At 49.0% G+C, this 284,722-nt stretch overlaps 7 protein-coding genes, 1 long non-coding RNA gene and 1 pseudogene across 15 annotated transcripts in view; 6 read left to right on the top strand and 3 right to left on the bottom strand.

The window, feature by feature from the left end:
• Creb3l3 (cAMP responsive element binding protein 3 like 3) overlaps window positions 1–1,056 on the top strand; it is a 10,762-nt gene extending 9,706 nt beyond the window's left edge. For all 3 annotated transcript variants that reach the window (XM_004654926.2, XM_004654927.2, XM_004654925.2), the window contains exons 8-10: window positions 178–262; window positions 526–622; window positions 737–1,056. In XM_004654926.2, the coding sequence (XP_004654983.2) occupies window positions 178–262; window positions 526–622; window positions 737–1,056 (502 nt within the window). The remainder of the gene's footprint in view (window positions 1–177; window positions 263–525; window positions 623–736) is intronic.
• Window positions 1,057–10,873: 9,817 nt separating this feature from the next.
• Window positions 10,874–24,831, bottom strand: LOC123455114. Of its 2 annotated transcripts, none has more exons than XR_006633684.1 (3): window positions 24,609–24,831; window positions 24,131–24,262; window positions 10,874–10,924 (listed from the first exon to the last, which is right to left on the bottom strand). It is a non-coding gene; the product is annotated as an uncharacterized LOC123455114 (long non-coding RNA). The 2 variants fall into 2 exon arrangements; XR_006633683.1 differs by lacking the exon at window positions 10,874–10,924 and adding an exon at window positions 12,112–12,164.
• Window positions 24,832–29,764: 4,933 nt separating this feature from the next.
• Window positions 29,765–61,849, bottom strand: Thop1 (thimet oligopeptidase 1). Its single transcript, XM_004654924.2, has 13 exons — window positions 61,721–61,849; window positions 53,798–54,010; window positions 40,505–40,653; window positions 38,328–38,441; window positions 37,792–37,894; window positions 36,802–36,962; window positions 35,703–35,838; window positions 34,996–35,362; window positions 34,626–34,827; window positions 31,281–31,467; window positions 31,045–31,173; window positions 30,582–30,718; window positions 29,765–30,133 (listed from the first exon to the last, which is right to left on the bottom strand). The coding sequence occupies exons 1-13, from the start codon at window positions 61,734–61,736 to the stop codon at window positions 29,978–29,980; spliced, it is 2,070 nt and encodes a 689-aa protein (XP_004654981.2). The 5' UTR covers window positions 61,737–61,849; the 3' UTR covers window positions 29,765–29,977.
• LOC105943801 lies at window positions 46,057–48,062 on the bottom strand (annotated as a pseudogene).
• A 21,177-nt stretch (window positions 61,850–83,026) lies between the features above and the next one.
• Window positions 83,027–107,879, top strand: Sgta (small glutamine rich tetratricopeptide repeat co-chaperone alpha). Of its 2 annotated transcripts, none has more exons than XM_004654923.2 (12): window positions 83,027–83,108; window positions 97,052–97,188; window positions 98,313–98,419; window positions 98,823–98,907; window positions 100,574–100,673; window positions 101,500–101,604; window positions 102,084–102,222; window positions 102,366–102,428; window positions 103,918–103,955; window positions 106,089–106,178; window positions 106,284–106,401; window positions 106,836–107,879. In XM_004654923.2, exons 2-11 carry the CDS (start codon window positions 97,089–97,091, stop codon window positions 106,396–106,398), a joined length of 942 nt encoding a protein of 313 aa, XP_004654980.1. In that variant the 5' UTR covers window positions 83,027–83,108; window positions 97,052–97,088; the 3' UTR covers window positions 106,399–106,401; window positions 106,836–107,879. The 2 variants fall into 2 exon arrangements, with proteins under 2 accessions (XP_004654980.1, XP_044991123.1); XM_045135188.1 differs by having other exon boundaries at window positions 106,833–107,879.
• A 17,419-nt stretch (window positions 107,880–125,298) lies between these two features.
• On the top strand, window positions 125,299–132,237 carry Slc39a3 (solute carrier family 39 member 3). Of its 3 annotated transcripts, none has more exons than XM_045135049.1 (3): window positions 125,299–125,393; window positions 126,840–127,172; window positions 130,320–132,237. In XM_045135049.1, the coding sequence occupies exons 2-3, from the start codon at window positions 126,963–126,965 to the stop codon at window positions 131,070–131,072; spliced, it is 963 nt and encodes a 320-aa protein (XP_044990984.1). In that variant the 5' UTR covers window positions 125,299–125,393; window positions 126,840–126,962; the 3' UTR covers window positions 131,073–132,237. The 3 variants fall into 3 exon arrangements, with proteins under 3 accessions (XP_044990984.1, XP_004654979.1, XP_044990985.1); XM_004654922.2 differs by having other exon boundaries at window positions 125,305–125,393; window positions 126,940–127,172; XM_045135050.1 differs by lacking the exon at window positions 125,299–125,393 and adding an exon at window positions 125,639–126,285.
• Window positions 132,238–140,711: 8,474 nt separating this feature from the next.
• On the top strand, window positions 140,712–148,021 carry Diras1 (DIRAS family GTPase 1). 2 transcript variants are annotated; one of them, XM_045134627.1, is made up of 2 exons: window positions 140,712–140,863; window positions 147,218–148,021. In XM_045134627.1, the coding sequence occupies exon 2, from the start codon at window positions 147,277–147,279 to the stop codon at window positions 147,871–147,873; it is 597 nt and encodes a 198-aa protein (XP_044990562.1). In that variant the 5' UTR covers window positions 140,712–140,863; window positions 147,218–147,276; the 3' UTR covers window positions 147,874–148,021. The 2 variants fall into 2 exon arrangements, with proteins under 2 accessions (XP_044990562.1, XP_044990561.1); XM_045134626.1 differs by lacking the exon at window positions 140,712–140,863 and adding an exon at window positions 141,056–141,090.
• A 9,217-nt stretch (window positions 148,022–157,238) lies between these two features.
• On the top strand, window positions 157,239–284,402 carry Gng7 (G protein subunit gamma 7). Its single transcript, XM_004654920.2, has 4 exons — window positions 157,239–157,321; window positions 187,412–187,469; window positions 278,760–278,876; window positions 282,255–284,402. Exons 3-4 carry the CDS (start codon window positions 278,796–278,798, stop codon window positions 282,378–282,380), a joined length of 207 nt encoding a protein of 68 aa, XP_004654977.1. The 5' UTR covers window positions 157,239–157,321; window positions 187,412–187,469; window positions 278,760–278,795; the 3' UTR covers window positions 282,381–284,402.
• Window positions 200,239–200,703, top strand: LOC123455082 (10 kDa heat shock protein, mitochondrial-like). The gene is made up of 2 exons (XM_045134962.1): window positions 200,239–200,530; window positions 200,672–200,703. The coding sequence occupies exons 1-2, from the start codon at window positions 200,239–200,241 to the stop codon at window positions 200,701–200,703; spliced, it is 324 nt and encodes a 107-aa protein (XP_044990897.1).
• Window positions 284,403–284,722: the final 320 nt, after the last annotated feature.

Genomic DNA, 284,722 nt, shown 5'->3' with positions numbered 1-284,722 from the left:
GGGAATAGTGTCCATGCAGGAGACAGCCTTGCACAGGTCTGGGCCACAGGATTGGATGTGAGGGATCTTCAAGCAAGGGTGGAATTCAGACATTAGCAAGGCTAGGGGTGGCCAGAAATAGACAGGAGGCTGGACCAGAGCCCTGAGGGCTCAAGCAGGGCCTCTTGCTCCCGCAAGGTCCCTCTTGGAGCAGCTGAAGAAACTGCAGGCCATCGTGGTCCAGTCTACAAGCAAATCGGCCCAGACGGGCACTTGTATTGCAGTGAGTCCTCTCTCCAGACCTCCCCCCCACTGGTCCCCTTGAGAGAAGCTGGGGCAGGAGGACTGCTTGAGTTTAGAACCAGCTTCGACTACAGAATGAGACCCTATCTCAAACCCTACTCCCTGCATGACACCCCAAAAGAACAGAGGCTTATGTGTCACCACCCTCTGATCTGCTGCACCTCAGTTTCCATGTTTGTGACATGAACAACGTGTTGACTGGGGTGAGGGAAAGATGGGGTGACCCTGCCTCATCTCTGGCAGGTCCTTCTGCTCTCTTTTGCCCTCATCGTCCTCCCCTCCATCAGCCCTTTCGCTTCCAGAAAAGCCGAGAACCCTGGGGACTTCGTGCCTGTGCGAGGTAGGTGTTCGTTGGCGGAGACCCCCAGGAACGTGAGTCTTGAGGCAGGGCAGGCTTGGGAACAGGGCTCTGGCTACCGCCCCATGTTCTCTCACCCCCCAAACTTCTATTCAGTGTTTTCCAGAACATTGCACACCAACGATGCCTCCCGTGTGGCTCCCGACACCTCTCCAGGCTCCGAGGCCCCAGGACCTTGGCACGACGTAGGCCCACCTCCCAAAGGGTCTTCCCCAGGCAGCCTCGGGGCAGACTGGGGGAACTTTCTGGAAATACCCATGGTGGGCAATTTGACGGGGGACCTTGACAACTCCACACTGATGTTGGCCAACTCCACAGAGGGCCTGGGCCAGGCCAAACTGCTGGACTGGGTGGCCCCAGAGCCACTGCTCAGCCCAGGACGTGTGGGGCTGGAGGCAGCAGGAGAGGAGCTCTGACGATCCTGGGGGCCATTGAGCCTCGGGGGTCCCTCTGCCCAGGGGTGATTTAGAAGTAATGCTGTGACTGGTGACAGGCTTAGAATTGGAGAGGACATGGAGCCCCAGCGTCAGTGATGACAACCTGATGACTGACACAGGCCCATGCCAAAGCTGTCCCTTAGACACCCAAAAGAGTGGGGGACAGTGGTGGGTGAGACACACAGACACTCGGGTGCAGAACAGTGTCAGACACCTGCATCCCCAGACAGACAGCTGGACAGACAGGCATACACCTTACACTTCCACCATCCCCCCACCCCACATGGAATCCCCCTGTCTCCCTTGTCCCTGGGAGGGGGACATGGTAGAGCCTGCAGGGACCCGGGCTTCCCAAAACCAGGGACGTACTGGACTCCACAGTGGCTGTCGTCCACGAGTACTCGCTTTTTGAAGACTGCTGGGATGTGAATAAAGTGTTTTCACAGGCACAAATGGTGTGGAGGCCAGGGGTGAGGGCCACAGCAGAGCTTGGGGATCCCTGCCTTCTTGGAGTTGGGGACAAGGCAGCCTGGGATGGGGTCCCCACCCTGGGTGACTTCTGCACTTCGGAGAATGACAGTGGGCAGAGTGTTGGGTCCTGGGGGTCTGAAGATCACTTGAGTGGATACATGGAGCTGGATGCCTGTCTTCTTGGGGAGGCTGGGTGCCTTGTGTCATGGGTGGATGAGAAAATGGAGGCAGGAGGAGGGACCAGCCCAGGGTCAAAACCTGAGGACCAGGTGTGGTGGTGCACGCCTTTAATCCCAGCACTCAGGAGGCAGAGGTGGGAGGATCGCTGTGAGTTCGAGGCCACTCTGAGAGTACATAGTGAATTCCAGGTCAGCCTGGACTAGAGTGAGACCCTACCTTGAAAACAAAACACACAGAAAGCCCCGTAAAAGCCAAAACAAAACAAAAAACAAACCCTGAGGACTGTGGTGGTACCTGGTCATGTGGGCCATGGGCAGTGCTCCAAGGCACTAGGGCTTCCCTCCTCAAGGGGCGTCCAGCCTGGGTGTGGTGGGCAGGTGTCAAACAAAACAAACCCAGAAGGGATGTGAGTGACTCAAGCCTGGGGTCAAGAACCTCGTGCTGCAGTTACCAAGAAGCCAGCAGGAGATGGGCCAATCACCCCAGCTAGTCCAGAAGCTGAGGCAGGAGGATTGTGTCAGGTCAGCTTGAGCTACTTAGAGACCCTGTCTCTTTAAAATGAAAAGTAGAGGGTGTACTGGGGGCGTGGTCAGCGGTAGAGTGACAGCCTGGGACCCACAGTGAGGGCTGGGGGCGTGGTCAGAGGCAGAGTGACAGCCTAGAACCCACAGTGAGGCTGGGGGCGTGGTCAGAGGTAGAGTGACAGCCTAGAATCCACAGTGAGGGCTGGGGGCGTGGTCAGCGGTAGAGTGACAGCCTGGAACCCACAGTGAGGGCTGGGGGCGTGGTCAGAGGTAGAGTGATAGCCTAGAATCCACAGTGAGGGCTGGGGGCGTGGCCAGTGGTAGTGACAGCCTAGAACCCAGTGAGGTCAGTGGTAGAGTGACAGTTCTAGAGCTCACAGTAAGGGTTGGGGCGTAGCCAGTGGTTTAAAAGGTGGTTCCCTGGGGCCATCTAATTAGTCTAACTTTCTTGGTGAACTACAGCCCAATGAGAGCCCTTGTATCAAAGGCGATAGATGGATTTCTTTCTTTTTTATTAACTTTCATAATTGTAAACAATATCCCATGGTAATGGCCTCCCTCCCCCCACTTTCCTCTTTGAAATGCCATTCTCCATCATAGCCCCACCCCCTCTTGATCAGTCTCTCTTTTATTTTGATGTCATGATCTTTTCCTCCTATTATGATGGTCTTGTGTAGGTAGTGTCAGGCACTGTGAGGTCATGGCTATCCAGGCCATTTTGTGTCTGGAGGAGCACGTTGTAAGGAGTCCTACCCTTCCTTTGGCTCTTACATTCTTTCTGCCACCTCTTCCGCATTAGACCCTGAGCCTTGGAAGGTGTGATAGAAATATTGCAGTACTAAGCCAGGCGTGGTGGAGCACGCCTTTAATCCCAGTACTCGGGAGGCAGAGGTAGGAGGATAGCGGTGAGTTCAAGGCCACCCTGAGACTCCGTAGTGAATTCCAGGTCAGCCTGGGCTAGAGTGAGACCCTACCTCAAAAAAACCCCCCCAAAAAAAAAAAAAAGAAAAAGAAAAAGAAATATTGCAGTACTGAGCACACCGGTTACTTCTTTCCAGCACGATGATGCCTTCTGAGTCATCCCAAGGTCTGCCATGTGAAAAGAGAAGATTCTCTACCAAAAGTGAGAGCAGCATTAATATAAGGGTGTGATCATTAAGAGAAGAGCTTACTGGGCAGTTTGATAAGCATAGCATGAGTGTGCATGAGCACATGAACAGCATTTGCACATGAACAGCCTTCATACACGAACGTGTATACACACATAAATGGTCATGCGCACACACACACTTGCACAGGTGCACACACACTCATGCGTACAAGTGTGTGCACACACGAATGCACTGCACACGAATGCACGTGCACGCAAACGAACATGCAGGCACACACGAGCGCACATGCACACACAGTCATGTGAACTAGAAGTGCTTGTCACCAGCGCCTATCAGTTCTTTAGGACACAGTGCCCCCAGCCTTCCGGAGGCCAAGGCAGTATTGCCAGACTTCCAGATCAGGCTGAGCTAGACTGAGAGATCCTTTCTGAAAAGAAAAAAAAAATTCCGAGGTAGGGTCTCACTTTAGCCAGGCTGACTGAAATTAACTCTGTAGTCCCAGGCTGATCTCAAACTTGCAGTGGTTCTCCTACCTCAGCTTCCCCAGTGAGTGCCTGGTTAAAGGCCTGTGTCACTATACCAGGTATTAAAAAAAAAAAAAATTTTTTTTTTTTGAGGTAAGGTCTCACTCTAGCTCAGGCTGACCTGGAATTTACTATCTCAAGGTGGCCTTGAGCTCATGGCGATCCACCTACCTCTGCCTCACAAATGCTGGGATTAAAGGCGGGCATCACTACAGAATAAAAGGTTTTTTAAAAATATTTTTTATTTATTTATTTGACATAGAGAGAGAGAGGGAGGGAGGGGGAGGGAATGAATGAGCATGCCAGGGTGTCCAGCCACTGCAAACGAACTCCAGATGCATGCGCCCCCTTGTGCATCTGGCTTACCTGGCTCCTTGAGAATCGAACTGGGATCCTCTGGCTTTGCAGGCAATCGCCTTAACCGCTAAGCCCTCTCCAGCTGGAATAAAAGTTTTTTTGAGGTAGCTTCTTACTCTAACCTAGGCTGGCCTCTAACTCACGACAATCTGCCTACCTCTGCTGGGATTAAAGGAATGTGCCATCACGCCAGGCCCCCTGTGTTTTTCTGAACTTCACACTTGTTTCTTTTCCCTTCATGTGTGAGAACTGCCACTTCTGTCCCTCCCCTGACCAGTGGTATTCTGTAAATCCCTCACAGAATTTGCCAGGGGAAAGAATAGAAGGCGATCCCAGGGCCAGAGGCCCTTGCAGGCCAGTGACACCGCAACCTCCAACCCATAGTGTGTGGTCACTCTGTCCCTCATGGGCTCCCTCAGGAGGAGGCTGGAAAGGCGTGGCCCTGGGAACTGGGACACCAGGCTGCGCTGGGAGACCTGGAACAAGAGTGCAGAACTCAGGGACAGAGGCGTCACTGGGGGCCAGGTATATCCATAGGGACCAGCAGATGCAAAGAACCAGGGGCGGGGTAGGGGGAGCTCAAGCCCTGACACTGTAGCCTGCAGGAAAACCAGGAGACCCAATTCCTTGCAGCGGGATGGACATGTACATGCCCCGTCCCCACACTTACTGGGTCTCTCTGGGAACACCAGGGTTCTGGTTGGGCATTGCCCAAACCCCCAGCTCGGTTTGCTCAGTATCCCACACCCCCAGGTGCCAGGTACCGGGAATTGTGTTCTGGGAGGTCAGCGCTCACCCCAGAAATTGAGTGACAGGTCCTGGAGGGACCCTCAGAACTGCCGCTCCTGATCCGACAGTTCTGTCCCACCTCCGCAGACTAAGGAGGACGTGGGGACCCCTAGAGCCTGACCACGCCCCTCCGAGCTGACTGACAGGCGGCTTCTAGACCCGCCCCCAGCACACTGAGTGACGGACCCCGTGCTAGCCCCGCCCATCCAGGCTGAGCGACAGGCGCGCGGGAACTTCTGTGACTAACGGACAGACAGACAGACAGAAGCGCTCCTGGCCCCGCCTTCTGTAGGCTGATTGACAGGTGCTTTACTGCCCTAGAACCCTGGAGACTGACAGAGCGCGAACTCCCAAGCCGGGCTCCGCCCCCCGCTGTCTCAGGGACCAGCGGGACGGAAAGCACGTGCTAGGCCCCGCCCCTTCTGACTGAGTGACAGGCGGAACGGAACGCATAGATCGGCCCCTCCCCTTCCGGCTGAGTGACAGCTGTGGCGTCTCCAGCCCCCTTCGGATTAGGCTTCAGGGACTGGGCGGGGGGAAGACAAAGCAAGAGTAGCTCTGGGACTTTTAAAGTTCCAGAAACCTTAACTGCTTCCGGAGGCGGGCGCATCTGGAGAACCTGCCCAATCAGAAGCGGGTATTCAGCAGCGCTGTCCAATCAGGGCCGAGAGCGGGTGCCGCTGCCTGAGGCTCCCGGCGACAGCTAGGGCGATGGCTAGCGCGGGGTTCGGGGCTTTCCACCGGGCTTGGAGGGCCGTGGGGCCCCGGGCTGGGGAGGCTTAGGCGGCTGGGTAGTTCTAGGTTCAGAATTCACCAAGATTGGTTCTGGCGTCGTGTTTGGGTTCTGCAAACTTAATTTTTTGGATGGGCAGGCTGTCCTGTCAGCGAGTCACTGAGCCGAGTGGCGACGCCCTTTCTTACGAACCGCACGAGCTGTTCGAGCCCAAGGGTCCTCAGTTCCACCGCCCCAGAACCGGGAGGACAGGTGTAGTCCGGGTGTACGCCGGCTTTTACGTGGGTGCCGGGGTCCTCATGCTTGAGCTTTACTCACTGCACCATCTCCCCAGCCCCGTGTTTAGTTTTAAAGACAGGGTCTCCCGGGCGTGGTGGCGCACGCCTTTAATCGCAGCACTCAGGAGGCAGAGGTAGGAGGATCGCCGTGAGTTCGAGGCTACCCTGAGACTACATAGTAAATTCCAGGAAAGCCTGAGCTAGAGTGAAACCCTACCTTGAAAAACCAAAATAATAATAATAATAATAATAATAATAATAATAATAATAATTTTAAAAAGACAGTGTCTTGGGCTGGAGAGGGGGCTTAGCGGTTAAGGCGTTTGCCTGCAAAGCCAAAGGACTTCGGTTCGATTCCCTGGCCTGGAATCTATAAACTTACCTCACCCTCCCTAGAGCTGGAAGTACAGCTTTGTGCCACCGATCCCAGTTTATTCACACTTCTTTCCAGTTTCAGGGTTTTTTTTTTTTGGGGGGGGGGTTCGAGGTAAGGTGTCACTCTAGTCCAGGCTGACCTGGAATTCATTATGTAGTCTCAGGATGGCCTCGAACTCAGGGCCTACCTCTGCCTCCCAAGTGCTGGGATTAAAGGTGTGCACCACCTCGCCTGGCTTTTTTGTTTTGTTTTGTTTTTTTCAGGTAAGGTTTCGTTCTAGCCTAGGCAGACCTGGAATTCACTATGTAGCCTCAGGCTGCAGTTTATTTATTTATTTATTTTAATTTATATTTTATCTTTTTTTTTTTTTTGAGGTAGGGTCTCACTGTAGCTCAGGCTGACCTGGAATTCACTAGTATGTAGCCTCAGGTTGGCCTCAAACTCATGGCCATCCTCCTACCACTGCCTCCCAAATGCTGGGATTAAAGGGGTTGGTACATGCCAGGCCAACTCATGTTTTGAATGCTTGCTCATCAGCTGATGGCAACTTGGGAAGTGGAGCCTGGCCGAAGGAGGTGTATAGCACTGGGGGCCGACCTTGAGATTTATTAGTCCCTAGCTCGCCATTATTTTTCTGCTCACTCCCCTGTTGCTGTTGTCCAACTGCTGTGGCAAAGAAGTGATGTCCAGTCTCTATTCTTACCATCTTTTCCCTGCTGTCATGAAGCTTCCTCTCAAGATTGTAAGACAAAATCTTTCCTCCTTTTGTTTTTTGTTTTTCGAGGTAGGGTCTCACTCTAGTCTCGGCTGACTTCACTATGTAGTCACAAGATGGCCTTGAACTCACAGCAATCCTTCTACTTCTGCCTCCCGAGTGCTGGGATTAAAGACATGTGCCACCATGCCCGGCTTGGTCAGACATTAAAAAAAAAAGTTTGAGACAGAGAGGCAGAGAGACAGTGAGTATGGGCACTCCAGGACTTCCTGCCACTGCAGATGGACTCCAGACACATGTGTCATTTTGTGCATCTGGTTTTAAATGGGTACTGGGAATTGAGCCTGGGCAATCAAGCTTTGCAAGCAAGTGCCTTTAGCCACTGAGCCAACTGCCCAGCTCATTGGTTAGGCATTTTATCCCAGCAAAGTAGAATGAAGGAGATCCATTGGTAAAATACTGTTTATGGGGCTGGAGAAATGGCTCAGTGGTTAAGGTGCTTGCCTGCAAAGCCTAACAACCCACATTCAATTCCCTGGTACCCATGTAAATACAGATGCACGAAGTGGTGCATGCATCTGGAGTTTATTTGCAGAGGCTGAAGGCCAAGGTGTGCCCATCCTCTCTCTCAGTCTCTCTTCTATCTTTCTATGCTTGCAACTAAATTAATTATATTTTTAAAAAAAGGCTGGAGAAATGGCTAAATGGTTAAGGTGCTGGAGTCTAAAATATCTTATTTTTATTTATTTGAGAGAGAGAAAGAATGGATGTCTTCTGCCACTGCAAACCACCTCCATACACATGTGCCACCTGTACATTTGGCTTACTTTGCTACTGGGGAATTGAACTTAGGTCATTTGGCTTTGCAGGCAAGTGCCTTAACCACTAAGCCATCTCTCCAGCTTGGAGCTTGCTTCTAAAGCCTGATGCCAGGGTTCGATTCCTTAATACCCACATAAGCTAGATGCACAAGATGACACACGCATCTGGAGTTTCATTTGCAATGGCTAGAGGCTCTGGCACACCCATTCTCTCTTTCTGCTTGTAAATAAATAATAAATTAAAAAATAATAATAAGGTTGTTGGAAATATCAGTTTCTTTGCAAGGTAGAGAATTCATGATTTTCTATTTTCTGATATCTTGCCTTCAGGCATTAATGCTAAATCCTATGAGATGAAAGTTGGAATTCTAGAAGTGTTGAAATACGAGTGCTTACAAATGAATATTTACATGACATGTGTGGTGACAAACGCCTGTCACCCAAGCTCTTAGGAGGTGAATGTGGGTGGATCAGGAGGACATCAAGGCAGGACTTGGCTACAAGGCAAGTTTGAGGTCAGCCTGGGTTGCACAAGACCTCATCTCAAAACCACAAAGAAAGCCAGGTGTGGTGGTGCAGGCCTTTAAACCCAGCACTTGGGAGGCAAGAGGATTGCCATGAATTTGAGGCCAGACTGAGACTACATAGTGAATTCCAGGTCAGACAGGGCTAGAGCAAGACCCTACTTCAAAAAATCAAACAAACAAAAACCCCACAAAAAACAGGCAACAAATGACCTGGAATCCCACCACATGCACAAGGTAGAACGTTCATCTGGAGTTCGTTTGCAGTGGCTGGAGGCCCTGGTGTGTCCATTCTCTATCTGCCTATCTCTGTCTCAAGTAAATAAATCAATACAAATAAAATTAGAAAAAAAAATGCATTCCAGGGCTGGACAGATGGCTTAGTGGTTAAGTGCTTGCCTGTGAAGCCTAAGGACCCTGGTTCAAGGCTTGACTCCCCAGGACCCACATTAGCCAGATGCACACGCATGTGGAGTTCATTTGCAGTGACTAGAAGCCCTGGTGTGCCTATTCTCTCTCCCTATCTGCCTCTTTCTCTCTCTCTGTCTGTCACTCTCAAATAAATAAAAAATGAACAAAAATAAAATAAAATGCACTTCATGCCTGGAGCTGATTCTGGGCAGTCGAGTGTCTGCCTGGCATATGCAAATCTGTGGGTTCCACCCCTAGCACCACACATGGAGGTGGCATCCTATTAACAACTCTTTCAGGGTGTTTTTAAAAATTTTTTTTGTTTATTTTTATTTATTCATGTGAGAGTGACAGAGAAAGAAGCAGAGAGAGAGAGGGAGGGAGAGAATGGGCATGCCAGGGCCTCCAGATGCGTGCGTCCCCTTGTGTATCTGGCTAACTTGGGTCCTGGGGAATCAAGCCTCAAACTGGGGACCTTAGGCTTCACAGGCAAGTGCTTAACCGCTAAGCCATCTCTCCAGCCTCTGTTGTGGTGTTTTTGGTAGCTTTGTCCTTGAGGGAGGGTGTCCTGCATCACATGTCCACGTGTGTCTCTCAGGGAAGAGGGGAAACTGAAGACCTTCCCACTGCTGGCATGCGTGGGGCCTCTCTCCCATGTGCAGTCTCATGTGCACTGGCTGACATACCTGGCCACTTGAAGCCCTTCCTGCACTCCTTACACTTGCAGTGTTTCTCCATGTTGTGCTTTCTCACATGCTGCTGCAGAAGTTCAGCCAGCAGAAGGGTTTCCCACACTGCTGGCACTCATACACCTGCTCTGCACTATATCTTCTCATGGGCCTTTGTGAGGAGAGGGGGCAATAGAAAGCTTTCCTACACAGTGTGCACTCGTAGGTCTGCTCCTCTGGATGTGCCCTCATGTGCTCTTGGAGACCAGCAGACAAGGCGAAAGCTTTGCCACATTGCTGGGTCTCATGGAGGTTCCCTCTCAGGTGCGCTCTCATGTGGTTCCGTAAGGTTATGGACCAGTGGAAGGTTTTCCCACACTGCTAGCACTCACAGGGCTTCTCTCCTCTGTGGACTCTCATGTGGCCTTGGAGGGACATGACATGACTGAATGCTGTGCCACACTGCTCACATTCATAGGACTTCTATATAGCATGAGTCCTCTCATGTCTGTGGAAGGACTGAGGGTAAAGGAAGGTTTTCCCACATTCTTTGCAGTCATAGCTTCTCTTATTGTGAATCCTCATATGTCATCCAAGGACTGCAGATACATGAAGGTTTTACCACACTGTTTGCACTTTCCAGCATGCATGATCACGTGTCTTCAAACAGCTGAGGCAAAATGGGTGCAATAGTGGCACATCTGTCAGTTGGGGGAAATCAACTGCCTTCTAATTGGACTGGAGGCCCGCTCCATGGGAGGGAATACATCCCTGATACTGACAACTGAAAACAGGGGTAGTCATGAGCCCTAGGGGTGTAACGTCTGCTGCTGTCTGGCTAAATGTATATACTATGCTTATCAAATTGCCCAGTTAGCACTTCTCTTAATGTTCATACCCCCATTTTTTTTTTCAAAGTAGGGTCTCACTCTGGCCCAGGCTGACCTGAAATTCACTATGGAGTCTCAGGGTGGCCTCGAACTCATAGTGATTCTCCTATTTCTGTCTACCAAGTTCTGGGATTAAAGGCGTGCGCCACCATGCCTGGCTTAATGTTCATACCCTCATATTAATGTTACTCTCACTTTTGGTAGAGAATCTTCTCTTTTCAGATGGCAGTGACCTTGGGATGACTCAAAAGGCATCACGGTGCTGGAAAGAAGTGACTGGAGTACTCTTGGATTCTGGTCCTGGGTAACCTCACTTAGTATAATCCTTTCCAGATCCATCCATTTTCCTGAAAATTTCACAACTTCATTTTTCTTTACTGCTGAGTAGAACTCCATTGTATAAATGTGTCATATCTTCATTATCCACTCATCAGTTGAGGGACATCTAGGCTGGTTCCATTTGAAGCTTTTCCACTAAAATCAAAAATAAGACAAGGGTGTCCACTGTCACACTTTTATTTCCTATAGTACTGGAAGTCTTAGCCATAGCAATAAGGATAAAAGACACACATAAAAGGGATACAAATTGGAAAGGTAGAAATCAAGTTATCATTTGAAGATGATAATATTCTATACATAAAGGACTCTACTTGCAAACTGTTTGAACTGATAAACATTTTTAGCAATGTACCAGAATACAAAATAAATACACAGAATTCAGTAGTTTTTCTGAATACTAACAAGAACCATTTGAAGGATAAAATCAGGGAATCATTCCTATTCACAATTGCCTCAAAAAAAAAAAAGTACCTTGGAATAAATTTATACAAGGAAGTGAAGGATCTCTGCAATGAAAGCTTTAAAATACTTGAGCAAGATATTGCAGAAGACATTAGGAAGTGAAAAGACATCCCATGTTCTTGGATTGGGAGAATCAATTTTGTTAAAATGCCAGTATTATCAAAAGCAATCTATATATTACTGCAATCCCCATCAAACTGCCAATGGCATTCTTCACAAAAATAAAAAAAGCAAGCCAGGTGTGGTGGCATATGCATTTAACCCTAGCACTTGGGAGGCAAAGGTAGGAGGATCGCTGTGAGTTCAAGGCCACTCTGAGACTACATAGTGAATTCCAGGTCAGCAATGCACTAGAGTAAGACTCTGCCATGAAAAAAAAAAGAAAAAGAAAAAAAGAATCCTAAAATTCATTTGGAAGCAGCACAAAAAATCCTCGAATATCTATTTTGAGCAACAAAAATAAGAAGGCTGGAGAGATGGCTTAGTACTTAAGGCACTTGCCTGAAAGGCCAAAAGACCCAGGTTCAGCTCTCCAGGACCCATGTAAGCAAGATGCACAAGGTGTCATACTTCTGGAGTTTGTTTGAAGTGGCTAGAGGCCCTGGTATGCCCATTCTTTCTCTCTCTCTCCCTTTCTTACTCTCTATCTTTCTTTGAAATAAATAAAAATAAAATATAAAGTTTAAAAAAATGCCTGGTGATATCACCATACCTGATTTTAACCTATATTACAGAGCCATAGTAACAAAAGCAGCATGGTATTGGCACAAAAACAGTCATGTAGATCAATGGAACCGAATAGAGGACCCAGATGTAGTGATAGCCACCTGATCTTTGGCAAATATGTCAAAAATACTCACTGGCGAAAAGACAGCCCCTTCAGCAAATGGTGCTTGGAAAACTGGATATGTATCTGTAGAAGGATGAAAATAGAATCTTCTCTCTCTCCATTCACAAGAATTAAGTCCAAATGGATCAAAGACCTTAATAGTTGACCTCAAACTCTGAAACTGGTAGAGGAAAAAGTAGGGGAACCCTTCAACATATTGGTCTTGGCAAAGACTTTCTGAATATAAGCAAGTTGTTCAGGAAATAAAACCACTGACCAACTGCTGGGACCTCATAAAATTAAGGACACTGTGAATAGAGCAAAGAGGCAACGTACAAAATGGGAGAAAATCTTTGCCAGCTATACATCTGACAAAGGATTAGTATTTAGGATATACAAAGAATTCAAAAAATTAAATAATAAATCAACCCAATTAAAAATGGGCTATGGAACTAAATAGAGAGTTCTCAAAAGAATAAATAAAGATGCATATAAACATCTAAAAAAATGTTCTAAAGCAGGGCATGGTGGCACACGCCTTTAATCCCAGCACTTGGGAGGCAGAGGTAGAAGGATCGCTGTGAGTTCGAGGTCACCCTGAGACTACATATTGAATTCCAAGTCAGCCTGAGCTAGAGTGGGACCCTACTTCAAAACAACAGCAACAACAACAAAAAAGGCTGGTAGTATCACCCACTGATTTTAACCTGTTTTTTTTTTTTTTTTTTCGAGGTAGGGTCTCACTCTGGTCCAGGCTGACCTGGAATTAACTCTGTCATCTCAGGGTGGCCTTGAACTCATGGCAGTCCTCCTACCTCTGCCTCCCGAGTGCTGGGATTAAAGGCGTGCGCCACCACGCCCGGCTCTAACCTGTATTACAGACCCATAGTAAAAAAACAGCATGGTACTAGCACAAAAACAGACATATAGATTAATGAAACAGAATAGAGGACCCAGATGTAAGTCCAGGTAGCTACAGCCACCTTATCTTCAACAAAAATACTCGTTGGAGAAGACAGCCTCTTCAGCAAATGGTGCTGGGAAAACTGGATATGTATCTGTAGAAGGATGAAAATAGATCCTTATCTCTTTCGTGCACCAGAATTAAGTCCAAATAGATATTAATCCTCTATCCGATGTATAGCTGGCAAAGATTTTTTTTCCCATTCTGTAGGTTGCCTCTTTGCTTTATTCACATGTCCTTTGCCGTACAAAATCTTTGTAATTTCATGAGGTCCCAGCAGTTAATCTGTGGTTTTATTGCCTGAGCAATTAGGATTATATTTAGAAAGTCTTTGCCAAGACCAGTATGTTGAAGGGTTTCCTCTACTTTTTCCTCTAACAATTTCAGAGTTTCAGGTCTGATGTTAAGGTCTTTAATCCATTTGAATTTAATTCTTGTGCATGGAGAGAGAGAAGAATCTATTTTCATCCTTCTACAGATATATATCCAGTTTTCCCAGCACCATTTGCTGAAGAGGCTGGCTTATCTCCAATGAGTATTTTTTGGTATTTTTATCGAAGATCAGGTGGCTATAACTACCTGGAATTACATCTGGGTCCTCTCTTCTGTTCCATTAATCTACATGTTTGGTTTTGTGCCAGTACTATGCTGTTTTTGTTATTATGGCTCTGTAGTATAGGTTAAAATCAGGTATGGTGATACCACCAGCCTTATTTTTGTTGCTCAGTATTGTTTTAGTTATTTGAGGTTTTTTGTGATTCCAAATAAATTTTTGGATTGTTTTTTATATTTCCATGAAGAATGCCATTGGAATTTTGATGGGGATTGCATTAAGTGTGTAGATTGTTTTTGGTGAGATTGCCATTTTCACAATATTGATTCTTCTGATCCAAGAACAAGGGATGTCTTTCCATTTCCTAGTGTCTTCTGCAACTTCTCACCTGAGTGTTTTAAAGTTTTCATTTCAGAGATCCTTCACTTCCTCGGTTAGTTTTATTCCAAGGTACTTCCTCTGTGTTTTTTGTTAGCATATGGGAAAACTACTGATTTCTGTGTATTTATTTTGTATCCTGCTACATGGCTATAATTGTTTATCAGCTCTAGAGTTTGCTGGTAGAGTCTTTAGGGTCCTTTATATATAGAATCATGTCATCTGTAAATAATGATAACTTGATCTCTTCCCTTCCAATTTGTATCCCTTTTATGTGTGTCTCTTGCCTTATTGCTATGGCTAAGACTTTCAGTACTATATTAAATAAAAGTGGGGACAGTGGGCAACCTTGTCTTGTTCCTGATTTTAGTGGAAAAGCTTCCAGTTCTTCCCTGTTTAGTTATATGCTGGCTATAGGCTTATCATAAATAGCCTTTATTATATTGAGATATATTCCTTCTTTTTAAAAATTATTTTATTTTATTTATTTATTTATTTTTTTGGTTTTCTGAGGTAGGGTCTCACTGTATCCCAGGCTGACCTGGAATTCACTCTGTAGTCTCAGGGTGGCCTCGAACTCACAGCAATCCTCCTACCTCTGCCTCCCGAGTGCTGGGATTAAAGGTGTGAGCCACCATGCCTGGCTATTTTTTAATTTTTATTAGAATTTTCCATGATTATAAAAAAATATCCCATGGAAATTCCCTCCCTCCCCCAAGATATGTTCCTTCTATTCCCAGACTCTGGAGGACTTTCATTGTGAAGGGATGTTGGATTTTGTCAATCGCTTTCTCTGTGTCTAATGAGATGATTATGTGATTTCTGTCCTTCAGTCCATTTATATAATGTATTACATTTATTGATTTGTGTATGTTGAACCATCCCTGCATCTCTGGGATAAAGCCTACTTAGTCAGAGTGAATGATCTTTCTGATATATTCTTGTATTCTGTTTGCCAATATTTTGTTGAGCATTTTTGCATCTATGTTCATGAGGGAGATTGGTTTGTAATTTTCTTTTTTTGTTCTATCTTTGCCTGGTTTTGGTATCAGGGTGATGCTGGCTTTTGTAGAAGGAGTTTGGTAGGATTCCTTCTTTTTCTATTTTATGGAAAAGCTTAAGAAGCAATGGTGTTAGTTCTTCCCTGAAGGTCTGGTAAAATCCAGCAGTGAATCCATCTGGGCCTGAGCTTATTTTTTTAGTTGGGAGATTTTTGATAACTGCTTGGATCTCCATCCTTGTTATAGACTTATTTAAGTGATTAATCTCATCTTGGTCTAATTTAGGTAGGTCATGTAAATCAAGGAAATAATCCATTTGTTTCAGATTTTCATACTTAGTGGAGTATATGTTTTTATAGTATGTCCCTATGATTTTTTGAATTTTTCTGGTATCTGTTGTGATGCTACCTTTTTCATCTCTAATTTTATTAATTTGTGTCTCTTCTCTCCTTTTTTTTGGTCAGATTTGCTAAGGGTTTATCAATCTTGTTTATCCTTTCAAAGAACCAACTCTTTGTTTCATTCATTCTTTGGATTTTTTTTTTTTTTGGTTTCTATTTCATTAATTTCTGTCCTAATATTTATTATCTCTTCCTGTGTACTGATTTTCTTTTTCCAAGACTTTAAGGTGAAACATTAGGTCATTTACTTGAGACCTTTCTAATTTCTTAATATAGGCATTTAAAGCTATAAATTTACCTCTTAGGACTGCCTTCATTGTGTCCCAAAGATTGTGATATATTGTATTCTCATTATCATTTTATTCTATGAGTTTTTTCTATTTCCTTCTTGATTTCTTCATTGACCTATTCATCATTTATCAGTGTATTGTTTAGTTTCCATGATTTTGTGTATGCTCTATAGCCTTTGTTGCTATTGATTTTTAGTTTGATTCCACTGTGGTCAGATAGAATGAATGCAAGGGATTATTTCTATTTTCCTGTGTTTGTTAAGATTTGCTTTGTGTCCTAATATATGGTCTATTTTAGTGAATGTTCCATGTGCTGCTGAAAAGAATGTGTATTCTGAATCATTTGGATGAAATGTCCTGTATATCTCTGTTAGGTTCATTTCTTCTACGACCTCATTTAATCCAGATGCCTCTCTGTTTATTTTTTTATTTTTATTTTTTTGGTTTTTCGAGGTAGGGTCTCACTTTAACCTAGGCTGACCTGGAATTAACTATGGAGTCTCAGGGTGACCTTGAACTCACAGCAATCCTCCTACCTCTGCCTCCCAAGTGCTGGGATTAAAGGCGTGCGCCACCATGCCCGGCTCTCTCTGTTTATTTTTTGCCGGGATGACTTGTCAATTGATGAGAGTGGAATGTTGAAGTTACCCACTACAACTGTGTTTGGTGTTATCTGTGACATTAGTTCTAATAGTGTTTGATAAATTTGGGGGCCCCCATGTTAGGTGCATATATGTTTAGGATTGTAATGTTCTCCTGTTGGAGTGTGCCTTTAATCAATATAAAGTGACCTTCCTTATCTTTCCAACTACTGTTAGACTGAAGTCTACCTTGTCAGATATTAGGATAGCAACCCCTGCTTGTTTTCTAGGCCCATTTGCTTGAAACACAACCTTTCACCCTAAGATAGTGTCCATCCTTTGAACAAAAGTGAGTTTCTTGGAGGCAACAAATTGAAGGATCCTGCTATTTAACTCAATCTGCAATTCCATGTCTTTTGGTTGGGGCACTGAGGCCATTGATATTATTGAAAAGTGTCTATTTATTTTTACCATCATTTTGTAGTTCTTCCAGTTTTACCTTTGCTCTCTTGTATTAGCTAGTATTTGAGTATTGTTTGTTTTTTTCCAGGTTCCTTATGTGTGTGATTTCCTTTCTCTTCAGCATGGAGGATCCTTTCAAGTATTATCTGTAGAGCTGGTTTTGTCTTCAAATATTCCTTTAGCCTGCTTTTGTTGTGGAATGACCTTATTTCTCCGTGTATTTGAATGGATAGCTTTGCAGGATAAAGTAACCTTGGTTGACAGTTTTTACCTTTCAGAACTTGGAATACTTCATTCCAAGCTCTTCTGGCTTTTAAAGTTTGTGTTGAGTAATCTGCTATGATCCTGATGGGTTTACCTTTGTAGGTAACTTGATTTTTCTCTCTCACTGCTTTCAATATTTTTTCTTTTTTTTTTTTATGTTTGGTAGTTTAATTACAATATGGCAAGGAGAGGTTCTTTCTAGGTTTTGTCTGGTTGGTGTTATAAAGGATTCCTGTATCTGCACTGGCATCTCTTTCACCATTTGGGGGAAGTTTTCTTCTATGATTTTGTTGAAAATGCCTATTATGTCTTTGGAGTGAAATTCTTCTTCTTCTACTATTCCCTGAATTCTTATGTTTGATCTTTTTTTTTAAACAAATATTTTACTACTTTTTAATTTTTTTGTTCAGTTTTACTTATTTACTTGAGAGTGACAGACAGAGAAAGAGGGGGAGAGATAGAGAAAGACAGAATGGGTGCGCCAGGGCCTCCAGCTACTGCATACAAACAAATATGTGTGCCCCCTTGTGCATGTGGCTAATGTGGGTCCTGGGGAATCGAGCCTCAAACCAGGGTCCTTAGGCTTCACAGGCAAGTGCTTAACTGCTAAGCCATCTCTCCCACCCTGTTTGATCTTTTTGTAGTGTCCCAAATATCTTGAAATTCCCATTCATACCTTCCTACTTTGTATTTCTCTTTGTTGGACTGTATTAGATTTGCCACCTAGTTTTGTAATTATTCTAGATATTTTGTCCTTTCCTTCTTCCATTTTGCTGGTGAGATTTTCTACAGAGTTTTAATTTCATTTATTTTTATTTCACTGACTGTATTCTTCATTGCTAGTATTTTTGACTGTTTTTTTGTTTTTTTGTTGTTTTTTGAGGTAGGGTCTCACTCTAGCCCAGGCTGACCTGGAATTCACTATGTAGTCTCAGGGTGGCCTCGAACTCACAGCGATCCTCCTACCTCTGCCTCCCGAGTGCTGGGATTAAAGGCGTGCGCCACCACGCCCGGCTTGACTGGTTTTTATTTATTACTTCTATTTTCTTTTTTTTTAATTTATTTTTTTAATTATTTATTTATTTATTTGAGAGTGACAGACACAGAAAGAAAGACAGGTAGAGGGAGAGAGAGAGAGAGAATGGGCGCGCCAGGGCTTCCAGCCACTGCAGATGAACTCCAGATGTGTGCATCCCCCTGTGCATCTGGCTAACGTGGGACCTGGGGAACCGAGCCTCGAACCGGGGTCCTTAGGCTTCACAGGCAAGCGCTTAACCACCAAGCCATCTCTCCAGCCCTATTACTTCTATTTTCTTATTTATGTTTTGTATTGACCTCCTCAGTCATTAAATTAGTTTCCTATGTCTTCTTTGATTCCTTTGATTTCCTTTTTCCTTCCTTTGATTTCCTCTCTGATTTCTTTGAACATATTTATAATCATTCTCTTGAAATCTTTCTCAGGCATTTCTTCTAAATCAGTCTCACTGGAGGTCGTTTCTGATGCATTAATACTTTTTGGTGGATTCCTATTGTCTTGATTTTTTTGTGTTTCTTGTAATATAATGTAGAAATTTTTGTACCTTGGATTAATTTAATGCTTGGATTTTCTCATTATCTGCAGTATTATTACATGTATCAATCAATCTGACGTTACATATCTTCAGGGTAGGAGCTTAAGGTGCTCAGTGTGGCTCTTAACACTCCCAGAGTAACCACAAAAGTGACCCTAAGTGTTGGGTTTGCCTGCTATGAGAGTATTCAGGTAGTGTGAGTGGAATAAAATACAGGCAAATTCTAAAATTTAACTAAACAATGTACACATTCAATGAAAAACAGCACAGAATATTTATGCAAGATTTGGTATTATGACAAACAGATCCTCAAAGAAAGTCACAGTCCCTAAGAATGTGTGTTGCTCCATACCCTTAATCCTGCCAACCAGAAGGCTAAGATTTCTGGTCTGTAGAGGGCTCCAAGTCAGCTTGTGACCAAGTGAGACCCTTCTCCAATGAACAACAGAAGAGGAAACAAAGGCACTATAAATCAGGAAGCAAGAAATGACAAGCCCAAAATATAGATTTAAGAATGTTAAGTGCCAGCTGGAGAGATGGCTTAGCGGTTAAGGTGTTTGCCTGTGAACCCAAAGGACCCAGGTTCAATTTCTCAGGACCCACATAAGCCATATGTAGAAAGAGCACATGTGTCTGGAGTTTGTTTGCAGTGGCTAGAGGCGCTGGCATGCCCATTCTCTCTCTATATTTCTCTCTTCTTGGAAAAAAAAAAAAAAGCCAAATATTTCATGGCATGGTGTGGTGACCCTACTTCGAAAAAACAAAACAAAACAAAAAAGAATGGTAAATTCGTCCATCCATCAGATTCAACACATAATTTACCCTGTCATGGAAGGTGCAATCAGCACTTCCCATGCAAGCCTATCTTTATACCAGGCTTATTTGGCATGGACTAACCTGGTGTCATCCCAGTTACTTTCTGGGATGCCTTTGGTCTCAATTGTGCTGTGCGCCCCCTTGGGTCCATCTTTGCTGTGCTATGGGCTCAGGTAGGCTGGCTGGCTCTGTGGGTCACTGCTCTGATGGCCTGTGCCAAGTGGCGTGTAGGTGAGCTCCCATCCTCAGGTTTCTGGTGCTTGCTGCTGCTTGTGCTGGTGGTGGGGAAGTGGAGGCTGTGGATGGAGGCTGAAGTTCTCCCACTGGTCCTTGGTCCTCTGTCTCAGGAGCCGCTCCTTTGATCCCTGCCATCTTCCCTTCACATATCTTGAGTTTGTGAGGAGGCTAGTATAAGTGGAAAATCCCTCACCTGGCTGTTTCTGCGGCTCAGGCCAAGCCTGGCAGCTGTTGTCACTCGGGCCTCATGCCACTGCTGCTGGAGCCGCTTCTGCCTGCTTCTGTGATGCTCTGTGTCTCTCCAACTTCTCTGCTGTGGTTGACAATTTGTTACACATCTTTCCTTTTTAGTAGAAAAGTATATTTTTCTGTTTTTTTTTTCTTTTTCTCCCCTAGGCTGTTTTGGTGTGATCAGAAGCCCCATTATTTCTTTTCTTTACTCTTATTTTGTATAGACCTACTTATTTCATTAAGTTGGCTTCCTGTGTTCCCTTGGGATTCCTTAAGGAGTTCGTTTTCTTCTTTGATTCCTTTGATTTTTTCTTTGATATGTTACTTTCTTTTAAAATATTTTATTATTATTTATTTTATTTATTTGACAGAGAAAGAGAGAGAGGGAGGGAGAGAGGGAGGGAAGGAGGGAGGGAGGGAGGGAGGGAGGGAGGGAGGGAGGGAGGGAGGGAGGGAGGGAGGATGGGTGCGCCAGGGCCTCCAGCCACTGCAAATGAACTCCAGGTGCATGCACCCCCCTTGTGCATCTGGCTAACCTGGGTCCTGGGGAATCGAACCTAGGTCCTTTGGCTTTGCAGGCAAATGCCTTAACCGCTAAGCCAGCCCCCCACCTTTTTGAGGTAGGGTCTCACTCTAACTCTGGCTGACTTGGAATTCACTATGTAGTCTCAGGGTGGCCTCAAACTCACAGTAATCCTCCTACGTCTGCCTCTGGAGTGCTCAGATTTAAAGGCGTGCACCACCACGCCTGGCTGATTTTTTCTTTAATTTCTTTGAACATAATCAGTTTTTTGAAATCTCTGTCAAGCACGTCATCTAAAGCAGTCTCACTGGAAGTCATTTCTGATGGATTTACAACTTTTGGTCCCATTGTATTGTCACCATGCCCATCTTTGTTATGTAGAGATTTTTGTATCTGGAGTTAATTTGATGCTTGGATTTTCTAATTATCTGCAGTATTCTTAGCTGTGTAAATCTGACTTTATATATCTTCAGTGTAGGAGTTTAAGGTGCCAGGTATAGATCTTATACTCCAAGAGAAATACCAGAAGTGACCCTAGGTGTGAGTTTGCCTGCTATTCAAGTACTGTAGTAGATTGGGTGATGCAAATTTCTGGCAAATTCTAAAATTCAACTGAGCAATATAGACATTTAATCAAAACCAGCACAGAGTATTTATACAAGCATGGAGATTAAACTAAACAGATAATCTAGTAAAGCCAAAGCCCCTAAGGGTATGTGTTGTTGCCCCACACCCTTAATCCTGTCAACTAGAAAATACAGATTTCTAGTCTGAAATGGGTTATAAGACAGCCTGGGGCCAGTCAGTCCCTGCCTCCAATAATGACAGAAGAAAAAGACAAAGACCCTAAAAATCAAGAAATGTCAAAGTCAACAATAGTCAACACCTAATTACAGATTATTTAAGAGAAGCCAATCAAGAATATATCATTCAAATGTAACACATAACCTTTCCTGACGTGGAAAGAGAGATTAGCACTTCCAGTGTAGGCCTGGCTTTATATTAAGTAGGCCCTGTTGCCTTTTGGGATGGCTTCCAATCTCACCAGTGCTGAGTGCCCACCTTGATCCCACCTTGATCAGGCATGCATGAGTTCTCCAGACACCCCACTCAGGGTTGGGGTGCCCATCAGTGATCTGTCTTGAAACACATTCAGAAACCAGAAGTGTTACTAATATCCTGGCCATTTTGCAAACCAATTTCACACAAAGGATTTCTACCCAGTTTAAGTTGTCTGAAAATACAATAAATAACAAACTCAGATGGCCTGGGTCTGATATCCTCCAGTACCCATGTAAAGCAACATGCACTGAGAGGGCCATGAGTCTGGAGTTTGTTTCCAGTAGCTGTAGGCCCTGGGGTGCCCATTCTCTCTCCCTCCCTCTTTCTGTCAAATAAATCAAAATAAAATATTAAAGAAAGAATTTCTTCTGGGCTGGAGAGATAGCTTAGTGGTTAAGTGCTTGCCTGTGAAGCCTAGGGACCCCAGTTCGAGGCTCGATTCTCCAGGACCCACATTAGCCAGATGTACAAGGAGGAGCACGAATTTGGAGTTCATTTGCAGTGGCTGGAAGCCCTGGCGTGCCCATTCTCTCTCTCTCTTTGTGCCTCTTTCTCTCTTTGTCTGTCGCTCTCAAATAAATAAACAAACAAAAAAATAAAAAAATAAAAGAATTTCTTCTGAGCATGATCCATCAAGGCCACAGACCGCTGAAACATCCAACACAGGGGCAGGAGGATGGGTACAGCACTGGGGACTGGCCTTCAATCCTACCCAGATCCCAGGGATTGTGGGCAGTGCTGGCGTGGTGTTGGCCTTGTTTGCCAGTGCTCACTTCTGCAGACTTGTGCTCAGCTGCACCACATGCATTTCTACAGTTTCCTCTTACTACTTTGTGGGGTACTGCCCATTATCTGAAGGGTTCAAGCCACACTGGCAAGAGCAAAGGAATGCTGTACAACTTCTTTTTTTCTCAATTTTTATTAACATTTTCCATGAGTATAAAAAATATCCCATGGTAATTCTCTCCCTCCCACCCACTTTCTCCTTTGAAATTCCATTCTCCATCATATCCCCTCCCCATCTCAATCATTGTACTTACATATATACAATTCCAACCTATTAAGTACCCTCCTCCCTTCCTTTCTCTTCCCTTTATATCTCCTTTTTAACTTACTGGCCTCTGCTACTGAGTTTTTTCCTTCTCAGAAGCCCAATCATCTGTAGCCAGGATCCACATATGAGGGAGAACATGTGGCGCTTGGCTTTCTGGGCCTGGGTACCTCACTTAGTATAATCCTTTCCAGATCCATCCATTTTTCTGCAAATTTCATAACTTCATTTTTCTTTACCGCTGAGTAGAACTCCATTGTATAAATGTGCCACATCTTCCTTGTCTACTCATCAGTTGAGGGACATCTAGGCTGGTTCCATTTCCCAGCCATTATAAATTGAGGTGGACATGTTTTTAATGGCACACTTTTCAAAGTATTATTTCTCCAACTGTATTTACCCAGTTACTGAATCCTCACTCAAACCAGGCCAAATGGAGGGGGTTGGTTTGTCCTGACCTCACCTCACAGTACCTCTTTTCTTCCTCCAGTCCTCACCCCTCCACCTCCCAGGCAAAGGATGCATGCCCAACTACAACCAGGGTCATGCAGACAGCTCCACTCTGGGGAGTTGCTTAGAAATCACTGTGATACCTGCTGGAACTTTTGTGGGAAGGTCTGTTTTATTTTATTCTTTTAGTTTTTGGATTTTTGAGTTCGGGTCTTGCTGTAGCCCAGGCTGATCTGGAATTCACTATATAGTCTCAGAGTGGCCTCGAACTCACAGCAATCCTCCTACCTCTGCCTCCCGAGTGCTAGGATTAAAGGCGTGTATCACCACGCCCAGCTTTTCTGCTTTATTTTTTATTTTATTTATTTATTTTTGCTTGTTTTTTCGAGGTAGGATCTCACTATAGCCCAGGCTGACCTGAAATTCACTATGGAGTCTCAGGGTGGCCTAAACTCACGATGATCCTCCTACCTCTGCCTTCCAAGTGTTGGGATTAAAGGCATGTGCTACCACCCCTGGCTTCTGCTTTATTTTTTAATTTTTCGAGGTCTGGGTTTCCCTGTAGCTCAGCTTGACCTGGAATTCAGTCTCAGGGTGGCCCTGAACTCACGGTGATCATCCTACCTCTGCCTCCCAAGTACTGGGTGGGATTAAAGGTGTATGCCACCACGCTTGGCTTTTTTTTTTTTTTTTTAGGTAGGGTCTCACTCTAGCCCAGGCTGACCTGGAATTTACTATGTGGTCTCAGGCTGACCTCAAACTGATGGTGATCCTCCTACCTCTGTCTCCTTAGCGAAGGAAGGCAGAAAGGAAGGAAGGGAGGGAGGGAGGGAGGGAGGAAAAAGAGGACTGGGAAAATGGCTTTGTGGTTTAAGGCGCTTGCTTTCAAAGCCTGATGGCCCAGGTACCATACCTAGGTACCCACATAAAGCCAGATGCACAAAGTGGCGTAGGCACCTGGAGTTTGTTTGCAGCAGCTGGAGGCTTTGTTGTGCCCATGCTCACTCATTCACTCTTTCAAATAAATAAATGAGTAAGTAAGTAAATAAATAAAAGAGAAAGGGAGAGACAGAAAGAAAAAAGAGAAAAGAAGAGAAGAAGGAAGGGAAAAGAAAGGGGTAAGAAAGGGAGGAATATTTTATGAGAAACTTAAAAGCCTGCTAAGCAGACAAGGGTTATTTCCCACGGAGGCGCAGAGTGGTCCCTTCTCTATACCAAGGACTGGGCTTCTGCTGGGTGTGACTGCTCAGGCTACAGGGGCCTCCTCACGAGGAAGGGACGGTCTCCCCTGGGACTAAAGAGCCAGTCTGTCCTCCTGAGGAAAAGCAGGTTCCTGTGCAGTCAGAGCTGTGGGAGAAGAAAGGCATCCTGAAGGCTACACCCAGACAGTATCCAAGTCATACCGTCCTTGTCCTAGAGACCCCCGCATCTGCCCGGATGCTCCCCCGCCCATGCCGAGTGGCCAAGAACCAGGAGCGAGGTCAGGGCTCCTCAAAGGTCCATTTGTTTACTGAAAGATTGTAATGCTCTCCAACCACGGACCACCCCCCACCCCAATGCAGGCCACGGGCTCTCCCAATGCTACACCCACACACCCATGGATACCACCCAAGGTCCCCTGGGGTCAGACGACGACCCCTGGGAGCCTTCACTAAATCGCAGAAGCCATGCTCCGTGGTCGACAGTCGCCTACCTCCCTCGATGGGAAGGATGTCGCTTCCCTAGAGCCTCACCCCTGTCCCTCGGGTCAGCCCCAGGACAACTCCAGGTGTCATCTCTTGCAGGTGACAAGTGTCACCTCGCCCCACGCCTGGGAGGGGAGGACCACTTAAGGAGACAGGCCCAGTGCGGGGAACCAAGAGCACAAGTTCCAGAACCTTCATCCCCTGCGTCCATCAACTGTCTCCAAATGTTCAGCGGGCGCGGTGCATTGCGCCTGCGCGCCGCATCGCGAACTACAAGTCCCAGCAGGCAGAGCGCGCTACATCCCCTTCCGCCCCCGCCATTCGCGCCACCTGTGAACGCTGTCTCCGCCGGGCTGGGAAAGCTAGTCGTTGGTGCAACTCTGGGGTTTTAGTGATGAAGTAAGTAATATAGACATGACACATATAATAAACATAAAATGGTGAAATAAGATGTTTGTAAATATAATGTGTAACATAATGTAGTTGATACAACATATATGTATGTATATGTACATTTTTACTTGAGAGTCAGTTTGAGAGAGTGGCGAGAGCGAGAGGGGGGGGGAGGAGAGGGGCGGGGGGGGGGAGGCAGATAGAAAGAGAATGGGCGCTCCAGCCGCAACAAATGAACTCATTACCTGCGCCACCATGTGCATCTGTCTTTACGTGGGTCCTGGGGAACCAAACCTTGGTCCTTTGGCTTTTCAGGCAAGCGCCTTAACCGCTAAGCCATTTCTGCAGCCTCCCCCCACCCTTTTAAAAATATTTTTCGAGGCAGGGCCTCTCTTGCCCAGGCTAAACTGGAACTTACTCTGTAGTCCTAGGCTGGCTTCGAACTCATGGCGCTACACAAACACATACGTATTTGAGACAGGATTTCATGTAGTCCAACTTGGCCCCAAACTATTAATGTAGTCAACAATGACCTTGAATTTGTTTTTCGACGTAGGGTCTTGCTCCAGACCAGGCTGACTTGGAATTCACTATGTAATCTCAGGATGGCCTAGAACTCATGACAATCCTACTTCTACCTCCTGAGTGCTGGGATTAAAGGCGTGTGCCACCACCCCCAGTCTCCCCCCCCCCCCTCCGCCCCAAGCAGGGTCTCACTCTAGCCAAGGCTGGCCTTGAACTCAGAGATCCTCCTGCCTCAGCCTCTGGAGTGCTGGGATTAAAGGTGTTGGCAACACATCTGGTTAACCTTGAACTTCTGAATCTGCCTCCAACTCCTGAGTGCTTGGATGGGAGGACAGGTATGTGTCACCATGCCCAGTTTATGTAGTGCTGGTAGCCAGGGCCATGTGTATGCCAGCTGAATTCTAACCCAGTACCAGTCTGGGGGGTGGGGCGGGGCGTGTGGTGTTTCAGGAAGCAGAGAAAGACTTAAGAAATGGCCAGGACAAAGTACAGGTGCCCTCAACAGAGACCCATTGTGACCTACTCGCTCCACACACACCAATTACACACTGAAACATTTGAAATCATCTTTAATAAATAGTAAAATGACATATTGAGACTTGTTTTACCTAGCACTAGGGAGGCTGAGGTAGAAGGATCACTAGGAGTTCACAGCCAGCCTGAGGCTTCACTGAGTTACAGATTAGCCAGAAGTAGAGACCCTGCCTCAATAAATTTACTTTTTGTTTATTTTAATTTTTTGAGGTAGGTTTTCACTCTAGCCCAGGTTGACCTTGAATTCACTATGTAGTTTCAGTTCAAAGCTGTCCTCCCACCTCAGCCTCTGGAGTGCTAGAATTGAAGACGTGGGCCACCATGCCTGGCAGACTGCACATTTTCCATTTTCCTGGAGTTGTGTAAATTTTTTATTTGGTTTGTTGAGGTAGGGTCTCACTGTAGTCCAGGCTGACCTGGAATTCACTATGTAGTTTCAGGGTGGCCTCGAACTCACAATGATCCTTCTACCTCTCCGATTTCTAAGTGCTAGGACCAAAGACATGCACCACCACACCTGGCTTGAGTTGTGCAAATTTTCTTGTGGGAAAGAAGTCTGGAATGATGCTGTGCTGTGGGGGGATGGTTTGTTTATAGGAGGCTGGCAAAGGTGTTATGTAGGAGCTGTATCATCTTAGAAGGCATTAGCTACTAATTGAGGCAGGCAACTTTAGGGATGAACTTCTGTATTAAACTTTCAACTTTTTTTTTTCCCCCCCAAGGTAGGGTCTCACTGTGGCTCAGGCTGACCTGGAATTCACTCTGTAGTCTCAGGGTGGCCTCAAACTCATGGCGATCCTCCCACCTCTGCCTCCAGAGTGCTGGGATTAAAGGCGTGCACCACCACGCCCGGCCAAACTTTCAACATTTTGTTCAGCTAAAATGTATGCGGGGAGGGGCTGAAGAGATGGCTTAGCAGTTAAGGCATATGCCTGCAAAGCCTAAGGCACAGGTTCAATTCTCCCAGTCCCACATAAGCCAGATGCATATAGTGGCACATGCGTCTGGAGTTCATTTGCAGTGGCTAGAAGCCCTGGCACACTCATTCTCTCTCTCTCCTCCTCTGACTGTAATAAAAAAAAATAAAATCTTAAAAACTGTTATTTTTTGGGAAAACTGAGCATGCCCAGAGAGGTTCCTTTCCACCATCTTTAAAAAAAATTAGTGGGCCTGGAGTGGTGACACATGCCTTTAATCCCAGCACTCGGGAGGAAGAGGTAGGAGAATCACAGTGAGTTTGAGGCCACCCTGAGAATACAGAGTGAATTCCAGGTCAGCCTGAATTCTAGGGCTGGAGTGAGACCCTATCTCAAAAAATCAAATAATAAAATAAATATACATTTTGGAGGGCTGGAGAGATGGCTTAGTGGTTAAGGTGTTTGCTTGCAAAGCCAAAGGACCCAGGTTTGATTCCCCAAGATCCACATAAGCCAGATGCACAAGCTGGCACGTGTCTGTAGTTCTTTTAGTGGCTAGAGGCCCTGGCACACCCATTCTCTAATAAATTAATTTTAAAAGTCATATTAAGTTGGGCGTGGTGACACATGCCTTTAATCCCAGTACTCAGGAGGCAGAGGTGTGAGGACTGCCGTAAATTCGAGGCCACCCTGGGACTACATAGTGAATTCCAGGTCAGCCTGGGATCAAGCGAGACCCTACCTTGAAAAACAAAATCAGCAGGGTGTGGTAGTGCACACCTTTAATCCCAGCATTCAGGAGGCAGAATGGGAGGATGGTTGTGAGTTCCAGGCCAGCCTGGGCTACAGCAAGACCCTACCTCAAACATACAAAAATTAGGAAAAAAAATTAGGGAGAGAATGGGCCAGGGCCATCTGCCACTGCAAATGAACCTGGACACAAGCACCACTTTGTGCATCTGGCTTTATATGGGTACTGAGGAATCAAACTTGGGCCATCAGGCATTGCAGAGAAGTGTCTTTAACTGCTGAGCCATCATTCCAGCCCCCCCCCTTTTCATAAAGTTTTTATTGCCTGTGTTTGTGTGTGGGGGGGGTGGGGGGCACCAGGACCTCTTGCTGCTACACAACCATCTGGCTTTACATGAGTACTGGGGAACTGAATCCAGGCCATCAGAATTTGCAAGCAAGTGCCTTTAACCTCTGAACCATCTCTCCAGCCCCTGTTCACCATCTTTAAGAAGCAGGCTGAGGGGTGGCTTAGTAGTCAAGGCACTTGCTGGCAAAGCCAAAGGACCCAGGTTTGATTCCCCAATACACACAGAAAGCCAGATGCACAAAGTGGTACATATATATCTGGAGTTCATTTGCAGTGGCTAAAGGTCCTGGAGTACCCATTCTCCATCTGCCTCTTTCTCTCAAATAAATGATACCAAGCTCTGTTAAGGAAGCCAGCCTCAAAAAATTTCAATGTCTGGAGGATATTTTGGGTAAAATAAATTATTCAAGTTGATCCTTTCTTTTGCTGTGGTTACTATATTTAAAACTGTAGCCAGACATGGTAGCACACACATTTATTCCCAGTACTTGGGAGGCCAAGACAGGAGGATCACCATGAGTTCGAGGACACCCTGAGACTACAAACTGAATTGCCAATTCAGCCTGGGCTAGAACGAGACCCTACCTGGGGTGGGGTGGGGAAAGTAAGAAATTGTGTGTGACTGTTTAGTAAATGCATCAGCCTGGTTCCATCTGAACCTTGAGGTGAGCAAGACATGGTGAGGGTCTGCCATCTGTTGGAAGCGTCCGGTACTGCAGTCACCTGACACCACTACACTCTGCCATCCTTTTTGAGACAGGGTCTTATTGGGCTGGCACTTGAAATCTCCCTGCCTGTCTCTCCATTGCTAGGATGACAGGCAGGTGCACACTACCACCCCTAGCTTTGGATCACCTTTGAAGGGCACTGTGTCAGCTTTCTGCCGCAAATACCTAAGATAATGAGCTTACAGAGGCTTAAGATGGACAGCCATTTGGAGATTTCAGCCTGTAGTCGGGTCTCCCTCAGCTGATCCCTTCTCCAAACCGGGGGATAACAGAGACCCTCCTCAAGAACACATGACTGTGGGCACAGCTGGCAAGAAGCTAGAAACTCAGGGCTGGCACTATCCTCCAAGCCCACACAGCCCATACTTAGATCTTCGTGACTTCAGTAGAGACCGCCCCGCCTGCAGGGCTTGGGGAGGGGGGTCACTTGCTGAGGTTCTTCGCACACACCACAGCTCAGCATGTGAATAGGTAGGCCCGAGGCCCATCCCCAGCTCCTGCGGGCTGGGTGGACCTTGCAGAAACTCACTGGTGTTCACTCCACCAGGCCTGTGGTTCCTGCCCTCTCATCCAGGCCTCAGGTAACCACAGTGATACTTGCTGGGGAGTGGGGATCAGTTAGGGGGCCTACTATCCAAGAACACTCTGCAGGTGCCCAAGGCTCTGAGGCTCCAGACAGTGAAATGCAGGCCCCAAAGCCCATGGCCAACCAGCTGATTTGGGGGAGACCAGCTTCTCTATGGGCCTGGGCTACACCCCATCCCAAGAGGCCAACCTGGACCATGGAATCAGGACACAGACGTATACGAGGGGCAGACCTAGCACTTCTCTGGTCTGCAAATGGTCCCTCCACCAGCTTTGCTGTCGTGGCCTGAGCCCTCAGCTAGCTAGGCTGTTCTCAGAGACTCAGGACATCACAGCCCAGAATGCTCAGGGCATGGCACAGCAGGACAGAGACCAGGCACGAGTCCCATGTGAAGTGTTTAATGGCGGCATCTCAGAACCATCAACACACTAGGGTGTTGCCCAGGGAGACGTTAGTGCAACAAGGAGGCCCAGGGCTGGAACCTAGGCCCGGTCCCAGGGACCGAGGAGCAGAGCCTGTGACACCGGCAGCCGCCCATCCATCCTGGGCTGGAACTAAGGCACAGGGAGCGGGTGGGCTCTGCGGGTGGGTGCTGTCAGCAGGCAGCTGGCTCACTTCCCTCCACTTTCAGGCCCTTGCTCAGCAGGAAGGCATCCTGCTTAGGGTCACGGCCCAGAAAGAGCTTCAGCATGGCACTGGCGTCCTGGGAGCCACCAGGCCTTAGGATGTTGGTGCGGTAGTCCATGCCAACCTGTGGGCAGAGGAGGACGGGTGAGGCACAGGGCAGCAGAGACTGTGTCCAGCCAGCCCTGTGGGTGGAGAGAGGGAAGTAGGGAGGTGCTGTAGATTTGGGGCAAAATCTCTACACACAAAGGGCTGGAAAGATGGCCCAGTGGTTAAGGTGCTTGCTGGCAAAGCCTAATGACCCAGGTTCAATTCCCCAGCACCCACATAAAGCCAGATGCACAAAGTGACACACAGGTTTGGAGTTCGACTGTAAGTGGCTGGATGCCCTGGTGTGCCCATTCTCTCTCTCAAATAAAAATAAAAATAAAAATCCCTGGGCATATGCCCACATACAGCTGCAAACAAGGCCTAAAATCCCTGCTGGGTCACAGAAGGGTTCCCCAGCAAAGCCTGGAAAGATCTGGCCCTGCAGCCTGAGGCTGAAAGACCCTGGGCGGACCCCCGGTGCTCACCTTAGGGCTCAGGACACCCTCCTGCTTGAAGCGTGTGTGGAACATGTCCATGGAGTACACCTCACTCCACAGGTAGCCGTAGTACTGAGCATCGTAGCCTCCTGCCAGGTGGCCGAAGGTGGCAGGCATGTTGGTCCCTACAAAGGCCCAGAACAAGGCTCAGGCCCCAGAAGAGCATACCGGCAGCTGCACCCTGTGAGCAGGGCCTGTCACTGCCCACAGGGCACTATGGGGTGCACAGCTGTCACCTTGCCCTCCATCCACTCCAGGCTGGTTGTTACATAAATGCCCCAGATGTGACCTGGTGACCCTGTGAGCCATGCCTCTTGGGAGGGCCATGAGGACAACACAAGGACACAGGATCTCTGGCTGGGACCACAGGCCTGAGGGGACGAGCAGTACAACCAGAGTGAGGCCCAGGTGGGAGCCACACATCTGAGGTGGGCATGACTTGCAAGGCTACCTGGCGTGGCAGGCACCCCGAGGATCTCCTGGCAGAGGCGGGCGTATTCCTCCGCAGGGTCTGCATCTGTGTGGGTGTGTAGGGCCTGGTCCACCTTGGCCAGGACGATCTGGCGCAGGTTGAAGAGACCTGGTTGGGGAGTCAGGGAGGTTGGAGGGGGCCTCGGAGACCAGGTGTCATCATCCTGACACCCCAAATGCACCCTCCCCCACTGCTGGTGGCAGGACCGGCCGCACCTGTGTTGGCCTGGCGGGACTTGATGAGCTTGTCTAGCAGCTCCTGTGGCACAGCACTGCCGGTGCGATAGTGCTGAGACATGCGCAGCAGGGGCTCCTTTTCCCACACCCAGTTTTCCAACATCTGCGAGGGAGCCTCTACAAAGTCGCGTTCCACATGAGTACCACTGAACATGGCAAACTCCGCCTGCAAGACACAGGCAGAGCCTCAGGACACCTCCTCCTGCCACTGCAGAGAGACTCAGAACGGGCTGAAACCACAGCCACACCCGCACTTGCCTTGCTGGCCACCCACGCTTCCCCCATACACCTGCACCCCATGGGAACAGGTAACCCAACATGGCATGACACAAAGCAAAGTTCAAGTTTATAGACCCAACTTTTGTAAGGGAAAATCTGCTAATAAAAAACATGGTGGGAGGGGATATGATGGAGAATGGAATTTCAAAGGGGAACGTGATGGGGGGGAGGGAGGGTATTACCACAGGATACTTTATTTTTCATTTTTTTTAAACTTGAAGAGGACCTTTTTTTTCCTCAATTTTTTAAAAAAATATTTTATTTAGCTACTTGACAGTGAAACAGGGAAGGGGGGAGAAAGAGAGAGAGAGAGAGAGAGGGAGGGAGGGAGGGAGGGAGGGAAAGAATGGGCATGCAGGGTCTCCAGCCACTGCAAAGGAACTCCATATTCATACACCCCTTTGTGCATCTGGCTAACGTGGGTTCTGGAGAATCGAACCAGGGTCCTTTGGCTTTGCAGGCAAATACCTTAAGTGCTAAGCCATTCCTCCAGCCCTTTTCTCAATTTTTTTCTCTCAATTTTTATTAACATTTTCCATGATTATAAAAAGTATCCCATGGTAATATCCTCCCCCCCCCCACTTTCCCCTTTGAAATTCCATTCTCCATCATATCCCCTCCCCATCTCAATCAGTCTCTCTTTTATTTTGATGTCATGGTCTTTTCCTTCTCTATGATGGTCTTGTGTAGGTAGTGTCAGGCCCTATGAGGTCTTGTATATCCAGGCCATTTTATGTCTGGAGGGAGCACGTTGTACAGAGTCCTACCCTTCCTTTGGCTCTTACATTCTTTCTACCACCTCTTCCGCATTAGACCCTGAGCCTTGGAAGGTGTGATTGAGATGTTACTCAGTACTCCAGTCACTTCTTTCCAGCACTAGGATACCTTTTGAGTCATGGGATACTTTTTATAATCATAGAAAATATTAATAAAAATTGAGAAAAATAAATAGATAAAAATTAAAAAAAAAGACATGGTTAGCCAGGCATGGTGGTCCATGCCTTTGATCCCAGTACTTGGGAAGCAGAGGTAGGAGAATCATTCTGGGTTCAAGACCCTACTTTGAAAAACAAAACAAAAAATACAAATAAGCCGGGTGTGGTGGTGCACACCTTTAATCTCAGCACTTGGGAGGCAGAGGTAGGAGGATCACTGACCCTGAGACTCCATAGAATTCCAGGTCAGCCTGGGCCAGAGTGAGACTCTACCTCAAAAAGAAAAACAAACAAATAAATAAAATAAATAAAAAGACAGGGTTAAATAGTATTTCTTTTCTTTTTCTTTTTGTTTTTTGAGGTAGAATTTCATTCTAGCTCATGCTAACCTGGAATTCACAATGTAGTCTCAGGCTGGCCTTGAACTCATGGCCATCCTCCTACCTCTGCCTCCCAAGTGCTGGAATTAAAGGCGTGGATCATCACACCTTTAAAATAAATAGTATTTCTTGAACAGGAATGAGGCTCAGCAAGAAACAAACACACAAGGCCACACAGTGTGGGACTCCATGAGAGGAAATGCCCCAAACAAATCCAAAGACAGGAAGTGTGAGTTCATGGGTGCCAGGGGTGGGGTTACAGCTCATGGAGACAGGGCTTCATTTGGGATGATGTTCTGTAGTTAGCTGGGCATGGTGGTGCATGCCTCTACTCCCACCACTCTGGAAGCTCAACTAAGAGATCACTGTGATTTTGAGGCCAGCATGGGCTATAGTGATACCCTGCCTTGAAAAACAGAAAGAACGCCTGAGCCAGAGTGAGACCCTACCTCGAAAAACAAAAACAAAAACAAAAAAAAAGAAAGAAAATCCTGGGGCTGGAGAGATGGCTTAGCAGTTAAGGTTCCTGCCTGCAAAGCTAAAGAACCCAAGTTCAATTCCCCAGTATGCATGTAAGGCCAGATGCACAAGGTGGCACATGTGTCTGGAGTTCCTAAAGATCCTGATGCACCCATTTTCTACTTGCCATCCTCTCTCTAATAAATAAATAAATAAAATATTTTAAAAAAAGAAAATTCTGGAGCTCAACAGTGTTCAGTGGTGCACAATATGGTCAAGTGGACAAGCAGGATGAGGAGAGGAGCGACTCAGCTTCACTCCTCAATACTGAACAGGTCAGGCGTGGTGGTGCACATCTTTAATCCCAGCACTTGGGAGGCAGAGGCAGAGAATCACCATGAGTTCAAGGCCACCCTGCGACTACATTATGAATTCCACGTCAGCCTGAGCTAGAGCAAGACCCTACCTTGAAAAGTGAAAATAATAATAATAATACTGAAAAGGCCAACAACAGCCCAGCATGGTAAACAAAGTTGTGATACCAGCCTGAGCTAGAGTGAGACAGTCTCAATGCACATACACAAATACATACACTCTGTCCCTCACTCAAGCTTCAGTTCCCATGCTCCTGTTGGGCCTGCTAATATTCTGACTGCCGTGAGGTGGGTGAAACATGGGTATAAGCCATGAACCCAAGGGTAGAGGAACCAGACTTGGGGCACAGAAAGCATAGGAGGCCACTATGGCATAAGGTCCCCTGTACCATGACCTCTCTAGATTGGACACAGTGAACACAGTGCACTGCCCAGGCTCAGCTGGAGGCCCCACTGCCTCCCAGGTCCCCAGGCCTTGTAGTTCAGACTTACTAGGTACCCAGAGTGACACAGCTTTGTCCCAGCCACACTTTCAGGCAAAGCACACCCACCATCTCAGCTCTGGGAGGAGCTCCAGGTTGAACTATGTCCCCAAAGCCACCAAACACTGTGACTGTGGAGACAAGAGTCTGTACAGACGGCAAACAAGGATCCAGGACTGCTCCTGGCAGTCTGGTGTCCTCAAGTATCAGGACACAGAGCCAGAGGAAGGCCTCAGACACAGGAGCCAGCCTCCACCCTTGCTGTCTGCCTTCTGGTTGGGAAAAAGCCAGTGGGCACAGGAGCCCCTGGCACCTGTTTAACAGCCTGAGACGCTGGCATGAGGGGTGACAGCATCACCCTCACCACAGGGTCGTCCCACGGAGGAGAGGGGACCCCATGAGCCGTACCACGTACCTGCGAGCAGAGCTGGTGCATCACGTGACCAAACTCATGGAAGTAAGTCTCCACCTCATCGTGCTGCAGCAGCGAGGGTGCATCCGGTGTGGGCTTGGTGAAGTTGGCCACCATGGCTGCAATGGCGATCTGCCGGCTGCCATCTTGCCGTAGGCAGCCAGGCTGCAGGCCAAAGCAGGCTGCATGCCCATACTTTCCCTCCCTGAGGAGCAAGACGGGTCAGCAGGATTTGAGGGACAGCAGGATTCCCAATCCCTCTGCACAACTGCTACAGAAAGGGGCTGTGCCACCCAAGGTTCTGCACCACGGGTCCAAGATGATTCCCTGAACAGACCACATCTCTGGAGTTGTGGGTTAGTTCCATGCTCACCTGGGGTGAAGGTCCAGGTAGAACTTCCCGATCACCTCCCCTGAGGCGGCGTCTCGCACAGAGTACAGCCGCACGTCCTCATGCCAGGCAGCAGCGCCGTCCTCCAGGGCGAAGCTCAGCCCCAGGAGCTCCTGGTAGATGGCCAGCAGCCCGCGTGTGACCACCTGCATAGGGAAGTACTCCTTGAGTAGGTTCTGGTCCACGCGGTAGCGCGTCTCCTCCACCTGGTTCATGTAGTAGCGCATGTCCCAGGCGTGGATGCGCCCGTCGAAGGGCAGCCCACGCTTCTCGCACTCGGCCTTCTTCAGCTCCAGGATCACGGCCCGCTCCTGCTCACCCAGCGGCTTCAGCTTCTGCGCCAGCTCATCTGTGGGGAATGCATGTTACCCTCAGCTCTGTGTCCACCTGCCCCCAGGGGAGGGAGGGAGCAGGGGGCAGCCAGGTATCATCAAGGCCTACACCTATCACCACAGCAGCCCAAAGACTGATCTATCAAGGCAAGAGCAACTCTATGTGGAGGCCAGGGTCACAGACCCAAGCCTCGCCCCCAAGTCTGACACCTAATCCTGATGCTAGTCACAGGGCTTCGGGCTGAGGGATGGAGTTGGGCAGGGACAAGCCCCAGGCCAGCAAAGGAAGGATGAAGCCCTGTCCCCCAGACTTCCCCTAGGCCAGCCTCCATAGGGGCCCATGGGGCGCTGCACTACCCAGGAAGGTGGCCACAGTCTTGCTGGTCTTGGCCATATTCATCTCCAGGACATAGTCAGCATGTGTGGGGAACCCCAGAAGGCTCGACTTCTCTGCCCGCAGAGCCACCAGCTCCTTGAGGATGGTGCAGTTCTCCTGTGGGGACACAGCACAGGGTGGGCATCCCTTCCTGGGAACCAGGCTCCTGCTTGCCTGTGCCCTCTGCAAGCAGCCACTTGCTGACCTCCCTTGCCCACCCACCAGGCTCTGTGAGTCCCAGAGTTCCTTTCAGGACCACACCAGAAAGGAGTCGGGGGCTGTCCCCAAGACACTGTTGTGCCAAGGACACTGACTGTCCAGGTCTGGCCCTGCCCAATCCTGCCCCACATAAAGCAGACCCTCTGGCATGACGGGGGCTGGGAAATGCACATGACAATCCTGTGAGCCACCAGTCACAAAAGCTGAGGCAGGCACCCTCCCAGCACCCATGAAGCCCTGGGCTCACCTAGAACTGCAGAACAGTGGGCTGGAGCTGCAAGTGAGCTGAGCACCCAGGGGGAGTGCTGACAGCCTGTGCCCAAGGTACCCTGGGGACCCTTCAGACCCCCTCTTGGCACACCTTCTCTTAGCCACTGGGACCATAGCCTGGGGGTGAGGATCCCTGAGGGTTCTTACAGGCTGCAGTGCCATGGCCTCCCCGCAGCTTACATGGTGAGGATGATCCTCCCCAACCTCTGGAGAAGTAGAGACCCTGACTCAGGGTGGGGGTGCAGGCAACGTGCTCACAGATAATTCCTAGAAGGCAAGCTGCCCCTATCAGAGCCCCAGCCCTGCTTCCAAGAGGTGGAGGTCCACACTCATGTGGAAAGCACCCCAAACTCTGCAGAGGTTGTCTGGGACTCCTAAGGTATTCTACGACCAGCACAGTGTGGCTTCAGCTCACTGAAGGGAGAAAACAGGCTTTATTTTCCCTTCCTGCTGCAGCTTAGATCTCTTGCACACAGAACCTACACGGCCCCAGGGCCACAGTGTAAACGCTGGGCTGTGGAGATGGGCTGGGTGGAAGAGTGGCACAGTGCCCACAGGAGACATTCAGTCCTGCAGGGGAGGCCGGCTTACCTCCTTGCAGCGGGAGTTGAAGGCCTCCTCCACCTTCCGCCGTGTCTCAGGCACATAGCACTTCTTCAGCAGGGGGAAGTAGTGGGGGTACTTGAGTGTGACCTTCAGCTTGCCATCCTCAGTCTTCTCCAAGGAGTTCAGGAAGTCCTCTGGGAGCCCACCTGTGGGAGCAGAGGCAGGAGGCCGAGGGAGCAACAGCGGCTCAGGACAGCTCTAAGGCCCAGGCCTGGCCAATGCTAGACCTGCAGAACAACCTAAGGGCACAGCGTGACCTCAGCAGGATGCCCTCGGACACAGAAGCTAGCACCAGCACACACAATCAGAGAAGCACACTAACCACCAGAGAGTCAGGGTACACTAAACACCAGCACTAACAATCAGGGAGTCAGGTTATACTCAGCATATTGGCAGCCACAATCAGAGCCAGCGGGCTCTTGGGTGGCTCCAACACAGCCCCCGCACCTGCCTGCTGTCACAGGCTGCTGTCCCCACCAGGCCCGCTGCAGCCAGCACACTCTCCTAGCTACTCTCAGATCTGACCCCCTTGCCGGGTGCCCACAGACATGGGTCAGAGCAGACCAAGGAGCTGTTCCGTGAGAAAAAAGCCCCACATGGCTCAGAAAGCCTTCACAGATAATCTCCACAGAGCAGCCAAGCAGACCTCCAATGCAGTGAGCCATGAACGTGAGTAGAGGGTGCCCCACCCAGGTCATGCTCATGGTAAACTGCTCAGACATCAGGCCCTGAGACTTCAGTGTTCCCAATGTGTAGCCTGAAGTGAGGACTCATTCCAATCACATGAGGCCAAAGATAACTCCACAGGGCAGGCAGTCATGGGGAGGAGGGGGTACCCCTCTACCCTCCAACCTAGCAGCAGGCCGAGGCAGTTTCTCACAAGGAAGTATATGCAAGTGGGGTGTCTACAGAGCTCCCTGCCCTGTCTTCAGTAGCAGGCCGTGCAGAGTGACAGAGCGAGGGTGGAGACCGTACCTAGCTCGTCGCGCGTGAAGGGCAGGAAGGTGGTGTCCTCGTTCAGGTTCTTGTTGAAGTCGATGCACAGCAGGCTCAGCTGCTTCTTGATGCGCTTGACTTTCTGCAGGGAAGGAGGATGCAGTGTTGGGAAATGGGACACAGCCCTCCCAGCCTCACCTGGTCTCTCCACAGAAACCATAATACAGGCTCATGCCCACGACTGGTTCCATCCCTCCCACTCCAGTGCCCAGCCTGTGGTTCATGGTGCTCAGGCCCAGCCCCAATTTTGGGATGGCATCCAGCCATGTTCTCAATGGCGTGGCCAGTCTGCTCATGGACTTCGCCTCCCCTAAGTACTTTGGCCTCAGTACAGTCCCTGCTCTGCTCTACCCACCTGTGCCCATTCACGTCAAGCCAGCCCAGGGAGGGTGGTCTTCGGAAACCCCAGCTCAGGGCTAAGCAGTATGAGTGATGCCCACATTCCCAGGTGGCGCACCAGCTGCTTCACACAGCCAGGTGCCACCCGCAGCTCCCGGGGCTAGGCCCACACTCACCTCCTGAGTCTCCTTAGGCAGGTGGAGCCCATTCCTCCGGCCCAGCTTGATTAGCCGCTCCAGGTACCGTGCTGCCTCTGGCCGCAGCCGGAGCGAGTCTTTCTGGACTTTCTCCTGGAAGCAGCCGATTGTGTGCTCAGGTGAGACACTGGGAGCCCTGAACACTGACTAGGAGGCCAGGGAATCCCATCATCCTTGGTGGTTAGGGGACATAATCACACAGCAGAGTGTGGGACCAACCTTTCACACTAAGACTCAGGAGGATCACCTTGTCATACCAGCCTTTAGGGGGCTCACATAGAAGCAGGGTGACCTGAATGCCAGCAATTCTAGCCCTGATGTGGGAAGATCAGGAGCTCAAGGCCAGCCTCAGCTATCTAGTGAGCTTGAGGCCAGGCTAGCCTGCACTTCAAGAAACAACAACACAGGGCTGGGACAATGGCTCAATCAGTAAAATGTCTGTCACACAAACATGAGAACTGAGTTCAAATCCCCAGAACCAGGCATGGTGGTGCACATCTGTAATCCCAGCACAAGGAAGGTGAAGATAGGAAGATGCCTGGGCTTGCTGTCATCCAGTTTAGCCTAGTTGGTGAGCTCCATGCCAATGAGAGACTCTGCCTTTAAAAATCAGGTAGAAGCGGGGCCTGGTGGCACACACCTTTAACCTCAGCACTCAGAAGGCAGAGTTAAGAGGATCAGTGTTGAGTTCAAGGCCATCAAGACTACATAGTGAATTCCAGGTCAACCTGGGCTAGAGTGACACACACACACACACACACACACACACACACACACAAAGATAGAGAGCAACTGAAGGAGGCACCAACACTGATGCCTGGCCCCCATATGCGCAGGCATGTATGTGCACATGCACCGCACATACAAACGTGCCCTCACCTGGACGTGCATATATACATACAACACACACATACAAAAACCAAACAAATACCACAACAGTAGAGCAAGAGCCACAGGTCTGGCTATCATGCTCCTGGGCACTTATCCCAGAGACATGCCAACTGTGCTCATAGGACATGGGTACTGGAACAGCTTTGGCTGACAGAAGCCAGAGTGAACATGAGCAAGACCGTGAGGTGTGCCAAAGTCAACAACTGCGCCATGTTTGTTTTCCTGCTTCCAAATGAGCTGGGCTAGGCTAGGGTTCTGCTGACCACACCCCCAGCCCTCACTGTGGGTTCCAGGCAGGGGCTCTACTGCCCTCATTTTCCTTTCTATTTTGAGACAAGGTCTTACCTAGGTTGCCTAGGCTAGGCTATTGAGAGCTTTCTGCTTCAACCTCCCAAGCTCTGTGATGACAGGTCTGGGCTCTGCCCTCTGCCTAGTCATCATTTTATGCCTTGTGTCAATTTTACAACTACATGGCAATCTCTAGGTGCCTCAACAAAAATGGAATTTCAAAAACTCCTTAGATGGGTGTGGTGGCACATGTTTTTAATCCCAGCACTCAGGAGGCAGAGGTAGGACGTTTGCTGAGTTTGATGCCAGTGTGGGACTACAGAGTGAGCTCCAGGTTGGCCTGGGCTAGATCCAACCTCAACCCTATCCTCCCAAAAAACCTCCTGACACAGGACACTCCCAGTAAAAGCTGTGGGAGGTAGGAACCCCATCCCCCGCAGAGGCTTTCCAAGCAGCTGTCCTTGGCTCACATGCACGGGCTGGTGTGGCTAAGCACTTACAGTGCAGGCCACATAAAGGCAGAGCCCCTCCTGCTCTCCACCAATACTATGCTTTCCTCTGTGCTTCAAACTCCCGATGTTACACCATGCACAAGTCTTAGCAGCCATAACCAGTGTCCCCAGTGGTAGTATGTGAGGATGGCATACCCCCCCACCTCAGTGGTCCTATGGGAGGATGGCATTCTCTGCCCACCACTGAACCATTGAACCACTGAGTGGTCCTACAGGAGGATGGCTCACTGAGAGGTTCTATGAGAAGATGGCATTCTCTGCCCACCACTGAGTGGTCCTATGGGAAGATGGCATTCTCTGCCCACCACTGAGTGGTCCTATGGGAAGATGGCATTCTCTGCCCACCACTGATTGGTCCTATAGGAAGATGGCATTCTCTGCCCACCACTGATTGGTCCTATAGGAAGATGGCATTCTCTGCCCACTACTGAGTGGTCTTATGGGAAGATGGCGTGCCCTACTCACCTGCAGCCACACAATGCGCTGGTATACGTCTTGCCTCATGCTCATCTCCACATCGAACTCTGACAGCTTCTTGTCAGCCTCTGTGCTGGCTGTGCGGATGTCCTTGGATGGGGACACATGCTGGGGGAAGTCCAAAATGTTCCTCTGCACTAGACGGGGAGACAACAGGGACTGGCATGAGACAGGTGTGAAGTAACTTTGATCTTCCGGCCACCTCTGTGGACAGGAGATTGGATCAGGCACTGGGACAGAAGCTCTGTTACTCCAAGCAGATGGGGACCAGGACACAGCCAGCCATAAGGACTAGGCCAACAAACTCAATTTTTTTGTTTGTTTGTTTGGTCTTCGAGGTAGGGTCTCACTCTAGCTTAGGCTGACCTGGAATTCACTATGTAGTCTCAGGGTGGTCTTTAACTCATGGCAATCCTCCTACCTCTGCCTCCCAAATGCTGGGATTAAAGGTATGCACCACCATGCTGGGTTTGACAAACTCAATTCTAAGAGCCCCACTGGCAATGGTTTCCTGCAGAGGCACACACCAAATTATGCTGACTCATGCACTGTGAACAGGAGGCAGAGAAGTCAGGCATGGCGGCTCACACCTGTCTTCCTCGGGAGGCTGAAAAAGGAGGACTGCAAGGAATTCAAGGCTAGCCTAGGTCACACAACAGACTCTCCCTCAAATAAAATAAAAATAAAATGGGCCCGGCATGGTGGCGTACACCTTTAATCCCAACACTTAGAAGGCAGAGGGAGGAGGGTCACTCTAAGTTTGAGGCCAGCCTGAAACTACATAAGTGAATTCCAGGTCAGCCTGGGCTAGAGGGAAACCCTACCTCGAAAACCCCTCCAAAACAAAGGTAGAGTGGAGGGGGGCATAAGCTTGAACTTTCAGCCATTGTCCTGTAACCCAGCACCATTGCTACCAGGCATAAAGCCCAGAGGAACAGGAGCACATGTAGTTATGGAAACGTGAGCATGACCAACAGCAAAAGCAAGAACCCAGCGCTCATCCACAGACAGACAGCAACTCTGGACTATCACATAGCCAGGAACAGGAGTGAGGCTTTAACAAGCCAGTGTGGGGGACCCTTGAGGACTCCGTGCTCAGTGAGAACCAGATGCCAGATACAAAAGGCCACAGCGTGAAGAAACCTTAAGCTAGGAAATGTTCTGAACAGGTGACTCCTGAGCTAGGAAATGGATCTACGGATGCTAGGTTAGGACAAGATGATGATGATGATGATGTCTAAAGGACAGAGTGAAGCATCCTAAAGTAGATGGTGATGGCCAGCAGCAGGGAGTACACTAAACCCCGCCAAGTGGCAGACCTCAGTCAGTCACTGTACTGTGTGTGTCACTAGTGCAGTTCTTAAAACAGAGCTGGCACGATTCTCACACCTAAAGTTTGGTTACTTCTGCGTAGATGGTCCACCTGGCAGTTAAACTTGCCAGGGCCTGGTGGGGAGTTCCGTTCACATAGAAGGCTCAGGGCAGGAAGTGCTGTTCTTTGGGACTTCAAAGGAGGGCCAGAACCAAGGGCTAATGGAAAGGATCTGGCATGAGGAGCTGCACAGGGTCAAGGTACAGGGGTGCACAGGCCACATTCAGGGCTTTCATCATCAGGGTAGTGGGAGGCTGAGGGGACTACAGGAGAAGAGCCAAGAACAATTTCCCTCCCTCCCTCCCTTTCTTGAGAGAGACAGAAAGGGCTGCAGGGATGGCCTAGTGGTTAAGGCACTTGTCTGCCAAAGCCAAAGGACCCAAGTTCGATTCCCCAGTACCTATGTAAAGCCAGATACACAAGGTAGCACATGTGTCTGGAGTTTGTTTGCCATGGTGAGAGGCCCTAGTGTGCCCATGCTCTCTAATAAATAAATTATTTAAAAAACAAAACAAAACTTGGGCTGGTGAAATGGCTTAGCAGTTAAGGTGTATGTCTGTGAAGCCTAAGGACCTCAGTTCAATTCCCAGGACCCACATAGATGCACAAGGGAGGGGGTATGCTCTGGAGTTTGTTTATAGTGGCTAAAGGCCCTGGTGCACCGATTCTCTCTCTCTATGCCTCTCTCTCTCTCTCTCAAATAAATAAATAAAATATTAAAAAACAAAAACAAAACTTGCCGGGAATGGTGACACACGCCTTTAATCCCAGCACTTGGGAGGCAGAAGTAGGAGGATCGTTGTGAGTTTAAGGCCACTTGAGACTAAATAGTGATTTCCAGGTCGGCTTGGGCTAGAGTGAGACCCTATCTCAGAAAAACAAAATAAAACAACAACAACTTTAGGGCTGGAGACATGGCTTAGTGATTAAGGTGGTTGCCTGCAAAGCCTAAGGATCCAGGTTCAATTCCCCAGAACCCACATAAACCACATGGACAAGGTGGCACGTGTGCCTGGAGTTCATTTACAGTGGTTAGAGGCCCTGGTGCACCCATTCTCTCTATATATCTACCTCTTTCTCATAAATATAAATAAAAAACTTAGAAACAAGAGAGAGAGAAAGAAGCAGGGCACGGTGGCACACACTTTTAATGGCAGCACTCGGGGGTTGGGGAGCCAGAGGTAGGAAAATCACCATGAATTCAAGGCTACGGTGAGAATCTACAAAGTGAATTCCAGGTCAGCCTGGGCTAGAACAAGACCCTACCCTGAAAAAACAAAAAAGAAGCCAGGCATGGTGGTGCATGCCTTTAATCCCAGCACCTGGGGAGGCAGAGGAAGGAGAATTGCAGTGAACTCGAGGCCACCCTGAGCTACAGACCCTACCCTGAAGAAGAAAGAAGGAAGAAAGAAAAAAAAAGAAAGAAAGAGAGAAAGAAAGGAGGGAAGGAGGGAGGAGGGCAATGGCACACCTTTAATCTCAACATTCAGGAGGCCAAGGTAGGAGGATTACCATGAATTCCAGGTCAGCCTGGGCTAGTGCGAGATCTTACCTTGAAAAACCACAAGAAGGAAGGATGGAAGGGAGGGAGGGAAATGCGTATGTCTAGTCCCCCATCACTGCAAATGGAACTCCTGATGCATACAACACTTTGTGCACCTGGCTTTACATGGGTTCTAGGACATCAAACCAGGGCCATCAGGCTTTGTAAGAAAGTGCTTTTAACCACTGAACCATCTCTCTAGTCCATCTTTCTTTCTTTGTGTGGTGGTTTGATTCAGGTGTCCCTCACAAACTTATGTGTTCTGAATACTTAGGTTCCCATCTGGTGGCAATCTGACAATTGAAGCCTCTTGGAAGCAAGGCATTAGGGTGGGCTTATGGGTGTTCTAACTAGCTTCCCCTTTCCAATGTTTGGCACACTCTTCTGTTGCTATAGTCCATCTGATGTTAGTCAGGAAGTGAGGTCCACTCTCCGCTCATCTCATCATTTTTCCCTGCCATCACAGAGATTCCCCTCGAGTCTGTAAGCCAAAACAAGCCTCCTTTTCCCTCCTTTCCTTTCCCCCACATGCTGCTCTTGGTTTGTTTTTTTTTTTTTTTTCCCCTAGCAATGCAACCTGACTTTAACACTCCCTCCCCCTCCCAAGGCAGGGTCTCAGTTTAGTCCAGGCTGACCTGGAACTTACTGTGTGGCTCCAGACTGGTCTCAAACTCATGGTGATTATCCTTATCTTTGCCTCCTGAGTGCTGGGATTAAAGGTACGCTACCATGCCTGGCTTAAATTTTATTAATTTGCAAGGAGACAGAGAAAGAGAAATGGGCACGCAAGGGCTTCCAGCCACTACAAACCAACTCCAGATGCATGTGCCACTTTGTGTACCTAGCTTTAAGTGGGTACTGGGGAACTAAAACTGGGCCATCAGGCTTTGTAAGCAAGTACCCACAACTGCTAATCCATATCTCCAGCTTCCATCTTTCTTCTTCTTCCTGTCTTTTTTAAAATTTTGTTTTTATTTATTTGAGAGTGACAGAGAAAGAGGGAGGGAGGGTTGGAGAGAGAGGGAGGGAGAATATGAATGAGCATGCCAGGGTCTCCAGCCATTTCAAATGAACTCCAGATGCATGCACCACCTTGTGCATCTGGTTTACATGCAGAATTGAGCCTTGAACTGGGGTTCTTGGGCTTCACAGGCAAGCGCTTAACTACTAAGCCATCTCTCCGGCCTTGCTTTTCTGTTTTTTGAGGTAGGGTCTCACTCTGGCCCAGAGTTACCTGGAATTCACTATGTAGTCTCAGGCTGGCTTGGAACTCACAGTGATCCTCCTACCTTAGCCTCCTGAGTGCTGGGATTACAGATGTGTGCCACCAAGCCTGGCCCCATCTTTCTTTCTTTCTTTCTTCCTTTCCATTCCCCGCCCCTCTCCTGCCCTCCCATCCCTTCTCTTTCCCCCCTTCCCTTCTTCCTTCCTGTTTTTTTTTTTTTTTGAGGTAGGGTCTTGCTCTAGCCCAGGCTGACCTGGAATTCACTTTTGAACTAACAGCACTCCTCCTACCTCAGCCTCCTAAATGCTGGGATTAAAAACATGTGCCACCTTACCCGGCCTTTTTTTAAACTCTTCATAAGACATTTATTTATATGAACAATTCCTAGCTCTTGATTTAACCGCTACGCCATCTCTCCAGCCCCCTAGCTCTTGATTTAATCTAGAGCTTTTAAAAGACCAAAGATCTTATACATTTGAGTTTGAAAAGCTGTTTCTGCTATTAGTCAGAAATAATTGTCTCGTAGCCAGCGTGGTGGTGCATGCCTTTAATCCCAGCACTTGGGAGGCAAAGATAAGAGGATCACTGTGAGTTCAAGGCCACCCTGAGAGATTACATAGTGAATTCCAGGTCAGCCTCAGCTAGTGTGAGACCCTACCTCAAAAATAAATAAATAATTGTTTCTGTTTTCTGGATTACCTGTTCAAGTAAGCCAAAAATAAAATGAAAGTTTGTTTTCCTGACAGATAAGAAAACAATAGAGCATCCTGAACTCAATCTTTTTTTTTTTTTTTGTCTTTTGAGGCAGGGTCTCATCTTAACCCAGGCTATCCTAGAACTCACTCTATAGCCCACGTTTGTCTTAAACTCATGGTGATCCTCAGCCTCCCAAGAGCTGGGACTAAAAGTGTGTGTCACCACACCCAGTGAGAGTTGATTCTGCTGGTGAAGATTATCTTCAGCTTTGTCCACTGTCCCATTCAAATCCTGAATGAAAATTCTAACACCTTAATTCTTTGCGGAAAATTATTAACTAGCCACTTAAATGGGTGTAGAAAATGGGCATCTTTCCTTCTGCCTTGGAACCAGAATGCTTCAACTTAACATTGATCAGGTAAAGGGAAGCTGTGGCAAAGTCTGAAGGGACTGGCTCTAAGCAATCTGAAGTGAGACACATACTCACAGGGGACTGAGAGAGCACAGACTGGCCACCTCTCAGTTCCAGAGGCCAGCTGAGCAGCAGCAGTCTAAAAGCCCAAAGAGGGGCTGAGACACTCAATGCCTTTATTATGTGTCCAAACTAACACATTATTCTGAATTGGGGCTGGGGTTTTCTTGAGTTTGGTTGGGGATATGTGCAAAAGAGGATGGGCAAAGAAGTCAATCTCCCCATCACCACCTCAGGCCAACACAAACTGTGGGTTAGTAAGCAGCGTTTTAATGCCTTTTGCGACAGTTACAACTGAAGTGGCAGGGTCAAGCTTGTAGGTGTTGGCATGCTCCTTCTTACATCAGTCCCAGAAGACAGAGATGCTCCCATACAGTGGCAATCTTCCAGAGGGATGGGGCAGAGCTCCACGCCCCTGGAAAGCAAAGCAGGGTAAAACTGTCTAGCAGGGGATTGCAGCAAACCAGGGAGTCCCCTTCAGCAACAACGAACACTAGATCCTTATGTACAGCTGCGTGCGTGCGACCTGCAAAAGGCAACACATAGGGCTTCACGTGGCACTTGTCTGTCTCTGTGTCAAAGACTGTATAAGTCAAGATGATTTGGTATAGAAGTCCAGATCATTCTCCTCACCCCCTAGTAAGTAGGTAATTCCACCGAGGTTGGCACCAATGGCCCGACACAGCCACCTCTAGCTGAGTTGTCTCTGTCCACACATTGTCACCTCCCTGGTAATATGACTGTGTTGGGGAGGGTATCCTGCAGTGTCTTGTCACCCAGTGAATAAATGAATCTTTCCAGGGCACATGATGGAGCCAGTCCCGAGGCAAAGGTGCACACCACTCCCAGTCAACAGTGGGATTACTGCACTTCCACATGTGTCGTGGGCTGGATCTGCCCACCACATATAAGTCTCTGCCATGGTTGCAGGCTGCAGTGATCTGGTGACACAAGCTGTTCTGTCCACTTACACTGATGGAGTAAGTCATCTTTTGCACAGTGCAAGGACACAGAGAGTACGTTCGAGATGACTCCTTCCCAATAAGGTAGACGTGCACATTTTCCCCAATGTCCTTTAAGCTAGTCCTGAGTGACTCTGCAAAAGCCTTTCTTTTTTCTCTATTAAAATTGGTCCAGGCTTCTATGGCCTCTGTGGGGTTCTGGGAACACAGAGCTCCATCTGAGATGGTATCAGTAACTACTTGGTGGGGCAAGAGGAGAAATTCATGTGCTCTGTGGCTGGACAAGGTGTGTCTTGGCACAGTGCTTGGAAGCAGGGTAGAGCTCAGGATCACAATGTCTATTTGCCTGCCACCTCACCTGAAGGCTGAAGGTAGTTTCCCACTTGCACTGTGCAAGCCAAAAACATCCCCCAGAGAGGGTTGTCAGCTGATACATTTCTGACACCTCATACATCTCCTGTAGCTCATCAGCTCGAAGTTTCACAGTCCCATGGTAGATACAGTCAACCAGGAGCTAGGAAACAGACTCACTGACATCCTGCAGTACAATCACCCTGTTGTGGGCTTCCTTCAAGTTAGAAGTGAACATGAACCTGAAGTACTAGCTCTGAGGCAAAAGGACCAGCTGTGGAGCTGAAACTCCCAGCCCTCCACTTAAACGGTGACATCAGCAAAGAGGCCCTCTTCTAGACACAGCTTCACGACGCCCTGAGCCACTCTGCCAGAGTGGGACGGGTCTCTGGTGTCCGTCTGTTCTTCAGCATCCTCATCTTCTCCCCAGCCTCTGCTATATACTGACCTAGGCCTACGTCCACATCAGAGTTTCCATACCTGCCAGTCTTGCTTCTTCACCTACATTCCCTCCTTTCAACCCAGTGCCCAGAACCTGAAACCCTGGCACATCTTTTGCTTTCTTTTTCAAGGTAGGGTCTCCTTCTAGCTCAGGATGACCTGGAATTAACTCTGCAGTCTCAGGTTGGCCTCAAACTTATGGCAATCCTCCTACCTCTGCCCCCGAGTGCTGGGATTAAAGGCGTAAGCCACCATGCCCGGCTTCCATTTTTTATTTTTTTTTAAATATTTTTGGGAAGATAGTGGTGTAGGTACCCTGCCAAAGCAGCCTGGGGGGGGGGGGGAGCCAAAAAAAATCTCAGCAAAATACACACTTTTATTAAAAAGTGAGGTGCATAAGAAATTGAAATGGCAGCGGAGAAGTAGGAGAGCATCCAGAGCCCACACAGGCGGCAGAAGCAGCTCTGGAACGTCCGCCGACCATGGCGCCAGAAAGCCGCCAGGCTCGGCTTGAGCCGCATGAAAAGCCAGGTGAGGGGAGCTTCTACTCACACTGGCACTCTCTGCAAACTTAAGAAATGTGAAGGGAGAGAGGCAGTGAACCACAGAGGAGCAGATCACAAGGTAGAAGAACATGTGAAACAGCAAGAGAATTAGAGCCTCATTGGCAGCTTCCCCGCCCCCATCACCAATGCCCGGCTCCAGCGAACAGAGCAGCAGTCCAGGGACCCAGTCATGCCAACTTGAACCGACAGTGGGACCCAAGCAGGAGCAGAGGTAACTGGGATTATACCAAAGAAGGGCCTCACCTGGTCACAAGCTGACTTGGAATCCTCAACAGATCAGAAATCTTAACCTCCTTGTTGTCAGGATTAAGGGTGTGGGTAGGGCACCACACACCCTAAGGGACATTTAGAGGATCTGGTTGTTATAATACCTACTCTTGGATAAATACTCTGAACTGTTTTTCCTTGAAAGTGTACATGCTAAATTTTAGAATCTGCCTGCATTTTGTTCCACTCAGCCTACTTGAATACTCTCATAGCAGGCAAACCCAACACCTAGGGTCACTTTCGTAGATATTCTGAGAGTCTTGAGAGCCACACCTAATGCCTTAAGCTCCTACCCTGAAGTTATATAACATTAGATTGTCTGATACATCTAGTAATACCCAGCTAAGTAAAAAATCCAACCATTAACTAATCCAGGATGCAAAAATATATACATTATAACACAAGAAACACCAAAAATCAAGATAATATAAATCCACCAGAAAGTATTAATGCATCAGAAATGACCTCCAGTGAGATTGAGTTAGAGGAAATGCCTGAGAAAGATTTGAAAAGAATGATTATATCAAAGAAGTCAAAGAAGAAATCAAAGGAAGAGGAAATCAAAGGAATCAAAGAAAACACAGGAAACCAATTTAATGAAATAGAGGTCAATACTACACATAAATAAGGAAATAGAAATAATAAAGAAAAAACAGTCAGAATTACTAGCAATGAAGAACACAGTTAATGAAATAAAAAAACTCTGTAGAAAATCTCACCAGTAGAATAGATGAAGGACAGGACAGAATATCTAAGTTAGAGGACCAGGTGGCAGATCTAATACAGTCCAACAAAGAGAAAGAAAAACTAATAGAAAAGTATGAGTGGGAATTTCAAGATATTTGGGACACTATGAAAAGATCAAACATAAGAATTCAGGGCATGGGGCGGGGAGAGAATTACCATGGGATTTTTTTTTTATAATCATGGAAAATTTTAATAAAAATTAAAAAAAAAAAAAAAAAGAATTCAGGGCATAGTAGAAGGAGAAGGATTTCACTCCAAAGGCATAGTAGGCATCTTCAACAAAATCACAGAAGAAAACTTCCCCCAAATTGGGAAAGAGGTGCCAATGCAGATACAGGAATCCTTTAGAACACCAGCCAGACAAAACCTGGAAAGAACCTATCCTCGCCATATTATAATCAAACTAACCAAACACACAAACCAAAGAAAAAATATTGAAAGCAGTCAGAGAAAAATCAAGTTACCTACAAAGGCAAGCCTATCAGGATTGCAGCAGATTACTCAACACAAACTTTAAAAGCCAGAAGGACGTGGAGTGATGTATTCCAAGTCCTGAAAGATAACAACTGTCAACCAAGGTTACTTTATCCTGCAAAACTATCCATTCAAATAGACAGAGAAATAAGGACATTCCACAACAAAAGCAAGTTAAAGGAGTATTTGAAGACAAAACCAGTTCTACAGAAAATACGTGAAAGAATCCTCCATGCTGAAGAAAAAGAAAAGCACACACATAAGGAACCAGGAAAAAAAAACAACAACTCAAATACTAGTTAACACAAGAGAGCAAAGGTAAAACCAGAAGAACTACAAAAAAATGGCAAAAATGAATACACACCTTTCAATATTATCTCTTAATATCAATGGCCTCAATGTCCCAACCAAAACGCATAAGTTCGCAGACTGGGTTAAAAAGTAGGAGTAAGCCAGGTGTGGTGGCGCACACCTTTAATCCCAGCACTCGGGAGGCAGAGGTAGGAGGATTGCCATGAGTTCGAGGCCACCCTAAGACTCCTTAGTGAATTCCAGGTCAGCCTGGGCTAGAGTGAGACCTTACCTCAAAAAAACCAAAGGAAAAAATAAATAAATAATAAAAAATAAAAAAGCAGGAGTAATCTCAAAGAACCAACAAGAAAGCACTAGAGCTGTCAAAGTTTAGAAATGTCATACAATACAAGATCAGTAAATAAAACTCAATAACTCCTTCCACCTTTAAACTGCTTCTTTTGCGTATTTATCACATCAACAAGAAAAGTAACAAACACAAATACTGAATACTTATTTTTCCAAAGTTTCCGATTTACTTTCAGAAGAGGATATCCAACTTTCAACAGTATAAACCATAAATTTAACCTAAAAGAAGTGCAGAGAAAACCCAATGGGCTTCAGCACCCTTCAGAGTGATCTGACCAGTTCTAAAGGTGCTGCAGACATCAAACATCACGGGCCTGTATGACACTGACCAGTGAAAGAAAAGACAACAGTTTGATCTTACTTGGGACCATAGATGCAAAAACTGCAGAAAACGAAATCCAGTATAGTCTTTTTTTTTAAAAACTATACATCGTAACCAGGAGTTTGTCAAAACTCATGAGCACAGATTATGAAAAACATCATTTCATTTTGTTTGTTTATTTTTATGTATTTATTTGAGAGTGACAGACAGAGAGAAAGAAGCAAAGAGAGAGAATAGGGGCACCCGGGCTTCCAGCCACTGCAAACGAACTCCAGAGGCGTGTGCCCCCTTGTGCATCTGGCTAACATGGGTCCTGGGGAATCGAGCCTTGGACCGGGGTCCTTAGGCTTCACAGGCAAGTGCTTAACCGCTAAGCCATCTCTCCAGCCCACATCATTTCATATTGAAATCATGTATAACTCTAACAAACACTGTTTTGATTATGCTAATTATGAAGCTGGTATACAATTTTTTGAATAAAGGCATATTGTGATTTAAAAAAAATAAAAAGAGACTGATTGAGATGGGGAGGGTATATGATAGAGAATGGAATTTCAAAGGGGAAAGTGGGAGGGGTATTACCATGAGATATTTTTTATAATCATGGAAAATGTTAATAAAAATTGAGAGAAAAAAAGCCAGGCATTAGCTGGGCATGGTGGCGCACACCTTTAATCCCAGCACTCCACTCAGGAGACAGGGGTAGGAGGATCACCATGAGTTCGAGGCCACTCTGAGACTACATAGTGAATTCCAGGTCAGTCTTGAACTAGAGTGAAGCCCTACCTCAAAAAACCTAAATAAATTAATTAATTAAAATAAATTTGTATTTTTTTGTGAGGAGAGAAAAAGAGGGAGGGAGAAAGAGAGAGACGGCATGCTAGGGCCTCTTACAAACCACTGCAAACAAACTCTAGATGCATGTACCACTTAGTGCATCTAGATTTACATGGGTAGTAGGGGACGGAACCCAAGCCAACAGGCTTTACAAGCACACACTTTAGCCGCTGAGCCATCTCCAAGTCCTCACTGTGGTATCTTCATTGCTCTAGCTTTCCTGAATCTTCGTATGTGGCCCAAGGCAATCCTACCTCAACCTCTTAGGACACAAGTGGTGTCACCTCCAGCTACCATGCAGAGCAGGGGGGAACAGCAGCAGGAGTAGAAGGTGGGAACATGAAATGACAACTGGCACCACCTTGTCCCTGTGCAACTCCTATGAGACAGGGAGCAAAAGAGCTCCTGCTTGATGTGTGGGCGATACTGAGGCCTGGAGCTGGGACACAGTCCTTCAACCCTCCATCTGAAGACAGGGCAGATGAGTTGTCTGCAAGGGACTGGGCCATCTCAGCAGCAAGCACCTTGGGAGTCTGGCCACCACAGCCATGCCTTGGGAACACAGCAGGAAGGGTCTCTGCTAGACTCCAGACAGGGGGTCCCTTGTTTGGAGCTCCCTGCTATAAACCTACATGAAGAGCTCAGAGACACAGTGTCACTAACCTGACCGGGTACCTCAGCCAGCCAGGTGCTACAGAGAAGAGTAGGACATACTGGGTGACAACAGTTATTCTGGGACAAGGTTACACAGTCCAGTGCAGAAGCAGGGTGGTAGGAGGAGGACATGAGGGGACACTATGGTTGGAAGAGGCTCATGGTGTGACATGAGGCTACACCAAAGAGCCATGGCAGTGGTGAGGTCATTCTGAGGGATACCAACCCCAGGGATACCAGGTCAGTAGGCTGCCTCTGAGCAAGCACTCCTGTCCCTCTCCATGAGGCCACAGTCCATGGCTACTCTGATCTTCCAGCCTCCAGGGCCCAGAGACGACAAAAAAAAAAAGCTTTCTACCAAAGCCTGAGTTGGGCATGTTGTTAGACCAGCAGAAAATGAACCAAGTGACAGAGAGCAAGGCATGAGGGACTGGGGAGGCGGGGGGGTGGGGGGCTCCCTAGGAGTTGAGGCAGAAGACTGAGACTAACTTGGGCTGCACACAGAAAGTATGTCTCAAAAGAAAATAGTAAGGCTGGGGAGAGATAGCTTACAGGTTAAGGCCCATGCCTGTGAAGCCTAAGGACCCCAGTTCAATTCTCCAGGTCCCATGTAAGCCAGATGCACAAGGTGGTGCACATGTCTGGAGTTTGTTTGCAGTGGCTAGAGGCCCTGGCATGACCATTCTCAATCTCTCTCTTCTCTGTCGCTAATACAAGTAAATAAAAATAAAGTCTTAAAAACAAAAAAGAAAGAAAGAAAACAGTAGGGCTAGGGAGACTTGCTGTTCAAGCTGGAGGACCAGAATTCAATCACCAGGCCCTATGGAAAAAGCTGAAGCCAGGATGGGCTTCTGTGACCCAGCACACTGACTGGGCATCAGGGCGAGCACACAAGGACAGTGGAGGACAATTCAGAGCAAGAAACCCTGCCTCAACTGAGGTGGACAGTGAGGACCACCCCACCTATGACCCCCCCCATGTGTACTTGCCATGCTGACCACGTCTGCACATACACGTAACCATGCACACACAAAAAACAGTGAAATAAAATTTGAAAGCAAAACAGCAGGCGCTTGGGCTGTAGGGATGGCTTAGTGGTTAAGGTGTTTGCCTGCAAAGCCAAAGGACCTAAGTTCGATTCCCCAGAACCCACGTTAGCCAGATGCACAAGGGGGCGCACACATCTGGAGTTCATTTGCAGTGGCTGGAGGCCCTGGCGTGCCCATTCTCTCCCTCTTTCTCTGTCAAATAAATAAATAAATAAAATATATGAAAAAAAAAGGAATATTCCTCCTTTGAAAAGAAACAAAAAACCAAATAGCAGGTGCTTGAAAGGCTGGGGCTAAGGAGGCTAGGCTGGGGTACATAGTGAAATTCTGTCCCAAAACACAAAACAAAGAGAAAGGGAACTAAGACCAGGGTGGTGTTTAGCAGTTCACACAGAAAGCCAACACCTTCTGAGACAGGGAAAAGCTGAGAAGGGACTCAGGTTTCAGGGCTGTTGCCAGAGGTGGCTCCCTTCCTCCCTCCTACTCCAGGCTCTCAGATGACGCAATGGAGGGAGAGAAGTTCTCCATGACCAGGGCCAAGAGCAGGCAGGGATCAGCCCTAGGCACTCAGCTGCCTCCGTGACCTTAATGTTCCTGCCCATCACACAGCCTCCCTGGCAAACAGGACTCCTGGCTGGCTCACCTGTGTAGGTCACCTCCACGTCAGCCAGAGCCTTGAGTGTGCTCTCGTAGGACACGTCCTCAAACTCCTGGGCGCCCACCTGGTCATACACACGCTTGGTCTGCTCAATGAGCTCCTTGGTGAGTGCCTCAATCTGCAGAGCGCTCAAGTCCCAACGCAGGTGGTTCACCGCAGAGCATGGGGACACTGCGTCCAGCATGTCCCCCGTGCAGGCTGCAGAGAGAAGGTAGAATCAGTGCTGTCACACCTCACCAGGTAACAGGCATAAGATGAGGCCAAGGGATCCTGTGTGAAGCATAGACAGCTCCTTCAGGGACCTTGCTGGGCTAAAGAAGCCATTGGCATGCAGGGGGTGAAGGCCAGGGCCACTGCTCACTCTCTGGATGCACAGAACATATACCCACAGAACTTGCACCCTGGATACCCTAATGCTCCTGCTGGTTTTTTTTTTAATATTATTTGAGAGAGAGAGAGACAGAGGGATAAAGAGGCAGGGAGGGAGGGAGGGAGGGAGGGAGAAGGGAGAGGAGATAATAGGCGTGCCAGGGCCTCCAGCTACTGCAAACAAACTACAGATGCATATGCCACCTTGTGCATCTGGCTTATGTGGGATCTGAGAAGGAATCGAACCTGAGTCTTTAGCCTTCACAGGCAAGTGCCTTAATGGCTAAGCCATCTTTCCAGCCCTGGCATTTTTTTTTTTTTTGTCTTGTTTTGTTTTTTTGAGGGAGGGTCTCACTGTCGGCCAGGATGACCAGGAATTTACTATGTAGTCTCAGGGCAGCCTTGAACTCATGGCGATCTGCCTACCTCTGTCCCCCAAGTGCTGGGATTAAAGACATGTGCCACCATGCCTGGCATCTGCTGCTGGTATTTGTGAAGTTTCTTTTTTTTGTAGTGTTGAGGATGAACGTGGGGCCTAGTACAAGCTACACAATCACTCTACCACTGGCCATGCCCCTAACCCTCACTGTGGATTCTACGCTCTCACCCTACTGCTGACTATGCCCCTAGACCTCACTGTGGGTTCTACACACCCCCAGATCCACACTGGTGAGTCTATGTCAACCCTCACCACTGAACAGTGCCACCAGTCACCCTGCTGTTGTGGAAACACTACCCTAGAGAGAACACAGGACCTGGCCAGCAGCACCATCCAGACCCTTACAAAAACGAGGATCCTGCTAGGCGTGGTGGTGCATGCCTTTAATCCCTGCACTTGGGAGGCAGAGGTAGGACTACCATGAGTTTGAGACCACCCTGAGACTACATAGTGAATTCCAGGTCAACCTAAGCTAGAGCAAGACCCTACCTCAGGATCCCATGACCAACATAGCACTGCTCAGCCCCCACAAGCCAGAGGGAGGAAGGGAGCGCACAGTTCCTCTTTGAACAAGTAATTCAGGATGGGGTGTGACCTTCCACACCCATGAGTGCTGCAGAAGTGTAATTAAGGGCCTCCCTGCCCATACTAGGGCCTGACAGATAGTGGCGTGTGTAAGTCACACTGGGCGGACAGTGCCCTGTGGGAAAGCCAGGAGGAGAACAGCTGGGGACAGGTGGCATTGCTGGAAGAGAGCCTGTGGTCCCCAGCAGCACTTTTTCAGTGTAGGTCTAAAGCCCACACACTGTTCTGGAATGTACAAAACATTTCCACCGAGGGAGGGCTGCATTTAGTGTGTGTCCAACACAGAATTCATTTCTAGTTTCGTGTCATATAAAAAATGGGCAGACCCAGATGCACAAAGTGGTGCATGCCTCTAGAGTTCATTTGTAGTAGCTAGAGACCCTTACGCACTCATTCTTTCTATCTGCCTCTTTCTCCTTCTCTCTCTCAGATATATACAGATATAGATATAAAATGGCTCAACCAAACCAGCCCTCTTCCTCCCCTCCCGAAAAAAACAGGGCTGGAGAGATGGCTTAGTAGTTAAGGCACTTGCTAGCAAAGCCAAAGGACCTACATTTGATTCCCCAGATGCACAAGGTGGCACATGCGTCTGGAGTTCTTCTGCAGTGGCTAGAGGCCCTGGTGCACTCATTCTATCTGCCTCTCTCTTTCAAACAAATAAAAATAGCCAGGCATGGTGGCACACACCTTTCATTCCAGCACTTGGAAGGCAGAGGTAGGAGGATCACCATGAGTTTGAGGCCACCCTGAGACTACACAGTGAATTCCAGGTCATCCTGGGCTAAAGCAAGACCCTATCTCCAAAAACCAATAAATAAATAAACACCAAACACTAGCTCATACTGAGTAAGTTAAGAGTCCCCATGTTCAAGCTGTAGCCACAGCTGGCCTCTCACCAGCTGTGGAATCTAAGAATGACTTTAAGTCTTCAAACCTCACATTTGCCCCCTGAAAATGGGTACAACACAGAGCACCTCACTGCAGAGAACTGACTGGGTGAATGAGGACCGCACTCTCGGCACCTGAAAACAGCACAATTATCAATGGGCTGCTGTTAGACTCCAAGGCAATTTCTCATCTAAGACTCCTTGGCTGGGTATGATGGTGCACACCTGTCTTCCCAGCACTTGAGACCAAGGCAGGACTGTCCTGAGTTCAAGACCAGTCTGGGCTACAAAGTGAGTTCAAGGTCAGAGAAACCCTACCTCAAACAAAAAAAAAAAAAAAATGAATAAATAAAATAAAGGGGGCTGGAGAGATGGCTTAGTGATTAAGTCACTTGCCTGCGAAGCCTAAGAACCCAGATTTGACTTTCCAGAACACATGTCATCCAGTTGCACAAGTTGACGCACACATATGGAGTTCATTTGCTGTGGCTAGAGGCCCTAGCATGCCAACTGTCTCTCTCATTAAAAAAAAAAAAAAAAAAAAATGGAAGGGTGGCTGGAGAGATGGCTTAGTGGTTAAGGCGTTTACCTCCAAAGCCAAAGGATCACAGCCAGATTCTCCAGGACCCACATACCAGATGCACAAGGGGCACATGCATCTGGAGTTCATTTGCAGTGGCTGAAGGCCCTGTCATGCCCATTCTCCCTGCCCCCCACCGCCTCTTTCTCTCTCAAATAAATAAGTAAAATATATTTTTTAAAAAATGGGCCTGGTCAGAAAGTCAAGCTCCACATGTTCTCCCTCATATGTGGATCCTAGCTACAGATGAGTGGGCTTCTGTGTGAGAAGGAAAATACTTAGTAGCAGAAGCCAGTAAGTTAAAAAGGAGATATAAAGGGAAGAGAAAGAAAGGGAGGAGGGTACTTAATAGGTTGGTATTTTATATATGTAACTACAATGATTGAGATGGGGAGGTAATATGATAGAGAATGGAATTTCAAAGGGGAAAGTGGGGGGGGGGGAATTACCATGGGATATCTTTTATAATCATGGAAAATGTTAATAAAAATTGTGAAAAGAAAAAACAAACAAACAAACAAACAAATAAATAAAATGGGCCCAGTGACACACGCCTTTAATCCCAACACTCAGGAGGCAGAGGTAGGAGGATCATCATGAGTTCAAGACCAGTCTGAGACTACATAGTGAATATCAGTTCAGCCTGGGCTAGAGTGAGACCCTACTTAAAAAAAAAAAATCAGTATATTGGGGTTGGGGATATGGCTCAGCAAGAAGTATTTGCCTGGCACATGGAGGCCTTAGGCTCCATTAGTAGCTGCAAAACAAAAACCAGGACTCCCTGCTCTAGAAAAGCTAAGACAAAGCTGGGTGTGGTGACACACACCTTTAGTCCCAGGCCTCGGTAGGATCACTGTAAGTTCAAGGCTACCCTAGGACTACAACATGAATTCTAGGTCAGCTTGGAAAAAAGCAAGACCTTACCTCAAAACACCAACAAAGGAAAAAAAGAAAAGCTAAGACAGCTCAAACCCCACCCAGCATCTAATGGGGGCTTAGGGCGGCTTCCACAAGTCACCGAGTGCAATGAGGGTCTCATACACTTCCCTCTTCAGGGCGGGTGTCATGGGTCCTGCAGGGTGCTGAGCGGCACCCCTAGTGTCCACCTACTCCAGGCCATAAGCTGCCCTAGTTGTTATGACCACACAAGCTCCAGATCCAGCACCTGCCCTAGCACAGAACCACTGACAGACACAAGAGATAGATGGAGTCAGAGAACCATGGACAGACACTAGAGACAGAAAGGTTCGGCATCCCTCTCCGGATCTTTGGGAGAGCAAACCTTGGCATTTACAGAGCCTTTTAATTCTTCCCGCCCCGGCCACCCACCCACCTAGTCTTGCCAGGTAGTCCAGGCTGTCCTTGAACTCATTTTGCAGCCCAGGCCATCGTCTTCCCTCAGCCTTAGGTGTGCCTACCCTGGCCAGCTTGGCACTTCTACTTCAGAAGCTCTGAGAGGGAACTGTGTACTGGATTCAGAGCTGGGGCAAGATGGAGACCAACAGGAGCTGCTGGAGTAATCTGAAAATTCTGGAGGAGCCAAGATTTCAACATCTCTGGGCACCCTGTCATTTAGTAAACATTTAAGACGGCTGCCTGTGCTGGGTCTGAGCCGCAAACAAGACGGACACGTGCCTGTCCTCCTGCGGCTGGAACGCTGCACCTCTGACTCTTACTAGAACTGGGAGAGGTAAGACAGGCACGAAAATCAGTTAGCGTCCTGTGCACTTGAGGATGAACTTCTGCTCCTCCTGCCTCTCTCCCTGGTGCTGGCATGCTGGGATGACAGGTGTGTGCCACCAATTTTATGTAGTGTTGATGAACCCAGCTCTCTCCCAACAGCTCCAGCCCAACATGAGCCATTATCTAAAATACAGAAACCAGGTGTTATACGGCATTTTTCTCTCTGCACTTAACATGAAACCATCTTGAGGTAAAGAAATGCTTTTTTTTGGGGGGGGGGTCGCTGAAGAGATGGCTGAGCGGTTACAGAGATTGCCTGCAAAGCCAAATAACCCAGGTTTGATTCTCCAGGACCCATGTAAGCCAGATGCACAAGACGTCAGATGCGTCTGGAGTTCATTTGCAGAGGCTAAAGGCCCTGGTGTACCCATTCTCTATTTGCCTCTCTCTCTCAAATAAACAAATCAATAAGAAAGAAAGAAAGAAAGAAAGAAAGAAAGAAAGAAAGAAAGAAAGAAAGAAAGAAATGCTTTGGGTGCTAAAGAGGTAGCTCAGCAGTTAAGGTACTTGCCTGCAAAGCCTAATGATACTGGTTGGATTCCCCTGTACCCAAGTAAACCTAGATACACAAAGGGGCACATGTCTGGAGTTCAACTGCAGCGGCTAGAGGCCCTGGTGTGCCCATTCTCCCTGTCTCTTTACTCTCTCTGATTGCAAATAAATAAAAACTAAAAAAAGAAGAAACACTTTGACTAGGTAGCTATGGCAACTCTGAAGCAGAACTCTATGGTGGTACAAGGCGTACAGTAATAGTAATGGAACTATTGACAACTCCCTAGTGGACAGAGGAAGGGAGGGCCAGGAGACCCTCACCTAAGGTACAGCGATTGTTCCCGCATGGCCCCCTCCCCAACAGCTGCAAGTGACCTTGGGAATAAACTAGATTACACAGGAGGTAGAAGATTAATTTGAAGTGGGACTTCATCAAGAGGCTTCCGTGAGGCTGCCATCCAGGACGAGGGGGGACTTGGTGGTGATGCAGTGGCCCTTCAGTCACCCATGTGCCTTGCCTGTAAGTCACCCCGCACCTGTGCTCTGTGTGTAACCCCGACAAACTCACTGGCTTTGGTGGAATTGTCCTTTCTAACCAGCTTGCCCTATCTGGGGGAGAAGACCTGTGTTCCCGTTTTCCTGCTACACCAGGTCACACTGGTACCTTATATGCTAGGCCAGCACTCAGCTACATCCCTAACCCTCTTTTTACTTTTTTTTTTTTTTTTTTTTTGAGGTTGGGTCTCCCTCTAGGACAGGCTGATCTGGCAAGCAAGGAAAAGGAGAGAACAAGAATGTGAGTGCAATCGGGCGTGGTGGCACACATCTTTAATCCCAGCACTTGTGAGACAGAGGTAGGAGGATCACTGTGAGTTTGAGACCAGTCTGAGATTACATAGTGAAATCCAGGTCAGCCTGGGATAGAATGAGACCCTACCTCAAAAAACAACAACAACAAAAAAAAAAACAGAATATGAGTGCGCCAGGGCCTACTGGCACTGCAAAGAACTCCAGATGCATGCACCACTTTGTGCAACTGGTATTACATGGATGCTGGGGAATTAAACCCTGCCTGGCAGGTTTTGCAAGCAAACACCTTTTACCTGTGAGCCATCTTCCCATATCCTTTTTTGGGTTTTAGAGGTAGGGTCTTGCTCTATCCCAGGCTGATCTGTAGTTTCAGGATGGCCTTGAACTTGGAATGATTCTCCTACCTCTGATAAGATTAAAGGCATGTGCCACCCCACCCAACTTATTTTCACTTTTAAAAAAATTTTATTTATTTATTTGAGAGTGAGAAAGAGGCAGATAGAAAGAAAGAGCAAATGGGCACACCTGGGCCTCTAGCCACTGCTAACAAACTCCAGATGCATGCACCATCTTGTGCATCTGGCTTCACATGAGTTTTGGAGAATTGAACCTGGGTCTTTTGATTTTGCTGGAAAGTGCCCTAACCGTTAAACCATCTCTCCAGCCCTTCTTTTTATCTTTTTTTGGTTTTTCGAGGTAGGGTCTCACTCTGGCCCAGGCTGACCTGGAATTCACTATGTAGTCTCAGGTGGCCTTGAACTCATAGTGATCCTCCTACCTCTGTGCTGGGATTAAAGGTGTGCGCCACCATGCCCAGCTCCTTTTTACTTTTTTTGGTTTTTTGATTTTTCGAGGTAGGGTCCCACTGTAGCCCAGGCTGGCCTCGAACTCACAGCAATCGCCCTACCTCTGCCTCCCCAGTGCTGGGATTAAGGCGTGCCCCACCACACTCAGCTCCTTTTTTACTTTTTGATACAGAGTCTTGCTATGTAGCCCAAGTTGCTTTGAACTCACTGTGTGGCCCAAGCTGGCCTTAAACTTGCAATTCTCCCTCCTCAGCTTTCCAAGTAGCTGGGATAACAGATCTGTGCTACCGACCCAGATTCCCTTTGCCTTTAAAATATGTGGGTACACTGGCTGCCTGTGTTCATGTTCCAGCCAAGCTTTTATTTCCTTATTGGTCTTTTGAAGTAGGGTTGCACTCCAGCACCTGCTCACCCAGAACTCACTCTATACCCCAGGATGGCCTCAAATACAGTGATCCTGCCTCAGTCTCCCCAGTGCTGGGTTGAAAGGTGTGAGCCACCACAACAGGTTAACTTTTTAAAGACAATATCATCATCATTATTTATTATTATAATTTTGGGGGGGGTTCAAGGTAGGGTCTCACTCTAGCTCAGGCTGACCTGGAATTCACTATGTAGTCTCAGAGCGGCCACGAACCCATGGCGATCCTCCTAACTCTGCCTCCTAGGTGGTAGGCGTGCGCCACCACGCCCGGCTTAAACGACAATTTCCTGCTCTCGAAACGTGATACTCGAGTTCCAGCCTCCCCATCTAGGTCCTGGCGGTTCCCTCCATCTGGGACACCTCTTCCCCAGGTCTTGTCAAGACAACTGCTTGTCCTTAAAAGCCTAGGTTCCAATGACTACTTCCTCCTGGCAGCCCTCCAGGACACCTGTCCATAGAAATGTCCCCATTGCCCGGGCTGTCCCGTGCACTTGTTGGACGTCCATCTCCCGAACTCCAGGAGGACGTAACCGAGTCCCTCCCGACAGGACTGTCAGCCCCACACTGCACCCAGGGCCCTAGCCCACGAGGGAAGTTAGAGCAAGCGTGCTCCACGGAGGAACGGACGGCCAGGACGGTCCATTCATTCCTCGGAGGCGTGCCCTCCCCGCCGCCGGGCACCGGGGCCCGCGCCCCCATTCCCGCAGGCGCGCGCGTGGCGGGGACGCCGGGGTCCGGCGAGCCGAACCTCGGCGAGGGAAGGCCGGTACCTGCGGGGGGCTTCATGGCGGCCGGCTCCGCCCTCCTCCGCAAGCCTGGTCCGCGCTTCGGGCCGCTGAGCCGCCACTGACGCCGCTGTTCCGCCGGCCGCCGTCACTCACGGACTGAGCCGCCCGCCGCCCGCGCGCCCGGAGCATGCTGGGAGAGCGCATGCGCAGCAGACACAGGTCCTGCGCATGCCCGGCAGAGATCCACGCCCCCTTAGCCAGGAGGCGGCCATGACGGTAGCGCACGTGTGCGTGCGCGCGTTACCGCCAAGTCGCTATTGGTTGTTGGAAGGGAGTAGGCGGAGCTACAGACTTCACCCCGCCCGGGTTGACAGGATGTCTTGGAAGCTGCGTTTCCATGGAAACCTCACACATCTGAAGCCGGGCAGGTTCTTTTTTTTTCCGACAGAATTTCCCAAGAACAAGAGATTAAGGATCCTGCATTCATTTGCACGAAGCTTTCTTATTCTGCGTGCTGGGTTTAGTTTTACAAGTTTTCTGCCTCATTTTAAGTGATCGATTCAGGCTGTTGGGCAATCTGCTGCTCCCTTGCAGGGTAATTCCCCCTATTTTTGTATTGTTGCCTTACTCTGCAATAAAGTTTTTTATCTGTCTCTCTTTCTTCTTTTAGGGTAGGGTCTCACTCTAGCCCAGGCTGACCTGGAATTCACTATGGAGTCTCAGGGTGGCCTCGAACTCACCGCGATCCTCCTACCTCTGCCTCCCAAGTGCTGGGACTAAAGGTGTGCGCCACCACGCCCGGCTGTAATGAAGTTTTTTTCTGTCTCTCTTTCTTTCTTCTTTCAGGGTAGGGTCTCACTCTAGCTCAGGCTGACGTGATATTCACTATTTAGTCTCAGGGTGGCCTCGTACTCACGGAAATCCTACCTCTGCCTCCCGAGTGCTGGGATTAAAGGTGTACGCCACCATGCCGGGCTAAAGCTACCTTTTGTAAAAGGCAGTTTCAGTTAAATATTGAGGCTCAAAGAGAATCATGAGATGTCACTCCACATGCCACCTCACTCTGGAGCAAGAATGAGACTCTTGACCAAAATGGAACTCCACCTTGTGCATCTGGTTTAGGTAGGTCCTGGGGAATCGAACCTGGGTCCTTTGGCTTTGGAGGCAAGTGCCTTAACCACTAAGCCATCTCTCCAGCCCTGAGTTCATATTTCTCATGAAATCCGGGCATGACAGAGTGTGGCAGTGTGACTAGTGCTAGGAGCCAGAGGCAGGAGGATCCCGGGGGCTTGCTGGCTAACAAGTCAGCTCCACGTTCAGAAAGAGACACTGACTGAAAGAATTTGCAGGAGAGCTACTGAGGAACCCTGATGTCCACCTCTGGCCCCACAGGCAGGTGCACACACTCGTTCACACAGCATTTACTCCTCCTAGAGTACGTGAGGCAACAGTAGAATGAATGTCTGACGTCTTCACTTTCTTCTGTGCCTGGCTAAAGACACAGATTTAAATTACTGCCCTTCACTTTGTCTCATCCTTTCAGTCAGCTGAAATCCCAGGATGAGCATAGCCTCCTGGGACTGTACCCCTTCCAGCCCCACCCATGAGAGCAATTGTCCATAAGCTTGAGGCTGCACCCTCAGCAATGAACACATTAACAGAAAAAGGATTTGCCAGTCCATTTTGCAGAACTGGCCAGAGCTGAGGGACAGGAGCACACCTTAACCACAACCTCTTGGTTTACGTTTTCGTTTGTTTACTTTTTTTTTTTTGTGTGTGTGTGTGTGTGTAGGGTCTTGCTCTAGCCCAGGCTGACCTGGAATTCACTGTGTAGTCTCAGGGTGGCCTCGAACTCACAGTGATCTTTCTATCTCTGCCTCCTGAGTGCTGGGATTAAAGGCATGCACCATCATACCCGGCTCATGTTTGTTTGTTTTGTTTTTTGAGGTAGGGTCTCACTCCAGCCCAGGCTGACCTGAAATTCACTTTGCAGGATGGCCTCGAACTCACAATGATCCTTCCAACTCTGCCTCCTGCCACCATGCCCAGCTCTTTATCTTTCTTTCCTTCTTTCTTTTTTTTTTTTTTCATTCAAGGTAAGGTCCTGTTCTAGCCTAGGTTGATCTGGAATTCACTCAGTAGTCACAGGATGGCCTCAAACTCACAGCAATCCTCCTACCTCTGCCTCCCAAGTGCTGGGATTAAAGGCTTGCACCACCACACCCAACAACATTTATATTTTTTTCCTCAATTTTTATTAACATTTTCCATGATTATAAAACATATCCCATGGTAATACCCCCCCCCCCCCACTTTCCCCTTTGAAATTCCATTCTCCATCATATCCCCTCCCCATCTCAATTAGTCTCTCTTTTATTTTGATGTTGTGATCTTTTCCTCCTCTTATGATGGTCTTGTGTAGGTAGTGTCAGGCACTATGAGGTCATGGATATCCAGGCCATTTTATGTCTGGAGGGAGCACGTTGTAAGGAGTCCTACCCTTCCTTTGGCTCTTACATTCTTTCCGCCACTTCTTCTGCTTTAGACCCTGAGCCTTGGAAGGTGTGATCGAGATGTTACTCAGTACTCCAGTCACTTCTTTCCAGCATCATGATACCTTCTGAGTCATCCTAAGGTCACTGCCAGCTGAAAAGAGAAAATTCTCTACCCAAAGTGAGAGTAACATCAGTATAAGAGTATGAATATTAAGAGAGGTGCTTACTGGGCAGTTTGATAATTTTTTTTTATTTGTGGCTTTTTGAGGTAAGGTTTCACTCTAGCTCAGGCTCTCCTGGAAGGCACTATGTAGTCTCAGGGTGGCATTGAACTCATGGGCGATCCTCCTACCTCTGCCTCCCGAGTGCTGGGATTAAAGGCATGCGCCACCATGCCCTGCTACATTTACATTTTAAAGTTGCTTGATTCATGATCATTTCATCAGGAAATCATTGGAAGAGCTGTGAGCTCCTGCCTTCAAGATACCCCGCCCAAGGTGCACAGCCTGCCATATCCTTGGGCTTAGTTTGTGCAAGGATTACCCTGTGGTGAGTTAGCTTGATGTCCACATCTCCCTTTTTCTTTTTCTTTTATAAAATATTTTGTTTTTATTTATTTATTTGAGAAAAAAAGAGACAGAGAAAAAAAGAGAGACAAACAAGAGAGAAAAAGAGAGAAACAAGAGAGAAAAAGAGAGAGAGAATGGGCACACCAGGGCCTCTCCTCACTGCAAACGAACTCCAAACGCATGCTCTACCATGTACTTCTGACTGATGTGGGTTCTGGGGAATTGAACCTGAACCTGGGTCCTGAAGCTTCAGAGGCAAGTGACTTAACTGCTAAGCCATCTCTCCAGCTTTTATTTTAAAAGTTGTCTGATAGCTGGGCATGGTGGCACATGCCTTTAATCACAGCACTAGGAAGGCAGAGGTAGGTGGATCGCCATGTGTTCGAGGCCACACTGAGACTACAGGGTGAATTCTAAATCAGCCTCTGCTAGAGCAAGACCCTACCTCAAAAAAAAAAAAAAAAAAGTCGTCTGACAAACCAGATGTTGTTGACGTTGCTGGCGGCAGGTAAGTATCTTTAAGCTGATCCCTCTGACTATGCAAAGAACAAATGAAGTAATTAGTCCAATGGCCACCAGAGTATGAAACCAAGTATTTGAAAACCAAGATAAATTTTTTATGAAAGCCTAGTGTCAAAATATCTTTTTTGGGGGGCTGGAGAGATGGCTTAGCAGTTAAGCGCTTGCCTGTGAAGCCTAAGGACCCCGGTTCGAGGCTCGATTCCCCAGGACCCGCATTAGCCAGATGCACCAGGGAGCACATGCGTCTGGAGTTCATTTGCAGTGGCTGGAAGCCCTGGCGCGCCCATTCTCTATCTGTCTCTCCCTCTCTCTCTGTCACTCTCAAATAAGTAAATAAAAAAAAAATGAAAAAAAAATCTTTTTTTGTTTATTTGTTTTTTAGAGGTAGAGTCTCGCTCTATCTAGGCTGACCTGGAATTCACTATGTAGTCTCAGGCTGGCCTTGAACTCACAGTGATCCTTGTACCTCTGCCTTCGGAGTGCTGAGATGAAAGGTATGCATTACCATGCCTGGCTAGATGTCTTTTTAATATTGTTTTGCAAGGCAAGTATAGTTGAAACACGCAGCTAGCTTAACCTAAGGAAAGCCATCTTAAGACACCCAGCCATTTCTATAATAATAAAAGAAGGGCTTACCTAGGTTAAAGTTCAACACAGAACCATAAAAACAAGAATGAGGATGTACTCTCAGTTAAGTCATCTGGTATTTGATCCATACCAGGTGCTAACTGCAGAATTCCAATTTTTGAAATCATGCTCGCTTGCTATCACAAAGTAGGATAGTGGGGTTGCATTGTGAAATAGGATTGTAGAGGGGTGCTGGGGACTTTCCAGACCATTGTTAAAGAATGTGTTGAAGCCTGAGCCACAGTGAGACCCTACCTCGAAAAACCAAAAAAAAAAAAAAAAAAAGAAAGAATGTGTTGACCTTCCAAGGTTCAGGGTCCATTGCAGAAGAGGTGGTGAAAAGAATGTAAGGGGGCTGGAGAGATGGCTTAGCGGTTAAGCGCTTGCCTGTGAAGCCTAAGGACCCCGGTTCGAGGCTCGGTTCCCCAGGTCCCACGTTAGCCAGATGCACAAGGGGGCGCACGCGTCTGGAGTTCGTTTGCAGAGGCTGGAAGCCCTGGCGTGCCCATTCTCTCTCTCTCCCTCTATCTGTCTTTCTCTCTGTGTCTGTCGCTCTCAAATAAATAAATAAAAAATGGCCAAAAAAAAAAAATTAAAAAAAAAAAAAAAAGAATGTAAGGGCCAAAGGAAGGGTAGGACTCCTTACAATGTGCTCCTCCAGACACAAAATGGCCTGGACATCCATGACCTCACAGTGCCTGACACTACCTGCACAAGACCATCATAATAGGAGGCAAAGATCATGACATCAAAATAAAAGAGAGACTGATTGAGAGGGGGAAGGGATATGATGGAGAGTGGAGTTTCAAAGGGGAAAGTGGGAGAGGGAGGGAATTACCATGGGATATTGTTTACAATTATGCAAGTTGTGAATAAAAAATTAAAAAATAATGTGTTGAGGGCTGGAGAGATGGCTTAGTAGTTAAGGTGCATGCCTGAGAAGCCTAAGGACACAGATTCAATTCTCCAGGTCCCATTTAAGCCAGATGCACAAGGTGGTGCATATGTCTAGAGTTCATTCGCAGTGGCTAGAAGCCCTGGTGTGCCCATTCTCTCCCTCTGTCTCTCTCTGACTGAAATAAATAAATAATAATGAAATCTTTAAAAAAATGTAAAACACTAAAGGGTAGAGAAAGGAAGGGAGGAGGATACTTAATAGGTTGATATTGTATATATGTAATTACAATGATTGTAATGGGGAGGTAATATGATGTAGAATGGAATTTCAAATGGGAAAGTGTGGGGGTGGGGAGGGAGGGAATTACCATGGGATATATTTTATAATCAAAAAAAAAAAAAAAGAAAACAATGACAACAAATGCTGTTGAGTGTGTGGAGAAAGGAGAGCTCTGATTCACTACTGGCGAGAGTGTAAGTCAGTGTAGCCATTATGGAAATCAGTGTGGAAATTTCTTAAAAAGCTGAAAATTGAACTACCCTATGACCCAGCAACAGCACTCACCCCTGGGCGTATGCCCAAAGGGCTCTATAGCCTACCACAGAGATGCCTGCACACCCATGTTCGCTGCTGCTCTGGTCAGTAAAGGGAAGGAAATGGAATCTCCCAACATGTCCATCGGCACATGAATAGATGTTGAAAATGTGGCACATGCATGTGATAGAATTCTTTTCAACAATAAAGAAAATAAGATTGTACATTTATAAATAAATAAATAAATATCTAGAAAAATAAAAAAAATTAAAAAATTTAAAAAATGTAAAACTCACTTTAAAAATGTAAAAAAAAAATGTGTTGAGCACTTGAGAGGCAGAGATAGGAGGATCTCCATGAGTTCAAGGCCAACTGAGATGACATAGTGAATTCCAGGTCAGCCTGGGTAGCTTGAGACCCTACCTCAAAAAAGAAAAAGAAATAGAAAAAGAGCTGGGAGTGGTGGTGTGCACTTTTATTTATTTTATTTTATTTATTTATTTTTTGTTTTCCAAGGTAGGGTCTCACTCTAGCCCAGGCTGACCTGGAATTCACTATGTACCCTCAGGGTGACCTCAAACTCACGGTGATCCTCCTACCTCTGCCTCCTAAGTGCTGAAATTAAAAGTGTGCAACAAGCCGGGCATGGTGGCGCACGCCTAGAATACTAGAATACTTACATAGCAGGCAAGCCCAACACCTAGGGTCACTTTTGATATTATTCTGGGAGTAATATAAGAGCCACACCTGGCACCTTTGGATCCTCCCCTGAAGATAACTTCTGATCTACACATCTAAGACCATAGCAGATAATTAGAAAACCCAAGCATCAAATTAACCCAAGGTACAAAAATCTACATTATGATACAAGACACACAAAAAAATCAAGACAATAGAAACCCACCAAAACTTATAAATTCATCATAAATGACCTCCAGTGAGACTGGTTTAGATAAAATGCCTGATAAAGAATTCAAAAGATGGACACTGCAAGCCTTATATTTGGCCAGCCAGGTCAAGTGAGTCAATGATGCAATTGCGGCATGTCTATCATGGTGGAAACCAACTGCCCTCTAATTGGACTAGAGGCCCATTCCATGGAAGGAAATACATTCCTGATACTGAAAACTTAAAACAGGGGCAGTCATGAGCCTTAGGGGTATAACTTCTGCTGATGTCTGGATAAATGTATATACTATGCTTATCAAACTGCCCAGTAAGCACTTCTCTTAATGTTCATACTCTTATATTAATGTTACTCTCACTTATGGTAGAGAATCTTCTCTTTTCAGATGGCAGTGAAGTTGGGACGACTCAGAAGGTGTCATAGTGCTGGAAAGAAGTGACTGGAGTACTGAGTAACATCTCAATCACACCTTCCAAGGCTCAGGGTCTAATGCGGAAGAGGTGGCGGAAAGAATGTAAGAGCCAAAGGAAGGGTAGGACTCCTTACAATGTGCTCCCTCCAGACATAAAATGGCCTGGATATCTATCTGGATATCCATGACCTCACAGTGCCTGACACTACCTACACAAGACCATCATAAGAGGAAGAAAAGACCATGACATCAAGATAAAAGAGAGACTGAGATGGGGAGGGGATATGATGGAGAATGGAATTTCAAAGAGGAAAGTGGGGGGCAGGGAGGGTATTACCATGGAATACTTTTTATAATCATGGAAGATGTTAATAAAAATTGAAAAAAAATAATTCAAGGGCTGGAGAGATGGCTTAGCGGTTAAGTGCTTGCCTGTGAAGCCTAAGGACCCCGGTTCGAGGCTCAGTTCCCCAGGTCCCACGTTAACCAGATGCACAAGGAGGCGCACACGTCTGGAGTTCGTTTGCAGTGGCTGGAAGCCCTGGCGCGCCCATTCTCTCTCTCTCCCTCTATCTGTCTTTCTCTCTGTGTCTGTCGCTCTCAAATAAATTTTAAAAAAATTAAAAAAAAAATTAAAAAATTCAAAAGAATGATTTGTATCTATGTTCAAAGAAATAAAAAGAATCAAAGAAGAAAACAAACTCCTGAAGGAATCCTAAGGGAACACAGGAAACTAACTTAGCGAAATAAGGAGGTCAATACAATACATGAGTGAGAAAATAGAAATACTGAAGAAATACCAATAAGAAATACCAGAAATGCAAAACAAAGTCAAATAGAAAACCCTATAGGAAGTCTCATCAGTAGAATGGATCAAGGAGAGGACAGAATATCTAAACTAGGGCTTGAGAGGTTGCTTAGTGGTTAAGGGGCTTGCCTGCAAAGCCAAAGGACCCAGGTTTGATTCCCCAGGACCTATGTGAGCCAGATGCACATGGTGGAGCATACATCTGGAGTTCGTTTGTAGCTGCTAAAGGCCCTGGCACTCCCATTCTCTCTGTCTCTCTATCTGCTTCTCACTATTTTTCTCTTTCTCTCTCTCTGTCAAACAAATAAAATAAAATTGAAAAAAGAATATCTAGGGCTGGAGAGATGGCTTAGTAGTTAAGGCGCTTGTTTGCAAAACCAAAGGACCTCAGTTGGATTCCCCATGACCCACGTAAGTCAGATGCACAAGGTGGTAGATGCATCTGGGGTTCATTTGCAATGGCTGGAAACCCTGGTGCACCCATTCTCTCTCTGTCTCTCTTGCTCTGCTTCTTTCATGCTCCCAAATAAATAAATAAATAAATAAATAAAATATTCTTAAATATTTATTTGAGACAGAGAGAGAGAGAATGAGAGTAGGGTATGCCAGGGCCTCTAGCTATTGTGGGGTTTATTTTTTTCTTTTTTTCTTTTTTTGGCTTTTCGAGGTAGGGTCTCTCTAGCCCAGTCTGACCTGGAATTCACTATGGAGTCTCAGGGTGGCCTCGAACTCACCGCAATCCTCCTACCTCTGCCTCCCAAGTGCTGGGATTAAAAGCGTGCGCCACCATGCCCAGCTGGCTTCTAGCCATGGTAAACAAACTCCAGACACATGTGCATCTGGCTTACATGGGATCTGGAGAATTGAACCTGGATCGTTAGGCTTTGCAGGCAAACACCTTAACCACTAAGCCATCTCTCCAGCCCATAAAATATTATTTTAAAAAGAATATCTATACTAGAAGATAAGGTGACAGATCTAGAACAGTCCTACAAAGAGAAAGACAAACTAATAGGAAGGTACAAATGGGAATTTCAAGACGTTCTGGGCACTTTGAAGGGATCAAACATAAGAATTCAGGGTATAGTAGAAGAACTTCACAACAAAGGCAGAGTTGGTATTTTCAACAAAATCACAGAAGAAAATTTCCCCCAAGTAGAGAGACAGATGCCAATACAGAAACAGCAAGCATTTAGAATGCCAAACAGACAAAACCAGGAAACAACCTCCCCTTGTCATATTATAACTAAAACCAAAGAAATATATCGAAAGCAATCAGAGGGAAGCATAACATAATATACAAAGGCAAGCCCATCAGGATCGCAGCAGATTAATGAACACAAACTTTAAAAGCCAGAAGGGTTTGGAATGATGTATTCCATGTTCAGAAAGATAACAACTGTCAACCAAGATTACTTTACCCAGCAAAGCTATCAATCCAAATTGATGGAGAAATAAGGACATTCCACAATAAAAACAGGCTAAAGGAATGTGTGACAACTAAACCAGCTCTACAGAAAATGCTTGAAGGGATCCTTCAAGCTGAAGAGAAAGGAAATCACACACATGAAACAGGAAAAAATAAACCATATGCAAATAATAGTTATTACAAGAGAGTGAAGGGAAAAAAAGAAGCACTACAAAAGAAGAATGGCAAGACTAAATACACACCTTTCAATAGTAACTTTTTTGTTTTTGTTTTTTTGAGGTAGGGTCTTGCCCTAGCCCAGGCTGCCTGGAGCACACTCTGTAGTCTCAGGCTGGCTTTGAACCCTCTATGATCCTCCTACCTCTGCTTCCTGAGTGCTGAGATTAAAGGTGTGCACACCCACGCCAGGCTCAATAATAACGTAAATGGCTTCAATACTGCAACCAAAAATACAGGCTTGCATTGCAGACTGAATTAAAGGGCAGGATCAAAAGCCAGGCATGGTGGCACTCGCCTTTAATGCCAGCACTCGGGTTACAAAGATATGAGGATAGCTGTGAGTTCAAGGACATCCTGAGATTACATAGTGAATTCCAGGTCAGCCTGAGCTAGAGCGAGACCCTACCTCAAAAAACAAAAACAAAGAAAGAAAGAAAGGAAGGAAGGAAGGAAGGAAGGAAGGAAGGAAGGAAGACAGAAAGACAGAAAAAAGAAAAAAGAAAAGCAGGATCAGGGGCTGGAGAGATGGCTTAGCAGTTAAGGCACTTGCCTACAAAACCAAGTCCCAGGTTCAATTCTCCAGCTCCCAGTAAGACAGATGCATAAGGTAGCACAAGTGTCTGGAGTTTGTTTGCAGTGGTTGGAGGCCCTGGAGTGCCTATTCTCATTCCCTCCCTCCCTCCCTCCCTCCCTCCCTCCCTCCCTCCCTCCCTCCCTCTCTCTCTCTTTCTTTCTCTAATAAAAAATAAAAGTTATTTTAGAGGCAGGATCAGCACGGCCCCCAGGACGTCACTGCTGCATCGCACCTTGGCCACATGGTCCAGCACGGAGGGGGGGTGCTGGGGGGGACAGCCCCTGCACGTTCCCTGCCAGAGCCCTGTGATAGCGCCAGCATCTGCAGCTCTGCCTGTGGGCATGGCCTCAATTTACCCTGGGTCCTCAGTCCACCCGCACAGCCTGCTGACCTCAGTGTTGACAGGAGACGGGACTGCTCACCTGCCTCAGTTTGCCCTGATAAACTGAAACTAGCCTTGTCTCACTTTCACCATTAGACACCTAGCAAAATCTCGCCCTACCTCAGTTTTCTCCCTGGACACACAATGTTTCTTTGTGGACATTTGATGGGATCCTTGACCTGCCTCAATTTCCCCCTCTCCCCCCTCCGCTATAGCGCCTTTCTAGCTTACTGTCCTCTGCTACCGATTTTCACTCCAACTCACACACAAGTCTGAACATTTGTAACTAGGATCTATGTATGAGAGAGAACATGCCATGTTTGGCATTCTGGGTCTGGGTTACCTCACTTAATATAATCCTTTCCAGATCTATCCATTTCCCTGCAAATTTCATTTTTCTTTACCGCTAAATAGAATTCCATTGTATAAATGTACTACATCTTCATTATCCATTCATCAGTTGAGGGACATCTAAGGCTGGTCCCATTTCCTAGCTAGTGTGAATAGAGTAGCAATAAACTGAAAGGATAAAAGTTGCCCTATTTCTGCTGCTCTGTTTTCTAGCTGCTCTGCTAACCTGCCTTTTTAAGCTTCTGTAATATGGCTTGCTTGCTGCTGCACTGAATCACGGAACTGCCATTTTGCAACTGCCTCCATTTTGTAAAAAGTATACCATGAGGAACCTGACCTTTTGTATGCCTTATACAATGCCTAAATTCCAGGAACTCGAGTTCCTCATTAAGATAACTCCCCACCTGGACACAACCAATCAACGGTCAACACATATCTGAAGCCCCCAGACACGAGCCCACCCCGTGGGCCCCACCCAATCAGAGGGACCCACGGCTGGAACGCCCCTATGACTCTGCATACCTGTGGTCTTAGCCTATATAAGCTGACCAAACCCGTTGCTAGGGGCTCTTCACCCCTCCTGCGAGAGGAATCTGTGTTGAGCCCCGATGCATCGGATTCAATAAACCTCGTGTGGTTTGCATTGAGAGTGTCCTGCGTGAGTGTTCTTGGGGTCGCGTAGACAGCCCTGAGCAGGGACCCCTCTGGGGAACCCCACAAAACATGGTTGTGCAAGTATCTCTAAAGTACTGAGAAGAGTCCTTGGGATCTATACCTAGGAGTGGTATAGCTGGATCATATGGTAAATCTATTTTCAGCTATCTCAGGAACCTCCACATTGATTTCCATAATGACTATTGAAGGACTCAGGAACCAGATGGACACCATGACAAGCTTCAGAGTCCTCAGTAGGCCTAAGTTTCTGTTTCCCAGAAAGATCTAAGTTTTTTATTTTCTGGTAAGGGTGGGTTTAACAGTTACTGGAAACTGATTACGTCATACATTCCTGTAGTCATAGATAAATTCAATTCCCCTAGCCCCAGCCCGCCAACTTTGCCCGCCAAAATCCCAAGCCAACCAGAAGAGTACATTGTTTAAATCAACCAATCATGTACCCATCCCCTTCTTCTATGTTCAAATCCCTACAAAAACCCTCCCCCCCTCCACACTACTCAGGGCTCTTGTACAGATCCTCTGCATTGGTGAAGTCAAGAGACCAATCTTAAGCCCGAAGTAAAGCTCCTTGCCCTTGCATACGAGTTTGGTTCTCCTTGGTGGTCACTGGGGATGACGAGAACTGGGCATAACAGCTATACCAGATTACATTCCCACCAATAGTGTAGAAGGGTTCCTCTTTTTCCACATCCTTGCCAATGTTTATTGTCTTTTTTTTTTTTTTTTCAAGGTAGGGTTTCACTCTAGCCCAGGCTGACCTGGAATTCATTATGTAGTCTCAGGGTGAACTTGAACTCATGGTGATTCTCCTACCTCTGCCTCCCAAGTGCTGGGATTAAAGGCGTGCACCACCACACCCAGCTGTCATTTGTTTTCTTGATTATAGCCATTCTGCCAGGAGTGCGATGGAAATTCAGAGTAGTTTTAGTTTGCATTTCCCTAATGGCTAAGGATATACAACACTTTTTAAAGATGTTTATATGCCATCTGTATTTCTTCTCTTGAGAACTCTCTATTTAGTCCCTTAGCCCATTTTTCTTTTTCTTTCTTTCTTTTTAAACTTTTTTATTGACAACTTCCATGATTGTAAACAATATCCCATGATAATGCCCTCCCTCCCCCCTTTTATCTTTGAAACTCCACTTCCATCATATCTCTTCCCCCTCTCAATGAGTCTCTCTTTTATATTGATGCCATGATCTTTTCCTCCTCTTATGATGGTCTCATGTTTCAGGCACTATGAGGTCATGGATATCCAAGCAAATTTATGTCTGGAGGGACCACGTTGTAAGGAGTCCTAGCCTTCCTTTGGCTCTTACATTCTTTCCACCACCTCTTCCGCAATGGACCCTGAATCTTGGAAGGTGTGATAGAGATATTTCAGTGCTGAGCACTCCTCTGTCACCTCTCAGCACCATCGTGTCTTCTGAGTCATCCCAAGGTCACTGCCATCTGAAAAGAGAAGGTTCTCTAACCAAAAGTGAAAGTAGCATTTAAATATGGGTATGAACGCTGAGTGAAGTGCTTACTGCCTTAGCACCCCTCCCTTCTCCCCCACCCAGGAGGTAAGGTCTCACTCTGGCTCAGGTTGACCTGGAATTCACTATGGAGTCTCAGAGTGGCCTCGAACTCACAGCGATCTTCCTACCTCTGCCTCCCAAGTGCTGAGATTAAAGGCATGTGCCACCATGCCCGGCTCATGCCTTAGCCCATTTTTAATTGGGTTATTTGATTTCTTATTATTTAATTTTCTGAGTTCTTTGTATATCCTAGATATCAATCCTCTGTCAAATGTATAGGTGGAAAAGATTTTTTCCCATTCTGTAGGTTGCCTCTTTGCTCTATTCACAGTGTCTTTTGCTGTACCAAAGTTTTGTAATTTCACGAGGTTCCATTGGTTGATTAGTAGTTTTATTTCCTCAGCAACTGAGGTTATAGTAAGAACATCATTGCCTATGTCAACATGTTGAAGGGTTTCCCTTACTTTTTTCTCTAGCAGTTTCAGAGTTTCAAGTCTGAGATTAAGGTTTTTGTTTCATTTGGACTTGAGTCTTGTGCATGGAGAGAGATAAGGATCTATTTTAATTTTTCTACATATAGATACCCAGTTTTCTGAGCACCATTTGTTAAAGAGGCTGTCTTTTCTCCAATGCATGTTTTTTGGCATTTTGGTCAAAAATCAAATATCTGTAGCAGCCTGGATTAATCATCTGTGTCCTTTATTCTGTTCCATTGATCTATCTGTCTGCATTTGTGCCAGTACCATGCTGATTTTGTTACTATGGCTTTGTAGTATAGCTTAAAATCTGGTATAGTAATACCACCAGCCTTATTATTTTTTATTTTATTTATTTATTTTTATTTTTTTTGTTTTTCGAGGTAGGGTTTCACTCTGGTCCAGGCTGACCTGGAATTAACTATGTAGTCTCAGGGTGGCCTCAAACTCTCAGTGAGGGCTGGAGAGATGGCTTAGCAGTTAAGCGCTTGTTTGTGAAGCCTAAGGACCCCAGTTCGAGGCTCGGTTCCCCAGGTCCCACGTTAGCCAGATGCACAAGGGGGCGCACGCATCTGGAGTTCGTTTGCAGAGGCTGGAAGCCCTGGCGCGCCCATTCTCTCTCTCTCCCTCTATCTGTCTTTCTCTCTGTGTCTGTCGCTCTCAAATAAATAAATTAAAAAAAAAAAACAAACAACTCTCAGCGATCCTCCTACCTCTCCCTCCCAAGTGCTAGGATTACAGGGGAGTGCCACCATGCCTGGCTAGTTTATTTTTTAAATATATATTTTATTTATTTATTTATTTGATACAGAGAAAGAGGCAGAGAGAGAAAGAGGCAGAGAATGGGCACGCCAGGGCCTTCAGCCACTGTAAACAAATTCCAGATGCATGTGTCTGTCGGGAGCCATTTTGGCTGGACTTGTATCCATAGCTCTGGGCTTCTGGCAGCAAGACATTAGCAAAACTATAGCAGCCTTCCTGTAAGTAAGATTATGTATATTCAGCCATTTGGCTGGTCTTTTGTACTGAGAAGTGATTGAAATGCAAAAACTCTGTAACAGGAAGCTTTTTTGATAGGAACTTGTAAAGCTCATAAAATCTTTGCCCATGGAAAAAGTGTTTGTAAAAAGATATAAAAAGGAATGCTGTGAAATAAACCATGTCTTCAGTCCTGGCTTGAGGCCTTGCTTCAGCCCTGGACTGTAGTCCATGCTTGCATTCTTTCTTCTGTCTTTCCTTAATCCTTACTCCCCATCAGGCTTGAACCCTTTCAGCCGGCAGGCTCCAGCATGTGTCCCATTGTATATCTGGCTTATGTGGGTCCTGGAGAATCAAACTGGGATCCTTTGGTTTTACAGGCAAATGCCTTAACCACTAAGCCATCTCTCTAGCTCCCTTATTATTATTTTTTTAAATACTTTTATTTATTATTTTTTTCAAATTTTTATTAACATCTTCCATGATTATAAAAAATATTCCATGGTAATACCCTTCCTCCCGCCACTTTCCCCTTTGAAATTCCATTCTCCATCACATCCCCTCCCCTCTTATTTTTTAAATACATTTATTTATTTATTTATTTGAGAGAGAAAAAGAGGCAGATTGAGAAAGAGAGAGAGAGAGAGAGAGAGAGAGAGAATGGGTGTGCCAGGGCCTCCAGCCACTGCAAATGGACTCCAGATGCATGTGCCCCCTTGTGCATCTGGCTTATGTGGGTCCTGGAGAATAGAACCAGGATCCTTTGGCTTTGTAGGCAAATGCCTTAAATGCTAAGCCATCTCTCCAGCCCAGTCTTATTTTTGTTGCTCAAACTTGTTTTGTATATTTGAATATTTTTCTTTGTGCTTCCAAATGAATTTTAGATTTTTTTTTCATTCCTATGAAGAATGCCACTAGAATTTTAATAGGGATTTCATTAAATGCGTAGATTGCTTTTTGTAAGATTGACATTTTCACAGTATTGGTTCTTCCAATGCTCGAACATGGGATGCCTTTCCATTTCCTAATGTCTTCTGCAATATCTTGTTTGAGAGTGTTTTAAAGATTTTATTGTAGAATCCTTTATTTCCTTATTTAGATTTATTCAAAGGTATTCTATTATTGTTATTATTATTATTATTATTATTATTTTGAGGCAATTATGAATGGGCATGATTCCCTGAGTTCATCCTCCACATGTTTGTTGTTAGTATATAGAAAAGCTACTGAAGCTGGGTGTGGTGCCGCATACCTTTAATCCCAGCACTGGGGAGGCAGAGGTAGGAGAGTCTCCAAGAATTTGAGGCCACCCTGAGATTATATACTGAATTCCAGGACAGCCTGAGCTAGAGTGAGACCCTACCTCAAAAAACCAAAAGGAATAAAAGAAAAGAAAATGAAAAAGAAAAGCTATTGATTTCTGATTCTGTGTGTTTATTTTGTACCCTTCTACATGGCTATAGGTGTTTATGAGCTGTAACAGTTTGCTGGTAGAGTCTTTAAGGTCCTTTATGTATAGAATCATATCATCTGCAAATAATGATAATTTGATCTCTTTCTTTCCAATTTGTATCCCTTTTGTGAGTTTCTTTCTTATTGCTATAGCTAAGACTTCCAGTACTATATTAAATAAAACTGGGGACAAGCCAGGGATGCTGGCACAAGCTTTTAATCCCAGCATTCAAGAGGCAGAGGTAGGAGGATCATCATGAGTTCAAAGCCACCCTGAGACCACAGAGTGAATTCCATGTCAGCCTGTGCTAGAGTGAAACCCCACCTGGAAAATAAAAACGAAACAAAACTGGGGACAGTGGACACCCTTGTCTTGTTCCTGATTTTAGTGGGAAAGCTTCAAGTTTTTATCCATTTAGTATTATGTTTTCTGTAGGTTTGTCATAAATAGCCTTTATTATGTTGAGATATATGCCTTCTATTCCCAGTTTCTTTAGGACTTTTATCATGAAGAGATGGAATATTGGATTTTGTCAAATGCTTTTTCTGCATCTAATGAGATGATCATGTGATTTTTGTCCTTCAGTCCATTTATATAGTGTATTTACATTTATCGATTTGCATATGTTGAACCATTCCTGCATCTCTGGGATAAAGCCTACTTGGTTAAGGTGAATGATCTTTTTGAAATATTCTTGTATTCTGTGTGCCAATATTTTGTTGAAAATTTTTGCATCTATGTTCATGAGGGAGATTATTCTGTAATTTTCTCTCTCTCTTTTTTTTTGTTCTGCCTTTGTCTGGTTTGGGTATCAGGATGATACTGGCTTTGTAGGAGGAGTTTAGTAGAATTCCTTCCTTTTCTATTTTATGGAAAAGTTTGAGAAGCATTGGTGTTAGTTCTTCCATCAAGGTCTGGTAAAATTCACCTGTGAATTCATCTGGGTCTGGATATTTTTTAGTTGGGAGATTTTTTTTTATAACTGATTAGATCTTCATACTTGTTATAAATCTATTTAAATTATTTATCTCATCTTGATTTAATTTTGGTAGGTCATATAAATCAAGGGAATCATCCATTTCTTTCAGATTTTCAAACGTAGTGGGGTATATATTATTAAAGCATGTCTTCATGATTTTCTGAATTTCTTTGGTATCTGCTGTAATAGTGCCTTTTTCATCTCTAATTTTATTAAATTGTGTCTCTTTCCTCTTTCTTTTGGTTAGATTTGCTAAGGGTTTATCAATTTTGCTTAATTTTTTAAATTTTTATTTATTTATTTTTTGAGGTAGGGTCTACCTCTGGTCCAGGCTGACCTGGAATTCACTATGTAGTTTCAGGCTGGCCTCAAACTCATGGCAATCCTCCTACCTCTGCCTCCTGAGTGCTGGAATTAAAGGTGTGCGCTACCACACCTGGCTTTCAATCTTGCTTATTTTTTCAAAGAACCAACTGTTTGTTTCATTGATTCTTGGGATTTTTTTTTTTTTTTTTTTTGAGGTAAGGTCTCACTCTAGCTCAGGCTGACCTGGATTTCACTGTGTAGGCTCAGGTTGGCCTTGAACTCATGGAGATACTCCTACTTCTGCCTCCCACATGCTGGGATTAAAGGTGTGTGCAACCACCCCCGGCTCTGCCATAATCTTTTTAAAAAAATATGTTATTAGCTGACAGAAAGCTGGAAGGAGGTATTCTGCATGCAGTTTAATGGGAGGAAGAGATACCACCAGTAAAGATACTCAACAGTGGACACTGCAAGCCTTATAATTGGCCAGCCAGGTCAAATGAGCCAATGGATGCAATAGTGGCACATCTATCATGGTGGAAACCAACTGGCCTCCAATTGGACTGGAGGCCCGCTCCATGGGAGGGAATACATCCTTGATACTGAAAACTTAAAACAGGGGCAGTCATGAGCCCTAGGGGTGTAACATCTGCTGATGTCTGGATAAATGTATATACTATGCTTATCAAACTACCCAGTAAGCACTTCTCTTAATGTTCATACCCTTATACTAATGCTACTCTCATTTTTGGTAGAGAATTGCCCCGGCCAGCGGAGAATCGAACAAAGAAGCGAGATGAAAATCAACCTGAATGAAAGTAGGCAAACAGACACAAGAAGGAGACCATGCTAGACATTTGTCACGGCCTCGAGAGTTTATTCTTACATGTAGGTTTATATAGGGTTGTAGGGGGAAGGGGACGTGGTCAAGGCAAGGAGTTGTAGGGGGAAGGGGATGTGGCCAGGGCAAGGACTTGTTAGGAAACCTAGAGGGGTTGTAATTAGGTGTTCATGTAATCTTGCCTAACTGACTTAACATCCTGACTGCACCAGGTTTCACATACTGACCATAAACTGGCTTTTTGCAAAAGATAAGATTCTGTAAGTAGTCTGCTGACCAGTTCCAGAAGTACCTAGCAGAAAGCTGGATGGACCAGCTTTCTGAGTAATGAGTCAGCCCAGGCAAAATGGAAAGGCTTTTGCTCTATGGCTCCCTACAGAGAATCTTCTCTTCTCAGATGGCAGTGACCTTGGAACGACTCAGAAGGTATCATAGTGCCAGAAAGAAGTGACTGGAGTACTGAGTAACATCTCGATCACACCTTCCAAGGCTCAGGGTCTAATGCGGAAGAGGTGGTGGAAAGAATGTAAGAGCCAAAGGAAGGGTAGGACTCCTTACAATGTGCTCCCTCCAGACATAAAATGGCCTGGAAATCCATGACCTCATAGTGCCTGACACAAGACCATCATAAGAGGAGGAAAAGATCATGACATCAAAATAAAATAGAGACTGATTGAGATGGGGAGGAGATATGATGGAGAATGGAATTTCAAAGGGGAAAGTGGGAAGAGGGAGGGTATTACCAAGGGATATTTTTTATAATCATGGAAAATGCTAATAAAAATTGAGAAAAAAAACCCAAAAAAATTATTATTACTTACTTATTTGAGACAGCATGCACGCAAGAGAGAAAGAGGTAGATAGAAAGAATGGGTACACTGGGATTCCAGATGCTGCAAATGAATTCCAGATGCATGTGCCCCCTTGTGCATCTGATTTACATGGGTCCTGGAGAATGGAACCGAGATCCTTTGGCTTTGCAGGCAAATGCCTTAACCGTTAAACCACCTCTCCAGCCCTGCCCTAATCTTTATTATTTCTTCCTGTCTACTGATTTTTGGTTTGCATTATTCTTCTTTCTCCAAGGCCTTACGGTGACACATTAAGTTGTTTACTTGCAACCTTTCTAATTTCTTAACATAAACATGCACTTAAAGCTATAAAATTCCCTCTTAGGACTGCCTTCATTGTGTCCCAAAGATTTTGGTATGTTGTGTTGTCATTACCATTTGATTCTATGAATTTTTTGATTTCTTCAATGATCCACTCATAATTCACTAATGTCCTATTTGGTCTCCATGAATTTGTGTATGCTCTGTAGTTTTTCTTGTTGCTCATTTGTAGTTTAATCCCATTGTGATCAGACAGAGTACAAAGAATTATTTCAATTTCCTTGTATTTGTTAAGATTTGTTTTGTGTCCTAATATATTGTCTATTTCAGAGAATGTTCCATGTGCTGCTGAGAAAAATGTGTATCCTGTAGCATTTGGATGCAATGTTCTATAGATATCTGTTATGTCCATTTGTTCCATGACATCATTTAATCCAGATGTCTCTGTTTATTTCTTTTCTTTTCTTTACTTTTTTGGTAGGGTCTAACTCTGGCCCAGGCTGACCTGGAATTCACTATGTAGTCTTAGGGTGGCCTTGAACTCACGGTAATCCTCCTACCTCTACCTTCTGAGTGCTGGGATTAAAGGCATGTGCCACCCTTCCCAGCTTCACTTGTGTCTTTAATTGGCGTGGGGGTAGGTGGCTGAGCATAGCTTGTTAGAGCATCTGGATGTAAACTCAGGCAAACCTACCACCATTATTTCTGCAAATGAAATTAAAATTATGGAAGGCAGGGCTGGAGATATGGCTTAGTGGTTAAGCGCTTGCCTGTGAAGGAGTCTCCTGTCTTCACCTCCAATCTGGTCAGGGTGACTCTGGGATTACCAAGGTTCACACACCAATGTCCAGCTTTTTGTAGGCTTTGGGGCTCCTAACTCGGCATGTCACCTGCCCCTGTCCCCTAGTAACCCTTCAAGTCTATTTTCTATTTCCAAAGTGTTCTTTCCTTTAGGATTTTGTCATCTTTCAACTGTAATCATATTCATAACACCTCCATGCACCTGGTGTTGCACACCTGTGACTCCAACCCTCTGGAAGCTGAGGCAGGAGGATTGCCGCGAGTTCAGCCTGGGTAACAGCGAGACTGTCTCAAAAAAACTATATACATATGTGAAAATGTCATAAGGAAACCCGTTACTGTATGTATTTAACACATGCTAATAAAAATATTTGGGAGTTTTCTGGGTGTGGCAGCACCCTTCTTCAATCCCAGCACTGGAGAGGCAGAGGGTAGGAGGATCACTATTCGAGACCACCCTGAATATAGTGAATTTCAGATCAGCCTGGGCTAGAGTGAGACCCTACCTTGAAATAAACAAGGGGCTGGAGAGATGGCTCAATAAGGCAAATGCACAAGGTGGCGCATATATCTGGAGTTCGTTTGCAGTGGCTAGAGGCCTGGCGTGCCTATTCTCTCTCTTTCTGCATGTAAATAAAATTTTTTTTAAAATTTTTATTTATTTATTCATTTGAGAGCCACAGACACAGAGAAAAAGACAGACAGAGGGAGAGAGAGAATGGGCGCGCCAGGGCTTCCAGCCTCTGCAAACGAACTCCAGACGCGTGCGCCCCCTTGTGCATCTGGCTAACGTGGGACCTGGGGAACCGAGCCTCGAACCGGGGTCCTTAGGCTTCACAGGCAAGCGCTTAACCGCTAAGCCATCTCTCCAGCCCAATAAATTTTTTTTTAAATTTTTATTTATTTATTTGAGAGTGACAGACAGAGAAAGAGGCAGAGAGAGAGAGAGAGAGAGAGAGAGAGAGAGAGAGAATGGGTGCGCCAGGGCCTCCAGCCACTGCAAACGAACTCCAGACGCGTGCGCCCCCTTGTGCATCTGGCTAACGTGGGACCTGGGGAATTGAGCCTCGAACCGGGGTCCTTATGCTTCAGAGGCAAGCGCTTAGCCGCTAAGCCATCTCTCCAGCCCGTAAATAAATTTTTTAAAAATTGGGAGTTTTAAGGAAAACCTCGAGGAATGTGGATCATTAATTGCTAGGCACGCAATGGCCCTGGTGTTGGCGGCCGCACCACGTGACCAGAGGCCGTACCACGTGGAGAGTTGGCGTAGTCCCCCAGACAGTCTTCCACCATCCCGCCATGCACCGCGCCACACCTGCTTCAGAACGCTTCCGGCCTCCGCGACGTCTGAGAGGTCAGTTGCCTTAACGACCAACTTGTTCCCGCCTTCCGTGACGTCACGACCGCTCGGCCAAGCGCCCGTTGCGGACGCGCCTGCGCAGTATGTAAACCAACCGGAACGGGCTCCTCCTGCGCAGGCGTTCTGCCCTGAGGGCGGGGCCTGGCGGCGCCGCGGTGCGCAGGCGCAGCCGTCGGTGGGTCGGGGCTCGGTCGTCTGAGAGGTGAGTGGGGGGGTTCCGTGGTGACCTGGCTGGGCGTGAGAGAGGGAATCTGCCCCTCGGATCTGTGGGGATCAGAGCGCGTAACGGCAGGGTGGCCGGGGTCCGGGGTCTGCGCGGCCCGAGAGCGCGCGGCGCGGAGGGGACCCCGAGAGGCAGGTCCCTGGACAAGGGGGCCAGCATCTTAGCCTCTCCAGTCCCCTACTTGGGTGACCTTGGGTAGCCTCTTGCCTGCCCAGTGCCTCAGTTTCCCTTTCTGTAATGCAAACGTTGTTACAGCCCTTGGAAGAGCTGGGCTCACCATCGAGTGGGCGTCCCCAGCCGTTTGGCAGCTCACGGGTGAGGGTGTTGGGCACCGAGGGCCGGAAGCCTGGGTTGCAGGGCAGCCGGACGGACACTGCTCCCTTGCTGTGCAGTCTTGGGCAGGCTGCTTTCCCCCTTTTAGTAGTGCGCCGGGAGTGGTCGAGCATGCTTGTCATTTCAGCACTTGGGAGGCTGAGATAGGAGGATCACTGTGAGTTCCGGGCCATCCTGAGCTGCAGAGTGAGATTCCTGTTCCAGAAGCCAACAAAGAAACAAAAGTAGCCCAGCGGGTTGGTGTACACCCGTGATTTCAGAAGATCCCCGTGAGTCTCAGGTCAGCCTACTCCACTACTGAGTGCGCTGCAGATCCTCCTGGGCCACAGGGAGGCGGCATTTCAAAAACAAAATAAGAGTAGATGGATAGTGCCAAAAGAAAGCTGTAAGTCACGGTGGTGGCTTGTAATCCTAGCATGAAGGAGGCTTCAGCAAGATTGCTATGAGTTTGAGGCTGGCCTGAGCTACAGAGTGGGACCCCGGTCTCAAAAACCAGCACAACACAACCCATGTGGCACTTGAGAGGCTGAGGCAGGAGGATCGTCATGAGTTCGCGGTCAGTCTGGGCCACAGAGAAGGCCCTATCAATCAAAGTCAGAGAATGTTGTAAGTCCGGGTGGTGACTGTAATCCTAGCATGGAGTCTGGGTCAAGAGGATAGCCCAGAGTTCAGGGTCAGCTTGGCCTACATAGTGAGATCGTGTCTCAAAACAGTAAATCAAGTAAGATTGGTGGGAAAGTATGCACCTCACAGGGTCATTGCAAGGTTACCTGTTTGTCTAAGCTGTTTGTCAGTCAGATGTCCAGTCCAGCGCTGTCTAGGAACAGCCATGTTTGTTAGGCACTTACAACTCTGCCAGCAGTCCCTGTTCCTGGATTTACTATGTAGTCTTAGGGTGGCCTCGAACTCACAGCAATCTTCTTACCTCTGCCTACCAAGTGCTGGGATTAAAGGCGTGCACCACCACACCTGGCCATTTCTTTAGTTTTAAAATATACTTATATTTTATTTATTGGGGGAGGGAGAGTGGGTGCACCAGGGCCTCTAAATGAACTCGTGACACATGGACCACCTTATGCATCTGGCTTATGTGGGTCCTGGGGAATCCAACTGGGGACCTTAGGCTTTGCAGGCAAGTACCTTAATTGATGAACCATCTCTCCAGCTCTGTAGTCATTCATTTCTGCCTGATTGTTTTGTCTTACCTCTCCTTGGCCATTCTGGCTCCTGGGAGTCCTGGACCTATGTTCTGGCTGGAGGAGCACCTGCCGTGGAGTGGGTAGAGGCCAGGGATGCTGCTTGGTACCCTTGAGGCGCCCACCCCAGAGGTGGATGTAAATATTACTACTGCTAGCTGGGCATGGTGGCCCATGCCTGTCAGCCCAGCACTCTGGAGGTGGAGGCAAGAGGATCAGGAGTTCAAAATCATCCCCAGAGCCGGGTGCGGTGGCACGTGCCTTTAATCCCAGCAGTTGGAGAGGCAGAGGTAGGAGAATCACATTGAGTTTGAGGTCAGCCTGAGACTACATAGTGAATTCCTGGTCAGCCTGGGTTAGAGTGAGACTCTACACTGAAAAACTACAAAACAAAACAAAACAAAACAAAACAAAACAAAACAAGATTTTTTTAAACCCAGTAATGACAAGGATGGTTATGAGGCTTTTGTGAAAAGGGGACCATAATGGCCTCCACAGGAGTTGTGTGGGTCCTGACATTGGGTATGGTTTTGTACATATGCACTCAGTTTTATTGGGCAAGGCTGGCCGGTTGTACTCTTCACTGGAGTCCAGCTGCCTGTGACCAAAGCTGCTGACTTGGGTTATTGTTGCCATGGCCTGGGGTGGCCCTGGGATCCTTCTTATCCTTGCATTGTTCATCTGTGGAGTGCACATCTGAGTGACAGCCATCCAGCCATTGCAGGTGTGTGAGGGTCAAGTGCCCCAAGAGCCCAGATTTGATGCAAGCCAAACCCATCCTCAGCCCCAGACCTCCTGGGAGCCCAGCCAGGCTCCCTGGAAGTCCATGCTGGACCCCACTGGCTGGATTCAAGCTGTGTCAGCCCAGTGGACTGGTTACCCTGGAGACTTTCTGGTCTGCAGAGTTGGAGGGGTGTGTGTTTGGCGGGGGTTGGGGGGCAGTGGTGGGTGAGTGCTTGAGGTAGATTCTCACTCTGTATTAGCCCCAGATGTCCTGGCACTCACTCTAGTCCAGGCTGGCCTTGGACTCGTGGCAGTCCTGCCTTTCCCTCTGCCTCCAAGTGCTGGATGACAGGTGTGTACCTCTATGCCCAGCTGGGAGTGGTGTGACTTCTGTCCAGTTCATAACACTGTCCAGCGATCCCTGAAATGCACCCCATGTGCATATGGTGGCTAGCTATGTGCACAGGAAGTCCTGAGTATGCTCAGGTTTTGAGCCAAGGTGTACTGTTAAGTTTCCTGGAGGGCTGGGGAGGGGAGGCATGACGCCTGGCATGGCCCAGCACTACTGTGGTTTGGAGGCTCTTGGGAGCATCAGACTGCAGTCCTCATTCTAGTCTACAGGACACAATCCAGCTTGTGTCAGGACCCCACACTGACACCCCCCTTGGATGGGATAGTCAGGGTTGGAGGAATAAAAAGAACCTTAAGTGGCAGCAGGATGGGGTCATGAGCTTTATTTGTTTATTTATTTGTTTGTTTGAGACAGGGTCTCATGTAGTCCAAGCTGGCCTCAAACTCACTATGTAGCTAAGAATAACCTTGAGCTCCTTTTATTTCTTGGTCTCATTTATTTACTGGGAGGCGGGTGGGGGGACAATGTGTGTGTCTTGATACACGCAGGCACCTTGGGATTACAAATGCATGCACCACTTTGCATCTGTTTATGTGGGTGTTGGGGAATTGAACACTGGCCAATGGGCCTTGCAAGCAAGCCCCTTTAACCACTGATCCATCTCCCTGGTGTGACCTTGAACTGATCTTCCTGCCTCCATCTCCTGAGTGCTGAGATGACAAGTACAAGCCATTACTTTCAGCTGCTTTTTTTTTTTTTTTTTTTTTTTTAAAAGACAGGCTGTCTCACTGTTGTGCCCAGGCTGGCTTTGAACTCACAGCACTCCTCCTGTCTCAGCCTCCCAAGTGCTTGGATAACTGGTGTGTTCCACTGTGCTTGGTTTATAGGGTGTTGGTGATGAACTTACGACTTGAGCATGCTAGGCAAGCAATTTGCCAAGTTAGGTACATCCCCAGTACCAACTCTGTTTTTCTTTTTTCTTTTCCCTTTCCTCCCTCCCTCCCTTCCTTTGTTTCTTTGTTTCCTTCCTTCATTTCTTTGTTTCCTTCCTTCCCTTTCCTTCTCCTTCCTTTCTTTCTTGAGTAAGTGTGGTATGCATGAGTGGATATGTGTGTGTGCATGTGTAGGCAAAAGGTCATTTCTGGGTATTTTCATGTATTGTTCGCCACTTGATTGTTTGAGGCAGGGTCTCTTACTGAACACGGAGCTCACTGATTCAGCTGGATTAGCTAGTTGGGCAGCCCCAGGAATTCTCCTAACTCTGCCTCCTGCACACTGGGATCACCAGCACACCTGGCATCTACCCATTGGCTGGGGTTGCCACACCTGTGTGCCAAGTGCTTTTCCCACTGAGCCATCTCCAGCCCTGCTTTGTTTTAGAGACAGAATCTCACCGTGTGGCTCATTGGCCTTGACCTCAATGCACTCCTCCTGCCTCCCAAATGCTAGGATCACAGGTAGGCACCACCATGCGTGGCTGTCTTATCTTTCTTTCTCTCTCTGTCTTTTTTTTCGAGGTAGGGTATCACTCTAGCCCAGGCTGACCTGGAATTCACTATGGAGTCTCAGGGTGGTCTTGAACTCACGGCAATCCTCCTACCTCTGCCTTCCGAGTGCTGGTATTACAGGCGTGCGCCACCACGCCTGGCTCTCTCTCTTATCTTATTTTTAAGCAGAAAGCAACATAGGAGAGAGAGAGAGAGAGAGAGAGAGAGAGAGACAGACAGACAGACAGACAGACAGAGACAGAATGGGCACACGAGGGCCTCTAGCCACTGCAAATGAACTCCAGATGCAAGCATCACTTTGTGGGTCATTAGGCTTTGTAGGCAAATGCCTTAACCACTGGGCATCTCTCGAGCCCAATCTCTTTCTCTGTCTCTCTCTTTCTTACTTATTTTTTGTAGCCCAGGCTAACCTGACCTGGAACTTACTCTGTAGCTCCACGCTGACCTTGAACTCACAGCAATCCTTCTACATCTCCCTTCCAAGTGCTGGGATTAAAGGTGTGTGCCCTGTTTGTGTTAATCTCTCTTTATGAGGAAGCCAATGGCTAGAGAGGTATCGTCATCCATGGACTTGGTCACATGACTTACAGACTCGATCCCTTGGCTTACCAGTCTGCCACCACCAAACCAGTGCCAGGCACTGGTGGACGAGAGGACCGTCCCAGGTCTCAGAGCCCAGTAGGGGACATGCTGTGAAGTGGCCCAAGGCCTCATAAAAGAAACCAGACCAGGACAGGAATAGCATTTGGGGTTTGCAACATGCAGTGTTGGGGGTTAGCATAGCTGCCTGGGACTTGTATGGAACATGGAAGTTTAGAGTAGATCCCCTGGAAGGCGACACCCTCTCAAGAGGGCCAGGGAGCGGTTTAGGGTTCTTCAGCATGCTGCAACATCCTGGTCACTTTCCAGAGAAGCAAGGCTGAGGTTTGGGGAATACTCAGAGGACCTGACTAGAATGGGAGAATCTGAAGTGATGTGGGGAACAGAGTTCCTGGCTCTCAAACCTGTTGTGTGTGAGGGGCTGCCATGATCATGGGGAGACTGTGCATGCGTAGAGAAGTGGGGATTGGGGCTGGGTCTCCTAGTGAGTATGTGCAAGGCTATAGGACTCCCATTGAGTAGGGCTGACCTGCTATATTGGTGTTGGCTTTGAAGTGTGTGTGCGTGTGTGTGTGTGTGTGTATGCACGCCAGAGGACAACATTGGGTGTTTGGGACATACTCAGGTACTGGTATGTTCACTGGGTTTTGTGACAGGGTCTTATTGGTCTGGAGCTCACCAGTTAGGCTGGACTAGCTAGCCAGTGAACCCAGGGGTCCTCCTGTCTTCTCTCCAGCTGTAGGATTGCAGGCACAAACCACTCTACCTCGCTTTAAACAACAACAACAACAAAAAACAGTAACAACAACAACAAAAAAACTTTATTGATTTGAGAGAGAGTTGGGTAGATAATGGGTGTGCCAGGGTCTCTAGCCACTGCAAATGAACTCCAGATGCATGTGCCACCCTGTGTATCTGGCTTTACATGGGTACTAGGGAATCAAACCTGGGTTCTTTGGCTTTGCAGGCAAGCACCTTAACCGCTGAGCCATCTCTCCAGCCCCTACCTGGATTTTTTATGTGGGTTCTGAGTTTTGAATGCAGGTCCTTGTGCTTATGAAGTGAGGCTTTACTCACTGTACCATCTCCCTGGTCTCCTGAGGTTCCCCCCCCCCCCCCGCAAGGTAGGGTCTTGCTGTAGCTCAGGCTGACCTGGAATTCCCTATGTAGTCCCAGACTGACTTCGAACTCACATCTATCCTCCTACGTCAGCCTCCTAAGTGCTGGGATTAGGTGTGTACCACTACATCTGGCTAGCCCTCTGGATTTTACTTAAATAAGATGGAAAGATGAGCGAGGCGTGGTGATGTATGCCTGTCATCCCGGCACTTGGGCAGCTGAAGGAGGATTATTACAAGTTTCAGACCGGCCTAGCCTAGAATGGAACCCTGTCAAGAAAAATAAAAAAGAAAGAAAAGGAAGGAAGGCAGGAGGGAAGGGAGGAAGGGTAGAGATGCAGGGCTGAAGGGTTTGAAGCCTACTTGGGAGTTGCTGTCCCAGGACCCAGTGTGACCCTTGGTCCAGGCTGCGCCCTGGGCCTGTCATCTCCAGCACCGGGCAGACTGGAGGCCTGTAGCATTCATAAAGCTCACACTGTTAGGAGAGACTAGGCTTCTCTGAGACTTATCCTTGGCCAGGTGGTTGAGAAGACCCGGGGCCCTTGTAGTCCAGGAGGAAGGTCTACCCCTGTGGGGTGCTGGGCTAGCCTTTTGGAGGGAAGCTGGGTTCACACAGCTAGGGGGCAGTGACCATGGCAGGTGTGTGGTTGGGAGCCTGCCCCTTGTCTTCTAGAGGCATGAGCTGCTCACCCCCACTCGGAATATTAAGGGGGGTGGTGACAACATGTGCCATCTCCTGTGGCTCAGGAGGCAGGATGGGCGGCTGCGGGGTTGGCAGTGCTGCCCATTGCTGCCTTGGTGGTTGTGGCAAATACTGCTATCCCCAGTTCCCAGTCTGTCCCTTCTGAAGTAGTGACTGCCAACCAGGACTGAGGTATGCAGCCATGAAGTGCTCAGTAGACCCACAGCATCAGGTCGCCAGTTCGTCATGGCCAGGGTCCCTGGGTGGGTGCAGTGGGCAAAATGCTCTCTGTGGAGCGTCCTGAGCCCTGCAGGCACTGAGCTTAGAGCTCACCTTCCACCCACTCCATGCAAGGCATTCCCCAGTTGGGACAGCCACGTGTGTCTTCAGATACCACTTAGTGTCGTCCCCTGGTGACAGGGTCACCACTGAATCCCCTCCCTGTACTGTGAACGGTTCCACAAGTGAGGTATAGGGGCCCTGGCTATGGGCAGGAAGGCCAGCTTTTGGCTTTCTTTTTGCTTTTTCTACATGCATGCATGTATGAGTGTGTGTGCACATGTGGTATGGAGGCCACAGAGATTAGCAGCATGTATCTTTCTCATTCACTCTCTGACTTACTTTTTTTTTTTTTTTCTCTGTCTTACTTTTTGAGAAAGTCTCTTAACCCAGAGCTCATTGATTGAGCTAGACTAGTGTTGCAGTCCGGTTCGCATTGCTGGTAGAAATCACCCAACCAAGAGCAGCTTCTGGGAAAAAGAGATTTATTTTGGCTTATAGGCTCGAGGGGATGCTCCACGATGGCAGGGAAAAACAATGGCATGAGCAGAGGGTGGACATCACCCCCTGGCCAACATAAGGTGGACTACAGCAACAGGAGGGTGTGCCAAACACTGGCAAGGGGAAACTGGCTTTAATACCCATAAGCCCGCCCCCAACAATACACTCCCTCCAGGAGGCATTAATTCCCAAATATCCATCAGCTGGGAACCTAGCATTCAGAACACCTAAGTTTATGGGGGACACCTGAATCAAACCACCACAACTAGCTAGCCAGTGAGCTCCAGGAGGCCACTTGTTTTCTCCTCCCCAGCTCTGGGATTACAGATGTGTGCCGTCATGCCTGGCATTTATATGGGTTCTTGGGATTTGAACTCGGGTCCTTGTGTTTTGCAGCAAGCATATTACCCACTAAGCTATCGCTTCAGTTCTGTTTTTACTTGCTTGCTGGTTTATTTATTTATTATGGTTTTTCAATGTAGGGTCGTGCTCTAGCCTAGGCTGACTTGGAATTCACTGTTTAGTCTCAGGCTGGCCTTGAACTCACAGCGATCCTCCAGTCCTCTGGTTTTCCTACCACTGCCTCCCTTAAAGGCGTGTACCACCACATCCAACTATTTGCTGGTGTATTGAGACAGGGTTACAGTCTGTAACCTAGTCCAACCTGGAACCCACCGTATTCCTGCCTTAGCCCCCCTAAGTGCTGGCATTAGAGGTGGTGCCACCACATTGCACAGCTGGACACTTAGAATTAGACATTTTTACTCAATCTGAAGCTCCCCTTTGTTAAGAAGCCAGGGTGTGCCTCTGGCCTCTGGGTCCCTGGAGGCATATAGCTAACCTCGGCTTTATCTTGGAGCCACACCACATCTCTTGGGGACAGAGTGCATCATCGCTCCTGTGTTGGTAGCCTATATGTCCTTACGGCATGACCTAGGCCCATCTCTGGCCCAGGCCTGAGTCAGCTCTTCTAAAAATAGGGTCGGCCTGCTACTGCTGGAAAGACAGGGGTCCTTGTGGGGCCACAGGAGCAGATGTGTTCCTCTAGCTCTGGAGGTCAGAAGTCCCACCTTGAGGCCCATCCCCATCTGCAGGTGCCTGCTTGACGGGTTGCCCCCATCTCTGCTGCTATTAGTTGTGCAGTATGAACAGTGGAGCCAGGCAGGGCCTTTGCTTATGCCAGGCAAGCACCTACCACTGAACCATGCCTCCAGCTCTCTGTTTACTGTTGATTTTTTTTTTTAATTTTTATTTATTTATTTGAGAGCGACAGACACAGAGAGAAAGACAGATAGAGGAAGAGAAAGAGAATGGGCGCGCCAGGGCTTCCAGCCTCTGCAAATGAACTCCAGACGCATGCACCCCTTGTGCATCTGGCTAACGTGGGACCTGGGGAACTGAGCCTCGAACCGGGGTCCTTAGGCTTCACAGGCAAGCGCTTAACCGCTAAGCCATCTCTCCAGCCCTACTGTTGATTTTTTTTAATGTTTATTTATTTATTTGAGAGAGAGAGAGAAAGAATGGTAGCACCAGGGCTTCCAACTTCTGCAGATGAACTCCAGACACATGTCCCACCTTGTGCATCTGGCTTATGTGGGTCCTGGAGAATTGAACCTGAGTCTTTGGGCTTTTGGGCAAGTGTCTTAACCTCTAAGCCATCTTTCCAAGCCAACTTTTAATTTTGAAACAAGATTTCACTAGGTTGCCTAAGCTGGACTTGAACTTGCCATCCTCCTGCCTCAGCCTCCTTAAGTAGCTGAGATCCCAGGCATGTGTCACCAGGTCTGGTCAAATCATATTGTTTTACCTTCCTTCCTTTTCTTTCTTTTTTCTTTTTCCTTCCTTCTTTCCTTCCTTCCTTCGCTCCTCCCCTCTCTCCCTCCCTCCTTCCCTTTACTTGGTTAGGGTCCATCCTAAACATTGAGTCATCTCTCCAGGACTGAGTTGGTTACCTTTTTTTGTTGCATACATGTGTATGCATGTTCATACATGTGTGTGCTTATGTGTTGGTGAACAAGTGGAGGCCAGAGGGCAGTGTCTTGTAGTCCAGGCTGACCTGCAGCTCACTTTGTAGCTCCAGGGTGGCATTAAATTCACAGCAATATTCCTGTCTCAGCCTCTCAAGTGCTGGAATTAAATGCATGAGCCACCATGCCCATCCTTTTTTTTTAATAAAATTTTTTTTTTGCACATATCTGTGTGTGTATGGGCATGCCAAGGTCTCTTGTCATTGCAAACAGAATGCCAGACACTTGCACCACCTTTCACATGAGCTTTTCTATGGGTGGTTTGAGAATTGAACCCCCAGCCAGCAGGTGTTGAAAGCAAGCGCCTTTAACTGCTGAGCCATCTCCCCAGCCCCCATCTACCTCTTTTTGTTCTTTTAAATATTTTATTTTTATTTATTTCTTAGAGAGAGAGAGAGAGAATGGGCATGGGTATGCCAGGGCCTCCAGCCGCCGCAAACGAACTCCAAATGCATGTGCCACCCTGGCTTATGTGGATACTGGGGAATTGAACCGTGGTCCTTTGGCTTTGCAGGAAAGCACCTTAACCGCTAAGCCATTTCTCCAGCACCCCATCCACCTCTTTTTGAGACAGGGTCTCACATTGGCCTGGAACTCACCAATTAGGCTAGCCTGGAAGGCCACTGAGCCCTAGGGGTTTTCCTGTCCCCCCTACCCAGTGCTAGGAGCACAGGCCACCATGTATGGCTTTTTTGCCTGAGGTCTGAGGATTGAACTCAGGTCCTCATGCTTGTGAGGCAGGTGTTCTACCCACAGAGCCATCTTCCCAGCTGCTCCAGCACTTTTTAAAATTTTGTTTTGTTTTCAAGGTAGGGTCTCCCTCTAGCCCAGGCTGATCTGGACTTCACTATGTAGTCTCAGGGTATCCTCAAATTCAGGATGATTCTCCTACCTCTGCTTCCCAAGTGCTGGGATTAAAGGTGTGTGCCACCATGCCTTGCCACATTTTTTTTCCTCAATTTTTTTTTTTAATTTTTATTTATTTGAGAGCGACAGACACACAGAGAGAAGGACAGATAGAGGGAGAGAGAGAGAATGGGCGCGCCAGGGCTTCCAGCCTCTGCAAATGAACTCCAGATGCGTGCACCCCCTTGTGCATCTGGCTAACGTGGGACCTGGGGAACCAAGCCTTGAACCGGGGTCCTTAGGCTTCACAGGCAAGCGTTTAACCGCTAAGCCATCTCTCCAGCCCTTTCCTCAATTTTTATTAACATTTTCCATGATTATAAAAAGTATCCCATGGTAATACCCTCCCCCCCACTTTCCCCTTTGAAATTCCATTCTCCATCATATCCCCTCCCCATCTCAGTCAGTCTCTCTTTTATTTTGATGTCATGGTCTTTTCCTCCTCTTGTGACGGTCTTGTATAAGTAGTGTCATGCCTGCCACTTAAAAAAATTTTTTTTAAATTTATTTTTATTTATTTATTTGAGAGTGACAGAGAGAAAGAAGCAGAGAGAGAGAGAATGAATGGATGCACCAGGGCTTCCAGTCACTGCAAATGAACTCCAGACGTGTGGGTCCTGGGGAATTGAGCCTCGAACCGGGGTTCTTAGGCTTCACAGGCAAGCGCTTAACTGCTAAGCCATCTCTCCAGCCCTTGGCACTTTTTAAAATCTTTTAAAAAAAGTTTTATCAGGCCGGGTGTGGTGGCGCACACCTTTAATCCCAGCACTCGGGAGGCAGAGGTAGGAGGATTGCCATGAGTTTGAGGCTACCCTGAGAATACATAGTGAATTCCAGGTCAGCCTGAGCTAGAGTGAAATCCTACCTCAAAAAAAAGGAAAAAAAAATTATTTATTTATTTATTTATTATAGACAAGAGAGAGGGGGAGAGAGGGAGAGAGAATGGGTGCACCAGGGCCTCCAGCCACTGCAGACACACACCAGATGCATACGCCCAACACCTTGTACATCTGATTTACGTGAGTACTGGGGAGCCAAACCTGGGTCCTTAGGCTTCACAGGCAAATGCCTTAACTGCTAAGACATCTCTAGCCCTCTAGCCACTTTTTTTGATGCCAGATCAGGGTTGAAAGCATAGCAGAATTGACATCTCTGTGAGGCAGCTGGGGCTGGCACATGGTGTGAGCTCCCCTTGGGCCTGGGCTTTCATTGTCAGCAAATGCATCTAGGGTATAGGACCCCCAGCCATCCTGTGCTTGGTGCATAGCTCCCTGCTGTTGCTTGGAGCACTTCCCCTGCCTTGGCAGCTCACATCTTTGTCACCAGCCCAGATGCCCAGGGCATAGGTCACATCAGAAAGGGACCTGCCAGGTGGGCGTGGTGGTGCCTGCCTTTAATCCCAGCACTTGGGAGGCAGAGGTAGGAGGATCACTGTGAGTTCAAGGCCATCTTCAGACTGCATAGTGAGTTCCAGGCGAGCCTGAGCTACAGTAAGACCCTACCTTGAAAAATCGAAAAAAGAGCAAAGAAAAGAAAGGGACCTGCCAGTGGGGAAGACAGGTGTGTGCAGAAAGGTGTGGCCCAGCTTAGCCCAGAAGCAGCAGGTGGGGACTGCATTCTGGGAGTGCGCTGTGCCCCAGACAAGACAAGCCTCTGCCCAGTTACACAGGGCACTGCCACTTATGCCCATGGATATAGAGGCCTGCCAGCACTACCTCCAGGTGACAGGAAACTGATGCCCAGGAGAGCCAAGTTGCTGTCCTGAGGTCACACAGCTAGCACAGAACTGGGCACATATGCCTCCTTGTGCATCTGGCTTATGTGGGTCCTGGGCAATCAAACCTGGGTCCTTTGGCTTTGTAGGCAAGCACCTTAACCATTAAGCCGTCTCTCCAGCTCCCCCACCACTTTTTTTTTAACATAGTGATTTATGGTGTTTTTTTTTGTTTGTTTGTTTTTTTGTTTTTTTTTTTTTTGGTTTTTCGAGGTAGGATCTCACTCTGGTCCAGACTGACCTGGAATTAACTGTCATCTCAGGGTGGCTCTGAACTCATGGCAATCCTCCTACCTCTGCCTCCCGAATGCTGGGATTAAAGGCGTGCACCACCATGCCCAGCCTGATTTATGTTTTTAATTCCAGCATTCCAGAAACTGAGGTGGGAGGATGACCTGGAGTTCAAGGCTAGCCTGGACTACAGAATGAATTCCAAATCAACCTGGACTAAAGAGAGATCCTGTCTTGAAAAAAAAAAATCAATTCTCATTACTTAGCATAATATTCAGTGTTAACAAGAATAGAGATCATAGAGTGAGACCCTACCTTGAAAACAACAACAACAAAAAGGATACAAATCAACAGAAGCTTTTGCACATTGGTTTGGTGGGAATTGATAAAATCACCTTACAAACTGCCTTAATCCTATATTATGAAGTGTAATAGTCACATACTCTCAGTTCCATTAATTCTTTCTTTTAATATAATTTTTTTTATTGACATCTTCCATAATTGTAGATAATATCCCATGGTAATTGCCTCCTCCCCTCTTTCCCCTTTGAAATGCCACTCTCCATCATACCCCTTTCTCAATCAGTCTCTTTTATTTTGATGTTGTGATCTTTTCTTCCTATTATGATGGTCTTTTGTAGGTAGTGTCAGGTTATAGATATCTGCAGCCCTATTTTTTTTTGTTAACAACTTCCATGATTATAAAAAATATCCCATGGTAATGCCCTCTCTCCCCCAACTTTCCCCTTTGAAACTCCATTCTCCATCATATCCCCTCCCCTTCTCAATCAGTCTCTTTTATTTTGATGTTGTGATCTTTTCTTCCTATTATGATGGTCTTTTGTAGGTAGTGTCAGGTTATAGATATCTGCAGCCCTATTTTTTTTGTTAACAACTTCCATGATTATAAAAAATATCCCATGGTAATGCCCTCTCTCCCCCAACTTTCCCCTTTGAAACTCCATTCTCCATCATATCCCCTCCCCTTCTCAATCAGTCTCTCTTTTATTTTGATGTCATGATCTTTTCCTCCTATTATGATCAGCTTACCCTATTTTAAAAACACTCTCCTCTTGAGGTTTAGGGGATCTGACTTTAGGATATCTGTCAGCCCAGGACAAGGTCACCCCAGGTGTTGCCACTAATTCTCTTTGCTTGCCTCTAAGGTGAGGGAGATATGGCATTTGAGAAAGCCATTGTGGCCAAGGTGCCCTTGGTCACAACACACCTGAGTGAGGAAGACCTTGACTGAAGGCCATAGCTGTAGATGTGTGACCTCTCTAGTGTCCCCGTGCAGCCCCTCCTGCTCTTCACAGGGGAGCTGGGGACCCGGACTCTGGGCTGAAGCACTTCTGAGCTCTAGGCCTGGGGTCAAAAGCAGGACATCTGGGCACCTATTAGAACCTTGGGACCTGTGGGGGCTTCCAAAAACAGCCCCGAAGGGCTGCACTGATGCTTGCTGGCATGCCACCAAGGGGTAAACTGAGGAAAGGGTGCTCAGAGGCCACAGGTCTGTTCTCTGTGTCATGGGGTTCCCATCTGTGTCCCTGGGAAGAAAGGCTGGGTCCAGTGGCCATAATGTTAGGATTGGCCAGTACACAGGCAGCAGCTCTTGTATCCAGAGGAGAACCTGAGTGTGGATAGGGCTTATGCATGTCCTTAGCTCACCTCACTCCTGACTTGGACCTACAGACCCTGAGCAAGTCTGTGTGGCTCCTCTGGCCTCAAGATGGACAGCAGGAAGCGTCTGGCGTATGCCATCATCCAGTTTCTACATGACCAGCTGCGGCATGGTGGGCTCTCATCTGATGCACAGGAGAGCCTGGAAGGTATGTAGCCTGGGGCAGGAGGCCCCTGAGCCGGGTGCCTGCTCCTGGGCATTTCCCATGCTGCCCCTCACTCACTGGCTTGGAGCCAAGCCCCTCTTCTCCATCATGGTTAAGGGACAGCAAGTAACTCCCAGTGTGTGCATCTGTCCCTGCATGCAATCCTAGAGCCTTGGCATCTAGCCTTGCCTGCCTGGTTCACTGAGGTACTCTCAGGAGGGGGAAGGCTGCTAGGACACCCTCAGTAGCCAGTGAGCTCCCATGCTTGCCATCCTTTCTCACTGAGGTACCACCTGTGCCACCCTCACTTGTGTACCTGGGCAGGCCTTTGATGCTTCACAGGCTACATGAGATTCTAGGAGACAGACGTGGGGACTTATCTTGATGTAGGGGATTCCACCGTGAGGAGAAGGTGACTGCCCCACTAAACTCCACTGCCCTGTGGGATTTAGGACAGACTTGGGTCCACCCACTCAGCCTGTAGGAGGGTGGGCCCCAGGAGATTCTTCTGACTACAGGGCAATGAGGAGAAGGGCTCCCTTCACACTCCCTACCCTCCCGGTGATGGTCTGGCTCTATTGCCAGTGGACATATGTTAGGACTTTGGGGCAGCTCTGTACTCCTATCTTGGTCAGACTGAGTCCCCACCCTCTTTAACATGGCATTGCCCACATTGTGACACCTCAGGGGAGCTGAGGTCACCCCTGAGTCCCTACATGAGTCAGGGTGTTTGGGCCCAGCCGTCCATCTTGGGTATATGAGGTTAGCAGTTAGGGAAAAGGAAGGACTCTGCACCAGAACCGTGAGGGACACAGGCAACAAGTGCTCGGGTACCTTGGGTACACAGTTGAAGATGTGTTGGGGCTGAGGCTCGTGGGTAGAGCATTTGCCTAACATGAATGAAGCCCTGGGTTTGAATCCCAGTACCCTTTAAACTGGGTGCACACCTGTCATATGAGTACTTGAAGTGAAGGCAAGAATAGCAGGAATTCAAGGTCATCCTCAACCATATAGAAAGTTCAAGCCTAGGCAAGACTACATGAAACCAGAGCCCCTCTGCGCTTTGCGTGATCCTCAGGAGTGTGGAGCTCTAGGGAACAGATGTATCTCATCTTGCCTCCTTGCAGTTGCCATCCAGTGCTTGGAGACTGCATTTGGAGTGACAGTGGAAGACAGTGACCTGGCACTGCCCCAGACCCTGTCGGAAATTTTTGAAGCAGCAGCTGCTGGCAAGGTGAGCCCGGGGTTCTCCAGACCCCTGTCTCTAGCTCCAAGGAGCTGCTGGCAAGGTGAGCCCGGGGGTCTCCAGACCCCTGACTCTAGCTCCAAGGAGCTGCGGGCAAGGTGAGCCCGTGCTTCCCTAGCTCCTACCCCTAGCTTCAAGCAGCTATGGCGATATCCACAGAACAATCCAGCCTATGGTTCAGCCATGTCATAAGTTGGCACCACAGGTCAGGAGGGACACTGGCCTGGTGGTGCTGAGGTGCCTCACTCTGGCCACACTGCACCAGGCCAGCACTGTGCCCACAGAGCTTTGTTTGTCCTGTGAGCCCGCATACCGTCATAGTGTCCTATGAGTGTGTGAGGCTGAAGATGGCTTTGGCCTGGATGTAGCGATGTTGTCTTGTTCACCGCAGGAGATGCCACACAGCCGGAGGAGCTCCGACTGGACGCCACCTTCTGAGGAGGACTCAGCAGAGGCAGAGCGCCTTAAAACTGAAGGTGTGGGGTGGGATGGAGGGCTATCCCTATGGGCCAGGGCAGGAGGCAGGCAGGAGGCAGTCTCTGAACTGTCAGCTGAGGAAAGTGGTGTTGGAGAGGCACTGCTCATGGGAACAGAGCTTCCTATGGGATGACAGAATGTTCTAGAAGTAGATAGAGGTGGTGACTGCATGACATGTTGAAGAAACCACTGCATCATACTTTTAAAGTTAGTGGCATAGGAATTGCACATCTTAGGGAAGCTATAGCTTGTGCAGTTCTACTACCTCTGGTTAGATCAGGACCTGTGCATCTCAGAAAGCCAGTGGCTAGTGACATTGGAAGACAGGCCACAAGAGTGGCTGTCTCAGCTGGGCATGATGACGCATGCCTTTAATCCCAACCCTTAGGAGGCAGAGGTAGGAAGATCACCATGAGTTCAAGGCCACCCTGAGATTACATAGTGAATTCTAGGTCAGCCTGGACTAGAGTTAAACACTACCTCAAAAAACAAAAAACAACAAAAAGTGGCTGCCTCAGTACCTAGAGTTCCACCAGGACGTCGTCCTCACTACCTGTGGTTCCACAGCTGTGGGTTTAATCAATTGCAAGTAGAAAAAACTTTGATGGGGGGCGGGGGTACAGTGTGGGGGCTGGAGAGATGACTTAGCTGTCAAAGTACTTGCCTGCAAAGGTGAAGGACCCAGGTTTGATTCCCCAGTACCCATATAAGCCAGATTACAAGGAGCACATGCATCTTGAATTCATTTGCAGTGGCAACAAGCCCTGGTGCCCCATTCTCTCTGTCTGCCTCTCAAAAAAAAAAAATAATAATAATAATAATTAAATACTTAGAGGTGGGCATGGTGGCACATGCCTTTAATCCTAGCACTTGGTAGTCAGAGGTAGAAGGATCGCAGTGAGTTCAAAGTCATTCTGAGACTACAGAGTGAATTCCAGGTCAGCCTGGGCTAGAGCGAGAGCCTACCTTAAAAAATAAAAACAAAAACAAAAATATTACTTGGGAAAAATGTCTGTTAACACAACTGTATAAGAACTGTGTGCATGTGTCGACATTGTGTCCAGTATTGTAAGTCATATAGAAATGACTTAAAGTCAGGGCTGGAGAGATGGCTTAGTGGTTAAGGCACTTGCTTGTGAAGCCTATTGACCCAAGTTCGATTCTCTGGATCCCACATAAGCCAGATGCACAAGGTGGTGCATGCATGTAGAGTTCGTTTGCAGTGGCTAGAGGCCCTGGTGTGCCCATTCTCTCCTTCTCCCCTGTCTCAAATAAAAATCAATGACTTGAAGTCAGTGGAAGGTGTGCACAGGTTCTGGGTAGACATTGCCATGTACACAGCAGGGACCTGTGCTCCCACAGATTTGTGCACCGTGGGGGCCCCAGAATCTCCCCTCAAGTATAACAAGGGACTGCTGCATTGTGGAGGGGCCTGTTCAGAGAGAGAAGAGAAAGGGCCCTGGCTATCAGCTTGTCCTCCAGGATTCCGTCCCCAAGGAGGGGCTTTCTCAAACATCCTGGCAGTCTGCAGTTCCTGGGTGCTCAGACTAGAGCACATGACTAGATCATCCCACCTCCCACAAGATCCTGAAGATGTCCCCGCTCTGAAGAGCTAGGGGTGAAGTTGGGCCCTGATATACTTCTTTGTGTCCTCATATCCCCCAGGCAATGAGCAGATGAAGTTGGAGAACTTCGAGGCAGCTGTGCACTTGTACGGAAAGGCCATCGAGCTCAACCCCGCCAATGCCGTCTATTTCTGTAACAGGTACCGGTGGGCCAGGTGGTCCTGTGGTCATGGGTGAGGAGAGAGGGTTGGGTGGCCCCTGAGGCCATGGGCAGAATTCCATTGATGTCCCAGTGAGGTGGCATTTACACACAAACCAGGAGATGGAAGCATTCCCGCCCAAGCAAGAGAAACTGCGTGCGCTTTGCAAGGCAACCTAACTCATAGGAAAAGCTGTGCCTGCCCTGTCTTCTTCTTCCTTTTTTTTTTTGTAATATCCACTTCCATGATTGTAAACTATATCCCATGGTAATTCCCTCCCTCCCCCACTTTCCCCTTTGAAACTCCACTCTCCATTATATCCCTTCCACCTCGCAATCAGTCTCTTTCATTTTGATGTCATGATCTTTTCCTCCTATTATGATGGTCTTGTGTAGGTAGTGTCAGGCACTGTGAGGTCATGGACATCCAGGCCATTTTGTGTCTGGAGGAGCACATTGTAAGGAGTCCTACCCTTCCTCTGGCTCTTCCATTCTTTCCGCCACCTCTTCTGCATTAGACCCTGAGCCTTGGAAGGTGTGGTAGAGATGTTACAGCGCTGAGCACTCCGATAGTGACCCTATTCTTAACTGCTCCCTGTGCTGCTCTAGGAGTACACGTGCAGTGTGGTTGTCCTGTCCTGGCCCCCTGGGCTTGTTAGACTGGCATTAAGGCCCCCATTATTCCCATGACAACTGTGTCCTCCCAGACAGCCCACGTTCGTCTAATGGGCTTCTGGTCTCACGGGAGGAGACACCAGGCACCCCTCCCCCCAGGTGACCAGTGGGGACGGGGTTGGGCCTCCTCACAGGCCTGCCTTTGTCCTTAGAGCCGCAGCCTACAGCAAGCTGGGCAACTACGTGGGGGCTGTGCAAGACTGTGAGAGGGCCATCGGGATTGACCCAGGCTACAGCAAAGCCTACGGCCGCATGGGGTGAGTCGGTACAAGGCTGGGGCCCTGTTGCCCGCCTGGCACTTCCTTTCTCACAGCCACTTCTTCAGCAGCACCCTGGCTCAGGTGTTGCCCATGCTGAGCTCGTACAGATCTTGTGACCCCAGTGCCATTCCCAGAGCCATCGTGGCTGGCTGGACATTCGGGTTCCCACAGTACCCTAGTTGATCCTTCCTGCTTTGTGTACAGATGGCACTTGTACAGGACATGGGTGGGGCCTCTGTCCTTGTAGAGCTGGGAGAGCCAGCCCCAGCCTGAGAGGCTTCCAGTGGGGAGCAGTGCACTCTTAAGGGCCTTCCCCAAGTCCCCTTAGTACAAAGATCCAAGTGTGGGGATAGTAGGTGATCCCATTGCTGAGGAAGCACCGAGCCATACCCAGAGAGAGCAACCAGCACAGGTTGGATGGGGTTGGTGCTCAGGCCGGGTGGGCATGTCCCCCATCACACTCGCCTTGCCCCCAGCCTGGCGCTGTCCAGCCTGAACAAGCATGCAGAGGCTGTGGCCTACTACAAGAAGGCCCTGGAGCTGGACCCTGACAATGACACGTACAAGTCCAACCTTAAGATCACGGAGCTAAAGCTGCGGGAAGCACCGAGTCCTGTGAGCTCATGAGGCTTGAGTCTGGGCAGGCACAGGGTGGCTGGATGTGGTGAGAGGCCGGGCTGAGCTACTGCCTGACCTTAGGGGTTGCCCTCTATGGCCAGGCATCTGGATATGACTAACAGGTGCATCTCTGTCCTCAGACGGGAGGCATGGGTGGTTTGGACATCGTTGGCCTACTCAACAACCCGGGCTTCATGACCATGGTAGGCACTGATTCCTTCCTATCACCTGTGGGTTATTTGATTTTATTTACTTGTTAAATTTTTATTTATTTATTTTATGAGAGATAGAGAGAGACAGATTGAGAAAATGGGCACCCAGGGCCTTTAGCCACTGAAAATGAACTTCAGATGCATGCACCATCTTGTGTATCTGGCTTTATGTGGGTACTGAGGAAGTGAACTGGGTTCCTTAGACTTTGTAGGCTACTGCCTTAACCACTGAGCCATCTCTTTAGCCCCTGATCTTACTATTTTTAAAATAATTTTTATTTATTTATTTGAGAGAGAAAGAGGCAGATAGAACTGAGAGAATGGGCATGCCAGGGCCTTCAGACACTGCAGTCGAACTCTAGGCACATGTACCACCTTGTGCATCTGCCTTATGTGGGTCCTGGGGAATTGAGCCTTGGTCCTTTGGCTTTGAAACAAGTGCCTTAACTGCTAAGCCATCTCTCCAACCCTTTTTTTTTTTCTTTTGTTTTTTTTTTGAGGTAGGATCTCTCTCATTCTAGTTCAGGCTGACCTGGAATTCACTATATAGTCTCAGGGTGGCCTCGAACTCACAGCGACCCTCCTACCTCTGCCTCCCGAGTGCTGGGATTAAAGGTGTGCGCCACTACACCTGGCCCTGGCTTTTTTTTTTAATGCACGAGAGAGAATTGGCACGTGCCAAGGCCTCCACTTACTGCAGTCACTCCAGACTTGTGCGCATGTGCGACCTTGTGTGCTTGCGTCGCTCTGTGTGTCTGGCTTACATGGGCTTGGAGAGTTGGACAGGAGAGGTGCAGGCAAGCACCTTAACCGGAGCCATCTCTCCAGCCTGTTTTTTTTTTTTTTTTTTTTAAATATTTTTAATTATTTGTGAGCGGAGAAGGGCAGAGAGAGAATAGGCATGCCAGGGACTGCTGCTACTGCAAGCCCTCTAGCCCTGTGTGCATCTGGCTTTATGTGTGTACTGGAGCATTGATCCCAGGCCACAGGCTTTGCAGGCAAGCACACTTTTCTGCTGAGCATCTCTCCAGCCCTCATCTGGGGTTTATGAATAAAGTTTTACTGGCACAGTCACTCCCTCCAGGGTATAGCAGGCAAGGGGGGAAACCTGGGCTGGCAGCAGGTGTGGTGGCACAGGCTTGTCATCACAGCGCCCAGGTGACCAAGGCAGGACATGGCAAGTTCTAGACCATCCTGGCTATAATAGTTGAAACCCTGTCTCAAAAAAACAAGACCTGGGGTATAGCTCAATGGTGAGTGCCTGCCTAACAGACATGAGTCCCTGGGGTTCCATCCTCAACACCACAGAAAAAGAGGATTTTTTTCAACTGAAATAGTTGTCCCTCTCCCAGAGGCCACAGGAGGACATCACAGGAACCAGGATTCAGGGCTAGTTAGTCAGGGGAACATAAGGACACTGAGAGAAAAGGGGAGGGTGTTGAAAAGCGCCCCCTCCTCACCAACCTCTTCTTTTCCTCAGGCCTCGAACCTGATGAGCAGTCCTCAAGTGCAGCAGTTGTGAGTGTTCCGTGTCACGTCCCTCCCTGTGTGTGTGTTCTGTGTCTTGTCATACTTGGTGAAAAGAAATGGATTTAAGCTGGGTATGGTGCTGCACCCCTTTAATTATAGCAGAAATAGAAAGGTCGCTGTGAGTTCAAGGCCAGCCTGCAACTGCAGAGTGAGTTGCAGGTTGTCCTGGGCTAGAGTAAAACTACCTCAGAAGAAAAACCACAAGCCGAGTATGGTGGTGCACGCCTTTAATCCCAGCACTTTACACAGGAGGCAGAGGTAGGAGAATCGCTCTGAGTTTGAGGCCAGCCTGAGACTACATAGTGAATTCCAGGTCAGCCTGGTCTAGAGCAAGACACTACCTTGAAAAACAAAACAAAGCAAAAAGCCCTACAAAACAAAATGGATGCCTGGCATACAGGAGGTCCTGGGTCTGTTCCAGTACCATTTACACCATCTGTGATGGCTCACGCCTGTCATCCCAGCACTTGAGAGGTGGAGGCAGGACCACCAGGAATTCAAGGTCATCTTTAGCTACACAGCAAAACTGAGGCCAGCCTGGCTGACATGAAACCTTGTTTCAAAAAAAAAAAAAGTATGTACCACCTGGTGGTATTATGTATATTCAGAATGTCATGTAACTTCCCACCATCTAGCTTTAGAACATTCCATCACTGAGACGAAGCACTGTCCCTATTAGCAGTCCTTCCCCACTCCTGGACCCATCAATCCATTTCCTGTCCCTGGAGTTGCCTGCTCTGGACATTTTCTACATGTGGAATTTTGTGTCTGGTTCTCACTGAGCACAGTGTCCCATGATTCCTTTACACTGTGGCGTGTGTTAGAACCTCACTTCTTAGTGATACTCCAGTGTGTGGCTAGACATCATGGGTGTGTTCATTTTTGTCCTCACTTAAATATTTTTGCTATGCATGGTACCCACACTCCTTTAATCTCGGCACTGAAGAGGTTGAGGTGGAAACATTGCCATGAGTTCAAGGCCAGGCTGGGCTACAGAGTGAGATCCAGGTCAGCCTGGACTAGAGTGAGATCCTACCTGGAAAACAAACCAAGAAACTATACACACACACACACACACACACACACACACACGCGCGCGCGTGTGCGCGCGTGTGCACCTACGTACGTACATACATATTTATGTATTGGCATGTGTGGGTACTCATGTTCCCAGGCCTCCTGCCACTACAAACGAACACCAGATGCATGTCCTACTTGCGGCAACTAGTTTTGCATGGGCACTGGGGAATTGAACCCAGGCTTGTGGGCTTTGCAAGCAAATGTCTTTAGCTGAGCCACTTCCCCTTCTTGGGTTTTTTTTTTGGGGGGGGTCTTTTGAGGTAGGGTCTCACTATGGAATTCACTGTGTAGTCTCAGGGTGGCCTTGAACTCCCTCCTCTGCCTTCCGGGTGCTGGGAGTAAAGGCATGTGCCACCCCCCAGCCCTTCTTGGTTTTTAACTGTTGGGAGTTGTATTAGTTCACTGTGAGCTACTTAGCTGGGTCAGGGAGACTAACATACTGAGGAAGTGCCATGATGCTGTCCATCAAAACTTAGAGCAGAAGCTGGGTGTGGTGGCACATGTCTTTAATCCTAGCACTTGGAAGGCTGAGGTAGGAGGGTCACTGTGAGTTCTAGGCCAGCTTGGGACTACAGTGAGTTCCAGGTCAGCCTGGGCTAGAGTGAGATCTTGTCTCAACCCTTTTTCCCCAAACCCAAACCAACCCTTAAAGTGGTATTTTAGCCATACCATTGTCAGCATTGGGGAAGGCTTCCTCTCTGGGAGACATCCTGGGCCCTGCAGGGTGCTAACCAGTGCCTCTGGCCTCCACTCACTCCATGCCAGGAACTCCTCATCCCAGTCAGTCATGGTAGACACATTTGTGATCCCATGTCCCTTGGGTGCCGAAGCACCTCACCAGAGACCCACTGTCATCAGGCCAAAACAGTCTGAGTCTGGGGAAGCTGACCAAGGCCCAGATCTGGGAGAGGACAAGGGACACAGGGCCCAGGAGTGACAGGTGCTCCCAGCTGGGGAGGCCAGGACTTAAGAGTCTCTCTGGGGCCCAGTGACGGTGGAAAATGACTGCATGGGCCTCCTTCAACCTGCTGTCTCCCACAGCATGTCAGGCATGATCTCCGGTACCCACAATCCCTTGGGCACACCAGGCAGCAGTCCATCACAGAATGATCTGGCCAGCCTCATACAGGCGTGAGTAGTGCTATGACCAGCCCCAGGGGACAGGAAAGGGACCTGCATGGGGGAGGGGCACCTCTCAGGCCTGTGCCCAGCAATCCTGCCTGCCTGCCCCTGCAGGGGTCAGCAGTTTGCCCAGCACATGCAGCAGCAGAACCCAGAGGTGATCGAACAACTCAGGAGTCAGCTGCATAGTCGGACACCAAGCACCAGCAACGAGGAGCAGCAAGAGTGAGAGGTGAGTCCATTGTTTTTCCTGTCTACCTGGGAGGCAGGAGGTCAGAGCTCTTTCATCTCTCCCCCTTTCTACTGGTGAACTGGGAAAAACTCCCCACCTCAAGGGAGTTCAGTACTGTTGACCACACCCCAGCCCTCACTGTGGGTTCTAGGCTGTCCCTCTACCGCTGACCACACCCCCAGCCCTCACTGTGGGTTCTAGGAACGAGCTCTACCCAGCACTGTCCCCAGCACTCTTAATTGATACCGGGCCTTGCTCTGTATTTCAGCTTGGCATTGAATTTGAAATCCTCCTGCCTGCGCCTTCAGAGCTTTTATAACATTGGTTTTCATTGAATTTGCACCCTCTCAGCCTATACCTTGCCTACCCTCCCTATGGTCTGGGTCTCCCTTCTGGTCATCATAGCTCACTTCCCATCTTATGTCTTCCAGCAGACCCCACATGGTCCTGTCCCTCAGCCACTGAAGTCTCCTGATGTTCTTACATTTCCTCATCGGGCTGGCTGCCCAAGAGAGAAACAAAAAGAAATTGGACCCGCATGTTAAGATGGACTTGTATCCCCCCCTTTTTTCTTCACCCTCCTGTTTTGTACTGTATTGGTCCCAGACCCTCCTGGAGAAGAGCCAGCAGAGTGCAGGTAGCACCATTTCCCCTGACCCCCAGCAGCCCCAGTCATCGATGAAGTCTTTTCTAGAATCCCAGGGCTGCCACCAGGCCACTTAGTGAAGCAATGGGTGGGACATGAGCCACAGGACATGTGGGTCCTCACGATCCTTCCTGAAGCCCTGCCCCATCGGAGTTGAACTCTTGGCCCCTTGGGAATCGCTCACTGCCAGCCCTAGCCAGGTGCCAGCATCCCCTGGACCCCTGATCACACATGATGAACTTGGGTTGCAGACTCAACTCCTGCCTCCCAGCGACCTAGGTCACGTCTGACCCATGCTCTGTGATGTCCTTCAGCCCCACGCGTGACAGCGTGTCTTTTTCCCCCAGCCTCTTCCCAGTCTTCACAGCCATGCCTCACCTGTCCAGCCTGGCTCTGCCGTCAGCCCTGGGCAGAGGAATCTAGGGACATCTAGGCCTGTCTGTGTCCCTTCTGCCATCCTTGAACCCATGGGCATACAAGAAGGGAGTCCTCAGAGGGCTCTCCCTCATGTTTGTTTGTTTTTTTTTTTGGAGCGGAGGAGGGGGGCTCAGAGTCTCCCTTTCAGCCCAGAAATGGCCACCAGAGCTGCTTCCATGTTGCCAGGCAACCACTGTCCCCATGACTGCGAATGATGCTGGCGATGGGAGGCCAGCGCATAGGACAGCTGGACTGACAGCGTGTCTTGGTTGCTTTTCAGGCCATGTGCCTGCTAGTTGCCAAGCTGTGTGCCATAGGTAGCCAGTAGGAAGAAGGGCCCGGTGCCTGTATGCAGGCAGGACATGCTCAGCCGGGCGCAGACTACGTGGGAAATAAATAGACATCATGACTTGTCCCCTTGTGTTGACCTTTTGAGTCTGAGTGCTCCTGACCCCGTGTCTCCAGCTGGTATGAGTCACTGTGTACCTGGTACAGTGAATCGCGGGGCCTGAAACTAGCCTGTGAGTGTGATTGAGGATACCAGGTGAGGCCTCTGGTTTTAACCCTCTCCTGCCACCTTCTGACAGAGGCCAGGCCTTTGTGGTGTTCACATGGATGTGACTAGCACCCACACCTCCCATGGGCTCTCAGTTACTAGTTACAGCAAGCTGAGTGTCCTGTCATATCCACTTCAGGTTGAAGCCAACCGGCCAGTGAACTTGGGACCCACAGGAAGGTGCCATGTGTTACCCTCACAGCTGAAGAAGCTAGGTGCACAGAGTTGGCGTTCAGTTGTTCCCTGACACCTCCAAAGCAGACATGGGTGCTGGCATTTGAAAGAGCAGATGGGCTTAGGAAAGGGACCGTGACGTGGGAAAAGATTGAGTTCCCTTTATTTTCCCCTAGAGACCTCAGAACCTACCCCACTGGGACAAATAGGGTCACCCAGGGAACTCCAGCTTCTGGGCCCCACTTTTTCTCTCCCTTTCCTCTCAGAGTACTGCCCCACTTCCTCCCTCCCCTCTCAGAGTGCTGGGCCCCACTTCCTCTCTCCTCACTTGGCATGCTGGTTCCTTGTGGGCAGTGACTGGACCTCAGCAGAACATAGTACTTGAGGTCTGAGGGTGATCTCCCTCAGAGAGACACCCGTATCTAGGGATGTGTGTGTGATAGTGGGGAATCCCCTGGTGTGGAGTGGGTGGAGGCCAGAAACACCTATACAGAGTGACCCAGCCAGTCTTTGGTGCTGAGGCTACAAAATCCCTGGAGGCTGGTATATCCCACAGTGTCCCTGCCCATCAGCATGGCCAGCAGAGAGCCTGGTGGGACAGGTTCTTACATAATGTGTTGTGAAGAGATCTGCGGTAACTCTGAGGTACATGAAGGCTTGTGGGTACTGGTTCCATCCGACCCCAGAGAGAACCACATGATCAGCAGCCCTGGGCACTTTGATGCACCTATGTAGAGATCTTTATTCCCCACTGAGGGACCCTCCCAAGATGAGGTGCATCTAGGTTTCCCTGTGGCAATCTCCATTTCTCTTGTCTGGTGTCCCTCAAGGGAATGACCCATATGGTCTCTTCCACTTCACCCAGGCCAGCCTGTGCTCAGTAGACAACTGAAACCATTTTGGTTGGTGTTTCTCAAGGCAGGACCTGACTGCAACCGAGGCTGGCTTTGAACTTGTGGCAATCCTCTTGCCTCAGCATCAGCCTCCTAAGTGCTGAGATTATGGTCGTATTACCACACCCAAGTGAAACGTGGGGACAGGGTGTGTGTGTGTGTGCGTGCGCGCTCATGTGTGCATGTATGACACTTGTATGTGCATGTTCGTATGCATGTGGTGCTGTGTTTGTGCAGGTTGGTGTGCATGTACAGAGGCCAGGCGTCATGATGGGTACTTCTGTTACTCTCCTCCATCTTCTTTTTTTCGTGTATGTGTGTGTGTATGTTTTGTCTTCCTAATGACACAGAAGTCCAATCATTTGTAGCTAGGATCATCCACATATGAGAGGTGTTTCGTTTTTCAAGGTAGAGTCTTGCTCTAGCCCAGGCTGACCTAGAATTTACCAAGTAGTCTCAGAGTGGCTTTGAATGCCCAGCAATCCTCCTACCTCTGCCTCTCGAGTGCTAGGATTAAAGGCATGTGCCACCACACCTGGCTGTCTTATTTCTTCTTTTTGGTGGGGGAGGATAGGGTCTCACCATATCACAGGCTGACCTGGAATTTACTCTGTAGTCTCAGGGTGGCTTTGAACTCACAGTAATCCTCCTATGTCTGCCTCCCAAATGATGGGATTAAAGGTGTGCACCACCATGCCAGGCCCTGTTGTTTTATTTCTTGAGACAGGGTCTTACTGGCCTGGAATTCACTGATTCAGCCAGACTGGCTGGCCAGCTTGCCCCGGGTGTCTGCTGTCTGCCTCTGGGCTGGAATTACTGGTGTGTACCACCACCCCTGGCTTTCATGTGGGTGCTGGGGATCAAGCTTGTGCTTGTGTGGCAAGTACTTTATTCATTGAGCCCGTGTCTTTGCCCCAAAACTCCATTTGGAAATTCCAAGAGAGGGCTGGAGAGATGATCAGTAGTGAGAACATGGATCCAGGGGTTAAAGGCACTTGCTTGCAAAGCCTGATGGCCCAAGTTCAATGTCCCAGTACCCACGTAGTCAGATGTACAAAGTGGTGCCTGTGTTTGGAATTTGTTCTAGTTTGCCTATATCTATTTCCTTTTCTCCAGCCCAACACATAATTAAAAAAAAATAAAAAATCCCCAGAGGGGCCTGCAGAGATGGCTCAGCAGCTAAGGTGTTTGCCTGCAAAGCCTAAGGACCCGAGTTTGATTCCCCAGTACCCATGCAAAGCACAGTGGCGTGTGCATTTGGAGTGGAGTTCATTTGCAGTGGCTGAAGGCCTTGGTGCAAACATCCCCTCTTTTCCTATTTCTCTTTGATTATATCTGCTTGCAAACAAATAAAAATATTTTTTAAAAATTTCAAAAAAAGGTCCCAGAGTCAGCAGGATGGTGGCGGATGCACATATCTTTTGCACAGCCACTGGCACCTGCATTGGGAAACATGATATACAAGCAAGAAGCTTACAGCCTCAGTGGCGAAAACTTTTTCATGTCAGACCGAGAACTCTTGCCGTCATTTATGTCATCCCTTCTTCTCCAGACAGCAGATAACAAAAAGTTGCAATCAATGATCTCTTCATCTTATTGGTAAGATCATAAGCCAAAATGTCTGTGAACATCAACCACAGTATGTCAGACCAGTTCTATCATTACAAGATTCCCTGTCTGATTGCCAAGTCGAGGGCAAAGGAAATGGAATCAAGTCATAGTCCACATGGTTGACATTGCAAAGGAGCTTAGTCAGCCTCCAATGGATCCCACCAAATATTGTGGTTGTGAGCTGGGAGCACAGGTCGATTTTGATGTTTAGAATGACCGTTACATTGTCAGTGGATCTCATGAGGCGAATAAGCTGCAAGATAGGTTGGGTAGATTCATTTAAAAAAAAAAAAAATCCTGAAATAGCTGCATGTCAATACCGAGAAGCAAACAATAGTCAGGTTCCTGTAAAGCTTGTGGCTGTCAAGGAATTTAATGACACATCATTAAATCTACTTTCATTCTCAAAACCCACCTGAGAATAATGACAGTGGTACAGGAAAGAAAGAGAAAGGAGCTGGGTGTGGTGGCACACACCTTTAACCCCAGCACTTAGGAGGCAAAGGTAAGAGGATCACTGTGAGTTCGAGGCCAACCTGAGACTACCAAGTGAATTCCAGGTCAGTCTGGGCTACAGTGAGACCCTATCTTCAACACTGCTAACCCGCCAAAAAGAGAAAAAGGCAAAGACAAGGAAAGTGACTATCCATCAGTGAGACTTCACCACCAAATGAAATCTGCCCTCCTCCATATGCTGAGGAAGAGGATTGAGGGAGGAGGCTGCGTAATACAGCAGAGGAAGCCCAGAGGCATAGAATGGATGAAATCAGTGCCCATGCAAAAGTTATGACCCTCAGTGATGATTTGGAAGGAACAGTGGAAGAGCAGAGCATGTTGATACCCTGTTTGATTTTATTAAGAAAAAGAAGAGGGCCTCATTGACTCATCTGACAGAAATGGTTGCTGAAGCAGAAGGGCTAGATGTAAAAGCCATGGGCCATCGTGCTGACAGAAGGTCTCTTTAATGAGAAGATTAGAGAGAAAATTAAGTGCAGGCACTGAGCTGGGCATGGTGGTGCACACTTTTAATCCCAGAGGCAGAGGTAGGAGGATCGCCATGAGTTTTAGGCCACCCTGAGACTATCTAGTGAATTCCAGGTCAGCCTGGGCCAGAGTGAGACCCAACCTCAAAGAGAGAGAGAAAAGAAATGCAGGCACCATTTCCTTTAGGGTTTGTCACAACAACAAAAAAGCTCAGTGGTACCTTCTTGATGATTTGGAGTTTGTGGTAGCAATGCATCAAGCACAGCTCATCTCCAAGATCCCACATATCTTGAAGATGTATGACGCAGATCTTTTAGAGGAAGAGGTCATCAGCTGGTCAGAAAAGGCCTCTAAGAAATATGTCTCAGGCTGGAGAGCTGGCTTAGTGGTTAAGCACTTGCCTGTGAAGCCTAAGGACCCCAATTTGAGGCTCAATTCCCTAGGACCCACATAAGCCAGATGCACAAGGTGGCACATGCATCTAGAGTTCATTTGCAATGGCTGGGGCCCTGGTGTGCCCATTCTCTCTCTGCCTCTTTGTTGCTCTCAAATAAATATTTTAAAAATTAAAAAAAAGAAAAATATGTCTGAAAATATTTTTCCAAAGAGATTCATGTCAAAGCAGGACCATTTATAAGATGGCTGAAGGAAGCAGAGGAAGAATCTTCTGGTGGTGAGGAAGAGGATGAAGATGAAAATATTGAGGTGGTGTATTCAAAGACTACCAGTGTACTGAAAGTTGAGACTGAAGTCAGGCAAGGATGATGATGTTGATATTGATGTCATTTGAAAGGATGGATGCAACGGTGTAATAATTTTTTTTCTCCATTTTCCACCAGCAGTGCAACATGTATGTGCAAAAGCTAAAATAGCTTAACATCATGCTACACTTGATACTAAAAAGGTATTACTGTGAGTGGTCTGTAATTAAGCCCAGTGAGACATCTAGGGGGTTCATCCATACATATCAGTGAACAGATATAGTTTGCTTATTTCTGGCATGTTTGTTTTGGAAAAACTAGTGATGGACACATGTGGATCACGTTTATACCATCCTACAAATACAGGTTTGATACTGAGCTCTGAATGCCTCTCATTAAGGTAATTGGCTCCTTTAACAAATGTGCCAAGGAACCTGGTGAGGAACTGGGATTGGAGCCTGCTAGGTTTGGTGGGGGCTGAGGCTACAAGGGTCTTCAGCAGAACGCAGACACAAGCTTAACTGTAAAGACCTTTTCAGTTGCTAGGAAATTAATAGTGCTTTCAAAGTTTATCTCTATTCCCTTGAAATTGGTAAATGGTAATTCATTTGTTGTACTGGGGTAGACTGATGATCAATGTCAATGTGACATCTTTCTGAGAAATAAAGACCCGAGAGTCCTGTAGACCAATGATCAATGTCACTGTGATATCTTCCTGAGAGGTAAAGACCCAAGTGTCATGTAGACCGATGATCAATGTCCCTGTGACATCTTACTGAGAAGTAAAGACCCGAGAGTCCTGTAGACTGATGATCAATGTCCCTGTGACATCTTCCTGAGAAGTAAAGACCCGAGAGTCCTGTAGACTGATGATCAATGTCACTGTGACATCTTCCTGAGAAGTAAAGACCCAAGTGTTCTGTAGACCGATGATCAATGTTAGTATGACATCTTCCTGAGAAGTAAAGATTTGAGTGTCCAGTAGACCAATGATCAATATTACTGTAATATATTCCTGAGAAGAAAATACTTGAGTGTCCTGTAGGCCAATGATCAATGTCACTGTGACATCTTCCTGAGAAGTAAACACCTGATGTCCTGTAGACTGATGATCAATGTCACTGTGACATCTTCCTGAGAAGTAAGGACCCGAGTGTCTTGTAGACCAATGATCAATGAAACTGACATCTTCCTGAGAAGTAAAGACCTGAGTGTCCTGTAGACCCATGATCAATGTCAGTGTGACATTTTCCTGAGAGGTAAAGACCTGAGTGTCATGTAGACCAATAATCAACGTCAGTGTAACATCTTCCTGAGAAGTAAAGACCCGAGTGTCCTGTAGACCGATGGTAAATGTCACTGTGATATCTTTCTGAGAAGTAAAGATTGAGTGTCCTGTAGACTGAAGATCAATGTCACTGTGATATCTTCCTGCGAAGTAAAGACCCGAGTGTCTTGTAGACCAATAATCAATGTCAGTATAACATATCCCTGCGAAGAAAATACTGGACTGTCCTGTCGACCAATGATCAATGTCAGTGTAACATCTTCCTGAGAAGAAAAGACCCAAGTGTCCTGTACACGATGATCAATGTCACTGTGACATCTTACTGAGAAGTAAAGACCCGAGCGTCATGTATACCGATGATCCATGTCACTGTGACATCTTCCTGAGAAGTAAACACCTGATGTCCTGTAGACTGATGGTCAATGTCACTGTGACATCTTTCTGAGATGTAAAGACTGAGTGTCCTGTAGACCGATGATCAATGTCACTCTGACATCTTTCTGAGAAGTAAAGACCCAAGTGTCATGTAGTCTGATGATCAATGTCAGTGTGACATCTTCCTGAGAAGTAAAGACCTGAGTGTCATGTAGACCGATAATCAATGTCACTGTGACATCTTCCTGAGAAATAAAGATCTGAGTGTCCTGTAGACCAATGATCAATGTCACCTTAGCATATTCCTGAGAAGAAAATACCTGAGTATCCGGTAAGCCAATGATCAATGTCACTGTGACATCTTCCTGAGAAGTAAAGACCTGAGTGTCCTGTAGACCGATGATCAATGTTAGTGTGACATCTTCCTGAGAAGTAAAGACCTGAGTGTCTTGTAGACCAATGATTAATGTCACTGTGACATCTTTCTGAGAAGGAAAGACCCAAGTGTCCTGTAGACCAATGATCAATGTCACTGTGACATCTTTCTGAGAAGTAAAGACCCAAGTGTCCCATAGACTGATGATTAATGTCAGTGTGACATCTTCCTGTGATGTAAAGACCTTACTGTGCTATAGAACATTAATCAATGTCACTGTAACATCTTCCTGAGAAGTAAATGACCCGGGTGTCCTGTAGAGTTATGATAAATGTTAGTGTAACATCTATCTGAGAAGTGAAGAACTGAGTGTCGTGTAATTTTTTTTCTTCCATATTTTTATTAACAACTTCCATGATTATAAAAAATACCCCATGGTAATACCCTCCCCCACTTTCCCCTTTGAAACTCCATTCTCCTTCATACCCCCTCTCCATCTCAATGAGTCTCTCTTTTAATTTTGATGTCATGATCTTTTCCTCCTCTTATGATGGTCTTGTGCAGGTAGTGTCAGGCACTGTGAGGCCATGGATATCCAGGCCATTTTGTGTCTGGAGGGAGCATGTTGTATGGAGTCCTAGCCTTCTTTTGGCTCTTAACATTCTTTCTGCCACCTCTTCCGCATTAGACCCTGAGCCTTGGAAGGTGTGATAGAGGTATTGCAGTACTGAGCACTGCAGTCATTTCTTTCCATCACTATCATACCTTCTGAGTCGTCCCAAAGTGACCTGTAATCTTACAAGCAAGGTTTGAAACTTGAATTGTAGTTTTTCAGTTTGTATGCATTTGCCCCAGATTGTAGTCTTTGGAGTCATGTGCATTGCATGTTGGATGAGCCAGAGAATTTATTACATTAACAATAGGTATTTTATGTGCGTGTAGTGGTTGCTTTGTGCTGAGAGAAAAGCTTTGAGGTGTAATTAAATAGTAAACTATGATTTTATTTGGGAGAATCAGGAAAAGGTGCATGTAATCTCTAAAACAGCACAGTTTTACAGCTTTCACCCTTAATTTATAATTTCAAGTTGTTTGTACATACTGTACCTTGTGTTTGGTGTTTTCTCCCTCATCTCTTGATATTATGGTTGATTCTTTGATGCCTTTTACCTCCAGACACATAGCTTGTGCTTTTAATTTTAGTTGTTGTCTTACCAAGATCATTGTTACTATGTTTCAAATTTGATTCCCTTCCTTCATTGTCTTAGTTAAGGAGAAAGTTAAATTTTTTTTTTACAAAAAAAAAAAAAAAAAAGAAAAAAATCCCAAGAGAGAAGCCGGGTGTGCTGGTACACTCGGGAGGCAGAAGGAACGCAGTGAGTTTGAGGCTGCCCTAGACTACATAGTGAATTCCAGGTCAGCCTGAGCTAAAGTGAGACCCTACCTCATAAAACTAAAACAAACAAACAAAAATATCCCAAGAGAGAGATGAACAGTGGGTAGGGAGAGCCAGGTATGGTAGCTCATGCCTGTCATCCTAACACTCAGGAGGTTGATGCAGGAAGATCAGGAGTTCCAGACCAGCCGGGGCTACATGGCAAGAGCCTGTCTCAGAAAGGAGGGAGTGGGGAGAAACAACTTATCCCCATAGCCAGGAATTCTACATGTGGCCTTACAAGAAGGATATCTTAAATAATCACTGTCCCATCCTTTGATTTCCCGTCAGGGCTGCAATTAAACATGTTCTAATACAAGTTGTGACTGAAGACCAGTGGAGGTTTAAACCCTGAGGTCTTAGCCACCCTCGGTTATGGAATCACGTAGGCTGCCACAAGAAGATGGAGTGATGCCTGAGGACGTGGGGCTGTCACAACTAGGGAAGACGCTGGCATGGCATGGGTGGAGGCTAGGGACTCTGATCCGCACCCTGCAGGGTCGAGGATGATCTGATCCCATGTCCACCAGTCCCTGCAATGTTGCCAGCACATTGATATTCCCAAGTATGTTGACACCCACATAAACAACATCCAATACCTCTAGAAAGGCTCTACATGAAGGAAAATAATCCATCCCTTGTAGTCGACAGCCTCGGGTTGCTGCGATGAACTTCCAAACCAGGCACAAGTTAAGGGAGAAAGGGATTTATTGAAGCTTCCAGGTAGAGGGTAAGTTCTATAATGGCAGAAGAAGCTGGCTCACTTTCACAGGTCTATGCAGAGACAGCAAAGCAGTTGCACACTCAGGAACTCCAGGCAAAGCTCAAGCATTTTGCATATCTTTAGACTGGAATTCCCCAAACACACCTTAGGGCTGGACCCTAGGATCTGCCCACAGTGACCCCTCCTCCAGCCAGGCGAGTGGACATCCATTCAAACTACCACACTGCAAAACGAATTCAAGGTAAGCCAGGTGTGGTGGCATACACCTTTAATCCCGGTACTTGGGAGGCAGAGGTAGGAGGGTCGCCGTGAGTTTGAGGCCAGCCTGGGCTGAAGTGAGACCCTACCTCAAATGAACCAAAAAGAAAAGAAAAATAGGAAGCCTGCTAAGTGCGGCGGCACACACTTTTAATCCCAGCACTAGGGAAGCAGAGTTTAGAGGATCACCATGAATTTGAGGCTGCCCAATATTGGGTTGGAGAGATGGCCCAGTGGCTAAGGCGCTTGCCTGCAAAGCTTAACGACCCAGGTTCAATTCCTCAGTGCAGAGGCTAACGGCCCTGGTGTGCCCATTCTCTTGCTGTCTCACTCTCTCCCCTTGCAAATAAATAAAAAGAAAAGAAAACCCAGAATTGGGTGCGGGGAGATGTCCAGTGGTGGAAGCATTCACTGTGCAGGCATGTGGGCCTGAGTCTGCACCCATGTAAAAGCCTATTGTGCTTCACACCCCGGATCCACGGGGCTCGCTGATCAGCCAGTTTAAATGAAAAACGGAGAGCTCCGGGTTCAGAGAGAGACTGTCTCAGGGACATAAGCGAAAAAATAAGATGACCATGTCCTCCAACCTCCACACATGTAGGCACGGTGCACAAAGTGCACGTGCTTGCACCACGCACTCATCAAAAAGAAAGGGGCTGGAGAGTTGGCTTAGCCGTTAAGGCACTTGCCTGCAAAGCCAAAGGACCTCGGTTCGATTCCCCTGAACCCATGTAAGCAGTGTCTGGAGGCCCTGGCGTGAACCCCCCACACCGCTTCTTTCTCAGAAATAAATAAAAACTAAACACTATTTAAAAAAAGTTAAAAAAGAAAGAAAGAAAGAGAAAATAAAAGACCCTGGGCGTGGTGGCGCACGCCTTTAATTCCAGCATTCAGGAGGCTGAGGTAGGAGGATCGCCGGCATGAGACTATGCAGTGAATTCCAGGTCAGCCTGGGCTAGAGTGAGACCCTACCTCTAAAAACAAAACAAAAAGACTCAAGTTATGTGGGCCTCCTGGCCCCACGCTTCATCTTACAGCACCTTGAGACCCAGCCAGGGAAGGTGACAAGCTGGGGCGATTCTGCACTCGGCCAGCAGGGGGCGCACCTACAACAGCTCAGAACCAGGGTCTCCAGACCTAGCAATGTCCAGTGCCCACTGGGGTCTGGGCTCTTTGAGGAGTTTCTCCTTTCAGTCTACAGGAAACGCGCTGTTAGCCTGGGGTGCCTTGGGTGGTGTAAAGGTCCCCATGGGGTCCTTATGCATAAATAGACCTGCATCCCTTCCCCAGGGAGCTAGGGTTGTCATGGGAACCCCAAGTCCACTTGTGCGGGTGGCTGTTCCCACGTCTGTGAGCTCTGCTGGGATGGAGGGATTCCTCCAATTCCTCCGCCTCCTTCCAACTGCTCCCTTGGCCTTTTCAGGTCCAAACTATGGCTGGAGTTGGGTGTGGTGGTGCAGGCGGCTCATCCTAGCTCTGGGAAGGCAGAGGCAGGAGGATCACAAGTGTGAAGCCAGCTGGAGCTCCAGCACGACCGTCCCCAAGACAATCAGCTGAAAGGGAGGACTGATTACAGCTGTGAACCGCAATACCCAGCTAGCTCCCTTCTCCTTCCATCTCTTCTCCCTTTCTTTCTGTCCTCGTTTCCTCCTCCTCTCTTTCTCTCTGTTTTATTTATTTATTTCAGAGAGAGAGAGGGGGAGAGAAAGAGGCAGACAGAGAGAGAGAGTGTGTGAGTATGGGTATGCCAGGGATTCTTGCCACTGTAGATGAACTCCAGATACATGCACCACTTTGTGCATCTGGAGATTCAAACTCGTTTATTTCTTTATTTACTAGAGACAGAGAGAAAGAGGCAGACCGAGAGAGAGAGAGAGAGAATGGGTGTGCTAGGGTATCCTACCACTGCATATGAACTCCAGACACATGCACCACTTTGTGCAGCTGGCTTTACATGGGTAATCAAACGCAGGCCAGCAGGTTTTATAAGCAAGTGCCTTTAACCTCTGAGCCATCTCTTCTGCCCTCTGTCTTTTTCACCTTTTTAAAAATATTCTTATTTTTATTTTTGGTTTTACAAGGTAGTCCATGCTGACCTGGAATTTACTATGTAGTCTCGGGATGGCCTTGAACTCATGGTGATCCTCCTACCTTTGCCTCCCAAGTGCTGGGATTAAAGGTATGCATCACCACACTCAGCTTTCTTTTATTTTTTTATTTTAATTTAATTTTATTTATTTGAAAGAGAAATAAAGAATGGGTGTGTCCAAATCTCTGGCACTGCAAAATATATGCCAGTTGCATGCACATCCTTGTGCATCTTTCTTATATGGATACTGGGGAATCAAACCTGGGTACTTAGGCTTTGCAGACAAGCACCTTAGCAATTAAGCCATTTCTCCAGCCCTCTCTTATTTTGATGTCATCATCTTTTCCTCTTATTATGAGGGTCTTATGTAGGTAGTATTAGGTACTGACAGGTCATGGATCTCAAGACCAAATTGTGTCTAGAAGATTGCATTGTAAGCAGTCCTACCCTTCCTTTGGCTCTAACATTCTTTCCCTCACCTCTTCCACAATGGATCCTGAGCCTTGGAAGGTATGATAGAGATATTTCAGTGCTAAACACTCCTCTGTCACTTCTTCTCAGCACTATGGTGCTTTTTGAGTCATCCCAGTGGTCACCGCCATCTGAAAAGAAGCATATATGGGCATAGCCAGGCATGATGGCTCACACCTTTAATCCCAGTACTTGGGAGGCAGAGGTAGGAAGATCACCATGAGTTCAAGGCCACCCTGAGACTACAGAGTGAATTGTAGGTCAGTGTTGAAGTCAGGTTCGCATTGCTGGTAGAAATCACCCAACCAAGAGCAACTTGTGGGAAACAAAAGGTTTATTTTGGCTTACAGGCTCGAGGGGAAGCTCCATGATGGCAGGGGAAAATGATGGCATGAACAGAGGGTGGACATCACCCCCTGGCCCACATAAGGTGCACCACAGGAACAGGAGAGTGTGCCAAACACTAGCAAGGAGGAGCTGGCCATAACACCCATAAGCCTGCCCCCAATAATACAGTCCCTCCATCCAAATTTCCATCAGCTGGGAACCTAGTATTCAGAACACCTAAGTTTATGGGGGACACCTGAATCAAACCACCATAGTCAGCCTGGGCTACAGCGAGATTCTACCTTGAAAAATAAAGTAGAAAAGGATGTTTCCTTTAAAAAACTATTGAAACCCTACCTCAAAAAACCAATACATGTATATGGCTATAAGCATTAAGAAAAGTGCTTACATGGCAGTTTGGTGTGCATAGTATATGCATTTAGTCAGACAACAGCAGGTATTGCACCCCTACGGCTCATGACCTCCCCTGTCATAGGTTTTTGACCAGCCCAATTATAGAGTGGTTGGTTTCCCCATAACAGATATACCACTATTGCACACATACAAGTCTAAACATTTGTAGTCAGGATCCACATATGAGATTGCTTCCTCTAAAATAATTATTTATTTATTTGGTGGAGAGAGATAGAGAGGCAGATAGAAAATGGGAATACCAGGGCCTCTAGCCACTGCAAATGAACTCCAGACATATATGTCACCACCTTGTGCATCTGGCTTATGTGGGTACTGGAGAATTGAACCCAGGTCCTTAGATTTTGCAGGCAAGCACCTTAAGTACTAAGCCATTTCTCCAGACCTTCTTTTCTTTATTTATTTGAGAGACAGAAAGAGGCAAAGAGAAGGAGAGAAAGAATGGGCACACCAGGGCCTCCAGCCACTGGAAATGAACGCCAGACACATGCTCCACCTTGTGCATCTGGCTTACATGGGTCCTGGGGAATGGAATCTGGGTCCTTTGGCTTTGCAGGCAAGCACCTTAACCACTAAGCAACCTCTTCAGCACCTCTTTCTTTCTTTCTTTTTCTTTTTCTTTTCTTCTTTCTTTTTTGTTTTTTGTTTTTTTTGAGGTAGGGTTTCACTCTAGCCCAGGCTGAACTGGAATTCATTATGGAGTCTCAGAGTGGCCTCAAACTCACAGCCATCCTCCTACCTCTGCCTCCCAAGTGCTGGGATTAAAGGTGTGTGCACCATGCCCAGCTCCTCTGTCTTTATTTTGAGGCGGTGTCTCACTGTAGCCCAGGGTGAGGTGGAACTCACTGTAGCTCAGCCTGGCCTCAAACCATGGTGTTCCTCCTACCTCAGCTCCTCACCACTAAGCCCAGAAAGGAAATTTCATGTGCTGGCAATGTTGAAGGATGGTCCATATGGGGAGAAACATGGGAAAATAAATGTCAGCATACCCACCCTGTGACTGGGTAATGCCACTGGTGAGCATCTACAAGGAGAGGAGACAAATGCCACTCATGGCACATTGTCAACTCTTTGTGATTACAATAAACACCCCAAACAGTCAGCTTACACAGAAGAGAGGTTAGGCAGGTATGATGGCATAGGCCTGCCATCCAAGCACTCGGGAGGCTCAATCAAGAGGATGGAGGGTTCCAGGTCAGCCTGGGAAACTTAGGAAGATCTTGATTCAAAAAATAAAAAGATAAGGCCAGATGTGGTGACATTTTCCTTTAATCCCAACACTCAGGAGGTGGAGGTAGGAGGATTGTCATGAGTTCAAGGCCATACTGAGCCTACACAGTGAATTCTAAGTCAGCCTGGGCTAGAACAAAACCTTGAAAAGCCAAAAAGAGGGGGGCTGGAGAGATTGATCAGTGGTTAAGGCCCTTGTCTGCAAAACCTAACCACTCGAGTTTGACCCCTACTCCAGTACTTACATAAAGCCAGATGTACAAGGTGGCATATGCGTCTGGAGTTTGTTTGCAGTGGCTAGGGGCTCTATCACACCCATTTTCTCTATCTCTCCCTGCTCACAAATAAATAAAAATATTTAAAGCCAGGTGTGGTGGTGCACACCTTTAATCCCAGCACATGGGAGGTTGAGGCTACGAGGACCACTAAATTCAAGGCCAGCCTGGGACTACAGACTAAATTCCAGGTCAGCCTAGGATAGAGTGATGTCCTACCTTGAAAACAATCAACCAAAAAAAGAATAAACTAGTGAATTCCTGGATGTGTGACTCACTTGGGTGAGCACTTGACTCTCATCCATGGTCACCATCACCATATAAACCAGTCATGGTGGTACACACCTGTCATCCCAGCACTCAGGAGGTAGAAGCAGGATATGGTAGTTTGAATCAGATTCCCTCCCCACTTTCCCCTCCTAAAAAATTCCTGTTTTGGATACTTGGTTCCCAGATGAGGGCATTTGGGAGGTGGAGCTGTGATGAGGAGGTGTGTTGTTGGGGGTGGGCTTAGGGGTGTTCAGAGCCTACTTGAGCCCTGGCTGTTTGTGTTCTCTCTCCACTGTGGATGTGTGATTAAGTAAGCCACCTTGCTCTGCCATGATGAAGCTTCTTCCCCTAGAAGGTGTAAGCCTGAAATAAACCCTGTCCTCCCACAAGCTGCTTCTGGCAGGGTGCTTTCCCCAGCAATGAAAAGGTAGCTGCAACAGAAATTGGTACCAGTGGAGTGGTATGATTGCTCCTAGAAACATGACTGTGGCTTTTGGCATTTTGGAACTGATTTGTGGGGGGAATGTGGAAGGATTTGAAACATTGGCCCAAAAGATGCTGTGTGGTTCTGCAAGCACACTGATGGACCATTCTGGCCAGAGTGTTAAAGGCTAAATGTATGAATAATTCCGGACTGTAAGGTTTGCTTTATGAGGGGAAGAAAGAACTTTGTCTGGACTAGGTTAGAAGCAGTTTATGTGATTGCTTTCTGCCTGTGTTCTGAGAACCCAAGCAGGGTTGAGTTTAGAAGAAATGGACTGGTTTGAGCAGCAGGGTAGGGCACAGAAAGAGTTGAAAGACAGATGGAGACAATGGCTCAGTTAAACAGCAATCATTTGAGAGATGACTACCATTGAGACAGGGCCAGTTGCTCTGCATTGGGACAGTAGGAAGCATGCTGGCTCTTTTGAAAGTAAAGTCTGAATGCTAAAGAAGTGTCCTGCTCTTCCAAGTCAGCTTTAGTCCCTTTGGAATAACAAATTTGGTAGCTCACTTGGTACTATGGGAGCATAAAACATCAGGAAATAAAGGGTCATTGGATGTGCAACATGGTTGGTTTCTTGGAAATGACCACAGGAAATGTGAGACAGGGTTACTGAAGTCCATGCATGAAGACCCATGAGGAGGAACTGTGGGTTTTAGTGGAGATCCCAGGAATTTGGAGATGCCAGGACTGTGAGATTGCTGCCAAGGAGAGATGCTGACCCAGGATGGAATATTCCCCAGGCTCTGAGCAGCACAGCTGGAGGGCAGAACTAGACCCCCAGAGACATTATCACTAATCACAGATGGCAGAATTGGGAGGTACAGGATTTGATGCAGTTTGCCTTGTTGGTTTTAGACCTTGCATTGGTTCAATTTTTCCTTGCAAAAACATCTTTCACAGTGTGAATGTTTACTCTGTGCCATTATGTGTTTTTGGTTTTATAGATCACAGCTAAGAGACCTTAGACTGTGGGAATGTTTGAACAGTACTGGGATTGAAAAAACTATGAGAACATTTTCTCTTTCAAGGTAGGGTCCTGCTCTAGTTCAGGCTGACCTGAAATTCACTCTGTAGTCTCAGACTGGCCTTGAACTCACAACAGTCCTCCTACTTATACCTTCAAAGTGGTAGGATTAAAGGCATGAGCCACCACATCTGGCACTATTATAATTTTGTTTTGTATTATTTACTTACCATGCTTGGCTTTGTTTTGTTTTATTTGGTTTGAGACAGGGTCTTGTTCTGTAGCCCAGGCTAACCTGGAGCTCATGATCCTTCTGCCTCAGCTCACATGCAAGAAAATATTCTTTAATTTTTTTCATCTGTACTGAACATGTACAGGTATTTTGCTCATCATTATTCTATAGATACACCATGTTATTTTTTTTTTCAAGGTAGGGTCTTGTAGCCCAAGCTGACCTTGAATACACTATGTAGTCTCAGGTTGGCCTTGAACTCACAGTGATACTTCTACCTCTGTCTCCTCAGTGCTGTGATTAAAGGTGTGCACCACCACATCTATCCTGTAAGAACTCTTTACCAAGCATCTACCTTGTATTAGGTGTCCTAAATGGTCTGGAGATGATTTATAGTATGTGAGTGCTGGACATGACACACCCTACAATTCCTGCACTTGGGAAGCTGAAGCAAGATTTCAAATTCCAGGCCAGACATTAGCTCAAATAAATTAAATTAAATTAAAATTAAATAGGGCTGGCTTAGCAGTTAAGGCACTTGTCTGTGAAGCCTAAGGACCCATGTTCAAATCCCCAGTACCCACGTAAAGCCAGATGAAAGAATAAGTTCAAGAATTCTATTGCAGGGGTTAAAGTACTTGTTTGTAAAGCCTGACAGATTGAATTCAGTTCCCCAATACCCACATGGGAACTCCAGGGAACACCTGGAGTTTGTTTGCCATGGTGGGAGGCCCTGGTGTGCCCATTCTCTCTCTCTCTCACTCTAGCAAATGAAATATTTAAGAAATAAAATTAAAAATAAATAAAGTATACTGGAGGGAGTCAATAACTCCTATGCAAATGCTATGTCATTTGACATAGGGGAGTTGTGTGTCTGCAATGTTTGACATCCAGTATCCCCCATGGTTACTGAGAAATGAAGTCACCGTGGCCACTATTTTGTGCAATAGAATTCTTTTATTTGTTTGCTTGCTTTAGAGCAGAGAAAGGAGAGAGAGAGAGAGAGAGAGAGAGAGAGAGAGAGAGAGAGAGAGAGAGAGAGGGAGGGAGGGAGGGAGGGAGGGAGGATGAACATGAATATGTCAGAGCCTCTTGCTACTGCCAACGAGCTCCAGACATATGCCCCACTTTGTGCATTTAGCTTTACCTGGGTACTGGGGAATCGAACCCTATCTGCCAGATTTTGCAAACAATCACTGAGCTTTCTCTCAAGCCCCTGTAATAGAATTCTTTTTTTTTTTTCTTTTTGTAATAGAATTCTTGAACTTATTCCTTCTATCCACAGATACTTATTGAAGCCGTGTATTTGCTGCTTAAGCTATCAGGAAGGGCATCGTAGGGGATGCTGCTTTGGAAAGATCTACTCCATGGAGGGAGTCTCAGCCCACCGAGCCTCCGTGTCAGTGGGATTCAGCACCTCGCGCCCCTGGACAGCTCTAGTGGGCCAAATCCTGCCGGAACCATTCTTTGTCGGTCTGAGTTTCCTGTGGGAGCCATTTTTTCCCCCCCCCTCGCTGCATCCTCCGCTCCGCGGGAGGAAACTACTTTCCGGAGCCGGTGGGAGAGGTGGAGTCGCAGCCTGAGTGGCAGCTTACGTAGCCAATGGGGTAGGTGATTCGTCGAGGGCCGCGGAGGGGGAGCCAGTAGCCGTGGGCGTGGGCGGGCGGCGGGCAGCGGCGCGCTGAGCCGGGGGCTCGCTTGCCGCCGCTGTGGGGTCGGGAGCCGCTGGGCGGTTGGCAGCGATCGGCGCGGGCAGGAGGACGTGCGGGACGGGGCGGAGGTACGTGACGAGCCGGGGCTGGGCCTGCGGCGGCGGGATGCAACCGAGGGGCCCGTGGGTTCGCGGAGGCCTAGCTGCCGAGTGCGGCTGCGTGGTACACACAGCAGGCGCTCAATAAATGCGGAATGAATGAACAGCCCGGTCTCCTCTGCAACACGGCCCGACCAGTTCTCGTTAGAGAACACCCAGACCGGCCTCACCCTGCGCCACCCACTGGGCCGTCCACACAACCCAGCGGGTATTTATTGAGCGCCTACTGTATGCCTTTGTGCCTTCAAGCTACAGAGTTCACAGTGTGAGGGGAGAAGCGACTTCAAACGACTTATTTTTACTTTGTGTTTGAGACAGGCTCTCACCTGAGCCCTGGCTGACCTGAAACTTACAGCCGGCCTCCTACTACAGCCTCCTGAGTGCTGAGAACAAAGGTGCCAGCCACTGTGTCCTGCCTGGCCCTTTTTTTTTGTTGTTTGTTCGTTTGCTTGTTTTCCTCATATTATTTTTGGACAAGGTCTCACTAGTTGCAAAGACTGGCCTCATGCTCATGGGAATCCTACTGCCTCAGCTTCCCAAGCGCTGGGATGATGGGTGTACCCCAGGACAGCTATAAGTAAATATGGTGCCTTTGGTACACAAAACACAAAAGTAGTGAAAAATAACTTCCAGGATTGAGGGTGTGAAGTGCCGAATAAAGTGAGAAGAGCCGAGGGCTTACTACAAAAAATACCATAGGGTAGGGGGAGGCAGAGAAGCAACTGGGTTGTCTGCTGATGACACCAACATTGTGAGGTGCCAGGACATTGAGTCATGTGAGGAAGGCCCCCCATGCCTCAGCTGGTCAGTCGGTGCCCCCAGCCGTGGGTGGCCGAGCCTCTGTTCAGCACCAGGCCCTGTGGTGGGTAATGGGATGTGGTTTAGAATGGGAGGGGGCAGCTGGGGGGGTCCTTTGTGGGTTTGTTCTCTGGAGGCAGCGAGCCAAAAGACAGGTGAGACACATGCTTGGGAAAATGAGAGGAGTGATTGCGGGAGGGAGAGAGAGCAGTCGGCGCAAAGGCCCGAGGACGGGAGTGAGCTGTGGGCTGGGGTGAGGCAGAGCCAGGCATGGGCAGAAGTCTTGTCCTTGGGGATTTTGGGTTCTGGGTCAGGGTGGTGGGGAGCCGAGGACCATCTAGACCCCCAAAGAATGTTGTAGCTGCTAAAGGTGTGCTTGTGCAACGTAACATGGAAGTCATTAGGTGACTACTGCCAAGTTCCCGACATCAGGAAGCCACAGGCTGGGGAGAGAGCTCATCAGTTAGAGGTGCTTACTTGGCACCAGGAGGCCAGACCTTACCTGGTGTTTTAAGTTTGCTTGTGGCCAGTGGCATGTGTGAGCCCTGGGGTAGAATAGTTTCCACTGTGACAGACCCAAGGCTGCTTCGCTAACGTGGCTGTCCCTGGTGTCCACAGTTAACCACATCCAGCCATGAGCCCCCAGCCGTGTAGCCGAGCCCGGTAGTGCTCACTCGTGGCCCGTGTTGCATCTACATATGGTTCTGCCCTGCCGTAGTTGGGGCAGCTCAAGTGGCCACCATGACGAGGCTGCTGGTGGCCAAGATTCTCTGCATGGTGGGCGTGTTCTTCTTCATGCTGCTGGGCTCTCTGCTCCCGGTCAAGGTCATCCACACGGACTTTGAGAAAGCCCACCGCTCCAGAAAGATTCTGTCCCTCTGCAACACCTTCGGTGGCGGCGTCTTTCTGGCCACGTGCTTCAACGCATTGCTGCCAGCTGTGAGGGACAAGGTAAGGTCTCCCTGGCAGTGGCCGTGGCCTGTGGGCAGGGATTGGTTTTGTGATGGGAAAGAAAGTAAAATGTGGTGTGACCTTGTGTCTGTCAGTTGGGTTGTCCTCTCTGTGTCTTACCTCGTAACCAGAAAGTTTAAGCTAGACTTAGGGTAGAACCAGACTGGTGAACCCAACAGACCCTGGATGTCTAGACAGACCAGTTTCCCACTGAGACGCACACGCTGTGGCCTGGAGTGAACATGGCTGCCTTCAAATGCTTGTGTCTGTCAGCTCTCGCTGTGTTATAAATCCCAACACCAGCATTTCTGGTGTGTGTGTGAGTGTATGCATGATTGCGCACGTGTCAGCACATGTGTGCGCACTGCATGCATGTGGAGGTCAGAGATTGATGTTAGCATCTTCCATGATCACTCTGTACTTTTAAAAAAATATTTTAGTTTTGTTTATTTATTTGAGAGAGAGAGATACAGAAATAGGCAGGGAGAGAGAGAGAGAATGGGCACACCAGGGCCTTCAGCCACTGCAAATGAACTCCAGATGCGTGTGCCCCCTTGTGCAGCTGGCTTAAGTGGGTCCTGAGGAGTCGAACCTGGGTCCTTTGGCTTTGCAGGCAAGCGCCTTAACTGCTAAGCCATCTCTCCAGCCCCACTTTTTTTTTTTTTTTTTTTAAAGGTTTAGAGAGACTTTATGAGATCAGGAGAAGGAAATACAGAGCGTTCCCGCCACCATGTGGAAGGATGGAGGAGTAGAGCTCCTACTTTCATTTATTTTGAAGGGTTTTTTTTGAGGTAGGGTGTCCCAGGCTGACTTGGAATTTACTATGTAGTTCCAGGCTGGCCTTGAACTCACAAAGATACCCCTATCTCTGCCTCTGAGTGTTGGGATTAAAGGCATACACCACCACATGCAGCCTCAGGGATCCTTTGTCTCCACCTCCTGAGTGCTGGGATTACAGGGGGTGGGGGGGGCACCATACCTGTGCAGCATTTACGTGGGTGCTGGGGCTCCGAACTCAGGTCTCAGGCTTGTGCAGCAAATGCTGTTCACTGAGCATGTCTGGCTCCAGCTAACAGTATCCTGATGCAGCACTCATGGTCTCGGCGAGTGGGGGTCTAGGCATGGCTCAGAGGGTCCTCCATGTCAGAGCCAGCCACGGTTACATGAGATCTGTCTCATGGGGAGGTGCTCAGCAGGTAAAGTGCTTGCCTAAAGCTAAGAGGACCTGGGTTTGAACCTCAGAAACTAGGTAACATCCAGGCATGGTGTCTCAAGCCTGCAGCCCCAGTGTTTTGGGGGGGGGTGAAGACAGGAGGATCCTTGAGGCTCACTGGCCAGCCAATCTGGTCTTACTTAATCAGTGAGCTCCAGGCCAGTAAGAGACCTTGCCTTAAAGGAGGTTCATGGTGGCATCAGAGGTTAGCCTCCGACCTCCGCATGCACATGCACATGCACACAGTCACACACATACACATACATGCACACTCACATGCACATATACTCATATACATGCATATGCCTAAACATGTTCACACATGTGAAAAAAAAAACAAAACACGGTGCCTTTGCTGAGGTCTTTCATCCTGGCCAGCCCCAGTCCCTTCGTCTACTTCAACTGAGCTCACAGGAACTTCTTTACATGGACCAGCTTGTGGCTCTCATCTGACCTGCCTCCAGCGTATGTCACCAGAAGATGGCCAATGTCGAGACCCTAGCAGAGGGACCTGGGCTTGGGCTGGGAGGGAGCAGGGGAGGCAGCTTCCAAAGTGGTTGGTTGTTCCTCACGGACCCAGAGAGACAGCTGCCTGGCCCACGGGGCACCAGAAAGGGGGCCTGTCCAGAGTGCACTAGTCCATGAAAGGTAGGGACAAGAGAGGGTGAGGGACCCAGGTCATGGCCTTCACTGGACTCAGGTGCCATCAACTTAGGTGTCCAAAGGTCTTAGAGCGGGCAGTAACAGCGTCCAAGGCACATCTGATAGGCTCAGTGTAACATGCCTGCAGTCCACAAGTCCCCCACGGAGGAGGTGACCCCAGGAAGCTATGCAGAGGTAGGGCTCTGGGTGGGCCACACCAGGATCTGGGAGGAAGCTGACAGTGGTGGTGCATGCCTGTCATCCTGCATGAGTTCAAGGTCAACCTCAGCTTTGTAGTAAGTTTAGAGGCCAGACAGGGCCTCTGGTTTAGGTGCAGTCCTGGAATTGGCGTGATTTTTTTTTTTTTCAACTAAATCTGGGTAAATTCTGATTTTCTTTTTTTTCTTTTTTAGTTTTAGAGAGACAGAGACAGACAGAGGGAGAAAAAGAGAGAGAATTGGCACTTCAGGGCCTGAACCATTACAATCAAACTCCAGATGTTTGCAACCACCTAGTGGGCATGTATGACCTTGCGCTTGCTTCACCTTTGTGCATCTGGTTTATGTGGGATCTGGAGAGTCGAACATAGGTTCTTAGGCTTCACAGGCAAGCCTTAACTGCTAAGCCATCTCTTAAACCCTGCTTTTCTTTTTAAAAATAAGACAATTTTAGCCAGGCATGGTGGCACACATCTTTAGTCACCATGCCCAGATTAAAGCAAGGGTCTCATTCTAGCCCAGGCTAACCTGGATCTCACTCTGTAGCCTAGCTGGCCTCGAAAACACAGTGATCATCTGCCTTTGCCTTCTAACCGCTCTTCTAACTGCTCTTCTAACACACCTTTAATCCTAGTACTTAGAAGCCAGAGGTTAGAGGATAGCCATGAGTTTGAGATCAGCCTGGGCTAGAGCAAGTTCCTACCTTGAAAAAACAAAACAAAACAAAACAAAAAAAAGACTTTTGCAGTGCTGGGAATGAACCCAGGGCCTCACTCACACTAGGCAGACATTCCTCACTGAGCCACACCTTGGCCTCCCTTTTTGTGCCCTCTGGTGTAAATGGCCCTTCTTGTTGTTTAAGGCATGGTCACACACCGTCCCCCTTTCCAAAAAGTTGGCAGGCTGGCCTTGAACTCACTCTGTAGCCCAGGGTAGGCTATAACTTCCAGTCCTCCTGCCTCGGCTTTCTGAGTGCTGGGATGACAGATGTGCACTACCACGTTGAGCTTTGGAGTGGCCCCTTGGCTGGGTGGTGAGGCCCCTCTGATGGCCCGTGCCTGTGTGTCCCCACAGCTGCAGCAGGTGCTGAGTCTGGGGCACATCTCCACCGACTACCCGCTGGCTGAGACACTCATGCTGCTGGGTTTCTTCATCACAGTCTTCGTGGAGCAGCTGGTGCTGACCTTCCGCAAGGAGAAGCCATCCTTCATCGACCTGGACACCTTCAATGCGGGCTCGGATGCAGGCAGTGACTCCGAGTATGAGAGCCCCTTTGTGGGCGTGGGCATGGGCGGTGCACGGGGGCACAGCCTGTACCCTGAGCCTATCACGCACACCCACAGCGCGGGTCTGCGGCTGCAGGAGCTGGCTCGCCCGGGCCCCCTGCGCCTGCTCAGCCTGGTCTTTGCGCTGTCTGCCCACTCTGTGTTTGAGGGCCTGGCTCTGGGCCTGCAGGAGGAGGGCGAACGTGTGGTCAGCCTGTTTGTGGGGGTAGCTGTCCATGAGACACTGGTGGCTGTGGCCCTGGGCATCAGCATGGCCAGAAGCGCCATGCCACTGAGGGACGCAGCTAAGCTGGCTGTCACCGTAAGTGCCATGATCCCGCTGGGCATCGGGCTGGGCCTGGGCATCGAGAGCGCCCGGGGAGTGCCCAGCAGTGTGGCCTCAGTACTGCTGCAGGGATTGGCTGGTGGCACCTTTCTTTTTGTCACCTTCCTAGAGATCCTGGCCAAGGAGTTGGAGGACAAGAGTGACCGGCTACTCAAGGTCCTCTTCCTGGTGCTGGGCTATGCAGTGCTAGCCGGCATGGTCTTCCTCAAGTGGTGAGCCGGCCAGCCCGTGCCCACATTATTCTCGTCGCCAGAAACCTGGAGCCCCGCTAGACCCAGGCTGGGTCCTGCCTCCCTGTGAGCTGTGGCCTGCATACAAGAGCCACCCTGACCAGACTGCACCCCATGCTCTACCCACACTTCGGGGTGCTCGATGCTATTTTACAAAATTCTTGAAATTCTTTACCAAAGCCATGTGACCATGTTGCCCCAGGAGGTGGGGCTGGGTGCAGACCCTTCCTGCCGTTCTGCACCCCCTGAGCACAGACAAGGATGGAAGCCCCCTGTCTCATTGCCAAGACCCTGCCCAGAACTGAGTCTCAGGGTTCACAAGGGGCTTGTATGGTCACAGCGCAGCTCTGTGACAGTTTCCAAAAGGTCCCCTCTTGTGGATTTTCTATTCCCCAGATAGGGAAGGGACTTCATCCTCTTGCCCTCCTGCCGTGGGAGGTTATATCTTCAGGAGACCAGCCAGAATCAACTTGCCTCAGCCCTCAGGAGCACCCCTCTGTCCCTCCTGCTATGGCACACTAAATGGCTCCGTAGAAGGTGGGAGCTGGGAGGCGGCACGGTCTCAGCCTGCCCATGCCTGGGTCTCCAGAGGATGTGGGTGGCAGCCACACCTCAACACAAGGAAACCTCACCCCAAGGGTTCAGGCAGCAGGCAGCCCAGTGGGCCAGGCTCCTAGCAACTGCGGTGGCCTGTTGTTACGGCAACCCCAGCAGCCACAGCAGCATCTTGGGACAGTTTGGGTGAACCGTGCTCTGGCGCTCCTGCAGCCCGGAGACTCTCAGGACTCACGCTGGCTTCCTTCCCATGACTTGCTGCGGCCCTTGGACTCTGGGCCTTGGACCTGTTTGCTGGGGTCTCCTGGATCTACATTCCAGAACTCTTGCGCCTCAGCCCCCTCAACACTGTCCACATGGTGGGACATTAAACTCCCTGACAAGGACAGGCCCTCCTCTGCCTGGGGATGTCACTCTGGTCCTGACCCGTGAGGACTTGTCCAAGGGACAGCCTGTCTTCTCCAGCCAGCCAACTCCCCCCCCCCCCCTCTCTCTCTCTCTGTCTCTCTCAGGCTGCAAGGCATCCGGAGAAATGGCTTTGGGTATCCCACCAGGGCTGTGCCCCAGCTGTTGTAAATAAATGAGTTCTAACCCCACCTCCAAGCATCCAGGGTGTGTGTCAGGGATCCCTCAGTTCCCTCAGCACACTGCTGCTGGTGGAAGCCTCAGAGCCAGTTACCTTCAACTTCTGTCAGTGTCCTTTCCTGCAGCCCTGTGCATGTCACATGTAAGGGCATTGCCTTCATGTCCTAAGTTTAATGTCCCCCTTCCCACTTCACCCTACCAGGGGCCCACCTTCCCTTAGTCCCAGGTGGGCAGAGCCACCATGTCCCTCACAGAGGACACACCCAGCAGCTGACAGAGTTGTGGCTTAAGAGACAATGACTAGGCCAGAGTAGAAAGTTCATTGTCCCCTGTCCCCCATCCCACTTGGGAACTCCTATGGAGAGAGCAGATCCTGGAGATCCCAGCAACCCTGCTGACCTGCCACCATGCTGTCTTGTCTTCTTCCCCACAGAGGGGCCCTCAAGAGCATGTTGTTACTCCAGGTTGCCCCTCTTGGTGTGGAGAGACTTCCCAGGCAGGACCTACCTTCTCTACAGGGCTCTCAAGCCTGTGCTCCTTAGGTCTTCTGGCCAAGACAGGTGTCAGGGAGACAGGGTGGGTTTTCGAACCAAGCCTACCAAATGTTGCCCTACACCCCAGGCCACCAAGACCCTGTTGCTGGCCACCCCTCATGTCTGCTGGGGCCAGGGTCAGCCTCAGGCTCTGTGAACTGCAAGGATCAGAGGTCACCTAAAGCCACAAGTGACAAGTCTATCTTGGGCTTGTAGCCTCCCTGTCTGTGACAGGGAATCGTATTGACATATTGGAATCAACAGAAGTGTGGCTATCCTGCCCACATGACCCAGTCGGAGACACCAGATCTACTCCAAACCTAGTGTAGCCTGGACCTGGGCTTCTCATAGCTCTGGACCACTGGCTCGCCACAGGTGCACCATCACAAGATAATACCTTCTGCTTGAGTCATACTGGGGAGTCGTCATTGGCTGGTCACAAGAGGCCTCGTGCAGATGCAGTTTTCCACATTACAGGATTATCAACTGGCCTCCAGGATCTGGGATGCCCCCATCTCAAGTCTTACACACTATGATTCCCAGCTGATGCGACTGACCCCAGGGCAGCCTGAGCCATGCCTAGGGACATATGGCTGGCGTGCTCCCAGCATAGGGCAGGTGGAGGCCAGGGACACTGCTCAGCATCCTGTACACCCAGGACACCCCACAGACTGCCACGTGTATGGACCCGTTACCAGGGATGTGGCTGGATGGAGCTCCCTCGGGGCGGGGAAGAGGAGGCAGGGACTGGGTGGCCCAGCTCTGTGGATGAGGATGATGTGGTAATAACAGTGTGTCGCCTCTGTTTTCTTTTGTTTGTTGCAGAAGTTATTAGTGCAGGCGGGGACAGTGGCAGCCAGCAGTTCAGCTCACCGTCTGCATGCATCTCATGGAACTGAGGGTGCGGTGGGTACAGTATCTGTGTGCTGTGTCACCAACGCGAAGCCAGGGAACGGCTCCCTGGGCCTACTGGGCTGAGGTGGCTGCTCAGTCTGGCTCCACTCTAAAAGGTGCCACCCGGGAATCCCTCAAAGTGACAAGCTTGTTCAGCTCCAGCCAGATTCTGGCCACATGAGGTAGCCCTTGGAATAGGGGGTCGTCCGCCTCAGTGCAGTGGACAGTGGGGTCATTTTGGGCATGGGAGTTGTACCCAAGAGCTTGTGTGTGTGTGTGTGTGTGTGTGTGTGTGCACATGCATGTGTGTGAAGTCCTTGGCAAGACCTTTTTCCTTGTGTTCCAGTGAAACAGCCCATCAGCTCAACGCAAGTGCCCCCTCTCCCCCCAACCACGGGGTGCACAGCAAAAGGAAGGGGTTGTACCCTGTGATCAGGAAGAAGACTCTGGAGGAAGCTTTTCTGGCTGAGCAGTCTATGCAAAGGCTTTGGGGCCTTCCTGCACATCTGCCTCTGTTTTTTTTTTTTTTTTAAATATATTTTATTTATTTGAGCAAAAGAGAGAATGGGCATGCCAGGGCCTCCAGCCACTGCAAATGAACTCCAGACGCATGCACCCCCTTTTGTTCCTGGCTTACGTGGGTCCTGGAGAATTGAACTGTTGGCTTTGCAGGCATATGCCTTAACTGCTAAGCCATCTCTCCAGCCCCTGCCTTTTCGTTTGATATCAGAGGCACCTGGACTCTGAGAAGGTTGGCAGCACTGGTGATAGACTCCAGTAACCTGCTCCCCCAAGACAGTAATGAAATGGAAAGCATGGGCCACTTCCAATACGGGTGTAAGGGTGATAGGAGTGTTTCCTGTGGTGCTCTGGGCCCTAGGGAATGGGTGCTAGCAACAAACATGCCTCCAATAACATCTAGTTTTGATTTTATGTTTGATATAATTTCAAACTTTTCTCATTTTTAAAATTTATGTATTTTTTTATTTGAGAGAGAGAGAGGAGAGAATATGCATGCCAGGACCTCCAGCCACTGAAAATGAACTCTAGACCTATGCACCACCTGGTACATCTGGCTTTACCTGGATTCTGGGGAATTGAACACAGGTCCTTAGGCTTTGCAGGCAGGTGCTTTTAAACATCTGAGCCGTCTCTCCAGCCCTGCCATTTTCTTTTTATTTTATTTATTTTTATTCATTTGTTAGAGAGAATGGGCACGCCAGGCATCTAGCCACTGCAAACAAACTCCAGACGCATGCATCTGACTTACATAGGCCCTGGGGAATTGAACCTGGGTCCTTTGGCTTTGCAGGATAATGCCTAAAGTGCTGAACCATCCCTTCAGCCCCATTTTCTTATTTTTCTGGTGCTGGGGATGAACCCATGCCTCATGCTTGCTAGGCAAGTGCCCTGTCACTAAGCTACACCCCCAACCTTTTTTAAAAATTGTTTTTGCAAGGTAGGGTCTTGCTCTAGCCCAGACTGACCTGGAATTCACTATGTAGTCTAGGGTGGCCTTGAACTCATGGCAATCCACCTACCTCTGCCTCCCAAGTACTGGGATTAAAGGCATGCTCCACCATGCCCCGCTTTTTTGTGTGTTTGTTTGTTTGTTCTTTTAAATTATTTATTTGAGAGAGGAAGAGACAGAACAGGCATGCCAGGGCCTCCAGCTGCTGCAAACTCCAGATGCATGTATCACCTTGTGCATCTGGCTTATGTGGATACTGGGGAATTGGACCTGGATCCTTAGGGTTCTCAGGCAGACTCCTTACCCACTAAGCCATCTTTCCAGCCTTTGTTTGGTTTTCTTGAAGTAGGATCTTGCTCTACTCCAGGCTGACCTGGAACTCACTCTGTAGCTCAGGCTGACCTCTAACTTTCAATATAACATAGTTGTCTCTACTTTGCTAGTGCTAGGGTGACAGGCGTGTGCCACCACCCTGGCTTAGGCGGTGTTGGGGAAGGAGTCCAGGACCTTGTTCATGCTAGGCCAGCACTTTACCCACTGAGCCCAGCCACAACCCCTGATCTCCTTGTTTGAAATTGATGCTGAGCTTACAAACGACAACACCTTCGTGGGCTGCGCTTGCCAGTGACAGTCAAGGCCATTGTAGATGGCATCTACTTCCGGCAGATCACTGGTCAGTGAGCACGAGAGCAGCTGCTTTGGTCTCCCACAGCCAGGCCAGGGTCCTCGAAGCTGGCATCACCAGCCAGGTCACCATAGGGACTCTGAGGAGCTGCCTAGCCGGTGGAGAACTGGGGGCTCTGCCCAAGAGCACTGTCTCTCACCCTAGAGTAGAAGGAGGGTCTGTGAGACAGGTCCCACCCGGTCCCCAGTCCTCACCTCGGCACCACCAGGGACAGGAAGGAGAGGGCATGAGAATCCCGCAGGCTCATGGGTGACCTCAGGAATGCATGGAGCTGTGCCTCAGTGAGCCTCAGTGTCCAGATGAGAGCAGGAACAGTGGCCTGGTGCTGTCTGAGGCTCTGTGCCCTCAGCTGTGGCCCTCTGGGTCTATAAACCACCCCCGTGTGTAGACACAGCCTAGCCCAGGAACGCTGGGAAGATTAGAGAAGCCTGAGGCTACATCTCATGTCCTTCCTCACCCATTTCTGCCACTCCACTCGGGTGCCCAGGGACTCTCCAGAAAGGTAGTGGGTGGGCAGGGCCTGGCTCCTGAGGCCCACAGCTTGGCTTGGAAACTATAAATAGCAAGAGATGGAGTGGCCACTTTTCTACTCCTGAGTCAGCCTGCCCAGCCTGGAATGGTGCCCAGAGGAGCAGAGGAGAGTCAGCAGTGAGCTGTGGTGGCCCATCAGAGAAGGAGGGAGCAGGGTTTCCAGCCCCAAACCCCTGGACACCGAGTGGGACTTGCCAGGCATGGTGATGCGTGCCTTTAATCCCAGCACTCTGGAGGCAGAGGTAGGAGGATCACCATGAGTTCAAGGCCAGCTGGAGACTACATAGTGAATTTCAGGTCAGACTGGGCTAGAGCAAGCAAGACCCTACCTTGAAAAACCAAAACAAACAAGTGGGACTCGAATTTGTTCCCAGCAGCCCTGAGGGGTGACAGCGATCCTCATCTACAGACAGGGAAACTGAGGCTTGGGACATTTCCCGGCATGCATCCACCCTGAGCAAGAATCAACTTGGGCTGGAGAGATAGCTTAGCGGCTAAGATGTTTGCCTGCAAAGCCAAAGGACCCAGGTTCGACTCCCCAGAAACCACATAAGCCAGATGCACAGAGGGCACATGCATCTGGAGTTTGTTTGAAGTGGCTGGAGGCACCTGCACCCATTCTTCCCCCCCCCCACCTACTTCTGTATCTCTCTCTCTCAAATAAATAAAAATAAAATAAAATCAACTCTACCCATTGGGTTGTCTCCGTGTCCTGCTGAGAGTTACTAGGGGGCGTGTGAGGAGCCTGCTCCTTGGGCAAGGGACTCCCATGGAGTCAGGGTGGGAAGGAACAGGGGCCATGGGATAAGCAACTCCAGGCAGCCCAGGACAGATGAGGGCCGCAAAGAGGAGAGGGAGAGTCAAGACATGGAAGAATCGGAGCCCAGGTACAGAAGCTTGACCTTGACCTAGGACAAGGGGAGGGACTGAAGGGGAGGGCCTGGGAAACCAGGAATAAGGGTGTTTTGAATGCTTGGTCCCTAGCTGGGGAGATGGCTCAATGGTTAAAGGTGCCTACTTAGATGGAGTCTCGGAGGAAGTGTGTTGCTGGGGGCCAAGCTTAGGTCTGATATAGCCTAGCTTCCCCTTGCCAGAGCTAGCTCATTCTTGCTGCTTTTTGTCAGCTACTGTAGCAATACGTGAAGCTCATCCTAGTCTACCGTCCCTTCCCTGCCATGCTGAAACTTGCCCTCAAGACTGGAAGCTGAAATAAACCCTTTCTTCCCATCAGCTGCTTCGGCTCGGATGTTCTGTCCCAGCAATGAGGGGTCACTACAACAGCAGGTCACTGAAATATTGCTCAGAGACCTGGCTGGAGAAAAGAAGGGAGTGTAAAGACTGGCCATGGTGACGCGTGCCTGTTATCCCAGCACTCAGGAGGTGGGGGAAGGAGGACCAGGAGTTTGAGGCCATCCTGGGCTACATGAGACCCTATCTCAAGGAGGTGGATGGTTTCACCAAGGGTATTGGAAGGACCTATCAAAGCCAGAGCCCCAGAAACTAGTTCATCTTGTTTCTCATTTATTTATTTGCAAGGAGGAAGGGAGAGAAAAGAGAGAATGGGTGCGCCAGCATACTAGGGCCTCCTGCCACTGCAAATGAACACCATATGCACACACCACTTTGTGTATCTGCTTTATGTGGGCACTGAGGAATCAAATGTGGGCTGTCAGGCTTTGCAAGCAAGCACCTTTAACCACTGAGCCACCTCTGCAGCCCAGAGCCCCAGAAACTGATGAGGGGCAATCAAGAAGCCAGAGTCAGCTGGGCATGGTGGGGCATGTCTTTAATCCCAGCACTCAGGAGGCAGAGGTAGGAGGATCGCCATGAGTTCAAGGCCACCCTGAGACTACATAGTGAATTCCAGGAGAGCTTGAATTAGAGTGAAACCCTACCTCAAAAAAACAAAAAACAAAAAACAAACAAAAAAAAAGAAGCCAGAGCCAGAGATCCCTAAGCGTCTTTCTGTCTTCTCTCTCTCTTTTTCTTTCTTTCTTTCTTTCTTTCTTTCTTTCTTTCTTTCTTTCTTTCTTTCTTTCTTTCTCTCTCTCTCTCTCTCTCTCTCTCTCTCTCCCTCCCTCCCTCCCTCCCTCCCTCCCTCCCTCCCTCCTTCCTTCCTTCTTTCTTTCTTTCTTTCTTTCTTTTAGCAAGACAAAGAGAGAGAAAGAGAGAGAGAAGGAGAAAGAGAGAATTAGTGTGCCAGGGCTTCAGCCACTGCAATCGAACTCCAGACACTTGCCCCACCTAGTGGGCATGTGTGACCTTGCACTTGCCTCACCTTTGTGCAGCTGACTAACATGGATCTGGAGAGTTGAACATGGGTCCTTAGGCTTGGCAGGCAAGTGCCTTAACCACTAAGCCATCTCTCCAGCCCCCCTCAGCATCTTTCTGCTCACACCCCCCATGCCAGGGAGCTCACTGCCTCCCAGACAGGTTCCAGCTACACAAACTCCACAGGGCTCCGTCCATGGGTCCTGTGAACTTCAGTAAACTCTCTGAGTTTTTCCCAGATGGGGTCAGGACAGAGGATAAGGTGACAGCTTTCTCTTGTCAGCATCACCAAAAACAGACAGACACACATCTGCCACACAGCTGTGCCCCAAGGAGAAACATAACTGTAGGGACTATAAACACCCCCAGCAGAAAACCAAATGAGGGGGGTCCCCTCTTGTCACACCAGCTACTGGATTCCTCAGTGGCCACCCGTCCTTGGACCCCTCGCTGACATTGGCTCTTTTGTCCCTTCGGCACCATCTCTGCCCAGACCTGCTCTCCACTTCTATTTGTGAGACAGTGTCTTGTGTAGCACAGGCTTGCCCGGAGCTCAGCTTCCCAGGCTGAATCACAGGCCTGCACCCCCACACCTGGCTCTTCACAGCTTTTCTTTCCTCATTTCTCCCGGGACAGCTCCTAGGATACTGCAGACACCTCTAGGTTTAACCCTCCGGCATGAACACCACACCATAATCTCTGCTTCTCCTGTGGTTTTTGTTGTTTGGGTTTTCTTTCTTAAAAAATTATTTTTATTTATTTATTTGCTAGAAAGGCTGGGGGGGGGAAGAGTGGGTGCACCAGGAGGGCAAAGGAACCCCAGATGCATGCAGCACTTTGTGTGTCTAATTCTGCTTGCGTGCTGGGGAATCGAACCAGGCTGCTGACTTTGCAAGGGAGCACCTGTAACAGCTGAGCCGCCTCATCTCCCCCACCCAGCCCTGAAGTCACGGTCATCATCCTGCCTTGGCCTCCAAGTGTTGGGGTTAAAGGCGTGCACCACCGCGGCACAATGTCTTTAATCTTTTTTATTCTTACATTTCTCTCCCTCCCTTCCTCCTTCTCTTTCTTCCTGTCTTTTTGTGTGTTTCCTTTCTCCTTCTTTGTTTTCCCTGAGTTAGTGTTTTGCTTTCTAGCCCAGGCTGACCTGAGTGCTGTTATCCCAGCACTCAGGAGGTGGGGAAAGGAGGACCAGGAGTTTGAGGCCATCCTGGGCTACATGAGACCCTATCTCAAGGAGGTGGATGGTTTCACCAAGGGTATTGGAAGGACCTATCAAAGCCAGAGCCCCAGAAACTAGTTCATCTTGTTTCTCATTTATTTATTTGCAAGGAGGAAGGGAGAGAAAAGAGAGAATGGGTGCACCAGCATACTAGGGCCTCCTGCCACTGCAAATGAACACCATATGCACACACCACTTTGTGTATCTGCTTTATGTGGGCACTGAGGAATCAAATGTGGGCTGTCAGGCTTTGCAAGCAAGCACCTTTAACCACTGAGCCACCTCTGCAGCCCAGAGCCCCAGAAACTGATGAGGGACAATCAAGAAGCCAGAGTTAGCTGGGCATGGTGGTGCATGCCTTTAATCCCAGCACTCGGGAGGCAGAGGTAGGAGGATCACCGTGAGTTCGAGGCCACCCTGAGACTACATAGTGAATTCCAGGAGAGCCTGAATTAGAGTGAAACCCTACCTCAAAAAACCAAAAAAAAAAAAAAAATGAAGAAGAAGAAGCCAGAGCCAGAGATCCCTCAGTGTCTTTCTTTCTTTCTTTCCTTCTTTCTTTCTTTCTTTTTTTAGCAAGACAGAGAGAAAGAGAGAGAAGGAGAGAGAGAATTCACTCTCAGGCTGGCCTCAAACTCAGCGCAATCTCCTACCTTGGCCTCCTGAGTGCTAGGATTAAAGACGTGTGCCACCACACTGGCCATGTTTTTCCTTTCTGACACGGGGTCTCACTCTCTGTACTCAAGGCTGGTCTTGAATTCTCAGCAATCCCCCTGCCTCAGTCTCAAGTGTACATACAGGTCTCTACCTTCTTCACACACCCCCTATCCTCCTCCCCTTTCCTCCCTTGGATTTGTTCGCTCTTCCAGCTCCAGCCCTAGGCTCCGGTGCCCAGGACTCTCATCCTCAGGTTTTCCTAGGACCACTGCCCTCTGTCCTTTGTAGCTTTGGGTGACCCAGCCTTGCAGGGAGCCCTGACACCTTCTCCACAGTCCTCGGGACTCCGGGTGGCCACGTGTCACAGCATGAGGTGGGAGCAGGGTCCCTTATGCCCCTCCATCAACCCCTAGGCTTGGGCAGGGGAAGTGTTGACCTTGGACGGGAGGCAGCTCCGGGGTCCGCGGGCGGGCGGGGCTGTCGGGGCGGAGCGTGGCCGGGGCGGGGACAGCGCCACTGCGGCGGCAGCGCGGCGGGCGGGCGGGCGGGCGGGGGGCGGCGCGGACACCAGGCTCGGCGGCGGGGACCACAGCGGCCCAGGTAAGCAACGGAGCAGAGGAGCACGGGGGTGGGGGGAGATGGAGGGTCCCCAGGCCTCCTCCTCTCCTTCATTATCCCCGCCCCACCCTTCTGGCCACCACGCCAGGCCCGTGCATACAAGCCCGAGTCGTTGGGCCTCTAGCGGCCACCACCATGGACAGCTCCCTACACAACCGCCCCCCCCCCCCGAAGGCCCGCTTCCCTCCATCAGTCCCCCTCCAGGAGCTGCTTGCTGGGCTCTGAGCCTGGGGTCAGTCCTCAATCCTGCTCAGTTATGGCCCCTCTCTCTCAGGACCCCCTGTTTGCATGCTGGTCCTCCCGGAACCTAAGGGAGACACCCCCCCCACACCTGTCCCCTCCCAGGGTCTCCTGGAACTGTCGCTTTTCCTTGCAGCTCCTCATGGGAAGGCACCCTTGCCTCCCAGAACCTCCCCTCTTCCCCTCATCGTGACTTCCTTGCATCCCAGGTCGCGTCAGCATCCCAGGGCCCTGCCCCATGCTGACCCTGCAGATGAATGCAGGGCTGAGGACAGTCTTGCTTGGCCTGGGCTACTCAGGGTGGGTGGTCCTGCACCCTCGGAGCCCCCTCCCACCCAGGGTCCAGCAGCTGAGTAAAGGCTGGCTGTCAGTCCCACTGTGACTTGCTACCTCCTTGCTCCGTGACCTTGAGCAAGCATCTCCCCACTTCAGGGTCCTCCACCTCATTTCCCTGGAAGGACACAGGGTTGGGTCTTTATGACATCAGGTGGTTGGAGGGATGACTATGCATTGGGGGGGGGGACCCAGGCCCCAGCATCTTTCCATAGGCACCCATGCTCAGCACCCAAAACCAGGCAGGGGCTACATTTGGGGTGGCAGGTTCCCTCAGGCCAATGGGTACAGGATCAGCTGGACATTGTGGTTCTAGGGTCCACCCAAGAAAGTGCCATATCTGCAGAGACCCCAGAACCCCCAGGTCAGGAGCCCCTGGTTGGAATCATTCTACAGAACCCACGTATCCTCCATCTATCAGTCAGAGTTCATCTGGGGTTCTCAGAAGTTTGTCCAGCATGTTACCAGGGTTTATATCAGCTGTCACTTTTTTTTTGTTGTTGTTTGTTTTTTCGAGGTAGGGTCTCACTCTAGCCCAGGATGACCTGGAATTCACTCTGTAGTCCCAGGCTGGCCTCGAACTCATGGCAATCCTCCTATCTCTGCCTCCTCCTGAGTGCTGGGATTAAAGGCGTGCGCCACTATTCCTGGCTTGTTTGTTTTGTTTTTCTTTGATTTGTTTTTTTGAGGTAGGGTCTCACTCTAGCCCAGGCTGACATGGAATTCACTATGTATTCTTAGGGTGGCCTCAGACTCACAGCAATCCTCCTACCTCTACCTCCCAAATTAAAGGGGTGCACCACCATGCCTGGCTTTCTTTTGCTTTTATTGTTCTATTTTTCCTGATGCCTTTAGCTGATGCCTTTAGACCCTATGGGACAGTCATCCTCTTCTCCCTGGAGCCCTGGTGATTGTGACAGTTCCTCTGACTGCCAAACTCTTGGGGAGCTCCTCGGAGGGCCAGACACCAGTCTGAGGCTCTGTTCCCTGATTCCATTACTGATCACACATCCCCACACGATATGCTTATGAAGGCTCCCATTCCACAGACAAGAAAACTGAGGTCAAGGACTTGGATTTGCCTACCCTGGGTCACACCTGTGGGCCTTACCTGACTCTGGGATAGCTCTAGATCCTCCTCACATTGAACATGGAGCTTGTGCCATTGACTCGGCCTGTCAAGCCAGCACATGGGAGGTGGAGGCAAGGGGATCAGGAGTTCAAGGCCAGTCTCAGCTACACAGCAACTTTGAGACCAGCCTGAGCTACATGAGACCCTGTCTCAAAAAACAACGAAAAAAGAAAAGAAAAAACACCCGAAGACATTATTTCTGAGACAGGCCTTTTGCTCTCTGCTTCTTTTGCCCACAGTTGTTCCCCCAGCACTTCTGGAAGCGCCCTGATGTGTGTGACCTTCTGAACATAGGAAACGGGGGAGAAGCTAGGAGGAGCTCCTTGCAACTGAGCAGGAAGGCAGGGCCGGCCCAGTCATGACCGCATAGAGAGTTTAAGGAGCAGGGAGTTCTACACTGAGTTTTAATATTAGCTTTTCCTCTCTGCCAGGCTGAAGAAATCAGTGTCACAGGTTATGAATTGTGGTTGTCGGGCTTCCCCGCTGTCAGGGGCATATTTATGAGGGGACAGAGGCTCAGCTCTGCAGTAGATTCCCCAGGCCAGGGCTGGGGCCAGCAGCCAAGTGTTTATTACATCTGGAGCTGAGGCGTACAACGTGCTTTCTGTACTTGCCATTGCTGTGATGGCTTTTGTTAGTGTTGTGTGGGATTTTTTTGAGGTGGGGGGCATGGTGGTTAGAGGTAGGGTCTCTCTCTAGCCCAGGCTAACCTGGAATTCACTCTGTAGTCTCAGGCTGGCCTCTAACTCACAGCCATACTCTTACCTCTCTCTCCTGAGTGCTGGGACTAAAGGTGTGCTCCACCATGCCTGGCTATTTTTTTTTTTTTTAAATTTATTTATTTGAGAGCGACAGACACAGAGAGAAAGACAGATAGAGGGAGAGAGGGAGAATGGGCGCGCCAGGGCTTCCAGCCTCTGCAAACGAACTCCAGACGCGTGCGCCCCCTTGTGCATCTGGCTAACGTGGGACCTGGGGAACCGAGCCTTGAACCGGGGTCCTTAGGCTTCACAGGCAAACACTTAACCGCTAAGCCATCTCTCCAGCCCCCTGGCTATTTTTTTTAATATATTTTAGTTATCTATTTATTTGAGAGAGATTGGGAGATAGAAAGAGAATGGGCACACCAGGGCCTTCAAGTACTGCAAATGAACTCTGGACACATGTGCCACCTTGTGCATCTGGTTTACGTGGTTACTGTGGAATCGAAACTGGGCCCTTAAGCTTCACAGGCAAGCACCTTAACCACTAAGCCATCTCTCCAGCCCTCTTGTTGTTTTTTGAAAAATTTTTAAAAATTAATTTGCAAGGAGAGAGAGAGAGAGAGAGAGAATGGGTGTGCCAAGACTGCCTGCCACTGCAAATGAACTCCAAATGCATGTGCCACTTTGTGCATATGGCTTTATGTGGGTACTGGGGAATTGAACCCAGGTCACTGGGCTTTGCAGGCAAGTACCTTAACACTGAGCAATCTCTCCAGCCCCCATTTTTGTTTGTTTGTTTTTGTTTTCCCAGGTAAGGTCTTTCTCTAGCCAAGGCTGACCTGCAGTTCACTCTGTAGTTTCAGTCTGGACTTGAACTCAACAGCAATCCTCTTACTTCTACCTCTCAAGTGCTGGGATTAAAGGCATGCACAACCATGTCTGGCCTTTTATTTACTTTTTTTAATTTATTTTTGTTTATTTTTATTTATTTGAGAGCAACAGAGAGAGAGAAAGAGAGAAAGACAGAGAGAAAGAGAGAACGGGTGCGCCAGGGCTTCCAGCCACTGCAAACAAACTCCAGATGTGTGCGCCCCCTTGTGCATCTGGCTAATGTGGGTCCTGGGGAATTGAGCCTCAAACTGGGGTCCTTAGGCTTCACAGGCAAGCACTTAACCACTAAGCCATCTCTCCAGCCCTTTTATTTACTTTTTTTGGCTGGATTTTATTATTATTATTATTTACAGCTGAGACTTGTTCATAGGGCAGTAATGAGGCTAGAGAATCTGCATTTCTTTCTTTCTTTCTTTCTTTCTTTTTTTTTTTTTTTTTGGTTTCTCAAGGTAGGGTCTCACTCTGGCTCAGGCTGACCTAGAATTCACTATGTAGTCTCAGGGTGGCCTCAAACTCATGGTGATCCTCCTACCTCTGCCTCCCGAGTGCAGGGATTGAAGGTGTGCAGCTGGCTTGCATTTCTTTTTTTATTATTATAGTTATGTACGTACTCAGTGTCATTTCTTTTAAAAAAATTATTTATTTGTTTGAGAGAGAGGCAGGTATAGAGAGACAGTGAAAGAGAGGGAGAAAGAGAAAGTGAGTGCAGGTGATCCTGCACCTCCTGCCCCAGCAAACAAACTCCAAACACATGTACCACTTTGTGCTTGTGATTTTCTGTGGATGCTGGGGGACTGGACCTGGGTTGGGAGGCTCTGCAAACAAGTGCCCTTAACCATTGAGCTAGCTTTCCAGCTTTCTTTCTTTCTTTCTTTGAGGTAGGGTCTTACACTAGCCCAGGCTGATGTGGAACTCTAGTCTTAGGCTGGCCTTGCGCTCACAGTGATCCTCCTATGTCTGCCTCCCAAGTACTGGTATTAAAGGCATTCACCATCATGCCTGCCTACCCCATATTTTAAAGACATGGTCTTACAATGTAGCCCTGGCTGGCCTGAAACTCATTATGTAGCCCAGGCTGGCCTCAAACTCACAGCAATCTTCCTGCCTCAGCCTTCTGAGTGCTGGGATTATAGGCATATGCTACCATACCTGACTTATTTATTTTTTTCATTTTTTGTTTATTTATTTATTTATTTGAGAGCAACAGAGAGAGAGAGAGAGAAAGAGAGAGAATGGGCATGTCAGGGCTTGTAGCCACTGCAAACAAACTCCAGACACATATGCCACCTTGTGCATCTGGCTAACATGGATCCTGGGGAATTGAGCCTCGAACTGGGGTCCTTAGGCTTCACAGGCAAGCACTTAACCACTAAGCCATCTCTCCAGCCCTTATTTATTTTTTTTAAGAATTTATTTTATTTATTTATTTCATTCATTTATTTGCAAGGCAAGAGAGAAAGAGAGAGAGAGGCAGATAGAGAGTGAGAGAAAGAAAGAATGGGTGCACTAGAGCCTCTAGCCACAGGATATAAACTCCAGATGCATGTGCCATTTTGTACATCTGGCTTTACATGGGTATTGGGGAATTGAACCCAGGTCATTAGGCATTGTAAGCAAGCACCTTAACCACTCAGCCATCTCTCCAGCCCTGGCTTATTTATTTTTGTGATAGTCTCACTCTGTAGTCCAGGTTGGCCTAGAACTCTTGCCTCAGTCTCCTGAAAGCTGTCCTTAGCCTATTTTACAATGCCTGTTTTTTCCCTCAATTTTTATTAACATTTTCCATGATTATAAAAAATATCCCATGGTAATACCCTCCCTCACCATGCCTGGTTTTTGTTTTCTTATTTACTCAGAGACAAAGACTCACTGGTCTGCAACAACTGACCACCCTTCTGCCTCAGTCTCCCAAGTGCTGGGATCACAGATGAAACATGTTTTATTTTTAAAATTTTTAAATATTTTTATTTATTTATTTGAAAGGAAAAAGGGAGAGGGAGAGAATGTGAATGACAGAGGAATGGGCACGTCAGGTCCTCTAGCCAATGCAAATTCCAGATGCATCCAGTTTATGCACCTGGTTTTACGTGTGTACTGGGGAATAAAACCCCACTCTATCAAGCTTTGCTAGAGAGCTCCCTTACCAATTGAGGCATCTCTCTAGCCCCAAGATACGCATTTTATTTTTATTTATTTATTTATTTATTTGAGGTAGGGTCTTACTCTAGCCCAGGCTGATCTGGAATTCACTATGGAGTCTCAGGGTGGCCTCAAACTCACGGTGATGCTCCTACCTCTGCCTCCTGAGTGCTGGGATTAAAGGCATGCGCCACCACACCTGGCTAAAATGTACATTTTAAACAACCCCACTGTGTGGCTCCTGTGAGGTCTAGGACATTGTGGCTTAGACAAAGAGCAGGGAACCCTGGATTGTTGGAGATTCACTGTGTCTCCACGGGGACAGGGTCACATAAACCAAGGTGGTGAGGTAGTTTGCGCAAGTGTGGAGCTGAGTGTGGCATCAGGCCTCGCAGGATGATCTGGTGGCTGGAGGACAGAACTGAATATCCTCGTGTCCTCTTCCAGCTCAGCGTCCCCTTGGAGGCTCCAGATTCTGTCCATGGCCAGCAAGCCTGGGAGCCAGCAGGGAGCTGCAGGCAGAGAGAGCCTGCCTGACTGTAGGGCACACTGCAGACTCAGCAAGGACACTGGGCAGGATGGATGTTACCTTTCCTGGCCCTGCGGCCTGGAGCTGTCTCCTCTGGGTGGGTGGGCCTCTTGTGTCTGTCTGACTGTCCCCTCTCCACAGGGTCCGTGTGGGGGGTTCTAGGAGCCGGCCCCGACCCCCACCACCCGGCGTGGGGAAAGATGCCTGAGCAAAGCAATGATTACCGCGTGGTGGTGTTTGGAGCTGGGGGCGTAGGCAAAAGCTCGCTGGTGCTGCGCTTTGTCAAGGGGACGTTCCGCGACACCTACATCCCCACCATCGAGGACACCTACCGGCAGGTGATCAGCTGTGACAAGAGCGTGTGCACACTGCAGATTACAGACACCACGGGCAGCCACCAGTTCCCGGCCATGCAGCGGCTCTCCATCTCCAAGGGCCACGCGTTCATCCTGGTGTTCTCGGTGACCAGCAAGCAGTCCCTGGAGGAACTGAGCGCCATCTACAAGCTCATCGTGCAGATCAAGGGCAGCGTGGAGGACATCCCCGTCATGCTGGTGGGCAACAAGTGCGACGAGACGCAGCGGGAGGTGGACACCCGCGAGGCGCAGGCAGTGGCGCAGGAGTGGAAGTGCGCCTTCATGGAGACGTCCGCCAAGATGAACTACAACGTGAAGGAGCTCTTCCAGGAGCTGCTGACGCTCGAGACCCGCCGCAACGTCAGCCTCAGCATCGACGGCAAGCGCTCCGGCAAGCAGAAGCGGACAGACCGCATCAAGGGCAAGTGCGCCCTCATGTGAGCCTCCGGGGCCGCTGCCTGTGCTGCGGGGTCAGGCTCCTCCAGCCCCTCTCCGTCCTCCCCTTCCAAGTCTCCCTCCTCCTCATCTACCTCCTCTGCCTCCTTCTCTGGCTCTCCCTCCTCCCTTTCTCGCTCCCTCTGTCTCTCCTCCTCCAGGTCCTGTCCACCCTCCCCCTTCCAAGTCTCCATCCTCCCCTTTTCCTCCTCCATCTGCCCCCTTTTACTCCCCCTTCCAGGTTTCTTCTTCCTCCATCCTTCGTCCATCTCTTCCTCATCCACATCTCAGCTGAGGAAACTGAGGCAGCCCAGCCAGCCCCTTCACATTGCTCTGACTCTCGTGTCTTGCGATCCTTCTCTCTCTGTCTCATTCCATCTGCTCCCTAAAACCACACATGGAGGAGGTCCCATGTGCCACGGATGAATACCAAGAAACAAGCATGGGAGCTGCTTGTCCCAGCTGGGACCAGGGAGGTCTCATCTAGTACCAAGGACCCCCATCTCTGTTCCTTTCCCTTAGGGATCCCCAGCTAGCCCTGAGTCCTGTCCCCCCACATTCAGTCAGGAGACATTGTGGGGGACTGGAGCACACACTGACCTCAACGACCTCCTCTTCTTCTTCTCTTTGGTGTTTAATCCACAGCTCCTCCAGTCCCTCCTTAGTGACCTCCGACCTGGGTCCTCCACAGGTCAGGTCGCAGAACACCTCTCTCCTCCCCTGTCTGAACAATGGGGTGGAGGGACCCTTGGGATGGGCCTCAGGTCACCAGGCAATAAACACAGGGCCTGCCACAGTGCCCTGCCAGCTCCGAATACCACCACAGCACAAGCCAGGGCTGTCCCTCCACGGGCAGCACAGGAGGACCCTGGTGCCTGCAGCATGGAAGGGTCTCATGGACACCAGGGAACCAGCCCTTCTAACGGAACAGGAAAGTTGGCATGGTGGCATGACATCACAAACCCCCTGCCTGGGGGCTTGGAGTTCTGAGAATGGGGTGTCCAAGCCTGGCTGGGGGGCATGTTGGTGAAGCCTTGGGGTGCAGGGACACACGATAGGACCAGCGCCAACAGGCCATGAGGGGCCACCCTGTGCGTCCCCTCCTGCCAACTGTACCCAAAAGACTGTCCCCGAGGCCCTGGCCCGAGTCGGGGAGTAACTGCAGTGTCTTCGTGAGAGTGTCTTGTCTGAGTGACCCTACACTCACATTACCCCTCCCCTGGGGCTCTGTCCCACGTCCGTGAAAGTGACAGCAGAGTGGCGTATCTGTGTGGCTTGGTGTGCTTGAAGGGTGCATTTCTGTCGGGATGGTGTGGGTTTTTTTTTTTCCCCCAGTCTTTGCATTTAGCAAATCTTGGGAGTATGCTCAGTGGTCTGCGTGCCCCCCCCCTGTGGTGTGCCTGTCAACAGGACCTGCCTTTGTGACGTGTCTGTGCGCATCTCTGTCCCCATGTGAGCGTGGGCATGTTCCGAGGATGGATGAGGTGACTGCTCTGTAAACCTGCTCGTTCTGCCTGTGTGTGACGGGCTGACAGCTCTGACGCTGCCGGCTTGTGCTGCATAAGGCAGTCACAGGGGCTGTGGGCCCAGGGAATGGTTGTGATAGCTGGGTTCTCCTGTGAGAGAGAGAGAGAGAGAGAGAGAGAGAGGCAGAGACAGACAGATCGTGGCGATGCAGCCATGTGAGCCGGTGGGACCGAACTCAGGTGAAGTTCAGGTCATTTGCTGGACTCATGTGTCTGTCTGTCTCCCACTGTTCCCAGGGTGCAAGTGGAGAGTCAGGATGTGCGTGTGTGTAAATGTGTCTCCCCAGAGCGTGGACAGGGACCCTTGGAGCTGGTAGCATCATGTCTGAGCGCAGCTGAGCCCGTGACCTCTGGCCAGTCCAGTGCCCCTGGCAGCTGGTGTCCCACTCCCCAAACCAGGAGTGGCTCCTGGCTGGAAGGGGGGGGGTCGCAGCCCTTTCTCAGGGACACACCCTGATAGCACAATCTTTGGGGGGCCACCCCCAGGCCTCTCTTGGCTGGCCCTGCCCCATCTTGGGGAGAACTGGGCTGGGTACCAGGAGAGGCCAGAGCTGCCCTGGCTGCTGGCCACCCTGCCCAGGCTTCTCTGGTGCTGGGGACCCTGCCAGGCCATGCTTGCTGTGACCCCATCCCTCCCCTGCATGTGGGAGCCCTGCCCCGCTGTGGGGTCTGTGTAGCATTCGCTGTAGACATAGTCTTCCTGCAATAAAGAATGGATCTGCGTGCCTGGCGCTGGGGCTTCTTTTGCTGGGGGTGGGGCGGGGGCTTACTAGCAAGGGATGATGGGCTGAGAGCAGCGGGGAGGGGACAGTAGAGGTGATGGGCCAGGCTGCAGCAGGGCATCTGGCTGTGCTACCACCTGTGGATCCAAAGCACAGTGGCTTTGAAACAAACTCTCCCCCGAGTGCCTCCTACCACTCTGGGGACGCACCTCAGGCAAGATCATTCAAGAGATGAAAACAGCCAGTCCAGGTGCGACTGCCCACAGGACTCAAGAGCTTGAAAAAATCAAAATCAAAACAGGGCTGGAGGGATGGCTTAGTGGTTAAGGCATTTGCCTGCAAAGCCAAAGGACACAGGTTCAATTCCCCAGGACCCATGTTAGCCAGATGCACAAGGGGGTGCATGTGTCTGGAGTTCTTTTGCAGTGGCTGGAGGCCCTGGCGCATCCATTCTCTCTTTCCCTCTTTCTTTGCCAAATAAATAAATAAAATAATTAATTAAAAAATAAAATTAAGATTAAAAACAGAACTTTTCAGTCACTTTGACAGAGCACCAGGCATGATGGCTCAAGCTTGTCACCCAGGCTACATAGCTAAAAGCTCTTGAAAAGCAACCAAACAACTTCTCCAAACAAAAACAAACATATATGAGCTGGAGAGATGGCTTAGCAGTTAAGGTGATTGCCTGAGAAACCTAAAGATTCAGGTTTGATTCTCCAGGTCCCATGTAAGCCAGATGCACACGGTGGTGCATGCATCTGGAATTCACTGGCAGTGGCTAGAGGCCCTGACTTAACCATTCTCTCTCTCCCTTTCTGTCTCTAATAAATAAATTAAAAAATATTTTAAGGGCTGGAAAGATGGCTTAGTAGTTAAGGTATTTGCCTGCAAAGCCAAAGGTTCCTGGTTTGATTCTCCAGGACCCATGTAGGCCAGATGCACAAGGTAGCACATGCATCTAGAGTTTGTTTGTAGTGGCTGGAGGCCATGGCACAACCATTCTCTCCCTCTCTCTGCCTCTTTCTCTCTCTCAAATAAATAAATATCTAAAATATATTTTATTTTATTTTTATTTTTTCAAGGTAGAGTCTCACTCTAGCCCAGGTTGACCTGGAATTCACTATGTACTCTCAGGGTGGCCTTGACTTCATGGTGATCCTCCTACCTCTGCCTCCCAAGTGCTGGGATTAAAGGCATGCACCACCACATCTGGCCTAAAAAATAAATAAATAAAATAAAATAAAATAAATTTTTTTTTTTTTGTTTTTTCGAAGTAGGGTCTCACTCTGGTCCAGGCTGACCTGGAATTCACTCTGTAGTCTCAGGGTGGCCTCGAATTCACAGTGATCCTCCTACCTCGGCCTCCTGAGTGCTGGGATTAAAGGCGTGTGCCACCATGCCCAGCTCTAAAATATATTTTGAAAATTTTTTTTTTTTTTTTTTTGGTTTTTTCGAGGTAAGGTCTCACTCTGGCTCAGGCTGACCTGGAATTCACTATGTAGTCTCAGGGTGGCCTCGAACTCTCGGCGATCCTCCTACCTCTGCCTCCCAAGTGCTGGGATTAAAGGCGTGCGCCACCACGCCCGGCATTTGAAAAATATTTTTAAAAACAAAGATACACAAACAAGAGAGTTAGAGGTGTGATCAGCAGTACAGTGACAATCTAGAACCCAAAGTGAGGGCTAGGGGCGTGGTCAGAGGTAAAGTGACCACCTAGAGCCCACAGTGAGGGCTGGGGGCATGGTCAGAGATACAGTGACAGCCTAGAACCCACAGTGAGGGCTGGGGGCGTGGTCAGCAGTAGAGTGACAGTCTAGAATCCACAGTGAGGGCTGGGGGCGTGGTCAGCAGTAGAGTGACAGCCTAGAACTCACAGTGAGGGCTGGGGGTGTGGTCAGTGGCAGAGTGACAGTCTAGAATCCACAGTGAGGGCTGAGGGTGTGGTCAACAGTGGAGAACTTTAATAGCTTGTGTGAAGGCCCTGAGTTCCCTACATTGAAGATTAAAGGCATGTAGGCATTTTTCTTTGAAATAAGTTTTATTGAAATTGGTATATATTTGGCACATTGTATATCAAATATAAATGTACTAAAGTAAATGAATGTTAATACAATATTTTAAAACTTTTTCTATTTAGTTATCAGTTCTTAGGAAGATGTGTGATTGCATACAGGGAAATCCTGTTTCCCCATCTTGCATAACTTGCAACGCCAAAGCCAGACATTGGCCAGATGTGGTGGTGCACGCCTATAATTTTAGTACTCAGGAGGCAGAGGCAGGAGGAGCGCCATGAGTTTGAGGCCAGTGTGGGACTACAGAGTGCGTTCCAGGTCAGTTTGGGCTAGGATGGGACCCTACCTCAAAACAACAAAGGCCGAAGCCAAACCAGACAGTGGTATCTTTCCTTATAGTCATACCTACTATGCAGTTTTTTCATTTACATTCTATTTTTTTGTTTATTTTTATTTATTTGAGACAGACAGAGAGAGAGAAACAGGCAGAGAGAAGGAGAGAGAATAGGCGTGCCAGGGCTTCCAGCCATTGCAAACAAATTCCAGACGCATGCGCCCCCTTGTGCATCTGGCTAAGGTAGGTCCTGGGGAACCGTGCCTCGAACCGGGGTCCTTAGGCTTCACAGGCAAGCGCTTAACCACTGAGTCATCTCTCCAGCCCTTCATTTATAGTCTCTTTGATTTAAACATTTAATTTAGCCAGGTATGGTGGCACACAACTTTAATCCCAGCACTCAGGAGGCACAGTTAGGAGGATCACTGTGAGTTCGAGGCCACCCTGAGACTACATAGTGAATTCCAGGTCAGCCTTGGCTAGAGTGAGACCCTACCTGGAAAAACAAAAACAAAACAAAACAGCAAATAAATAAACATTTTATTTTACTATTAGGCAATATATATATATATATATATATATATACACACACACACACACACACACACACACATATATAATTTATTTTATATGTATTTATTTATTTATTTACTTATTTATGAGTTTATTTGTGAGACATTTAATGAGAGAGAAAGAGACAAATAGAATGGGTGCACCAGGACCTCCAGCTACTGCAAACAAACTCTGGACGCATGTGCCACCTTATACATCTGTCTTATGTGGGTTCTGGGGAATCAAACCTGGGTCCTTAGGCTTTGCGGGCAAGTGCCTTAACCACTAAGCCATTTCTCCAACCCAATTATTTGTTTTTTCTTTTTTGAGACAATGTCCAGGCCTACATTAAATTGATAGTAATCCTCCTGCCTTAGCCTTCCAAATGCTAGGATAACATGCGTGCCCATACTCCTGGCTCAAATATTAAAGTTCTAAATAAAGATAAGATTACTAAACCGGGTGTGGTGATGCACACCTTTAATCCCAGCACTTGGCAGGCAGAGGTAGGAAGATTGCCGTGAGTTTGAGGCCACCCTGACACTACAGGGTGAATTCCAGGTCAGCCTGGGATACAGTAAAACCCTACCTTGGAAAAAAAAAACAAACAGATAAGATTACTCAACATTGCTCTCTGAGCCTCAAAAGAGAAGAATTTGGGCATATACATATATATCATTAATTTCATATATTTAAAAGATTTTATTTTTATTTCTTTATTAGAGAGGGCAAGAAAGAGTGAGAATGGGTATGCCAGGGCCTCTAGCCACTGCAAATGAACTCCAGATGCATGTGCCACCATGTGCATCTGGCTTATGTGGGACCTGGAGAATTTAACTAGTGTCCTTTGGCTTCACAGGCATAAGCCTTAACCACTAAGCCATCTCTCCAGCCCTCATATATCTTTTTTTATAATTCATTTTATTTATTTGAGACAGAGAGAAAAAGAGGCAGATGGAAAGAGATAGTGAATATGGGTGCACCGGGGTCTCCTGCCACTGTAAATAAACTCCAGATGCATGTGCCACTTTGGGCACGTGGCTTTAAAACATGGGTACTGGGAAACTAAGCCTGGGCTATCAGGCTTTGCAAACAAGAACTTTTAACCTCTGAGCCATTGCCCTTGTTTTTGTTTTTAATATTTTATTTATTCATTTATTTGAGAGAGATACAGACAAGGAGGGAGTGAGAGAGAAGAAAAAGAGAGAGAGATAGGATGAGTGTTCCAGGTCCTCCAACCACTGCAAATAAATTCCAGATGCATGTGCCACCCTGTACATCTGGCTTACATGGGTACTGGGGAATCGAACCTGGGTCCTTAGGCTTTACAGGCAAATGCCTTAACTGCTAAGCCATCTCTCTAGCACTCCCTTCCTTTTTTTTTTTTTTAAACAGAGGGTCTCACTAGCCCAGGCTGACCTGAATGTTATTGAAATCCTCCAGCCTCAGCCTCTAAAGCGCTGGGATTAAAAGTGCACACCACCACACTTGGGTAATACTTTTATACAGATTTTATTTTTCCTTTGAGATAGGGTCTCACTCTTGCCCAGGTTGACCTGGAATTCACTATGTAGTCTCAGGGTAGCCTTGAACTCATGGTGATCTTTCTACCTTTACCTCCCAAGTACTGGAATTAAAGGCATGTGCCACCACACCTGGCATTTTTCTTTTTCTTTTTCTTTTTTTTTTTTTTTTTTGAGACAGGGTCTCATGTAGCCTTCAACTCACTAAGTAGCTGAGCTCCTGATCCTCTTGCCTCTATCTCTTCAGTGCTGGCATGACAGGTGCACACCACCATGCCAGTCATGTATATTTTTTTTCTTTTTGGAGAGTCTTTAATGTAGCTCAGGCTTGCCTCAAGCTCATGACAATTCTTGCTGAAGTGACAGGTGTGTGGCATCAAGCTCTGATCTTGAGTTTTTGGAGTTTTGGGTCTTCTCTTGCCCGGATGGCCACTAGTATAGAACTTCTGTCTATACAGAGATTGCTTGGGGTGGGAGGGGCAGGGAATGTGCTTTGGGGACAACCAGAGAGGGGTGGTAACAGGAATGGGGGGAAAGATGGCTGTGAGAAGGTGCCTGCTCTTATCTGTCTACAACAGAAGGAGCAGCAGGAGCCCAGGGATGAACAGTGAGGTTCTTGTAGGGATGACAGGATCCCTGGGGAGCCCAGCAGATGGCAGACCAGGACCCTGAGATCACCCAACATGGTGACTGTACTGTGCTACAGAAGAAACACTCTCCTCTCTCTCTCTCTCTTCCTCTTTCTTCCCCTCTCTCTGTCTCTCTGTTTCTCTCATCTCTTCCCCTCTCTCTGCCTAGGATCTCTTGCTAAACCTTGAGTTTACCAGTGATTGATTAGGCTAGACTGGCTGCCAGCAAGTCCCAAGTGATCCTCCTGCCTCCCTTCCCCAGCACTGGGGGCACCCACCAGACCAGCATGCCTTTTCAAAAAAACATATTTATTATTTATTTATGAGAGAGAGAGAGAGAGTATGAGAATGAGCGCACCAGGGCCTCCAGCCATTGCAAAGGAATTCCAGATGCATGCACCACCTTGTGCATTCTGCTTACATGGGTCCTGGGAAGTTGAACCTGGGTCTTTAGGCCTTGCAGGCAAACGCCTTAACCACTAAGCCACCTTTCCAGCCCAATGCCTGTCTTTTCCATGGGTTCTCGGGATCTGATCTTGGATCCTCATGCTATGTGACAACCCCTTCACCCACTAAGCACCTGTCCAGCCCAGTAGTAAGTTTTGTTTCCAGAACAGAATGATGCTTGCCTAGACATTCCAAATGTCTCCCAATCTCACCAGGGGAGCTGCATTCAGGAAGCACTGAGGTCCATCTCCAGCACCACATAAACCAGGTGTAGGCATGCACACCAGTCGCCCCCACACTCAGGTGTTTGAGGCAGGGGAATAGCCAAGTTCAAGGCCAGCAAGGGCTACAGTGTGAGTTCAATGCCAGTCTAGGCAACCTAGTGAGACACTGTCTCAAAATAAAACTCAGCCAGGCGTGGTGGCATACGCCTTTAATCCCAGCACACGGGAGGCAGAGGTAGGAGGATCACTGTGAGTTCAAGGCCGCCCTGAGAATATAGAGTGAAGTCCAGGTCAGCCTGGGCTAGAGTGAGACCTTACCTTCAAAAACTAAAAATAATAAATAAAAATAAATAAATAAATAAAACTCAAATGAGGGCTCTGCCTCTGTGAACAACACCTGCCTAATGTGCAGGAAGCCCTGGGCTCACTCCAGTACTGCAATAGATAAATGATAATAAAAGTTAGGAACATTTTCCTCCTGTTGCCAGTGAACTCTTCAGACACGGATTTAAAAGTTTTTTTTATTTATATTATTATTATTATTATTTTGTTTTTCGAGGAAGGGTCTCATTCTAGCCCAGGCTGACCTGGAATCTACTATGTAGTCTCAGGCTGGCCTTGAACTCAGTGATCCTCCTACCTCTGTCTCCCCAGTGCTGAGATTAAAGGCGTACAATATCAGGCTTGGTCTCTAGACCAAATTTTGTTTGTTTAGTGTGTGTGTATGGATGCACCAGGGTCTGTTGTCATTGCAAACTCACATCAGACACTTATGCCACGTTTTTTTTTTTTTTTTTGGAGGTAGGGTCTCATTCTAGCCTGGAATTCACTCTGTAATCTCACGCTGGCCTCGAACTCACGGCCATACTTCTACCTCAGCCTCCTGAGAGCTGGGATTAAAGGCGTGTGCCACCAAGCCTGGTACTTCTGCCACTTTTTTTGTGTCTGGCTTTTCGTGGGTGCTGGAGAACCGAACCCCGATCGGCAGGTTTTGCAAGCAAGCGCCTTTAGCCCAGGAACCATCTCCACAGTCCCTTACTTCTGGACTAGAAGTTCACTCTGCCTCCCTTCCAGGACTCGAACTCTCGAACTCACTAGATAGAATCTGCCTGTTAGTTGTCCCCGCAAAGCTGACCCTCGCCAGAGTCTTCCAAATTTTTCTCATTAGCATAATCCCGCCTTCCTGCAAGTTTCCGGCCCGTGAATGGCCCAGGGAGCTGCCACTCCGTGCTCCGCCCCCGGCCCCACCCACGCCCGAAGCTCCGCCCCGTTCCCCAGTGCGCAGCCTACCCCACTGCCTGCTCAAGGCTCCGCCCCCAGTTCCAGCCTCCAGCGTCCCGGCTCCTGATTGGTCGGAATTGGCCTCCGGGACCCGCCCTCCTCGCGCGCAGGCCCCGCCCCACGGAGGGAGCCCCCCGCTGGCGGCCCGGGCGGCTGGGTTGGGCTGCGCAGCGGGGCTGAGACGGTGGTTCGGGCCCAGCGCTGGTAAGGAGAGGACGGTTGGGGTTGGGGGTGGCGTCGCGTGCGTGGCAGGCTGCGGGTCACGGAGAAGGGGGACGTCCTGGTCGAGGTGGATGGAGCTGTCCCGGGAGGTGATGAGATCTGAGGAAGCCACCCATCAGCGGGGGACTGGCTGGGAACCGAGGGTGGCTGGGGAGGGGGCTCACTCTTTCCTGAAGAGTCCGATCGGGAGAAATGGGGTGCTGGCTGGTGGCCCGGGGTTCAAGGAGGACCATGAGGAAGCTGGTGGTAGGCTAGTGTCACTGGCTTGCAGTGATCTCTGATCTGATGGGATTGGAAAGATTGGGGGGGGGGGCACAGTGACTGGGGAGGGGGCAGTGAGTAGTTTGCTGAGACAAACAAACCTCTTGGGGACAGGGGCCCGGAGGAGATGAATGTGTAGGATGCTGCTGGTCTTTTCTGGGCGCGGAAAGTCTTGGGGTTTAGAAAAGCGCTCCTCCCCCACCCCCGTAACTGAAAATTTTCAGAAACTACGGTGCGAGTTTTGGGGACAATGATATTAAGGAATCTGGGTGGCACTTGGTTTTTCCTGGGTAGTGGGGACTGCTCAGGGCTGCAAGTGAGCGGCTGATGACCGAAGTTGTTGGTAGGTGTCCACGAAACCAACTTGAAGTTCACAGACTTGTCCCCTGCCTGAGCCCAGGTCCTGTCTGGGACTTGTGGTGACTTTGTGTGGGCAGCTCTGTGTTCGGGTCTTGCCTGTAGCTGCTGTGTTTACTGATGGGCAGTTAGGGGGACAGTAAGTCAGTAACAAGCTCTGATGGGGGGGATAGTCTTTGTGGTATCCAGTGAGGAAAGGCAGGAGTAGATGTCCCAGTTTCATAGTGAGGGTTCAGGGAGAGGACTTTCCCTACTGAAGGTTTTCATGCTGGGAGAGCAGGTGGGGGTGAGACTGTCAGGCTTGCCTCAGAAGAGAATGAACTGTACCTTGAAGCACACCCTACCACCTTGGCACCCACTAAAAACATTCTTCAGTTGGGCAAGGTCATGGGTAGGCTTGTCATCCCCATCCTCAGGAAGCAGGGGGATGGTGAGTTTGAGGTCAGTCTGGGCTACCTAGTGAGACCCTGTCTCAAAGAAGAGAATCTTCAGGGCATGGTGACACCCGCCTTTAATCCCAGCGCTCAGGAGGCAGAGGTTGGAGGATCGTCATGAGTTCAAGGCCACCCTGAGACTACATAGTGAATTCCAGGTCAGCCTGGGCTACAGTGAGACCCTACCTTGAACAATAAAAAATATTAAAAGGTCAGAAAATCGGGGTTGGGAAGATGGCTCAGTGGTTAAAAGCACTTTCAAAGCCTGCTTGCCTGGGTTTAAGCCCCCAGCCATCCAGATGCAGAATGTGGTACAAATGTCTGCTATTTGCAGTGGCAAGAGGCTCTGGCATGCGCCCACGTACACACACACACACACACACATAATTAATGTAGAGAAAGACTCATACTCATGAGTGTGGTGGCACATGCCTGTCATCCCAGCACTTGGGAGGTAGGGACAGGAGGATCAGGAGTTCAAGGTCATCCTGGGTTCTGTGGTGAGTTTGAGTCCAGCCTGGGCTATGTGAAGCTACCCTGTCTCAAATAGACAAACAAACAAAAACGTCAGGTTACAGAGGAAGAACATTGATTGAAGAGTGCCCTTTTTGACTGCCTTCTTAGGGTGTATCTGGCATTGAGTGCAAATGTGTGGAGCTAGAGAACAACCTAGGACATCATCTTCAGGAACCCCTTGTGCCTTCTTAATTAATTAATTAATTAATTTTAGAGGAGGAAAGAGAGTGAGGAAGAGGCAGAGAGAGAGGGAGGGAGGGAGAGAGAGAGAATGAGTGCACCAGGGCCCCCAGCCACTGCAAATGAACTCCAGATGCATGCACCATCTTGAGCATCTGGCTTATATGGGTCCTGGGGAATCAAACCTGGTCCTTTGGCTTTGCAGGCAAACACCTTAACCACTAAGCCATGTCTCCAGCCCTCCCTTGGGCCTTTTTTGAGGCAGGTTTTCTCATTGTCCTGACACTCACTAATTAGTCTAGACTGGCTGGCTACTACAATCAGGGCCCTTCCTGTCTCCACATCTCTGTGCGCAAAGAGACTCCACCATGCCCAGTCTCTCTGTGTCTCTCTGTCCATCTTCTAACTGGGAACCTTCTTTTCTTTTTCTTTTTTTTTCTTTTCTCATTCCTTCCTTCCTTTTCTGGTTTTTCAAGGTAGGGTTTCACTCTAGCTCAGGCTGACCAGGAATTCACTATGTAGTCTCAGGGTGGCCTCGAACTCACGGTGATCCTTCTACCTCTGCCTCCCTAGTGCTGGGACTAAAGGCGTGTGCCACTATGCCTGGCCCTTTTTTCTTCTATTCTGTTTGCTTGCTCTTTTGAGACAGGATCTCACTAAGTAGACCAGACTGGCCCTGGACTCCTGTTTCTCCTGCCTCCACCCTCCAAGGGCTGGGTGACACTCATGGGTCACCACGCCTGGTCTATGCTATACTGGGGATGGAACCCAGAGCCTGTGTGTGCTGGGCAAGTGCCCCACCCACTGAGCCCCAGATCCATCCCCTGGTCTCGAACTTGCCATCCTCCTGCCTTAGACTCCTGAGTGCTAGGATGACAGGTGGGCACCACCACACCCGGTTCCCTGTGGCTTTGGAGCCCTTGCTGTTGACTTTGGATCTATGATGAACAGAACTGTTGCAGGCGTGGAAGGATGCCCACGCTTACACCTTGTTTTCTGAAGGAGGTTGGAATCTCGAGGCGATTTGGGTGTGTTTTGTAGTGTGAATGACCGTCACATGCAGACAACTGAGCGTTTGCAGAACAGACACTTTTTTCTCCTGGCATACTGCATAGTAACAGAAAAAGTTGTTTATTTTTTCTTTTTTCATTTAAGGTGCTATTATTTTAGATTTTCTCATTTGTGCCTGGAAATGGTGAGAGTGGTTTTTTATAGTTATTTTTTTTTAAGAATGTTTTCTCCTTTTTAAAATATTTATTTATTTATGAGAGAGAGAGAGATAATGGGCACAAAAGGGCCTCCAGCCATTGCAAACAAACTCCAGATGCATGCCCCACCTTGTACATCTGGCTTATGTGGGTTCTGGGGAATAGAACCTAGGTCCTTAGGCTTCGCAGGTAAGTGCCTTATCCACTAAGCCATCTCTCCAGCCCTTTTGTTTGTTTGGTTGGTTTTTGGTTTTTGGGGCAGGCTCTCACTGTAGCCTAGGCTGATCTGGAAGTCACTCTTTAGCCCAGGCTGGGCTTGAACTCATTCTGCATGTCAGCCTGGCCTCAAATTCATGATCATCCTCCTATCTCAACCTCCCGAGTGCTGAGATTAAAGGCATGCTCCACTGCATATGACTTTAGTGACAGTTTGGGACATAGTGCTTGCTTGGCTGGGACAGGCGCAGCTATTGAGAGCTTGTCCAGGGTGCGTGAGGTCTGTGCATGCCCTGGGGTCCCTCCCCAGTACTGCCACGCAGGCCTTTGTATTTGCAAACAGCCTTTGTAACCTTTCCCCCTTTCCTTTTTATTGTTTTTCATGTGTATGTGTTTGTGTTGTGTGTGAGTGTGTGGTGTGTACATGTGTGTGGTGTGTATGCGTTGTGTATGAGGGTGTGGTATGTACGTGTGCTCAGTGTGTCTGGGTGTGAGTGTGTTTGCACTTGTGTGTTGAGGCCAGAGGTTGACATCAGGTGTCTTCCTCTGTTACTCTTCACGCCCCCAGGCAAGGGCTTTCCCTTGAACCCAGAACTCACCAGTTTGGCTAGACAGTTGACCAGCTTGCCAGATGCCCAGTCTCGACCTCCTCAGTGCCAGGGTGAGGGGCAGACATCACGCCCACCTGGCATTTGTGTAAGTTTGGGGATATGAATTCAGGCCCTCCGCCTTGCACAGCAAGAGCTTTATCCACTGATCCATCTCCTCAGCCCTTTCCTTTTCTCTTGCTTTCTGCCCTCCCTCCCTTCCTTACATTTGAGACAGGGTCTCATTTGGCTCAGGCTGGCCTTGAAATCACTAGGTAGCAGAGGCTGACCTTGAACTTTCAGTCCTCCTGTCTCTGCCTCTGCGATGTTGGGGTGACAGGTGTTCTCCATCATACCCTTTTTTTCCCCAAAAAAATATTTATCTATTTATTTATTTAAAAGAGAGATGGAGAGAGAGAGATACTGTGGGTGTGCCAGGGCCTCTAGCCAATGCATGGGCATGTGAACTTTGTGCGTTTGGCTTTACATGGATTGTGGAGACTCCAAGCTGAGTCATCAGGTGTTACAAGCAAGCACCTATAACCACCAAGCCATCTCTCCAGCCCCCACCATACCCTTCTTGTAATTTGATTTTAGGAAGAGGGGCCTTAGAACCTTCTAGAAAGAACCATTACCACAGCTAAGGTGGCATTGGTCAGGGTTGACACAAGTGTAGTCTCTTCCTTGGGTCCCCACAGGCCCATGAGACTTCATCTGCACAGGCAGCCTGGCAGGTCCTTGCCCACTTTGGCTTTTTGCTCCGGCTCACCACAGGCTCATGTCCTCTAATGGCCAATGCCTGCACAGAGGAGCGCCCCCCTCTCTGCTGATGTCTCCTGTCACCCTTTGACTCAGCCTGTGTCCCTTAAGGCATGGAGAAATGTCACACTTTGTGTCCCAGTGAGAGAGATGGGGCGGCACTGAGTTGTTCTGAGTCACCCACCTGCTGGCTCTTGTCCCCCCTCTCTTCAGGGACCAGCCACGTTCTCCCTGCTCCTTGGGGAGCCATCCCTTCCATTCTGGGGCTCCCAGTGACAGTCCAGAGCCTTCTAGAAACAGTTGTGACTTCTTCCTGAGAACTCTGCAAAGTAGAAAACCTTGCAGCGTTTCCTTTTTTAAAATGGTGAGCTAATTTACATATTTTAAAATGCAACCACTTTAAGCATATAATCATTTTTTTTCTAAGCTTATCATATTATGCAGCCTTCCCATATACCAGGCTTATTCCTGTCACCATCCTAAGATTTCCTTTCCCCATCAGCCATCACCCTGTCCCCCTGTGCCACCCGTGACACCCACAGATCCACTTCCTTTCTGCATGCACCTGTTCTGGACATTTCCTATCACGGAGTCCCACCGTGCGCAGCTTTTTTTTTTTTTTAAATATTTTTTGTTCATTTTTATTTATTTATTTGAGAGTGACAGAGAACAGAGAGAGGGAGAGAGAGAGAGACAGATAGAGAATGGGCGCGCCAGGGCTTCCAGCCTCTGCAAACAAACTCCAGATGCTTGCGCCCCCTTGTGCAGCTGGCTAACGTGGGTCCTGGGGAATCGAGCCTCGAACAGGGGTCCTTAGGCTTCACAAGCAAGCGCTTAACCGCTAAGCCATCTCTCCAGCCCTGTGTACAGCTTTTTGTGTCCAGTTCTCTCACTGATCACGATGTCCTCAAGGTCCTTCCACGCTGTGACGTGTGTCAGAGCCCCGCTCCTGTTCATGTCTGTGTGATACTCCAGTATGCGGATGGACCGCACTGTGTGTGTCTGTCCATAGACCCTCAGACTGTTTGCTGCCGGGAATTGGGGGCAGGGCATGTGTATTCACTGTTCTCTGAATGTTGATTGTTCCCGCCCCAGAGCCGCCCCTCAGCTCAGCTGCACCATCTTGCTGGCAGTGTCAAAGGCCCCAGTCTCTCTGGCTCTGCTGGGTTGACCCTGTGTGGCCACACTCAGTGGCTAATGTACAGATTGGCTGTCATCTCCTGCCACCTTCACCAGCTCATCATGACCCCACAGAATCAGACCTCCTTCTGTGGCTTTTGTGGACTTTTTGAGCTGCCCCTCCTGGTGGGTCTTTCTCAGGGACCCTCCTTCCTCCAGCAGCTCCACCCTCACCGCCATGCCCCTGGCTTCCCCAGTGCTCTGGGCTTTGTTGGAACCATCCTTCTCTTCCTTCCTCTTCCCAACAAAGCGGTGTTCTGAGACTATTTTAAGCTCAGAACGTGTGCCAGGTCCCGGGACTCCCGTATGAGTAGGACACTTCGGAGTGTAGCTCAGGATGTGGGGAGCTGGAAGCTGAGAGCCCGTTGTCCACTTGACTCTTGGAGACAGGGTCTCATGCCTTGGCGACAAACCCAGGGTGAGTCACAAGTGCCTCGGAGGCCGAGAGGAGGATGGTCAGTTCCAGGCTAGCTTGGGCTACAGAATGAGACCCTGCCTCCAGAAAAGTTTTAGGGTGAAGAGGTAGTATGTAAGGGGTTCTCACAAATACCCAGAGGACTTGGCCCAGCCACAGATAGGGACAGAAGAGCTCCCTGTGTGTGCACACATGGCACCCACAAATGTAGATTCCTGTGGGTGCTATCTGGAGGCATGTGCGGCTGTCACATTGGGGGAGCTCCTGGCATGGAATAGATTGAGGCCAGGGACAGTGCTTAGCTCCTACAACATCCCTTCTCACCAGAAAAGGACCCCAACCCACAAGTCCACAGTGTCCAGGATGGACCGTGTGCCAATTATCTAAAGACAAATTGATTAGACAGACCACAGGACACACCCCTGTTGGGGTAGGCAGGGTCATCCAGATGACTCCCACTTCTGGGACTGACCTTATCTTTCCCTCCCCACTCAGCGTCCAGGTTTCCATGCGGACAGGTGACCACAGGATACGGGGCCTCTGGGGTTCTGTAGGATTCCTTGACCTAGGGATCTCAGCTGGGGTGACTCTTCACCCTGGATGGTATCTGGGAACATGTGTGGCTGCCACACTGGAAGAGCTCCTGGTGTGAAGTGGGTGGACACCAAGGACACCACCGCAGGGCCTGGGCTACCCCGTGGAGAGTGACCCACACCTGAATATCTACCACTGAGTTGAAGAAACTGCCCAGCACAGTGGCCGCCTTCAGTATTTCTGAACATTTGCTCTCTTGGAGAGAGACGAGATGGGAACTGTGCATGCATGTGCATGTTAGAGCTTCCTGCTGTTTTCATTCAAATGTATTTGTTTATTTAGGGTCTTTTGGGCATATGTGTATGTGCATGTAGATGTATTTATGTGTGTGTGGACACGTGTATGTGCATATGTGTAATCAACAACCTATGTCTTCCTCAGTAGGGCTCTACCTTATTTTTTTCTACATTAAAATAATTTTTTAAAATTTATTTGCAAGAAGAGAGAGAGCGAGAAAGTATATGGGCATGCCAGGGTCTCCTGGCACTGCAGATGAACTCCAGACACATGTGCCACTTTGTGTATCTGGCTTTATGTGGGTACTAGGGAATTGAAGTCAGGCCATCAGGCTTTGCAAGCAGATGCTTCAATTGTTGAGCCATCTCTCCAGACCTCCACCTTGCTTTTTTGTTTGTTTTTTCAGGGTAGGGTCTCACTCTAGTCCAGGCTGACCTGGAATTCACTATGTAGTCTCAGGGTGCCTTTGAACTCACAATGATCCTCATACCTCTGCCTCCCAAGTGCTGGGATTAAAGGCGTGTGCCACCACACCTGGCTTTTTGAAAATATTTTTAATATCTATTTATTTGAGAGACAGAAAGAGGCAGATAGATAGAAAGAGAGAGGGAGGGAGAGAAAGGGCACTCCAGGGCCTTCAGCCACTGTAAACGAACTCGAGATGCATGTACCACCTGTGTATCTGGCTTCATGGATCCTGGGGAATTAAACCTGGGTCCTTTGGCTTCACAGGCAAACACCTTAACCACAAAGCCATCTATCTCTCCAGTTTCTTAGTTTCTTTTTTTTTTTTTTTTTTTTTTTGAGACAGGGTTCCACTGAACCTGGAGCTCACCAATTAGGCTAGACAGGATGACCAGTGAGCCCAGGGATCCTTCTGTCCCCTCCCCCTCCTCCCCATCTCTGGGATCACGGTCATGAACCATCAGGCCTGGCATTTCCATGGGTTCTGGGGATCAGAACTCAGTTCCTCAGGCTTGTGTGGCAAATGCTTTACCTCTAACGCATCTCCCCATTTACTGTTTAGTTTTTTCTTTTCTCTTCTTTTTTGGACAAGGTCTTGGTCTGTAGCTAAGGCTGGCCTGGAACTCACCATCCTCCCAGGTGGCTGAGAAGACAGGCCTGTGCCACCGTGCCTGCATAAAACGTACTACTCTATCCATCCTTAAGCGAACAACAGTTCATTATACATACACGCATAGTTTGCAACCATGAAAGGTTTCCAGAACTTTCCATCTTGCCCAACTGAAACCCTGTCTTCATTCAACATTAACTCCCATCCCTTCTAGCCCCACCAAATCCATGAATCGACTTCCCATCTCTGTGGCTTTGTCTACTTTGGACATTTTTTTATATTTTCAAGATAGGGTCTCACTCTAGCCTAGCTGACCTGGAATTCACTACGTAGTCTCAGGGTGGCTTTGAACTCACAGCGATCCTCCTACCTCAGTCTCCCGAGTGGTGGTATTAAAGGAGTGTGCCACCACGCCTGGCTATGTTGGACATTTCTTATCCATCATGTCACATGCATGAGGCCTCTTGCATGTGGTTCATTATGGTCCATCTGCGATTGAATTTTCTAGCCTAATAATATTCCATTGTGTGTAGAGGCCCTATGTATGCCTATACTCATGCATCAATGGGCTGCATCTACCTTGGGGCCTTCTTGAATGATGCTGCTAGGAGCATCTGTGTGCGACTTTTGTGTAGACAAGTGTTTTCATCTCTCTTAGCCTGATTTGACCCCAGAAAGTGCCCATCAGGGCCATTATCTACTTTTAAATCCATAGATTGCTGGCCTTGGCCTCTGGGCCTCAGGGGTTTTTGTACATTTGTAGAGTCTTTCTGACTTTAGCTCTTGTGACACTGAAAATATCTGTGGTGTCCTGGTTGAGTCTGGTCATTGGATTTTCACCCTCCACCCCCGCCACAGCATTTGCCCTCCATGTTCCCACCTGGTGGAGGGGGGTGGGGTGCCAGTCCCAGTCAGCTCTCTCAATGCCTTTGTCCCCACAGTAGAAGCAGTTGTGTTTCCTCAGCAGTTTCTCTGATGGCTTCCTGTGTCTGAGTGGCACTGAGTCCACGGCCCCACCTCCACGAGTTAAAAACTGGTGTCCCATGTGTGGCATTTTGTGTGAGGGAAATGCCTGTGAGCTTATGGTAGAGACCATGTCATACCAATGAGAAAGGTCTCTAGTGTGAGAGAGGGTGCAGAGAAAGGGGACAAATACATTGCTTATTTCTCAAAAGGTCGGACAGAGCCAGGCATGGTGGTGCAGGCTTTTAATTCTAGCACTCAGGAGGCAGAGATAGGAGGACTGTCAGGAGTTTGAGGTCAGCCTGAGACTTTAGAGTGAATTCCAGGTCAGCCTGGGCTACAGCGAGACCCTACCTCAAAAAAAAAAGAAAAAGAAAAAGAAAAAGATTTGACAGAGGGCTGGGAGATGACTCAGTGGTTAAAGGTGCTTGCTTGCAAAGCCTGATGATCTGAGTTTGATTCCCCAGTACTCATGTAAAGTCAGATGCAAAAGTGGTGCATGCATGTGGAATTTGTTTGCAGAGGCAGGATGCCCTGGGGTACCCATACTCATTCATGTATTTTTTCTTCCTTTTTCCCTCCCTCCCTCCCTTCCTCCCTCCCTTCCTTCCTTCGTTTCATCTATCTATCTGTCTGTCATGTATCTATATCAAATAAATAAATATTAAAAAGTTAGGCTGGGCATGGTGACACATGTCTTTAATCCCAGCACTTGGAGGGGCAGAGGTAGGAGGCCAAGAGTTTGAGACCACCCTGAGACTACATAGTGAATTCCAGGGTAGCCTGAGCTAGTGTAAGATCCTGCCTCAACCCCCCACCCCCCAAAAAAAGTTCAATAGAGTTTGCATGTAAGGCTCCCGTGGGTGGGTGTGCTTCAGGGAAAGGAAAGCCCACGTCTATACCATGATGCCTGCACAAATATTCATATTGATGGATTCACAATGGTGGAGGTAGAAGTGTCCAGCCCAGGGACAGACCCTGTGAGCATCAGACCCCATGGGCATGGCGTCAGATCTTGGAACCCTCCACATGAAGGGCAGCAGGGCAGGACCATGCCTCTGAGCTGAGTCATGCAGCCCTGAGTAGCTTAGTGCTCCCTGGAAGAAAGTTGCTCCCTGGAGCCTGGTGAGAATGAAAAATGAAGACTCATGAGAACCAAGAACAAGGGATTGAATGCTCTGCTGTGTGTGTGTGTGTGTGTGTGTTTTGGGGGGAATCTGTTTATTTTATTATTTTTTTGCTTATTTGAGACAGAGAGAGAGAGAAAGGAGGAGAGCAAGAGGGGGAGGGGGAGAGAATGAGCACGCCAGGGCTTCTAGCCACTGCAAACAAAGTCCACATACATCTGCCACCTTGTGCATCTGGCTTATGTGGGACCTGGAGAATCGAACCTGGGTCCTTAGGCTTCACAGCAAGCACCTTAACAGCTAAGCCATCTCTCCAGCCCATTTATTTTTTATTTTTTAAAAGTATTTTTTATTTTTATTTATGTAAGAGAGAGAGAAAGAGATAGAGAGAATGGGTGCACTAAGGCCTCTAGCCACTACAAACAAACTCCAGACGCATGCTCCACCTTGTGCATCTGGCTTATGTAGTAGGTACTAGAGAATCAAACCTGAGTCCTTAGGCTTCACAGGCAAGTGCCTTAACCACTAAGCCATCTCGCCAGTCCCCCTTTTTTGTTTTTGTTTAGCTTTATGTGAGTGCTGGGGAATCAATCCTGGGCTGTCAGACTTTGTAAGCAAGCACCTTTAACAGCTGAGCCATCTCCCCAGCCCCCGCTGTTCTTTTGTATGTACCCCAGGCTGGCCTGAAACTCACAATCCTCCTGCCTCAGATACAAGTACCTGGGTGACAAGTCTGTGCCACCACACCTGGATTTTCTCTTTCCTTTCTCAGGGCATGCCAGTGCTTGTAGTGAGCAGCCAGCATGTGTGTGCCCTGATGCACAAAAACACGCTCCCACTGGGGTTCCACGCCTATCCTATGTGCATCCCACTGTGACAGGGTGACGTTAGCTCAGATGCCTCTCCTTCCATGTAGGGCTATGATGGAAGGTGCTGGATGTCTGACACCCTTGGTGGAGACCCCCATAGGAATAGCCACACAGGCTCTCCTATGATGTGTAACAGCATGGTGACATATTGTATGGACTCATGGACACTTGGGCTCAGTGCTCCAGTGCACGCTCTGCACCTGGGAATCTCCGTTCTCCACAGACATTGCGGTCCTGCTTCCTGAAGGAGTCTGGGCTGCACGTTCAGAGATGTAATTAAGTGGCCATGTTTCCTCAGTGGGGGTGACACAAATTTGGGTCCTTTAATAAGACAGGCCATCCCTTTAGAGCTGAGGACCATTTCAGGATAGGAGGATCCTTGGGGGTTCTTTGGGGACGTGGAGCCCTACCAGGATGGAGATCACTGTATGAGACCTGCGTGTGCCCTCCTCTCCCACTGCCCATGTGACAGCCGGAACCTACCCAAGCTGCTGTGTTTGGAAGTGACAAAGAGTTTCGAGTCAGGCTGATGGAATGGCTTGCAGCAGCTAGAGCACTTACAATGCAGGCATGAGGACCCAAGTTTGAATCCCTAACACCCAATAAATGCTGGATGTGGTCATGTACCTGTGTTCCCAGTTCTGAGGGCCTGGGGAAAAGAGGATCTCTGAGCCCACTGACCAGGTAGGTCAGCCTAACCGGTGAGTGCCAGGTTCAACGAGACCCTGTCTTAAAGAATAAGATGGGTACTGGGCGTGGTGGCACGCCTTTAATCCCAGCACTACTCGGGAGGCAGAGAGGTAGGAGGATCACAGTGAGTTCGAGGCCACCCTGAAAATACGGAGTGAAATTCCAGGTCATCCTGGGCTAGAGCAAGACCCTACCTCGAAAAACCAAAACAAGAAAAGAAAGAAGGAGAAGAAGAAGATGATGATAGAGAGCTATCAAGGAAGATAGCTGCTGTCAATCTTAGGCCTCTGTATGCATATCCACACACACATGAACATACATCAATACACACCTACTGTACATGTGCAGAAAGGGGTCCTGATTTGGGGAACCCTTTAGATGGACATAGACATCCCTCTGGAGCTTGGGACTGTCAGAGTCTGTGGGGGAGGGTGGCCGTGTGTGGCTGTGGCTGCAGAGGGTCTGGGTGAGGTGGAACCTGGATATGGGAGTGCATTTGTTTCCTGGGGTGCGGAGGTGGTGACTTTGGACTGGCTGTGCAAAGTACATGAGAAGACAAGGGGAGAAGCAGCTTTCAGCCTGTGCTCTGCTGGGTCTGTCACTTTTAGGCTATAGCAAGAAGAAGAGAGGCTAGAAAATGTCTGGAGACAAATTATGCCCTTCAAAGCCACACCTCCAGTGGCCTACTCCCTACTATCTGGCCCCATCTCCTCTATAAGTATCGTGGACTGGCCATCCAAAGCTTGCGACTTCTCCATCCTCCACCCGCTGTGGAAACAACCCTTCCACACTTGAGTCGCTTAGAGGGGACACTTGCTTCATATCCAAACCACAGCTAGCTGCTGCAACATGAACTGAGGGCTCAAAGAGCAGGAATGTATTAGTTCTGGAGGCTGTGGCTGGGGGCGTGGTCAGAGGTAGAGTGACAGCCTGGAACCCACAGTGAGGGCTGGGGGCGTGGTCAGAGGTAGAGTGACAGCCTAGAACCCACAGTGAGGGCTGGGGGCGTGGTCAGAGGTAGAGTGACAGCCTAGAACCCACAGTGAGGGCTGGGGGCGTGGTCAGAGGTAGAGTGACAGCCTGGAACCCACAGTGAGGCTGGGGGCGTGGTCAGAGGTAGAGTGACAGCCTGGAACCCACAGTGAGGGCTGGAGGCGTGGTCAGAGGTAGAGTGACAGCCTAGAACCCACAGTGAGGGCTGGGGGCGTGGTCAGAGGTAGAGTGACAGCCTAGAACCCACAGTGAGGGCTGGGGCTGTGGTCAGAGGTAGAGTGACAGCCTAGAACCCACAGTGAGGCTGGGGGCGTGGTCAGAGGTAGAGTGACAGCCTAGAACCCACACTGAGGGCTGGGGGCGTGGTCAGAGGTAGAGTGACAGCCTGGAACCCACAGTGAGGGCTGGGGGCGTGGTCAGAGGTAGAGTGACAGCCTAGACCCCACAGTGGGGGTTGGGAGCTGTGGTTTGTTGAGTGCCTGCTTACATGCCTCAGGTCCTGGGTTCTTCCCCAGCACCAAACGAACTAAAGAGGTTGAATTCTGAGATGGAGGTTTGTACAGGGCTGTACTCCCTTAGAGACCCCAGGGAGGGTCCTTCCTGTCTCTTCCATCTGTGGGTTTTGGCCCAACCCTCCAATTCCTGCTTCTGTCTTCACATGGCCTCCTTCCTAGTATGTCAGTTCTGGTTCTCCTGTACTGTAGCCTAGCATTCCTCTTGGCTATTGACACTGTGAAGACTCTCTTTCCAAATAAATTCATCTTCCATGGACTCCTCTAAATGTTTTCCCCAATAAGTAATCCGAAGTCTCTGTGCTAGGGATTGGGGACAGTGTTCTAGATCATTCTTAGTGGCCCACCATGTCATGTGTCATCCCGGCACTCAGAAGGTGGAGGCAGGAGAATCAGGAGTTCAGGGTCATCCACAACTATGTTGCAAGTTTGAGGCCAGCCTCGGCTGTATGAAACCCTATCTCAGATTAAAACATGGGGGAAAACCGGGCGTGGTGGTGTATATCTTTAATCCCAGCAGATTGGGAGGCAGAGGTAGGAGGATCGCTGTGAGTTCAAGGCCACCCTGAGACTATAGAGTGAATTCCAGGTCAGCCTGAACTAGAGCGAGACCCTACCTCGAAAAACCCAAAACCAAAAACCAAAACCAAAACAAAAAACATGGGGGATAGCTGGGCGTGGTGGTGTATGCCCTTAATCTCAGTACTCAGGAGGCAGAGGTAGGAGGATCAAGGCCACCCTGAGACAACATAGTGAATTCCAGGTCAGCCTGGCCTAGAAGTGATACCCTACCTGAAAAAAAAATGGGGGTGGGGAGGCAAAGGAGCTTGGAAGTTGTATGTAGTCAGAGCTCTCACGCCTGCTGCTGTTTTGTGGGCTGGTTGTGTGGCTGAATGAGGCATGCCGTGATCCAGAAAGGCCTGTCAGTGTTTTGAGGGGGTGGACAGCTAGCGTTTGCACCCTGCATCTGTGTACGAGTGCGTGGTCTGCCCGCTTCATTCACAAACACGAGGCTGTCAGGAGTGGCTGGCCAAACCCTAGACACAGTGGGAAAGTCTGAGATCATCTGTAACTGCATAGTGATTTCCCCACGTGACTACCTGCCTGTTCCTCTGTGTGTGTGTGTGTGTGTGTGTGTGTGTGTGTGTGTGTAAATATGTCTTATCCAGAGGGCAGGAAGTAGCCCATCTGTTTTAAGAAAAGCTTTGTGAAAATTATATATATATATATATATATATATACACACACACACACACACACACACACAACATAGTGTCATTTCCTGACGTAATTCTCAAGAAATGTTGTAGAGAAATTTCCCAAAAAGTAACAGATACTACAGAGTCTCAGGCCCAGTCCTCTTCTTGTGTATTTCCAACATCCAAATCTGTATCTTTCGAGGAGATATCAGATTGTTTCTTCCCAGGGTGGATCTGAGTCCTGGAACAGCCTATATGGGTTGGTTAAAGCTTAGTAACAATGAGGCACGAACATGGGGGACTGAATGTAGTTTGTAGAGTCAGGTCTCTTGGCTGAGAGGTTTGGGCGGGGCCTGGAGAGATGGCCTAGTGGTTAAGGCACTTGCCTGCAAAGCCAAAGGACCACGGTTCGATTCCCCATGACCCACATAAACTAGATGCACAAGGTGGCGCATGTATCTGGAGTTTGTTCACAGTGGCTACAGGCCCTGGTGCACCCATTCTCTCTCTCTCCCTATCTGGTCTGAAGGAAGAAGGCCAGGCCTGTGTGCCCTACAGACTCACCCTGGTGGGATCTACTTCCAGGCTCATGCATGTGGTCCAGCACAAAGCCTCCCCAACAGGAAGACTTGCTTCACTAATTTGCAAAAGAGGGCTGGGCCTGTGCCCACTGGGCGAAGGTCTTTATTGTTTGCTATTGCTGTCATTCCCACCCCAGGCAGGGTGTCACTGTAGCCCAGGTTGACCTTAAACTCAGTGATCCTTCTCCCCATGCCCAGCCCTTTAAATTCTATACATACATACTACATACATGGCTAAAGCCAGGTGCAGTGGCACACACTTTTAATCCTAGCACTCAGGAAGCAGAGAGAGGAGGATTGCTGTGAGTTCAAGGCCAGCCCAAGACTACAGAATGAATTCTAGATCAGCTTGAGCTAGAGAGAGATCCTATCTTGAAAAGCCAAAAAAAAAAAAAAAAAAAAAAAGTCAGAGAGAGAGAATAGGTGCACCAGGGCCTCTAACCACTGTAAATGAACTTCAGATGCATGCACCACTTTGTGCATCTGGCTTTATGTGGGTACTGGGGAATTTAACCCAAGCTGTTTTTAATTTTATTTATTTATTGGTTTTTCAAGGTAGGGTCTCAATGTAGCCCAGTCTGACCTGGTATTCACTTGGTAGTCTCAGGGTGGCCTTGAACTCATAGCGATCCTCCTACTCTGCCTCCTGAGTGCTGGGATTAAAGGCCTGCATCACCACACCCACCCCTTGTTTTTTTTTTTTTAATTTTTAAACAAGTGATTTTTTTTATAGAATTTACTATTTTTAAAATGTATTTTATTTTTATTTATTTATTTACTTGAGAGAGAGAAAATGAGGCAGATAGGGAGAATGGGTGCACCAGGGCCTCTAGCCACTGTGAACAAACTCCAGATACATGTGCCACCTTGTGCATCTAGTTTATGTGGGTCATGGGGAATCGAACCTTGGTCCTTTGGCTTTGCAGGCAAGTGCCTTAACCACTAGGCCATCTCTCCAGCCCTAAGCATGCGATTTTTAACTGCTGGGTCATCTCTCCAGCCCTGGAAAAGTTCTTGCTGTGCAAGCATGAGGACCTGAGTTCAGATCTCCAGAACCCAGAAAACCAAGTATGGAGCCAGGTATAGTGGTGCATTCCTGTAGTCCCAGTACTCAGGAGGCTGAGGCAGGAGGATTGCCATGTGTTGGAGGCCAGCCTGAGCATCAGAGTAAGTTCCAGGTCAGCCTGGGATAGAGTGAGACACTACTTCAAAAAATAAATAAATAAAGCCAGGTGTGGTGGCACACACCTTTAATCCCAGCACTCGGGAGGCAGAGGTAGGAAGATCACTGAGTTTGAGGCTACCCTGAGACTACATAGCTCAGGTCAGCCTGGACCAGAGTGAGACCCTACCTTGAAAAACCAAAAAAAATAAAAATAATAATAATAATAATAAACAAATAAAAAATAAAATAAATAAAAATAAGCCAGACGTGGTAGCATGCTCCTTTAATCCCAGCACTTGAGAGGCACAGTGGGAGGGTCACCATGAGTTCGAGGCCATCCTGAGACTACATAGTGAATTCTAGGTCAGCCTAGGCTACAGTGAGACCCTACTTTGAAAAAGCAAAGTAATAATAAGTAAAATGATAAATACTAAGGGTACCTGGGGAGACGGCCCAGTGGATGTAGGGCTTGCTGTGCACATGCAAGGAGCTGAACCCACACCAAGGTCAGATAGACTAGAAAGCCCAGCAGAGGCAGACCCTGCCTCAGACAAGGTGGCAGGTGAGGACTGACAGCCAGCATTGTCCTCTGACTTCTACACATGTGCTGTGGCATTCATGTGCCCACACTTGCACATGTGAACATGCATACACACACACACACCAGAAATAAGTAAATAAAATAGAGATACAAAAAGCAACACTTACGGAGCCAGGCATGGTGGCACATGCCTTCAATCCCAGCACTTGGGAGGCTGAGGTAGGAGGGTTGCCATGAGTTCAAGGCCACCCTGAGACTAGTTAATTCCAGGTAGGTATGGGCCAGAGTGAGACCCTACCTCGAAAACACAAACAAACCCAAAAAAGCAACACTCAGAGGGCTCAAGAGATGATTCAGTGGTTAAGGTGCTTGCCTCCAAAGTCTAAAGACCACCTGGGTTTGATTCCCCGAAACCCACTTAAAGCCAGATACCCAAGGTGATGCATGCATCTGGAATTCATTTGCAGCAGCTGGAGGCCCTGGTGTATGCAGCTTCTCTCTACCTCTCTCCTAAATAATAAACAAAATATGAAAAAAGTGTATCTATAGCGTTTCAAAATAGGATCTCCCTGTAGCCCAGGCTGATCTGGAATTCACTATGTAGTCTCAGGGTGGCTTGGAACTCATGGTGATCCTTCTACCTCTGCCTCTCAAGTGTTGGGATTGAAGGCATGTGCCACCACACCCAGCCATCAGCGTTTTTTTTATATTTTTTATTTTTTTATTTTAGAGAGACAGAGACACAGAATCGGTGCATCAGGGCCTCAGTCACTGCAGTCACATTCCAGACACTTGTGCCACCTAGTGGGCATGTGCAACCTTGCATTTACCTCACCTTTGTGCGTCTGGCTTAGTGTAATCTGGAGAGTCAAACATGGGTCCTTAGGCTTCGCAGGCAAGCGCCTTAACCACTAAGCCATCTCCCCAGCCCTTGTCAGTTTTTTTTTTTTCAAATTTTTATTAACAACTTCCATGATTATAAAAAATATCCCATGGTAATACCCTCCCTACCCCCCACTTTCCCCTTTGAAACTCCATTCTCCATCATATCCCCTCCCCATTTCAATCAGTCTCTTTTTTATTTTGATGTCATGATCTTTGCCTCCTATTATGATCGTCTTGTGCAGGTAGTGTCAGGCACTGTGAGGTCATGGCTATCCAGGCCATTTTGTGTCTGGAGGAGCACATTGTAAGGAGTCCTACCCTTCCTTTGACTCTTACATTCTTTCCGCCACCTCTTCTACATCTATCAGTGTTTTTGTTTTTGTTTTTGTTTTGTTTTTTTTTGAGACAGGGGTCTCAGTACCCAAACTCATGAGCCTCTTGCTTGGCCTCCTGAGTGGCTGGGGTTGCAGGTGTCACTGCTTGGCTCCGCTTCCCAGACTCATTCTTTTTTTTTTTTTTTTAAAGTTTTTATTTATTTATTTATTTATTTATTTATTTATTTATTTATTTATTTATTTATTTGAGAGCAACAGACACAGAGAGAAAGGCAGATAGAGGGAGAAGAGAGAATGGGCGCGCCAGGGCTTCCAGCCTCTGCAAACGAACTCCAGACGCGTGCGCCCCCTTGTGCATCTGGCTAACGTGGGACCTGGGGAACCGAGCCTCGAACCGGGGTCCTTAGGCTTCACAGGCAAGCGCTTAACCGTTAAGCCATCTCTCCAGCCCGACTCATTCTTTTTGACCTACAAATGCTGAGCAGAACCCATCAAGAGTTCTGTAAAATGTTCCCTCATTTGCAGTGCTCAGTTGCTCAGACATTTTCTCTTGATCCATCAGGGTCCTGGGCTGTGGGGCACTGTGTTGCCCATCTGACTAACCCCTGGGTGTCACCTCAGAGGTGGGAGTCAAAGGCACAGTGTGAGGCAGATTGGGTGCAACAAGAAGCCTGTCAGGACAGTGGGAGGAATAATGTCCTTGGGTGGTCTCCTTGCATGTGCAAACACTGTCTCCAGGGCTTGCACCCACTAACACGTGCTGACCTTCCACCCCAGGGGAAAGACTGTCCTCTGGGGTCCCCAACCTCGCACTTCAGCACTCAGTCCCTGGGGAGGTGACAGCATCTCGGGCTGGGAGCCTCACTCGGCAACGAGGTTGGAGCCAGTGTTAGTATGGAGTCCATGGCTTCCGGGGTGATGGCAGTGGGCAAATCCATTCTTCCTCCAGTCCTCAATGCAGCCACAAGGACTGTGGCTCCCATGTCCCCATCAAGGAGGGTGTTGTCTGATGGAGAGGCGACACCTCAGACAAAGACAGACTTGCAGTTGCCACTGTTGGGGAAAGTGAAGTGAAGTGGTGGAGGCGCCGGAGATCTCAGACAATGACCCGGCACAATGTCCACTGTGCCCAGGAGGGACCAGGCATGAAAGTCACCTTGGATCAGAGAACATTCTGGGATCTCAGCACTGGGGCACTGAGCTGTGCACCAGATAGCTCGAGTCCTGGGAAAATGAGCCGCGGGCAGGGCAGCCCCGGGCCACCGAGCTCAGCTGGGTTCTCCTTGGCAGTGTGAGTGGGTTGACCTTGTGGAGTGGGGGAATGTGACCTGCCTACCCAGAGCTGGTGACAGACTCCTGTCCCCTCCTGATGGGAGAGCAGGGAGTGAGTGGGCTGGCTGACAGCGTAGCCCACGCAGGGCCCTGGAGACGCGGGAGCTGCCAGGCGCGGCTGACAGGCAGGCGCACCCACGACGCACGTGTTTCTCAGAGCCGTGTCGTGGTGGGGCAGCTGAATTCATTCTACTCCTTGGGGACGCTTTTCCTCATTCCTTCAATAAAATATTAACTGACAGTTTGGGGAACAGACAGGGTTTTGTTTTTTTTTTAAAAAAAAAAAAAACAGAAAAAATTTAAATGTATCATTTCATTAAAAAACAGGGAATACAGATTTGATACAATAAATTTCTAAAGTGACATAATATTCTCAAAAGTACAAAATTCAAGCTGGGCGTGGTGGCTCACGCCTTTAATCCCAGCACTTGGGAGGCAGAGGTAGGAGGATCATTGTGAGTTCAAGGCCACCCTGAGACTACATAGTGAATTCCAGGTCAGCCTGGGCTAGAGCGAGACCCTACCTCAAAAAAACAAAAACAAAACAAAACAAAAGTACAAAATTCAAATGCCTAGATTTTACATTTTCCCCCAGTATGCCAAAGGGCAAAGTAACTAGTAATTACAAGTATGTTATTTTACAAAAACCAATCAAACAAATAAATCCCCTCCATTTGGCATGAGAATCAAGGGTAGGTGAATTATGTCTGAATCCTGTACCCTAGTGGATCAAGCCCTTGGTCAAGAAACACCAGAGAGGATTCTCTTAACTTCCGCAGCAGCTGTCTTGGTTCTTTAGAAAAGGCCACGTATAGTTTGTGATGCTCGGAGGACACCATGTCTGCTAAGCGCAGGCACTCTTGATACTGGCCGGGCCTGTGCAGTACGGTGGGAAACAGAGAACATTTCAGTGGCAGGCAGAGCTTTCTCGGCCGCACCATATGACACGCTCCTCCATGGCCTCCCTTCATCAGCTTCCTCTTGGACGTCTACCTCCCTCCCTCCATCGACAAATAATGAGACATTATACATGTGCTCCCTCACATCAGCAGTTAGGGCATCAAAATGCCCTTTCCAAATACCATAACCCATTTCATATTTCTTTTCTGTGTGTTCATTAGCCACTTTCTCTGTAGAAGTTGGTTGGGGCCATCAAAATGTGTTGTTTTGGAATATTTTATTTTATTTTATTTTTGAGGCAGGGTCTCGCTCTAGCTCAGGATGACCTGGAATTCACTATGTAGTCTCAGGGCGGCCTCAAACTCACAGAGATCCTCCTACCTCTGCCTCCTGAGTGCTGAGATTAAAGGTGTGCGCCACCACGCCCAGCTAGAATATTTTATTTATTTATTGGAGAGAGAGAGAGAGAAAGAACGAGACAGAGACAGGGAGAATGGGCGCACCAGGGCCTCCAGCCACTGCAAATGAACTCCAGACGCGTGCGCCTCTTTGTGCATCTGGTTTACATGGGTCTTGGGGAATCAAACTGGGTCCTTTGGCTTTGCAGACAAACGTCTTAACCACTAAGCTATCTCTCCAGCCCCAAAGTGGGTTTTTGTGGTGCTAAATTTATATGCTTAATCCACTCATTAAAGGGTTTATGGGCTTCCAAATCAGCTCAAATACACAGATTTTCTCTAATAGCATTGTCATCTTCAGCCGGAAGGGGAATCTCCATTTCTTGTTCCTCCCACTGATTATCACACTGCCTTGTTTCAGCACCTCGGCCTTCCCCTCGAGACAGGGGTTTTGAAGCTGTGAGGGAGGATTGTACTCTGAAGTCTGGAGACCTTTTCTATAAAGTGACAGAAAGTAAATGGTCCGGCTTTGCTGGCAAAGAGGCCCTGGGTTAGAGTTGCTCAGCCCTGCTGCTGTGCAGAAGGGTCATAGGCAATTTGTGAAGGAATGGCCATAGGTATGTTCAGTAAAACTTTATTGACATAAAAAAGTTGCGGGCCAGATTTAACTCATAGGCCATAGAGTTTTTTTGGTGGGGAGACGGTTTGAGGTAAGGTCTCGCTCTAGCCTAGACTGACCTGGAATTCACTCTGTAGTCACCGGCTGGCCTAGAACTCACAGTGATCTTTCTACCTCTGCTACCTGAGTGCTGGGATTAAAGGCATGTGCCACCATGCTTGGTTATTTTATTTATTTATTTGAGAGAGAGAGAAAAAGGCAGATAAAAAGAATTGGGCATGCCACGGAGTCTAGCCACCGCAATTGAACTCCAGACACATGCACCACCTTGTGTAGCTGGCTTTAGGTGGGTACTGGGGAATCGAACTTGGATCCTCAGGCTCTGCAGGCAAGCACCATAACCACTAATCCATCTCTCCAGCCCTTTATTTAGTTTTTGAGATATGGTCTCACTCTGTAACCCAGGCTGGCCTCAAACTCAGAGCAATCCGCCTGCCTCAGCCTCCTAAATGATGGTATGATTGACATGCACCACTGTGATCAGCCATTCCTGCCCACCTTCCTCCTACCTTCCTTCCTTCCGATGGGGTTTCATGTAGCCCCCAACCTGTCCTCAATCTCCCTGCGTAGCTGAGGGTGATTTGAACTCCTGATCCTCCTGCCTCTACCTCCCCAGTCCTGGGATGATGGGTGTGTGCCACTATGCCAAGTTTATACAATGCTGGGCATCATGTCTGCTAGCCAAGTGCTCTACCCATTTAGCCCCAGCCCCAGCTCCTTCCTTCCTTTTCTCCTTCCTTCCTATCTTTCTAGCACAGCTTCACTCTTATTTTCTAGAATTTACCATCCGTAAAACTGCTGTCCTGCTTTGGCCCAGGCTGGGGCAGCACTCTTAGGCCTGTCTATCTCAGGCCCATTGGTGAGGACACCACCTTGGATGTTCCAGAACTTTCCTTTAGCACAGCATCATTGCATGGGGACCTCAGCAGCTGACACCAAGCAGAGGGAACAGGGGAAACCGTCTCCCCCACCTGCTTCCTCCCCCACCCAGCACTTTCCTCACCAATTTGCATATCCTGTTTTTAGCTTCTTTCTTTTCTAGATTTTACATAATCATGTAATTATGAGACTGTCACAGGAACGTTAATGCTCCCTCAATCACATTTAAAAGGCTTTTCTTAGAGCTAATTGCCTGTTCTTCTCTCCTCATTCTTTTACATTGGGAGCCCAGGACAGAGGGGTCCCCACGTGCTGCACACAGAGTGTCCAGAGATTAACATCCATTCCCTTCTCCACTCCTCCCCTCCCTTCCCTTAACCCAGGGCCTTTACACATGCTAGGCAGCCACCCACCACTGAGTAACATCCCCTGGACTCTTCATTTTAAAATATTTTATTTACTTATGTATGAGAGAGGGGCAGATAAAGAATGGGCACACCAGGGCCTCCAGCTGCTGCAAATGAACTCTAGACGCATGAGCCACCTTGTGCATCTGGCTCTATGTGGGTCCTGGGGAACTGAACCCAAGTCCTTTGGCTTTGCTGGCGTGGTTGCCTTGACAGCTAAGCTAACTCTCCAGCCTGGACTCTTGGTTTTGAGACAAGGTCTCAAGGCTGGCTGAATACACAGCGTTCCTTGTGCCTCACCCTCCAGAGCACTGGGATTAGTGTGTGCCGTCAGGCCCGACTGACACCCATGTCTTTGTGCATAGCCTGTGGCAGTCCTGCGTGACCAGGACAGAAACACTTGCTCTCTGAACTTGCTCCTTGCCCAGCCCTGCTCCTCTTAGCAGCAGCTGATCCACGTGTCCCTCAGAGCAGTCTGTCAGGCCACACAGTTACAGTAACTCAGAACAACCCCAGGAGCTACAGGTTGCGCATGGCCACAAACCGACCCAACGCAGGCCACAGCTGGGCCTGGCCATATGGGCCACGTAAACTCCTGGGGAGTCTGAGGCGAGAGAACTGAGTTCAAGGACATGTTGGACAACTTAGTAAAACCCGTCAAAAAGGGCTGGAGGCATAGTGGGTGATAAAGTGACAGCCTAGAACCCACAGTGAGGGTTGGGGGCGTGGTCAGAGGTAGAGTGACAGCCTGGAACCCACAGTGAGGGCTGGGGGCGTGGTCAGAGGTAGAGTGACAGCCTAGAACCCACAGTGAGGGCTGGGGGCGTGGTCAGAGGTAGAGTGACAGCCTAGAACCCACAGTGAGGGCTGGGGGCGTGGTCAGAGGTAGAGTGACAGCCTAGAACCCACAGTGAGGGCTGGGGGCGTGGTCAGAGGTAGAGTGACAGCCTGGAACCCACAGTGAGGGCTGGGGGCGTGGTCAGCGGTAGAATGACAGCCTAGACCCCACAGTGAGGGCTGGGGGCGTGGTCAGAGGTAGAGTGACAGCCTGGAACCCACAGTGAGGGCTGGGGGCGTGGTCAGAGGTAGAGTGACAGCCTGGAACCCACAGTGAGGGCTGGGGGCGTGGTCAGAGGTAGAGTGACAGCCTAGAACCCACAGTGAGGGCTGGGGGCGTGGTCAGAGGTAGAGTGACAGTCTAGAACCCACAGCGAGGGCTGGGGGCGTGGTCAGAGGTAGAGTGACAGCCTGGAACCCACAGTGAGGGCTGGAGGTGTGGCCAGAGGTAGAGTGACAGCCTAGAACCCACAGTGAGGGCTGGGGGCGTGGTCAGAGGTAGAGTGACAGCCTGGAACCCACAGTGAGGGCTGGGGGCATGGTCAGAGGTAGAGTGACAGCCTAGAACCCACAGTGAGGCTGGGGGCGTGGTCAGAGGTAGAGTGACAGCCTAGAACCCACAGTGAGGCTGGGGGCGTGGTCAGAGGTAGAGTGACAGCCTGGAACCCACAGTGAGGCTGGGGGCGTGGTCAGAGGTAGAGTGACAGCCTGGAACCCACAGTGAGGGCTGGGGGCGTGGTCAGAGGTAGAGTGACAGCCTAGAACCCACAGTGAGGGCTGGGGGCGTGGTCAGAGGTAGAGTGACAGCCTAGAACCCACAGTGAGGCTGGGGGCGTGGTCAGAGGTAGAGTGACAGCCTGGAACCCACAGTGAGGCTGGGGGCGTGGTCAGAGGTAGAGTGACAGCCTGGAACCCACAGTGAGGGCTGGGGGCGTGGTCAGAGGTAGAGTGACAGCCTAGAACCCACAGTGAGGGCTGGGGGCGTGGTCAGAGGTAGAGTGACAGCCTAGAACCCACAGTGAGGGCTGGGGGCGTGGTCAGAGGTAGAGTGACAGTCTAGAACCCACAGCGAGGGCTGGGGGCGTGGTCAGAGGTAGAGTGACAGCCTGGAACCCACAGCGAGGGCTGGAGGTGTGGCCAGAGGTAGAGTGACAGCCTAGAACCCACAGTGAGGGCTGGGGGCGTGGTCAGAGGTAGAGTGACAGCCTGGAACCCACAGTGAGGGCTGGGGGCGTGGTCAGAGGTAGAGTGACAGCCTAGACCCCACAGTGAGGGCTGGGGGCGTGGTCAGAGGTAGAGTGACAGCCTGGAACCCACAGCGAGGGCTGGGGGCGTGGTCAGAGGTAGAGTGACAGCCTGGAACCCACAGTGAGGCTGGGGGCGTGGTCAGAGGTAGAGTGACAGCCTGGAACCCACAGTGAGGGCTGGGGGCGTGGTCAGCTGTGAGCCCTTGTCTGTCAAGCATGAGGCTCTGGGTTCTATCACACACACAAAGAAACTGAGGCTGGAGATGGATCACTAATCATAGGTTAGCTGTTTTGCAACTTTTAAAAATTTTGGATGGTAAAGGGAACCAGTTCATTCACATTTTCTTTCTTTGGTTGTCCAAAGTCTGCCTTCTTCCTGGCCACTTAGTCCTGGCTACTGAGCTCAGCAGGGTAACTCTGCCCCCAGGGGATTCTGGGCCAAGTCTACAAACACATATGGCGGTCACAGTGAGGGAGCCCCTGGTGAAGAGCGAGGAGGCTGGGGCCACCACACAGCACCTGCAGGACTCAGGACGCCCCTCACAGAATGACTTGGCCCTGTGTCTAGTGCCCAGAGATTTACATCCCATGGGAGTTGGTCACATAGATTCCCCGGTGGGCAGAGCACCCACGAGGTCAATGCTGGGTGTTAGTTGGGAGGTGGGTCAGGAGGGTTTCCAAAACACCAAGGAAACCCACCTGGTGGCACATGCCTCTCTTTGTGGCCCTTGGGAGGCTGAGATAGGAGGACCATCATGAGGCCAGCCTGGGCTACAGAGTGAGACACTCAGCCTGCCTCCTAAACAAAACAGCATTAAGGAGCTATTAGCACTGTTGATGTTTGGTCCTTTGTCCTCTGGGTCAAGTTCAGCTGCCCTGTCCACACTCGAGTGACCCAGTTGGCTGCAAGCCAGGCATGGCTGGGTCCTGTGAGCTGCATGGAATGTTGGGTCCCAGCGTTCCTCCAGCCTCGCCTCTACCCCACACCCCATCGGGGTGGGAGCCATTCCTCTCACAGGCCCCTCCGCTCTGTGCCTTGGCAATCAGATCCTGGGTGACATATTTAGATGGTTGCCATGGTGATGAGTGAGCACTGAGGCTGACAGCTTCATCATGGCACAAAAGACCGTGCCACATTACTATATCTAGCCTCCGAGAGGCCATGTCAGTGTGGGAAGGGGAGGGGACCCAGGCAGCCTGTTCCACCCACTCAGTCCCCCAGGAGGGTTGCATCTATTACCTTGAGGCTTGCAGTAAGTCTCACTGGAGGGTGAGTGTGCCCTCCAAGGCACCCTGGATGATGTCTGGGGACATGTGGTTGTCACACTGGGGGAGCTCTTGGCATGGAGTAAGTGGAGGCAGGGAACACTGCTCAGAACCTTCGTGGGCCCAGGGTGACCCACCCTCGGTACACAGTACAGAGGGGACCCTGGGTTACTTATCTAGAAAAATACTGGTGGGGCCGGGGCTAGGATCCTTGAGTAGAGGCCCCCAGAGCTTGCATAGGTTCTGTCCCCAGCACCACACGGACAGGGAGGGGTAGGGCACATCTGTCATCCTGGGGCCAGGAGGTAGAGGCAGGAGGGTCAAGAGGTCAGAGTCATTCTCTGCTACACAGACAGTTAAGGCCCTCCTGAGCTACATAAGACTCTGTCTCAAGAAAAGAAAAGAGAAAGCCAGGCATGGTGGTACACGCCTTTAATCCTTGAGGGAGACAGAGGTAGGAGGATCGCCGTGAGTTCGAGGCCAGCCTGAGACTACATAGTGAATTTCAGTTCAGCCTGAGCTAGAGTAAAACCCTACCTTGAAAACAAAAAAGAAAGAAAGAAAGAAAGAAAGAAAGAAAAGAAAAAGGAAAGAGAAATGAAATAACAGGGTCAAAATGGGGTCAGAAATTGTGAGACGTGGGACTGAAGCGATTGCTCAGTGGTTAAGGCACTTGTCTGCAAAGCCTAACAACCGAGCAACGATGTAAAAGCCAGCTGCACATTTGCAGTGGCTAGAGGCCCTGGCCTGGCATGCCCATTCTCTCTCTCCCTCTCTCTCTCTCTCTGTCTCTCTCTTTCTCGCTGCCTGTCTTCTCCCTAAAAGAAGAAAAAGAAATTGTGGGAAGTACTGGGAAGGATGGGGCAGGGGTGGGCAGCACTGTGGGACGTGGTAGCCCCTTCTCTGGGAATGTCCTCCAGTGGTGAGAATGGAGCGTGGCTGACCTCTGGTTGCATGGCACTGCCCACTCCGCATCTGGTCATTCAGCTGGCCCAGAGCGCCGCGTTTCTTGCATCCTCTGCTGTTGGACCTGCCCAAGTCTTGGACACGGGTCCAGAGGCTTCATTTTGTCTCTGTCAGCTCTGCAGTGGGCTCTCTAAGAGGTCCCAGCCCCTGGTTTGGGATTTATCCTGATGGACACAGGACATCTACAGCTTTTGATTGCCTGGGTGAGTGAGTGAACGTCACTGTCGCAGGCAGCCAGGTGCGGGACAGAGGCTCTGACACAGCACAGCTCGGATTGCCCAGGGGGCTGATGGACACAGCGTGGTCCTTCCAACACGGGAGTATCATGCCGCCAGGAGCAGCAGCGAGGCTCTGACACCCCGCAGAGTGGTGACACCTCAAGGACTCTGTGCCTTGGCACATGTATGGGGAGGTCAGAGGACCACCCTCAGGTGCCGATCCTTGCCTTCTGTCTTGTTTGAGGTGGAGTCTCCTGTTTGCCACTGGGTACACCAGGCTAGCCACAGCTTGGAGATTGTCCTGAGCATTGTCGTGTCAGTGTCAGGGTTCAGTTGGGCTCTAGGAATTTCGAGCTCAAGTTTGTCACGCTGGCTCAGCAAGTGCTCCTACCCATTGAGCCATCTTCCCAGCCCAGTGTCGTCTTTATTTATTTATTTATTTTTCGAGGTAGGGTATCGCTCTAGCCCAAGCTGACCTGGAATTCACTATGTAGTCTCAGGGTGCAATCCTCTTACCTCTGCCTCCTGAGTGCTGGGATTAAAGGCGTGCACCACCAAGCCTGGCTTTGTTTTGAGGTAAGGTCTCGCTCTAGTCCAGGCTTTCCTGGAATTCATTATGTAGTCTCAGGGTGGCCTCGAACTCATGGCGATCCTCCTATTCAGCCTCCCGAGTGCTGGAATTAAAGCCGTATGCCACCATGCTGGGTTAAATATTTCTATTTATTTATTTTCAAGGAGAGAGAGAATGAACGAGAGGAAATGGGCATATCAGGGCCACTTCAAACAAACTCCAGATACATGTGCCACTTGCTTATATGGGTTCTGGGGAATAAAACTAGGGTCCTTAGGCTTTGCAGGCAAATACCTTAACCTCTGAGCCAATTCTCCAGCTCTCCTTTGTTTTCATACTATCTTCCACTCCCGTGAAGTGTTGTTGCTGTTGGGGTAACCAGACCAAGGGGCCCAGGACCCCTTTGTAACCTCCACAACTTCCTGTGTCTCTGATCGACGTAGTCGCTGAAGTGACATTATCTGGTCAGGGTCTGGGCCCTGCACCTCCACCAGTCATGGACACATTGCTCCAGCTGGCCAGCTACAGCTGTGGGATCCATCCATCTGGTCCCCAAGGTTGCGCAGCACATTTCTTCGGCAAGGGCGCCACCTGCAGGCGGAAGTGGGAATTACAGCTTCATCTTTGTTTTTGTTTTTCAAGTCTAGCCCAGACTGGCCTTGAACTCACTGCGATCCACCTACCTCAGCCTCCTGAATGCTGGGATTAAAAATGTATGCCACGCCCAGCACTCCGGAGGCAGAAGATCACCATGAGTTGGAGGCCAACCTGAGACTACATAGTAAATTCCAGGTCAGCCTGGACTAGAGTGAAACCCTACCTCGAAATACCAAAAAAAAAAAAAAAGTGTATGCCACCATGCTCAACAGCGTTAAAAAAAAAGGAAAAGGAAAAAAAAAAACATCAAAAATTGGGGTTGGGGCTGTGGCTCAATGGGTAAAGCACTTGCGTAGCATGCACAAGGCCCTGGGTTCATCCCCGGCATTGCATAAACCAAGCATGGTGGTACACACCTGTCATTCCAGCACTTGGGAGGCAGGAAGGTCAGGAGTTCAAGATCATATCCTCAAGCCTGGCCTGGTGGCTCACGCCTTTAATCCCAGCACTCGGGAGACAGAGGTTGGAGGTTCACCGTGAGTTTGAAGCCACCCTGAGACTACATAGTGAATTCCAGGTCAGCTTGGGCTAGAGTGAGACTCTACCTTGAAAAACCAATAATAATAATAATAACAACAACAACAACAACAATGATAATAAATAAAATAAAAAAATTAAAAAGATTATATCCTCAAATACACAGCAAGTTCAAGTTCAAGACCAGCCTAATCTACATGAGACCTGTCTGTCTCAGATTAAAAAAAATATATATATTTGGTGCGTATCCCAGGATCACACCTGGGTTCTAGCACTTGAGAGGCTGAGGCAGGGGGATGGCAAGTGTCAGGCCCCTGGTGGAGAATTGATTTAAAGTGAAGTATACCCTCACTGTATTTTGTTGGGGGGCACACAGCCCCAAGGTCGCCTGTCCCCTGTCCTCACTCACTTGGGACTGAGAACTCACCAGTAACCCTGACCTGGCAGAGACAAGACGCTGACTTGTTTCCTTCCCTGTCCCCCATGGGACTGCAAGGCTCCCGTGAGGCCAGCCCTGCGTTAACCCCTTCCTATGTGTGTGGACGACCCACCAGGAGCTGTGCTCCATGTCTCCAACACATTTTTTTTCTTTTAAATATTATCTTTATTTTTATTTGTTTGTTAGACAGGCAGGGAGTGGAAGATAGAATGGGTACACCAAAGCCACCAGCTGCTGCAAATGAACTCCAGATGCATGTGCCATCTTGTGCATCTGGCTTACATGGGTCCTGAGGAATCAAACCTGGGTCCTTTGGCTTTGCAGGCAAGTGCCTTAAGTGCTAAGCCATCTCTCCAGCGCCCCCCCCCCCTTTTTTCTTCTCTTTTATTTGGTTTTTCGAGGTAGGGTCTTGCTCTAACCCAGGCCAACCTGGAATTCACTATGTGGTCTCATGCTGGCCTTGAATTCATGGCAATCCACCTACTTCTGCTTCAAGTGCTGGGATTAAAGGTGTGCATTGCCACACTTGGTGGGGTGGAGGCAGGAAGAACGAGAGAGGGAGAATGGGCACAGAACGGCCTCCAGCCACTGAAAATTAACTTCAGACACATGCACCACCTTTTGTATCTGGCTTTACCTGGGTACTGGGAAATTGAACTTGGTTATTAGGCTTTGCAGGCAAACGCCTTAACCACTGAGCAATCCCTCCAGCCCCTCCAATACATCTTTTCAGCAACCAGTTTCTCATTTCCATGCTTTTGGAACCTGCTGGTACTGCCCCCATTTTGTCAGGCCACCAAGGGAAGGTTCTCAAAATTATGTCTGCTGTGGCCTAATCCTGTGTGTGTCACCTTCACGCCCGCTGGTCTACTCCCACAAAGCACATGTGTTTACGTGTTAACACATGTGTTTCTATTGCAGAGACAGAAAACTCGGCGTGGGAACCTTGGTGTTGGGCGCAGCAGGGACTTGGGCACAGGTAGGTGCTGGGACTCTTTGCTCTGCTCTTGATGCTTCTGAAGGCAGGATGGAGCTCAGGGGTGACATGGTGGTGGCTGTTGGGCCGGCCAGTGCCTGGGCTGGGATTGAGGGCTCGCGATGGCCATCAGAATTGTGTGTGGAGTGGGAAAGGGATGGTGCCTGGCTTGCGTGGCTCCAGAGAACCTGTCCTGAAGCCGAGGCCACATGCTTTGGGGTGGCTCCTGGAAGACCCCAGATGGCATCAGGGTCTGCAAGTGCAGAGTCACACTGCCTTCCTTCCTGTTGTCTTCACTCCATCCCAGAGAAGCTACAAGAGGGTCTGGTTGTCTTTAACCCTCTGTCCCGGTCTGTGGATGGAGATCCAGACTGTCCTCACCAAGGACAGACCTAACTAAGCCTTTGGACATGATGCATGTTGGCAGTTTGTTCTCTTAGTCTGTTTTCTATGGCTGTAACAAAACACCAAGGCTGTTTTTTTTTATAGCTGTTTAAAGAAAAAAGGTTTGTTCCAATTCACAGTCCATATTTGAGACTTGTTCTTTTATTCTGTTTTCATGGGTAGTTTTTATGAGAAAGAGAGAGAGTGGGCGCACCAGGGCCTCTAGCCACTACAATTGAACTCCAGACGCATGTGTCACTTTGTGTGTCTGGTTTGCATGGGTTCTGTGGAGCCAAACCTGGGTTCTTAGGCTTCACAGGCAAGCACCCACTAAGCCATCTCTCCAGCCCTTTAAAAAAATTATTAATATTAATAATATTTTTTCAATGCAGGGTCACACACTAGTCTGATGTGACCTGAACTCACTCTGTAGTTTCAGGCTGGTCTCTTACCTTTGCTTCCCAAGGGTTGGGATTAAAGGTGTCACCACCACGATTGGTTCTTCATAAAGGAAAGGGGATGTTATGACTCACAGTTCATATATGAGACTTGTTGCTTTAGTCAGTTTTCTGTGACAGTAGCAAAACAATTGAGGCTGGTATTTTATAAAGAAAAAGATTTGATCCAACTCATAGTCTGTATTTGAGACCCATCCTCCTCGTCTGCTTTTTGTTGCTGTAACAAAACATGGAGGCCAATGTGCTTTATGAAGAAAAAAGGTTGTTGTGACTTGGTTCATATTCAGTACTGTATTTTGTGGCTGAGGTTGCTAGTAATGGACATGGACTATCACACTGGCTTTTATGTGGGTTCCAGGGATTTGAACTCAGGTCCTCAAGTTTGTGTAGGCACCACTTTATCCCCTGAGCCATCTCCCCAGCCCAAGAGGCAATGACTCATACTATGGGGGTGCCTGGTTATCCCGACTCTCTGTACACACTGCCAGCTGCTGAGCTCCATGCCACAGTCTGGAAGGGACACTGTCTTTGCTTCCCACAGCACCAGCCCTGTGGCTTGAGTCACCTCTGTGTCCCCCCATGAAGATGAGATCAAGGCTTAGTGATCCCGGATTCCACCTGCATCCCCCAGCCTGAATCACTGTCTCCTCACCAGGCCTGTGTGTCATCTGGCAAAGGCCACTGCCCCCCTCCGGGTGACACCAACTGTCTTACCCATCTGGTGTCTTTTCTAGGCCACAAAACCTGCCATTGCAACCAGTGGCCACAGGGGGGCAGTGGAATTCCATGAGTTCCCGCTCACCCACCTGTGACCCTGCTTCCCCCCTCCGGCCAGCAAGTTTAGACAGGGAAAGTTCAGGCTGTGTCTGTACTTTCCAGGACCCTGGGGTGACAGTCACCCCTTCCAGGTACCTCACTCCCCAGGGAAAACCTGATGCCTGGGGACATGTGTCACACTCGGAGCTCCTGGCATGGAGAAGGTGGGGTCTGGGTCTCTGCTCAGCACCCTGCAGGGCCCAGAATACTCCACCCCAAAGAATGACCTGGTTATGATCTAGTCCCAGTGTTCCAGGGCCACCCTGGGAATCCACCCTTTCATAAACATATTTTTTTAATGTTTTTTTTTAAATTTTTATTTATTTATTTTATTTGAGAGCGACAGACACAGACAGAAAGACAGATAGAGGGAGAGAGAGAGAGAATGGGCGCGCCAGGGCTTCCAGCCTCTGCAAACGAACTCCAGACGCGTGCGCCCCCTTGTGCATCTGGCTAATGTGGAACCTGGGGAACCGAGCCTCGAACCGGGGTCCATAGGCTTCACAGGCAAGCGCTTAACCGCTAAGCCATCTCTCCAGCCCACATTTTTTTGTATTGTATTGTATTGTATTGTATTGTATCGTATTTATTGGCTTTTCTAGGTAAGGTCTACCCCAGGCTGACCTAGAATTCACTATGTAGTCTCAGGGTGTCCTCAAACTCATAGCAATCCTCCTACCTCTGCCCCTGTGTGCTGGGATTAAAGGCATGGGCCACTACACCTGGCTATTTTATTTTTAATATTTTATTTATTTATTTGCAACAGAGAGAGAGAATAGGCAAATCAGGGCCCCTAGCCACTGCAAACTTTGTGCATCTGGTTTTACGTGTGTACTGGGGAATCAAAGCCGGGTCATTAGGCTTTTCAGGCAAGCGCCTTAACTGCTGAGCCATCTCTCCAGACCACATGTTCTTTTTTTCTGAGACAGGTTTCATAAGGCCCAGACTGGTCTCAAACTCACTATGAGGCCGAAAATGGCTATCTCCTCCTGACCCTCCAGTCGTCTCCCGAGGGCTGGGATAACAGGCGTGGGCCACTACACCCAGTTTATGCTGGGATGACAGGATGTGCCACCTCGGTCAGTTTGTGTGGTGCTGGGGTTGGAATCCAGAGTTTCATGTGTGCCAGCATATGCTCTACGCACTGAGCAACTGTGGTGGCTTGAATGAAGTGTGCGCCATAAGCTCATATGTTTTGGATGCTGGGTCCCCAGATGGTGACAATTTTGGAGGTAGAGCCTTGTGGAAGGAGGTTTGTTGTTGGGGGTCATAGCCTAGCTCCCCCTGGCCAGAGCTCGGCTCACTCTCCCGCTGCTGTTTCCACCTGCTGGCAGAGGTGACGTCCAGCCTCTGCTCATGCCATGATGTCGCCTGTCATCACGGAGCTTCCCGTGGAGGCCGTAATCCAAAAGTAAAAGCTTTCCTCCCCTCAGCTGCTTTTGGTCAAATGCTTTGTCCCAGCAATGTGAAGGTGACTGCAACAGCCACAGACCCGTCTACACAGCCTTCCTTGTCACTCCTGCGTCAGTGAGGAGCACAGAAGGACCCTGATGTCCCCACAGCAGAGGGCTTTCCCGGGAGTACCTTGCCTCCCTGGGAATCTGTAGACGTTTCTGTTAAAAACAACAAAATACAAAACAAAACAAAGAAACCCCACATTGCTAGAGTCTTTTTCTCCCCAGAGCCGGCCTCCTATCAGAGCCGACGTCACCACCTTCCAGTCCCTCCCTGTGTGTTGAAATTGGCCCTGTCTTCTGTTCTCTCGCTGGACAGGCTGTTCTGTGAACAAGTTGCCAAGATACACAGCCAAGCCTGATGGGTTCTGATGATCATGGCTTTTGCCTGACTGAAAACGCACAGTGCCCGTGTGATTACGGGTGCCTCGCTGAAACCCACCCTGGGCACCTCTGCTACAGCCCACAGTTCCCAGAAGCCTCTGAGAGCTCAGGCCACAGGGCACTTGAGCATGGAAATGACCCTGATTCTGTACAGCTAGGGTGAATTTAGCATAATCCTGACCCTCAGGGCACACCTGACCATGTCTGAATCAGATGTGGTTGTTGTGACTTGGGGAGCTCCAGGTGTGAACACTGCTCAGCATCCTGCAGAGCACAGCCCCAGATGTTCCAAGTCCCTACATTAAGAAAGTGCATTATGGGCTGGAGAGATGGCTTAGTGGTTAAGCGCTTACCTGTGAGGCCTAAGGACCCGGGTTCGGGGCTCGATTCCCCAGGACCCACGTTAGCCAGCCGCACAAGGGGGTGCACGTGTCTGGAGTTTGTTTGTAGAGGCTGGAGGCCCTGGTGTACCTATTCTCTCTCTCTCTGCCTCATTTTGTCTCTGTCTGTCACTCGCAAATAAATAAATAAATAAATAAATAAATAAATTTAAAAAAAGAAAGTGCATTATGAGCTGGAGAGATGGCTCAGCAGTTAAAGGAGCTTGCTCACAAAGCCTGATGGCCTGAATTCAGTTCTCCAGTACCTACAGTTGCACAGAGTGGCTTATGTATCTGGATTCCTTTACAGTGGCAGGAAGCCCTGGTACACCCCATTCTCTCTGTCTCTTTCTCAAGTAAATAAATAAAAACTATGAGAGCTGGACAGATGGCTTAGTGGTTAAAGTGCTTGCCTGCAGAGCCTAAGGAGCAGGGTTCGATTCCCCAGTATCCACATAAAGCCACATGCACAAAGTGGCACATGTGTCTGGAATTTGTTTGCAGTGGCTAGAGGCCCACCCATTCTCTACCCCCCTTCCCGCCTCTTCTCACTATCATAAATAAATAGATGACTTAAAAAAAAAAGTTAAAGGCTGGAGAGATGGCTTAGCAGTTAAGGCACTTGCATGCAACCTAAGGACACAGGTTCAATTCTCCAGGTCCCATGTAAGCCAGATGCACGTGGTGGCACACGCATCTGGAGTTCATTTGCAGTGGCTAGAGGCCCTGGTGTGCCCATTCTCTCTCTCTCTCTCTCTCTCTCTCTCTCTCTCTGTCTCTAATAAGTAAATAAATCAGAAAAAAATTAAAAATCTATAATGATATGTTTTTAAAAAAGAAAGTGCATAAATGGAGGGAACAGATCAATTCTTCATCACGCTAGACCCCAGAACTCACCATGCCGGGTAAACGGTGTCACCCATGGTCCCGGCTTCTGTCACTGACCTCCCATCTCCCTCCCACTCAGCATGCAGGTTTCCATGTGACAGCATCCCAGGACCTTAGCAGAGCAGGTGACCATGGGATGCAGGGTCTGTTGGGATCTGAAGCATCCTTTGACCCGGGGAAGGGGTCTGACCCACGAGAGATTTTCCCCTCAGGAAATAAGCTTGGCTGTCAGGATGGGTGGACAGACACCCCACACCAAGAACCACCCACCCCAGATCACAGGGAGAACTCTTTTTTTTTTTTTTTTCCTTTTGAGACAGGGTCTCTTGTAGCCCAAACTCACTGCATAGCTAAGGATGACTTTGAATTTCTTACTTTTTAAAAAAAATTACTTATTTATTTATTTGAGAGCGACAGACACAGAGAGAAAGACAGATAGAGGGAGAGAGAGAGAATGGGCGCGCCAGGGCTTCCAGCCTCTGCAAACGAACTCCAGACGCGTGCGCCCCCTTGTGCATCTGGCTAACGTGGGACCTGGGGAACCGAGCCTCGAACCGTGGTCCTTAGGCTTCACAGGCAAGCACTTAACTGCTAAGCCATCTCTCTAGCCCTGAATTTCTTTTTCTCCTGCTGCCACCTCCTCAGTGCTGGGAAGACAGGTATGTGCCAGCACACTTGGCTTAAAGACCATCTTTTTTTTTAAGTTTTTTTTTTTTTTCAAGGTAGGGTCTTACTCTAGCCCCTGCTGACCCAGGATTCACTCTAGTCTCAGGCTGGCCTCTAACACATGGTGACCCTCCCACCTCTACCTCCCAAATCCTGGGTTAAAGGTGTGAGCCGCTATGCCAGGCTTTTAAATATTTTATTTTTATTTATTTATTTGAGAGAGAGAGAAAGAGGTGGAGAGAGAGAATGGCTGTGCCAGGGCATCCAGCCACTGCAAATGAACTCCAGACGCATGCACCACCTTGTGCATATCTGGCTTAGATGGGTCCTGGAGAATTGAACCTGGGTCCTTTGGCTTTGCAAGCAAGCGCCTTAACTGCTGAGCCATCTCTCCAACCCCATGCTAGGCCTTTAAAGACCATTCTTTACTTTCTGTTCTGCAATCCTACTGTGGTAAGCCTCCTCTTCCAACCCCCCTTGACCTGGTTCTGTTTCTCCATTGGCTGTTCCCACCATGCGAGTTTATCCATTTGAAAATCGAGACCCAGAGAGGTTTGTGCCTGAGGTACCAGACAGTGGATCAGCCACACAACGGATGCAGTTGCTAAGCAACCAAGCAATCGACTGAGCAGTCAGCTTCCCACAGAGCCTCCATGATGCACTGGCTAGTCACCTGTGGATTCACCGAACCTCAGCCTCCTTTGACTCAAAGGTCACATGGGAGTGACAGTCACGTATGATGAGATGTTAGGGGGAAGTGGGGACATGGGAGAGCCTGGTGGAGGCTGAAGGGGGTCTCATTTGCAGTGGGCAGCAGGAACCCTATATGGTTCATTCTCAGGTCTTGCCACCTGGTGAGTCCAGTGTCCCTGGTCTGTGGGCACTAAGCTCACGGACTCGCCTTTTCATTTTCCCACCTCTGTTGTATTTGGCACATAGCTTCGGCGGTGACCCTGCCAGGATGACACACCTGGGTCTGTCCACAGGGTTCTAAGCCATAATGTAGGGAAGACACGTGACAGGAGAGGCACAGTGTGGGGGCGGGTAGGGCTGGCATTCGATCAGATTTTGGGGAACAATGGTAGTCTTCTGTCCTACCAGGGTATCTCAGGGGACTGAGGGCACCTCCAGCCAATGTGGCCTGGTGGCAGCTGGAGTAGGTATGCCACACATAGGGTAGACAGACTGTCTGACCAGGAAGACCCAGTGATCCCCGTCTCATCCTCCTCAGCAGCGGGGTTATGGGCATGAATGCACACAGCTGTTTTATTAAAAATATGTATGTTGCCATGGGATATTTTTATAATCATGGAGGTTGTTAATAAAAATTTGGAAAAAAAAAGTATTTTATTTTGGGCTGGAGGGATGGCTTAGCGGTTAAGGCCTTTGCCTGCAAAGCCAAAGGACCCAGGTTCAATTCCCCAGGACCCATGTTAGCCAAATGCACAAGGGGTGTATGCATCTTGTTTACAGTGGCTAGAGACCCTGGCATGCCCGTTCTCTCTCTCTTTTCCTCTTTCTCTGTCAAATAAATAAATAAAAATAAAATTTAAGGGGCTGGAGGGGTGGCTTAGCAGTTAAGGCATTTTTCTGCAAAGCCAAAGGACCCAGATTTGATTCCTCAGGACCCACATTAGCCAGATGCACAAGGGGCGCATGCGTCTGGAGTTTATTTGGCTGGAGGCCCTGGCACACCCATTCTCTCTCTCTTTTCCTCTTTTTCTGTCAAATGAATAAATAAATAAGATAATTTTAAAAATAAAATTTAAAAATGATTTTTTATTTTATTTATTTACTTGAGAGCAAAAAAGAGATAGGTAGAGAGAGAGAATGGGTACAAGGCCACTAGTCACTGCAAACAAACTCCAAGCACATGCACCGCCTTGTCCATTTGACTTTATGTGAGTACTGGGGAATTGAACCTGGGTTGTTAGGCTTTGCAGGTACATACACACACCTTAACCGCTGAGCCCTGTCTAGCCCCACATCTGTCTTTTTATGTGGGTGCCAAGGACCAACGTCAGGGCCTCACGCTTTGCGCAGCAAGTGCTGTTACCTTCTGAGCAGCTTCCAGCCCCAGGGCCTTGGCTTTATTTATTTATTATGTAGGTATTTATTTATTTTCTGGACATGCCCTGAAATATTTTCTTCTTCCTTCCTTCCATTTTTTGGGGGAAGGAATCAAGACAGGGTGTCACTCTGTGGTCCAGGCTGGCCTCAAACCTGTGATCTTCTGAGTTGACCTTGTGAGTGCAGGATGACAGCTGTGTGCCATCATGCCTGGCCCTTTCTTCTGTGTAGTGTGTGTGCATGTGTGTGCATGTGTGTCTGACCACATGCTCGTGATTCAATGCTGAGTTCTCCCCATCACCCAGAACATGTGGAGATGTACCTTTTCTTTTTCTTTCAAACAACTGATCTTCTTGATCCCATTCTTTTTTATTTTTATTTTTTGAGATGGGGGGGTCTCACCTTTGATCTCACCACTTGGGAGGCAGAGGTAGGAAGATCACTGTGAGCTCAAGGCCAGCCTGAGATTACATAGTCAATTCCTGGTCAGCCTGAAGTAGAGCAAGACCCTACCTCGAAAAACCAATATATATATATATATCCATTATATTGAGAGAGAGAATGGGTGCATTAGAGCTTCCTCTGCCTCTGTAGACTCATGAGCCACTTTGTATGTCTGGCTTTATGTGGGTACTGGGGAATTGAACCCAGGCCATCAGACTTTGCAAGGAAGCACCTAAACTGCTGGGCCATCTCCTCAGCCCCTGTGTGTTTCTTGTTTGAGACAGTGTCTCACTCTGTAGCTCAGGATGGCCTCCAACTCATGACTATCTTACTGCCTCAGCCTCCTGAGGGCAGGGTTGGCAAGTGTGTCACCACGGTGGGCTCCTGAGGTGAGTTCTGATTGTTGGAAGCAACCGTTACCCAACAGCCTATGGGGAAGGGACCTTCATGGCCACAATTTCAAAGAAGTGTAGTCCAGTGAGCCCAGTTGTGCTTGGACCCTGAATTCCAGCTGCCTATAGCCAGCTCCATTCCAGACGGGAACATAGTAGCAAACATGGGCTACATCATTTGCCCTGGCCCCACTTGTCAACTCTTTTGTGATATTCAAATTAGCTGTGTCTGTCACTTGGTCACATATGTGGTGAGGTAAAGAAGCAAAAGACAGAGGCTGTGGGGACAGATCCTCACATGACCTACCCAGGGCCAAACCTGTGACCTGTACTAGTGACAAGACACATGAGGGACGGCGAACGAAGCCTTGGCCATCGAGCCACGGTGTTCCAGAAGAGGTGACGGTCACACGGGGCTGTCCTGGCTGAGTCAGAGATGAGCTGAGCAGCGCTGAGCTAACACGTCCCCTGGCCTGTGACATGCTGTCCCCGGAGCCCTGGCTGCATTGTGCTGAGTCAGAGCTGTGCTGGGAATGAGCCGTGAGGCCTGGAGCTGGCTGCCCTGTGACCCTGGGAGCCTAGGAATCCAAAATCCACGGTTGGCGGGGGTGGGGCAGACCCGGGAGCCAGTGTCCTTGAAGCCAGAGTAGCGAGTGTGCAGAGGTACAGAAGAGAAGAGGCCATAGGGACTTGGGTTGGAGACCATTGCCCTCTCAAGCCACTAAGTGAGACCTCTGATTTTGGTACCCATCACTGGATGCACCTTACCAGTATAGTTGTGTAGGACCCTGTCGTTCTATGTGAGCTGTCCTGGGGCCTGCAGGGTACTAAACTGGGTCCCCTGCCTCCATCTACCCCGTGCCAGTTGTGATAGCCCTAGGCATGACCCAGGGTGACCTGGGGGCAGAATCACCCCTGGATAATAGCACCCTGGTCCTGATGGGGCTGGAGGAGGGTACAGGTAGTAGCAGAAGCCACTTGTAGGAATGGGTAGGGGTGCTGTGTGAGTGAGGGGGGGATAAGGACACTGCATAGCAGGGATGTATTTGTTCCTGGGGGCACCAGGGAGCCATGGAAGGCTCTAGTCCCACCATGACAGCATCTCACCTTGCTGTATAGATTAGAAATGGAGCTGGGCATGGTGGCATACACCCTTAATCCCAGCACTCGGGACGCAGAGCTAGGAGGATCACTGTGAGTTCAAAGCCAGCCTGACACTATATAGTGAATTCCAGGTCAGCCTGAGCTAGAGCAAGACCCTACCTTGAAAAAAACAAAATAAATAAAGTAAGATTAGGAGCTGGGTGTGGTGGCACATGCCTTTAATCCCAGCACTTGGGAAGCACAGGTAGGAGGATCTCTGTGCTTTTGAGACCACCCTGAGACTACATAGTGATTTCCAGGTCAGCCTGGGCTAGAGTGAGACCCTACCTAAAAAAATAATAAATAAATAAAATAAGATTAGGAAATGGAAGCACAGAGAGGGTTATGGGTGCCCCACCCTCTTGCCAGGTGTGTCCCCAGTAGGTCTACCTCAGTGCTGTGGCCAGGGGCTGTGCTGAAGCCAGGCCTGGGCGATAGTAGCAGGTGGGGACAATTTTCCTTTCTGATTCTCTATGGGAAGATTGTGATGTGACCACTGGCCCACCTAAACATCCTGGTCCCCATGCCTGCCTGGGGCTTACAGGGGGCTGTATGAAAACACAAAGACGTTTGGGTCACCCTCTCTCCCTAGGAGCATCTTTCCCCACACCGGCACACACCTCCCTCTCCAGCCTTCTTCCCAAAGACGCTGGTTCCCTGGCTTCTTGGTATCCATAGCAACACTGGCCATGAGCTCCGCAGCCAGATGGAGACACAGCCCAGGTCCCCAGACTTGTCCTTGAGTATGGAGAAGAAAGTTCCAGAGACTTGGGAACAGGATGGGGCCTTGCTCTGCCTGTGCATAATCACAGCCTGGTGGCTGTCATGCTGGGGCACTCAGGGACACTGCTCAGCTCTCTGCAGGCCACAGGCAACCCAGTGAGTAACCCACTGTGTCCACAGTTCAAGGGGAGAAGTCAGCTCACTGATAAGAAAGACAATATTCTTGGGCTGGAGAGATGGCTTGGTGGTTAAGGCACTTGCCTACGAAGCCTAAGGACTCAGGTTCGATTCTCCAGGTCCCACGTAAGCCAGAGGAGTACATGTGTCTGGAGTCTGTTTGCACTGGCTAGGGGCCCTGGTGCACCCATTCTGTCCCCCCTTTCTCTGTCTGTCTTTCTCTATCTATCTCTAATACATAAATAAACAAAAATAAATAAATCTTTTTAAAAAGACAATATTCTTGTTGCAGTCCGGTTTGCATTGCTGATAGAAATCACCCAACCAAGAGCAGCTTCTGGGATGGCAGGGGAAAACAATGGCATGAGCAGAGGGTGGACATCACCCCCTGGCCAACATAAGGTGGACAATAGCAACAGGAGAATGTGCCAAAAACTCAAGGGGAAACTGGCTATAAAACCCATAAGCCCGCCCCCAAGAATACACTCACTCCAGGAGGCGTTAATTCCCAAATCTCTATCAGCTGGGAATCTAGCATTCAGAACACCTAAGTTTATGGTGAACACCTGAATCAAACCACCACATTCCTCCCCTGACCCCCATAAAGTGATATCTATACATGATATAAAATACAATGCATTCAGTCCAACATTAAAAGTTCCCATAGTTTTTATCAATTCCAATCATGTTCATACATCCCCATAGTCTAAGGTCTTATAACTGAGTCATAATACCAAAAATGTAACCTCAAAAAACCCATAATGACACAGAATAAATACACTGCAAAAGATGGTATTGGGCATAGCAAAGAAATATTAAACCAATACAAGATTTAAAACAACCCTTGCAAATATCAAATTCTGTAACTCCAAGGCCAACAACTCTAGCCAGTGACAAATTTCCAAGTTCAATAATTCTAACCAGCAACAAGTCTCTGGAGTTCCAATTCCACCCCTCCAGCTAGGATACTCACAGTCCTGGAAAACTTCATCAGGGCCAGCAGCTGTCCTTGGCAGCCATCTTGTGGTCCCAGCAGCTCCCCTGAGTCTCCACTGCAATCCATGGTTCATCCTCATGGCCCCATGGGGTCTCCATGCAGGCATCCAGCAAACCTGCTTCACAGTGCCCATGGCCATTTCCAAAACACAAGACTGTGTTGCAAACTCAATGACCCATTTTCCAGCATTTCTTATACTCCACAATACCAGGTAGGGTGCCAATTTGTTAATCCGGTGGGGGGGGGATAAAGCAAGACTTTAAAGAAGGACTCCTTGAGCACTCAGGCCCCTTCAAAAGAGTTGACATTCTTCCTGTTGCCCCAGCGCAGTTCAGCCGGCCCAATCTATCTCATCACCCCCTGGCCAACATAAGGTGGACAATAGCAACAGGAGAATGTGCCAAAAACTGGCAAGGGGAAACTGGCTGTAACACCCATAAGCCCACCCCCAACAATACACTCCCTCCAGGAGGCATTAATTCTCAAATCTCTATCAGCTGGGAATCTAGCATTCAGAACACCTAAGTTTATGGGGGACACCTGAATCAAACCACCATAATTCTTTTTAGTTGCACCATTGGGTGGTTATAGCCAGATGAGGGTCTTATGCTCTCCTGTCACCTGACTGTTCCACGTGAGCTGGGGTCCCCAGCCTGTCCCTCATCCTGGTAGCTGCAGATATTTGACTCCTGGGAACACTTTTTTTTTTTCTTCCAGGTAGGGTCTCACTGTAGCCCAGACTGACCTGGAATTCACTTTGTAGTCTCAGGGTGGCTTCAAACTCATGGTGATCCTCCTACCTCTGCCTCCCGAGTGCTGGGATTAAAGGTGTACACTACCATACCCAGCCTCTGGGAATACTTTTTAAAATGTTTATGTAGGGCTGGCGATATGGCTCAGCAGTTAAGGCACTTGTCTGCAATGCCTAACCACTCAGGTTCGATTCCCCAGTACCCAGTAAAGCCAAATGCACAAAGTGGTGCATGCATCTGGAATTTGTTTGCAGTGGCTAGAGTTCCTGACAGACCCATTCTCACTCCTTCTCTCTCTCTGCTTATAAATAAAAGTTAAAAAGATTGCAGAAGTGTGCTAGCAGCCCATTTAAGAATGAAGACCAGGGAGCTGGAGAGATGGCTTAGTGGTTAAGGCACTTGCCTGTAAAGCCTAAGGTCCCATGTTCAACTCTCCAGATCCCATGTAAGCCAGATGTACAAGGTGACACAAGTGTGCAAGGTTGCACATGCACACAAGATGGCACACACATCTGGAGTTCAATTAGGGTGGCTGGAAGTCCTGGTGCACCAATTCTCTCTCTCACATCATAATAATAATAATAATAATAATAATAATAATAATAATAATAATAAGGCCAGGGTCTGATCTGTGGTGGTGAGTCATGGTGGAAGAGGCATTTAGAAAGTTCCTTCCGCTCTTTGACAGAGTGTTGGTTGAAAGAAGTACAGCTGAAACTGTAACCAAAGGTGGCATTGTGCTTCCAGAAAAATCTCAAGGAAAAGTGTTGGAAGCAACAGTAGTAGCTGTGGGATTAGGCTCTAAAGGGAAGGTTGGAGAGATTCAACCAGCTAGTGTGAAAGTTGGAGATGAAGTTCTTCTCCCAGAATATGGAGGCACCAAAGTCATTATAGATGACAAGGATTATTTCTTTCCTTTTTTTTTTTTTTTTCGAGGTAGGGTCTCACTGTAGCCCAGGCTGACCTGGAATTCACTATGGAGTCTCAGGGTGACCTTGAACTCGCGGCGACCCTCCTACCTCTGCCTCCCGAGTGCTGGGATTAAAGGCATTGACAAGGATTATTTCTTATTTAGAGATGGTGACGTTCTTGGCAAGTATGTAGACTGAAATCACTGTAAAAATGGCACCATATGAAGCTTCCCATTCCACTGAAATTCTGAAATGTCTTATCATGTAAATAAGTTCCATGCCTTCCTTTATAATAAACTGGTGATATCGTTTTTAAAAAAGTTTTAAAAATGAAGGGGGAGAGGGGGCTGGAGAGATGGTTCAGCAGTTAAACGTTTGCCTGCAAAGCTTATAAAAAAGAAAATGAGCCGGGCGTGGTGGTGCACGCCTTTAATCCCAGCACTTGGGAGGCAGAGGTAGGAGGATCGCCGTGAGTTGGAGGCCACCCTGAGACTACCTAGTGAATTCCAGGTCAGCCTGGGCTAGAGTGAGACCCTACCTCGAAAAACCAAAAAAAGAAAGAAAGAAAATGCTTACGTATTATTAATTAATTAATTTATTTGTGGGGAGGAGCACACGGGGCCTTTTGCTGCTACAAACACTTGCACTACATTTATGTATTTATGTATGTATGTATGTATGTATGTATTTATTTATGGGAGAGAGAATGGGCTGCCAGGGTCTTCAGCCACTGCAAACGAATTCCAGATGCATGTGCCCCCTTGTACCACGTTTTGCATCCTGCTGACATGGGTGGCTTGGGAATTGAACATGGGCCAGGAGTCTTTGCAAGCAGGTGTCTTTCTCTAACCACTGAGAAATCTCCCCCACTCCCTTGTGAATTTTTAAGTTTTTTGTTGTTTTTGTTTTGTTTTGTTTTCTGAGGCAGGGTCTCACAACGACCTGCCTGGGCCCCCTTTTTCCCCCCCCCCCGGGGCAGCGCGGGGTTGACTGGCCTGAGCCACCATGACCTGGCTTTGGGGTCACACGTAGCTGCTTCATCTGGCCGCTAGGGGGCAGCACAGCCCGTCCCCTGGGTCCAATCCTGGCTGCTGCTTGCAGCAGCCCCAGGGTCTCCGCAGTCTAGACGCTGGCGGGGCGGAATTCCTCTCCCCTGAAGTCAGCTTGAAAGGAGCCCGTCATCCTTCCCACCCCACGTCTCCTGGGCTGTCTGGCCAGGGCCCGGATCCCGCCATGGAGTGGCTTCCTAAGAGACAGGCTGGTGACCCTGGGGTGGGCTGGGGAGCAATGCATCCCTGAAGCCAACTGGACAGGATGTTGCCATCCAGCCTGCAGCTGCTGGAGACCTCCTGGCCTGGAGGTCTAGGGGACCAGGAGTCTGGCCTTTAGGGACGTTGCTGACAACGCGATCTAGAGTCTCCCGGACTGGCTGTGTGGTCTTTCCTGCACGTGGCCACAGGAGATTGGGTTTCAGTTTCTGCCTTGCTCAGTGTCAGGTTCAGAGCTTCCAGGCAGGTGACTGCAGCCCAGGAAACCAAATTTGGCCTGGGAGAAACCAGCCCAGGGCCACATGGGCCCCTGCAACATGCACAGAGAATCAGAGGGATTCGGGGTCTGAGTTTGGGGTACTGCTCAGTGAGAACATGAGGCCCTGGTGCATCCCCAACACGGGGGTGAGGGAAGTAAAGAAAAAGATGATTCTCTTTGTGTTGGTTATTCTCCCCTAAGCTCTCATTCTCTACCCCCTCCTACCTCTTCTAGGAATGGTCTCGCTCAAGCCCAGGCTGACTTGGAATTCACTGTGTAGTCCTAGGTTGGCTTCAATTAATGTGCTTGCCTGCAAAGCCAAAGGACCCAGGTTAAATTTCCCAGAACCTACATAATCCTGATGCACAAGGTGGTGCATGCGTCTGGAGTTTGTTTGCAGTGGCCCATGCCCATTCTCCCCGCCCCTCTCTGTCTCAAATAAATAAATAAAAACAAACTATTTTTAAAAAAAGAGCTAACGTGGATCCTCCTGCCTCAGCCTCTGGAGAGCTGGGATGACTGGTGTATACCACCTTGCCTGGTTTCCCATTTAGGTCACAAATTAGGTCACATTCTGACATCCCCCAATGAGTGGGGTTCTGAGGTGACAATTCTCCCATAAGAATGGGAAGGAGCCGGGCATAGTGGTGCACGCCTTTAATCCCAGCACTTGGGAGGCAGAGGTGGGAGGATTGTTGAGAATTCGAGGCCACCCTGAGACTCCATAGTGAATTCCAGGTCAGCCTGGACTAGAGTGAGACCTTACCTCGAAAAAAAAAAAAAAAAAATGGGAAGGGAGAGGAATCACCTCACACCCTCTGAGAATTGGCTTTAGACCCACGAATTCCCTGGGGAGCACCTGTTCCCTGGCACGTTCCACCAGGAGGGAGGCACAGGGAAGAACAGCTGCAGAGGCAGGCCTGGCCTCACTGAGTGTGGCCAAGGGCCAGTGGGCCAGAGGACATGCCCACTGGCTGCACCTGCAAACACCATGACTTGCTCACCCCCAACCTTGTAGGAATACTGCAGGAAGAGAGGTGAGACCCGAGCTGTCCCCATATGCTGTCACTTCATAGCAGTGTCCAGTGGTGTCACTCCAGCACCGCAGAAGCTGAGGCAGGAGGGTCAGAAATTCAAAGTCATCCATAGCTACATAGTAAGTTTGGCCTACACAAGACCGTGTCTCAAAAACGAAGAAGAAGAAAAATAAAAAAGGTGATCCAATGCACGCCTTTAATCCCAGCAGTCGGGAGGCTGGGGTAAGAGGATCACTATGAGTTTGAGGCCGCCCTGAGACTACATAGTGAATTCCAGGTCAGCATGGGTTAGAGTAAGACTCTACCTTGAAAAGCCAAATAATGTTAATCATAAATAAAAGAGATCCTTAAAGGAATATACACACAGCACCACAAAGCGAGTCCCCAGAGCAGGACTCATGGCAGGCTTAAATGGAAACAGCCCATGAAACAGGTGAGGAACATACTCATCTTGATCCATCACACACTGGAGTATTGCACAGCCAGGAACGGGAGCAGGACTCTTGACACAGCACAGCGTGAAGGGACCTTGACAACATCGTGCTGGGTGAGAACCAGATACAAAAGGCCACACAGGGGCTGGAGAGATGGCTTAGCAGTTAAGCGCTTGCCTGTGAAGCCTGAGGACCCCGGTTCGAGGCTCGATTCCCCAGGACCCATGTTAGCCAGATGCACAAGGGGGCGCACGCGTCTGGAGTTCGTTAGCAGTGGCTGGAGGCCCTGATGTGCCCATTCTCTCTCTCTCTCTTTCTCTCTGTCTGCCTCTCTCTCTCTCTCTGTCACTCTCAAATAAATAAATAATAAAAATGAAGAAAAAAAATTTTTTAAAGGCCACACAGTAGGGGTTTGTGGCAGGGAAGCAGGGTGTTCTAGCCAGTCCCCACAGGGCCATGCTGTAGGCTGCAGGGTCCATATACCCAGTGTCTCTGTCCCACCCCTTGCTGTTTAGAATTGGCCTGGGAAGCGGGGAGCATGGAGCCCTGGGGCATCCCTGACCCCGTGAGTGGTGCCCGCTCTCCTGCGCTAAGGTGTCACAGGTGCACCTGCGCCAGGCACACGTGAGCTGTCTCTGGATTATAAACTTGCGTCACCCAGGGGAACAGAGCAGACTGCAGCTGAGGCTGCCAGGGTGCTTGCGGGCACAGTCACCTCCCTTGTGCGTGTGCAGGGAAAGCCTTCCCGGGGCCTCTAGCTGGGGATGGTGGCTTTCCTCTCCTTGCCCTTACCTGGTACCTGAGTGAGGTTTCCATGCTTGCGGAGGACAGATCTCCAGGGGCGAATCCGCAGTGTCATATCTGATCAGGCCTTTGGGTTTTCTTCCTCTACCACCCACGGCCACCTGAAAACCTTTCTGGCTCCCAGGTGTTGAAACTGTAGCTCTGTTCCCAGGGTGGCCGGTGGCATGTTCCCCGCTAGGCATGGCTTGGGCCACTGCCAAGGGGCTGTGTGGCATGGGGCAGAGTGGTCCATGCACATTCTGGGCCACCTGCCAGGCCCCAGGGAGGAGACAGTCCCCAGCCAAGTCCCATGGCTGAACCAGGGGCCCTCTGTGATTTGGGGGTTCCCCTGGTGTGTGCTGAGTAAACTAGCCTCTTTCAGTTAGTTGGTGGCATTGAAAGAAAAGAGAGGCCTCCCCTCCCCCCAGCCCAGGTGGCCGGCTGAGCCTGTAGGAAATCCACTTACATGCTGATCCTAAGCGGTGCTATGACCCAGCTAATGTTTTTCTATCTTTTAAAATCATCTTAATCTCTGGGCTTTTGTTTATTAGATATTACATATTTTAAAAATTTATTTGCAAGTAGAGAAAGAAAGAACGGGCACACCACAGGACCTCTTGCTGCTACAAATGAACTCCTGATACATATGCCACTTTGTATGTCTGGCTTTACATGGATACTGGGGAATCAAACCCCGACCATCAGATCTTGCAAGCAAGCGTCTTTATCCACTGAGCAATCTCTCCAGGCCATATGTATCTTGCTTATTTATTCATTTACCTTATTGGAGATGGGATCTTGCTATGTTGTTCAACCTGGCCAGGGCTCCCAACATTCCTGCTGCTTCAGATCCCAAACGCTGGGATGACAGGGGTGGCCCATCATGTCTGGCTTTCTGGAACTTTTTTTGCTATCATTGGAAACTGTCCCATCTTAATTTTCCAATGTTCAAAGAGCCTTCCCTAGCTGGGTGTGGTGGCACATGCCTTTAACCTCAGCACTGGGGAGGCAGAGGTAGGAGGATCGCCGTGAGTCCAAGGGCACCTTGAGACTACATAGTGAACTCCAGGTCAGCCTGGGCCAGCGTGAGACCCTAAATCGAAAACAAAACAGAAAAAAAAAAGCCCAGCTCTTTATTATTTATTCTATTTATTTGCTTGCACAAGGGTGTGTGTATGTGTGTGTGCGTGTGTGTGTGTAGCCCTAGGGTCTCCACTGTTGCAAAGAATGCCCTCCTAGCTTTATGTGAGTAGTTGGGGAAATTAAACCCCAGCCTGCATGGTTTGCAAGCAAGCTCCTATAATCACCGAGCTATCCAATTTTTCTTTTATCTTGGTACCAGGGATGGACCACATGGTAAGCATGCTACCGATGACCACGCCCCCAGCTCTCACTGTGGGTTCTAGGCTGTCACTCCACCACTGACCACGCCCCCCAGCCCTCACTGTGGGTTCTAGGCAGGAGCTCTACCCTCTGGGCCAGTCTCACCCAGTGCCCAGACTGGCCTGGAGTCTGCAGTCCTCAGCCTCCCATATTGCTGGCGTGACCAGGAAGCTGCAACCAGTGTTACCCCACATATTTGTCTGGGAAGACATCCAGGCACACTGCCCTTCATTTCTAACTTGGGTGTTGGGAATGCCAGCTGCTGGCCAGGGATCTTCAGGACACACACACACACACACACACACACACACAGAGAGAGATTTTTCCTCCATTTTATTTATTTGCAAGGAGAGAGAGAGAGAATGGGTGTGTCAGGGTCTCCAGCTGCCACAAACTCCAGATTCATGTGGCACCTTGTATATCTGGCTTACATGGGTACTGGGAACTCAAACCCAGGTCATTAGGCTTTGCAGGCAAGTGCCTTGACCACTGAGCCACCTCTCCAGCCCCTTCCTCCATTTTTTGCATCTGTGGGACAGAAGCCTTGATGTCATGCCCCTCACTCTCAGCTGCTCCCCCATTTGCACAGTAAATCTAGACGAGAAAGAAACAAAATCCCCTGCAACCCCAAGAGTGCCCCAGTACCACCCCCACCCCCCAGTCTACACAGGGCCAAGACCTCAGAGTCCAGGTCATCCCTCCCAACATGGTGGCTACTTTTGACATCCTGTGCACAGTGGCATTCCCCAAATACTTCATTTTCCTCAAATGTAGCTGCTGCCCCACAGGCCACAGGCGTGAGTCCGTGTATGAGGGCTGGGCACTGGGCATTGCTGAGCCCGGAAGACTGCGTTCTTTGTGCTTCTCTGCGCAGCATTTCTCGCTCAGAGACACCCCCCCCCCATCCCCTCCCCTTTAGTTCCAAGCATCCCTGGCAGGGTGGCCACGGCTTCTCCTTACCAGCCTGACTGACGGAGTGGAAAGAGCAGACCTCTGTTTGAAAGGAGGCGGGAGGCTGAGTCCCAGACATTGACTCTTCCTCTGGTCAGAGCCAGAGAAAAAACCTGTGTCTTTAAAGGTTTTATTTTTTGTGTATTTTTATTTATTTGAAAGCGACAGACAGACAGAAAGAGGCAGATAGAGAGAGAGACAGAATGGGTGTGCCAGGGCCTCCGGCCACTGCAAACGAACTCCAGACGCGTGCGCCCCCTTGTGCATCTGGCTAACGTGGGACCTGGGGAACCGAGCCTCGAACCGGGGTCCTTAGGCTTCACAGGCAAGCGCTTAACCGCTAAGCCATCTCTCCAGCCCAAAACCTGTGTCTTTAAAACAGAAAGAAAGAAGGCTGGGCATGGTGGCGCACGCCTTTAATCCCAGCACTCGGGAGGCAGAGGTAGGAGGATCTCTGTGAGTTTGAGGCTATCCTGAGGCTACATAATGAATTCCATGTCAGCCTGGGCTAGAGTGAGACCCTACCTTGAAAAACCAAAATAAATAAATAAATAAATAAATAATGAAATATAAAGCTGGACGTGGTGGCGCACACCTTTAATCCCAGCACTCAGGAGGCACAGGTAGGAGGATCACCATGAGTTCAAAGCCATCCTGAGACTACATAGTGAATTTCAGGTCAGCCTGGGCTAGAGCAAGACCCTACCTCGAAAAACCAAAAACAAACAAAAAATAAATTAATTAAAATAATAATTAATAATAATAATAATAATAATAGTGTGTGTATGTGTTGTGGGAAAATCTTTTCCCCTGGTGAGACACGAACACAGGTCTTCTCCCCCAGATAGGGCAAGGTGGTTAGAAAGGATGATTCCATCAATGCCAGGTTTGGTGAACCAGTGAGTTTATCGGGGTTATACATAGAGCACAGGTGTGGGGTGACTTACAGGCACATGGGTGACTGAAGGGCCACTGCATCACCACCAAGTCCCACCTCGTCCTGGATGGCGACCTCATGGAAGCCTCTTGATGAAGTCCCACTTCAGGTTAACCTACCTCTCGTGTAATCTACCTTTTTCCCAAGGTCACTTGCAGCTGTGGGGGGGGGGGAGGGGCTGGGCGGGAACAATCACTGTACCTTAGGTGAGGGTCTCCTGGCCTTCCCTTCCTCTGTCCACTAGGGAGTTGTCAATAGTTCCATTACTATTACTGTATACCTTGTACCGCCAGAGTTTCCATAGCTACCTGGTCAAAGTGTTTCTTCATCTTAAAATGGCTCCATGTTATGCCCAGAGGAAAAACACCATATACATGTGGGAGGGGCACAGAGACGGAAGGATTGTCATGCATTTGAGTCCAGCCTGTACCACAAAGCAAGACTGTGGATGGATGGATGCATGGGTGCGTGGGCAGTGCCCTCCCTTAAGCTGGGGCAGGTCTTTCATGCCTGGTTGGCTGCTGTCCTGTCCCAGACGCCCCGCTCTGGGATCGGGCCCCTCTCGCCTGGCCGTCCTGTGCCTTGCCTTCCCCTGCTCAGTGTTCAGTCCTCTGACCCTTTCCAGCAGTTAAACATCAACCCGACTATAAAAGGAAATTCTGGTGTGAGAAAAAGGGAGGGCGGGCTGCGAGGTGGCAGCAGCCCAGCCCCTGCTCAGGCTTCTGCTTTGATTTCTTGGAACACCCTGGGAGGCAGTGTCTTCCTCCCCGCCCCCACTCCCCCCACCTCAGGATGGCGAAGTGGGGAGCTCCCAGTGCCCGGGCTGCAGCCCGACATGCCCCGCCCTCCATGCGAATGCTCTGCATTCTCTGACTTCAGAGGGACCAGAGAAGCTGGGCGTGGTGGCTGTGAATTCAAGCCATCCTGGTGGCAGCTCCCCACGAAGCACACGTCCTGCTTGGAAGTGTGTGCCAGGCACACAGAGCTGAGCCAGGCCTGCCTGCCTGCCTGGAGCCCGCAGCCCATCCACAGAGACCCGACAAGCTTCTGTCCCCCAGGAGGTGTGCCAAAATATTGCTTGTAGCTCATCTGGGGTTTCACTGCCCTGGCATTCCCTCTATAAAATCCTGATGTTGGCCTTGAAGCCACCTTTCTGCCAGTACCCCTCCTTCCCTGAAGTCACATCATGGGGACACGGAGCAGGCACAGCACCCCAGGGTCCAGCGGAGAGCAGAGGAACAGGGGGTGCAGATGTAAGTTCTCTCCAGCAGCCAGGTTGCTATGGAAGTATGGAGCCTACCCAAACTCTGGGAGGTTGGGTTGCCATGTGGGTGCCCACCACAGGGCTACCTCAGGATGCCCAAGGGCTTCGGGGTGCTAGGAAACCCGGGTGTGTCAGGGCCACGGATGCCGTGGTGTGGGTGAACTCAGTGCAGTTGTAGATCCCCACAAACTGCCTGTGGGTCCTCTTAACTTTGCTAGGTCACTGGCCTTCTCTTGAAGGCATGCAGTGGGAATAGTGTGCCCCGGTTCTGTCTGTTAGAAAAAGCAGGAAATGAGAGAGAGAGACGCACGCAAGAGTGACCTGGCTCAACAGCAGAGACCAGGTTTTATTCAGGAAAACCTGAGATGGGTTCTGACCAGGCAGGGCAGAAGCTACTTCCCCTACAGACTAGGGAATATTTATGGGGCAATGGGGGTCACTGGAATTCCTTGGTTGCAGAGCAGTCCACCTCGCCTCAGGGCATGGGCCACTTCAGGGAAGTGATAATCAGACAGGTTTTTTGGGCCATTCCAGGAAAGTGGCAGGAGGGTCACTCTTGGGAAACAGAGAGTTACAGTGAAACAGCAGTCAGAATCCAAAAATGGAGACATTCTGACTCTTAACACTGTCCCTAGCCCTGCATAAACTCAGTGCGGTGATCCTCGTCTGTCAACCCAGCACTTGGCATTTAGGAAGTAGAGGCAGGAAGATCAAGAGTTCAAGGTCATCCTCAGTTACATAGGGAGTTCCAGGTCAGTCTGGGATACTTGAGAACCTGACTTAAAAGCCGTGAGAAGACTGTCTTGTGCAATGTGGTCCAGGGGTGTCGGCTGAGAGGCCCTCCCTGGAGAACATTATCAGGTCAAGACAACCTGTGTCCCAAGGGGGAGGGCACTGTCTGCCTTTTTACCCTCATTCTTTCCCAGAGGGACAACAGAGTGGTTTTATGTGGTAACAGAATCCTGCTGCCTTCTATTAAGACAGACAGGATTGGACAGTTTGCGTACAAAGCCAAAGGGCCCAGGTTCAATTCCCTAGCACCCATGTAAGCCAAATGTACAAGGTGGCACATGCACCTGGAGTTCATTTGCAGTGACTGGAGGCCCTGGTGCACTCATTCTCTCTCTCTCTCTCTCTTTCCCTCTCTCTCTGTGTTTCTTTCTCTCTCTCTCAAATAAATTAATTTAATTAACCTAAAAAAAAAAAGAGGGCCAGAAAGATGACTTAGTGGTTAAGGTACTTACCTGTGAAGCCCAAGGACCTGTGTTCAGATCACCAAATCCCATGTAAGCCAGACACACAAGGTGATGCAAGAGCTCAAGGTGATGTAAGGTCGCACATGTGCACAAGATGGCACATGCATCTGGAGCTTGGTTGCATTGCCTTGGAGGCTCTGGAACACCCATTCTCTCTCTCTCTCTCTCTCTCATGTCTCATAAAAGTACATTCACACACACACACACACACACACACACACACACATATACCACACGCATACACACAAAAGACAGATAGGACAGAGATTTGCAAAATAATTTCTGGGTTTTTTAAAAATTTTTATTCAATTTTTATTTATTCATTTGAGAGAGACAGGCAGAGAGAGAGAGAGAGAGAATGGGTGCGCCAGGGCCTCCAGCCGCTGCAAATGAATTCCAGCTGCATGCACCCCCTTGTGCATCTGGCTAACATGGGTCCTGGGGAGTCAAGCCTTGAACCGGGGTCCTTAGGCTTCACAAGCAAGTGCTTAACAGCCAAGCTATCTCTCCAGCCCATAATTTCTGTTTTTGAGGTGGGGTCTCTCACTCTATAGCTCAGGCTGTGCTGGAACTGTGTAGCTCTGGCTGGCCTCAAACTCATGGCAATCCTCCTACCCCTCCACCTCCCAAATTCCTGACTCTCCTTCAATTTTAAAAAAAAACAAAATAACAAAAACATATTACTGGGTTGGAGAGATGGTTCAGCAGTTAAGGTGCTTGCCTGCAAAGCCTAACGAGCTGAGTTCAACTTCCCAGTACCCACATAAAAGCCAGATACAAAGTGGAACATGCATCTGGAGTCTGTTTGCAGCAGCTGGAGACCATGGTGTGCCCATTATGTCTCTCTCTTATGTCTTTCTCTCTGCTTGCAAATGAATAAATAAATAAAATATTTTTAAAAATTACTGGGCTGGAGAGATGGCTTAGTGGTTAAGGTGCTTGCCTGTGAAGCCTAAAAACCTAGGTTCAACCCCCCCCAGAACCCATGTTAGCCAGATGCACATGTGTCTGGAGTTTGTTTGCAGTAGCTGGAAGCCCTGGCATGCACCATTCTCTCTCTCAAATAAATAAAATAAAATAAAAATACCTTTTAAATACCTTTTAAAATGACAGCCTCACTAACATTTTATAAAATATTACTTTAAGGGCTGGGAAGACTGTTCAGTGCCTCCCAATCATGGGGACCTGAGTTCGGGTCCCCAGAACCCAGTGTAAAATGCTAAGCATGGTGGCGCATCGTGTAGTAGCAGGGCTGGGGAAGTGGAGAGGGGAATTGCTGGCCAGCCAGGTGACCCCAAGTGGTGAGCTCCGGGTTCAGTGAGAGCTTACTGGGTAAGGTGGGGAGAATCAAGGAGGACACCTACCATCGAGCTCAGACCTCCATACACACACGAACATGCACGCATACACTCATGTCACACGCCATATACATATACACCTACACATGCAAAAAAAAAAAAAATATATATATATATATATATATATATATTTTTTTTTTTTTTCGAGGTAGGGTCTCACTCTGGTCCAGGCTGACCTGGAATTAACTCTGTATTCTCAGGGTGGCCTTAAACTCATGGCGATCCTCCTACCTCTGCCTCCCGAGTGCTGGGATTAAAGGCATGCGCCCCCACGCCCGGCGTAATATTTTTTTGTGGTAGGGTTTTGCTCTAGCCCAGGCTGACCTGGAATTCATTTGTAGTCTCAGGGTGGCCTTGAACTCATGGCGATCCTCCTACCTCTGCTAACTGGAGTGCTGGGATTAAAGGTGTGCACCACCATGCCCGACTCTAAAAATTATTTAAAAATATTTAAATGGTAATGTTAACATTTGGTAGAATTAAAGTTGGAACACACGCAGTTTGCTGTCCTCAAGAACTTTTGTATTTCTGTACAAACACACATTTGTAATCCGTTATACTGAGAGACCCACCTGCCATCAGTTCTTGGCTAAGATCAGGTGAAGACAGTCACATGTGATTCACTTGTTCAAAGTGTATACATGAGTGGATTTCTTTTTACTGTTGTTTTCAAGGGAGGGCCTCACTCTAGCCATGGCTGACCTTGAACTGCCTTAGGCTGGCCTTAAACTCACAGCCATCCTCCTGCCTCTGCCTCCCAAGTGCTGGGATTAAAGGCATGTGCCACCACACACACACACACACACAAATGGTTTTTGGGATATTCAGAGTTATGCAAGTTACCTCTGTCTACTTCCAGAACCTTCCATCACTCCAAAAGGAAACCCGCCCCCATAAGTAGTTACCTCATCCCATCCCAGACATGAATCGACTTCCTGTCTCTCTGGGTTCTCCTGTTCTGGATACTTCCTGTCACTGGGGAGGCCTTTTGTGTCTGGTTCTCACTGAGCATGGAGTCAATATGTCATCAGGGTCCCTCCATGCGATGGCATGTGCCAGAGCCTTGTTCATTTTCATGGCTGGGAAATGCGCCACATTTGTCCATCCTCCAGTTGAGAGACACTGGGTTCTCCTAGACATCGGCACACGACTTCCTTTTCTCCTGGACCGACACTAGGAGAGAAATGGCTGCTGGTCAGTGTTCACACAGCCACATTATCTGACGTCTTCTGTTCATTATCTGAATCTTGTGAGGCTTCCAGCTGCTCCACATCCTAACCCAAAGCTCGCTTTCTTTTTCACCACTGCACTGGTGGGTGTGAGTGTCACAGCGATTGTCATTCGCATTCCCAGGGAGTGATGATATGTGGCATTTGCATATCCTCTGGATCTGGTCAGAGGTCTGCTCTCCCCCCCCCCTCCCCCAGGGTCTCATTCTAGCCCAGGCTGACCTGGAATTCACTCTGAAGTCCCAGGCTGGCATCAAACTCACAGCAATCCTTTCTCTGCCTCCCAAGTGCTGGGATTAAAGACGTGCACCGCCATGCCCTGCACCTTTGCTCATTCCAAGTTGTTGTTCTCTCTCTCTCTCTTTCTCTCTCGCAGGGTGTGAAATTCACTCTATAGACCAGGCTGGCCTCAAAGTAGAACTCACAGTGATCTTGCTGTCTCAGCGTCCAGGGTGCAGGGATGGCAGGTGTAAGCCACCACGCCCAGCTTCGCTCGTCCCAATGGGACGTTTCCTATACATCCTGAGATGTAAATCCCTTCCAAGTGTGCAACCTGTAACCCTTTTCTCCTGGTTTCTCGGGGTTATTGTTTCCCCTTAACTGTGTCCTTTGAAGCATGTATGTGCAGGCACACGTGTGCCAGGGTCATGTGCCATTGCAATGAGCTTTGGGTCTGTGTGTGTGTAAGTACGGCCGTGTGTGCGTGGTGTGTGTGTGTGTGTGTGTGTGTGTGCGCACGTGCACGTGGAGGTCAGAGGACAGCCTTAGGCTGTTGCTCCTGTCTCGTTTGAGACAAGGTCTCCACCTTTGGCTCCTGCCTACACCAGACCCTACAAGCTTCTAGATTCTTTTGGCTCCAACCCCAGCTGGCTTAGAAATGTACCACCACACCTAGCTTTTATGGCGACACTGGGGATTGGATGCAGGTCCTCATGCTTATCTGACAAGCACCTTACCCACTGAGTGTCTCCCAGTCCTGGTTCTATGTCACGATTGTATCAAATATAATAGCCTTAGCAATGTTTTCAGAGTATAATTGGGTTAAGAAATAAAATGGGGCGCCGGGCGTGGTGGCGCACGCCTTTAATCCCAGCACTTGGGAAGCAGAAGTAGGATCGCCATGAGTTCGAGGCCACCCTGAGACTACAGAGTGAATTCCAGGTCAGCCTGAGCTAGAGTAAGACCCTACATTGGGGAAAAAAAAAAAAAATCAATACTACTACTACTAATAATAAAGAAATAAAATAGGGCTGTGGAGATGGTGCAGATTTCTCAGTGGTTAGACACTTGCTTACAAAGCCTGCTGGCCTGGGTTAATTTCCCAATACTTCTGTAAAGCCAGTTGTACAAAGTGGTACATCCATCTGGAGTTTGTTTGCAATAGCAATACTCAGGCATGCTCATCTTCTCTCTTTCTGCCTGCAAATAAATAAAAACTTGAAAAAAAGCAGTAGGGGCTGGAGGGATGACTTAGTGGTTAAGGCGCTTGCCTGCATGCAAAACCATAGGACCCAGGTTCGATTCCCCAAGACTCATGTAGGCTAGATGCACAAGGTGGCGCATTCATCTGGGGTTTGTTTCTAGCAGCTGAAAAGATGTGCCCGTTCTCTCCCTCCTTCTCTCCCCTCCCCAAGTAAATAAAAATAAATTTAAAAAAAACTTTTAAAAAAAGAAGTAAAATATTTGAAAATCACAAGCACAGAATGTCTATCAAGAGCACTTTGCCTCTCCTGACTTTCACCTATCTTCTGAGGCAAATGCTGTGACTGCCCTCTGTAGAGGTGACATTCAGAAGGCTCAAATTCACTTTCCCAAGCTGGGTGTTGTAGTGCTCACTTATAATCCTAGAATTTAGAAAGCTGAGGCAGAAACCGGGTGTGGTGGCGCACGCCTTTAATCCCAGCACTCGGGAGGCAGAGGTACAAGGATCGCCATGAGTTCAAGGCCACCCTGAGACTACAAGTGAATTCCAGGGCAGCCTGGGCTAGGGCAAACCTCAGTTGCCTAAAAAAAACAAAAAAAAAGCTGAGGCAGGATTGACAGTTCCAGGCCAACCTGGACTACAGTGTGAGATCTTGTCTCAAAAAAAAGAGGGCGGAGAGATGGCTTAGCAGTTAAAGCACTTGCCTGCAAAGCCTAAGAAACCAGTTTTGATTCCCCAAAACCCATGTGTGGTGGTTTGATTCAGGTGTCCCCCATAAACTTAGGTGTTCTGAATGCTAGGCCCCCAGTTGATGGAGATTTGGGAATTAACGCCTCCTGGAGGCTAAATAGTATTGCTGGGGGCAGGCTTATGGGTGTTATAACCAGTTTCCCCATGCCAGTGTTTGGCACACTCTCCTGCTGCTGTTGTCCATCTGATGTTGGCGAGGAGGTGATGTCCACCCTCTGCTCATGCCATCATTTTCCCCTGTTGGGGCTTCCCCTAGAGTCTGTAAGCCAAAATAAACTTTTTTTCCACCCTCAATCTGCTCTCGGTTGGGTGTTTTCTGCCAGCAATGTGAACCTCACTGCATCACCATGTAAGCCAGATGCACAAGGTAGCACATTCATCTGAGTTCGTTTACAGTGGCCGGAGGCCCATTCTTTCTCTTTCTCTCAAAATTAAATAATTAACTTAAATAAATAAAATAAAAATAATTCACTTTCCCAAGGTCCCCTAGCCAGTGATCTGTGGGGCCTGTCCTAGGGAACTCAAATGCTCTGCTCCCCTGAGCCCTTGCTTTCAGCCACCAGGAAATGAGTTCTTCACCATCGCCATCTCTGGACTTTCACTGGTGGGAGCAGAGGAGTGACGCTGAGAGACTGTGCCCTGAAAAATAAGAAGAGAAATAGTGTGGAGAGACTGCAGGAGGGAACCAGGAGTCGCTTCTCCTGCCTGACTCTGTGGACGGATCACAGAATAGTAGATAGAATTTTCTACATTGTCTACAAAACGTTTTTTTTTTTTTTTCGTTTTTCGAGGTAGGGTCTCACTCTAGCCCAGGCTGACATGGAATTCACTATGCAGTCTCAGGGTGGCCTCGAACTCACAGCGATCCTCCTACCTCTGCCTCCCGAGTGCTGGGATGAAAGGCGTGTGCTACCACGCCCAGCCTAGCTCACTTTTCATACTTTATTTTTCTTTTTTTTTTAAATATATTTTATTTATTTATTTGAGAGAGAGAGAGAGAGAGAGAGAGAGGGAGCGAGCGAGAGAGCGAGTGGGCACACCAGGGCCTCCCCACTGCAAATGAACTCCAGATACACGCACCCCCTTGTGCATCTGGTTTACGTGGGTCCTGGAGAATCGAACCAGGATCCTTTGGCTTTGCAGTCAAACACCTTAACCACGAAGCCATCTCTCCAGCCCTCATACTTTATTTTTCATCTGATCATGGAACTTATGGTGTTGAAAGCCGGCATAGGAGATTCGTCCTAACAACCCCTTGCCCTAGAGCTCTCCAGGCTTCTCCAGATTATAGTAATCGGTTTGCACCAATCAGGATCCCTGTGGACATAGCTCAGGAGCATTCATGGAATTTATTCGCACTCGCAGCCTGCTGAGAGGAGAAAGGGGTGGGTGGGCATTGTGGGTTTTGCTTTTATCTCTTGTGTGCATGCCTACCCGTGTGGGCAGCGTGTGTCTGGGGTGTGCATGCATTGGGTGTCTCCCTCAACACATTCAGCCAGACTAGCTGGCCAGTGAACCCCTGGGGTCCTCTTGTCTCCACCTCCCAAGTGCTGGGATTACAGGCACACATCAGCATTCCCAGCTTTTATGTGGGTTCTAGAGATTTGAACTCAGGCCCTTCTGCTCGTGAGGCAAGTGTTTTACCCACTGAGCCACCTCTTGAGCCCTGCAGTCTTTATTTTTTTTTAATTTTAATTTTTTGTTTTACTTACTTGAGAGAGAGAGAGAGAGAGGAAGAGAAAGGGCATGCTAGGGCCTTCAGCCACTAAACGAACTCCAGACAAATGTACCACCTTGTGCATCTAGCTTGTGTGGGCCTTTGGGGAATTGAACTTGGGTCCTTTGGCTTCGCAGGCAAACGCCTTAACCACCAAGCCATCTCTCCAGCCCTGCAGTCTTTATTTTGATTCTAACATTTGGCTTGTCAAAGACAGACTGCTCCAAGTCATTGAGAGACAAGATGGCACTTTTAGGAGCCTGTACAGGGCCCAGGAGGCCCTAGCCCAGCAGACAGCCCATTTCCTGACTAGCTCTGTTCAGATTTCCCATTGCCCATCGTGTCCACCTCAGGTCTGCCATGCCCATCCCGGGTCTTGCGTCCTCTGCCCCACTGGCAGAACAAAAGCCACGAACTTGACTTTCTGCCTTCGGAGCTGTTTCCAGACACTGGGTTTGTTATTCCAGTTCTAAGCAAGCTGGAAGTTATGCCAACTTCATTGTGTTTTCCTTGAGAACAATGATTACAGAAGCAGTATCAGTTCATTGTGACTCAGTGGTTCCCAACTTCTCTTAAAGTTTAACTTAAAATTTTTTTAATTATTTTGATTTTTTGTTTCTTTTTTCAAGGCAGAGTCTCACTCCAGCCCAGGCTGACCTGAAATTCACTATGTAGTCTCGAGGTGGCCTCAAACTCACAGTGATCCTCCTACCTCTGCCTCCTGAGTGCTGGGACTAAGGGTGTATTCCACCACACCTGGTTTAAAAATATTTAGCCAGGCATGGTGGTGCACGCCTTTAATCCCAGCACTCAGGAGGCAGAGGTAGGAGGATCGCTGTGAGTTCGAGGCCACCCTGAGACTACATAGTGAATTCCAGGTCAGCCAGGGCTAGAGTAAGACTCTACCTCGAAAAACAAAAACAAACAAACAAATATATATATATATATATGTCTCTGTGTGTGTGTGTATATGTATGTGTGTATATATATATATATATATATATATATTTAATTTAGTTATTTGACAGAGACAAACAGGCAGAGAGAGAGGAGGACAAAGAGAGAATGTGGGCACAGGGGCCTCCTGTCACTACAGACAAACCCCAGACATGTACCAGTTTGAGCATCTGACTTTATATGGGTACTGGGGAACTGAACCCAGGCCATCAGGGTTTGCAAGCAAGTACCTTTAACCACTAAGCTATCCCTCCAACCCCTGGTTTTGATCTATTGAGCCAGGGTCTCTCTCTGTAGCCCAGGCTGGCCTTGAACTTGTAGCAATCCTTCAGCATCAGCTGCCCCAGTGCTGGGGTGACATGCTGAGGCACCATACCCAGCTTGCTTATTTATTTATTTATAAATTTATATACTTATTTTTAAAAGATATTTTATATTTATTTATTTATTTGAGAGCGGGAAAGAGGCAGAGTGAGTATGAGAGAGAGAAAGAAAATGGGCAGGCCAGGGTTTCAGCCACTGCAAACGACTCCAGGTGCATGTGTCACCTTGTGCATCTGGCTTACGTGGGTCCCAGGAAATCGAACTGAGGTCCTTTGGCTTTGCAGGCAAGCGCCTTAGCTGCTAAACCATCTCTCCAGCCCTTGTACTTATTACTTTTGAGATTATGGAAATAAAACCCAATGCCTTACACTTTCTCAGCAAGTGCTGACCACTGAACTACACCCCAGCCCTGTTCTTACTTTTTAAAAATTTTTATTTAATTAATTAATTACTTTTTAAAAAAAAACTTTTTTAAATTCATTTTTTATTTATTTGAGAGTGACAGAGAGAGAGAGAGAATGGGCACGCCAGGGCTTCCAGCCACTGCAAACGACTCCAGACGCGTGCGCCCCCTTGTGCATCTGGCTAACGTGGGTCCTGGGGAATCAAGCCTTGAACCGGTGTCCTTAGGCTTCACAGGCAAGCGCTTAACTGCTAGCCATCTCTCCAGCCCTATTTTTGTTTTTTTTAATTAGGGTCTCTCTGTAGCCCAGGCTGACCTGGATGGAATTCACTATGTAGTCTTAGGGTGGCCTTGAACTCACAGCAATCCTTCTACCTCTGCCTCCTGAGTGCTGGAATTAAAGGGGAGTGCCACACACTTGGCTCCACTATAGCTTTTAATAAAGCCACTTGCCCTGACCCTCTGTCACCTGGGTTGGGTCCTGGAGGTGCTGGTTGTCCATAGCCTCCTGTGGTCCCGGGGTACTTGCTGCTGGACCACACCGTGCCCTCTGTAGTGTGCTGGCTGACACAGGGTCCTGCCAACAAACCTGTGGATCATCACTGGTCTGTACAGGAGTAACTGGGACACAGTAGAGGCGGGACTGTGACCACAGCGCGTAGGAGCGTTACTTACAGACCCTGAGAAGACAGAAGACAGGGTTGTTGTTCTTACGTTCCTCACTCGCACAGGCCCTGCAACGTGGAATGCCTGTTTGTGAGTCAGACATGCTGTATGAGTGGGTTCCTGCGTGTTCTCAGAGGTGTGGAGTTGCTAGGTTACCAAGAGCATCAGGGATTCTGTGACCATGTTCGGCTCCAAAAAACACAGCGAGTACTGTCATCTTTACAAGGGTGGGACTCGACCGAGGATGGAGGATGGATGAGGGATGGATGGATGGATGGACGGGTGCGTGGGTAGATGAATCGATGGGTGGATGGGTGGGTGAACACGTGGGTGGGTGGGCACATGAATGGATGGATGGGTAGATAGAGGGATGAGTGGATGGGTGCATGGGTGGGTGAACAGGTGGGTGGACACATGGACGGATGGGTAAATGGAGGATGAGTGAACAAGTGGATGGGTAGATGGATGGATGAACAGGTATGTGTGTGCGTATAGATAGGTGGACAGGCAGCCGGACAGATGTACAGATGAGTGATAGAAAACTGGCTGGGTGAGTGAGTGTTTGGGTTGGACCCACCACCATGACCTCATCTGATCACCTCATAAAGACCCGCACTTTAGGGGATGGGGAGATGGCTCAGTGGGTAATGTTCTTGCCTCATAAGCCTGAGGACCTGAGTTTAATCCAGCATGTGCACCTGTCATCCCTGCACTGGGGAGGTGGAGACAGGAGGATGCCTGGGCCCCACTGGTCTGCCAGTCTGGTGTAATTGGTGAGTTCCAGGCCAATGAGAGACCCTTTCTCAAAAAGAAATAAGTGGAAGCCAGGCGTGGTGGCACACACCTTTAACCCCAGCACTCGGGAGGCAGAGGTAAGAGGATTGCCATGAATTTGAGGCCACCCTGAGACTACATAGTGAATTCCATGTCAGCCTGGGCTACAGTGAAACCCTACCACAAAAAGAGAGAGAGAGAGAGAGAGAGAGAGAGAGAGAAAGAAAGAAAACATAGATGGTGTACTTGAGGATGACATCTGAAGTTGTCCTTTGGCCTGCACACACATGTGCACGTGTCCACACTCATGAACACATACACACACGCATAAAAGAGAAAGAAAAGGCTCTGTCCCGAAGCAGGGTCAAGGTACGAAGGAGAGGCGCAAAGCTGCCGTGGCATGTGGGGGCTTGTCACAGGGATGGCAACAAGACAAGGACACTGGCGCCCATGCTCATTCAACCCTGTTCAGAAAACCATGTAACCGAAAACGGAGCAAGGAAGGAGGGAAAGGATGAGCAGCTTGAGAGGATGATGGGGGGCCAAAGCTCCTCCCCACTTGCAAAGGGCCTGAGCCGCTGGCAGGCCCTGGGAAGGGCTCCCACTTGGGTTCCTGTGTGCTTGGCTGGGTCACCGGAGGATGGCTGTGTGTTTTGTGTGCCTGGACTGCTGAACTGCCCCCTTGGGGACAAGGAGAAGGACGTCTGATTAGCAGGTCACCCTGCGATCAGCCAGAGCAGCTTCAGCAGAGGGGCAGCTAGCAGAGGCCTCCAAGCACGTCATGGGGTTTGTTTTTCTGTTAAAGTCAAAGGCTGGAGGTTTGCAGAGAGCTGGGAGGGGAGGTCAAAGGGCCTGTCCCTTCAGCTGGGAAAAGAGACCCGAGCTCAGGGCGGCTGAAACTGGATGCTGGCCCTGTTGAACTTTTCCAAGTCAGGGACCATATTTCTTCTCCATCCTCTGCGACCTTCGATCTGGAGCGCTTGCTGACGTAGCTCACCTTGGCTGGCTTGTGGGAACTCAAGTTCAGGGCAAACAGTCCGACCCGGATGACCCAGGACTGCCTGACATCAGCATTCAAGGTCCTGGGACCCTGGATGGTCGTGTGAGCTGCACCGCATGCCACCTTTCTGAGGAAGCCAGTTTCTTCCCCTGGCCGCCCTCCAGTGTGGTCTCCCGGTGCCATCTTCCTTTCTGCTGCGCAGGCGTGAACATGCACAAGGAGCGAGTTCAGATCCCACATGCACAAACTGGGCGAGAACTGGGAGGTGGCTCGGGGTTAAAGGTGCTTATGAAGCCTGCCAGCCTGGCTTCAGTTTCCCAGCCACATGTAAACTGGATCCAAAAGATGGTGGCACATGCCTTTAATCCCTGCACTCCGGAGACAGACTTAGGAGAATTCGAGACCACCCAGAGACTACGTAGTGAATTCCAGGTCAGCCTGGGCCAGAGTGAGACCTACCTCATAAAAACTGAACAAAGGAGGAAAGGAAGGAAGGAAGGGGGAAGAAAAGAGGTGCAAAACATCTGGTAGACGCCCTGGCATGCCCCTCACACACATACGTATAAATAAATTAATTTATTATAGAAACCAGGAGCTGGGAAGATGGCACAGTGGTTAAAGGCACTTTCTTTCAAAGCCTTCCAGTCCGGATTCAGTTTTGCAGAGCCCACATAAAGCTGGACGGACATTCATTTGCAGCAGCAAGAGACCCTGGCACGCCCATGCACACATGTGTATGCAAATGAATAAATAATTTTTAAATTTTTTGGTTATTTTTATTTATTTATTTGAAAGGGACAGAGAGAGAGAAAGAGGCAGATAGAGAGAGAATGGGTGCACCAGGGCCTCAAGCCACTACAAACTCCAGACACGTGCGCCCCCCTTGTGCATCTGGCTAATGTGGGACCTGGGGAATCGAGCCTTGAACCGGGGTCCTTAGGCTTCACAGGCACGCACTTAACCACTAAGCCATCTCTCCAGCCCTGAATAAATAATTTTTATTAGCCAGGTGTGACAGCCTGCTTGAGCTGGGGAGATGGAGACAGAATTCCTACAGTTCCCTGGCTAGTTAGTCTAGTCTAGTTGGCAAGCTCTGGATTCAGTAAGAGATGCTGTCTCAAAAACTAAGGTAGAGGGCTGGAGAGAGGGCTCAGCGGTTAAGACACTTTCCTACAAAGCCTAATGACCCAGGTTTGATTCCCCAAAGCTCATGTAAAGCCAGATGCACAGTGTTTCATGGGTCTGGAATTTATTTGCAGTGACTAGAGGCCCTGGCATGTCTATTCTCTCTCTCTCTCTCTCTCCTTGCAAATAAAGAAATTAAAATATTTTTCCAATTATTTATTTATTTACAAGCAGAGACAGACAAAATATTGAAAAAAAATAAAGTGGAGAGTGACTGAGGAGGATACCTGATGTCAACCTCTGGCCTACATACACAAACACACATAGGCACACAGGCACATGCATACACATATGCACACACACCATACACATTTACATGCATGCAAAAGATTGCATTCATGGGATGATTGTTTTTTATTCTTTAAAAAAAATTTTAAAGTTTATTTTCAAGCTGAAAGAGATAAGAGAGAAGAGAGACAGACAGAATGGGCATGCCAGGGCCTCCAGCCACTGTAAATGAACTCCAGATGCATGCACCTCTTTGTGCAGATGATTTTTTTTTTAATTTTTTATTTATTTATTTGAGAGCAACAGACATAGAGAGAAAGACAGATAGAGGGAGAGAGAGAACGGGCGCGCCAGGGCTTCCAGCCTCTGCAAACGAACTCCAGACGCGTGCGCCCCCTTGTGCATCTGGCTAACGTGGGACCTGGAGAACCGAGCCTCGAACCGGGGTCCTTAGGCTTCACAGGCAAGCGCTTAACCACTAAGCCATCTCTCCAGCCCTGATTTTTTTTTTAATGAGAGAGAGAGAGGGAGAGAATTGGTGTACCAGGGCCCCTAGCCACTGCAGTCAAATTCTAAACACATGCACCACCTTGTGCATGTGGCTTATGTGGGACCTGGAGAGTTGAATATGGTTCCTTAGGCTTCACAGGCAAGTGCCTTAACTGCTAAGCCATCTCTCTAGCCCTTATGGGATATTTCGATACATATATACTTGGTGTAATTTTTTTCTTCATCTTTTTTAAATTTTTTATATATATATATATTTTAATTTTGTTTATTTATTTGAGAGCGACAGACACAGAGAGAAAGACAGGTAGAGGGAGAGAGAGAGAATGGGCGCACCAGGGCTTCCAGCCTCTGCAAACGAACTCCAGACGTGTTGCGCCCCCTTGTGCATCTGGCTAACGTGGGTCCTGGGGAACCGAGCCTCAAACCGGGGTCCTTAGGCTTCACAGGCAAGCGCTTAACCGCTACGCCATCTCTCCAGCCCTCATCTTTTTTTTTATTTTTTTTTTATTTTGGTGTAATTTTTTAAATCAGATCAGACAAACCAGACATTGTGGTGCATGCCTGTGATCCCAGCATTTGGAAGACTGAGGTAGGAGGATCCTGGCTTCCAGGCCAGTCTGGCCTACATCAGGAAACCTTATGTGGTAGTTTGAATGTATGTCCTCCCAATAGATTCAGATGTTTTATTAAAGTTTGCAACATGGATTTTCAACCACCTAGCTGGAAGAGGTATCACTGGGTGTGGGGGGCAGATCCTGCAGTCCAGTCCTAAGGTGTCACTGAGGGTAGATCTGCTTTTCAGCCTAAAGGTGAGCAGAGTGTTGGAGCTCTGCGGGTCCCTGTTGCCTTGCTGCTGGTGGTTTCTCTCTCTGCTTGGATCTGTGAAAGGGGCCAGCTTCTTCTGCCAACAGGGTCTGTAAACTTCAAATAGAGCCCTTCCTCCCGTAAACTGTGTCTGGTTTAGCGTGGAGCTGACTACAACACCCTGCATCCCCCCAAAAAATAAAATCCCTGAGAATAGAGTGAATTCCAGGTCACCCTGTACTAGAGTGAGACCCTACCTTGAAAAAATAAAAAAAATTTAAAAAAAGTAAAATCAATATAATTAACTATCTTCTAAAACACTGATCAGCTGGGCATGGTGGTGCACACCTTTAATCCCAGCACTCAGAGACAGAGGCAGGAGGATCGCCATGAGCTTGAGGCCACCGTGAGACTACATAGTGAATTCCAGGTCAGCCTGGGCTAGAGTGAAACCCTACCTCGAAAAACAAAAACGAAAAAAAACATCAATCAGTTCTTTATTATTAAAACAGTCCAACTTTCTGCTTCTAGCTTTTTGAAATATGTGGCACATAATTATTATCTGTAGTACCCCACGGTAGAATAGTACCCTGGAATTTAGTACAATGTAGCTTAGTACTTAGCACTTGATGATCCCACCTGGCTTAGTGCTTTGGTTCTTAGTACATAGTGCTCACATCTAGCATAATACCTTAGTTACCCATCTAGCTTAGTACCTTTGGTACTTGGTGCTTTGTTCTCCCACCTAGCTTGGTACTTTGTCCTTAGTTCTGCCATTTTAGAACATTGGTATTTAGTACTTCGTGCCCATTCACCAGTCTGTCCTCACTTGTTCCTTCCCTCCTCTGGCCAATGCCCTCTGACCACAATTTTAAAATTATTTTTCTTGCCAGGCATGGTGGCACACGCCCTTGATCCCAGCACTCAGGAGGCAGAGGTAGGACGATCACCATGAGTTTGAGGTCAGCCTGAGACTACAGAGTGAGTTCCAGGTCAGCCTGGGCTAAAGTGAGACCCTATCTCGAAAAAAAATAAATTCTCCTTTTTTTTTCCCTCTTCTTCCTTTTGCTGGGGATGGAACCCAGGCCTTGGACATCTTGGGAAAGCTTTCTGCTCAGCCACGTCCCCAGACCTCTTTGTGCTTATTTTGAGATGGGATCTTGATAAGTTGCCCAGGCTAGTCTTGAACTGTAGGCAGACCTCTTGCCTCAGCCTCCTGAGTACCTGGGCTGACAGGCATGGGCCCTGAGGCCTGGTTTTGAGATTTTCTTTCTTTTTTAAAAAAAAAAAAATATTTATTTATTTATTTGACAGAGAAAGAGGGAGAGAAGAGAGACAATAGGCCCACCAGGGCCTCTAGCCACTGCAAACAAACTCCAGACGTGTGCGCCCCCTTGTGCATATCTGGCTGATGAGGGTCCGGGGGAATTGAACCTGGGTGCTTTGTTTTGCAGGCAAATGCCTTAACCGCTAAGCCATTCCTCCAGCCCCGTTTTGAGGTTTTCTGTTGTAAATAAATGAGATTGATTCTGGCTGACACTTGGGGTGTGTGAGAGCAGGAGCCTTCCTCTCCCTTTGTTGTTGGAGGTAATAAATTCCAGCTTCCCTTGGTCAGTTGCTGTCAGCTGTCAGCATGGGGCTGTCATTTGAGCTGGAACCCACACGCCCCTCTCTTCCCAGTTCCCGCTCAGCCTCTGCTGAGCCTGGGGGTGGATTTAAGATCCTACCCCTGTCTGGACCCCTGGCTCTGGGTCTCCAAGAGAGACCTGCCATCCCAGACCTCCATCTGCAACCCTCACTGTGCATTTGTGGGAAACTCATTATGACCTTAACAGCCACCCAAGGTGGGAAATGCAGTCCCAGGGCACCTGTACCAACAGAGCTCCTGTGACCAGGCAGAAGGTGACCGTGTGAGCTTGGTCCCCTCCTAGGTCTCATCTGGTCAAAGCCTGGCCCCTCCCTCTGCCGCCTAGAAAAGATCAATTTCTACCAAGCAAGAGTTAGCCAGGCATGGGGATTTATGCCTGTCATCCCAGCACTCAGGAAGCTGAGGTAGCAGGATCGCCATGACTTCCAGGCCAACCTGGGCTACAGAGTGAGTTCCAGACCAACTTGGGCTGGAGTGAGACCCTACCTCGAAAGGCTCAGGGTCTATTGCGGAAGAGGTGGTGGAAAGAATGTAAGAGCCAAAGGAAGAGTAGGACTCCTTACAACGTGCTCCCCCCAGACACAAAATGGCCTGGATATCCATGACCTCACAGTGCCTGACACTACCTACACAAGACCATCATAATAGGAGGAAAAGATCATGACATCAAAATAAAAAAGAGACTGAGATGTGGAGGGGATATGATGGAGAATGGAGTTTCAAAGGGGAAAGTGGGGGAAGGGAGGATATTATCATGGGATATTTTTTATAATCATGGAAGATGTTAATAAAAATTGAGATAGATAGATAAATAAATAAATAAATAAATAAATAAATAAATAAATAAATATGTTGGCCTTACCTGAAGGTAAGAGGCATTGTTGATCAAAAAAAAAAAATGGAGAAAATAAAATAAAATGTAAATGTTATAAAAAAAATTTGGAAAAAAAAAAAACCTAGCCTGGCGTGGCAGATGCCTTTAATCCCAGCACTTGGGAGGCAGAGATAGGAGGATTGCCTAGTTCAAGGCTACCCAGAGACTACATAATGAATTCCATGTCAGGTTGGGCTAGAGTGAGACCCTACCTCGAAAAATCACCCCCCCCAAAAAAAAAAACTTGTATATTCAGCTAGCTCACATGGATACCGAGGAATTGAACTTGGGTTCTTAGGCTTTTCAGGTAAGCCCAAACCAACTGGACTTTCTTTTTTGTTTTTTTTTTCTTTTTTCAAGGTAGTATCTCACTCTAGCCCAGGCTGACCTGGAATTCAGTCTGCATTCTCAGGATGGCCTTGAACTCATGGCAATCCTCCTACCTCTGCCTCCCAAGTGCTTGGATTAAAGGTGTGCACCACCACGCCCAGCTAGACTTTTTTTTTTTTTTTTAAATGGAAGAGGATAGGAGTAGGCGCGCGCAAGAGAGAGAGAGAGCAAGAGAGAGAGAGAGAGAGAGAGAGAGAACTGGCGTGCCAGGGCCTCCAGCCACTCTAATTGAACTGCAGAGTCGTGTGCTCCCTAGTGTATGTGTGCAACCTTGTACACTTGTATTACCTTGTGCATCTTGCTTACGTGGGACCTGGAGAGTAGAACATAGGCCCTTAGACTTCACAGGCAAGCACCTTAACTGCTAAGCCATCTCTCCAGCCCGAAATTATTATTATTATTACTGTCTTTGCTCATTCAAGATAGGGTCTCACTATAGCTCAGACTGACCTGGAATTTATTATGTGGTCTCAGGGTGGCCTTGAAATCTTGGCAATCCTCTATCTCTGCCTCCCACGTACTGGAATTAAAGGTATGTGCCACCATGCCTGGCTCCTAATTTTTTGAGACAGGGTCTCATTCTGTTGCCCAAACTAGCTTCAAACTCGAGATCTTCCTGCCTCAGCCTACAGAGTTCTGGGATGACCAGTATGCACCACCATACCTGGCCCTCTGGTCTTTCTTTTTTAAAAAATATTTTATTTTTATTTATTTATTTGAGAGGGAGATATACAGAAATAGGCAGGGAGAGAGAGAGAGAGAGAGAGAATTTGCATGCCAGGGCCTCTAGCTGCTGCTAATGAACTCCAGATGCGTGTGCCCCCTTGTGCATCTGGCTTACGTGGGTCCTGGGGAGTCAAACCTGGGTCCTTTGGCTTTGCAGGCAAGCACCTTAACCGCTAAGCCATCTCTCCAGCCCTCTCTGGTCTTTCTTAACCTTAGCAGGCTCAAGGGATGCAGGATAGTCAAGGTGTAGATAAGACCCTCCATTGGGGGTGGGGTGATGCTTCCCACAACACAACAAAGTGTGCGCCAATCTCAGTGTATATATGCTGCCTGCAAGTGCGGGTTCTTTGGGTGCAATATTGACACCCGGACTAAGGACACACTTCTTTCGACATACAATTTTCGTGTAACTTCGTCGCTAATAACTCGTGGAAAGATACTTTGCAGCTGTGCAGATATTTTCTTTCGCATTAGAATCAATTCCCAGCCCTGGCACCTGCAGAAGATCTTCTCGTGTAATCCACTGCTTGATATGTGCCTGTGGTCGGCATAGCCAGAGGGCTTCCTCGGCACCCGCTCCTTGCCTTCTGCAAGCTTCATGCTCTGATCCACCCCAGCCTGTCAGCATTGGCTCCTGGTATTTATGTCCTTAAATAGTTTTAGTTTTCATTTTATAGCAATGGTGGTGAAACCCAGGACTTCATGTGGGTTCTAGGCTGTCGCTCTACCACTGACCACGCCCCCAGCCCTCACTGTGGTTTCTAGGCTGTCGCTCTACCACTGACCACGCCCCCAGCCCTCACTGTGGGGTCTAGGCTGTCACTCTACCTCTGACCACGCCCCCAGCCCTCACTGTGGGTTCTAGGCTGTCACTCCTCCTCTGACCACGCCCCCAGCCCTCACTGTGGGTTCTAGGCTGTCACTCTACCTCTGACCACGCCCCCAGCCCTCACTGTGGGTTCTAGGCTGTCACTCCTCCTCTGACCACGCCCCCAGCCCTCACTGTGGGTTCTAGGCTGTCACTCTACCTCTGACCACGCCCCCAGCCCTCACTGTGGGTTCTAGGCTGTCACTCTACCTCTGACCACGCCCCCAGCCCTCACTGTGGGTTCTAGGCTGTCACTCCTCCTCTGACCACGCCCCCAGCCCTCACTGTGGGTTCTAGGCTGTCACTCTACCTCTGACCACGCCCCCAGCCCTCACTGTGGGTTCTAGGCTGTCACTCTCCTGACCACGCCCCCAGCCCTCACTGTGGGTTCTAGGCTGTCACTCTACCCTCTGACCACGCCACCAGCCCCTCACTGTGGGTTCTAGACTGTCACATCTACCTCTGACCACGCCCCCAGCCCTCACTGTGGGTTCCAGGCTGTCACTCTACCACTAGACTCACGTCCCCAGTCCTGCACTTGTGGTTCAGGCTGTCACTCTACCACTGACCACGGTCCCCAGCCTCACTTGGTGGGGGGGGTTGGGGATTCTAGGTCTGTCACTCTAACCTCTGACCACGCCCCCACAGAGCCCTCACTGTGGGTTCTAGGACTGTCACGCTACCTCTGACCACTCCCCCAGCCCTCACTGTGGGTTCCAGGCTGTCACTCTACCACTGACCACGTCCCCAGTCCTCACTGTGGGTTCCAGGCTGTCACTCTACCTCTGACCACGCCCCCAGCCCTCACTGTGGGTTCCAGGCTGTCACTCCTCCTCTGACCACGCCCCCAGCCCTCACTGTGGGTTCTAGGCTGTCACTCTACCTCTGACCACGCCCCCAGCCCTCACTGTGGGTTCTAGGCTGTCACTCTACCTCTGACCACGCCCCCAGCCCTCACTGTGGGTTCTAGGTTGCCACTCTACCACTGACCATGTCCCTGCCATACTATAATTATTGAGCTTTCTTACTTTCTTGTACAAAAAGATACTTTGTAAATATCCTGTATTCTCCCTATCCCTGCCCTGGAGTAAGTCTTTGCTTTAAGGAGACCAGATTACTCTTAGTTCCTCCATACACTGCACTTTTTACATAGGATATGCATGTAACCCGCACACAGATGTGTCAGCATGTTCTGCGTCTGCTGCTGGAGGTCTGCTTTTTTAAAAAATATTTTTGTTGAAATTAAATAATTTATTTATTTGAGAGAGTGAGAGAGAGAAAGAGGCAGACAGACAGAGAGAGAGAATGGGCCCATGCCAGGGCCTCTAGCCACTGCAAATGACGCATGTGCCACCTTGTGCATCTGGCTTATGTGGGTCCTGGGGAGTTGAACCTGTGTCCTTTGGCTTTGTACGCAAACTCCTTAACCACTAAGCCATCTCCTCAGCCTACGATCTGCTTGTCTGTTTCTGTTTGTCTGTTGTTTTTTTTTTGAGGCAAGCTCAACAGATTGGCCTTTTTTGTTTGTTTGTTTGTTAATTTTTTTGTTTATTTTATTTATTTGACAGCAACAGACAACAGACAGAGAGAGAAAGAAGCAGATAGAGAGAGAGAGAGAATGGGCGCGCCAGGGCCTCCAGCCACTGCAAACGAACTCCAGACATGTGCGCCCCCTTGTGCATCTGGCTAACGTGGGTCCTGGGGAATTGAGCCTCGAACCGGGATCCTTAGGCTTCACAGGCAAGCGCTTAACTGCTAAGCCATCTCTCCAGCCCTGTTCATTTATTTTTTGAGGTAGGGTCTCACTGTAGCTCAGGTTGACCTGGAATTCACTTTGTAGTCTCTGGCTGGCCTTGAACTCACTGGAATCCTCCTATTTCTGCCTCCCAAGTGCTGGAATTAAAGAAAGGCGTGTGCCATGCCCGGCCTTTTTTTTTTTTTTTTTTTTTTTTTTTTTTTTATGAGAGAGAGAGAGCGAGCTGGCATGCCAGAGTCTCCAGTAATCAAACTCCACACACGTGCACCACCTTGTGCATCTGGCTTACCTGGAATCTGGAGAGTCGAACATAGGTCCTTAGGCTTCCCAGACAAACACCTTAACCACTAAGCTATCTCTCCAACCCAAGGTCTGCTTTTTTCTACTTGCAGCTCTGCTCCCGTGCCTGCGTCCATCCACATTATTAGGCATCTATCTGCAGTTCCCTCTGTGTGCATGTTTGCTATTCTTTTTTGTTTTGTTTTTTTGTTTTTGGAGGTAGGGTCTTATTCTAGCCCAGACTGACCTGAAATTCACTATGTAGTCTCAGGGTGGCCTCGAACTCATGACGATCCTCCTACCTCTGCCTCCCAAGTGCTGTGATTAAAGGTGTGCACCACCATGCCTGGCTAGCTATTCATTTTTATTTTATTTTATGATGGTAGTATAGGCTTTTAAAAAATATTGTATAAAAATTCCTGTATTCAAATTTTTACTTATTTATCTGTGTGTGTGTGTGTGTGTGTGTGTGTGTGTGTGTGCACGCGTGCATGGGCATGTGCCAGGGTGTCTTACCTCTGCAAATGAATGCCAGATGCTTGCACCACTTTTAGCAGCTGGCTTACTTGGATGTCTGGGGAATTGAACCTGAGCCAGGAGGCTTTGCAAGCATGTTCTTTTAATCACTGAGCCATCTCCCCAGCCACTGAGGTTTTTTTTGTTTTGTTTTTTAGGTAGGGTCTCACTCCGGGCCAGGCTGACCTGGAATTAACTATGTAGTCTCAGGCTGGCCTCAAACTCCCGCCAGTCCTTCTACCTCTGCCTCCCGAGTGTTGGGATTAAAGACGTGTGTCACCATGGCCATCTCTGAATTTATTTTTTGAGATAGGGTATACCCAGAAGAAGTCCCCTCCCACCTCATCACCCCTTCTTTTATTTTATTTTATCTTTTCATTTGAGAGAGAAAAAGAAGGAGAGAGAGAGAGGGAAAGAAAGAGAGAGAGAGAATGGGTATACCAGGGCCTCCAGCCACTGCAAAAAGTCTCCAGACACATGTGCTACCTGGTGCATCTGGCTTACATGGACCCTGGATAATTGAACCTGGGTCCTTGGGTTTTGCAGGCAAGTGCCTTATCCAGTAAGCCATCTCTCCAGCTCCCCATCACCCCTTCTTGTCTCCTCCAAAACACTGACTTTTATCACAGCATAGACTGGCTCTTACTTGTTGGTAGCAGTTACATTTTTTATTTTGTTTTGTTTGAGGTATGGTCTCACTCTAATTCACTATGTAGTGTTAGGGTGGCCTTGAACTCATAACAATCCTCTGCTACTGCATCCCAAGTGTTGGGATTAAAGGCGTGCGCTGCCATGCTTGGCTCAGCAGTTAGATTTTATAGCAGCGAGGCTGTGCCAACTGAGATTTCATCTCACCCTGTGTCAAGAAGCCCAGCCTGACCCCAAGCTCATGAGTGATCTAGGACAAGAACAGTCAAGCTGGATGGCTCGTCCTCGCCCTTGAGGACATGGCGTCACTAAAATGACATAGAAATATCCATCCATGTAGAATAAGCTACACAGTGTCTGGCTGAGGGGACCAGAGGAGATCAGTTGCAGTGTTTGGTGGCCACCACATCCCAGAGCCACCAACCAGTTCTCACCCTCCTGCAGTCTGAGAAGTCAGGCTCAGTCCCTGTCCCAGGACCCCTCCTGGGCCATTTGCAAGTGAGCAAGTTGTCACCTAGTTTAGGGACCTCATGTGCTTAAGAAAGGCTGTAAGCAGGGAGGGGACTCAACCGACATTAATGAGTTTTCAGGCTGGTGGAGCCCAGGAGTGGTTCCCAGGGGTTGCCCCAGTCCAAGGGGGAAAGACCAAAGTGAGTGTGTGTGTGCACACGCGCGTGCTCAGGTGTGTGTGTGTGTGTAGTCCAGAGGACAGCCTTGGATGTCACCCTCCTCTCTAACACATCTACTCTTATTTTTAAAAATTATTAAATTTAAAAATAAGAAATAAAGAAAAGGAAAGGAAAGAAAAAGGAAAAGAAAGCCGGGCATGGTGGCGCATCTTTAATCCCAGCAGAGGCAGAGGTAGGAGGACCATGAGTTCAAGGCCACCCTGAGACTCCATAGTGAATTACAGGTTAGCCTGGGCTAGAGTGAGACCCTACCTCATAAAACAAAAAAAAAAAAAAAAAAAAAGAAAGAAAGAAAGAAAGAAAGAAAGAAAAAGAAAAGAGAAAAAGAAAAAGGAGGCTGGAGACATGGCCTAGCAGTTAAGAGAACCCAGGTATGGTTCTCCAGAACCAACTTAAACCAGATGCACATGGTGGCACATGTATCTTGAGTTCATTTGCAGTGGCTGGAGGCCCTGACATGCCACTTCTCCCTTCCTCTTTCTCAATAAGTAAATAAATAATTAATTTAATTAAAAATTATTTTTAAAAAATTATTTGATTACCCCTCGCCCTAACATGTGCTACAGAAGTCCTGTACTTCTTCCTTCAACTCCACCTATAGAAATCTCCTTTATATTCATATTATATTAACCATTCAGCTTGACTAATATGAAGCCTTTTAAAAAAAATTTTTTTCATTTATTTTGAGAGCAACAGACAGAGAAAGAGGCAGATAGGGAGAGAGAATGGGCGCACCAGGGCCTCCAGCCACTGCAAACGAACTCCAGACGCATGCGCCCCCTTGTGCATCTGGCTAACGTGGGTCCTGGGGAATCGAGCCTTGAACCGGGGTCCTTAGGCTTCATAGACAAGCGCTTAACCACTAAGCCATCTCTCCAGCCCAATATGAAGCCTTTTAAATTAAAAAAATATATTTGACAGATAGTAAAAGAGAATGGGCATGCCAGGGCCTCTTGCTGCTGCAAATTCCAGGTGCATGCACCACTTTGTGCATCTGGCTTTATGTGTGTATTGGGGAATCAAACTTGGGGTTCTTAGGCTTCATGGGCAAGTGCCTTAACCACTGAGCCACCATCTCTTCAGCCCATGACCACTCTTATTTTCTTTTCAAGGTAGGTTCTTGCTGTAGCCCAGGTTGGGCTGGAATTCACTGTGTAGTCTCAGGAGGCCTCAAACTCACAACGATCCTCCTACCTGTGTATCCCTAGCGCTGGGGTTAAAGGTGTGTCTACTCTTTATGAGACAGTCTCTCACTGGACCTGGAGCTCATCAATTAAGCTAGACTAAAATAGCCAGTGAGCCGGGCGTGGTGGCGCACGCCTTTAATCCCAGCACTTGGGAGGCAGAGGTAGGTGGATCGCTATGAGTTCAAGGCCACCCTCAGACTACATAGTAAAATTCCAGGTCAGCCTGGACTACAGTGAGACCCTACCTCGAAAAAAATAAAATAAAATAAAATAGCCAGTGAGCCCTAGATCATTCTCTCTCCACTTCCCCAACACTGGGATGACCTGCATGTGACACTGCACCACACCTTTTTTTTTTTTTTTTTAATTTATTTATTTGAGAGCGACAGACACAGAGAGAAAGACAGATAGAGGGAGAGAGAGAGAATGGGCGCGCCAGGGCTTCCAGCCTCTGCAAACGAACTCCAGACGCATGGGCCCCCTTGTGCATCTGGCTAACGTGGGAACTGGGGAACCAAGCCTCGAACCGGGGTCCTTAGGCTTCACAGGCAAGCGCTTAACCGCTAAGCCATCTCTCCAGCCCTGCACCACACCTTTTATTTGGGCTCTGGGGACTCCATCTCCTTGGGAGGCAGGTTCTTTATACACTGAACCATCTTCCCAGACCCCAAGGGGATTGGTTTTTTTCAAGGATTATGTCAGTCAAATCAGTCTTGTAGCCTAAGGGGCTGGAGGTACAAGAACAGGGCAGCCATGTACAGGAAGCGGGGGGCAGTCCTTCCCACAGAGGGTCTATGAAGGAAGGTGGCAGGGGAGACAGCTTCAGGGTACAGGTCCAGAGAGTCTGGGCATCTCAGCTGTGTTATATGGAACAAATAACAGATTTAACCAGGCATGGTGGTGCACGCCTTTAATCCCAGCACTCGGAGAGGCTGAGGTAGGAAGATCACCGTGAGTTCAAGGCCAGCCTGGGACTACCTAGTGAATTCCAGATTGCCTGGGCTAGTGGGAAACCCTACCTCGAGGAAAAACAGCCACCACAACAAAAATTATTCTAACAGGTGTTCATTCTCAAAACTAAGAATAAGAACCCCCAGTGGGCTCCACTGTGGTGTCCAAGGAGAGGACACTGTCTGTCCAGGACTTGGGGTAACACAGGAAGATTATGGGATGCATAGCTTCCCATCCCCACTTCCTGCACAAACACCTCAGATCTGTGTTTCGTCATCTCATGTCCCCAGGAAGGTGTCCAGCAGACGGAGCTCTTGGTCCTTGGCGCCTGTCCCCCCACCCTTCTCGTTACCATAAACATTTGTAGAGTTTAGAGAAACATTCAGCGGTAGAAGCAATGTGTGTGTGTGCGCACGTGTGCATGTGAGTTGTGTGTGCACTTGCACGCACGCACATGACCGCTCATGACACTCCATGGGCTCTGCCATCTGCCTGCTGCCCCCATCCACCTGATGGCCAGGGTGGAGGTCCTTTCCTGTACCAAGTAGCCACCCACCCACATGGTCTAGTAACCCTGAGTTGCAGGACCCAGATCTGGACAGAAGCCAGCCTGGCTGGGAGTGGCCGCCGTTTTCAAAATAGTCTGGGCCACAGGATCCAGGCCAAGCGTGTCCTGGTCACCCTCACCTGATCTTTGCACTGGGACCTATCTACAGGGGCTGGGGCTCCTGCTAGGGGGGGACGAAGGGACCCCGCAGAACTGGGTGGTGGCTGGTAGTTAAGAGGAGACATTTGCATTCTTGGGATGTTTTTCCCTTTAACCATTGCTCCCTCTCCCAACCATTTCCTGACTTCGTTCAGACAGGCCACAGACAGACAAGGGATGCTGGCTTGGGGCCAGCCTGGAGGTTTTCCACGTGTGGGGGTCAGTCTGGGATTCAAATCCTTGCAGCCACCAAGAGACATGAGACAAGGATTGGACACTCAGATGTACACTCTTCCCAGCTGTGTGTCCCCCTAAACCATTATTAGTACAGGACTTCTCCAACTGAGTGCATTTGGGGACAGGGGATTTCTGGCAGAGGGGCCTCTTGGCATGGAGTGGGCAGAGGCCCAGGATGCCCCCATCGAATGACCTGGCCTAGTGTCCGCTGGGGGGGGGGCGTTGTTAGTGACAAGCAAAAAGGTGCTCTTCCCTCCGGGGTCTCAGGATCACGTCAGGACATAATCTGCGGCTGCCGTCGAGTAAGTCCAGCCCTAAGCGTGCACAGCCCTCAGCCTGCAGGACTGTAGCTCGTTGCATAAGGTGGAAGCGGTGTTCTGCGCACTTATTTACATCCGGCCATGGCTGCACCGCTGACAGGAACTACTCTTGCAAACAGAAAATGCAAATCACCCCAGGAAACCCAGTACTGCTCAGCACGCACCTGTCATCCCAGGAGGATGAGGCAGGAGCACTGTGAGTTTCAGCCCATCCTCTGCTACACAGTGAGAGACTTTGTCTCAAAGGCATGGTGGCGCACACCTTTAATCCAAGCACTTGGGAGGCAGAGGTAGGGGGAATCACTGTGAGTTCGAGGCTGGCATGGAACTACAGACTGAGTTCCAGGTCAACTTGAGCTAGAATGAGACCCTACCTCAAAAAAAAAAAAAAAAAAAAAAAAGCCAGGCATGATGGCACATGCCTTTAATTCCAGCACTTGGGAGGCAGAGGTAGCAGGATCACCATGAGTTCAAGGCCACCCTGAAACTACCAAATGAATTCTAGGTCAGCCTCGGCCCTACCTTGGAAACCCCCCCCCCAAAAAAAAGAAGAGTAAAATGAAGGGCTGAAGAGATGGCTCAGCAATTAAAGGTGCTTGCTTAAAAAGCCTGGTGGTCTTGGTTTGATTCCCCAGTACTGACATAAAGCACAAAGAAGTATAAGTATTTGGACTTTGTTTGCAGTAGCAAGAGGCCATGGTGTACCCATTCTCTCTCAGTCTCTCTCTCTCTCTCTCTCTCTCCTTGTGACGAAATAGTGTATTTTTTTCGAGCTGCAGAGATGGCTCATCAGTTAAAGGCTCTTGCTTGCAAAGTCTGATGGCCTGGGTTCACGTCACTACTGTCCACATAAAGCCAGATGTGCAAATAAAATAGTTAAGTATAAATTTATTTATTTGAGAGACAGAAAGAGAAAGAGGTATAGGAGGGAGGGAGAATGGGAGCACCAGGGCCTTCAGCTGCTGCAAATGACCACCAGACGTGTGTGCCACCTTGTGCGCATGTGTGACATTAAATGCTTGTGGTTCTGTGTGTCTGGCTTATGTGGGACCTGGAGATTCGAACATTGGTTTTTGGGCTTTGCAGGCAAGCACCTTAACCACTAAGCCATCTCTCCAGCCCTGAAAATAAATACATATTTATTAAATTAATTAAGTATTATTATTAAATTATTATTTTTTAAAAATATTTTTTGTTCATTTTTTATTTATTTATTTGAGAGCGACAGACACAGGGAGAAAGACAGATAGAGGGAGAGAGAGAGAATGGGCGCGCCAGGGCTTCCAGACTCTGCAAACGAGCTCCAGACGCGTGCGCCCCCTTGTGCATCTGGCTAACGTGGGACCTGGGGAACCGAGCCTTGAGCCGGGGTCCTTAGGCTTCACAGGCAAGCGCTTAACCGCTAAGCCATCTCTCCAGCCCTTAAATTATTATTTAAATTAAATTAAATTGCCTGTAAAGCCTAAGGACCCAGGTTTAATTCCCCAGTATCCATGTAATGCCGATGCATAAGGTGGCACATGCATCTGGAGTTTGTTTGTACTGGCTGGATGCCCTGGTGTGCTTGTTCTCAGTCATTCTCTCTCTCTCTCCCCCTTGCAAATAAATAAAATATTTTAAAAATTAAAAAAGACAAGGAACAAGCTCTCGTGAGCTGTGAGCCTCCTCTCTGGCCCCAGATGGAGCTTGGCCCACGAAGTCTTCCGGGTACTGGGACACTGGAGGCCCTGGGGACAGGCCGGGGATCCGAATTCCAAGCCAGTCCGGTTCCCACTCCACAGATGTGTGCGGCCACGGCTTCTGTCTGGCCGTTCCAGCAGGGGCTCCTCAGCCTGTGTGGAATCCTAACAGCCAGGCCAGCCAGGTCAGAGGACGGGGCCAGGGCTGCTGGCCCTCCTGTGCTTGTCACCTCCCAGCCTGCCTGCTGTCGCCGTGAGAGTCTGAGTCCCTCCACCACCTCCCAGTCAGCTCCCTGTAACAGGAGCCGTACGTGTGTTCACGGCATGCACGCCTGCATCTGCTAGTGTCTGTGCGCACACACAGCACGGGAAGCCAATCTCCTGGTGTGTAGGGTTTCCAGTAGCCTTCCAGATGGGTCCCAAAGGCTAGAAAACAAAAAGAAATGCAGGCTGGGGCAGCCTTTCTCCCGGTGCCTGGCTGCTCACAAAAAGCCTGCGTCCCACTTGAGTGACAGCGTGGAGACGGCTTGGCACGGGCAGCCCGTGTGTGCGCAGACCCTCAGTAGGACGTGGGCTCAGGTAAAACATGACCACTTGGGGTGCGGCTGGGGAGGATGGGGACAGGTTGCAGCTACGCGCCCTGTGGAGGAAATGTAACATGCCCCAGACATGGGGGAAGTAGTCTGGCAAATCAAGCGTGTAAATTTAGGACTACTTTATGGGCCTGTAATTCCACCTGAGGTATACACTTAAGAGCATTGAAAGCTGCAGTGGCAAGAAATTCTTGCCCACTCAGAGTCCCAGCAGCATCGTTCACGAGAGGCAAGCCATCTGTCCATGGGAAGATGGAGAGACAGACGTCACAGTGCGATATATCCATGTGCTGGAATATTATTCAGCCATGAAAAGGGGGACCATTCTGGCCAGACATGGTGGCGCACACCTTTAATCACAGCATTGGGAGGCAGAGGTAGGAGGATTGCTGTGAGTTTGAGGCCACCCTGAGACTACATAGTGAATTCTAGGTCAGCCTGAGCTAGAGTGAAACCCTACTTTGAATTAAAAAAAAAAAAAAAAAGGCAGAAGAAAGCAAAGAAAAGAAAAGAACAAAGTGTGAGCTATAGCCTTCCCACAATGTCTTGAGTTCCTTCTGTCACTCAGATGGTGGCAAGGAGGCCATCATCTACACTGTTGACATTCATGTCCTGGGACAGGCAGTCAGCTGGAGGAGCCCAGAAAGGGAAGCCAGTCTGGGAGGGATAGGTCTGTGTGAGAGCCAGGCTTTGGCTTGACCCCTCACAGCTCCTTCAGGCTGCAGAGCTTAGGGATTTGCACAGCAGATGGTCTGCACCGTCCATGTCTCACATCTCAACCAAACCGCACAGCCCCTTCTGAGCTGTGCGTGTGCCCTGTGGGACCAGGTCACAGGAGGTGCGTGGTCTAACTTAGATCACTCTGAAGAGAACACAGAAGCAAGTTGTCCCCAGACACACAGCTGGGATGGGACAGGACTTGGATGATGCTTTGTGTCTACCCTCTGGCTTCCTTGTACTGAACTCACCCCACCCCATGTACCTTCTCAAAATGTGACCATGGTCTGGGGAGATCGCTTCGTCAGTTAAAAAAGAAGAAAAACAGGGCTGGAGAGATGGCTTAGTGGTTAAGCGCTTGCCTGTGAAGCCTAAGGACCCCGGTTCGAGGCTTGATTCCCCAGGACCCACGTTAGCCAGATGCACAAGGGGGCGCACATTTCTGGAGTTCGTTTGCAGTGGCTGGAAGCCCTGGTGTACCCATTCTTTCTGTCTATCTGCCTCTTTCTCTCTCAACTAAATAAACAAAAATGAAACAAAAAAAAAAACCACCTTTTATTTTAATTATTATTATTTTTTTTGTTTTGTTTTTGTTTTTTCAAAGTAAGGTCTCACTCTGGCCCAGGCTGACCTGGAATTAATTATGTAGTCTCCGTGTGGCCTCAAACTGACAGTGATCCTCCTACCTCTGCCTCTCGAGTGCTGGGATTAAAGGTGTGTGCCACTACTACCGGCAAAAAAAATAAAAAATAAAATAAAATCTTGCTGTGCAAGCATGAGGACGTGGGTCTGAAAGCCCAGGACTCATGTCAAAGGCTGGGTGTGGTGGTTCACATCCCTGCCCTGGGAGTGGAGACAGGGGGATCTCTGGGGCTCACTGGTCATTGAGTCTAACCTAATTGGTGAGCCCCAGGTGGGTAAAAGGCCCTGTCTCAATAAAGGTCGGGGTTGGGGAGGACAGGGTGCTGAAGAAATGGCTTAGCAATTAAGGTACTAGCTGTGAAGCCTACAGACCCAGGTTCAATTCTCCAGAACCCACATAAGCCAGATGCACATGGTGGCATGTGTGTCTGGAATTCATTTGTAGTGGCTAGAGATCCTGGTGTGCCCATTCATTCTCTGTCTCTCTCTCCCCCTCTCCCTTTCCCTCTTTCTCTCTCTCTCTCCCCCATAAATAAAGGAAAAAAAAAAAAAGGTAGGGCTGGAGAGATGGCTTAGCAGTTAAGGCGTTTGCATGCAAAGCCAGAAGACCTTGGTTCGATTCCCCAGGACCCACGTAAGCTAGATGCACAAGGTGGTGCATGCTTCTGGAGTTCATTTGCAGTGGCTAGAGGCCCTGGCACACCCATTCTCTTTCTCTCTCTGCCTCTTTCTCTCTCACTCTCTCAAATAACTAAATAAAATAAAATTTAAAACCGGGCATGGTGGCACATGCCTTTAATCCCAGCTCTTGGGAGGCAGAGATAGGAGTGTTGCCATGAGTTCGAGGCCACCCTGAGAATACAGAGTGAATTCTAGGTCAGCCTGGGCTAGAGTGAGACCCTACCTTGAAAAACCAAAAAAAAAAAAAAAAAAATTAAGAAAAAAGGGGGGTTGGCTGGAGAAGATGGCTTAGCGGTTAAGGCATTTACCTGCCAAGCCAAGGGACCCCAGTTTGATTCCCCAGGACCCAGATAAGCCAGATGTACAAAGAAGCACATGCATCTAGAGTTTGTTTACAGTGGTTGGAGGCCCCGGTGTACCTATTTTTTTCTCTCTCTCTTCCTCTCTCTCTCAAATAAATAAATAAAATATATTTTTTTGGTTGGAGAGATGGCCCAGTTGTTAAGGTGCTTGCCTGCAAAACCCAGTGACCCCAGTTCAGTTCCCCAGTACTCAAGTAAAGCCAGATGCACAAAGTGGTGTATACATCTGGAGTTCATTTGCACACACTGGTGCGTGCATCTAGAGTTGTTTGCAAGCTACAGGTTCTGGTGTGTCCATTCATTCTCTCTCTCCTTACAAATAAATAAATTAATTAAAAAAAATAGACACTGAGAGCCTGGAGAGATGGCTTAGTGGTAAAGTGCTTGCCTGTGAAGCCTAAGGACCCCAGTTCGAGGCTTGATTCCCCAGTAGCCACGTAAATCAGATGCACAAAATCGCGTGTGCAGCTGGAGTTTGTTTGCATAGCTAGAGGCCCTGATAGGCTCATTCTTTCTCTCTCTCTCTCTCCGCTTCTTGCTCTCTCTGTCTGTCAATCTCAAATAAATAAATAAAAATAAAAAAAATTTAAAAGAAATGTAGACACTGAACTGGGCATGGTGGTACAAGCCTTTAATCCCAGCACCTAGGAGGCAGAAGTAGGATTGCCAAGAGTTTGAGGCCGCCCTGAAATTACATAGTGAGTTCCAGATCAGCCTGGGCTACAGTGAGACCCTACCACAAAAAACAAACAAACAAACAAACAAAACCCCAGAAATTGTGTGTGGTGGAGGAGGGGGCTTAGAACTGTAACTTCCCAAGAACTTTACATATTTGATCTTGGACAGCATTTTGCTCTTTTTCACAGCTACAGTATAAGCAAGAAGTATTTTAGGCTTTGGGGATGTTGGAATGTTCTGGAATTAGTTGTGGTGATGGTCGAGCAGCTCCAGGACAACGCTAGTGAACACTGATGGTACCGTGGGCAGGAATGAAGCGTACAGTGTGTCCATTGCACCGTAGTTAACCTGCTTTCTCTTCCTTTGTTATGGAGTCACAGGCCAGCCCTGGGATCAGAGACCTGCCCTCAACTGCAGTGAATTCAGTTTGGTCTGCAAAGACCTTGTCTCTGAAGACAGTCATGCAACCAGGCATGATGGTGCAGACCTGTCATTCCAGTACTTGGGTGGCTAAGGCAGGAGGACCTGAATTTAAATCTGTCCTAGGCCACATAATGAGGCCATGTCTCAGAAGCTGTTGTCCAAGGGTGGGTTGGATAAAACGCTGGTGTCCTGAGGCCCTGTGAGACATAGCGGTGAGTTCTGAGCCAACCCCTGTCCCCTGATCACCTGGGTTTTCTTGCAAACCCCTTGAGTGGGTGGCGGAGGTGACCTGCTTCTTTCTGAGAAGCAGTATTCTCAGAGAAATGCCCCCGGGGGATTACCCGCCGCCTTCCCCCCCAGCTAGTACAGCCCCGGGCTAACTTCTGCTTTGTGGCCCTCTGCACCCCACCACTGCTGAGCGGAAAGAGAAGAGTGGGCTCTCGGTTTCAAATCCTTCCTGGAGACAACCTGGATGGCACTCTAAAAGCTTAACACCATGGAGTCCTAGAATGATACAGGATTGTGGGCAGGGGTCAGGTGGAGAGCGGGTGCCAGGTGGCCCTGATGGCTGGGGACAGAAAGCTCTGTAATGTCACTTGAGTGAAACTGACCTGGCCAGGGTCCCCTGTTCCCTGTGGCCATGGGGCCAGGTTGTGTGTGTGTGTGTGTGTGTGTGTGTGTGTGTGTGTGGTGTCCTGAGCCATGTAGGGTGCTGAGCAAATCACTGGCCTCCACTGCTCCATTCTAGAAGATCCTCCAGTCCGGACAACCACACGTCCTGGACATGGCCCAGAGTCCTTTGGTTTCAGGATCATTCTAGGCAAGAACCCCTGACTTAGTGGCCTAGAAAGTTGGGGGGGGCTACCTGCCCTACATGCATGCATGCACATGTACATACACACAAGTGTATCCCTCCAGCCAGCCCTCCCTATAGGCATAATGAAAAAGCATCAAGAGAGGCAACGTCCACAGGTATTCTGGAATCTTCCCTTGTACTGTTGAAGAGTGAACAAGGCTGGAGAGGTGGATCAGCAGTCAAAGGGGCTGTTTGCAAAGCCTGATGGCCCCAGGGTTCAGTTCCCTAGTACCCATGTAAAGCCAGATACACAAGCTAGTGTATGCATCTGGAGTTTGTTTGCCATGGCAAGAGGCCCTGGCATGCCATTTTTCTCTCTCTCTCTCTCTTTCTCTCCTTGTAAATAAACTTTTAAAAAAGAGTGAGCTGGAGAGATGGCTTAGCAGTTAAGGTGCTTGCCTGCAAAGCCTAAGGACCTAGTTCGATTCTCCAGTATCCACATAAAACCAGATGCACAAGGTGGTGCGTGCATCTGGAATGCGTTTGCAATAGCTAGAGACCCTGGTGTGTCCAATCTCTATATATCTGTGCCTCTCTCCCCTCCCCCCAAACTTTAAAAGAAAAGAGTGAGCTAGGAGGCACTGGGGAGACCACTCAGAGGGTAATGCTTGCTGTGCGAGTATGGAGACCTGAGTTAGGATCCCCAGAACCCATATAAAGCTGGGCATGGACCAGGCTTGGCGCATGCTTGTAACCCCAACACTGAGGAGGCAGAGGTGGGAAGATCGCCGTGAGTTCGAGGCCACCCTGAGACTACATAGTGAATTCCAGGTCAGCCTGGGCTAGAGTGAGAGCCTACCTTGAAAACCCAAAAAGATCTGGGCACGGTGTTGCCTGACTGTAACCCCAGAGCTGGAGGGATGGACAGTGAACACTGCCTGCGACTCGCTGTCAATCAGTGCAGCTGAATCGGTGACTTCAGGTTCACCACGAGATCTTCTCCCAAGATAAGATGGAGAGCAACTGAGGAAGACCCCTGACGGTGACCACTGGCCTCTTCATGCATGATAACATACAAACAAACACATGCACACACACCACACACCTGTACATGGTGGCACACCATGTCATCCCAGCACGCAGGAGGTAGAGGCAACAGGATCAGGAGTTCAAGCTCATCCTCATTACAGAAAAGCTACAAGCAAGGCAGGCAGCGCTGATGCCTTATTTCTGTGGGTTCTATGCGGACCTGGATGGCATCTGGGGAAATGTGAAATTGTCAGTGCTGGGGAGCTCCTGGTGGGGGGAGTGGGTGGAGACTGGGTATGTCCCACACACAGTGACCTGCCCTCCATCCTCCTCTGACCTCTGCTACCAGCCAAGGGTCCAGTGAGCCCCCATCTCCCCTGTGGCCACCATTTGTGTAGGTGGGGAAAAAAAAACATGTTGGTCTGTGGAAATACTAACTGTGTATAAGGGAAGAGGGCCTTGGTTGGCTGGTGTCAACCACAGGGGGCCCCTGCAGCCAGAGGGAAACAGCCACCTCTGTGTGAGCCACCCGCCTGAGCGAGTCAGGAAGTTGGGCCTAGGCTGGGCCAGGAGAGGAATGGAGACCACTCCGCTGTAGGATGACTTCCAAGGGTGAGGATCCCCAGAAAGAGGGGGGTAGACCAGCTAACTGATGCACACTTTCACCTGAGAGGCCCCCTTGAGGCACTGGACCATTTCCAAGGTCTATGATGGCCTTGAGTCCCTTTGCTCAAAAACTGGCCTTGGAGCTGCAGAGGTGGCCCAGTGGTTAAGGCACTACAAACCCCACGTAAAGCCAGATGCACTGGGTGGCGCATGTGTCTGGAGTTCATTTGCAGAGGCTGGAGACCCCAGCACGCCCAGTTCTCTCTCTCCTCTCTGTCTCTCTCTGCTTGCAAATAAATAAGTAATATTTTCAAGACTGACTTTGTAATAGCTGTGAGCTGGAAGGGCAGGGCCACCATGCATCTCCCGTGGAGGCCCCCTTGCAGCCTCTGCAGCGTGCACGGATGCAAGCCTGCTCCACCACTATCCTGCCTGTTGTCCAGCTCCTGGGGAGACTGAGGCAGGAGGATGGGGAAATTGGAGGCCAGCTTGGACAACTTGGTGAGACTCTTATCTCAAAATAAAAGGCAAAAAAAAAAAAAAAAAAAAAAAAAACCAGATGTAGTAGCACACGCCTTTAATCCCAGCACTTGGGAGGTAGAGGTAGGAGGATCACCGTAAGTTCTAGGCCACCCTGAGACTACGTAATGAATTCCAGGTTAGTCTTGGCTAGAGCAAGACCCTACCTCAACAACAAAAATAAATAAATAAATAAAAGAAATGATAAAGAAAAAAGGGCCAGGGTTGAGGGGAGACCTGAAGAGATGGCTCAGGGTTAAGGCACTTGCCTGGAAAGTCTAATAACCCAGGTTAGATTCCCCATGTAAAGCCAGATGCACAAAATGACACATGCATCTGTAGTTTGTTTTTTGCAGCAGCTGTAAGCCCCGGAGGCCCTGGTGCACCTGTTCCTTCTCTCTCTCCCTGCTTGCAAATAAGTACATTTTAAGACAGGCATGGTGGCACACACCTTTAATCGCAGCAGTCGGGAGGCAGAGGTAGGAGGATTGCTGTGAGTTCAAGGCCAGCCTGGGATTACAGAGCGAGATCCAGGTCAGCCTGGGCTACCGTGAGACCTCCCCCACCTCAAAAACAAACAAACAAACAACAACAAAATTTAAAGCAAAAAAAGCAGCTGAGGGCATAGTCAGCAGTGAGCACTCTTCAGAGGGAACCAGGCCCTGGGTTCCACCCCCGGGACTGGAAATACATATATTTATATTCCACTTCCTGCAAGTCCACCAAGCCCACCCCACCTCACCCCAGGGTCCAGTCCTGGCTGGGCTGCCTTTCCTGTGGGCCTCCAGCCTGGGCAGCCAGCCAGGCCAAGTCAGATAGGGTCCTCCAGGCCCTTCTACCTGTCAGTCTTCCCATCCCAGGTTAATTGCTTTGCCCCCAACTTCACGTTTTCCATCTTCCTGCACCGGCACGTGGCTCACATAAAAGAAAGGTGGAAAAGCACCGCTTCCACGTGCTGCCACCGTCTGGGGACTTGTTTTTCTTCGGCTGAGGTGTCACAGGCTTTGGCAGGCGCCGAATCGGAATAGTACCCTCCAGGCGCTCCGCCAGCTCGGCTCGCTCTGCTCGGCTCTGGTTTTCTGCTTTGATTTACTCTGAGGATCAGTTTGTTTACTTGAGACAGGGTCTCACTCTGTCCTTGGGACTGTCCTTGAACTCGTGATTCTCCTGCCTCAACCTACCAAGTGCTAGGATGACAGGCGTACTAAAGTTAGATGCTCAAAGTGACGCAGGCATCCGGAGTTCGTTTGCCGCAGCAGGATACCTTGGTACCCACATTCTCATCCTCTCTCTGTCTCTTTCAGTCTCGTTCTCTCACTGTCTGCTTGCATGTATATAAAAATCCCTTTAAAAAAGTATCTGCAAGCCAGGAATGGTGGCATGCCTTTAATCTTGGGAAGCAGGCATAGGAGGATCACTGTGAGTTCAAAGCCAGCCTAGGACTACAGAGTGAGTTCCAGGTCAGCCTGGGCTAGAGTGAGACCCTGCCTTGGGGAAAAAAAAAATTAAACTATTTGCCGGGCATGGTGGCACACACCTTTAATCCCAGCACTCGAGAGGCAGAGGTAGGAGGGTTGCCATGAGTTCAAGGCTACCCTCAGATTACATAGTGAATTCCAGGTCAGCCTGGGCTAGAATGAGGCCCTAACTCAAAAAACTAACTAAATAAAATAAAAATAAAAAAATAACAAAATAAAAATAATATAAAAATAATAAAAACTATTTTCTCCTAAGACAAAGGCCTCACTGCCTCACCTTAGCCATGACCCTCACATCTGTCCCTTACAGTCACACTGACAATGATTTTAAACACAGTTAATGAACCAGCTATGTGTTGTAAGAAACTGTTCCCCTGGAGAGACGCGAACACCCCTCTTCATCCCAGATAGGCCTCAAGAGGAAGGACCAAAGTACAGTTACACCAACACCTGTTCCGTGAACCAATAAGTGTATTGGGGTTACTTACTGCAGGGTGAGGGGCTATTTACAGGAGCCCCTAAGCAGATGCTTTGGTGGGGCTCACTGTGTCAAGATTACTCCTGGGTGCTCTCCCCCACACTCGGGCTGAGGGCTTACTTACAGAGCATGAGACCCCAAAGAAGCCATTTGAGGGAGCTCCTTGTCCCTGGCTCTTTCACCCTCTATATGTTCTATCTCCTCCTGAGGTCACCAGACCCCATGTGTCATTGAATACGGTTGGCACAGGGACGCCAGAGACCTCAGGTGGGGGTGGGGGTGCTTCTCTCCTCAGTTGTCCCAGCTGCCTTTTTTTTTTTTTTTCAGTGTAGGGTCTCACTCTAGCTCCGGCTGACCTGGAATTCACTATGGAGTCTCAGGGTGGCCTCGAACTCACAGCGATCCTCCTACCTCTGCCTCCCAACTGCTGGGTTAAAGGCGTGTACCACCACACCCGGCTCCAGCTGCTTTTGATTTTATTTTTTTTAGTTTTTAACTTTCTGAGGTATGGTTTTGCTCTAGCCTGGAATTCACTTTGTAGTCTCAGGGTGGACTTGAACTCATGGCGATCCTTCTGCCTCTGCCTCCCAAGTTCTGGGATGACAGGCATGCACTACCACACCCAGCCCAGCTGCTTTTGCTAAAGCTGGTAAGAGCTGTTCACTGCTTCCAGTGCGGCAGCCTTTGCCACACGATAGTGTGGTGGCGCATGCCTCAGGAAGCTGAGGCTGGAAGAGCAGCAGCTCCAGGACAGCCTGGGCTAATGGGACCCTGCCTCAAAAAAAAAAAAAAAAAAAAAGAAGGGCTGGAGAGATGGCTTAGTGGTTAAGGCACTTGCTTGCAAAGCCTAAGGACGCAGGTTTTGATTCCCCAGTACCCACATAAAGACAGATGCACAAAGTAGCCCTTGCATCTGGAGTTTGTTTGCAGTGGCAAGAGGCCCTGGCATGCCCGTTCTTTCTCTCTCCTTGCACATAAGTAAAATCTTACAAAAGAAAAGAAAAGAAAACTTGCTTAAAAAGAAAAACCACAAAAGGGGCCAGAGAGATGGCTTAGCAGTTAATGTGCTTGCCTGTGAAGCCTAAGAACTCATGTTTAAATCTCCAGGTTTTATTAAGCCAGACACAGAGGACACAAGCATGTAATGTTGCATATGCACAGGAGAGTACACACATCTAGAATTAATTTGCAGTGGCTGAAGGCCCCGGCATGCCCGTTCTCTCTCTCTGTCTCTCTCTCTGTCCCTCTTTCTCACAAATAAAATAAAATAAAATAAAACTAAGGTGGGGCAGGGGAGATGGCTCAGGCTTCGTGATTAAAGGTGCTTGCCTGCAAAGCCTGCTGGCCCAGGTTTGATCCCCCAGTGCCCATGTAAAGCTATTTGCAGTGGCAGAAAGCCCTGGCACACCCATACTGAGCACATGCCTGTGAGCAATGTCCCTTGTGTATGACCTCTGACCCAGACTGCCTCGTCACAGAAGTCCCAGTCCCAGGATGGCGTTGGCTCCAGGGACACCGTGAGTGAACTCCCGGCTCTGTGGCCCCAGTTCCTGCCATCCAGGTGACCAGCTTCTAGGATGTTCCCAACATCCACCAGTATCTACCTCCAAAAAGCTGAGGCCGGGGGACATGTTGCCTCCTGAGGCAGGAGGGACGGTGCAGATTCAGTCAAGCTGAGGACTCTGAGCTGGGGACCTTCCTGGATCACCACTAGGTCCTCTGAGAAAGGCCGGAGACAGAGGGCAGAAGACAAGGAGGAGCAAGGGGAGCCAGGCATGGTGGCGCACACCTTTAATCCCAGCACTCAAGAGGCAGAAGTAGGAGGATCACCAAGAGTTCGAGGCCACCCTGAGACTACATAGCGAATTCCAGGTCAGCTTGAACTAGAGTGAAACCGTACCTCAAAAAACAAAAACAGAAACAAAAGCAGGAGGAAAGGGCCACTATTGGAGGAATACTAGGCCTCTAGAACCTTGGGGCGGGGTGGTAAAAATGAGCGCTTCCTGAACCTGTCTCACCCAGACTGTAGCCCAGGGAGGCTGTCAGACTCCTGGCTCTAGAATTCTCATGAGTTATTCTAACAGTCATACTGTGGGGATGCTGAAAGAATATGCAAGATGCAGTGGATAAACCAAGAAGGGTTTCAGTGGGGTGTGTAGGAGTTCGCCAAGATACTAGTCCAGCACTCTCTTCCCTCTCTCCAGCTCCTAAGCAGAACGCTCATGAGACTGGTGCTGCCCTCTTGCCCTGGCACAAAGCCAGGGTGACAACATTTCCTGAATACCGGGAAGCTCAGAACAGCAGTGACATGAGCCACGGGGCTCTGCGTCCCTGGCCCAGGCACTCCCATTCCTCACATGACTAAGGTCATTCCCTTCAGCCCTGTGAAATCAAGAGAGAGCGAAGGCCACCCCCACTGGCCCCCGACAAACAGTAGCCTTTTCCTTGGCTCCCTATTACAGAGGCTACAAACCCCAAGGCTGCCGCGTCACCCTCTGTCATCACTGTAGAACAAGCCTTCTCATTCTCGCCTCCACGCTGGGAGCCTGGGTGCCATGGTGGGACCTGCTCGGGGGTCTATTTTTTACTCTCTTATGGACACTGTCATTCCCTTTGGCCCCTTCTAAATATAGCCACACAGGGACCATTTAGCCAGGAACAAAGGGACCCATGCTGACGGGGAGTCACAAGACACTATTTTTCTGCTTGGTTGCTGGTTTGTCTCAGAAATGTCACCCTGGGCCCCCACGGTCCTGCCACAGGGTCACACACACACGCATAATCCTCACGTGGCCACCTCCCCACGCCCTGTCTCCATGTGACCGTGAGAAGCTGCAGGCTTGGGGACATGCCCTGGGGACAACTCTGGGTGTGGATGACAAGAACAGAATCATACCCAAGCCCCTGATGGAGAGGGCCTGGAGAGATTTGGGGGTCCCCAGCACTCGAACTTAACCAGGTACTTAACTGGAGATTCTACTCTTCGACCATGAGTATCTGTGTCCACTTTAGTGGCCTTGGGGTGACATGGGAGTCTGTTGGGGGCCAGGGTAAGAACCAGGGTGGCACCTTCTGGTCTAACTCACACCATCTCACTGGAGTCTCAGTCACCCCCACCTCCCCGAACCATGGACACGGAGCCAGGTCCTCTGTGGGACATCCTGGGCTCTGCAGGGCTGAGCCTCTGCCTACTCCAAGCCAGTGTGACAGCCACGTGTGCCCAGGCATGGCCTAGTGTCTTCTGAAAGGCCCCGCCACCCCTTTGTTGATGTCCCCTGGGCCAGGGCTCACTGAATGAGCCGGGATTGAAAAAAATTTGCTGAGTCAAGAAAAGCCAGGCTTTTATTTTTGGGAGGGGGCTGAGTTGTGTAACAAAATGTGTCACTGGTCATGATAAAATACAGGACAGTCGCTCTGCAAAACAGTTTAGCAATTCCTGAAAAAAAATTTTTTTTTGAACATCCATCTGTCCCATGACAACCCAGAAACTCAGAATCCTTCCCCACGGGCCGTGCATGTCCTGGAAGCCTTGTGCTCACAGCCCTCCCCAGAGGTGTGTGCCTATCCTCACCTTCCTGGTGTATACAGTGGGTGTGAAATCAATGCACCCTGAAGCAGGTGACTCCAGACAGAGCTCTCTGCAGCCCCAGCAGAAGTCTGAGTGTGTTGTCCCCAAAGGTCGCTCAGAGCCTCCTTCCCTCGGAGCCCCATCTGCGTGGGGTTTGTTTGGGTTTGGACGTGGTCCTCTGTAAACACATGGCGCTCCTCAGCTCTCTGAACACTGTGTGCCGGAGCCGGGAACAGACGTCCTTGCCGGGTAGGGCCCGGCACCCCCCGAGCATGTCTGTCCCCTGCTGGATCCGGCTGGAGCTCTTCTGTTGTTTGGGTTAGCTTTTGATTCATTTATTTATTTATTTTGCTATTCATTAACTTTTTAGTGGCAGGATGTGAAGCAACATGGAGAAAAGAATCCAGCTACCTTCCTGAAAGTTGGTTTTATTTTTGCATGTGTATGTGTGGGTTCATGTGTATGTGCAAGTGTGCGTACATGTGTGCTTGCATGCATATGGAGGCATGTCATTCCTCAATTGATCACCTTAGTTTTTTAAATATTTTTATATTATTTATTTGCAAGCATAGAAAGAGAGAGAAAAGAGACAGATAGAGAGAATGGGTGCACCAGAGCCTCCAGCCACAGCAGACAAACTCCACGTGCAGGTACCACTTTGTGCATCTGGCTTTACATGGGTACTGGGAATTGAACCCAGGTGTTAGGCTTTGCAGGCAAGTGCCTTAACCACTGAGCAGTCTCTCCAGTCCACCTTAGGTGTTTTTTTTTTTTTTTTTTTTTTTGAGGTAGGGTTTCACTCTAGCTCAGGCTGACCTGGAATTCACTACTTAATCTCAGGGTGGCCTCGAACTCACGGCGGTCCTCTTACCTCTGCCTCCTGAGTGCTGGGATTAAAGGCGTGCACTACGACGCCCGGCCCACTTTAGCCTTTTTCTTTTTGGAGACATGATCTCACTGAGCCTGGAGGTCACCCATCTGGCTAGACTGCTTGGCCAGCGAGCCCCTGTCTTCTTCTTGGTGCTGGGATTACAGGAGACCTCCATCATGCCTGGGGAGTCACGTGGGTTCTGAGATCCGAACTCAGGTCCTCATGCTGTGTGTCAAGCACTGTACTCAGTTCATCTCCCAGCCTTGATACTGGTATACAGGCCTGTCACTCCAGTCAGGAAGCCCCAGCGGCCGTGGGGCTGAGATAGAGGTCACTCCAGCTTTCCCGCCAGCAGGCCTGCTTTGACCCATCCAGCATCACAGCCTGCTGCAGAGCACCTGCCTACAACCATGCCCAGAGCACCCGGTCATCCTAGTGCTCAGGAGGCTGAGGCAGGAGGATCTTTCTCACCCTCATAAAAAGCTGGGCGTGCTAGTGCACGCCTCTAATCCCAGCACTCGGGAGGCAGAGGTGGGAGGATCGCCATGAATTTGAGGCCACCCTGAGACCACATAGTGAATTTCAGGTCAGCCTGGGCTAGAGTGAGACCCTACATTAAAAAAAAAAAAAAGTTGGAGGGGCTGGAGAGATTGCTCAAGGGTGAAAGGTGCTTGCTTGCAAAGCCTGCTGGCCCAGGTTCAGCTCCCCAGTACCCAAGTAAAGCCAGATGGGCATTTGTTTGCAGTAGCCAAACACCCTGGCATATACGCACACACATAAATAAAATAAAATAAAGTACGGTGGAGAGCTGGGTGTGATAACCCATGCCTTTAGTCCCAGCCAGCACTTTGGATGCTGAGGCAGGAAGATTGCTGTGAGTTTAAGGCCAGCCTGGGCTACAGTGAACGCCTGTCTCAAAATAAAAACAAAATAAAAAATTTAAAAGTTAGGGCTAGGATTACAAGCTGGGTGTCATGGCGGCCTACAGACAGTGAAGCTCGTGTCTGCGGCTCTGGCTGCTGCCGAAGGTCCCCTCCATCTGTCCGGGTGCAATTGTGCCCTACCTACCTGCAGGCGCGGGCACTATGGAGTATCCCAGGGTCCAGAGCTGTGACTGTGGACTTGGGCCACAGGCAAGGCATGGAGTGAGTTCCCAGTCTATCCACAAGATATCCTATCCGGCCAACTCCTGTACTTTAATCTACCAAGCTGCTTTTGATCGGTTGATTTCTGCCAGCAATGCAAACCTGACTGCAACAGTAAAATTGGTACCTAGAGTGGGGTCATTGCTGCTTGAAAACTGTGTGGCTTTGGACTTTTGGAGCTGATTTGCAAGAGGAAAATGGAAGGCTTTGAAACCTTAGCCTCAGAGACACCTCAGAGTGCTGTAAATAGAGCTTGATAGGCTATTCTGGTCAGAGTTGAAAGACCTGAATGCAGTAAGAGCTGTGGACTGTGAGGTTTGGTTTATGAGGGTGAGAAGGAGCTTTGCTTGGACTGGGCTAGAAGCGGTTTGTGTGAGAGGTTGTGTGAGAGGCTGGCTGTTATGGCCATGTCCTTGCATAGGGTTGAATTGCATAGAAATGGACTGATGTGAGCAGAAGGATATGGCACAGAAGAAATGAAATCACTGGGCTAAAGCTGCTGCCTGTTCAGCTGCAGTTGTATGACAGATTATAGCCATTGAGATTGTGCCAGCTGACCTGCATTAGGACAACAGAAAGAATGAAGTCTTTTGAAGGGGCCAGAATGCTGAAGGAGTATTCTTTATTATTATTTATTTATTTATTTGAGAACGACAGACACAGAGAGAAGGACAGATAGAGGGACAGAGATAGAATGGGCACGCCAGGGCTTCAGGCCTTTGCAAACGAACTCCAGACGCGTGCGCCCCCTTGTGCATCTGGCTAACGTGGGACCTGGGGAACCGAGCCTCGAACCGGGGTCCTTAGGCTTCACAGGCAAGTGCTTAACCGCTAAGCCATCTCTCCAGCCCGTGAAGGAGTATTCTTGTTCTTCAAAGTCTGCTTTATTCCCCCCTGGATTAAGAAATTGGCACCCCACCTGGTATTATGGAGTATAAGAAATGCAAGAAAGAGAGGCTCATTGAATTTGCAACACAGTCTTGTGTTTTGGAAATGGCCATGGGCACGTGAGAAGGAGAATTGCCTGCATGGAGACCAGATGGAGCTGTGAAGATGGACCCTGGGTTGCAGTGGAGATGTCGGGACCATGACATGGCTGCTAAGGAGAGCTGCTGAACCCAATGAAGTTTCCCAGGACTGTGAGTAGCCTAGCTGGAGGGGCAGAATTGGACCTCCAGAGACTTGTTGCTGGTTAGAATTATTGGACTTGGAGATTTATCACTGGCTAGAGTTGTTGGACTTGGAGCTACAGAGTTTGATGCTTGGCCTGGTTGTTTTAAATCTTGTATTGGTTGAATATTTCTTTGTTATGCCCAGTGCTGTCTTTTGCAAGATGTGTGTTTATTTTGTGCCATTATGGGTTATTTGGGGATTTTTTGGTATTATGGCTCAGTTAAAAGACCTTGGATTACAGGGATGTTTGAACATCATTGGAATTGATAAAAACTATGGGCACTTTTAAAGTTGGACTGAATGCATTGCATTTTACATCATAGATGGTTATCAGTTTATGGGGGCCAGGGGCAGAATGTGGTGGTTTGATTCAGGTGTCCCCACAAACTTAGGTGTTCTGAATTCTAGGTTCCCAGCTGATGGAGATTTGGGAATTAACACCTCCTGGAGGGAGTGTATTGTTGGGGGCATGCTTATGGGTGTTATAGCCAGCTTCCACTTACCAGTGTTTGGCACACTCTCCTATTGTCCAGCTGATGTTGGCGAGAAGGTGATGTCCACCCTCTGCTCTTGCCATCATTTTCTTCTTCCATGATGGAGCTTTCCCTCCAGTTTGTAAGCCAAAATAAACCTTTTTTCCCACACAAAAAAAGTTAGGGCTAGAGAGATGGCTCAGTGGTTAAGACACTTGCTTATAAAGCCTAATGGCCCTGGTTTGAATCTCTAGTACCCACCTAAAGCCAGGTGCACAAAGTGGTGCATGTGTCTGGAGTTTGTTTGCAGGCCCTGGCTCACCCATTCTCTTTCTCTCTCTCTTTTTAAGGTAGGGTTTCACTCTATCCCAGGCTGACCTGGAATTCACTATGGAGTTTCAGGGTGACCTCGGACTCATAGCAATCCTCCTACCTCTGCCTCCCAAATGCTGGGATTAAAGGCGTGCACCACCAGACCTGACTTGTCTCTCACTTTTTCTCAAATGAAAATATTTCTAGACGGGCGTGGTGGTGCACGCCTTTAATCCCAGCAGTTAAGAGGCAGAGGTGGAGGATCACCATGAGTTCGGGGCCATTCTGAAACTACATGGTGAATTCCAGGTCATCAGCCTGGGCTAGAGCAAAACCCTACCTCAAAAAAAAAAAAAAAAAAAAAAAAAAAAAAAACAGAAAAGGGGCTGGAGAGATGGCTTAGTTAAGCATTTGCCTGCAAAACCGAAGGACCCAGGTTGGACTCCCCAGGACCCACATAAACACAAGGGGCACATTCATCTGGACTTTGCTTGCAGTGGCTGGAGGACCTGTCATGCCCTTTCTCTCTCTCAAATAAATAAATAAAAAGAAATATTAAAAAAATTCTTTAGCCAGCCGTAGCAGTGCATGCCTTTAATCCCAGCACTTGGGAGGCAGAGGTAGGAAGATTGCCATGAGTTTGAGGCCACCCTGAGATTACAGAGTGAATCCCAGGTCAACCTGAGCTAGAGTGAGACCCTACCTCAACACCCCCTCAGAAAAAATTAATTTACAAAACGTTGTTTTTTTGGCTTTTCAAGGTAGGGTCTCAATCTAACCCAGGCTGATGACCTGGGATTCACTATGTAGTCTCAGGGTGGCCTCAAACTCATGGTGATCTTCCTACCTCTGCCTCCCAAGTGCTGAGATTAAAGGCGTGCGCTATCATGCCCAGCTAAAAAGAATTTTAAAAGAAAAAGAAATTAAAAGGTTAGCTGACTGGTGGCACACACCTATTACCCCAGCACTAGGAGGACTGTGAGTTTGAGGCCAGCCTGGGCTAGAGTGAGACCCTGCATAGAAAATCAAACACACAAAGGCAGAGAATGACTGTGGAAGACGCCTTACACCAGGCACACCACACAGACACATGCCAGCGAGGAAAGGGGCCGGGAGGGCCCCGCCAACCCCGACTCAGGGAGGGAGAGCCAGGGCTCAGCACCAGAGACCCTCCGCCAGTCTCCTGTAGTCGTCCTCAGACTCCTCAAAGGCAAAACTCAGGGCTCTGCAGGCACGCTGGGTTCTGTGACATTGTACCCGGGAGGTACCCGGAGCCAGGATGACTGCTCTAAGGACACTGGGCCATGTGGGGACACGTGTGGTTGTTCCCACTGGGCTAGCGGATGAAGGCCAGGGTCACTGCTCAGAACGCCCCACGCAGAACAACCTCTCCACTGTGTCCGTAGTGTCGTGGGGCGGGGGGACCCTGTTTAACCCTTCTTCCTCCTCGTCACAGAGGACAGCAATGTGGAGTCTCACTGGCCCACCTCTGCCCTGACCTGAGCAGATGCTGTTTCTAGGTTTCTTTTCTGCCTCTGTGTGATAGGATGTCAGCCCAATCTCCGAGTTAAGAGCCTGGTTCTGGTACTCATGAACTCAGGGGTTCATTTAGGGCTGATGTCAAGAAGCTTCCACGTGAACAATATCACCTTCAGCCTGCCTCAGCTCTGTCACCCCCCACCCCGCCCACCGTCCTGAGTAAGACAGGCAAACACTGGGTGCTCCCGAGTTGCACCCTGCACAAGGGAGGGGGGGCTTGGCAAGTACACTGTCTTCCCTGCTGGGACCTCACCCTGACCCACTTCCTCCCATCCTGGCAGGGACCCTGGTCTCACCCCCCTGAGCATTCCACACATTCCTGTCCCCTGACACAGGCCACTGCTCTTGCTCTTGGAAGCACGGGGCTCTTCTGCTGAGAAAAGGAGAGCGCCAGGGGCCACAGCGCTGGGGCCTCCCCTGCCAGCAGGAGCGACATTTTCCCAACTATGACAGCTATGCCTGGAATCCTGAGGTTTCACCAGCATTTTTGGGCCTGGTTGTCATTGTTTCCTGGGGTAGCATGGAAAACACCTGCATGGGCAGGGATGGGGCACCTCAGGTCTAAAAGAACCCTGTCTGCCATCCCAGGACTGAGGTGGGGGAATTGCCAAGAGCTCATGGCCAGCCTGCGTTACACAGTGAGTTCTAGGCCAGCCCAGGCAACATAAGACCCTGTCTCAAAAAAATATATAATAATAATAATAATAGGAGTCAGGCGTAGTGGCACACACCTTTAATCCCAGCACAGAGGTAGGAGGATCACCGTGAGACTACATAGTGAATTCTAGGTTAGCCTGAGCTAGAGTGAGAACCTACTTCAAAAAAAACAATAGTAATAACTGGCTAGAGCTGTGCCCAGTGGGTAGAGCACCTGCCTAGCATGCACATGGCCCTGGGTTCATCCCCAGCATCATCATCATCATCATCATCATCCTCTCATGGCATTGGTACTCTCAGGAATAACAGAAATGGTGAGCCCCATTTTAAATCCATTTCTGCCACTCTGTCACTTGGGGACTTTGTACAAATCCCCCTGACTCCAGGCCTCAGTTTCCCTGTCTGCAGAATGAAGTTAGAATGGAGCAGGCACTCCTGGCTTAGCGCTGTGTGGTGACTTTCTGAGGCTTCAGAATTTGCTCCCAAGCTGCGATGGCTTTGTGAGCCACGGTCTCAGTTTGGGGTGGGTGGTGGCCTCACCTTCACACGTTCTGTTTGACACCGGTTCACTTTAAGAACACAAACCCCCTCCCCCTCTTCGCTTTTTTTTTTTTTTTTTTTTTATGTAGGGTCTCATTCTAGCCCAAGCTGACCTGGAATTCACTATGTAGTCTCCAGGTATCCTCAAACTCATAGCAATCCTCCTACCTCTGCCTCCCTAGTGCTGGGATTAAAGGCCCAGCAATGCTTGTCTTTCTTTCTCCCATCCATCCTTCTTTCCTTCCTTCCTTCTTTTTTTCTTTCCTTTCTTTCTTTAAGATTTTTATTAATAAGCAGAGATAGGAGAGAATAGGTGCACCAGGGCCTCCAGCCTCTGCAAACAAACTTCAGATGCATGCTCTATTTTGTGCATCTGGCTGATGTGGGTACTGGGAAATCGAACCCAGGTCCTTAGGCTTTGCAGGCAAGTGCCTTAACTACTTAGCCATCTCTCCTGCCCTCCTTCCCCCTTTTCTGAGACAGGGTCTTGCTGTGTAGCCCAGCCTTACGCCAAACTTGTAGCAGTCCTGCCTCAGCCTTCCACACCCTGCCCTGCATGTTTGGGAGAGCGCTGTGAGGTTCAAGTCCACGCCAGCAGCTCTCAAGTCTGGGGGTTCTTACGTCAGCAAAGAACTGGGAACGCAGACTAGCAAGGGTAAGTGATGAATTCTGAGGTTTATTTTAGGGAGAGTTAAGAAGGGAAACCCAAGCACGCTGGGAAGGGGGGAGGAGACAGAGAAGACCCCTCCCATAGGGGGAGAGACCGGAGGAGGAGGCTGCAGAGAGAAAGACACACAAAGAAGATACCACATACATATCACACACACACACACACACACACACACACACACCACACATACACACACCCCACCATACATACACACCACACACACAGCATGCATACCACAGACATACACACACCATGCGTACCACACACACACCATACATACACACCCCCCCACACACACAAGGCGCAGGTCAGAGGGTATGAACCAGACATGCAGTCATAATGAGCTGCCCTGAGGGGTCGTTAATTAGTCAGACAGCTTGATTGTCAGGTAGCCAGTCAGGAGAGGACCCAAAAGGGAACCAGGAGGGATGTCACCACCTGCTCCAGTGGAACAAGAGTTTAGCATCTGACTCAGCCTATCCAGTCGGCTCTCACGGCTACTCACGTGGTCAGGCCTCTTCCTGAGCCAACCCCAGATCCCAGACCAATCAGCTCTCTCTCATAACTCATTTGAACCTGAGGATCAAGCCCACCACAATAAGGTTATAAATAGGCTGGGGGGGGGGTGGTACATGCCTTTAATCCCAGCAGAGGTAGGAGGAGTGCTGTGAGTTCAAGGCCACCCTGAGACTACATAGTGAAGTTCAGGTCAGCCTGAGCTAGAGTGAAACCCTGCCTAAAAAAAAAAAATAAATAAATAAATAGATGCTTACCAAGTGGACACAGCCTCTTTTTGGCTGTTTATCTCTCCTGAACTGCCAGGTCCCTTCTCTGGTAAACCCTCTTCATCTTAGGCCAGCTGGGCTAATGTTGAGGAACACCCCCCCATTCCGACATGAGCTCTGTTCCCGCTCCTGCTAGCCCCATGGCGGGAGTTCTCTATACTTTCTTCTTTCCTTCTCTTAATCAAGTCTCTCTGAGTCTTACCCTCTGGTCGATGGATTTGAATTCTTTTTTTATTTTTAATTAATTAATTTATTTATTTGAGAGTGACAGACACAGAGAGAAAGACAGATAGATGGAGAGAGAGAGAATGGGCGCGCCAGGGCTTCCAGCCTCTGCAAACGAACTCCAGATGCGTGCGCCCCCTTGTGCATCTGGCTAACATGGGACCTGGGGAACCGAGCCTCGAACCGGGGTCCTTAGGCTTCACAGGCAAGCGCTTAACCACTAAGCCATCTCTCCAGCCCTGAATTCTTTAAATTTATAAGACAAGGACCCGTGATACCCCAAATATATTGATGTGTCGGCGTATAATGGTGTATTGGCAAGGTACTCCATCATCAGATGAGGTGTGAAAGGAGGGACTTGATTGGTTGGTGGCTCAAGATGCTAATCCAGGAAGGGCCACTGGTGTCAAACCAAGGAAAGCTGTGCGTGGTGACACACATCTTTAATCCCACCACTTGGGAGGCAGAGTTAGGAGGAGCTCCATGATTTCAAGGCCAGCCTGGGCTACAGAGTGAGTTCCAGGTCAGCCTGGGCTACCGTGAGACCCTACCTCAAAACAAACAAATAGAAGTTGAGGAGAAGCACTGGAGTGTCGTGTGCACCTTGGATGAGACTGAATCAAACAGGAGTTCTAGTCCTACCAGGGCGGGGAAGGTGAGCTTCTTGTTTCCGCAGGTGACTCCCCAGATGACTACCTATCAGGAGAAAGCTGCCTTGCTTCTAGTCTGTACCACTGCCAAATATGTTGAGTTGGAGTTGTTTTCTTTTCATTTTATATGTTTTTCTTTATTTGCATATTGTGTGTGGATGGGTGAGCCAGGGTCTATAGCACTATAAACGAACACCAGAAGCATATACCCTACCTGGTCCTGGGAAATCAGACCTCCAGCAGGCTTTGCAAGCAAGTGTCTCTAGCCCCTGAGCCACCTCCCCAGCCCTGTATGCTGAGTTTCTTGTGTATTGTTAGTGGCATATGAAGAAAGTTCATGGGGCTGGGACAGGCCCCATGGGTAAGGTGCCTGTTACACAAGCATGAAGACCTAAGTTCGAATCCCCAGCACCCAAGCAAAAAGGCTGGGTGTGATAGCCTGTGTCTGCAATCTCAGCGCTGGAGACGTGGAGACAGGAGGCCCCCTGGCCAGCAAGTGGGCTCCAGGCTCAAGGAGGCCCTGTCTCTAAGGAGGTAGACAGCCTTCTTGAAGATGACACCCAAGGTTATCCTCTGGCCTCACATGCACGCGTACACGCACATGCAGATACTGACCCACACGCATGCATAAAAAAGAAGTGCTAGCAAGTCAACACGAAAGACAGCCTTCATGCATGCAGTTGAACATGCCTGAATTAAACCACCATGGATATAAAACACAATTCTTTTTTTTAATTTTTTTTAATTTTTTTAATTTATTTATCTGAGAGTGACAGACACAGAGAGAAGGACAGATAGAGGGAGAGAGAGAGAATGGGCGCGCCAGGGCCTCCAGCCTCTGCAAACGAACTCCAGACGCGTGCGCCCCCTTGTGCATCTGGCTAACGTGGGACCTGGGGAACCGAGCCTCAAACTGGGGTCCTTAGGCTTCACAGGCAAGCGTTTAACCACTAAGCCATCTCTCCAGCCCCACAATTCTTTTTTTTTTTTTAATTTTTTATTTATTTATTTGAGAGCGACAGACACAGAGAGAAAGACAGATAGAGGGAGAGAGAGAGAATGGGCGCGCCAGGGCTTCCAGCCTCTGCAAACGAACTCCAGACGCGTGCGCCCCCTTGTGCATCTGGCTAACGTGGGACCTGGGGAACCGAGCCTCGAACCAGGGTCCCTAGGCTTCACAGGCAAGCGCTTAACCGCTAAGTCATCTCTCCAGCCCCCACAATTCTTTTTTTAAAAATGTTTTATTTATTTATTTGAGAGAGAAATAGTCAGGTAGAGACAGAGAGAGAGAGAGAGAGAGAATGGGCACACCAGGGCCTCCAGCCTCTACAGACAAACTCCAGATTCACGTACCCCTTGTACATCTGGCTTACATGGCAAATCAAACCTGGGTCCTTAGGCTTTGCAGGCAAGCTCCTTAACCACTAAGCCATCTCTCCAGCCTAAACACAATTTTTTTTTTTTTTTTTTTTTTTATTTTGGAGGTAGGGTCTCACTCTGGCCCAGGCTGACCTGGAATTCACTATGTAGTCTCACTATGGGGCCTCCAACTCTCGGTGATCCTCCTACCAGTGCCTCCCAAGTGCTGGGATTAAAGGCATGCACCATGCCTGGCTTCCAAACACAATTCTTTTTTGAGGCAGGGTCTCACTCTAGCCCCAACTAACCTGGACCTCATGATGATCCTCCGACCTCAGCCTCCCCAGTGCTGGGATTATAGGAGTGAGCCACTGCCATTGGAAATTTGCATCTGCCCTGAACATGTGCTGCATCTTCCCTTGTCACTGTCTTGAAGTGACGTAGTATGACAAGCGTGCACATGGCAGGGCCATCATGCTGGTGTCCTGAGTTGTTGGAGGGATTAGAGGTCCGTGGAGGGCGTGTGTAGGTGATAGGCAAGCCCTGTGCTGTGTACAAAAAGGACCTTTGCTTTCATGGGTTCTGGTATCTTTGGGGGTCCGAGGACCAGGCCTCAGAGGATACAGTACCCCAAACCCAGCAAGCTTCTTATATGAACTCAATGCTATCCAGGGTCCACTGTCTGTCTATGGCAGCCTTCTAACGTCATGGAGCATGGGGTGAGAGGAATCACTCTCTAGTTCCAAAGTTCATACACAAAACAGTTTTGGCAAGTGGAATATGGAAGCACAATATCTTTTTTTTTTTTTTTAGAGAGAGAGAGAATAATGGGCATGCCAGGGCCTCTAGCCACTGCAAACAAACTCCAGATGCAAGCACTACCATGTGCATCTGGCTTATGTGAGACCTGGAGAATCAAACTTGGGTCCTTAGATTTTGTAGGCAAGTGCCTTAACCACTAAGCCATCTCTCCAGCCCTACATCTTTTTTAAAAAACTTTTTCATTTATTTATTTGCAAACAGAGAGAGAGGGAGACAGGGAGGGAGAAAGGGAGAAAGAGGGAGAGAATGGGCACTCCAGGGCCTCTAGCCATTGCCTATGAGCCCCAGACACATGTGTCACCATGTGCATCTGGCTTTATGTAGGTTCTGGGGAATAGAACTTGGGTCACAGGCAAGTGCCTGAACTGCTAAGCCATCTCTCCAGCCCATGGCATACATCTTTAATCTCAGCACTTGGGTGGCTGAGGAAGGAGCATCACAGTGAGTTCAAGGCCTGCCTGGGTTACAGAGTGAGATCATGTCTCTAAAACAAACAAAACTGTTTGTTTAGTCTGGGTATGGTGGCACATGCCTTTAATCCCAGCACTTGGGAGGCAGAGATAGGAAGATCTCTGTGAGTTTGAGGCTATCCTGAGACTACATAATGAATTCCAGGTCAGTCTGGGGTAGTGTGAGAGACCCTACTTCAAAATCAACAACAACAAAAAAAGTCATTCATGGGCTGGAGAGATAGCTTAGCAGTTAAGGCATTTGCCAGCAAATCCAAAGGACCCAGTTCAATTCTCCAGGACCCAAGTAAGCCAGATGCACAAGGTGGCCCATACGTCTGGAGTTCATTTGCAGCGGCTGATGATCTGGCATGCCTATTCTCTCTCTATCTCTCTGTCTATCTCTTTTTTTCTCTTAAATAAATAAATAAGGGCTGGAGAGATGGCTTAGCGGTTAAGCGCTTGCCTGTGAAGCCTAAGGACCCCGGTTCGAGGCTCGATTCCCCAGGACCCACGTTGGCCAGATGCACAAGGGGGCACACGCGTCTGGAGTTCGTTTGCAGAGGCTGGAAGCCCTGGCGCGCCCATTCTCTCTCTCTCCCTCTATCTGTCTTTCTCTCTGTGTCTGTCGCTCTCAAATAAATAAATTTAAAAAAAATAAATAAATATTTTTTGAAAGTTATTTACAGGGCTGGAGGAATGGTTTAGTGATTAAGGCACTTGCCTGTGAAGCCAAAGGACCCAGGTTTGATTTCCCAGGACCCATGTAAACCAGATGCACAAGGTGGCGCATGTGTCTGGAGTTCTTTTGCAGTGGCTGGAGGTCCTGGCGCACCCATTCTATCTCTATCTCTCTCTCTCTCTCTCTCTCCTTCCCTCTCTTTCTCTCTCAAATAAATAATAAATTAAAATATATTAAAAAATATTCACAGCAGCTCCCACAACAAACCTATTATAGAGGCTGAGCAAGAGGATCCTGTGAGCCCAGGAGTTTGGGACCAATTAGGACACAGGAATTTCTTCATAATCTTTCTTTAAGTTGTTTTTGAAACTGAGTCTCATGTAGCTCAAGCTGGCCTTGAAGTATCTATGCAGTCAGGGATGACCTTAAACTCCTAATCCTCCTGCCTCAGCCCCGAGTACAGAGATGACACGTGTGTACAACCATGTCAGGTTTCCGCTGTGCTGGGGATGGAACCCAGGGCCCTGTGTGTGCTAGTGAGCACTACCCACTGAGCCTGGTCTCTTCTACCATCTCCTTACTGATGGCTTCTGCCCAAGCCACACTCATCAAAGAGGAAGCAGCTTCTCTCTTTCTGTCACCCACTATCAGTTTCTTCACTCCTTGAGCATCATAGAAATGGAATCCCGTACTGAGTGCCTCTAACTTCTGCTGGAGGAAATGTTCTTAGGATTCACACACATGACTTCACCGATTAGTCACAAGTTTGTCCTTTTTCACTGGGTAGTCGTAGTCCACTGTGTGGATTATCATTGTTTACCCATTGTCTCACAGACAGGCATCTAGGCAGGTTCCAGGTCTTTTGCAGTTATCCATCAACACCTGGGAACATCTTGTCCCAGTTTGTGGAGTTATGTCCCTTTCTGTCTTGGACAGATCCCTTGGAGTAGAATCACTGGGTCATGGGGTGAGCGTGTGTTTAAAAAACAACTAGGGCTGGAAGGATGGCTTAGCGGTTAAGGCATTCGTCTGCAAAGCCAAAGGACCCAGGTTCAATTCCCCAGGACCCAGATGCACAAGGGGGCACATGTGTCTGGAGTTTGTTTGCAGTGGCTAGAGACCCTGATGCTTCCATTCTCTCCCTCCCTCTCTTTCTGTCTCTGTCCCCGTCTCCCTCTCTCTCTTTCTCTGTCAAGTAAATAAATAAATAAATAATTTTTTAAAACGGCCAAATACTTTTCCATGGTATCACTGACACGTAGGAGACTTCCAGTTTCCCTGCCTTCTCCCCAGTACTTAATATTGTCCACCTTTTCCATTACTGCCATTTCATTTCTAATATCACTGTGGTGGTCTGATCCAGGTGCCCCTCACATACTCATGTGTGCTGAATGCAGGTCCCCAGCTGGTGGCAATTTGGGAATCAGAGGCTCCTGGAGGCAGTGTATTGTTGGGGGCAGTCTTATGGGTGTTTTTTGCCACACTCTCCTTTTGCTGTTGTCCATCTGATGTTGGCTGGGAGGTGATGACCACCCTCTGCTCATGTCATCATTTCCCCCTGCTATCATGGAGCTTCCTCTTGCGTGTGTAAGCCAAAATAAACCCTTCCCGCCTACAAGCTGCTCTTGGTTGGGTGTTTACTGCCAGCTGGCCTCAAACTCATGGTGATCCTCCTGCCTCAGCCTCCTGAGTGTTGCGATGACAGGTTTCTGCAGTGCTGGGCATGGAATCAAGGGCCTGTGCCTGTCAGACAAGTACTCTAGCCACTGAGCTACAGTCTCAGCTCCGGGTTTGACTTTCATTCTACTGCTGAGCCACACTGAGCACTTTCAGGGTCTTATTAGCCGGTTCTCGGGCAGGCTGAACAATCCCGCCCCATCCCGCCTGAGGCTCTCCAACATCTTCAACCTGTAGGTTAAGAAACCTCCGGGCTGGAGAGATGGTTTAACGGTTAAGCGCTTGCCTGTGAAGCCTAAGGACCCCGGTTCGAGGCTCGGTTCCCCAGGTCCCACGTTAGCCAGATGCACAAGGGGGCGCACACGTCTGGAGTTCGTTTGCAGAGGCTGGAAGCCCTGGCGCACCCATTCTCTCTCTCTCCCTCTATCTGTCTTTCTCTCTGTGTCTGTCGCTCTCAAATAAATAAATAAAAAATTTAAAAAAAAAAAAAGAAACCTCCACCACTTTGGGAAACTTTATCATGCTTTCTACAAAGAAGGCTTCCACCCACTCCTCTCTCTTTCCAGAGCTACAGTCACGTGTGCATAGTTGTCACATCCTGTCCTGTCACATGTCCCCTGGGCTTGCTTCTGCTCTTGTCTCCATACTTCTTTTTTTTTTTTAACTATTTTATTTTTATTTATTGAGAGAAATAGAGAGAGAAAATGGGCACACCAGGGCCTCCAGCTGCTGCAGACGAACTCCAGGCACATGCACCACCTTGTGCATGTGGCTTACATGGGTCCTGGGGAATCGAACCTGGGTCCTTTGCCTTTGTAGGAAATGTCTTAACCACTAAGCCATCTCTGCAGCCCCTCCATACTTCTTCTGTTCTAGACATTTTGCTCTGGCGTTTCTCCTTGCTCAGTAATTTCTATCCCTTTACCCAGTTCTTGCAGTTCAGATACTGGATTCTTTTTGGAATCACGGCATATTACATAGGCCAATATTTCTCCCCATTCCTCGTTTCCAACTTGCTGCTGGCATTAGAGAGAGAGAGAATGGGCACTCCAGGGCCTCCTGCTGCTGCAAATGACCTGCAGACCCATGTGCCACTTTGTGTATCTGGCTTCACGTGGATACTGAGGAATCAAACCTGGGTCGTTAGGCTTCGCAGGCAAGTGCCTTAACCGCTAAGCCATGTCTCCAGCCCTTGCCTGTTCTTTTTTGCTGATTTTCTCTCATGTCATCTTGTCTGCTTGTGGACCTGGCTGTTATTGTTGTGCTGGGCTACATGCTGTATTTGCATATTTACAAACAGAAATACTCTGAGGCTAGAGATGCTGCCTTTACCCTGGAGGTTTGTGTGGCTCTGTGCTTTTTTTTTTAAGGTAGGGTCTCACTCTAGCCCAGGCTGACCTGGAACTCACTCTGTAGCCTCAAGCTAGCCTCAAACTCACAACAACTCCCCTACCTCTACCTTCCAAGTGCTGGCATTAAAGGTGTGTGCCACCTCGCCCGGCTCGTGGCTTTGTCTTGTGTGCAGGGCCATGTGTAGTCAAATACACTGAATCCAGCACGGTGAGCCGAGATGACTCAAATCTCCAGCTTCCTTTGCTGCAGGGACCTTTGTACTTGGCGATGACGCCACGTGAATTGTCTTAACTCTCCCCAAGAGGGAATTTACCTCTCTGTCCCCCCTCAACAGGCCCAACACCCAGACCTCTGTCTCTGGACGCCTCACCTTATGAGATGGATAGAAATACTAGCCAAAAGCCGGGTGTGGTGGCACACGCCTTTAATCCCAGCACTCAGGAGGCAGAGGTAGGAGGATCGCCATGAGTTCGAGGGCACCCTGAGACTGCATAGTGAATTCCAGGTCATTCTGGGCTACAGAGAGACCCTACCTTCAAAGATAAAACAAAACAAGAAATACTAGCCAACTTTTTAGCAACCCACCTACTTGCAGAAAAAGGGACCCCAAACCAGAATAGTCTTGCTTTGTTTTTGTTTTGAGACAGATCTCATGTAGCCCAGGTTGGCCTTGAGCACACTGTAGCTAAGGATGACCCTGAACTCCTGATCCTGTATCCTCTACATCCCACGTGCTGGGAAGACAGGCGTGCGCCATCACGTCTGGCTTATATGGTGCTGGGGATGAAGCCAGCATGCCAGGCAGGTGCTACAGCCCTGGCCTTGTTAAGCGTTCTTCACCATCTTAATACCCCTCTTCCAGCCACTGCAAATGAACTCCAGATGGATGCACCGCCTTGTACAGCTGGCTTATGTGGGTCCTGGGGAATTGAACCAAGGTTCTTAGGCTTTGCAAGCAAGTTCCTTAACTGCTAAGCCATCTCTCCAACCCTAGATTCTATTTTAAAAATGCTCTTCCTGTTTTTTTTAGAGAGAGAATAAGAGAGAGAGAATTGGCATGCTAGGGCCTCAGCCACTGAAACTGAACTCCAGATGTTTGTGCCACCTAGTGGGCATGTGCCACCTTGCAATTGCCTCACCTTTGTGCATCTGGCTTATGTGGGATCTGGAGAGTCGAACATGGGTCCTTAGGCTTCTCAGGCAAGCACCTTAACCGCTAAGCCATCTCTCCAGCTCCCAGCTGCCATTTGTATCCTCTGCCTAGCCTCTCTTGTTTGCCTCCCCCATGCCCAACCAGGTGACTCTGACTGTATCCTTTGACCACAGTTGTACAAAGGACCTCAACACATCTCCCTCCAAAGTCCAAATGGCTAAGAAGGGGATCACAAATGCAGGCCATCTTGGTCTTAGAGAGACAGAGTGACAGGTGGGGACTGATCCCATCATCAGTCATCTGAGCAAGTCTCATTTTCCGGTTGAAAAGGACAAGACAAGACATAACCCTGGGGACAGCCAGGACCTGAAACCGGATTTTCTATTCTGTGCCCCTGTCAGGCACCTGCAGCACCTTCAGCCTTTGGCACGAGGCCCTGGGGTGACCTCACCTCTCTGGACCTGAATGTTCTGTGGATCCTGCTGAAGGGTTATGCAACTGGGATTCGCCAGAGGGCCTGTGTGCCTAGTCATGTCCATAAACAGAGTGCCAATGACTGAAGTGTGATGCGTCACTGTAGACTCCACAAACAAGCATGTAGCCCAGGCTGGCCTGGAACTCCATATGTAGCCGAGGCTGGCCTTGAACTCCAGATCCCCCCCTGCTGCATCATCCCCAGGGTTGGAATGACAGGCATGCACCAGAATGCCCAGCTTTTTGGGGGGTTTTCTATTGTGGGACACATGGTTGAACAAAATTTAATTTTTTTCTTTTTCTTTCTTTCTTTCTTTTTTTTTTTTTTTTTTTGAGGAACGGTCTCACTCTAGCCCAGGCTGACCTGGAACTCATTGAGGCCAGTCTTGAACTCATGGAGATAATCCTGCCTCGGCTTCCTGAGTGCTGGGATTAAAGGTGTGAGCCTCCGTGCCTGGCCTCAAACTTGCAGTTAGCCTCCTGCCTCCACTTCCCAGTGCTGACATGACAAGCGTGTGCCACCATGCCTGGTTCATGCTGTGCTGAGGATGGGCTCAGGACTGCATGCATGCCAGTGTACACTGAGCTCCAGTTCCAGCTTTTTTTAAAAAAAAATTTTTTTTGATTGACAGCTTCCATAAGTAAAGACAATGAGCCATGATAATTCCCTCTCCTTCCCCACTTTCCCCTCATACATCCACCCTCCATCATGTCCCCTCCCCTTCTCATTCAGTCTCTCTTTTATTTTGATGTCATCATCTTTTCCTCCTATTATGATGGTCTTGTGTAGGTAGTGTCAGGCACTGTGAGGTCATGGATGTCCAGGCCATTTGGTGTCTGGAGGAGCACGTTGTAAGGAGTCCTACCCTTCCTTTGGCTCTTACATTCTCTCCACCTCCTCTTCCAAAATGGACCCTGAGCCTTGGAACATTTGATAGAAATGTTTTAGCGCTGAGTGCTCCTTGGTCACTTCTCAGCACCATGGTGCCTTTTGGATCATCCCAGTGGTCACTGCCATCTGAAAAGAGAAGCTTCTCTAACCAAAAGTGAGAGTAGCATTAATATATGGCTATGAATGTTAAGAGAAGTGCTTATAGGACAGTTTGGTGGGCATAATATATGCATTTAGCCAGACAACATCAACAGCCCCAGCTTGTGTGTGTGTGTGTGTGTGTGTGTGCACGTGTGTGTGCACGTGTACATGTGGAGGCCTGAGGACAACCTCGGTGTCATCCTTAGGCACCATCACCTCACTGGCCTGAAGCTCACTGACTGGGCCAGACTGACTGGCCAGTGAGGCCCAGGGATCCCTCTGCCTCCTCCTCCCAGTGCGAATATTGCAATGCACACCACCGTGCCTGACATCTATCTGAGGACTGAATCCAGGTCCTCATGCATGTGTGGCGCCTTACCCACTGGGCCCGTGCCCACACCTTTACTAGGTTTCCAGGGCCACATGCATCATGGTGGTCCTTTGCCTCACCTGAGTCTCTGGACGGGCCAGGGGAGAGGCCTCAGGGCGTGAATGAGATTTCTTAAGTACTCCCAGCAAACCGGCCCGTCCACATTCACCCGTTCGCTCGTTCAGATCACTAGCTGATGATGCCAAATCTTCTAATAGTTGTGTTTACACCTCACGCTGACCACTGGTCTCTCAGGGCGCTCTTCGTGGCTGCTGGCTTCTGTACCCCCCCTTTCCTGTCTCACGAGGCTAGGAGGTTTGCCAAGACCTGTCCAGAGAAGAGCGTGTCCTTCTGAACATTGCAACAGAGTTCACTGGGACTCAGTGAGGGGAGGCAGCTTTCCCAAGGACACATAGCTTGTAAGAGCCTGGTGATTCCCACGGCGATTTTGCCTAGTGGGGTTCTCTCTTTGCCATCAAGCTGGCCTTGAACTCACAGCGATCCTCCTACCTCTGCCTTTAGAGAGCTGGGATTAAAGGCAAGCACTACCATGCCCAGCTTTTTTTTTTTTTAATTTTTATTTATTTGAGAGAAAGGCAGTAAGGGTGTGCCAGAGCCTCCTGCCATTGCAAACAAACTCCAGAGGCATGCACCACTTTGTGCATGTGGCTTTATGTGAGTGCTGGGGAATCGAACTGGGGCCATCAGGCCTTGCCAAGTAAACAGCTTTAACCAATGATCCATCTCTCCAGCCCTTTATGCAGTTTCTCTGACTCAGAGGGACTTTGGTTTCTATTGTTTGGCTTGGTGTGTATGTGTGTGTGTGTATGTATACATGTGCATGTGTGTGGTGTGTGTATGCATGTGTGTAATGTGTGTGTGTGTGGGGGGGGTGCATGTGGATGCCAAAAATCAATGTTAGATGTCTTCCTCTATCACTCTCCACCTTTTATGTTTTTAGTATTTTTTTCTTTTTTGAGGTAGGGTCTCGCTCTAGCTCAGGCTGACGTGGAGCTCACTCTGCAGTCTCAGGCTGGCCTCGAACTCACAGTGATCCTCTTACCTCTGCCTCCTGAGTGCTGGTATTAAAGGCGTGCGTCACCATGCCCAGCACTATTTTAATTTTTATTTGCTTATTTGCAAGGAAGGGAGGAGGAAGGAAGAGAGAGGGTGCAAATGAACTCCAGGCACATGTACCACATTGTGCCTCTGACAACACATGGGCACTAGGCAATTAAACCGGGTTGTCAGGCTTTGCAGGCAAGTGCCTTAACTGCTGAGCCATCTCTCCAGCTCTCCAACTTGTTTTACTGAGACAGGCTCTCTCGCTGACCTGGGCTCATCCGTGAGGCTAGACTAGCTGCCTCGTGAGCTCAGGAATCCTGTCTCTACCTCTGCAGCGCTGGGATTACAGGCATGTGCCAACACACTCAGCTTTTATGTGAGTCCTGGGGATCTGAACTCAGGTCCTTATGCTTACACAACAAGTGCTCTTACCTGTTGAGCTATCTCCTCAAGGTGTCATGTAGCCCAGGCTGGCCTTGAACATGTTCTGTAACCAAGGATGACCTTGAACCCCTGATCCTCCTGCCTCTACCTCCTGAGCGCTAGAGATGGAAGCCCAGAGTCTGGTGCATGCTGGGCAAGTGCCCTACCTACTGAGCCACAGCCCATGGAACGCCTTAGGATGCCAATAAAACTGAACTTGGTGTGGAACAGGCAGTTCAATCTGGGTCATTGTTGGAACACAAAGTCACCAGAGTTCAAACTGGTTTCCATTTCACCTTTTAGATGGCAGGGTTTCCCTGGTAAAGGAGATTTACAAAGGCCTTAGTCTTTGCCCCCAGGGGACAATTGTCATGTTTGAACAGTGAGGCATGGAATGGATGGTGAACAGGTCGTTGCTCACACCCTGCAGGGCCCTGAGAGAGTAACCCCTTGATGTCCCCAGTTCCCTTTGACCATTGCGCATGGGCCCAGATCACAGGCTAGCTCCAGCTCTCTGTCTCCGACACCATCATCAATTTAAGGGCTTTCTTTTTCCTGGCCCCTGTCTGTCAGGCCATTCAGCAAACATTCCTGTCAGCTGCTTACACAGTGAGGGTCAATCTCCAGCAGTAAGGGGGATGACATTGGTCAGGGTCCAAGGTCAGGGGAACCCCACAAAGTTGTATATACTGTACCATGTCGCCACTGGGGAGGCCTGGAGGTAATGACAGGACCCCACCCGACTCTTTCAGACTGCCTGGGACTCTAGAGTTGTTTCTGGCACATAGTGGAATAGGCTTTGTCATCTCAGCATTCCAGAAGCTGAGGCAAGAGGATCAGGAGTTCAGGGCCAACCTCGGCTAGATAGCAAGACCATGTCTCAGGTTAAGAACGAACAGGACTGGGAGATGCTTGGTGAGTAAAGTGCTTGCCACAGGAGTATAAGGACCTAAATTTTGTTCCCCAGAACCCATGTAAAATTTCAGGCATGGAGGCATACTCCTGTAATCCCAGGCCTGGGAAGGTGGAGACATGAGGATTCCTGGGACTTGATGATCAGTTGGTCCAACCTAATCAGTGAGCTCCAGGTTTAGTGAAAGACCCTGTCTCAAAATATAAGGTAGTGCCAGGCATGGTGGCACACGCCTGTAATCCCAGCACTCAAAAGGCAGAGGCCAGCCTGAAACTACATAGTGAATCCCAGGCCAGCCTGGGCTAGAGAGTGAGACCTTACCTCGGGGGAGGGGGGCGGCAGAAAGTGACTGAGAAAGACACCTCACAATGACCTCTGACCTCTCTCCATCGTTATCTATGTATACATATAAAGTGTGAAATGAATCACCAAGGTGTGCGGGGTGAAGGAAGCCTCATTATTTGTGGAGTATGTCTCCATTCGTAGGACATTATGCACCCCCCCCAAAAAAACATTGAGCTTTGTTTGTGGGGGACAGGACAGGGCAGCATTTGGGGTGATGGCAATGGCTGGTGTCTTGGTGATAGCATAGCTATGTGTCTGTAGACCCTCCATCCACAGTGACGGTGTCACTAAGGGGAACCGTGAAAAGAATGGATCTTCTACCTTCCTTTGCTTATCTATTATTGTCATAGTTGTTGTTTTTCTTTTTTTAATGTATTATTTATTTATTTGAGAGAGAGAGAGAAAGGGGCAGAGAGAGATAGAGAATGGGCACGCCAGGGCCTCCAGCTGCTGTGAACCAACTCCAGATGTATGTGCCGCCTTGTGCATCTGGCTTTACGTGGGTCCTGGGGAATCGAACCCATATCCTTTGGCTTTGCAGGCAAGTGCCTTAACTGCTAAGCCATCTCTCCCAGTCCTGTTTTTGTTTTTCTAAGACAGGAACTGGCTATGTGGCTGAGGATGGCCCTGAACTCCTAAAACTCCTGCCTCTGCCTCTGCCTCTTGCATGCTGGGCTGACAGACCTGCGCCACAGGTTTGGTGTAGCCTTCCTGGGATCCTTTGAGGGCTTCTCAGTACCCATGTCTTTCTGTCACCGTGACGTCTCTGAGGCTGGTGGTCTCTGTGTCATTTCGTGGGTACTTGTCACGAAGACATTCTCCATGTGGGGCCTCAGTGCTGCTGTGGCTGTGACCTCCTTCCTCTTTCCCATTGCTGCATTGTGTGAACACATTGTCCAAGGCTGTGGTTTATTTTCATTCTGTGACTTGTTCTGTGGAATCTCAGCTGGGTGAGGGTCTGGGGAGCTCCTGGCAAAGAGCTGGTGGAGGCTGGGAACCTTAGTGGGCACTTGGCAGGACTTGGGATGCCCACAGAGAACATCACTGTGGGACGTTATGTTCCTTATTTGAGACAAAGTGGAATCCTTTCTCTGCTTACCCTAGACCCCAGAACACACTCTGCTGGGCACATAGATCCCTAAGGGGACCCCAGCTTCTGGGAGCTGCCTTCTCTCTCGTTCCCCACTCAGTGTGAGGATTTCCATGTGACAAGAGGGCTGGGCCACAGGACACATGATCTCTTGGGGTCTGTGGTAACTCCTGACCCAAGGGTGTGAGTTGGGCCTGACTGAACCCAGGGCATGTAGAGTGATCGCTGGGGTAATATGTGGCTGTCATACTAAAGGAGCCCCTGGCACAGAGTGGGTGGAAGCTGTGGACTGTCAGGACGCCACCCAGAGAATGACCAGCCAGTGTCCACAGAACCCAGGGGGCACTTGGGAACTTGACCGCTTTCTCCTCAGAGAGACCAGCCTGGGTCCAGAGCTGCTCATTCCTCTTATGTGCTTTTGCACTTTGAAGACTCTGCTCAGCCCAGCGAGCTGCTTTCTGGGTGATCATGACACACCCTGGGGGCCGCTGCCCTTACCCTGACTGCTCACATCACCGTGCCAATATTGTTTTCCCCTTGAGGGGAGCTCAAAGATGGAGTGGCTTCCTGGCTATTAGCTCCCGGGCAGCCCAGGGCTTGGCAGTACCATTCAAGAACTATTTTTAGATCTCCTCACCCTAAGTGATGCTCGGAGCAGCGCCAGGTTGAGCCTGTCCTGCCAGGAGGCTGGGGCAGCTGTCACTCATGGGCAAGGGCTGGACGCTCTGCAGCCCCCGCCAGCCGCTCCACCCCCAGCCTGCCAGACAGGACCCAAGGCCACGTGCCTTGCGGACAGGACGGGAATGTGCGGCTGACTCAGCACCGCTGTGGCTTTGGCTGTTGTTGACCTGCTCCTCGGTGGGGGCATGACTGAGGTGTGAGTCAGGGAATGGCCTGTGGTGGGTGACACCTACCTCAGCCGTGTTAGGGCCATCAGCCTGACAGAGGTGCAGGAAGGGCCAAGTCCCAATATAGTGTGAGAGGATAACAGACAGCGTGGACACCAACCTACAACGTAACACACATGGTATAAAGTGCTTACGTGCAAACATGGGCACAATGACACATCTGTGCAGAGATTAACCATGAACAGAGGCAGCCTAGGACCCACAGCGAGGACTGGGGGCGTGGTCAGAGGCAGAGTGACAGCCTAGAACCCACAGTGAGGGCTGGGGGCGTGGTCAGAGGCAGAGTGACAGCCTGGAACCCACAGTGAGGGCTGGGGGCGTGGTCAGAGGTAGAGTGACAGCCTAGAACCCACAGTGAGGCAGGGGGCGTGGTCAGAGGTAGAGTGACAGCCTAGAACCCACAGTGAGGGCTGGGGGCGTGGTCAGTGCTAGAGTGACAGCCTAGAACCCACAGTGAGGGCTGGGGGCGTGGTCAGAGGTAGAGTGACAGCCTGGAACCCACAGTGAGGGCTGGAGGCGTGGTCAGAGGTAGAGTGACAGCCTAGAACCCACAGTGAGGCTGGGGGCGTGGTCAGAGGTAGAGTGACAGCCTAGAATCCACAGTGAGGCTGGGGGCGTGGTCAGCGGTAGAGTGACAGCCTGGAACCCACAGTGAGGGCTGGGGGCGTGGTCAGTGGTAGAGTGACAGCCTGGAACCCACAGTGAGGGCTGGGGGCGTGGTCAGAGGGAGAGTGACAGCCTGGAACCCACAGTGAGGGCTGGGGGCGTGGTCAGAGGTAGAGTGACAGCCTGGAACCCACAGTGAGGGCTGGGGGCGTGGTCAGAGGTAGAGTGACAGCCTGGAACCCACAGTGAGGCTGGGGGCGTGGTCAGAGGTAGAGTGACAGCCTGGAACCCACAGTGAGGGCTGGGGGCGTGGTCAGAGGTAGAGTGACAGCCTAGAACCCACAGTGAGGGCTGGGGGCGTGGTCAGCGGTAGAGTGACAGCCTAGAATCCACAGTGAGGCTGGGGGCGTGGTCAGAGGTAGAGTGACAGCCTGGAACCCACAGTGAGGGCTGGGGGCGTGGTCAGAGGTAGAGTGACAGCCTAGAACCCACAGTGAGGGCTGGGGGCGTGGTCAGAGGTAGAGTGACAGCCTGGAACCCACAGTGAGGGCTGGGGGCGTGGTCAGAGGTAGAGTGACAGCCTAGAACCCACAGTGAGGGCTGGGGGCGTGGTCAGCGGTAGAGTGACAGCCTAGAACCCACAGTGAGGGCTGGGGGCGTGGTCAGAGGTAGAGTGACAGCCTGGAACCCACAGTGAGAGCTGGGGGCGTGGTCAGAGGTAGAGTGACAGCCTAGGAACCCACAGTGAGGGCTGGGGGCGTGGTCAGCGGTAGAGTGACAGCCTAGAACCCACAGTGAGGGCTGGGGGCGTGGTCAGAGGTAGAGTGACAGCCTGGAACCCACAGTGAGGGCTGGGGGCGTGGTCAGAGGTAGAGTGACAGCCTAGAACCCACAGTGAGGGCTGGGGGCGTGGTCAGAGGTAGAGTGACAGCCTGGAACCCACAGTGAGGGCTGGGGGCGTGGTCAGAGGTAGAGTGACAGCCTGGAACCCACAGTGAGGGCTGGGGGCGTGGTCAGCGGTAGAGTGACAGCCTAGAATCCACAGTGAGGCTGGGGGCGTGGTCAGCGGTAGAGTGACAGCCTAGAACCCACAGTGAGGGCTGGGGGCGTGGTCAGAGGTAGAGTGACAGCCTGGAACCCACAGTGAGGCGGGAGCATCACTGGCAGTCAAACTCGGGCCTAGCTTGGGCATACTGACCCTCATACACCAGGATACATGTCCATCTGTGTGCCCACATGTGTGTTTCCCCAATCTTACATACACAGAACATACAGTGCATTCAGTGCACGTGGACACACACACACTCGCGCATAAACATACGCCCACATACACCTCTGCACACTGACAGGTGGAGAGACAGCACACCCGCAGTCATGTGCCCCTCACATCCATGCTTCACACACACACACACACACACACACACACACACACACACACACACTTGTGTGTGTCCTGACTTGCACACACTGACAAAATCACGCAATGATACACAGCCACATCCCGTGCATGAAAACCCTGGCATGCACGTGATGCAGCCTTCTTGGCCTGGGTTCCAGTCCACCCACAGCCAGCCTCTCTTAACGTTTTGCCCAAAACAGGAAGCCAGTGAGGCCAGGGCTGGATGGTCACCTGGCAGCTGGGGTGGCTTCAGGGGACCTGGGGCTGTGGTGGACTTTGTGACTGGGCTGCTTAGCACCACTCCACTCCAGGGCGTCCAAGGAAAACACCCAATTCAACCAGCCCTTTTGTTCTCTGTGCAGCTATATTTAGCACTAATTTACAGCTGAACAAGGGCGGTTTTCCCTTTGCTGCCTGGAAGTTGTGTGGAGCAGGAACTTTCTGGAGCCGGCATGATGCTTCTCCAGCAGACAGACTCCACACTTTTCTGCCCCCAGAAGTGTGCTGGATGTCTGCCTGCAGCCAGGGGAGCCAGGCTGGGTGGAAGGATTTTTTTTTCTTTTTTTTTAATTGAACCCTTGATTAAATTGACTGTCAAGTTGGGCTTGGTGGCACATGCCTATCATCCCAGAACTTGAGAGCTGAGGCAGAAGGATAGCCAAGAGCTCCCGGCCAGCATGTGATGCTTAGCCAGAGCTGACTCAGGACAAGGATCCTTGAAAGTTTGAGTCCAGTCGCAACAAAGAGCCTACAGAGACTTTATGGAGCTCTCCTCCAGGGTTTCCCAGTGTGAGAGGGTCCAAAACCACAGTGCGATGATGTCAGTCAGCTAGCCGCTGCATCCTTCAGTCTCACTAGCTCAGTTTTTTTTTTTTAATTTATTTATTTATTTATTTGAGAGCGACAGACACAGAGAGAAAGACAGATAGAGGGAGAGAGAGAGAATGGGCGCGCCAGGGCTTCCAGCCTCTGCAAACGAACTCCAGACACGTGCGCCCCCTTGTGCATCTGGCTAACGTGGGACCTGGGGAACCGAGCCTCGAACCGGGGTCCTTAGGCTTCACAGGCAAGCACTTAACCGCTAAGCCATCTCTCCAGCCCAGCTCAGTTTTTTTTTAACACTTTCTTTTTAATTATTTGCAAGCACAGAGATGCACAGAGACAGAGAGAATGGGCATACCAGGTCCTCTTAGCCACTGCAAATGAACTCCAGACACATATACCACTTTGTGCATCTGGCTTATGTGGGTACTGGGGAATCAAACCTCTGTCCTTAGGCTTTGTAGGCTAGTGCCTTAACTGATAAGCCATCTCTCCAGCTCCTTTTTTTTTTTTTTTTATGCAACAGAGCAAGAGAGAGAGAGAATTGGTGCACCAGGGCCTCCATCCACTGCACTTGAACTCCAGACACATGTGCCACCTTGTACACATGTGCGACCTTGTACATTGCGTCACCTTGACCTGGAGAGTTGAACATGGGTCTTTAGGCTTTGCGGGCCAAGTGCCTAAGCCACTAAGCCATCTCTCCAGCCCTTGTTTCGTTTTTGAGACAAGGTCTCAGGTATCCCAGGCTGGCCTTGAACACCTACTTGTCTGCCTCACAAATGCTGGCTGACAGGCTCTCACTGTCATGACTGGTTTATGTCGGGTATGGAGAGAACCCAGGGGCCCAGGCATGCTAGGTGAGTGCTGTACCCCAGACCAAAGAAGTAGGTGTTTCGTTGTTGCCTTAAGGTACAGAGGAGAGTTATACATCCAAATTAGAAAAATAAATTATCTCAGAAGAAAAAAAAATTAAAAAATTACCTCAGAAGGCTGAGGTAGGAGGATCACTGTGAGTTCAATGGCAGCACAGGATACAGAGTGAGTTCCAGGACAGCCTGGGCTAGAATGACACCCTACCTTGAAAAAGAAAAAGAAATTATCATGGTTCATTCATGGCTACTGGGAACATAAAAGGAGGCAGCCTCTATGGAGAAATTTCTCAATATCTCTTTTTCCCTTTGCTTTTCCTTTTCTTTTCTAATATGGGGTCTTACTCTGTTAGTCTAGAACGGTAGAATCTCACTCCAGCTTAGACTGACCTGGAATTCACTGTGTAGTCTCAAGGTGGCCTCGAACTCTCAGTGATCCTCCTACCTCTGCCTCCCGAGTGCTGGGATTAAAGGTGTGCGCCACCATACCTGGCCTCCCTCGCCCTCTTCAGTGCTGGCATGACAGTTGTGAGCCACATGCCTGGCTCTGGAGATTTCTCAAGAAAAGAAATCAACACATGCACTTGCCATCTGACCCAGTAATTGCACTTCTCAGTACTTATGCCGAGAAACTAAGACATCTGTCCACACAGATGTTTGCAGCTGTTTTACTCATGGTGGATAAAAACTCAAACCAGCTGGGAGTGGTGGCGCACGCCTTTAATCCCAGCACTCGGGTGGCAGAGGTAGGAGGATCACCATGAGTTCAAGGCCACCCTGAGACTACATAGTGAACTCCAGATCAGCCTGAGCTAAAGCAAGACCCTACCTCAGAAAACCAAAAAAAAAAAAAAAAAAAAAAGAGAGAGACAAAAAAGAAAAAACACCTCAAGCCAGCCCAGAGCCTCTTCAAAGGTGAAGGGTCAGACCTGGTGGCACATGCTTGTTCTCAGGTGGAGGCAGAACTTGAGTTAAAGGCCAGAGTGGAAACTTAGCAGGTCCCTGCATCAAAATTAAATTTAGGGCTGGAGAGATGGCTTAGCGGTTAAGCGCTTGCCTGTGAAGCCTAAGGACCCCGGTTCGAGGCCCGGTTCCCCAGGTCCCACGTTAGCCAGATGCACAAGGGGGCGCACGCGTCTGGAGTTCGTTTGCAGTGGCTGGAAGCCCTGGCGCGCCCATTCTCTCTCTCTCCCTCTATCTGTCTTTCTCTCTGTCTGTCACTCTCAAATAAATAAATAAAAATTGAACAAAAAATAAAAAAAAATTAAATTTAAGGGATGAGGAGATGGTTCAGCAGTTAAAGATACTTGCTTACAAAGCCTGCTGGCTGGGGTTCAATTCTCCTGTACCCAAATAAAGCCAGACACAATCTGTTTGCAGAGCAAGCAGTAAGCAGCCCGTGATATCCATGCTTTCTCTCTTGTAAATAAAGTTAATTTTAAATTTTAATTTGAGAAATTAAGTTTTTAAAAAAAGAATCACTAGGGCTGGTGGCATGGTCAGTCATTGAATCCCTGCCTGGAACCCACAGTGAGGACTGGGGGCGTGGTCAGAGGTAGAGTGACAGCCTAGAACCCACAGTGAGGCCGGGGGCGTGGTCAGAGGTAGAGTGACAGCTTAGAACCCACAGTGAGAGCTGGGTTGTGGTCAGTGGTAGAGTGACATTCTAGAACCCACAGTGAAGACTGGGGTGTGGTCATCAGTACAGTGACATTCTAGAACCCACAGTGAAGGCTGGGGGCGTGGTCAGCTGTAGAGTGACATTCTAGAACCCACAGTTAGGACTGTAGGTGTGTCTGGATGGCAGAGCAAAAGTTTATCAACATAAGGTCCTGGTTTCCGGCTCCAACTCTGGGAGGGTTTGGAGAACCCTGGGGATGTGAGCTGGCCTCTCCAGCGTTTAAGGCCCTGTGCACTTTCCCAGATTCTCACCCTCCTTGGCAGCCTTCTACAATAAGTCATCCAGGGCAGGAAAGGCTTAGTTAGTTCTTTGTCCCTCGACAGGTCATGTCCTTGGTGGCTATCCTGGAAGAACAAGACTTCTGTATGACTCTTTAGCTTTCGGGGGGGACCAGAGGCCTCCAGCACATGTGGTCAGGCTTTGGTTTAATGCTTAGCACAGTGCATGGTTTGCGGTGGGTGGTCTCAATCCCTGGACAGTATTTGCTGAGTGAATGAATGAGCGAGTGAGAAGGGACTGTGGAGCAGGGCAGAGATCAGAGAAGACATTGTACCCCTCCATCTCAGCACCTCTCATAGTGACCGTTCATGGTCACGACCAGAGAGCACTGTCACAGAGTCACCATGCTTGATGGTGCACCCACCCCTTGTCCTGGACACCTGAGGACACAGACAGCTTAGCCACTTGCCTGAGGGGTCTGCAGGGTGGTGGGACAGGTAGCCCGGGGCTCTTGCGGCACCACCCGCCAGCTCATGTCTATCTGTTCCCCGACAGCTCTCTCTTGACGCTGGGGTCCACTGATGGCACACAATGTCAAGCACTAACAACGTCGCTCAAGCCCGAAAGCTGGTGGAACAGCTTCGCATTGAAGCTGGCATCGAGCGTATCAAGGTGAGCCGGAAAGGGGCTGGTGATGCCCAAGCAACCTTGTGAGTTGTTGAGACAACCTGATGTGCCCAAGGGAGCTAGGTGTAAATGCCATGGGCCAGAGAAGAGAGAGCTTACTGACCTTCTCCCTCACGGTGCTGTCTGGATCTGTGACTACTAAGGATGTGGACATAAGTTACAGAAAGGCAGATGGAATATCCCACTGCTTGCTTGCTTCCCCCACACACACACTTCTTTTTTTGGTTTTTCAGGGTAGGGTCTCACTCTAGCCCAGGCTGACCTGGAATTCACTATGGAGTCTCAGGGTGACCTCAAACTCACGGCAATCTTCCTATCTCTGCCTCCCAAGTGCTGGGATTAAAGGTGTGCGCCACCACGCCCAGCTTCCCCTCATTTTTTTAATATAGGGTCTTGCTCTAGCCCAGGCTGAGCTGGAATTCAGTATCAGATTGACCTTGAACTCACAGCGATCCTCCTATCTCTGCCTCCCTAGTGTTGGGATTAAAGAAGTACACCACCATGCCCAACTATTACCTGCTTTCTAACACCATTGTTCACATTTATTTAGTTAGTTATCTATTTATTTAGGGAGGAGAGATTTATTTATTTGTTTGTTTCTTTATTTATTTATTGGGGGAAGACAGAGAGAATGGGCACTCCAGTGTTTCTAGCCCCAGCAAACGAATTCCAGATGCATGCGCCAGTTTGGGTGTGGCTCACATGGGTTCTGGTGAATGGAATTTAGGTCCTTCAGCTTGCAGACAAATGCCCTAACTACTAAGCCGTCTCTCCAGCCATATATATATATTTTTTTTATTTTTTATTTTTTTGGTTTTCCGAGGTAGGGTCTCACTGTAGCCCAGGCTGACCTGGAATTCACTATGGAGTCTCAGGGTGGCCTCGATCTCACGGTGATCCTCCTACCTCTGCCTCCCAAGTGCTGGGATTAAAGGCGTGCAACACCACACCCGGCTATATACTTTTTTTGAAATAAACATACTTAATTTTTTTTTTTTTTTTTGCTAAGTAAGGAAAAAGAGGTCTGGGGCTGAGGCTTAGTGGTCCAGTCTTGCTCTGCATGTAGGGACCCTTGGGATTAATCTCTAACACTGCAGAGAGGGCAGGAAGGAAGGAGGAGGAGAGAGAGATGTGCAGAGGCCCTGGGTTCCATCATTAGTATCATAAACATTACATTAATAATATTTGGCCCCACAGCCTAGCCAGACACATCGCACTGACAGTCACCGCCCCTCCCCCCCACACTCATTCAGACCTTGGTTCATTGGAGAGAGGTAGCCTTGGCCCCAAGTGCTCCCAGCTGGGGAAGACACACACCTGCTGGCCAGGTGGGAGGTGGGGTCTGGAAGGAATCTGATGGGATGTGCGTCCCCAGCCCTCCCTGACCCTTGAGTCTTGCAGGAGGGTCTGTGGCGGCCCAGTGGGGGTGCTCCAAGGAGGTATCTGGCAGCTGAGAGCCCATCTGAGAACCAACCTACATATTCGGAGTGTTCCTTCGGGCTGAACTCCGAAAAAGAGCCCTTGAAGTGGTTTTCTCTCTGTGAACTCATGCCAGTCCCCCAGCCCCACTGAGGGCTGATTCATCTTGGCCTGTTTGATGTCAACAGGAGCCCCCCACTGCCTCTTCCCAAGTCTGTGGGTAGCAGTGGGATGTCTCCCAAAAAAGCAAAGAAAAGAACCCTCGGCCTAAGTGTGGGGACTGCGATGAAGGGCCCACGTGCCAGGAGCCAGCACTGGCTAATTTCAGGCCTGGTAACCATTCTTGGGATCGAGGAGGGTGGCTTTTCAAGTCAGAGTCTAGAGCAGGCTGCATCTGGGTCTTCCAAGCCACAGCCAGCAAGCTCACAGTGGCAATTTTCTCTGTCTGTGGGCAGGACAGTCCCCTGGGGCCGGTCAGCTTGGTGGATCCCCAAGGCCAGCCTGTGGGTTCTCAGGGGATAGCACCAGGGGATGATGCTTTGGGGGTCCCTGAAGTCTTAGCATAGATAGGGACGTCAGGTAAGATGCAGATACCCTGGACATGGTGACACATTCCTGTCATACCACCACTTGAGACACAGGGGCAGGATTGTCATGAATTTGAGGTCAACCTGAGCTATACACAGTTCAAGGCCAGCACAGGCTACAGAGGAAGACCTTACCTCAAAAACAACGATGACAAAGTGTCTGAAGTCCCAGACAGACACCAGAGGCCAGGGCTGGGGAGATGGCCAAGCAGTTAAGGGTGCTTACTTGAAAAGTCTGATGGCATGAGTTTGGCTCCCCAGTACCCACACAGTGCCAGATGTACAAACTGGTACATGCATTTAGAGATCATTTGCAATGGCAAGAGACCCTGGTTCACATGTGCTCATTTTCTCTCTCTCTCAAAATAAATACATACACAAATAAATCATATAAATATATATGTATGTATGTATATATATACACATACATATATATAGTTTAAAAAAAACAGAGGCTAAGGAAGGGGGTTAAGTCCCACAGAGCATCCTCACCGCAGGCAACATCCAGAAGCAATGGGATATGTCCCCAGGAACCCTGGGCTCTGACATTTGACAGCCAGCCCCCAGCCCTGTTGGGCTAAGCATAATGAGGTGCATACTAGGGTTGTGACCAGGAAGGAGTGCTGAGGCAAATTCCTGCAGAGGCAGACCTCCCATGACAGAAAGCATCAGTGACAGTGGGATGAGCCAGGACCCTATGGGTTCAGGCTGCGACAGAGTTATAGGTCAAGGTTATCTCCTCCTCACTGGGGACTACAGTTTCTTACTGGGGATTCTAAGCTGTCAGTCTACAGCTGACCACGCCCCCAGCCCTCACTGTGGGTTCTAGGCTGTCACTCTACCTCTGACCACGCCCCCAGCCCTCACTGTGGGTTCTAGGCTGTCACTCTACCTCTGGCCACGCCCCCAGCCCTCGCTGTGGGTTCTAGGCTGTCACTCTACCTCTGACCACGCCCCCAGCCCTCACTGTGGGTTCTAGGCTGTCACTCTACCTCTGACCACGCCCCCAGCCCTCACTGTGGGTTCTAGGCTGTCACTCTACCTCTGACCACGCCCCCAGTCCTCACTGTGAGTCCTAGGCTGTCACTTTACCGCTGACCACGCCCCTAGCTCCCATAAATGATATTTACACATTCTCTCACTGAACACGCTGTGGTTGAGGTTCCCCCACATTATCCTATGAGTCCGAGCTTTGCTCCTTTTAGTGGCTGTGGGATATTCCCCAGTGGGGTGGGCCTTGCTTTGTGTGCCTGCTTCCAGCCTCCGAGTGTGGACATGGGGCTGTTCTCACCTTCGGACTGCTGGGCCCCTCTGGCCCCTCTGACCGTCCCTGTCCCTTGCTTGTGTCCACGCACAGGTCTCCAAAGCCTCATCAGAGCTCATGAGCTACTGTGAGCAGCACCACAGGAACGACCCCTTGCTGGTTGGCGTCCCCGCCTCGGAGAATCCGTTTAAAGACAAGAAGCCTTGCATCATCCTATAGCCTCCCCCCACCCCAGCCTCAGCCCCGGGGACCTCCCACAGACCGCCCCAACCCGGGAGTGGTGTCTTGCAGCTACCTCCCAGTGGGCCTACCTGAGGCACCTGGCAGCGAGGTAAAAGCTTCTTCGCACTGCTCGTTGCAGGTGCTGGGAGATGGCTGCGTGTGTAAAGCGCCTGGCACACAAGGGTGAGGGCCAGAGCGCAGTCCCCAGAACCCATGTGAAAACGCCGCGTGCGGTGACAGGCGTCTGCCCTGCCAGCGCTGGGGAGGTAGAGACCGGAGGATCCCTGGGCTTGCTGATCGGCCAGCCAAGCCTACTTGTTGAGCTCTAGGTCCAGTGAGACCCTGTCTCCTGACGAAGAACACTTGAGGTTGTCCTCTGCCACCACACTTGGGCGAACACACACACGCACGCACGCACGCACACACACACACACACACACACAAACATGACAAGTAGCCCAAACCTCCCAGTTGCTATTTGGATGATTCAGAGCAGTAAGGAGAGATCAGGTGGCCTTGCTGTGTGGCCGTTCTCTCAAAAGTAACCATTGGTGAAAGCCTATCCCCAGTTATGAACATATATATATATATATATTTTTTTTTTTTGAGGCAAGGTCTCATTCTAGCCCAGGCTGGCCTTGAATTCACAGTTGTACCCCTGCCTTAGCCTCCTGAGTGATGGGATGAAAGGCATGTGTCACCACACCTGGCTGGTATTTTCTTTTCCTTCCTTCCTTCCTTTTCCAATTTCTTTCATTCTTTGTTTTCTAAGGCAGGGGTCTAATTGGGATACAGATGTGGCTTGACATAATGAATATTTGCTCCATTTAAAACAATCATTATTCAAGCCAAGCATGGTGGCTCACGCCTTTAATCCCAGTGTTCAGCAGGTGAAGGCAGGAGGATTGCCATGAATTCCAGGTTGGCCTAGGCTAGGGTGAGACCCTGCCTTGAGAAAAATCATCATCCCATGATGCTGGTTCCAATCCGAGGCTACAGCTATTGCTGTGCCCTGCCACATAAACCACACATGCATTTGTGGGGTAGGGATGGGGGATTTTGTGGCAAAATGTACCCTGTGTCACCAAATGTCACCCTTTCATATAGTACTGTTCACCTCCCCACCAAACCCTTTCCCAGGGAACTGGATTCATCCAGGAAATGGATGTTCAGGTCTTGTCCCAGGTTACAGCCACGTGGTGGCTGGTAGTTCCCTGTTTTCTCCCAGTTCCTGTGGTCAACATGGTCATCATGTGACACACACACACACACACACGATAGGGGGTGGTCCTTGCTTGGTGGGTGAGACAGTCCTTATGCTTCAGCTGTAAAAAGCTGTTAAGTTGCCTCTAAGTGTCTGCAAAGGACTCTGGGAGATAAGGCCCTATGTCCCCTTTGTGGTCCCTGCTGGGTAGGAACCCGGGACCTCTGGTGTGAGGACCAGAGGCATGTTTGCCTTGGGACTCTACCATATCAGAGGGCCAACTTTTTCTCTCCATGGCCTTTGCCCATACTATATCCCCAGCCCTCTCTGTTTTGTTTTTAAATTTACTGTGAGTGAGGGTCAGCTAAGTTGGCCAGGTTGGCCTTGAATTTAGGATCTTCCTGCCTCAGGTTCACAGGTAGCTGGGATAACAACTGCACCAGCATGCTCAGTATAGGGCTGTTTTTTAGGATGATTTTGTCCACTGTCAGGACAATGATAGGGACAGAGAGAAATCAGCCAGTTGAACCCACAGCCATGCTAACATTGGGGACCCACATGGTCCTGGACTCAGAGTCTGCAGCTTCCTGTCTCCTAGGATGGAACTAGTATAGAAGCAAACACTGAAAGCCAAACTGACAGCAAATAAAGTCCACAAACCCATCCCAGGCGCCATGCAACGCAAGCCTATGATCCCAGTACTTGGGAGGCTGAGGCAGGAGGATCACCATGAGTAGAAGGCTGACCTGGTCAACAGAGTGAGTTCCAGGTCAGTCTGGGCTAGAGTGAGACTCTGCCTTAAAAAAAATTTAATATTAAGCCTGGCATGATGGCACATGCCTTTAATCCCAGCACTCGGGAGGCAAAGGTAGGATTGCCATGAATTCGAGGCCACCCTGGAACTACATAGTGAATTCCAGGTCAGCCTGGGCTAGAATGAAATCCTACCTTGAAAAAAAATTAATATTAAAAAATCCTGTGCCAAAAAAATAAATAAATAAAATTTAAAAATCCTGTGCCAAGCCAGTCCCTGGGCAGTTGCTCAGGTTGTGCATACGGCCAGTGAATGGACTCAGCACCTTCACGCTCCTTCCCCAGTTCTCCAGGAGCAGCTTGGCTGCTGGGTAGGTGCTGG

The sequence above is a fragment of the Jaculus jaculus genome, chromosome 15 (assembly GCF_020740685.1).
Source record: "Jaculus jaculus isolate mJacJac1 chromosome 15, mJacJac1.mat.Y.cur, whole genome shotgun sequence".
NCBI lineage: Eukaryota > Metazoa > Chordata > Mammalia > Rodentia > Dipodidae > Jaculus > Jaculus jaculus.
The sequence above is the reverse complement of the archived record's forward strand: the minus strand, read 5'-3'. Positions and strand labels throughout refer to the sequence as shown.

Bases quoted from the DNA above. Each gene is read 5' to 3' on its own strand.
- LOC123455082 (XM_045134962.1), top strand. From the start codon at position 200,239: ATGGTGGAAGAGGCATTTAGAAAGTTCCTTCCGCTCTTTGACAGAGTG. The intron at 200,531-200,671 runs GTAGGGTCTCAC...TCTTATTTAGAG, and splicing joins TTTTTTTTTTTTTTTTCGAG to ATGGTGACGTTCTTGGCAAG.
- Sgta (XM_004654923.2), top strand. From the start codon at position 97,089: ATGGACAGCAGGAAGCGTCTGGCGTATGCCATCATCCAGTTTCTACAT. The intron at 98,908-100,573 runs GTGTGGGGTGGG...CATATCCCCCAG, and splicing joins AGAGCGCCTTAAAACTGAAG to GCAATGAGCAGATGAAGTTG. The intron at 102,223-102,365 runs GTGAGCTCATGA...CTCTGTCCTCAG, and splicing joins TGCGGGAAGCACCGAGTCCT to ACGGGAGGCATGGGTGGTTT.
- Thop1 (XM_004654924.2), bottom strand. The intron at 40,654-53,797 runs GTGAGCCAGCCA...CTCCCCGTCTAG, and splicing joins CGTGGAGGTGACCTACACAG to TGCAGAGGAACATTTTGGAC. The intron at 30,719-31,044 runs GTAGCCTTGCAA...GGGCCTTTGTAG, and splicing joins CGGGGTGCCTGCCACGCCAG to GGACCAACATGCCTGCCACC.
- Diras1 (XM_045134627.1), top strand. From the start codon at position 147,277: ATGCCTGAGCAAAGCAATGATTACCGCGTGGTGGTGTTTGGAGCTGGG.
- Gng7 (XM_004654920.2), top strand. From the start codon at position 278,796: ATGTCAAGCACTAACAACGTCGCTCAAGCCCGAAAGCTGGTGGAACAG. The intron at 278,877-282,254 runs GTGAGCCGGAAA...GTCCACGCACAG, and splicing joins CTGGCATCGAGCGTATCAAG to GTCTCCAAAGCCTCATCAGA.
- Slc39a3 (XM_045135049.1), top strand. From the start codon at position 126,963: ATGACGAGGCTGCTGGTGGCCAAGATTCTCTGCATGGTGGGCGTGTTC. The intron at 127,173-130,319 runs GTAAGGTCTCCC...GTGTCCCCACAG, and splicing joins TGCCAGCTGTGAGGGACAAG to CTGCAGCAGGTGCTGAGTCT.